This window comes from Podarcis erhardii, assembly GCF_964252035.2.
Source record: "Podarcis erhardii genome assembly, chromosome: 13".
Taxonomy (NCBI): domain Eukaryota; kingdom Metazoa; phylum Chordata; class Lepidosauria; order Squamata; family Lacertidae; genus Podarcis; species Podarcis erhardii.
The window spans coordinates 37,585,805-37,819,027 of NC_138502.1; the positions used below are offsets into that span (position 1 = coordinate 37,585,805).

At 44.5% G+C, this 233,223-nt stretch overlaps 11 protein-coding genes across 19 annotated transcripts; 1 reads left to right on the plus strand and 10 right to left on the minus strand.

Annotated features, from left to right (window-relative positions):
* Window positions 1-1,552: 1,552 nt before the first annotated feature.
* LOC309327987 (vomeronasal type-2 receptor 26-like) lies at window positions 1,553-12,754 on the minus strand. 3 transcript variants are annotated; one of them, XM_081837735.1, is made up of 7 exons: window positions 12,659-12,754; window positions 12,133-12,258; window positions 10,910-11,201; window positions 8,060-8,917; window positions 3,909-4,136; window positions 2,736-2,862; window positions 1,553-2,451 (listed from the first exon to the last, which is right to left on the minus strand). In XM_081837735.1, exons 3-7 carry the CDS (start codon window positions 11,195-11,197, stop codon window positions 1,556-1,558), a joined length of 2,397 nt encoding a protein of 798 aa, XP_081693861.1. In that variant the 5' UTR covers window positions 11,198-11,201; window positions 12,133-12,258; window positions 12,659-12,754; the 3' UTR covers window positions 1,553-1,555. The 3 variants fall into 3 exon arrangements, with proteins under 3 accessions (XP_081693861.1, XP_081693860.1, XP_081693862.1); XM_081837734.1 differs by having other exon boundaries at window positions 12,133-12,743; XM_081837736.1 differs by lacking the exon at window positions 3,909-4,136 and having other exon boundaries at window positions 12,133-12,743.
* A 1,665-nt stretch (window positions 12,755-14,419) lies between these two features.
* On the minus strand, window positions 14,420-23,191 carry LOC309328003 (vomeronasal type-2 receptor 26-like). Its single transcript, XM_081837786.1, has 6 exons — window positions 23,080-23,191; window positions 22,138-22,429; window positions 20,186-21,043; window positions 16,812-17,039; window positions 15,603-15,729; window positions 14,420-15,319 (listed from the first exon to the last, which is right to left on the minus strand). Exons 2-6 carry the CDS (start codon window positions 22,423-22,425, stop codon window positions 14,424-14,426), a joined length of 2,397 nt encoding a protein of 798 aa, XP_081693912.1. The 5' UTR covers window positions 22,426-22,429; window positions 23,080-23,191; the 3' UTR covers window positions 14,420-14,423.
* Window positions 23,192-24,161: 970 nt separating this feature from the next.
* On the minus strand, window positions 24,162-65,636 carry LOC309328050 (vomeronasal type-2 receptor 26-like; the record flags this gene model as incomplete). 3 transcript variants are annotated; one of them, XM_081837922.1, is made up of 5 exons in its annotated part: window positions 65,477-65,636; window positions 29,238-29,638; window positions 27,575-27,802; window positions 26,702-26,828; window positions 24,162-25,066 (listed from the first exon to the last, which is right to left on the minus strand). In XM_081837922.1, the coding sequence occupies exons 1-5, from the start codon at window positions 65,514-65,516 to the stop codon at window positions 24,165-24,167; spliced, it is 1,698 nt and encodes a 565-aa protein (XP_081694048.1). In that variant the 5' UTR covers window positions 65,517-65,636. The 3 variants fall into 3 exon arrangements, with proteins under 3 accessions (XP_081694048.1, XP_081694050.1, XP_081694049.1); XM_081837924.1 differs by lacking the exon at window positions 65,477-65,636 and adding an exon at window positions 31,005-31,421 and having other exon boundaries at window positions 29,238-29,454; XM_081837923.1 differs by lacking the exons at window positions 24,162-25,066; window positions 26,702-26,828; window positions 27,575-27,802; window positions 29,238-29,638 and adding exons at window positions 58,113-59,011; window positions 59,636-59,762; window positions 61,178-61,405; window positions 62,811-63,211.
* LOC309328023 (vomeronasal type-2 receptor 26-like) lies at window positions 35,120-42,645 on the minus strand. Of its 2 annotated transcripts, none has more exons than XM_081837851.1 (4): window positions 42,067-42,645; window positions 40,278-41,132; window positions 36,648-36,774; window positions 35,120-36,022 (listed from the first exon to the last, which is right to left on the minus strand). In XM_081837851.1, exons 1-4 carry the CDS (start codon window positions 42,376-42,378, stop codon window positions 35,124-35,126), a joined length of 2,193 nt encoding a protein of 730 aa, XP_081693977.1. In that variant the 5' UTR covers window positions 42,379-42,645; the 3' UTR covers window positions 35,120-35,123. The 2 variants fall into 2 exon arrangements, with proteins under 2 accessions (XP_081693977.1, XP_081693976.1); XM_081837850.1 differs by lacking the exon at window positions 42,067-42,645 and adding an exon at window positions 39,040-39,267 and having other exon boundaries at window positions 40,278-41,077.
* Window positions 48,456-55,140, minus strand: LOC309328270 (vomeronasal type-2 receptor 26-like; the record flags this gene model as incomplete). The annotated part of the gene is made up of 4 exons (XM_081838351.1): window positions 54,205-55,140; window positions 52,426-53,280; window positions 49,969-50,095; window positions 48,456-49,354 (listed from the first exon to the last, which is right to left on the minus strand). The coding sequence occupies exons 1-4, from the start codon at window positions 54,514-54,516 to the stop codon at window positions 48,456-48,458; spliced, it is 2,193 nt and encodes a 730-aa protein (XP_081694477.1). The 5' UTR covers window positions 54,517-55,140.
* A 4,745-nt stretch (window positions 65,637-70,381) lies between the features above and the next one.
* Window positions 70,382-79,551, minus strand: LOC309327052 (vomeronasal type-2 receptor 26-like; the record flags this gene model as incomplete). Its single annotated transcript, XM_081836087.1, has 4 exons — window positions 70,382-71,284; window positions 71,897-72,023; window positions 77,969-78,196; window positions 78,760-79,551. 4 exons carry the CDS (start codon window positions 79,549-79,551, stop codon window positions 70,386-70,388), a joined length of 2,046 nt encoding a protein of 681 aa, XP_081692213.1. The 3' UTR covers window positions 70,382-70,385.
* Window positions 79,552-84,614: 5,063 nt separating this feature from the next.
* Window positions 84,615-91,808, minus strand: LOC309328001 (vomeronasal type-2 receptor 26-like; the record flags this gene model as incomplete). 2 transcript variants are annotated; one of them, XM_081837782.1, is made up of 5 exons in its annotated part: window positions 91,486-91,808; window positions 89,319-90,170; window positions 87,680-87,907; window positions 86,138-86,264; window positions 84,615-85,513 (listed from the first exon to the last, which is right to left on the minus strand). In XM_081837782.1, exons 1-5 carry the CDS (start codon window positions 91,795-91,797, stop codon window positions 84,615-84,617), a joined length of 2,418 nt encoding a protein of 805 aa, XP_081693908.1. In that variant the 5' UTR covers window positions 91,798-91,808. The 2 variants fall into 2 exon arrangements, with proteins under 2 accessions (XP_081693908.1, XP_081693909.1); XM_081837783.1 differs by lacking the exon at window positions 87,680-87,907.
* An 8,523-nt stretch (window positions 91,809-100,331) lies between these two features.
* Window positions 100,332-119,804, plus strand: FKBP10 (FKBP prolyl isomerase 10). The gene is made up of 10 exons (XM_081837928.1): window positions 100,332-101,042; window positions 105,518-105,663; window positions 106,909-107,098; window positions 108,096-108,241; window positions 109,870-110,059; window positions 111,688-111,833; window positions 112,603-112,792; window positions 114,722-114,864; window positions 115,653-115,816; window positions 117,133-119,804. The coding sequence occupies exons 1-10, from the start codon at window positions 100,849-100,851 to the stop codon at window positions 117,313-117,315; spliced, it is 1,692 nt and encodes a 563-aa protein (XP_081694054.1). The 5' UTR covers window positions 100,332-100,848; the 3' UTR covers window positions 117,316-119,804.
* Window positions 119,805-123,005: 3,201 nt separating this feature from the next.
* Window positions 123,006-140,324, minus strand: NT5C3B (5'-nucleotidase, cytosolic IIIB). 2 transcript variants are annotated; one of them, XM_081838195.1, is made up of 9 exons: window positions 140,066-140,324; window positions 136,796-136,874; window positions 135,240-135,309; window positions 134,363-134,409; window positions 133,506-133,591; window positions 132,251-132,340; window positions 130,831-130,993; window positions 127,700-127,900; window positions 123,006-123,272 (listed from the first exon to the last, which is right to left on the minus strand). In XM_081838195.1, exons 3-9 carry the CDS (start codon window positions 135,289-135,291, stop codon window positions 123,135-123,137), a joined length of 777 nt encoding a protein of 258 aa, XP_081694321.1. In that variant the 5' UTR covers window positions 135,292-135,309; window positions 136,796-136,874; window positions 140,066-140,324; the 3' UTR covers window positions 123,006-123,134. The 2 variants fall into 2 exon arrangements, with proteins under 2 accessions (XP_081694321.1, XP_081694320.1); XM_081838194.1 differs by having other exon boundaries at window positions 136,776-136,874.
* A 4,028-nt stretch (window positions 140,325-144,352) lies between these two features.
* Window positions 144,353-153,421, minus strand: KLHL11 (kelch like family member 11). The gene is made up of 2 exons (XM_081837848.1): window positions 152,783-153,421; window positions 144,353-150,217 (listed from the first exon to the last, which is right to left on the minus strand). The coding sequence occupies exons 1-2, from the start codon at window positions 153,328-153,330 to the stop codon at window positions 148,639-148,641; spliced, it is 2,127 nt and encodes a 708-aa protein (XP_081693974.1). The 5' UTR covers window positions 153,331-153,421; the 3' UTR covers window positions 144,353-148,638.
* A 5,129-nt stretch (window positions 153,422-158,550) lies between these two features.
* On the minus strand, window positions 158,551-216,507 carry ACLY (ATP citrate lyase). 2 transcript variants are annotated; one of them, XM_081837648.1, is made up of 29 exons: window positions 216,344-216,507; window positions 201,444-201,608; window positions 198,985-199,107; window positions 198,169-198,231; window positions 197,634-197,824; window positions 195,341-195,420; window positions 193,488-193,618; window positions 191,105-191,223; window positions 190,041-190,177; window positions 187,735-187,796; window positions 187,174-187,291; window positions 186,367-186,521; window positions 184,973-185,063; window positions 184,054-184,083; window positions 179,314-179,455; window positions 177,398-177,566; window positions 175,946-176,050; window positions 175,094-175,290; window positions 173,904-173,985; window positions 172,075-172,185; window positions 169,778-169,905; window positions 169,514-169,607; window positions 168,298-168,452; window positions 166,367-166,517; window positions 165,130-165,273; window positions 164,866-164,979; window positions 163,214-163,296; window positions 161,214-161,290; window positions 158,551-159,417 (listed from the first exon to the last, which is right to left on the minus strand). In XM_081837648.1, the coding sequence occupies exons 2-29, from the start codon at window positions 201,600-201,602 to the stop codon at window positions 159,323-159,325; spliced, it is 3,306 nt and encodes a 1,101-aa protein (XP_081693774.1). In that variant the 5' UTR covers window positions 201,603-201,608; window positions 216,344-216,507; the 3' UTR covers window positions 158,551-159,322. The 2 variants fall into 2 exon arrangements, with proteins under 2 accessions (XP_081693774.1, XP_081693775.1); XM_081837649.1 differs by lacking the exon at window positions 184,054-184,083.
* Window positions 216,508-233,223: the final 16,716 nt, after the last annotated feature.

Consider the following 233,223-nt stretch of genomic DNA (forward strand, 5'->3'; position numbering starts at 1 on the left):
ATTGCCGAGATTGTTATTTCTGTTCCAGACATTGCAAATTCTAGACAAGATGGATTGTTTCAAGAAGTGGCAGAAAGATATATCTAAATTTGTCTGGCAGGGCAAAAAACCCAGAATAAAATTTAAGATTTTGACTGATGCAAAGGATAGAGGGGGCTTTGCCCTGCCGGACTTAAAACTTTACTATGAAGCAGCAGCTTTTTGCTGGCTGAAACCATGGCTACTTCTTGAGAATACAGATATTCTGGATCTGGAAGGTTATGATAATAACTTTGGTTGGCATGCATATTTATGGTATGACAAGGTAAAGGTACATAGAAACTTTAAAAACCATATTGTCAGGAAAGCACTGTATAATGTATGGAATCGATATAAAGATTTGTTAGAGAGTAAAACCCCCAGGTGGTTGTCACCAATGGAAGCCAAGGCGGTAAAAAGACTGAACATGGACTCAGATTGGCCAAAATATTGTGAAATTATAGAATATGATGGTGAAAAGCTGAAACTACAGAGTTTTGAGAAATTGAAACCTAAAGTCCGAGACTGGTTACATTATTACCAGATTAATGAAACCTTTAAGCAGGACAGGAAACTAGGATTTCAGAAGGAGAGGTCAAAGTTAGAAACAGAATTGCTAGAACCCAATACTAAGAATTTGTCTAGAATGTATAATCTGCTGCTAAAATGGAACACACAGGATGAAACGGTTAAATCAGCTATGATTAAGTGGGCACAAGATATTGGTCATGATATTATGTTTGCTGACTGGGAGCAGTTATGGACCACAGGTATTAAATTTACGGCATGTAGTGCCTTGAAAGAGAATATAATGAAAATGATCTATAGGTGGTACATGACCCCAGTCAAGCTTGCAAAGATATATCATCTGCCCAATAACAATTGCTGGAAGTGTAATGAATGCGAAGGAACTTTTTATCATCTTTGGTGGACCTGCCCGAAGATTAAGGCCTACTGGGAAATGATCTATAATGAAATTAAGAAAATCCTTAAGTGGACATTTGTAAAGAAACCGGAGGCTTTTCTCTTGGGCATGGTAGGCCAAATGGTTCTAAAGAAAGATAGAACATTTTTTATGTACGCAACAACAGCAGCAAGAATTCTTTTGGCGAAGTATTGGAAGACTAAAGAATTACCTACTCTGGAAGAATGGCAGACCAAGGTGACTGAATTTATGGGACTGGCAGAGATGACCGGCAGAATCCGTGACCAGAGGAGAGAGACAGTGGAAGAAGACTGGAAAAAATTCAAAATCTATCTTAAAAATTGTTGTAAAATTTCGGAATGTTAAGATGTCAAGGGATTGGATATAAAGAATTACAGCTGTAAAAATTGAAATTTAAAAAACTTTAAAGAGAATTAAATATAAAAAGGGATGAAGGATTGCTAAAAAAATTTAAAATAAGGATGCAGTGAAGGGGAGGTTTGGGGAAGTCGTGTTATGTTTGTCTGTTTTTTGTTTATGTTGTAAAATTAATAAAAATTACTTTTTTTAAAAAAAGGGAACACCTGTAAAATTATTATTTTTCGCTCTCATTCAGTTTCTAATTAATTGCCCTCTGGTGTTCTGGTCAGGCCTCAGCATAATAATGTAGCATTTGGGAGCAAAGATGGAACCCATCAAGCCAGCACTGGAGGCCAAGATGGAGAAGATCTCCACAGCCACCATGTGTTTTCCCTTGGTGCTCAGGTACACTGGAACAAAGGAGATCCAAACACTACAAAACAACAACATGCTGAAGGTGATAAATTTGGCTTCATTAAAGCTGTCAGGCAGTTTCCTGGCTAAAAATGCTACAGCAAAACTGACAATGGCCAGGAAGCCCATGTAGCCTAAGACACAGTAAAACAGGGCAGCTGACCCTTCATTACATTCCAGAATGATTTCTCCCGTCACATAAAGCTTGTCAAAATGGGGAAATGGGGGAGAGGTTCCCAGCCACACAGTGCAAATACCAGCTTGGATAATAGTACAAGTCAACACAATGGCACTTGCCACTCTTTTCCCTACCCATTTCCTCATTCTGGAACCTGGTTTGGTGGCCACAAAGGCCAAAACAACGGTGACGGTTTTAGCCAACACACAAGAAACAGTCACAGTGAAAACGACACCAAAAGTCATTTGTCGGAGCAGGCAGCTCACTCTGTCTGGTTGGCTGAGGAAGATGAAGGGGCAGAGAAAGCAAAGGAGGAGAGACGTGAGGAGAGTGTAGGTCAGATCTCGATTGTTGGCCCTGACGAGGGGTGTGTCTTGATGCTTAGCAAAGATTACTAGGACCAAAAGTGTGAGCAGAAAGAAAAGGAGAGAGAGGAATGCTATGGACATCCCAAGTGGTTCTCCAAAAGTCAGGAAGCTGATTGTCTTTGCAATGCATTGTGTCTGGTCCTTGTTTGGGTAGCGATCTTCTGAGCATCCAGTACAGTCATTCATGTCTGAGGTCAAAAAGAAAAGATTAGATGCAGACTCATCATGTCTTAAAGAGCAACTACAAATTCCTCCAATACGGGCCTCTTAGGATGATATTGGAAATATCTTAGGTATTTCCCAACAAACCAGATACAATGCAATGTGTTTGAACCCCAAGCCAACTAGCATGTGTAGCTACTGGTGCCTCTTACCAGCTTCATCTGGTATGTCAACTGTGGAGATATTTGGATCGGGATGGCCTGGGCACTGTAGTGTGTGGGGGGGGAGGGGGGAGAGTTGTGTCTCTTACCCTTCTGGGAAGCAATCCTTCCGTGGGGACATGGAGCACAATCATAGCAGCAGAATTTCTCCCCCTCCTTCTTTATCTTTCTGGATCCAGGAGGGCAACTTGGGCTACACACAGAATGGGGTGGAACCTGCCCGTTGGAATAAGCATATGAACAGTTTAGCACATATAAATGTACAGTCATACCTCATGTTGCGTCCGTTTCAGGTTGCTTTTTTTGGGTGGCAGACTGCCGAAATCCAGAGGTACTGGAAGGGTTACTGCCAGGTTTCAGCAGTCACACATGTGCCAAAGCGCTAAATTGCACTTTACGCACGCGTAGAAGTACCGAATTGCAACCGGTGCATGCACAGACATGGGTTGTGAATGCTGCGGGTTGCGAAAATGCATCCCGCACGGATCATGTTCGCAACCCAAGCGTCCACTGTATAAGATCTTTTGCTCACATTATCTCAGCTACAATTAGGAAGGCATGACATTCCAAGCATTCTCATTACTGTATGTGCAGTGGGGTTTTAGTATTGACTAAGAGGTGCGAATGACCTCCTTAGAACCAACTAAGGGTGAAAAATACCACTATCCACAACTGGGGGGTGGAGAGGTGCTTAAAATGGCTTTCTTTTGAGCCTCCTTCAGGCACTACAGAAAATGCACGGGGGCTCAGATTGAGGAGTGGCTGAATATTCACCAGCCCTGCACCCAATGTCCAGAAACATCCTTGGTGTACTTGTTCCCCCTCTGATCTTCCTGTGCTGAGTAGGGGGGTGTAAGGAGCAGTCTAACACACATGTATGAACATGCTTAGAAGCCTCTCTGGGATTTGGAACATTGTGTTATTATCACATTTCCCAAATGAAAAGAGGCTTCAGCTGACTCCTTTTAGAAGCTTTCTTCATATTTTCCTGCCAAAGACAAGGAGCAATCAGGGATGTAGTATGAAGACCTAGAAAACGTGCAAATTTCTCATTATGATTTGATCAAAACAATGCTGAACCCAAACGGGTAACAGGTCCTAACCTTCTATTAAAAGAAAACAAAAGCTAAATAAGGATTCCATGTTCCACATGTGCTTCAAGATATGTACCACACTTTGTTAGGAACACACTAGACTCATGATCTGCAATGCAATAATATTTGGTTTACCCACATCTCATGGACATTGCTGCCATTCCTCACCTGGAGAAAACTTTTATGCCACACCATTTTGTCCTCATGAATGGAGAATTGCTTTCCTGGGGGAGCCTCCAGATCTATCTTCCCAACCTTGATTCTCACATAGGAGTTATTTGGGAAAGTGACCAAGTTCGTAATATCAAATCCCGTTTCTAATTCCCTGTTTTCACCAAAAGATACTTTTTCTCCAGCACTGTTGTTAAATGAGACACTCCTAAGAAAGGGGTAAAGCTGCATTGAAAGGGAAACAAAGGAGCACTGAATTAAAGCCCGAATGTCACTCCTTACTGAACTCAGTTTGGGGCAGATAGTCTGCCTGTAAATGGCAGGGATTTTAAAGCTCAGACTAGAGCTTTCAATCTTTTGAAGGGTGGTTTCTAGACCTTTTAAATAAGCTAAAGCACATAGTTCCCTGCTGAACAAGAAACAATGAGAAGGGCTGAAGCCACAGGGTGGAAGCTTTTGATTGCAGATGCAGTAGCCCCAAAAAGTCTCAATAACATCTTGCCATTCCACTCTGGACTGTCTTGCACAACAAATTCATCATAAAAGGCACTGAATTCATTGTTGCCCACTTCACTACAAGAAACACTGGTGGCTAAAACTCTCCCCTTCCTCCCCTCTCCCTGGTCGGAAGAACCACAGAGCAATTGGAGAAGCCACCAGAATTGCTGGTTTGGTAGGACTTTTCCAACTAACCAATAAGTGTCTTAAAGGCCCCCAATAGCAGCGTAAGCGGATCAGAGCTTGTAAAAGGGAAAGAGCAATGGTGGACCTCACTCCCCCAGCCCCTAAACTGTGAGATGAAAGCATCCAAAATGCTAAGGAAAGGCTTAATGCTCACAAGGGCTAGAGAACCCTGTGATGTCCTTTGCGGGAGGCACTTATTTCAGTTGGTACAATTATGGCAGTTATGTAATATTTATTCAAATTTTAGAGGTTACAAAAAGAAACAAAAAAGAAAACAAAACAGTACATAAAAGCAAGTCACATCCAAGAAAAAGTAAAAAAGCAAAAACAGATAAAAAAGAAGAAAAATTAAAAATACATACAATCATGAAAGAAAGAAAAAAGAGCAAGTCACACCTTTACATACAGTGGTGCCCCGCAAGACGAACGCCTCGCAAGACGGAAAACCCGCTAGACGAAAGGGTTTTCCTTTTTGGAGGCGCTTCGCTAAACAAATTTCCCTATGGGCTTGCTTCGCAAGACGAAATGTCTTGCGAGTTCCTGCGGGTTTTTTCCCCTTCCCCCCCCTTTTCCTAAGCCGCTAAGCCGCTTATCAGCTGATCCGCTAAAAGCCGCTAAACCGCTAATAGCGCTAATCCGCTAAGCTGTCAATGGGCTTGCTTCGCAAGACGAAAAAACCGCTATACGAAGAGCCTCACGGAACGGATTAATTTCGTCTTGCGAGGCACCACTGTATTTTTCTTATTTCCTTGACCTCCTCACACCTCCCCTCTTTGTATTCTAGTTCAGATAGGTATTTCAGCAAATCCTTCATCTTTGTTCTTATCCTAATAATTTATCTTAATATACTGTAATTTTCATTCTCTCTTTCACCAATTATCCATCCATTTTTACTTTATTTAATCTTATTTCTCATTAAAACTGATATATTTAAACTTATTCTCTTAAGACGTTTCCCCTAGGGTCATAAAAATTTCATTCCACGATTTTTCCATCTCTCATTATTATTATTTTTAAATCTATATATATACACTTTAAATTCCCAATTTTCTTCCACCATCTCCCTCCCCGGTCTCGGCCCCTACCAACAGTTCCATCAACCTCCAGCAGTCCATCAGCCTGGAGATCTTAAATCCGAGGCTCTTAACTCTTCTTCATGTCCCATCTGCCGATCTTCTTGATAATCTTTGGTGCTAAAAAGCAATTCTCGGGGGGGCTCCAACCCAACGATGGTCATATTCCTTCTTAACAGGTCTGCCAGATTTCCATAGTTAAGGGTAGGGCCCATAAAGTATTCCAAATCTTGTTTCACACTTCTTCCAAGTCCAAAGGCCCCAAAAACTCCTATCTCCTTCTGGCACAAATTCATATCCCAAAAGTCATTTGATCCCCACATAAGGTGATCTCTCCACCTTTCATTTTCCAGATCATGCCAGGCTCCCATCTTCAAAAACTGGCTTCTCCTAATTACAGCCATATAAGGCCTCAACTTATAATCCTCCATTTGCCTCTGTAGGGTTAAAGTTCCCCCTTGTTTATGCTCCACAACAGCAACTTTCTCCTTCTCTAGTTCCTCAGTTTGTTCAGTTGAAAAAAATTCCTGTGCCGGATTCTTAGCGACTTCTATGATGACGCCCACTTTTGTTCCCAAAGTACCAACACTGGTAGCCATGGCATCTAACTGTCCATGCAGCTTTCCCAACAGATAAAATGTCCTATTCAATACAGACGCTACTTCTTTCTCAACCAACATTCTTGAGATGTTCAAGAACAAAGCTGGTTTCTCAGAGCCTTTATCTTAAGAACCAACTTCCCAGCTGCATTCTTGTAACAATGTCCCAGAACTCCCTCTAGAGGGAAACAGTCTCCATTTATCAATCCTTTCCAGCACAGTCCCAAAAGTAAATTAGTAACAATTCCAATTACCTTTCCTTCTTTTTAAACACAGAAGCGGACAATGGAAACAATGTCTTTCTTTTGTATCTTGACAGCTAGCTGTCAAATTTGTCTGTTCACCATCGATGGACTCGCAGACCGCTCCCAGGTTCAGAGACGTGGCGCTTCGATTCCTAAATTTTCACCTTCTCCTGCAGGCTTCCCCTGCTTCCAAAGGAGGTATTAGTAATAGTTTCAATCAGTGGAGTTTTAATCCTTTACGTAGGGCTTTCCAAGACCTTAGTTAACAACTTCTTTGCTTCAATCTATTTACAGAAAGGGGAGGTGGACTTCCTGTTTAAACCTTCCCCGTTCAATGCCAAATTAAACTATTTTAAAAGTCCAATTTCCCGTTCTACTTCCCATTGTTGTTTGAAATCCAATTGTCCACAGGAAAAAGTCAGCGCTCTCCGGCAACGGCTGTGCGGCTTCACTCCGTAAAAATAGTGGTCGATTCAAAACACCGCGCCACTCACCCCACATCGCTTCGGACCCCCGAAAAAGGGTTTCCCTGCGAGTAGGGGAGGCGCTCCTGGTGTCAGCCGAATCCCACGTTCCCAGGCTTCCTCCGCCTGGGATTTTTAAGGGGTCTCCGCCTTCGCCGCGGCGGCCAAACCCGGTTTTCACGGAGCGGGTTCCTCTGAATCAGAGGAATTCTGCCATTGCCGATGGCGCTAACCCGGAAGTCCCAATTATGGCAGTTATGAACAGTCTTAACAGAGCAGCAGTTATGTTCTGTTACGCTGCTGCCTGTCTCAGAGTTAGTCAGTCTGTAGCAGTTTTTGTCTTAGATTCAAATCTATGTAAGATGTATTGGTAACATAAGGAACACCTGCCTGTTTGGTATATTTAATCTAACCCATGCAAGTACACTGAATAAAAGTTATTCTCTGTATAAAATGTAAAAGAGAGTCCATTGCATAGTTTTTATAGGAGGGGAAAGGGAACTACTTAAAGGGTCAAACAACCCAAGCTCTCTTCCACATGACTCTGTAAATAGGAACTAGTGTTTAATTCCTACATAAACGATCAGAGAATGAGGTCTATTTCCTGGCAAATGATATCTTCCTTTTTCAAATCCCTGTCTGCAATGGCTTTGCAGTTCTGACAGACACCGTGGGCAATGAGGAGAGATGGGATCTCGCCCACAACCTCGGCCCTCCAGATGTTTTGAGACTACAGTTCCCATCATCCCTGACCACTGGTCCTGCTAGCTAGGGATCATGGGAGTTCTAGGCCAAAAACATATGGAGGGCCGAGGTTGAGGAAGCCCGACTTACAGTCACTTCCAATATATTGCGTCTTGGAAAAACCATCAAATTTATTTCTCAAATTCTCTATAGGGAAAATGCAAAAGAGCCACACTGAGCGTTTATTGCAGAGAAAGAAGGAATTAATAAGAGAGACTGAAGAAGAGACTGAAGTTGAATGAGAGAAGTGCTGTATGGTTATCTATACTAATTTTCAGGGCACTGTTGCACATACCCCTGGACATCATGATCCTGCCCATGTCAAATGGTAGTCAGTACCTGCCAAGACTGCAGTTTTGGTAGCTCCTGCATCTCTCCTTCCATTGCTGTCCTCTGTTTGGACCTGTGCAACAATGTGTTATGTAAAGCATGTGCCATGGCATAGACAGCATTATAGACACTGTAGCTGTGGCCAGTCATGCTCATCTCAAAATCAGATGAAGGGAGCTCCTCCAGCTTCTCCTCTCCGGTGCAGCTTCCACTGGGCTTCTCCTCCATGTTGGAGTTTGGAAATAAACAGCGAAAAACCAGGGTCCAGAACTGCTTGAGAAAGTCATCTCCATTTTCCTCAAAGGGGTTTAGGAGCTGAAGAAAGGCTCTGAATCTTTGCACCTCACTGGAATGAACTGTAAAGGAGATGGAACCTTGGAAGACTTGCATATCCCATCTTGTTGGATAAGTGGTTCCTATGAAATCAAGCTGAGCAGTCAGAATCCACACTTTCCTCATAGGTGTCCCAGCCACATTTTCTCTTTCCCATTGTGCTAACATTGTTTGTAAGGCAAGTATGGATGCAGAATTCCCACAGAAAATAACAGCACTGGCTTTGCTCTTCACAATCACTTGATTCACTTGGAGATACAGTAAATGAACGTTATTATACTCATAACTAGCTTGGAAAGTTCTCTCTAAGAAGGCCAAGCAAATATGTTTCCTGGAAAGCAGAGGTTGCAGCGTCTGCATACACTTCTCTCCACTCTCATTATTGGCCACAAGTAATCCTACCCACGTCCATGAAAAGTGGACAAGTAACTCAACAATCCCAGTGTACTGATGGTCATCGCTGGGCACCATCCGGTAGAAGGGAGTGTGTCGGCTTTGATCCGTGTTCTGTGGAGCAAAGGAGCCATAACTGAGCTGAAAGGAAATGAAGAAATATAAATTGGTTCATGGATGTAGTAGAAGGAACTCATATGTGGTGTCTGTTCTGTCAAAAAGAGTGGGAGAGAAAATTGCATTTCCCGAGACAGAGACCAGGAGAGGCTGTGTTGCATACATAGCTCCAACCTCCAAGAAAGAGTCATAGACACTGGATTGTAGAAGGATGAGTAACCTCATACCCAGGGCCTTATGCTGCTCTCGGGATACTCCATGAGCTTACCCCCAGGACACATGCCTCACTCATCCTGTGCCACACACCCCTCCAGTTCAGATACTTGGCTAGTATGTGTCTCTCAACAGTAATACTGCCTCTTGCTTGCCTGGATAGAGAGAGGTTGATTTGGAAACATCTGGCGTTTGCATGGCTGAAGTGCAGCCTACTGAACTAGAGGGATGTCCCTTGCCCCAACTACCATCGACATGTGCCCCCCAAAAGCTCACACATGTGGGAACCCAGCCCCTAGCACTGATTTAAGAAGAACGGTGTGCTGGTCCCGTGGGTTAACCGTGAGGCGAGGTCCGAGTCCAGTCCGAGGTCGAGGGTGCAGTATGGAGGCAGTCCGTCAAAGCTGAAGCTGGGTCCAAGGCAGGGAGTTGGGTGAGGTCAGAAGCTCTGGCAGACAAGCAGGACAGGGCGCAGGTAGGAACTAGCTACCAACAATGTTGCTCCCACAACTTGGGACTGGGGCTGGCTGGCTTTTATCTGCCCCAAGGCATAGGGTGGCCCCAGTCCACAGGTGACTCGCCTCTCCTGGCCTGGAGGCAAGCACTCCTCCTGCGTGAACTTAGTTCCCTCCGCCTCTCTGCCCTGAGCCTCTGCAGCTCAGGAGAGGCCGGAGGGTTACTAGACCCAGAGGCCACCTCAGCTTCCCCTGACAGGGCTGAGAGTGGAGCACCTGCAGGCAATGGGTCCTCCATCACCTCAGGAGCCAGAGCAGACTCAGCTGGTCCCTGCACATGAGAATACAGCACAGGTGAGGACCCTTCAGGCTGAAGCCTCAGCCCTAGCTCAGCTGGTTCTGGAGGCGGGGAATCCTGTGCAGGCTGGGATTCCTCAGGTTCAGCCTCCGAGTCCGAATCCCAGGCCATCACAAACGGCCTGACATGGTTGTTCACTTGATACTATGGTAGGGACAGCCCTGGCAGAGGCTATGTTGACATTTTCATTCCACCTTATGGAACAGACATGTCTGTTTACATTCCAGCACGGTATGCTGGGAACTTCTGTTGTGTGTATTGCTTTTGCTTTTGCTGTTCTCTCTGAGACAACATAAGAGAGAGAAATGACATGTTTCTTTGTCCTGATTTATGATTAATAAATCTTTGGTTGTAGTATGCTTCCACAAACCTCAGACCTATTCCATGTGCACAGTTCAATCTGCTGATAGTGTGCCCTGGCTGTGAATCCCAGGTCACTGATTTATGTCGGAGCAGAGGCGATGGTATTCGCACCGGGCCACTGGAAGGAAACGGCCCAGCCGGGGCTAGCCAGCTGGCCTCCCGGCCCTCTGCATGTCGACAGGCTATTCTCTCTTTCCTCCTCATGGAAAGTGTAAAAGGTGACATCAGAGACAACCTTTTGGTCACAGCAACCCATTTGTTGCTCACCAGGCACCAATAATGTTTTCTTTCAGATACAAGGTGAACTTATATAAAAAAAAAATTAGCTATTTATATTTTTTTTATATCTAAATCCTTTAAATATAGAAATCCTCCTAAAGTGACTTACTATTAAATTACGTCTTTAAAACCCAGTGCAATTTTTCTAGAAAAAGAGGTGCTGGAGCCCACCATGAACTTCTGAACTATGTTCTCATAGAATGGCAATGGTGCCCAACATCTTCCGGGTCATGTGGCCAGCAGGACTAAGCCGCTTCTGGCGAACCAGAGCAGCGCACGGAAACGCTGAACACTGGTTAGGAAAGATATTAATTAGTGACCTGTGAAGTGCCCAAATCAGTATTTTACCTGGGGAATCTTGTAGACACCCAACATGGTTGCTATGTAAAGGGATGTTCCAAAGTCAAGTCCCCCAATGACAGCCATCAGATTTTTTTCGATTCCGCACCTGTAGTTGGGTACATATCTGGGATGCATGGAGATAAGGTCCAGAATGGCCCGGTAGGTCATCCTTTTATTGGTGTAACTGTCATAGATGTGGAATCCCAAGGTGATATTAGGCAAGATCGTGGGGTTCTCATTGATCTCCTTGACCGCAAACACCAAAGCCAAAATATGCTGATAGTTCTTAGGCATAATACTGCAATGGATAGTTTTATGGTGTATAACTGAGAGATGTGCAAGACATTGGAAAATTGTTCCTAGGCTAGAATGCTGCTGCTCCTCCAATACGATCTGCTGCTTAGGATGCCCCCCCCCCCCTTTAAGAGCTTTGTATCAATCTTAGCAGAGAACTCTTTTGTTGGTTCAGATCCATTTGAATATGAGGAGAGAGAGGTAGGATAGTAACCAAAATTTCTAGACCTGTGAAACATTTTCAACTTGACATATTTTCAATTTGGGGTGCCATGTGAGTTTGTCATACCCTGGCTTGGAGGAGAACAAATGGGGCTCTAAGAACCCTACTTCAAAGGCAAGATGAGCTTTTAAGATTCCTCACCAGAAACTCTTCTTCGGCTTGGTTTAATATTTAGAAGGGTTCACACCTCTTCTCCAACATTCTATCCCTTGGTAACCTATTCCTATTCTGTAGTGCAGCTGCTCTTAAAAGAGTTTCTACTGAATTGGTTGCCACCCGTTACCCCATTAATAAAAGGCCAGTGCGGTCTAATTTCCATGCAAGCTAACCTGGATGAATGCTAAATAAACATGCCATCTGAATGACTCTAGTCTCCAACTGCAGGAAGGGGTCGCACATTAGAAGGTCAGATTCCTGAGTAAGACTAAAGCTTGGCCCCTCTTAACTAAACACTACCTGGAAAAAAATTGTGAAGAGGAGTGAGGTGACGGGGGAAATCAAGACGAGGCTGTCTCACCTTACCAGCAGTTTCAGATCACCATTTCCCTTCCACTAAGCTAACTCCTCAGTTTTGCAACTAACTCTTATTTCTGCCTTCGCTAGGGAAAAGAAATCCCACTGAAATCATGGGGGCTTGTTTCTGAGTAAGCATGGTTAGCATTTGGGAATCAGAATCGAATGATTCCTTCATGTGTACTTGATTACTACTTACAAGAAAGTACGGACTTGATGGGTGATAAGGATTTCTCTGAAGTCTTCTTTAGCAAAAGAGCCAAAGATATGAGAAGCAAGTCCACCAATTATAAAATCACCAGGCTGATAGAATTCATGTGGAATCCTGAGCAGATGATTGGTGGTGCAACGTTTGTTATATTTGCCCACCACATGTGGCAGAAAGGAGAGAATGGACACAATAATCAGCAGCATACTGAGGCAAATGTTCCTTCTAGTCACACACCTTTACTTCCATCGAGAACATGCCTGTTAGCTTCAGAACCAATCTCACTAGAATCGTTTGCCCTCACACAAATGCCATGTCATTCCACCAATCCACAGATTAAAAGACTGTCTTACAACTCTCCAAGTGAAAAATGAAAATCCTGCCTCTTCCTCTGCCCTCCCCATTGTTTGAAATGGCAGGAAGAGATTTTTTATTACTAAACTTTGACTAGTATTCTCTCCAAATCTATGAGGACCTTATCCAAAGGAGATTCAGTGATGACAAGTGTGATAATTACCAATGAGATAATAACTAGGTGCTATTATTGCCGGGAAGATCGGAAGAATGGAGGAAAACATGTTTTGTGATGTTTCATGAAAAGCCATTTCCATCACACCCCCTGCCCCACAACCATTCAAGTTCACACCTATGTCTTTATGGTGCCATAGTGGCCTTCCTCAGACCATCCTCAAAGTTTCATGGCTGAGCAAAGGTTTAGGAAATAGAACAAACAGTTGTGAACTTCACTTCTCGGTAAATCTCCTCTTGCCAAGCTTTAGGTAGCACACTGTGTTGTCAGCAAATATCTGTGTGCAAGAATGTTCCTAACAAAGGCAATGTCAAGGTGCATTTGGGACTATCTTACAGAATTTCGAAGTACTGAGGTTTAGGAAATAGAACAAACAGTTGTGAACTTCACTTCTCACTAAAGTTTTAGGTAGCACACTGTGTTGTCAGCAAATATCTGTGTGCAAGAATGTTCCTAACAAAGGCAATGTCAAGGTGCATTTGGGACTATCTTACAGAATTTCGAAGTACTGAAACACATTTTTGTATAGCCATTGACTTGGCTTTTTAGTTCTATTACATCGTATTGGTTGTGGCCCTTTTAGCAAGGATATGAACACATGTCTTCTTGTTCTAAGTGCAATATTCTAACCACTGCACCACATGGGCACAAAGCTAAACTTGATATTTGCATTAGCAATGTCCATTCCATGGTATTTATCGCTGCTGGAGCCAGGCAAGGTGCGACAGGGATCTCTGCAGGCGGTGCCTATTTTGCTCCCCTCCCCGATTGTGTGCCTGGGGCAACAGCCCCCAGACCCCCCCATGCTACGCCACTATCTAGTGGGTCTCTGGCTGAGCTGGGAGATCGCTGCTGCAGCCAAGCTATTCTAGTGTAACTCTCTCATCATCAGCTCAACTAGAGATATGCCAGCAAATTTTCCGCATCCTTGCTCAGCCAGAACCCAGCCAGCTGAGCCATGTCCAATAATTTTTAAGCCAGTATAAAACCTGGAAAGGGGGCGTTCCAAGAAGAGGTGCAGGAATAGAGCCAGAGTACAGTGGTACCTCGGGTTAAGTACTTAATTCGTTCCGGAGGTTTGTTCTTAACCTGAAACTGTTCTTAACTTGAAGCACCACATTAGCTGATGGAGCCTCCTGCTGTTGCCGTGCCGCCAGAGAACGATTTCTGTTCTCATTTTGAAGCAAAGTTCTTAACCTGAGGTAATATTTCTGAGTTCGTGGAGTCTGTAACCTGAAGCGTATGTAACCCGAGGTACCACTGTAGAGGGAGATAGGCTAAACAAGTAAATAAATGTCCTGTCCGTTTCATCATGTAACTTGGCAAAGCGAAGTAAGTTAAGCTGCCAAATAGGATGTTATAACTCCAACAATACTTTAGAGGTTTGTTCTCTTTTGCCAAGTTAGGCCTGCTCAGGCCACAATAGTGCTGCTGCTGAATTGGGCTTGCATCTGGAATAGTTTGCACTGGTATATCCTATCCTGGACTTGCTTTACACCATCTTCTTTTGTATGTGATTGCTTCCTTTGCATACTAGAATATTTTATTAAAACTGTAAACCTATATACACATAGTGAATTTCATTAATTTCAATGGAGATGATTCCCAAGTAATTGTAAGACTACAACCTGAGGTGTTTTGTGATAGGAAATGAATGTTCTGGTACCATTTGTGAAGTATCATCCATTAAGCAACAGACCTGGAACACCACCAAAAAGGGAGCACCTGTAAAATTATTATTTTTCGCTCTCATTCAGTTTCTAATTAATTGCCCTCTGGTGTTCTGGTCAGGCCTCAGCATAATAATGTAGCATTTGGGAGCAAAGATGGAACCCATCAAGCCAGCACTGGAGGCCAAGATGGAGAAGATCTCCACAGCCACCATGTGTTTTCCCTTGGTGCTCAGGTACACTGGAACAAAGGAGATCCAAACACTACAAAACAACAACATGCTGAAGGTGATGAATTTGGCCTCATTGAAGCTCTCAGGCAGTTTCCTGGCTAAAAATGCTACAGCAAAGCTGACAATGGCCAGGAAGCCCATGTAGCCTAAGACACAGTAAAACAGGGCAGCTGACCCTTCATTACATTCCAGAATGATTTCTCCCGTCACATAAAGCTTGTCAAAATGGGGAAATGGGGGAGAGGTTCCCAGCCACACAGTGCAAATACCAGCTTGGATAATAGTACAAGTCAACACAATGGCACTTGCCACTCTTTTCCCCACCCATTTCCTCATTCTGGAACCTGGTTTGGTGGCCACAAAGGCCAAAACAACGGTGACGGTTTTAGCCAACACACAAGAAACAGTCACAGTGAAAACGACACCAAAAGTCATTTGTCGGAGCAGGCAGCTCACTCTGTCTGGTTGGCTGAGGAAGATGAAGGGGCAGAGAAAGCAAAGGAGGAGAGACGTGAGGAGAGTGTAGGTCAGATCTCGATTGTTGGCCCTGACAAGGGGTGTGTCTTGATGCTTAGCAAAGATTACTAGGACCAAAAGTGTGAGCAGAAAGAAAAGGAGAGAGAGGAATGCTATGGACATCCCAAGTGGTTCTCCAAAAGTCAGGAAGCTGATTGTCTTTGGAATGCATTGTGTTTGGTCCTTGTTTGGGTAGTGATCTTCTGAGCATCCAATACAGTCATTCATGTCTGAGGTCAAAAAGAAAAGATTAGATGCAGACTCATCATGTCTTAAAGAGCAACTACAAATTCCTCCAATACGGACCTCTTAGGATGATATTGGAAATATCTTAGGTATTTCCCAACAAACCAGATACAATGCAATGTGTTTGAACCCCAAGCCAACTAGCATGTGTAGCTACTGGTGCCTCTTACCAGCTTCATCTGGTATGTCAACTGTGGAGATATTTGGATCGGGATGGCCTGGGCACTGTAGTGTGTGGGGGGGAGGGGGGAGAGTTGTGTCTCTTACCCTTCTGGGAAGCAATCCTTCCTTGAGGACATGGAGCACAATCATAGCAGCAGAATGGCTCCCCCTCCTTCTTTATCTTTCTGGATCCAGGAGGGCAACTTGGGCTACACACAGAACGGGGTGGAACCTGCCCATTGGAATAAGCTTATGAACAGTTTAGCACATATAAATGTACAGTCATACCTCATGTTGCGTCCGTTTCAGGTTGCTTTTTTGGGTGGCGGACTGCCGAAGCCCAGAGGTACTGGAAGGGTTACTGCCGGGTTTCAGCAGTCACGCATGTGCCAAAGCGCTAAATTGCACTTTACGCATGCGTAGAAGTACCGAATTGCAACCGGCGCATGCACAGACGTGGGTTGTGAATGCTGCGGGTTGCGAACATGCAACTTGGGCTACACACAGAATGGGGTGGAACCTGCCCATTGGAATAAGCATATGAACAGTTTAGCACATATAGATGTATAGGATCTTTGCCTCCCATTATCTCAGCTATAATTAGGAACACATGACATTCCAAGAATTCTCACTATTGTATGCGCAGTGGGATTTTAGTATTGACTAAGAGGTGCGAATGATCTCCTTAGAACCAGCTCAGGGTGAAAAACACCACTATCCACAATTGGGGGGTGGGGAGGTGCTTAAAATGGCTTTCTTTTGAGCCTTCTTCAGGCACTACAAAAAATGCACGGTGGCTCAGATTGAGGAGTGGCTGAATATTCACCAACCCTGCACCCAATATCCAGAGACATCCTTGCTGTACTTGTTCCCCCTCTGATCTTCCTTTGCTAAGTAGATAGGTGTAAGGAGCAGTCTAACACACATGTCTGAACATGCTTAGAAGCCTCTCTAGGATTTGGAACATTGTGTTATTATCACATTTCCCAACTGAAAAGAGGCTTCAGCTGACTCCTTTTAGAAGCTTCCTTCATATCTTCCTAACAAAGACAAGGAGCAATCAGGGGTGTAGTATGAAGACCTGGAAAACATGCAAATTTCTCATTATGATTTGATCAAAACAATGCTGAACCCAAACGGGTAACAGGTCCTAACCTTCTATTAAAAGAAAACAAAAGCTAAATAAGGAGTCCATGTTCCACATGTACATCAAGATATGTACCACACTTTGATAGGAACACACTTGACTCATGATCTGCAATGCAATAATATTTTGTTTACACACATCTCATGGATATTGCTGTCATTCCTCACCTGGAGAAAACTTTTATGCCACACCATTTTGTCCTCATGAATGGAAAATTGCTTTCCTGGGGGAGCCTCCAGATCTATCCTCCCAACCTTGATTCTCACATAGGAGTTATTTGGGAAAGTGACCAAGTTCGTAATATCAAATCCAGTTTCTAATTCCCTGTTTTCACTGAAAGATACTTTTTCTCCAGCACTGTTGTTAAATGAGACACTCCTAAGAAAGGGGTGAAGCTGCATTGAAAGGGAAACAAAGGAGCACTGAATTAAAGCCCTAATGTCACTCCTTACTGAACTCAGTTTGGGGCAGAGTCTGCCTGTAAATGACAGGGATTTTAAAGCTCAGACTAGAGCTTTAAATCTTTTGAAGGATGGTTTATACACCTTTTAAATAAGCTAAAGACATAGTTCCATGCTGCTGAAGAAGAAACAATGACAAGGGCTGAAGCCACAGGGTGGAAGCTTTTGATTACAGATGCAGTAGCCCCCAAAAGTCTCAATAACATCTTGCCATTCCACTCTGGACCATCTTGCACAACAAATTCATCATCAAAGGCACTGAATTCATTGTTGCCCACTTCACTACAAGAAAGACTGGTGGCTAAAAGTTTCTCCTTCCTCCCCTCTCCCTGGTCGGAAGAACCACAGTGCAATTGGGGAAGCCACCGGAATTTCTGGCTAGGTAGGACTTGGTAGGACTTAGTAGAGACATGGGTGGCAGTGTGGGTTAAACCACAGAGCCTAGGACTTGCCGATCAGAAGGTCGGCCGTTCGAATCCCTGCGACGGGATGAGCTCTTGTTGCTCAGTCCCTGCTCCTGCCAACCTAGCAGTTCGAAAGCACATCAAAGTGCAAGTAGATAATAGGTACCACTCTGGCAGGAAGGTAAACGGTGTTTCCATGTGCAGCTCTGCTTCTCCAGAAGCGACGTAGTCATGCTGGCCACATGACCCGGAAGCTGTACGCCGGCTCCCTCGGCCAATAAAGTGAGATGAGCGCTGCAACCCCAGAGTCGGTCATGACTGGACCTAATGGTCAGGGGTCCTTTACCTTTAGGACTTTTCCAGCTAACCAATAAGTGTCTTAAATGCCCCCAATAGCAGCATAAGGGGATGGGAGCTTGTAAAAGGGAAAGAGCAATGGAGGACCTCACTCCTCCAGCCCTTAAATTGTAAGATGAAAGCATCCAAAATGCTAAGGAAAGGCTTAATGCTCACAAGGGCTAGAGAACTCTGTGATGTCCTGTGCCGGAGGCACTTATTTCAGTTGGTACAATTATGGCAGTTATGAACAGTCTTAACAGAGCAGCAGTTTTGTTCTGTTATGCTGCTCCCTGTCTCAGAGTTAGTCAGTCTGTAGCAGTTTTTGTCTTAGATTCAAATCTATGTAAGATGTACTGGTAACATAAGCAACACCTGCCTGTCTGGTATATTTAATCTAACCCATGCAAGTACACCGAGTAAAAGTTATTCTCTATTTAAAATATAAAAGAGAGTCCATTGCATAGTTTTTATAGGAGGGGAAAGGGAACTACTTAAAGGGTCAAACTGTTACTTTCTGTTCTGATCACTGAGCAGCTGCGTGGAGTCACAGGACTCTGTTTACATTCCAGAGACCTTGCAGTCTCACGGGAAAGGAGACAGGATGTGACATTAGTGGTTTCCTGTTTCCTTTGTTCCTTTGTTCCTTTGTTTCAGTTGCTCTCTGCTTTCATAGAGAGAGGGTGTCTTTTCTGTTCTGCGTAGTTTAGAAATAAAACTCTTTACAATGTAGCCAAACCTCTCGTCTCTTCCCTGTGCTGGGAACCCTGCTGGATAGAATGTGCTTGAGGCCTTATCAAAGGCTCAGGTCATTAAACACGTTGGAGGCAATTTCAAAGGCTCGGCTCAGAGGAAGATGAGGCCTTATCAGCTTGGCCGAGTGGAGTTCCAACACAAACAACCCAAGCTCTCTTCCACATAACTCTGTAAATAGGAAATAGTGTTTAATTCCCGTATAAACAATCAAAGATTGACGACTATTTCCTGGCAAAGCATGTTCTCCTTTGTGGAGAGCACGTGTTGCCGTGGGGTCTGACAGGCCACCACTCTGTTGCTGGGTGAGATCGTTTAGATGGCGATTGGCAGTGATTGGGCTGTTTGGGTTACTGGGGAAATTTTGATGTTGACAAGTTGTGGGATGGACCAAAGGTTTTATATAAGGGGCACGCAACATTGAGCGTTCTCTTTCGCTGCGTGCACCGGATCACCAGCCCACCCTCCCTAATTTAGGGCTCTTGCGTTTGACCTTGCTATTCCTGTCATGGGGTTGTCTGCTTTGGGGGCAGGGGCCTGGTAGGAATTTTGTCCATTTGGCTGATTGGCTGGTGCCATTTGGTTTTTGCCTACTGCATAGCAAATCATCACAAGTTGTAAGTTGTGGTTAGGCATTGGTTAAAAATTGGTTGGTGGAGGGGTAAGGGTTGGCTGTGCCTGCCCCTCCAATGCTGCTGCTGCTGCTGCTGCTGCAAGGCAATTCCGTTAAATTCCGTTAAAGGAATCCGTTAAAGGAATCCATTAAAGGAATCCAGGGTCTTTCGTCCGAATCCCTGGCATGGGGCTTGGGCTACGCAAGGCCCTGGGAGCATGCGGGGAAAGGTGAGGGTATGGTGCCCAGCTCCATTTTCTCCCCAATATTGTTAATAATAATAATAATAATAATAATAATAATAATAATAATAATATATTATTTATACCCCGCCAATCTGGCTGGGTTTTCCCAGCCACTCTGGGCGGCTTCCAAAGAGTATTAAAATACTGTGATACATCAAACATTAAAGGATTCCCTAAACAGGGCTGCCTTCAGATGTCTTCTAAAAGTCTGGTAGTTGCTGTTCTCTTTGTTTACCCTTACTGGCTTTCACTGGAAACTGGAAGTCAGTTCTGCCCCTGGGCGGGGACAGATAGTCGTAACCAATGCCTAAGCAACCACCCACATTTATGTTTTTTAATAAAGTTGTGGCCAAAATTATGCCAAACACCTTAAACAAAAATTCTGTGTGAATTGTGATCCCTGACCACTGGTCCTGCTAGCTAGGGATCATGGGAGTTGTAGGCCAAAAAGGTCTGGAGGGCCGAGGTTGAGGAAGCCTGACTTAGACAGTCACTTCCAATATATTGCCTCTTGGAAAAACCATGAAATTTATTTCTCAAATTCTCTATAGGGAAAATGAACAGGAGCCACACTTGAGTGTTAATTGCACAGAAGGAAGGAAATAATAATAGAAGAGACTGAAGTTGAATGAGAGAAGTGCTGTATGGTTATCTATACTAATTTTCAGGGCACTGTTGCACATACCCCTGGGCATCATGATCCTGCCCATGTCAAATGGTAACCAGTACCTGCCAAGCTTGCAGTTTTGGTAGCTCCTGCATCTCTCCTTCCATCGCTGCCCTCTGCTTGGACCTGTGCAACAATGTGTTATGTAAAGCATGTGCCATGGCATAGACAGCATTATAGACACTGTAGCTGTGGGCAGTCATGCTCATCTCAAAATCAGATGAAGGGAGATCCTCCAGCTTCTCCTCTCCGGTGCAGCTTCCACTGGGCTTCTCCTCCGTGTTGGAGTTTGGAAATAAACAGCGAAAAACCAGGGTCCAGAACTGCTTGAGGAAACCATCTCCATTTTCCTCAAAGGGGTTTAGGAGCTGAAGAAAGGCTCTGAATCTTTGCACCTCATTGGAATGAACTGTAAAGGAGATGGAACCTTGGAAGACTTGCATATCCCATCTTTTTGGATAAGTGGTTCCTATGAAATCAAGCTGAGCAGTCAGAATCCACACTTTCCTCATAGGTGTCCCAGCCACATTTTCTCTTTCCCATTGGGCTAACATTGGTTGTAACGCAAGTATGGATGCAGAATTCCCACAGAAAATAACAGCACTGGCTTTGCTCTTCACAATCACTTGATTCACTTGGAGGTACAGTAAATGAATGTTATTATACTCGTAACTAGTTTGGGGAGTTCTCTCTAAGAAGGCTAAGCAAATATGTTTCCTGGAAAGCAGAGGTTGCAGCATCTGCACACACTTCTCTCCACTCTCATTATTGCCAGCAAGTAATCCGACCCACGTCCATGAAAAGTGGACAAGTAACTCAACAATCCCAGTGTACTGATGGTCATCGCTGGGCACCATCCGGTAGAAGGGAGTGTGTCGGCTTTGATCCATGTTCTGTGGAGCAAAGGAGCCATAACTGAGCTGAAAGGAAATGAAGAAATATAAATTGGTTCATGGATGTAGTAGAAGGAACTCATATGCGGTGCCTGTTCTGTCAAAAAAGTGGGAGAGAAAACTGCATTTCCCGAGACAGAGACCAGGAGAGGCTGCGTTGCATACATAGCTCCAACCTCCAAGAAAGAGTCATAGACACTGGATTGTAGAAGGATGAGTAACCTCATACCCAGGGCCTTATGCTCCTCTCGGGATACTCTACAGAGCTTGTCCCCAGGACACATGTCTCACTCATCCTGTGCCACACACCCCTCCAGTTCAGATACTTGGCTATTATGTGACTCTCAACAGTAATACTGCCTCTTGCTTGCCTGGATAGAGACAGGTTGATTTGGAAACATCTGACGTTTCCATGGCTGAACTGCAGCCTACAGAACTAGAGTCATGTGTCTTGTCTCAACCACCACTGATATGTGACCCCTATCAGAATGGCCTGATATGGTTGTTCACTTGGTACAATGGTAGGGACGGCCCTGGCGGAGGCTATTCTCTCTTTCCTCCTCATGGAAAGTGTAAAAGGTGACATCAGAGACAACCTTTTGGTCACAGCAACCCATTTATTGCTCACCAGGCACCAATAATGTTTTCTTTCAGATACAAGGTGAACTTATAAAAAAAATATTTTAGCTATTTATATTTTTTTATATCTAAATCCTTTCAATATAGAAATCCTCCTAAGGTGACTAACTATTAAATTACGTCTTTAAAACCCAGTGCTATTTTTCTAGAAAAAGAGGTGCTGGAGCCCACCATGAACTTCTGAACTATGTTCTCATAGAATGGCATTGGTGCCGAACTGAGAGGTGCCTGCGCTGAGCTATGGCGAACACTGGTTAAAGGTAAAGGGTAAAAGGACCTCTGACCATTAGGTCCAGTCATGACCAACGCTGGGGTTGCGGCGCTCATCTCGCTTTATAGGCCGAGGGAGCCGGCGTACAGCTTCCGGGTCATGTGGCCAGCAGGACTCTTCTGGTGAACCAGAGCAGCGCACGGAAACGCCGAACACTGGTTAGGAAAGATATTAATTAGTGAGCTGCGAAGTGCCCAAATCAATATTTTACCTGGGGAATCTTGTAGACACCCAATATGGTTGCTATGTAGAGGGATGTTCCAAAGTCAAGTCCCCCAATGACAGCCATCAGATTTTTTTCGATTCCGCACCTGTAGTTGGGTACATATCTGGGATGCATAGAAATAAGGTCCAGAATGGCCCGGTAGGTCATCCTTTTATTGGTGTAACTGTCATAGATGTGGAATCCCAAGGTGATATTAGGCAGGATCGTGGGGTTCTCATTGATCTCCTTGACCGCAAACACCAAAGCCAGAATATGCTGATAGTTCTTAGGCATAATACTGCAATGGATAGTTTTATGGTGTATAACTGAGAGATGTGCAAGACATTGGAAAATTGCTCCTAGGCTAGAATGCTGCTGCTCCTCCAATACTATCTGCTGCTTAGGATGCCCCCCCCCCCTTTAAGAGCTTTGTATCAATCTTAGCAGAGAACTCTTTTGTTGGTTCAGATCCGTTTGAATATGAGGAGAGAGAGGTAGGATAGTAACCAACATTTCTAGACCCGTGAAACATTTTCAACTTGACATATTTTCAACTTGGGGTGTCATGTGTGTTTGTCATAGCCCGGCTTAGAGGAGAACATATGGTGCTCTAAAAACCCCACTTCAAAGGCAAGATGAGCTTTTAAGATTCCTCACCTTAAACTCTTCTCAGGCTTGGTTTAATATTTAGACCAGGGAAGGGTTCACACCTTTTCTCTAACATCCTACCCCTTGGTAACCTATTTCTATTCTGTAGTGTGGCTGCTCTTACAAGATTATCTACTCAATTGGCTGAATTGGTGCTGTAGAGAGCATAGAACTCCTCAGTTTAGCACCTAATTCTTATTCCTACCTCTGAAGGGGGGGGGGAATCCCACTGAAATGTATGGTTAGCATTGGGGAATCAGAATCGAATGATTCCTTGATGTGTACTTGATTACTACTTACAAGAAAGTACGGACTTGATGGGTGATAAGGATTTCTCTGAAGTCTTCTTTAGCAAAAGAGCCAAAGATATGAGAAGCAAGTCCCCCAATTATAAAGTCACCAGGTTGATAGAATTCATGGGGAATGCTGAGCGAATGATTGGTGGTGCAACGTTTGTTATGTTTGCACATTACATGTGGCAGAAAGGAGAGAATGGACACAATAATCAGCAGCATACTGAGCAAATGTTCCTTCTAGTCACACACCTTTACTTCCATCGAGAACATGCCTGTTAGCTTCAGAACCAACCTCACTAGAATCTTTGGCCCTCACACAAATGCCATGTCATCCCACCAATCCACAGATTAAAAAACTGTCTTACAACTCTCCAAGTGAAAAATGAAAATCCTGCCTCTTCCTCTGCCCTCCCCATTGTTTGAAATGGCAGGAAGGGATTTTTTATTACTAGACTTTGACTAGTATTCTCTCGAAATCTATGAGGACCTTATCCAAAGGAGATTCAGTGATGACAAGTGTGATAATTACCAATGAGATAATAACTAGGTGCTGTTATTGCTGGGAAGATCAGAAGAATGGAGAAAAACATGTTTTGTGATGTTCAATGAAAAGCCGTCTCTGTCAATTCCTGAGACGACACACAAAGGGCACACAAAGTAAACCACAAAGAATAAGAACAGAACAGAACAGTAAGCCTGTCTTTTTTCAAAGAAGGAATGCTTCATGTGACCATAGAATATGCATTATCTGTCCTCTACACCTTCCTGCATGAACCTCCCTTTTTTAGCTTACTGACTATTACACCAAAACAAACTAGGGGAAGGCAGGTTTGGTTTGACAGTAGGAAGTTTTATACAGGGGCGTATCTACTATGAAATGAATGGGTACTATGTGGCACCTGTAGCAGTGCCAATTTGTAGTTTCAGTACATGGATAATTCCTAAGCTTTAATGGTCTAATATCTCAAAGAGGACACGGTTGACAACGAAATTGGTACAAAGCAATTAATACAAAATAACTGTATGACGGAGAGCATATGAATATTAACTATAGAGTAGTCTGAAAGAAAAGACTGGCAGTGGGATATACTACTGTTTCCTCCTTATTAACTGCTGTTTGTCATTTAAATCAGGTCTCAACACAATGATGTAGCATTTGGGGGAAAAGATGAAACCTAATAAGCCAGCACTGGAGGCCAAGATGGAGAAGATCTCCACAGCCACCATGTATTTCCCCTTGGTGCTCAGATACACTGGAACAAAGGAGACCCAAACACTACAAAACAACAACATGCTGAAGGTGATAAATTTGGCCTCATTAAAGCTGTCGGGCAGTTTCCGGGCTAAAAATGCTACAACAAAACTGACAAAGGCAAGGAATCCCATGTAGCCCAGGACACAGTAAAACATGACAACCGACCCTTCATTACAGTCTAGTATTATTTTGTCCATCACAGAGTGCGAGTCAGAATTGGGGAAAGGTGGAGATGTTCCTAACCACACAGCACAAATACCAATTTGGATAAGGGAGCAAGAAAGTACAGTGGTGCTTGCCAGTCTTTTCCCCACCCATTTCCTCATTCTGGATCCTGGTTTGGTGGCCCCAAAGGCCAGAACCACAGTGATGGTTTTGGCCAGAACACAAGAAACAGTCACTGTGAAAATGATACCAAAAGTCACTTGTCGAAGAAGGCAAGTCACTGTGCTCGGGGGGCTGAGGAAGATGAAGGGGCAGAGAAAGCAGAGCAGAAGAGAGGTGAGGAGCATGTAAGTCAGATTCCGGTTGTTGGCCCTGACGAGTGGTGTGTTCTGATGTGTAATGAAAATGACTAGGACCAATATTGTGAGCAGTGAGAAAAAGGCAGAGAGGAAAGCTAAGCTCATCCCCAAAGGTTCTTCAAACGTCAAGAAGCTTATTGTCTTTGGAATACATTGTGTTTGGTCTTTGTTTGGATAGTGACCTTCTGAGCATCCGACACAGTCATTCATGTCTGGGGGGAAACAAAGAATTGAATGTTAGTCAAGTTTATTTGAGGGCAGCTACATGTGCAGTGGGACGTGGGACGTGGGCTGTGGGTTAAACCACAGAGCCTAGGACTTGCCAATCAGAAGGTCGGCGGTTCGAATCCCTGTGATGGGGTGAGCTCCCGTTGCTCGGTCCCTGCTCCTGCCAACCTAGCAGTTTGAAAGCATGTCAAAGTGCAAGTAGATAAATAGGTACCGCTCCGGCGGGAAGGTAAACGGTGTTTCCGTGTGCTGCTCTGGTTCGCCAGAAGCGGCTTAGTCATGCTGGCCACATGACCCGGAAGCTGTACGCTGGCTCCTTCGGCCAGTAAAGCGAGATGAGTGCCTCAACCCCAGAGTCAGCCACGACTGGACCTAATGGTCAGGGGTCCCTTTACCTTTACCTTTATTTGTGCAGTACCTCAACTTGGATGTATGAGAGGTGTCCCTAGCCAGACACAGGAGTGGTTGGTGTGGGAGGTTGGTGCTCTGCAGCCCCCTCCTGACAACAGAGTATTGCTACTTTTTACTTTCCTGAGCACTGAGAACATGTCCTGGAGGGGTGGTTGGATCAGGATGAAAGGTGGGAGAGGTTTGAGGAGTTGCTAGCTGAAAATGCCAGGGAGGGATCCAGTGAGCTGGGCCAGGGCCTCCTGAGACATGTCTGTCTGAGGGGGATATCGCAGGTGAGGGGTCTGTATATGAGAGCTACTCATACTCCAAGCAGTAAGGGACTCGTCTATTAAGGATAAGGGTTTAATTTCCTGAAATGGGAATGTTTGTTTATGTTGAATTGTTGTTTGTGTGTTTTCCTTTAGCAGTAGCTCTCTCGTTTGATTGGCTGACTGTGAATCACATGAGAGAGGCATTCCATTCTGTTGTGACTGCTATTCGAGTAACTGCCGTTTTTTCACGTGTGTGTGTGTGTGTGAGAGAGAGAGAGAGAGAGAGAGAGAGAGAGAGAGAGAGAGAGAGAGAGAGGGAGGGAGAGGGAGAATGACTGCTGAAAAGAGGATCCCAAGATGTTAATACGGAGAAACTTTTACTCACTATAAGGAACAATGTGAAATAAGTATGAGATTGTAGATATGTTCTTCTCAGTTATATGATTATGAAAGTCAAACTGTTTTGAACATAAAGAGTCTGGACAGTGCATATCATCAAAATTTATTCTATTTTTATAATATATACACAACCTGGCTGTACTAGAGTTGTTCCTCAGGAGTGAGCTGCATGGGAAGGCAGTGCCCTAGAGCTGCTCCCTTCCTGACTGCAAGATCTCTGCTGCTTAGCTGGATGGTGAGGGGGCAGGGCAGGGCAGTGGGAGACCTGTGCGCTACAAGTGCATTGGCAGAACAAATCTCCACTCCCCCGCCCCCATCGCTGTCCAGGCAATCTAGTGCTAGGGAACCTCTTGCCCATCAAGCTTTTTAGGACAAATCACACCTAGGATGTTAGGAGTAGGGCAGGTAAAATTGTACTTTGCAAGCCCTGTGATTAGTTGATGGTTGGGTCTGTTTCCAAGTGCTGTGTCCCTTTGCAAACCTGATCACTGGCTGATTGTGGTGAGGAACTGCACAGCTGAGAGCAAAAAAATCCGACATGTATATAGTGCCTCATACCATTCTGAAATGAAATCTTGCCTTCAGGACATTGGGCACAGTCATAGCAGCAGAATTTCTCCCCCTCCTTCTTCTTTCTGCTGGAACCAGGAGGGCATTTTTTGTTGCAAAGGGAGGGGGGCGGCACCTGCCAATTTGAATTAAGTATGAAAGCAGTTAAGTGCACAGAAAATGATTGGCTTTTGGAAAAGCTGAATTCCATTTTCTGGGCTACGAGCAATAAAGTGAATTGGAGAAATGGCACACTGAATACTAAGAATATTTTGAATACAAATACATTTTACTGCAAACTAAGAGCCATAATGGCATCTGTAACTAATGTGACTAAATATGTCTTTATATCCCAGTTGAAGTTATGGCCATTTCAACAAGAATCTTTTTTGAAAGGGAGAGATTAGATATGAATAGGAACTTTAATGACCAAATTGCTTGGAAAAATACATTTTTGCAAACTTACCAGAGTTTTAACCTGCAGTTAAAAGGAACAGTTTTAGATGACTAAGTGTAATTTAAGGAAGAAGCTGTACAATTTCTGATCCATTCATGTTTTAACATTATTATCCCTAACCAGCCAAGTGTTTTCTCCTGAAGTTGGCCTGTCTATCGGCAGGCCCAGCTCCCCTTGCCTGCTATCTAAAGAGGTTCTCTGCAGGTTAGACTTAGATACCACTCAGCTCATCTCCAAAACTTTAAATAATTCTCTTTAGCACTGGAACAAAAGATAACGTCCCTATCTAGTTGATAGCTTCACTACATTTGTGCAAGCCTGCGTAAGAAGTAAGTGCAAAGGATCAGGATCCAAACCCCAGCTATGCCACAATGACATTAATTTAGGACACTTCTAGGTTGTGATTTGCTGAAATCTTGCCCCACCTGGTCAAAACTCCTGAGCCACACCATTTTGTCTTCATTGATGGAAAACTCTTTTCCTGGGGGAGCATCCAAATTCATCCATCCAACCTTCATTCTGATGAAGGAGTTATTTGGGAAAGTGACCAAGTTGGTAATATCGAATCCAGTTTCTAATTCCTGGTTCTCATTGAAAGACACTTCTTCTCCCGCACTGTTGTTAAATGAGACACTCCTAAGAAATGGGTGGAGCTGCATTGAGATGGCAGAAAAAGGACAATTGTTTAAAACTCAAACTTATCTTAGGTTCAGCATCGCCTTTTAAAGTGCCATTGCCTCTTCCAAGATCTATCATGTTATCAACCAATATATTTGTGTATGTTTATTCAAAACCTGCCAAGGGGTCCAATTCATTTTGTCGTCTTTTTAGATAATTTGTAAAAAGGTCCCATTCTTCCTTAAAGTCACAGTTGTCCTTATCCCACAGTTTGTGTGTCAATTTAGCCAACTCTGCATAGCTCATCAGTTTTTCTTGCCACTGTTCTTTTGTTGGGATTTCCTCATTCTTCCATCCTTGTGCTATCAAGACTCTTGCCACTGTTGTAGCATACATAAATAAATTCTTTGTTTTTCTTGGCAGGTCTTGTCCTACAATCCCTAACAAAAATGCTTCTGGGTGTTTTTTTACAAATGTCATTTTAAACGTGTGTTTTTTTTCAATTCATTGTATTTCATTTCCCATTTTTTAAAGAACTTCTCTACATTCCCACCACATATGATAAAAAGTTCCTTCTTTTTCTTTACATTTCCAACATATGTTTGACCCGGTTTTATACATTTTTGCTATCTGTACTGGTGTAATATACCATCTATACATTATTTTCATATAATTTTCTTTCAAAAGAGAACAATCTGTAAATTTCAAATTTACTTTCCACAATTTTTCCCAGTCCTCAAATTGTATATTATGTCCTCTATGTTGTGCCCATTTGATCATGACTGATTCGACCTCCTCATCTTTTGTTTCCCATTCTAGCAAAACACTATATGCTTTCTTCTGCAGCTTCAACGTGCAACTACACATCCTACCTGCCTATTTTACAGTTTGGTTATTCCTCTTTCAATTTTGCCTGTTGTTAAAAATGTTGTTGTTAGAGGTATAGGTTGGTTGCTCGAGAGCAATCAGGCAATATGCTGCAATAGTCTGTTTTAAAGCTTTCTTATCAGTGAAAAAAAACCTTTGGATAGCAGAGCGCCTCTATTCCGTGTCTTGCTCATTCACTGGCAGAATCTGAGAGTGGGCGATCCTTAAACCTTCCCCAGCAGAGTAGTTTCTTGACGCCCAGTCTGCGCCTCCCCTCTCTCCGCGGAAGCCTACTGCGCAAGGAAGGCGTGGGTAACGGGGGGGCTCTCTCCTCCACACTTTGCTCAGGCAGGGTGTCCTGGCACCGCCTTGCCTCCTCCGAGACCTGCATCTCCTCTTCACTAGAGGCATGGCTACCTTACTCCGCTGAGGAAGTGCTGCTTCCCACCATATTTGGGGGCTCTCTGTAATCCATTTGGCTTTTCCCCTCTCGCCCCTGAGCCGATGGCAGTTCCCTGACAGTTGTCTTTGCTTTATCAACAATATAAAATGAAACAATAGTTAAAAGATATACAACAACAACAACAACAAAAGAGCCATTACCTGCCAAGGCTGCAATTTCTGAAGCTGCGGTCTACATCTTCTCACAATTCCTCTGTCTTTTGCCCTGGATCTGTACATGGCATCATGTAGAGCATGTGCCACAACATAGACAGCATTGTAGATGCTGTAGCTGTGGCCAGTCATGCTCATCTCAAAGCCAGACGATGGGAGGCTGTCCAGCTTCTCCTGTCCAGTGCAGGGTTCACTGAACTCAGTACTGGATTTGGAAAAGAAACAGTAGAATGTCTGCAGCCAGAACTGCTGAAGAAAACCATCTTCACCTGCCATGAAAGGATTGAGGGAGCGAAGAAGGGTCTTGAATCCTTGCACCTCCTTTGAGTGCACTGTGAAGCAGATGGAGCCATGAAATGGTTGCATACTCTGGCTTATTTGAAAGGCCACTGTTGAGAAATCCAGATGAGCACTCATAATCCATACCTTCTCCATAGATGTCACATTTTCTGCACCCCCTGCTGCTAGCCATAGTTGCAAAAAACAGAAGGACTTGGCTTCTCCATAGACAACGACAGCATTGGCTTTGCTTTCTGCAATATCATGATAGGCTTGGAGCCACTGGGGAATCATGTCATAATACTCTTCAAAATATGAGCCTTTTGGAGTTCTCTCTGAAAAGGCCAAGCAAATGCCTCTCTGGAAAAGCCGAGTTTGCAGGATTTCCATAAATTTCTCTCCACTCTCACTATCCAACGCGAACAACCCAACCCACATCCATCCAAAGTGAAGAAGCAACTCAACAATCCCAGTGTACTGATGGGCTTCATTGGGCACCATCCGGTAGAAGGGAGTGGATTGGCTTTGACCAGCATCCTCTAGGGCAAAGGAGCCATAAGTGAGCTAGAAGGAAACAGACACTTATTTCCCATTAAAGCAGTAGAAACATTGATTATGTGTGGATAGCAATGATGAAACAATTGTGCTTTGGTCCCAGTGTCTTAGTAAGCCCGTCAGGGAATGGGCAAATGAGGAGGAATGGTGGAGAGCAGCACCCCAAGAACCTTCCAGAGAGAAGGAAGGGGGGAGAGTATGGTGTGGTGGTTTGAGACGGGTCACACCCAAGAAGGAAAAAGGAACTGGGAAATAATAGGTGATGAAGATCCAGAGCAAAGTAGCAATGAACAAAGACAAGAGTCAGATTTCTGAGAAACAGCAGCCCAGTGACATTCTCTCTCAGGAGAGTTTGTCAGAGCCCCCTCCTTCCACAAGGACCAGACATGCTATGCAGAACCCAAAAGAGAACTGTTCTTAGCAGCCACCAGAGGCAGCAGGAGGGGTCTGATTTCTAGGAAGAAATGGCAAGCTGGGTGGCAGCTCAAGAGTGAGAGTGTACTTTCATGTCTTCCTGTGAATTAAAGTAATAGAATATAAATGCTCTCTGTGTGTCTCTGATTTCACTATGTAGATAACCAGTGAGCTGTTGACGGCAGCAGTGACAGGCCCAAACTCTCCAGGTCAAATTAATTAAGGTAATGTGCAAGTGACTATTGAGCAGCCGCCGTAATTCATCCTGGTTGGAGTCTACCTGAGGTCAGCAGACCAAGCTGTTCGCATACATAGACTAGGTGTGTACAACTGCTCCATTCATACCCTCTGAAGAACATGCACACGTTGGGAAATGGATGAAGGCGGATGAAAGCTTTTATGGAATACAATTTGAAATTGTCAAGAGGGCTATTATGGAATGCAAAACTTCTCTCAACAGGACAGAGGAAAGAAGAATGAGGGGAAATCACCATGTTTGTCTCTTACCTGGGGAATCTTGTAGACACCTAAGATGGCTGCCATGTGGAGGGAAATCTCAAAGTCAAGTCCCCCAATGACTGCCATCAGGTTTTTCTGTTTGTCGCACTGGTAGTTGGGTACGAATCTGTAGTGTGTAGAGAGTAGCTCCAAAGTGGCCCAGTATGTCATCCTTTCACTGAAGTAACTATCAAAGATGTGGAATCCTAATGTGACATTAGGTAATATATTGGAATTCTTGTTGATTTCCTTGACTGCAAACACCAAGGCCAGAATTTGCTGGTAGTATTTTGGTACAACACTGCAATGAGAGTTGGATATCAAAGTGTTTTGCTGTGTACCATTTTTTGTCAATCTGTTTAAAGAAACTTAGGTTCCCTGCCTTTCAGTGCTAGGGAACAACAAGGCAGCTTACAGGCAGATTTAATTAAAGCAATAAAAATTTGGTTTAAACACACACACCAAAAACTGTACCACACTGTTCACTCAAGTGAAGCTTGAGTTCCACTAAGATGGCTAGATCCTAATAAGCCAGGTGTCCTTCAGCTTATATTTGTGAAGTTGGTTCTTCCTTCCTAAGTGCAGAAGCTTACATTTGTCCCTATTGAAATTCATTTTGTTAACCCAGTTCTCAAATCTGTTAAAGAAATATTGAACTCCAAGGCAATGCCTACTCACTTTCTAGGTCATATTTGTCATCCTGTATTAAATGCTCTAATTCATCTTGCTTGTTTCCCATACCCTGTGCCTTTGTGAAGAGACAACTGAAACTCGGAGTCATTACCTCCAGCTGCTTCCTCCTTGTAGTTTGTTGCCCTTTTGCAGGTTTCTGGAGCCCCACCTCAGTTTCCCATTCATCAATGAAGCTATTGCCCCCGGTACCAAGCAACCTTCTGCTCCCTGTAATGTTTTGACAATTGCTCTTTGTGCTTTTTCTTTGAAGATTCCATAAAACTCAATGGTAGAGCATCTGGTTACCATACAGGTTGGGCTGGGGCAGACCCCTGTCTGAAATCTGGAGAGCCACTGCTACTCTGTGTAGACAGGCCTGAGCTAGGTAGACCAACGGCTCCTACTGGCCATTCACCCATTTCCTGTTGACATCAGAATGCTGGGCTCCCTAGATTATGACACCCATGTGACTGGTCGTGGCCATGGCTCCTCCTCTCCATTAAGCCAGTGTGGTGTAGTGGTTAAGAGCAGTGGACTCGTAATCTGGTGAACCAGGTTCGATTCTTCCTCTACATGCAGTTGCTGGGTGACTTTAGGCTAGTCACACTTCTCTGAAGTCTCTCAGCCTCACTCACCTCACAGAGTGTTTGTTATGGGGGAGGAAGGGAAAGGAGATTGTGAGCCGCTTTGAGACTCCTTAGGGTAGTGGTAAAGCAGGCTAGCAAATCCAAACTCCTGTTCTTCAAATTCAGGTGGTGGGGAGGGTTAAGTCTAAGACTGATCCTATGTTGTGTATGAGGAGGGGATATTATGCACCCCTCCCTAGAAGTAATAAATCCCCATAACGAAAATAAATAGGAAGTATTTCTGAGCCCACATGCTAATTTAGGTATTAATATGACATGGGAATTGAAAAATTGAAATACTTACAATGGATTAAGAATCTGATGGATGGATGGCCATTGTATGAAGTTTTCATAGTCAACAGAGGACAGAATGTGAGAAGTAAGTGCACCAATCATAAGGTCACCTGGCTGATAGTACTTGTGAGGGATATGGAGGTGACTGATGCTCCGATTGACATTTGACATATTCACCATTTGAGGCAGAGAGAAGATTAACAGCATCAACATTGCCATACTAGGAACAATACTTTTTCCTAGACAGAGATTTCCCCGTTTGCACCTAATCAGCATTGGCATTAGAAACAGCCTCAGTACAGCAGCTTGCCTTAAATGGCACTCTCTGAATGCACCAGCTAAATTCCCAAGACCTAGGAACCAACTCCAGGGAAAGCTCACTAAACGAGTCGGCAGCACCTTAGCATTTGCTGGGGATGGCAGAGAGGGTTTTAATTCTTTTTAGACTGGATTCCTGGAAGTCTATGGAGGTCTAATCAGAAGCAGATTATTACCATGTAATTGATAATAACAGGGGAGAGAATAATGATCCCTTTGCCTCAGCTGGTCCATTGGAAGTAGCAGAGACAATGATCCACACAGAATAATCCCTCAGCAGCCTCCTTCAAGTGTTTTCAAGGCATTGTAATGAGGGGGGAGCAGAAACAAGCCTGTTGCCCCTTCCCCTCCCTGCTGCCAGTTTCATCACCTACTGTGTTCTCAGAAGAGAGCATCTGCAGCTTTCTCTACTTACTGTACTTTCTTACACAATCCAGAACCCTAAAAGTTGTCAATCACTCAAGAGAATCTACACAGGTAGAGAAAGCTCCTTGCTGGGAATCAACAAGGACCTCTGTCCTGCAGCAGTTAGGCCAACCAAGCCTCTCCATTGGGCTCATGGTCCAAACCACATTCACATGCCCATCAGCTGATGTTACGTGAGGCCAGGCATGGGGCAGGTAAACCCATGGGGCCAAGATGAATTCTAGCCACTGGTAGAATTAGACTGGAAAGGAACAATTGTGAGCAGACTCTGAGTGACTTCAAGGCATGGCTGTGATGATGGACATACGGTCCGTTGGGCCCTGTCTGCAGGCCTTTTAAGGGCCCCTAGATATTTTCACCTAAATAAACAGAGAATTGTAGAATTGGAAGGGGCCCCACAGGTCATCAAGCTAGACCACCTGCAGTGCAGGGATCACAACTCAAGCATCCATGACAGGCTGGGTGGGTGACATGAGGAGGATGCAGCAGGAAGGGCACATGCCCATTACATCCTCCTGACGCCCTGCCAGCCCCACGCTGCTTTGAGGGGCTGGGATGTGGGATCGGACTTGCAAAGCAGAACAGGGCTGGCATGGGTGGTGTGAGGAGCAAAACCTGCCCTGGAAAATACTGTGCCCAGGCAATGACTGCCCTTGTGACTTCAGCTAAACCCTCTTTTCTCTCGTGCTGCTTTGAGAAGAGGAAAGTGCATTCAAGAGCAGAGTTTGAGACACAAAGGGGATTGTGAGCTCGGCCCTGACTCTCGGATTCCAAGGATGCAGCACTAGACTTCAGAACACAGGCCTGTAAGGGAGGCAAAATTTAAAACAAAACTTGAGGTAGGGAATTTCTGTCCTGGCTCTTCTGTAAGTACTCCTTCATACACACAGAGAGCTGCATCTACAATTCTGAGTTCAGAATAGGTATATGTGGCATCTGTCACTCTCTCTGGGAAGAGGGGTATTTCCCTCCTTTTCATTTTCTCCTCATAGCATAGGGATATTATCTCCTATGACCTAGTAGGTTAGTAGGCATTACTGAAACCTGGTGGGATGAGACTCATGACTGAAATGTAGGACTTGAGGGGAAATGTAGGACTTGAGGGTCCAAACCACATTCACATGTCCATCAGCTGGTGTTATGTAAGGCCAGGCATGGGGCAGGTAAACCCATGGGGCCAAGATGAATTCTAACCACTGGTAGAATTTGACTGGAAAGGAACAATTGTGAGCAGACTCGAGTGACTTCAAGGCATGGCTGTGATGATGGACAAATGGTCCGTTGGGCCCTGTCTGCAGGCCTTTTTAGGGCCCCTATATATTTTCACCTAAATAAACAGAGAATTGTAGAATTGGAAGGGTTAGGGAGCTTGGTATGTTTAGCCTGGAAAAAGGAGACTGAGAGGAGATATGATACTCATCTTCAAGTATCTCAAGGGCTGTCACATGGAAGATGCAGCAAGCCTGTCTCCTGCTACAGAGAGTAGGACCCAAACCAATGGATTCAAGTTACAAAAAAGGATGGAGGTGGAGTTTCTGGGCATCTCCACACTTTCTTTTTTGAAAATGGTGGTTTTTTTGTGTGTCCACAAGAGTTCCTTAGTTTTCCAATTGTGCCTTTGGGCTCCCAAACATGGGGACCACATCTCAGGGTGGGGGAGAACCATCTGATTTTTTTTTATGCACATAAGAACTTCAACAAACAAATAAAATAAAGTTATATCAAGGAGTCAGCAGCAAATTCATCATCCATGTTCTGGAGTAACAGAAAAGAGTGACAACAGGGCACTTTGCTATTTCTTCTTTATTAACTGCTGTTTGTCATTTAGATCAGGCCTCAATATGATAATGTAGCATTTGGGGAAAAAGATGGAACCCAGTAAACCAGCACTAGAGGCCAAGATGGAGAAGATCTCCACAGCCACCATGTGTTTTCCCTTGGAGCTCAGGTAGACCGGAACAAAGGAGATCCAAACACTACAAAATAACAACATGCTGAAGGTGATGAATTTGGCCTCATTAAAGCTGTCAGGCAGTTTCCTGGCTAAAAATGCTACAACAAAACTGACAATGGCCAGGAGGCCCATGTAGCCCAGGACACAGTAAAACATGGCAGCTGACCCTTCATTACATTCCAGAATAATTTCTCCCCTCACAGAGTGTTTGTCAAAATGGGGGAATGGGGGAGAGGTTCCCAGCCACACAGTGCAAATACCAGCTTGGATAATAGTACAAGTCAACACAATGGCGCTTGCCAGTCTTTTCCCCACCCATTTCCTCATTCTGGATCCTGGTTTAGTGGCCATGAATGCCAGAACAACGGTGATGGTTTTGGCCAACACACAAGAAACAGTCACTGTGAAAACCACACCAAAAGCCATTTGTCGGACAAGGCAGGTCACTCTGTCTGGCCGGCTGAAGAAGATGAGGGGACAGAGAAAACAGAGAAGGAGAGACAGGAGGAGAATGTACGTGAGGTCCTGATTATTGGCCCTGACAATCGGTGTGTCCTGATGCTTCAGAAAGATGGCGAGGGACAATAGGGTGAGCAAAGAGCAGAATACGGAGCCAAAAGCTAAGCTCATCCCAAGCGGTTCTTCCAAAGTCAAGAAGCTGATGGACTTTGGAATGCATTGTGTTCGGTTCCTGTTTGGATAGTGATCTTCTGAGCATCCGACACAGTCATTCATGTCTGAAAAGAAGAAAGGATTCCCTTTAAGGGTACAACTTGAGAATAGGTATGCATCCTCCTGGCAGTATGGGACTTACCAGTTGGATGTGGAAGAGACGATCTTTTTGAGACACAGGTGCAAGTAGCATGGGGAGAAAGGGCTTTGAACCCCCCTGCCCCAGACAATGATCTCACAGTCATTTGCCGGGACAGCAAGGTGGTGGGTCTGGACAGCAGGAGGCCTGTGCCCTGCAGGTGCACCGGTGCAACTCATCTCCATCACCACCCAGGTAATCCAGTGATAGAAAACCTCTGGCCCATGGGGCCATATTAGCAAGTTACACCTACCGGCCCTGTATCTGATGTCATCTCTGATGTTAGGTGTAGGGCAGGTAACAGTGTGCTTTGTAAACCCCAACCATCATCTGATCATTTGGGCTTGCAAAGCACCTCTTTCAAAATGCTGGGCCTCGTTGCTGGGCCATCACCTGGTTGCAATGAAGAGCTCCACGTCTGTGAACTTCAATCACCATGGAAATCAGACCTACATCAATAGCAGCAACTGTGACCCCTATTCACACTGCCACAGACCCTGCAAAGGAAATCTAATATGACACATATCTGAAAGCTCCCTAATGTCTCCTACCTTTCTGGTATGAAATCTTGCCTTCTGAACACGGAGCACAGTCATAGCAGCAGAATTTCTCCCCTTCCTTCTTTTTTCTCCTAGTACCAGAAGGGCAATTTTTGTTGCATTGAGAGAGGGGTGGGACCTGTGAATGTTAATTAACCATTAGGAAATATTTAGCACATGGGGAATAGTGGACATTTGGAGAACCTGAACTCCATTTTCTGGGCTGCAAGGGATCAAGTGGCTGGGAGAAATGGCCTGCTGAATATTCAGAGAATTTTGAAAGCAATGAGCTGTCAACAGCCATTAATGGCATGTAATGAGACAGAAAATGTTTTTGTGACTCTGAAAATGAAGTTTTGGCCATTTCAATGTCTTTTTAAAAAAATATAAATCAAAAGGAAAGAGGGAGGGAGGGAGTTTACCTGAAGACTAATATTATTATTATTTAATAATAATAATAATAATATTAATTTATTATTTGTACCCCGCCCATCTGGCTGGGTTTCCCCAGCCACTCTGGGCGGCTTCCATAAAAACCAGAAATACACTAAAATATCACAGATTAAAAACTTCCCTGAACAGGGCTGCCTTAAGATGTCTTCTGAATGTCAGGTAGTTATTTATCACTTTGACATCTGATGGGAGGGCGTTCCACAAGGCGGGTGCCACTACCGAGAAGGCCCTCTGCCTGGTTCCCTGTAGCTTTGCTTCTCGTAATGAGGGAACCGCCAGAAGGCCCTCGGCGCTGGACCTCAGCGTCCGGGCGGAACGATGGGGGTGGAGACGCTCCTTCAGGGAAATTATTTGGGAAATTAATTTCTTATAAAACTCAAAAGGATTTAAAATAGAGTTGGAAGGATGTTTGACATCCTGATTTAAATAAGCAGCTACCATATACACTGTCAGGTTCCTTCTGTTTTTCCACCTGAAAAAGCACAAATATTGGGGACTGAGAACCCCAGACTAAATACACTGGGCCAAGAGACAATTGTAAGACAAGTTAAGGAGCCTCAAAAACAAGGATATTACTGGGCTCTGCCAGACTTCTGCTACTATATCCTGAGAATTACTAGCCTCCAAACCAGGGATTCTCTACAGAAGTCTGCCTCATCTGTCTCCAGGCTCAGCTCCCTTTTCTTTCTCCCCAAAGAACTTGGTTGGAGGTTAGGCTTAGGTCACACTCTGCTGGCCTAGAATTCTTTAAAGAATGTGCTAGACAGCGAAGTGGAAGACCAGGGTTCAAATGAAACTCATTGGGTGACCTTGGGCCAGTCACTGCTTCTCCCAGTCTACATTGCCTTACAGGGTTGTTGTTAGGTGTCAGGGGCTCAGGAGCAGAGGCACAGGGAAGAGAGGAAACGGAGAGCGAAGGGGAAGAATCTGAGGGCAGCGTAGGGGAGTATGACAGTGACCCGAGAGATTCCATGAGCTTCTCCAGCGATTCAGAAGATTCCCAGAGGGGGGCGCCGATGGCCAGGGCAAGGGAGGTCCCAGGGGGGACACACCAGGAGCAAGGGGCCAGCGGGGACTCCCAAAGCAGCAGCGGGAGATCAGGACCAGTTTCCCCACCAGAGCGGAGTGGGGGGGAAGAGTCCCATGAGTCAGGGCCAGCGTCTCCTCCAGTAGGGAGAGAAGATGAGTCAGGGCTGGCCACGCCTCTATCGCAGAGTGAGGGAACGGAGGAGAAGTCACATTCAGCTAGCTCCCCCGAAGGGGGGAGCAGTGACAGGAGCAGTATAACGGTCAGGAGAAAGGTTGCCAGCTGGGCGCGCACGCCAAGTTCAAATGTACAGGCGCGCGGGACAGCAGAAAACCCGGATGGGGAGCCAGGTCCTAAAGCCCGCCGGAGGCTGGGGGAAGACTCAGGGGACTCAGCGTCAGAAGAGTCTAGAAAGGGCAAGACCCCAGCGGACAGGCGGACCCAGAGGAGGAAAGAGCAAAGGAAGAGGTGGAGCAAGGCTAGAGTCTTAAACTGGTGTCTGGGGGGAGGAGATTCAGACGGAGCTTCAGCGGTCTAGAGTTTAAGACGTAGAGCTGTGCGCCGCAGCTTTGAAATTGAAACTGAACTTCAATAAAGACTTTTGTATATAAAAGGAACTGGCGTTGGTCCTTTGTGAGCTGGGACCTTGGGCAGCTCTGACATTAGGATACAATGGGAAGTAAGCACATGCCCTTGAGCTCCTTGGAGGAAAGGTGGACTAAAAATGCAATAAAAAAACAAGCATATAATAATGAACTATGTCCTGGCCTGCTTTAAGGCATCAGAGCCCTACAACATTCATAGAGGTTTTCATAAACAACAAGAGAGAAAAAATAGGGGATCCATGTCTCCGCTAGGCTTCCAAGATGCAAGCATCACATTTAGGACACACTGGAGTTGCAATTTGCTGAAATCATGCCCCACCTGGTCAAAACTCCTGTGCCACACCATTTTGTCTTCATTGATGGAAAACTCTTTTCCTGGGGGAGCATCCAATTTCATCCATCCAACCTTCATTCTGATGAAGGAGTTATTTGGGAAAGTGACCAAGTTGGTAATATCGAATCCAGCTTCTAATTCCCTCTTCTCACTAAAAGACACTTCTTCTCCCGCACTGTTGTTAAATGAGACACTCCTAAGAAATGGGTGGAGCTGCATCGAGATGGCCAATTGTTTAAAACTCAAATTTATCTTATGTTCAGCATCGCCTTTTAAAGTGCCATTGCCTCTTCCAAGGCAGTAGACAAGATTTCATATACCGTATTTTTCGCACCATAGGACGCACTTTTTCCCCTCCAAAAATGAAGGGGAAATGTGTGTGCGTCCTATGGGGCGAATGCAGGCTTTCGGTGAAGCCTGGAGAGCGAGAGGGGTCGGTGCACACCGACCCCTCTCGCTCTCCAGGCTTCGCGGACCTCTCCGCAAGCAGCGGGAGCGCTCCCGCTGCTTGCGGAGAGTTGCCTGCGTGCTGAAGCCTGCGCGCGCTGAGCTCAGCGCGTCCAGGCTTCGCGGACCTCTCCGCAAGCAGCGGGAGCGCTCCCACGGCTTGCAGAGAGCTGCCTGTTTGGGGGCTGGGGTCGGGGGAAGCTCGAGCTTCCCCCGCCCCAGCCCCGCGCCTGGGGGGGAAATAATTTTTTCCCCTTTATTTCCCCCCCAAAAAACTGGGTGCGCCCTATGGTCCGGTGCGCCCTATGGTGCGAAAAATACGGTAATCACAAAATAATAACAATAGCAGTAATAACGGCAAATTTTGATCTATAGGGGCTCCCAAAATCTACTGCTGAACACTTTATACTGCTCACTCTGGAATATAGCTATAACAGAGATAACCACCAATAATTTGAGATTTTGACAAGGACTAGACACGTTTTATATGATTTGGCATATACAGCACAACCACCGTTTTCAAAACAACCCCCTCCCCCAAAACCTGGCAAATCTGGAACTATGCTTAGTGATCTGATAAAATTGGACTTAATTTGGACTTTAAAGTCTTTATTTAACTCATGTGCAACTACACATCCTACCTGCCTATTTTAGAGTTTGGCTATTTTTCTTTCAATTTCTGTCTGTTGTTAAAATTGCCTTGTCTTTGCTTTGCCAGCAATATAAAATGAAATAATATTTATATATATATATATATATATAAAAAGAGCCATTACCTGCCAAGGCTGCAATTTCTGAAGGTGCGGTCTACATCTTCTCACAATTCCTCTGTCTTTTGCCCTGGATCTGTACATGGCATCATGTAGAGCATGTGCCACAACATAGACAGCATTGTAGATGCTGTAGCTGTGGCCAGTCATGCTCATCTCAAAGCCAGACGATGGGAGGCTGTCCAGCTTCTCCTGTCCAGTGCAGGGTTCACTGAACTCAGTACTGGATTTGGAAAAGAAACAGTAAAATGTCTGCAGCCAGAACTGCTGAAGAAAACCATCTTCACCTGCCATGAAAGGATTTAGGGAGCGAAGAAGGGTCTTGAATCCTTGCACCTCCTTTGAGTGCACTGTGAAGCAGATGGAGCCATGAAATGGTTGCATACTCTGGCTCATTTGAAAGGCCACTGCTGAGAAATCCAGTTGCGCAGTCATAATCCATACCTTCTCCATAGATGTCATGTTTTCTGCACCCCCTGCCGCTAGCCATAGTTGTAAAAAAAACATGGACTTGGCTTCTCCATAGACAATGACAGCATTGGATTTGCTTTCCGCAATCATGTAATAGGTTTGGAGCCACTGGGGAATCATGTCATAATACTCTTCAAAATATGAGCCTTTTGGAGTTCTCTCTGAAAAGGCCAAGCAAATGCCTCTCTGGAAAAACAGAGTTTGCAGGATTCCCATAAACTTCTCTCCACTCTCACTATCCGCAGCGAGCAACCCAACCCACGTCCAACCAAAGTGCAGAAGTAACTCAACAATCCCAGTGTACTGATGGGCTTCATTGGGCACCATCCGGTAGAAGGGAGTGGATTGCCTTTGACCAGCATCCTCTGGGGCAAAGGAGCCATAAGTGAGCTAGAAGGAAACGGATACTTAATTCCCATTAATGCAGTAGAAACATTATGTATGGATAGCAATGATGAAACCATAGCGCTTTGGACCCACTGTCTTAGTAAGCCCCTCAGGAAATGGGCAGATGAGAAGGAGTGGTGGAGAGCAGCACCCTAAGAACCTACCACAAAGAAGGAAGGGGGGAGAGTATGGTGTGGCGGTTTGATATGGGTCACACCCGAGAAGGAAAAGGGACCTGGGAAATAATAGGTGATGAAGAACGGGGGCAAGGTAGCAGTAAGCAGAGACAGGAATCAGATGCGTTAGAAACAGTACAGCAGCCAAGTGACATGGTGTCACTGAAGAGATTGTCAGAGCCCCCTCCTTCCCAAAGGACCAGATGTGTTCTGTGTGTCTCAGAGCAGAACCCAAAAGAGAATTGTTCTTAGCAGCCACCATAGGCAGCAGGAGGGTCTGATTTCTAGGAAGCAATGGCTGGTTTGGTGGCAGCTCAAGAGTGAGAGTGTACTTTCATGTCTTTCTGTGGATTAAAGTAATAGAATATAAATACTCTCTGTGTGTCTCTGATTTCACTTGGAAGATAATCAGTGAGCTGTTGACAGCACCAGTGACAGCCCCAAACTGTCCAGGTCAAATTAATTAAGGTAATGGACAAGCGACCGGTGAGCAGCCTCATGATTCATCCTGGTTGGGGTCTACCTGAGGCCAGCAGACCAAGCTGTTCGCATACATAGACTAGGTGTGCTTAACTATCTGCAAAATGCTCCATTCTTACCCTCTGAAGATCATGCAAAGGCTGGGAAATGGATGAAGGCGGAGGAAAGCTATTATTAAATACAATCTGAAATTGTCAAGAGGGCTATGATGGAATGGAAAACTTTTCTCGATAGGACAGAGGAAAGAAGAATGAGGGGACGTCACCATGTTTGATTCTTACCTGGGGAATCTTGTAGACACCTAAGATGGCTGCCATGTGGAGGGAAATCTCAAAGTCAAGTCCCCCAATGACGGCCCTCAGGTTTTTCTGTTTGTCACACTGGTAGTTGGGTAAAAATCTATAGTGTGTAGAGAGTAGCTCCAAAGTGGCCCAATAGGTCATCCTTTCACTGAAGTAACTATCAAAGATGTGGAATCCTAACGTGACATTAGGTAATAGATGGGAATTCTTATTGATTTCCTTGACTGCAAACACCAAGGCCAGAATTTGATGATAGTATTTTGGTACAACACTGCAATGAGAGTTGGACATCAAAGTGTTTTGCTGTGTACCATTTTTTCTGAATCTGCTTAAGGAAACTTAGGTTCCCTGCCTTTCAGTGTTAGGGAGCAACAAGGCAGCTTACAGGCAGATTTAATTAAACCAATAAAGAATTTGGTTTAAACACACACACCAAAAACTGCATTGCACTATTCACTCAAGTGAAGCTTGAGTTCCACTAAGATGGCTAGATCCTAATAAGCCAGGTGTCCTTCACCTTATATTTGTGAAGTTTGAACTTCCTGCCTAAGTGCAGAAGCTTACATTTGTCCCTATTGAAATACATTTTGTTAACCCAATTCTCCAATCTGTTAAAGTAATCTTGAATCCCGATGCAATGGAGCAATTCGTCGGACCTTACAGTCTTGGCAGAGTTTGAGTTCCAACAAATATTGGGGAAGTTGAGGTCTCCTATGACCACTATATCTCTTCTTTTGGAATGCTTCATAATCTACTCTAGGAAGGCATCATCCAAGTCTTCAGTCTGGCTTGGAGGTCACTCTTATTTCTCCCTCCTTTGATTTTAACCATATACTTTCAATCTGTTTTCCATGCTCCAGGTCATGGATTGATTCACAAGTGTACACATCCTTTACATATAATGCTCCTCCTCCCATCCTGTTTGGTCTACACCTTTAAAACAGATTGCCCCGCAAGTCCTACATTTCAGTCATGAGTCTCATCCCACCAGGTTTCAGTAATGCCTACTAACCTACTAGGTCATATTTGCCATCCTGTATTAAAAGCTCCCATTCATCTTGCTTGTTTCCCATACTCTGTGCCTTTGTGTAGAGAAAAATGAAACTACCGATACCAGGGAACCTTCTGTTGCCTGTTATGTTTTGACAATTACTCTGTGTACTTTTGGGTGGGACGCGGGTGGCGCTGTGGGTTAAATCACAGACCCTTGGACTTGCCAATCAGATGGTCGGTGGTAAAGATTCTGAAAAAGCCAATGGTAGAGCATCTGCTTACGATACAGATGGGCCTGGGGCAGACCCCTGTCTGAAATCTGGAGAGCCACTGCTACTCTGTGTAGACAGGCCTGAGCTAGGTAGACCAATGGTTCCTACTGGCCGTTCACCCATTTCCTGTTGACATCAGAATGCTGAGCTCTCTAGATTATGGTACCCATGTTACTGGTCGTGGCCATGGCTCCTCCGCTCCGTTACGCCAGTGTGGTGTAGTGGTTAAGAGCATTGGACTCGTAATCTGCTGAACCAGGTTCGATTCTCCGTTCCTCCACATGCAGCTACTGGGCGACTTTGGGCTAGTCACCCTTTTCTGAAGTCTCTCAGCCTCACTCACCTCACAGAGGGTTTATTATGAGGGAGGAAGGGAAAGGAGATCATTAGCCACTTTGAGACTCCTTAGGATAATGGTAAAGCGGAATATCAAATCCAAACACTTCTTCTTCTTCTGGAAAATTGGGTGGGGGAGCTTGGGGGTGAGAGAGAAACACACCACCCAGAACATAATGTGGTATCTCTCTGCAAGATTCCTCTTTCTTTGCTTCCAAGCTCAATCCTAGATAATCCACCTCATTCCTACAAGCTTGACTAGAAATTTATTGTTTGTGTTGAACATTTTAGATGTTAAAATTCAGGTGGTGGGCAGGGTTAAGTTGAAGACTGAATCCATGTTCGGAGGAGGGATATTTTGCACCCCTCCCTAGAAGTAATAAATCCCCATAGCGAAAATAAATAGGATGTATTTCTGAGCCCACATGGTAACTTAGGAATTAATATGACATGGAAACTTACAATGCAATACTTACAATGGATTAAGAATCTGATGGATGGATGGCCATTGTTTGAAGGTTTCATAGTCAACAGAGGACACGATGTGAGAAGCAAGTGCACCAATGATAAGATCACCTGGCTGATAGTACTTGTGAGGGATATGGAGGTGACTGATGCTCCGATTGACATTTGACATAGTCACCATATGAGGCAGAGAGAAGATTAACAGCATCAACATTGCCATACTAGGAACAATACTTTTTCCTAGACAGAGATATCCCCGTTAGCTTCTAATCAGCATTGGCATTAGAAACAGCCTCAGTACAGCAGCTTGCCTTAACTGGCACTCTCCGAATGCACCAGCTAAATTCCCAAGACCTAGAATCCAACTCCAGGGGAAAGCTCACTAAACGAGTCGGCAGCACCTTAGCATTTGCTGGGGATGGCAGAGAGGGTTTTAATTCTTTTTAGACTGGATTCCTTGAAGTCTATGGAGGTCTAATCAGAAGCAGATTATTACCATGTAATTGATAATAACAGGGGAGAGAATAATGATCCCTTTGCCTCAGCTGGTCCATTGGAAGTAGCAGAGACAATGATCCACACAGAATAATCCCTCAGCAGCCTCCTTCAAGTGTTTTCAAGGCATTGTAATGAGGGGGGAGCAGAAACAAGCCTGTTGCCCCTTCCCCTCCCTGCTGCCAGTTTCATCACCAATTGAGAAAGGGACACGACAGGGATGCCCAATATCCCCCCTATTGTTTATATCGGTACTGGAGGTCTTGCTGAATATGATTAGAAGGGACCAGCTGGTTAAAGGAATACAGGTCGGAACTAAACATTATAAGTTAAGAGCATTTGCAGATGACCTAGTTTTGACATTGCAACAGCCAGAAGCCAGTACAAAAAGAGTTCTGGAATTAATTGAAATATTTGGTCAAGTAGCAGGTTTTAAATTAAACAAACATAAGACAAAGGTGTTGGAAAAAAATCTAACGATGGGGGGAAAAGATAGTTTCCAAAGGGAAACCGGTTTGGAAATTGCAAAAAGAGTGAAATATCTGGGGGTGAATTTAACATCTAAGAATGTGAACCTATTTAAAGATAATTATGAGAAATGTTGGTTGGAAGTGAAGAAAGATCTTGATATATGGTCCAGGCTGAGACTTTCCTTGTTAGGTCGAATTGCTGTTATCAAGATGAATGTATTGCCGAGATTGTTATTTTTGTTCCAGACATTGCAAATTTTAGATAAAATGGATTGTTTCAAGAAGTGGCAGAAAGATATATCTAAATTTGTCTGGCAGGGCAAAAAGCCCAGAATAAAATTTAAGATTTTGACTGATGCAAAGGATAGAGGGGGTTTCGCCCTGCCGGACTTAAGACTTTAAAATGAAGTAGCAGCTTTTTGCTGGCTGAAACAATGGCTACTTCTTGAGAATACAGATATCTTGGATCTGGAAGGCTACGATAATAACTTTGGTTGGCATGCATACTTATGGTACGACAAGGTAAAGGTTCATAGAAACTTTAAAAACCATATTGTCAGGAAAGCACTGTATAATGTATGGAATCGATATAAAGATTTGTTGGAGAGTAAAACCCCCAGGTGGTTGTCACCAATGGAAGCTAAGGCGGTAAAAAGACTGAACATGGATTCAGACTGGCCAAAATATTGTGAAATTATAGAATATGGTGGTGAAAAGTTGAAACTACAGAGTTTTGAGAAATTAAAACCTAAAGTCCGAGACTGGTTACATTATTACCAGATTAATGAGACCTTTAAGCAGGACAGGAAACTAGGATTCCAGAAGGAGAGGTCAAAGCTAGAAACAGAATTGTTAGAACCCAATACTAAGAATTTGTCTAGAATGTATAATCTGCTGCTAAAATGGAACACACAGGATGAAACGGTTAAATCAGCTATGATTAAGTGGGCACAAGACATTGGTCATGATATTATGTTTGCTGACTGGGAGCAGTTATGGACCACAGGTATTAAATTCACGGCATGTAGTGCCTTAAAAGAGAATATAATGAAAATGATCTATAGGTGGTACATGACCCCAGTCAAGCTTGCAAAGATATATCATTTGCCCAATAACAACTGTTGGAAGTGTAATGAATGCGAAGGAACTTTTTATCATCTTTGGTGGACCTGCCCGAAGATTAAGGCCTACTGGGAAATGATCTATAATGAAATTAAGAAAATCCTTAAGTGGACATTTGCAAAGAAACCGGAGGCTTTTCTCTTGGGCATGGTAGGCCAAATGATTCCAAAGAAAGATAGAACATTTTTAATGTACGCAACAACAGCAGCAAGAATTCTTTTGGCAAAGTATTGGAAGACTAAAGAACTACCTACTCTGGAAGAATGGCAGACCAAGGTGACTGAATTTATGGGACTGGCAGAGATGACCGGCAGAATTCGTGACCAGAGGAGAGAGACAGTGGAAGAGGACTGGAAAAAATTTAAAATTTATCTTAAAAATTGTTGTAAAATTTCGGAATGTTAAGATGTCAAGGGATTTGATATAAAGAATTACAGCTGTAAAAATTTAAGCTTAAGAAAATTTTAAAGAGAATTAAATATAAAAATGGATGAAGGATTGCTAAAAAATTTTAAAACAAGGATGCAGTGAAGGGGAGGTATGGGGAAGTCGTGTTATGTTTGTTTGTATTTTGTTTATGTTGTAAAATTAATAAAAATTATTTTAAAAAAAAAAAGGAAGTAGCAGAGACAATGATCCACACAGAATAATCCCTCAGCAGCCTCCTTCAAGTGTTTTCAAGGCATTGTACTGAGGGGGGGGAGCAGAAACAAGCCTGTTGCCCCTTCCCCTCCATTGCATCCCTGCTGCCAGTTTCATCACCTACTGTGTTCTCAGAAGAGAGCATCTGCAGCTTTCTCTACTTACTGTACTTTCTTACACAATCCAGAACCCTAAAAGTTGTCAATCACTCAAGAGAATCTACACAGGTAGAGAAAGCTCCTTGCTGGGAATCAACAAGGACCTCTGTCCTGCAGCAGTTAGGCCAACCAAGTCTCTCCATTGGGCTCATGGTCCAAACCACATTCACATGTCCATCAGCTGATGTTACGTGAGGCCAGGCATGGGGCAGGTAAACCCATGGGGCCAAGATGAATTCTAGCCACTGGTAGAGTTAGACTGGAAAGGAACAATTGTGAGCAGACTCTGAGTGACTTCAAGGCATGGCTGTGATGATGGACAAATGGTCCGTTGGGGCCCTGTCTGCAGGCCTTTTTAGGGCCCCTAGATATTTTCACCTAAATAAACAGAATTGTAGAATTGAAAGGAGCCCCCAAAGGTTATCAAGCTCCACCCCCTGGAATGCAGGGATCACAACTAACGCATCCGTGACAAGCTGGGCGGGTGACATGAGGAGGATGCAGCAGGAAGGGCACATGCCCATCGTCCTGACGCCCTGCCAGCCCCACGCTGCTTTGAGGGGCTGAGATGTGGGATCGGACCTGCAAAGCAGAACAGGGCTGGCATGGGTGTTTCCCATGGAATTTCTGTCCTGGCTCTTCAAGTACTTCTTCACACACAGAGAGAGCTGCTTGTACAATTTTGAGTTCAGAATAGGTATATGTGGCATCTGTCACTCTCTCTGTGAAGAGGGGTATTTCCCTCCTTTTCATTTTCTCCTCATAACATAGAGATATTATCTTCTGATGCCACAGATATGCCAAAGGGTTCTGTCCTGGGCCTGTTCTTCTCATACCAGGCCAATCTCATTTCTTTTCTTTTTTTATGGCATTACAAATGTGGTGGATCAGGAGAATGCTGTGGTCATAGTCTACTTTGAGTTCAATCAGGCTTTTCTCAAACTCCCCTGTGATATTTTCATGAGGAAGCTGGTAAAATGTGTGCTGAATATGTGCAGAGGAGGGCAGCCAGAAAGATGATGGGTGGGAAACCAAGTCTTATGAGCAATGGTTGAGGGAGATGGGTATGTTTAGCCTAGAAAAAGGAGACTGAGAGGAGATATGATACTCATCCTCAAATATCTCAAGGGCTGTCTGATGGAAGACGCAGCAAGCTTGTCTCTTGCTACAGAGAGTAGGACCCAAACCAATGGATTCATGTTACAAGAAAGGATGGAGGTGGAGTTTCTGGACATGTCCACACTTTCCTCTGTAAAATTGGTGGGGGGGGGTTGTGTGTGTCCACAAGAGTTCCTCAGTTTTCCAATTGTGCCCTTGGGCCCCCAAACATGGGGACCACATCTCGGGGTGGGGGAGAACCAAGTTCATCATCCATGTTCTGGGGTAACAGAAAATAGTGACAATGGGCTATTTTGCTATTTTTTCTTTATTAACTGCTGTTTATCATTCAGATCAGGCCTCAATATGATAATGTAGCATTTGGGATAAAAGATGGAACCCAGTAAACCAGCACTGGAGGCCAAGATGGAGAAGATCTCCACAGCCACCATGTGTTTTCCCTTAGAGCTCAGGTAAACCGGAACAAAGGAGATCCAAACACTACAAAACAACAACATGCTGAAGGTGATGAATTTGGCCTCATTAAAGCTGTCAGGGAGTTTCCTGGCTAAAAATGCTACAACAAAACTGACAATGGCCAGGAGGCCCATGTAGCCCAAGACACAGTAAAACATGGCAGCTGACCCTTCATTACATTCCAGAATAATTTCTCGCCTCACAGAGTGTTTGTCAAACTGGGGGAATGGGGGAGAGGTTCCCAGCCACACAGTGCAAATACCCGCTTGGATAATAGTACAAGTCAACACAATGGCGCTTGCCAGTCTTTTCCCCACCCATTTCCTCATTCTGGATCCTGGTTTGGTGGCCATGAATGCCAGAACAACGGTGATGGTTTTGGCCAACACACAAGAAACAGTCACTGTGAAAACCACACCAAAAGCCATTTGTCGGACAAGGCAGGTCACTCTGTCTGGTCGGCTGAGGAAGATGAGGGGACAGAGAAAACAGAGAAGGAGAGACAGGAGGAGAACGTAGGTGAGGTCCCGATTATTGGCCCTGACAATCGGTGTGTCCTGATGCTTCAGAAAGATGGCGAGGGACAATATGGTGAGCAAAGAGCAGAATACGGAGCCAAAAGCTAAGCTCATCCCAAGCGGTTCTTCCAAAGTCAAGAAGCTGATGGACTTTGGAATGCATTGTGTTCGGTTCCTGTTTGGATAGTGATCTTCTGAGCAACCGACACAGTCATTCATGTCTGAAAAGAAGAAAGGATTCCCTTTAAGGGTACAACTTGTGAGTAGGTATGCATCCTGGCAGTATGGGACTTACCAGTTGGATGTGGAAGAGACAATCCTTTTCAGACACAGGAGTGACTAGCATGGGGAGAAAGGGCTTTGAACCCCCCTGCCCCAGACAATGATCTCACAGTCATTTGCTGGGACAGTAAGGTGGTGGGTCTGGACAGCAGGAGGCCTGTGCTCTGCTGGTGCACCGGTGCAACTCATCTCCATCACCACCCAGGTAATCCAGTGATAGAAAACCTTTGGCCCATGGGGCCATATTAGCAAATTACACCTACCGGCCCTGTATCTGATGTCATCTCTGATATTAGCTGTAGGGCAGGTAACAGTGTGCTTTGTAAACCCCAACCATCATCTGATCATTTGGGCTTGCAAAGCACCTCTTTGAAAATGCTGGGCCTCATGGCTGGGCCATCAGCTGGTTGCAATGAAGAGCTCCAAGTTTTTGAACTTCAATTACTATGGAAATCAAAACTACATCAATAGCAGCAACTGTGACACTTTTCACACTGCCACAGACCCTGCACAGGAAACCTGAGTTATCTGAAAGCAAACTAATGTCTCCTACCTTTCTGGTATGAAATCTTGCCTTCTGAACACAGAGTACAGTCATAGCAGCAGAATTTCTCCCCTTCCTTCTTTTTTCTCCTAGTACCAGAAGGGCATTTTTTGTTGCATTGAGAGAGGGGTGGGACCTGTGAATGTTAATTAACCATTAGGAAATATTTAGCACATGGGGAATAGTGGACATTTGGAGAACCTGAACTCCATTTTCTGGGCTGCAAGGGATCAAGTGGATGGGAGAAATGGCCTGCTGAATATTAAGAGAATTTAATGAGACAGAAGATGTTTTTGTGCTGAATATTTAATGAGACAGAAGATGTTTTTGTGGCTCTGAAAATGAAGTAATGGCCATTTCAATGTGTGTGTTTTTAAAAAAAAAATCAAAGGGAGGGAGGGAGGGAGGGAGGGAGGGAGGGAGTTCACCTGAACAGTAATATTATTATCATTTGGAAAAATACATTTCTTATAAAACTCAAAAGGATTTAAAGTAGAGTTGAAAAGATGTTTTGACATCCTAAGCGATTTAAATAAGCAGCACCTGTATACACTGTCAGGTTCCTTCTGTTTTTCCACCTGAAAAAGCACAAATATTGGGGACTGAGAACCCCAGACTAAATACACTGGGCCAAGAGACAATTGTAAGACAAGTTAAGGAGCCTCAAAAACAAGGATATTACTGGGCTCTGCCAGACTTCTGCTACTATATCTTGAGAATTACTAGCCTCCAAACCAGGCATTCTCTACAGAAGTCTGCCTCATCTGTCTCCAGGCTCAGCTCCCTTTTCTTTCTCCCCAAAGAACTTGGTTGGAGCTTAGGCTTAGGTCACACTCTGCTGGCCTAGAAATCTTTAAAGAATGTGCTAGACAGGGAAGTGGAAGACCAGGGTTCAAAGGAAACTCATTGGGTGACCTTGGGCCAGTCACTGCTTCTCCCAGTCTACACTACCTTACAGGGTTGTTGTTAGGATAAAACAGGAAGTAAGCACACAGCCTTGAGTTCCTTGGAGGAAAGATGGACTAAAAATGCAATAAACAAACAAGCATATAATAATGAACTTTGTCCTGGCCTGCTTTAAGGCATCAGAGCCCCACAACATTCATAGAGGTTTTCATAAACAACAAGTGAGGAAAAATACAGGATCCATGTCTCAGGTAGGCTTCCAAGATGCAAGCATCACATTTAGGACACACTGGAGTTGCAATTTGCTGAAATCATGCCCCACCTGGTCAAAACTCCTGTGCCACACCATTTTGTCTTCATTGATGGAAAACTCTTTTCCTGGGGGAGCATCCAAATTCATCCATCCAACCTTCGTTCTGATGAAGGAGTTATTTGGGAAAGTGACCAAGTTGGTAATATCGAATCCAGCTTCTAATTCCTGGTTCTCATTGAAAGACACTGCTTCTCCTGCACTGTTGTTAAATGAGACACTCCTAAGAAATGGGTGGAGCTGCATTGAGATGGCAGAGAAAGGACAATTGTTTAAAACTCAAACTTATCTTATGTTCAGCATGCCTTTTAAGGTGCCATTGCCTCTTCCAAGGCAGTAGACAAGATTTCATATAATCACAAAATAATAACAATAGCAGTAATAACAGTAAATGTTGATTGATCTCTCTTTCCTCTGTAGATTCCTCCGTATAGGACTAAGGCACACTGTATATGTATTTCAGAGCTTAAACGGGACTTCCAAAATCATCATGCAAACATCCATGAAGTTCAATACAGAAAGGGTATAAATGAAAGAACAAGAAAATGGGAGGAGGGTTAAACTGAGGGAGGAACAGGCTAAACAGGTGTTCCTGTTAAGACTCTAGTTGAGATAGAAATTGCCATTGACAATATCACACCTAGCTGTTTTGAAGAGCTGAAGCTCAGGTGAGTGGGTTGTATCCGGTTTTCTCAGAAATGATAAATATTACTATAAAAAGATGGTTTGTTGTCCAAAATGAATGTCACTGTGTATTTCTGATGATACCATTGTAAATATGTTGCCAAAAAAATTGGCAAGATTAAAGTGGCAGTATTCATAGTAATTGCAACTCAATAGAACACAGCCCAAAAATCTTATGCTGGACACTTTGTATAACTCACTCTGGAATATAGCTATAACAAAGATAATCACCAATAATTTGAGATTTTGACAAGGACTAGACACGTTTCATATGATTTGGCATATACAGCAGAACCAACGTTTTCAAAACAACCCCCTCCCCCAAAACCTGGCAAATCTGGAACTATGCTTGGTGATCTGATACAATTGGACTTAATTTGGACTTTAAAGTCTTTCTTTAACTCACGTGCAACTACACATCCTACATGCCTATTTTACAGTTTGGTTATTCATCTTTCAATTTTTGTCTGTTGTTAAAATTGTTGCCTTTGCTTTATCAACAATGTAAAATGAAGTAATAATTAAAAGATATACAACAACAACAACAACAACAAAAGAACCATTACCTGCCAAGGCTGCAATTTCTGAAGCTGCGGTCTACATCTTCTCACAATTCCTCTGTCTTTTGCCCTGGATCTGTACATGGCATCATGCAGAGCATGTGCCACAACATAGACGGCATTGTAGATGCTGTAGCTGTGGCCAGTCATGCTCATCTCAAAGCCAGACGAAGGGAGGCTGTCCAGCTTCTCCTGTCCAGTGCAGGGTTCACTGAACTCAGTACTGGATTTGGAAAAGAAACAGTAGAATGTCTGCAGCCAGAACTGCTGAAGAAAACCATCTTCACCTGCCATGAAAGGATTGAGGGAGCGAAGAAGGTTCTTGAATCCTTGCACCTCCTTTGAGTGCACTGTGAAGCATATGGAACCATGAAATGGTTGCATACTCTGGCTCATTTGAAAGGCCGCTGCTGAGAAATCCAGTTGAGCAGTCATAATCCATACCTTGGCCATACATGTAACATTTTCTGCTTCCCCCGCCGCTAGCAATAGTTGCAAAGAAAACATGGACTTGGCTTCTCCATAGACAATGACAGCATTGGCTTTGCTTTCCGCAATAATGTGATAGGCTTGGAGCCACTGGGAGATCCTGTCATAATACGCTTCAAAATATGAGCCTTTTGGAGTTCTCTCTGAAAAGGCCAAGCAAATGCCTCTCTGGAAAAGCAGAGTTTGCAGGATTCCCATAAATTTCTCTCCACTCTCACTACCCGCAGCGAGCAACCCAACCCACGTCCATCCAAAGTGCGGAAGTAACTCAACAATCCCAGTGTACTGATGGGCTTCATTGGGCACCATCCGGTAGAAGGGAGTGGATTGTCTTTGACCAGCATCCTCTAGGGCAAAGGAGCCATAAGTGAGCTGGAAGGAAACGGATACTTAATTCCCATTAAAACAGTAGAAACATTGATTATGTGTGGATAGCAATGATGAAACAATTGTGCTTTAGACACACTGTCTTAGTAAGCCCGTCAGGGTATGGGCAGATGAGAAGGAGTGGTACCCCAATAACATTCCAGAGAGAAGGAAGGGGGGAGAGTATGGTATGGTGGTTTGAGATGGGTCACACCCGAGAAGGAAAAATGACCTGGGAAACAATAGGTGATGAAGAACAGGAGCAAGGTAGCAGTCAGATGCATTAGAAACAGTACAGTAGCAAAGTGACATTCTCTCAAGAGAGAGTTTGTCAGAGCCCCCTCCTTCCACAAGGATCAGACATGCTCTGCAGAACCCAAAAGAGAATTGTCCTGAGCAGCCACCATAGGCAGCAGGAGGCATCTGATTTCTAGGCAGAAATTGTCAGGGGGGTGGAGTGATAATCTGAGCAACATTAGCTCAAGGGTGAGAGCATACTTTCGTGTCTTCCTGTGAATTAAAATGAATCCATTGAAAAGCTCTCTCTGCGTCTCTGATTTCACTAGGTAGATAACCAGTGAGCTGTTGATGGCACCCCTGACAGCCCCAAACTCTCCAGGTCAAATTAATTAAGGTAATGTACAAGCGACTGATGAGCAGCTTCCGTAATTCATCCGGGTTGGGGTCTACCTGAGGCCGGCAGACCAAGCTGTTCGCATACATAGACTAGGTGTGTACAAGTGTATCTGCAAAATGCTCCATTCATACCCTCTGAAGAACATGCACACGTTGGGAAATGGATGAAGACGGATGAAAGCTTTTATTGAATATAATCTGAAATTGTCAAGAGGGCTATTATGGAATGGAAAACGTTTCTGAACAGGACAGAGGAAAGAAGAATGAGGGGAAATCACCATGTTTGACTCTTACCTGGGGAATCTTGTAGACACCTAAGATGGCTGCCATGTGGAGGGAAACCTCAAAGTCAAGTCCCCCAATGACGGCCCTCAGGTTTTTCTGTTTGTCACACTGGTAGTTGGGTACAAATGTATAGTGTGTAGAGAGCAGCTCCAAAGTGGCCCAGCAGGTCATCCTTTCACTGAAGTAACTATCAAAGATGTGGAATCCTAATGTGACATTAGGTAATATATTGGAATTCTTGTTGATTTCCTTGACTGCAAACACCAAGGCCAGAATTTGCTGATAGTATTTGGGTACAACACTGCAATGAGAGTTGGACATCAAAGCGTTTTACTGTGTACCATTTTTTGTGAATCTGTTTAAGGAAACTTAAGTTCCCTGCCTTTCAGTGCTAGGGAACAACAAGGCAGCTTACAGGCAGATTTAATTAAACCAATAAAGAATTTGGTTTCAACACACACACCAAAAACTGCACCACACTGTTCACTCAAGTGAAGCTTGAGTTCCACTAAGATGGCTAGATCCTAATAAGCCAGGTGTCCTTCAGCTTATATTTGTGAAGTTTGTACTTCCTGCCTAAGTGCCGAATCTTACATTTGTCCCTATTGAAATTCATTTTGTTAACCCAGTTCTCCAATCTGTTAAAGAAATCTTGAACTCCAAGGCAATGCCTACTTGCTTTCTAGGTCATATTTGTCATCCTGTATTAAAAGCTCCAATTCATCTTGCTTGTTTCCCATACCCTGTGCCTTTCAGTAGAGACAACTGAAACTAGGAGTCATTCCCTCCAGCTGCTTCCTTCTTGTAGTTTGTTGCCCTTTTGAAGGTTTCTGGAGCCCCACCTCAGTTTCCCGTGCATCAATGAAGCTATTGCCCCCAATACCAGGCAACTTTCTGTTGCCTGTAACGTTTTGACAATTAGTCTGTGTACTTTTTCCTTGAAGATTCTGAAAAAAAACAATGGTAGAGCATCTGCTTAGCATACAGGTGGGGCTGGGGCAGACCCCTGTCTGAAATCCTGGAGAGCCACTACTACTCTGTGCAGACAGGCCTGAGCTAGGTAGACCAATGGTTGCTACTGGCCATTCACCCATTTCCCAGAATGCTGGGCTCTCTAGATTATGACACCCATGTGACTGGTTGTGGTCATGGCTCCTCCTCTCCATTAAGCACTGCTCTGGTAAATGGGGTGAGGGAGCTTGGGAGTGAGAGAAAAACACACCACCCAGAACATAATGTCATATCTCACTGGAAGACTGCTCTTTCTTTGATTCCAAGCTGGATCCTAGACAATCCACCTCGTTCCTACAGGCTTGACGAGAAAATTATTGTCTGTCTTGATCATTTTAGATGTTAAAATTCAGGTGGTGGGGAGGGTTAAGTCTAAGACTGATCCTATGTTCTGAGAGGTAGGAGTTATTTTGCACCCCTCCCTAGAAGTAATAGATCCCCATAGTTAAAATAAATAGAATATATTTATGAGCCCACATGGTAATTTAGGAATTAATATGACATAGGAACTGAAAATTTGTGATACTTACAATGGATTAAGAATCTGATGGATGGATGGCCATTGTATGAAGGTTTCATAGTCAACAGAGGACAAGATGTGAGAAGTTAGTGCACCAATGATAAGGTGACCTGGCTGATAGTACTTGTGTGGGATATGGAGGTGACTGATGCTCCGATTGACATTTGACAGATTCACCATTTGAGGCAGCGAGAAGATTAACAGCATCAACACTGCCACACTAGGAACAATACAATTTCCTAGACAGAGATTTCCCTGTTTACAGCTAATCAGCATTGGCATTAGAAACAGCCTCAGTACAGCAGCTTGCCTTAAATGGCACTCTCCGAATGCACCAGCTAAATTCCCAGGACCTATGATCCAACTCCAGGGGAAAGCTCACTAAACGAGTCGGCAGCACCTTAGCATTTGCTGGGGATGGCAGAGAGGGTTTTAATTCTTTTTAGACTGAATTCCTGGAAGTCTATGGAGGTCTAATCAGAAGCAGATTATTACCATGTAATTGATAATAACAGGGGAGAGAATAATGATCCCTTTGCCTCAGTTGGTCCATTGGAAGTAGCAGAGACAATGATCCACACAGAATAATCCCTCAGCAGCCTCCTTCAAGTGTTTTCAAGCCATTGTAATGAGGGGGGAGCAGAAACAAACCTGTTGCCCCTTCCCCTCCATTGCATCCCTGCTGCCAGTTTCATCACCTACTGTGTTCTCAGAAGAGAGCATCTGCAGCTTTCTCTACTTACTGTACTTTCTTACACAATCCAGAACCCTAAAAGTTGTCAATCACTCAAGAGAATCTACACAGGTAGAGAAAGCTCCTTGCTGGGAATCAACAAGGACCTCTGTCCTGCAACAGTTAGGCCAACCAAGCCTCTCCATTGGGCTCATGGTCCAAACCACATTCAGATGTCCATCAGCTGATGTTACGTGAGGCCAGGCATGGGGCAGGTAAACCCATGGGGCCAAGATGAATTCTAGCCACTGGTAGAATTAGACTGGAAAGGAACAATTGTGACCAGACTCTGAGTGACTTCAAGGCATGGCTGTGATGATGGACAAATGGTCCGTTGGGCCCTGTCTGCAGGCCTTTTTAGGGCCCCTAGATATTTTCACCTAAATAAATAGAGAATTGTAGAATTGGAAGGGGCCCCACAGGTCATCAAGCTAGACCCCCTGCAATGCAGGGATCACAACTCAAGCATCCATGACAGGCTGGGTGGGTGACATGAGGAGGATGCAGCAGGAAGGGCACATGCCCATTACATCCTCCTGACGCCCTGCCAGCCCCACGCTGCTTTGAGGGGCTGGGATGTGGCATCGGACTTGCAAAGCAGAACAGGGCTGGCATGGGTGGTGTGAGGAGCAAAACCTGCCCTGGAAAATACTGTGCCCAGGGCAAAGACTGCCCTTGTGACTTCAGCTAAACCCTCTTTTCTCTCATGCTGCTTTGAGAAGAGGAAAGTGCATTCAAGAGCAGAGTTTGAGACACAAAGGGGATTGTGAGCTCGGCCCTGACTCTCGGATTCCAAGGAAGCAGCAGGACCACAGGCCTGTAAGGGAGGCAAAATTTAAAACAAAACTTGAGGTAGGGAATTTCTGTCCTGGCTCTTCTGAAAGTACTTCTTCATACACACAAAGAGCTGCTTGTACAATTCTGAGTTCAGAATAGGTATATGAGGCATCTGTCACTCTTTCTGGGAAGAGGGGTATTTCCCTCCTTTTCATTTTCTCCTCATAGCATAGGGATATTATCTCCTGATGCCACAGGGGTGCCAAAGGGTTCTGTCCTGGGCCTGTTGTAGTCATACCAGGCCAATCTCGTTTATTTTATTTTTTATGGCATTACAAATGTAGTGGATTAGGAGAATGCTGTGGTCATAGTATATTTTGAGTTCAGGCAGGCTTTTCTCAAAGTCCCCCATGATATTTTCATGAGGAAGCTGGTAAAATGTGTGCTGAACATGTGCAGAGGAGGGCAGCCAGGAAGATGATGGGTGGGAAACCAAGCCTTATGAGCAATGGTTGAGGGAGCTGTGTATGTTTAGCCTGGAAAAAGGAGACTGAGAGGAGATATGATACTCATCTTCAAATATCTCAAGGGCTGTCAGATGGAAGATGCAGCAAGCCTGTCTCCTGCTACAGAGAGTAGGACCCAAACCAATGGATTCATGTTACAAGAAAGGATGGAGGTGGAGTTTCTGGGCATCTCCACACTTTCCTCTGTAAAATTGTGGGGGGGGGGTTGTGTGTGTCCACAAGAGTTCCTCAGTTTTCCAATTGTGCCCTTGGGCCCCCAAACATGGGGACCACATCTCGGGGTGGGGGAGAACCATGTTCATTATCCATGTTCTGGGGTAACAGAAAATAGTGACAATGGGCTATTTTGCTATTTCTTCTTTATTAACTGCTGTTTGTCATTCAGATCAGGCCTCAATATGATAATGTAGCATTTGGGGGCAAAGATGGATCCCAGTAAACCAGCACTAGAGGCCAAGATGGAGAAGATCTCCACAGCCACCATGTGTTTTCCCTTAGAGCTCAGGTAAACCGGAACAAAGGAGATCCAAACACTACAAAACAACAACATGCTGAAGGTGATGAATTTGGCCTCATTAAAGCTGTCAGGCAGTTTCCTGGCTAAAAATGCTACAACAAAAGTGACAATGGCCAGGAGGCCCATGTAGCCCAGGACACAGTAAAATAGGGCAGCTGACCCTTCATTACATTCCAGAATAATTTCTCCCATCACAGAGTGTTTGTCAAAATGGGGGAATGGGGGAGAGGTTCCCAGCCACACAGTGCAAATACCAGCTTGGATAATAGTACAAATCAACACAATGGCGCTTGCCAGTCTTTTCCCCACCCATTTCCTCATTCTGGATCCTGGTTTGGTGGCCATGAATGCCAGAACAACGGTGATGGTTTTGGCCAACACACAAGAAACAGTCACTGTGAAAACCACACCAAAAGCCATTTGTCGGACAAGGCAGGTCACTCTGTCTGGTCGGCTGAGGAAGATGAGGGGACAGAGAAAACAGAGAAGGAGAGAGAGGAGGAGAATGTAGGTGAGGTCCCGATTATTGGCCCTGACAATCGGTGTGTCCTGATGCTTCATAAAGATGGCGAGGGACAATATGGTGAGCAAAGAGCAGAATACGGAGCCAAAAGCTAAGCTCATCCCAAGCGGTTCTTCCAAAGTCAAGAAGCTGATGAACTTTGGAATGCATTGTGTTTGGTTCCTGTTTGGAAAGTGATCTTCTGAGCATCCGACACAGTCATTCATGTCTGAAAAAAAGAAAGGATTCCCTTTAAGGGTGCAACTTGAGAGTAGGTATGCATCCTCCTGGCAGTATGGGACTTACCAGTTGGATGTGGAAGAGACAATCCTTTTTCAGACACAGGAGTGAATAGCATGGGGAGAAATGGTTCGGAAACCCCTCCCCCAGACAATGATCTCACAGTCGCTTGCCTGGACAGTAAGGTGGTGGGTCTGGACAGCAGGAGGCCTGTGCCCTGCAGGTGCACTGCTCCAACTCATCTCCATCACCACCCAAGTAATCCAGTGATAGAAAGCCTCTGGCCCATGGGGCCATTTTAGCAAGTTACACCAACCAGCCCTGTATCTGATGTCATCTCTGATGTTAGGTGTAGGGCAGGTAACAGTGTGCTTTGTAAACCCCAACCATCATCTGATCATTTGGGCTTGCAAAGCACCTCTTTGAAAATAGTGGGCCTCGTTGCTGGGCCATCAGCTTGTTGCAATGAAGAGCTCCACGTCTGTGAACTTCAATCACCATGGAAATCAGACCTATATCAATAGCAGCAACTGTGACACCTTTCACACTGCCACAGACCCTTCACAGGAAATCTAATATGACACATATCTGAAAGCTCCCTAATGTCTCCTACCTTTCTGGTATGAAATCTTGCTTTCTGAACACGGAGTACAGTCATAGCAGCAGAATTTCTCCCCTTCCTTCTTTTTTCTCCTAGTACCAGAAGGGCAATTTTTGTTGCATTGAGAGAGGGGTGGGACCTGTGAATGTTAATTAACCATTAGGAAATATTTAGCACAGGGGAAATAATGGACATTTGGAGAACCTGAACTCCATTTTCTGGGCTGCAAGAGATCAAGTGGATGGGAGAAATGGCCTGCTGAATATTCAGAGAATTTTGAAAGCAATGAGCTGTCAACAGCCATTAATGGCATCTAATGATACAGAAGATGTTTTTGTGGCTCTGAAAATGAAGTAATGGCTTTTTCAATGTGTGTGTTTTTTTAAAAAAATCAAAGGGAGGGAGGGAGTCCACCTGAAGAAATAATACCATTATTTCCAAATAATACTATTACTTGGAAAAATACATTTCTTATAAAATTCAAAAGATTTTAAAGTAGAGTTGAAAGGATGTTTTGACATCCTAAGTGATTTAAATAAGCAGCTACTGTATACACTTTCAGGTTCCTTCAGTTTTACCAGCTGAAAAAACACAAATGTTGGGGACTGAGAACCCCAGACTAAATACACTGGGCCAAGAGACAATTGTAAAACAAGTTAAGGTACAGGGACCCCTGACCGTTAGGTCCAGTCATGGATGACTCTGGGGTAGCGGCACTCATCTCGCTTTATTGGCCGAGGGAGCTGGCGTACAGCTTCTGGGTCATGGGGCCAGCATGACTAAGCCGCTTCTGGTAAACCAGAGCAGCGCATGGAAACGCTGTTTACTTTCCCACTGGAGCAGTACCTATTTATCTACTTGCACTTTGGCATGCTTTTGAACTGCTAGGTTGGCAGGCGCAGGGACCGAACAATGGGAGCTCACCCTGTCACTGGGATTCGAACTGCCGACCTTCTGATCGGCCAGCCCTAGGCTCTGTGATTTAGACAACAGCGCCACACACATTCCACAACTTAAGCAGCCTCAAAAACAAGGATTGTGCTGGACTCTGCAAGACTTCTGCTACTATAACTTGAGAATTACTAGCCTCCAAACCAGGCATTCTCTGCAGAGGTTCTTTCTCCCCAAAGAAGTTGGTTGGAGATTAGGCTTAGGTCACACTCTGCTGGCCTAGAAATCTGTAAAGAATGTGCTAGACAGGGAAGTGGAAGACCAGGATTCAAATCCCCACTTGGCCATGAAACTCATTGGGTGACCTTGGACCAGTCACTGCTGCTCTCAGTCTACACTACCTTACAGGGTTGTTGGTTGTTAGGATAAAATGGGAAGTAAGCAAAGGAAAGGTGGACTAAAAATGCAATAAACAAACAAGCATATAATAATGAACTATGTCCTGGCCTGCTTCCAGGCATCAGAGCCCCACGACATTCATAGAGGTTTTCATAAACAACAAGAGAGAAAAAATGCAGGATCCATGTCTCCGCTAGGCTTCCAAGATGCAAGCATCACATTTAGGACACACTGGAGTTGCAATTTGCTGAAATCATGCCCCACCTGGTCAAAACTCCTGTGCCACACCATTTTGTCTTCATTGATGGAAAACTCTTTTCCGGGGGGAGCATCCAATTTCATCCATCCAACCTTCATTCTGATGAAGGAGTTATTTGGGAAAGTGACCAAGTTGGTAATATCAAATCCAGCTTCTAATTCCCTCTTCTCACTAAAAGACACTTCTTCTCCCGCACTGTTGTTAAATGAGACACTCCTAAGAAATGGGTGGAGCTGCATTGAGACAATTGTTTAAAACTCAACCTTATGTTCAGCATCGCCTTTTAATGTGCCATTGCCTCTTCCAAGGCAGTAGACAAGATTTCATATAATCACGAAATAATAACAATAGCAGTAATAACAGTAAATGTTGATTGATCTCTCTTTCCTCTGTAGATTCCTCCGTATAGGACTAAGGCACACTGTATATGTATTTCAAAGCTTAAACAGGACTTCCAAAATCATCATGCAAACATCCATGAAGTTCAATACAGAAAGGGTATAAATGAAAGAACAGGAAAATGGGGAGAGGGTAAGACTGAGGGAGGAACAGGCAAAAAAGATGTTCCTGTTAAGACTCTAGTTGAGATAGAAATTGCCATTGACAATATCACACCTAGCTGTTTTGAAGAGCTGAAGCTCAGGTGAGTGAGTTGCATCCGATTTTCTCAGATATGATAAATATTACTATAAAAAGATGGTTTTTTGTCCAAAATGAATGTCACTGTGTATTTCTGATGATACCATTGTAAATATGTTTCCCAAAAAATGGCAAGATTAAAGTGGCAGCCTTCATAGTAATTGCAACTCAATAGAACACAGCCCAAAAATCTTATGCTGGACACTTTGTACCACTCACTCTGGAATATACCATATTTTTCGTCCCATAGGACGCTCCGACCCATAGGACGCATCTAGTTTTTGGGGGGGGAGATTTTTTCTTTTATTTCCCCACCAAAACCAGGTCGGGGAACAGTGGTATGGCGGCGCTCCGCCTCCCCGCTGTCCCCCGAGATGGGGCTGGCCGATGTCTGCCCTGCGCGAGGGGTGCTCTGCTTCAGGGTGCACTGCACGCCGGGTGGCAGGCTGCTATCCACAGTGTGGGGAGCCCTGCGGGAACTCCCGTGGGCTGCCCAGGCTTGCTGATGGCTTCCAGAAGCCTGGAGAGTGGGAGGGGTCGGTGCGCATCGACCCCTCTCGCTCTCCAAGCTTCAGCGAAAGCCTGTATTCGCCCCATAGGACGCACACAGATTTCCCCTTCATTTTTGGAGGGGGAAAAGTGTATCCTATAGGGTGAAAAATACGGTAGCTATAACAAAGATAATCACAAATAATTTGAGATTTTGACAAGGACTAGACATGATTTATATGATTTGGCATATACAGCAGAACCAACGTTTTCAAAACAACCCCCTCCCCCAAAACCTGGCAAATCTGGAACTATGCTTGGTGATCTGATACAATTGGACTTAATTTGGACTTTAAAGTCTTTCTTTAACTCACGTGCAACTACACATCCTACATGCCTATTTTTCAGTTTGGTTATTCATCTTTCAATTTTTGACTGTTATTGAAATTGTTGCCTTTCCTTTATCAACAATATAAAATGAAATATTTTTTTTTAAAAAAGAGCCATTACCTGCCAAGGCTGCAATTTCTGAAGCTCCAGTCTCCATCTTCTCACAGTTCCTCTGTCTTTTGCCCTGGATCTGTACATGGCATCATGCAGAGCATGTGCTACAACATAGACAGCATTGTAGATGCTGTAGCTGTGGCCAGTCATGCTCATCTCAAAGCCAGACGAGGGGAGGCTGTCCAGCTTCTCCTGTCCAGTGCAGGGTTCACTGAACTCAGTACTGGATTTTGAAAAGAAACAATAGAATGTCTGGAGCCAGAACTGCTGAAGAAAACCATCTTCACCTGCCATGAAAGGATTGAGGGAGTGAAGAAGGGTCTTGAATCCTTGCACCTCATTTGAGTGCAAAGTGAAGCAGATGGAGCCATGAAATGGTTGCATACTCTGGCTCATTTGAAAGGCCACTGCTGAGAAATCCAGTTGAGCAGTCGTAATCCATACCTTCTCCATAGATGTCACATTTTCTGCACCCCCTGCCGCTAGCCATAGTTGCAAAAAAACCATGGACTTGGCTTCTCCATAGACAATGACAGCATTGGCTTTGCTTTCCGCAATAGCAAGATAGGCTTGGAGCCACTGGGAGATCCTGTCATAATACTCTTCAAAATATGTGCCTTTTGAAATTCTCTCTGAAAAGGCCAAGCAAATGCCTCTCTGGAAAAGCCGAGTTTGCAGGATTTCCATAAACTTCTCTCCACTCTCACTATCCGCAGCGAGCAACCCAACCCACGTCCATCCAAAGTGAAGAAGTAACTCAACAATCCCAGTGTACTGATGGGCTTCATTGGGCACCATCCGGTAGAAGGGAGTGGATTGTCTTGGACCAGCATCCTCTGGGGCAAAGGAGCCATAAGTGAGCTGAAAGGAAACGGATACTTAATTCCCATTAATGCAGTAGAAACATTATGTGTGGATAGCAATGATGAAACAGTAAGCCCGTCAGGGAATGGGCAGATGAGAAGGAGTGGTACCCCAATAACATTCCAGAGAGAAGGAAGGGGGGAGAGTATGGTATGGTGATTTGAGATGGGTCACACCCGAGAAGGAAAAATGACCTGGGAAACAATAGGTGATGAAGAACAGGAGGAAGGTAGCAGTCAGATGCATTAGAAACAATACAGTAGCAAAGTGACATTCTCTCTCAAGAGAGTTTGTCAGAGCCCCCTCCTTCCACAAGGATCAGACATGCTCTGCAGAACCCAAAAGAGAATTGTCCTGAGCAGCCACCATAGGCAGCAGGAGGCGTCTGATTTCTAGGCAGAAATTGTCAGGGGGGTGGAGTGATACTCTGAGCAACATTAGCTCAAGGGTGAGAGCATACTTTCGTGTCTTCCTGTGGATTTAAATGAAACCATTGAAAAGCTCTCTCTGCTCCCCTGATTTCACTAGATAGCCGGTGACCTGTTGACGGCACCCCTGACAGCCCTAAACTATCCTGATCAAATTAATTAAGGTAATGGGCAAGCGACTGATGAGAAGCCTCTGTAATTTCCTGGTTGGAGTCTACCTGAGGTCAGCAGACCAAGCTGTTCGCATACATAGAGGAGGTGTGTACAAGTGTATCTGCAAAATGTTCCATTCATACCCTCTGAAGAACATGCACACGTTGGGAAATGGATGAAGGCGGATGAAAGCTTTTATTTAATACAATCTGAAATTGTCAAGAGGGCAATTGTGGAATGGAAAACTTTTCTCAACAGGACAGAGGAAAGAAGAATGAGGGGAAATCACCATGTTTGACTCTTACCTGGGGAATCTTGTAGACACCTAAGATAGCTGCCATGTGGAGGGAAACCTCAAAGTCAAGTCCCCCAATGATGGCCATCAGATATTTCTGTTTGTCACACTGGTAGTTGGGTAAAAATGTATAGTGTGTAGAGAGCAGCTCCAAAGTGGCCCAGCAGGTCATCCTTTCACTGAAGTAACTATCAAAGATGTGGAATCCTAATGTGACATTAGGTAATATATGGGAATTCTTGTTGATTTCCTTGACTGCAAACACCAAGGCCAGAATTTGCTGGTAGTATTTGGGTACAACACTGCAATGAGAGTTGGATATCAAAGTGTTTTGCTGTTTACCATTTTTTGTCAATCTGTTTAAAGAAACTTAAGTTCCCTGCCTTTCAGTGCTAGGGAACAACAAGGCAGCTTACAGGCAGATTTAATTAAACCAATAAAGAATTTGGTTTAAACACACACACCAAAAACTGCATTGCACTATTCACTCAAGTGAAGCTTGAGTTCCACTAAGATGGCTAGATCCTAATAAGCCAGGTGTCCTTCAGCTTATATTTGTGAAGTTTGTACTTCCTGCCTAAGTGCCGAATCTTACATTTGTCCCTATTGAAATTCATTTTGTTAACCCAATTCTCCAATCTGTTAAAGAAATCTTGAACTCCAAGGCAATGCCTACTTGCTTTCTAGGTCATATTTGTCATCCTGTATTAAAAGCTCCAATTCATCTTGCTTGTTTCCCATACCCTGTGCCTTTCAGTAGAGACAACTGAAACTAGGAGTCATTCCCTCCAGCTGCTTCCTTCTTGTAGTTTGTTGCCCTTTTGAAGGTTTCTGGAGCCCCACCTCAGTTTCCCATTCATCAATGAAGCTATTGCCCCCAATAACAGGCAACCTTCTGTTGCCTGTAACGTTTTGACAATTAGTCTGTGTACTTTTTCCTTGAAGATTCTGTAAAACCCAATGGTAGAGCATCTGCTTAGCATACAGGTGGGGCTGGGGCAGACCCCTGTCTGAAATCCTGGAGAGCCACTACTACTCTGTGCAGACAGGCCTGAGCTAGGTAGACCAATGGTTGCTACTGGCCATTCACCCATTTCCCAGAATGCTGGGCTCTCTAGATTATGACACCCATGTGACTGGTTGTGGTCATGGCTCCTCCTCTCCATTAAGCACTGCTCTGGTAAATGGGGTGAGGGAGCTTGGGGGTGAGAGAAAAACACACCACCCAGAACATAATGTCATATCTCACTGGAAGACTGCTCTTTCTTTGATTCCAAGCTGGATCCTAGACAATCCACCTCGTTCCTACAGGCTTGACGAGAAAATTATTGTCTGTCTTGATCATTTTAGATGTTAAAATTCAGGTGGTGGGGAGGGTTAAGTCTAAGACTGATCCTATGTTCTGAGAGGTGGGAGTTATTTTGCACCCCTCCCTAGAAGTAATAGATTCCCATAGTTAAAATAAATAGAATATATTTATGAGCCCACATGGTACCTTAGGAATTAATATGACATAGGAACTGAAAATTTGTGATACTTACAATGGATTAAGAATCTGATGGATGGATAGCCATTGTATGAAGGTTTCATAGTCAACAGAGGACAAGATGTGAGAAGTTAGTGCACCAATGATAAGGTGACCTGGCTGATAGTACTTGTGTGGGATATGGAGGTGACTGATGCTCCGATTGACATTTGACAGATTCACCATTTGAGGCAGCGAGAAGATTAACAGCATCAACACTGCCATACTAGGAACAATACAATTTCCTAGACAGAGATTTCCCTGTTTACAGCTAATCAGCATTGGCATTAGAAACAGCCTCAACCCCAAGACCTAGAATCCAACTCCAGGGGAAAGCTCACTAAACGAGTCAGCAGCACCTTAGCATTTGCTGGGGATGGCAGAGAGGGTTTTAATTCTTTTTAGACTGAATTCCTGGAAGTCTATGGAGGTCTAATCAGAAGCAGATTATTACCATGTAATTGATAATAACAGGGGAGAGAATAATGATCCCTTTGCCTCAGCTGGTCCATTGGAAGTAGCAGAGACAATGATCCACACAGAATAATCCCTCAGCAGCCTCCTTCAAGTGTTTTCAAGGCATTGTAATGAGGGGGGAGCAGGAACAAGCCTGTTGCCCCTTCCCCTCCATTGCATCCCTGCTGCCAGTTTCATCACCTACTGTGTTCTCAGAAGAGAGCCTCTCCAGCTTTCTCTACTTACTGTACTTTCTTACACAATCCAGAACCCTAAAAGTTGTCAATCACTCAAGTGAGTCTGAGCAGGTAGAGAAAGCTCCTTGCTGGGAATCAACAAGGACCTCTGTCCTGCAGCAGTTAGGCCAACCAAGCCTCTCCATTGGGCTCATGGTCCAAACCACATTCACATGTCCATCAGCTGGTGTTACGTGAGGCCAGGCATGGGGCAGGTAAGCCCATGGGGCCAAAATGAATTCTAGCCACTGGTAGAGTTAGACTGGAAAGGAACAATTGTGAGCAGACTCTGAGTGACTTCAAGGCATGGCTGTGATGATGGACATACGGTCCGTTGGGCCCTGTCTGCAGGCCTTTTTAGGGTCCCTAGATATTTTCACCTAAATAAATAGAGAATTGTAGAATTGGAAGGGGCCCCACAGGTCATCAAGCTAGACCACCTGCAATGCAGGGATCACAACTCAAGCATCCATGACAGGCTGGGCGGGTGACATGAGGAGGATGCAGCAGGAAGGGCACATGCCCATTACATCCTCCTGACGCCCTGCCAGCCCCACGCTGCTTTGAGGGGCTGAGATGTGGGATCGGACCTGCAAAGCAGAACAGGGCTGGCATGGGTGGTGTGAGGAGCAAAACCTGCCCTGGAAAATACTGTGCCCAGGGCAAAGACTGCCCTTGTGACTTCAGCTAAACCCTCTTTTCTGTCATGCTGCTTTGAGAAGAGGAAAGTGCATTCAAGAGCAGAGTTTGAGACACAAAGGGGATTGTGAGCTCGGCCCTGACTCTCGGATTCCAAGGAAGCAGCAGGACCACAGGCCTGTAAGGGAGGCAAAATTTAAAACAAAACTTGAGGTAGGGAATTTCTGTCCTGGCTCTTCTGAAAGTACTTCTTCATTCACACAAAGAGCTGCTTGTACAATTCTGAGTTCAGAATAGGTATATGTGGCATCTGTCACTCTCTCTGTGAAGAGGGGTATTTCCCTCCTTTTCATTTTCTCCTCATAGCATAGGGATATTATCTCCTGATGCCACAGGGGTGCCAAAGGGTTCTGTCCTGGGCCTGTTGTAGTCATACCAGGCCAATCTCGTTTATTTTATTTTTTATGGCATTACAAATGTAGTGGATTAGGAGAATGCTGTGGTCATAGTATATTTTGAGTTCAGGCAGGCTTTTGGCAAAGTCCACCATTATATTTTCATGAGGTAAAATGTGTGCTGAACATGTGCAGAGGAGGGCAGCCAGGAAGATGATGGGTGGGAAACCATGCCTTATGAGCAATGGTTGAGGGAGCTGGGTATGTTTAGCCTGGAAAAAGGAGACTGAGAGGAGATTCAAATTCAAATTCAAATTCAAAATCCTTTATTAGGCATAGCACACCACACATTAACAAACAAACATCATATACAGACTGTATAAGATACGGGCTCAGCGAACACATTTTATCCCATTCCTATTCTTAACTCCCAGAAATAAATTGATGTACATAAATGATATAATACAACACAGCAACATCACCTACCATTAAAACCACTAAATCTCTTTATCATGACCCATTCTTTCTTCATGGACAGCACTTAAAAATTCAACCACTATTAAAGTGATTTGCTCATCGCTGTCCGCCAGCAGGTCCTGAACAGTTGGTTGTGTAGAGATCTGTCTATTAAATTTTAGGGCCTCAAATAATTGTCTTCTGGCATAGCTGCCAAAATCACAGGAAAAGAATATATGCTCTAGAGTATCGGGTTCGTGTTTTCTGCATTTGCAGAGACGCTCTGATTCTGGGATAGCTAAGTATCTTCCTCTCACAACCACCGAGGGAAACATGTTAAATCTGGCCAACATAAACAGCCTACACGATTCATGTTTCTTCAGATTTGTCATGTATCCCTTTTGGAAATCTCTACACAAAGGGAGATTTAAGTGGACAGGAGAGCAGGTGCTGTGCTTTGCAACCTCAAGCATGGCGAGAACACTTTTTTCTGTAAGAGTCTTCCTGATAATTCCCCATGTATCTTTGGGATCAGAAATTTCAGTTAGAGTGAGCCCTATCGAATCCAGTTTTCTCCTACAAATCAATGATAGGTTGTAAATTGCACTATCACTTAAAAGATCATAAAGTAGAGAATTAGGGGATAGGGCTCTATAATGGAGGAAGATCCAATATTTCAAGGTCCTCAGCCATGCTCTTACTGATAAAGGCAATATTCCCAGCTCACAACATATTGTTTCATATTTTACAGAGTTTTCAAGACCTAATAGTGACCTCAGAAGGGATGCATGAAATTTATCCAACCTCTTGAGGTCACCTGAAATCCACACTGGTGTGCCGTATAGAAGTTGGGCACAAAGTTTCATGTCAATCACTTACAATACAGCTGGAATAAATCTGTTTCCTACTGGAGAAAAAAAAAAGGATTTAATATGGTGGGCTGTCACTTTGGCCTTAACTATTGCAGCACATATATGTGTATTCCAATTCATATTATTTTTAAATGTGATTCCCAGATAATTGAAGTGCTTAACTTCCTGTATTAGATGTCCATTAATTATACAGCCTTTTGGGTTCCCTCTCTTTCTGAATTGCATAATCTTTGTCTTATCATAATTAATTTTGATATTGTTGAGAGAGCAGTAGTTTGAGAAACTCTTAAATAATTTTTTTAAACCCAAAATCATTACGGCATCATCTGCATAAAGTAATAAAAAAAAGTGGGCTATTGTTTAAATAAGGAGTATGAGTGGTTGCGTTTTGAAGGAATAATGGTAGGTAAGATAAAAATAAATTAAATAGGGTAGGGGCCAAGATACAGCCTTGCCTAACTCCTCGATTATTCAGAATAGGACCTGCAAGTCTACCATTTTTTGATACTTTAACATATATTTGGTTATTAGAATGTAAACTTTGAATCAGTGTGAGTAGATATGGGTCGATACCAAGGTGTTCTAATTTAGTCCATAGTTTGTTGCGGTCGACCGAATCAAAGGCACTTTTTAAATCCACAAATGCCACAAAGAGTATTTGTTTATTTCTCATGACATATTTATCCACGAGATGACTTAACACTAGACACTGGTCAAGAGTTGACGAGCCTTCCTTAAAACCAGCCTGCTCTTTACCAGGTAGGCCTTTTGTCAGCATCCATTCTTCCAATTTAATAAGCAGAGATTTGGCATAGATTTTACTTATGCATGGTAACAAACTTATAGGCGTGTAATTCTCTTGGCAATTACTGAGAGAGGAGATATGATACTCATCTTCAGATACCTCAAGGGCTGTCAGATGGAAGAGGCAGCAAGATTTTCTCCTGCTACAAAGAGTAGAACCCCAACGAATGGATTAAAGTTACAAGAAAGGATGGAGGTGGAGTTTCTGGGCATCCCCACACTTTCTTCTGTGAAGTTGGTGGGTTTTTGTGTCCACAAGAGTTCCTTAATTTTCCAATTGTGCCCTTGGGCTCCCACAGGTGGGGACCACATCTCGGGGTGGGGGAGAACCATCTGATTTTTTTTATGCACATAGCAAGTTCAATAAACAAATAAAATGAAATTATATCAAGGAGTCGGCAGCAAATTCATTATACATGTTCTGGGGTAACAGAAAAGAGTGACAACAGGGTACTTTGCTATTTCTTCTTTATTAACTGCTGTTTGTCATTCAGATCAGGCCTCAATATGATAATGTAGCATTTGGGGAAAAAGATGGAGCCCATCAAACCAGCACTGGAGACCAAGATGGAGAAGATCTCCACAGCCACCATGTGTTTTCCCTTGGAGCTCAGGTAGACCGGAACAAAGGAGATCCAAACACTACAAAATAACAACATGCTGAAGGTGATGAATTTGGCCTCATTAAAGCTGTCAGGCAGTTTCCTGGCTAAAAATGCTACAACAAAACTGACAATGGCCAGGAGGCCCATGTAGCCCAGGACACAGTAAAACATGGCAGCTGACCCTTCATTACATTCCAGAATAATTTCTCCTGTCACAGAGTGTTTGTCAAAATGGGGGAATGGGGGAGAGGTTCCCAGCCACACAGTGCAAATACCAGCTTGGATAATAGTACAAGTCAACACAATGGCGCTTGCCAGTCTTTTCCCCACCCATTTCCTCATTCTGGATCCTGGTTTGGTGGCCATGAATGCCAGAACAACGGTGATGGTTTTGGCCAACACACAAGAAACAGTCACTGTGAAAACCACACCAAAAGCCATTTGTCGGACAAGGCAGGTCACTCTGTCTGGTCGGCTGAGGAAGATGAGGGGACAGAGAAAACAGAGAAGGAGAGACAGGAGGAGAATGTAGGTGAGGTCCCGATTATTGGCCCTGACAATCGGTGTGTCCTGATGCTTCAGAAAGATGGCGAGGGACAATAGGGTGAGCAAAGAGCAGAATACGGAGCCAAAAGCTAAGCTCATCCCAAGCGGTTCTTCCAAAGTCAAGAAGCTGATGGACTTTGGAATGCATTGTGTTTGGTTCCTGTTTGGATAGTGATCTTCTGAGCATCCGACACAGTCATTCATGTCTGAAAAGAAGAAAGGATTCCCTTTAAGGGTACAACTTGTGAGTAGGTATGCATCCTGGCAGTATGGGACTTACCAGTTGGATGTGGAAGAGACAATCCTTTTCAGACACAGGAGTGACTAGCATGGGGAGAAAGGGCTTTGAACCCCCCTCCCCCAGACAATGATCTCAGTTGCTTGCCGGGACAGTAATGGGGTGGGTCTGGACAGCAGGAGTCCTGTCCTCTGCTGGTGCACTGCTGCAACTCATCTCCATCACCACCCAGGTAATCCAGTGATAGAAAACCTCTGGCCCATGGGGCCATTTTAGCAAATTACACCTACCGGCCCTGTATCTGATGTCATCTCTGATGTTAGGTGTAGGGCAGGTAACAGTGTGCTTTGTAAACCCCAACCATCATCTGATCATTCGGGCTTGCAAAGCACCTCTTTGAAAATGCTGGGCCTCATGGCTGGGCCATCAGCTGGTTGCAATGAAGAGCTCCAAGTTTTTGAACTTCAATTACTATGGAAATCAAAACTACATCAATAGCAGCAACTGTGACACCTTTCACATTGACACAGACCCTGCAAAGGAAACCTGAGTTATCTGAAAGCTCCCTAATGTCTCCTACCTTTCTGGTATGAAATCTTGCCTTCTGAACACGGAGTACAGTCATAGCAGCAGAATTTCTCCCCTTCCTTCTTTTTTCTCCTAGTACCAGAAGGGCAATTTTTGTTGCATTGAGAGAGGGGTGGGACCTGTGAATGTTAATTAACCATTAGGAAATATTTAGCACATGGGGAATAGTGGACATTTGGAGAACCTGAACTCCATTTTCTGGGCTGCAAGGGATCAAGTGGATGGGAGAAATGGCCTGCTGAATATTCAGAGAATTTTGAAAGCAATGAGCTGTCAACAGCCATTAATGGCATCGAGCAATTGGCAAATTAACTGAATCTACTGTAGAAAATCGGAAATTGGCAGAGGAAGCCATCCAGAAAACTGAGGCACTGGAGCAGGAGGTAAGACCACTCCACAAGCAGGTTGGGGAACAGCAGGCCTATCTGTCCATGATCGAACTTCGGGCCTGGGAAAATAACTTAAAATTGAGGTTTATACCAGAACTTGAACCCGAACAAGGGAACTTAATTGAGTTTTTGACAAAGGAATTTTCCAAGTGGTGGCCTTTGGAGGAAGAAAAGGACTTTAAAATCGTGACTGCTTTTAGACTTGGGAAATTAACAAGGAAGGACAAGCCCAGAGACTGTTTGATTACTTTGAGATCCAAGGAGGAAAGAGACAAAATACTAGGACTACATTACGGAAAGTCACTTGAAATTTTGGGCAAAAGAGCAGAGATTTATAAGGACATTCCTAAACAACTCCTGGACCTTAGATCCACCTACCTTGAACTAGTAAGGTTGTTGAGGAGCAATTCAATTATCTTTAGGTGGGAATTTCCACAAGGACTATCTTTCACGTTCAGAGGGAAGAAGGTGAAAATTAAAACAGCTGAAGAAAGAGACAATTTTTTGAATATTTACGGAGAGGACCTTCAGAAAGGGATTGAAGAACCTTCAGGGGCTGGACCATCGTCTGTACCTATACCTACACCTTCGGGGTCTGAAGACCAGGACAAAAAGATACCACCACCAGGGCAATAACAGATATATCCAGGATGTCTCTGCAACTTCTGAGCTGGAACATAAATGGCGCCAACATCCCGGAGAAAAGGAGAAGGATATTTCATATTTTGAAAAAAGAACAATTGGACATTATTTGTTTGCAAGAAACACATGTGACTAGGCTACACAGAAAAGTGTTAATAAATAAAAGATTAGGCCAAGAATTTATTTCTTCGGATCGAGTTAAGAAAAGAGGTGTGGTGATATATGCAAAAGAGAGCCTGTCACCAAAATTTTTATTTAAAGATGAACAAGGAAGAATCCTGGCAATTGAGATCCAGAATCAAGGAGAAAAGTTTTTGATATTAGGAATTTATGCGCCAAACGACGGAAAATCGGAATTCTACAAGAAGCTGCATGAGATAATGCTGGACTATCTGAACTATGATAACATCATTATGATGGGAGATATGAATGGGGTGGTATCAACCAACATGGATAAGTCACATAGCCAAAATGTAACAAAAGAAGGCAGACTACCCAAAACATTTTTTGAACTTACTGACAACATGGACTTGATCGACATCTGGAGAACAAAGAACCCTCTAGGAAGAGAAGGAACATTTTTTTCTGAAGCCCAACTGACATGGACAAGAATCGACCAAATATGGACAACTAGAGGGCTGGCACCCAAGATAAAAAAAGTGGAAATCTGCCCAAAGACCTGCTCCGACCATAACGCTGTAAAGATGGATATGAGACTAACCCCAACCGGCTCCTTTAGATGGAGGATGAATGACAACTTGTTTAGAGATCAGGAGATTATTAAAAAGGCCCAAAAAGCTTTGAAGGACTATTTTGAGATAAACCTGAACACCACGGTGGAAAAAAGAACTGTCTGGGACGCAAGTAAGGCGGTTATGAGGGGGTTTCTGATACAACAGAACACTATAAAGAAAAAAGCACAGAATGAGAAAAAAGACAAGATTTTGGAGAAGATCAAAGAAGGTGAGAAGAGGTTAAGATCGAGACCGAAATCAAAGGAGATTCTAAGAGAAATTAAACTTTACCAAGCACAATATTCAAAATTGATAAATCAGGAAGTGGAATGGAAAGTTAAGCTAATGAAACAAAGATCCTTTGAATCAGCAAATAAATGTGGAAAGCTGCTAGCATGGCAGCTGAAAAAGAGACAAAAACTGAACACGGTAACAAATTTAGAAATTGAAGGAAGAAACATCCAGAACCCAGTGGAGATCAGAAAGTGTTTCCAGAGATATTTCAAACAACTATATACACAAGGGCCGCAAAATGAATCGGAGATAGAACAATTTTTAAAGAAGAATGGTTTACCAAGCTTGTCCCTGCGAAATAGAACAATCCTGAACTATAAAATAACACAACAAGAGATTGAAGAAGCCATTCAGAACATGCAACTGGGCAAGTCTCCAGGGCCAGATGGACTCACCTCCAAATATTATAAGACATTGAAAGACTATCTGATACATCCATTAATGGAGGTTTGCAATGAAATTATGGAAGGGAAGAAGGCACCAGAGTCATGGAAAGAGGCTTTCATCACATTGATACCTAAACTAGAAACTGAAAAGACACAACTTAAGAACTACCGCCCCATCTCCCTCCTAAATGTGGATTACAAAATATTTGCAGACATTTTAGCAAGCAGATTTAAAAAAGTTTTAAATGAAGTAATTCACAAGGACCAGGCAGGCTTCCTCCCAGGTAGACATTTGTTTGCTAACACAAGGAACATTATTGACATTTTGGAACTTTTGCAAACAAATATCAATACAAAAGCAGTGTTGATATTTATAGATGCGGAGAAGGCCTTTGACAATATTTCTTGGAAGTTTATGAAGAAAAACTTGGAAGGAATGGGAGTGGGGCGGGGGTTTGAGAATGGGATAGAGGCAATTTATTCGGAGCAAAAGGCAAAATTGATAGTGAACAATGTGGTGACGGAAGAGTTTAAAATTGAAAAAGGAACACGACAAGGTTGTCCTATTTCCCCCTTGTTATTTATATCGGTCCCGGAAGTGCTCTTAAATATGATTAGAGGAGACCGGTTGGTGGAGGGTATTCAGGTCGGAGCGAAACAGTATAAACTCAAAGCATTTGCAGATGACCTAGTATTGACCTTACAGGAGCCAGAGCCCAGTACCAAAAGGGTATTGCAACTGATTTATGAGTTTGGTCGGGTGGCGGGATTTAAACTTAATAAGCAAAAAACCAAGGTTTTGGAAAAAAAATTGACTTCTTTAGAATCAGAAAGGTTTCAGAAAGAGACAGAATTAAATGTGGTTAAAAAAGTAAAATACCTAGGGGTAAATATAACAGTGAAGAACATGAATTTATTTAAAGATAACTATGAAAAATGTTGGTCTGAAATTAAAAGGGATCTAGAAGTTTGGTCAAGACTGAAACTTTCCTTGTCAGGACGTATTGCTGCTATTAAGATGAATGTATTGCCAAAAATGTTGTTTTTGTTTCAAACTTTACAGATTGTGGACAAAATGGGGTGGTTTGAGAAATGGCAGAGAGATATCTCTAAATTTGTCTGGCAGGGCAAAAAGCCCAGAATTAAGTTTAAGATTTTAACTGATGCCAAAGAAAGAGGGGGCTTTGCCCTGCCAGACTTAAAGCTGTACTATGAATCAGCAGCTTTCTGCTGGTTGAAGGACTGGCTGCTTCTCGAAAACACAGATGTTTTAGATTTGGAAGGATTTAATAATAATTTTGGATGGCATGCATATTTGTGGTATGACAAGGTTAAAATACATAAGGCCTTTAAGAACCATGTTGTCAGAAAAGCAGTGTTCAATGTCTGGACAAAATATAAAGACTTACTGGAAAATAAGACCCCAAGGTGGCTATCACCAATGGAGGCTAAGGCCCCGAAAAGACTCAGTATGGAGGCCAAATGGCCGAAATATTGGGAAATAATAGAAAAAGATGGAGATAACTGGAGGTTGCAGAGTATGGAGAAAATAAAAGATAAAGTGCGAGATTGGTTACATTATGCTCAGATTAAAGAAGTCTTTAAGTTGGACAAAAAGATAGGATTCCAGGTGGAAAAATCAAAGTTAGAAACAGAACTGTTAGAACCCAGCTCTAAGATACTTTCAAGAATGTATAACTTGCTGCTAAAATGGAATACACAGGATGAAAAACAGCTATGATAAAATGGGCACAGGACATAGGGCATAACATCATGTTTGCTGACTGGGAAAAGTTATGGACCATAGGTCTGAGATTTACGGCATGTAATGCCTTGAAAGAAAACATTATGAAAATGATATACAGGTGGGACATGACTCCAGTCAAGCTTGCAAAGATATACCATTTGCCTGATAATAAATGTTGGAAGTGTAAAGAAGCTGAAGGAACATTCTTTCACCTCTGGTGGACTTGCCCCAGAGTGAAGGCTTTCTGGGAAATGATATATAATGAGCTGAAAAAGGTATTTAAGTATACCTTCCCTAAGAAACCAGAGGCCTTTCTTTTGGGCATTGTCGGCCAGAGTGTGCAAAAGAAGGATCGAACGTTTTTTATGTATGCTACAACAGCAGCAAGGATACTCATCGCTAAATGCTGGAAAACTCAAGATTTGCCCACACTGGAAGAATGGCAGATGCAACTGATGGACTATATGGAACTGGCGGAGATGACTGGCAGAATCCGAGACCTGGGAGAAGAATTGGTGGAAGAGGACTGGAAGAAATTTAAGGACTATCTACAAAAACATTGTAAATTGTATGAATGTTAAGAAAGATGTAAGATTTGTAATAACATGGCTCCAACAAATTAGTAATAAGGAATATAAATTTATATGCAATTGAAAGAAAAGACAAATTTTGGATATATAAATATTTTAAAACTAAGTTTTTTAAAGAGTGATTTAAATTCTAAAATTTGAGATTTAATACTGGAAAATTACAATTATATGAACTGAAATAAGTAAATAATTTGCTAACAAAATTTATGAGATTAAAATGCAGGAACAAGAGATGTGAGGAAGTCCAAAGATGAGAATGAAATGTGGATATTGGAAAAGACTATGTTATTTTGTATGTTTTTTATTGCTTAAAAATTTTAATAAATATTATTATGAAGAAAAAAAAACAGCCATTAATGGCATCGAATGAGACAGATGTTTTTGTGGCTCTGAAAATGAAGTAATGGCCATTTCAATGTGTTTTTTAAGAAATAAAAATCAAAAGGAGGGAGGGAGGGAGGGAGGGAGGGAGGGAGGGAGGGAGGGAGGGAGTTCACCTGAACAGTAATATTATTATCATTTGGAAAAATACATTTCTTATAAAACTCAAAAGGATTTAAAGTAGAGTTGAAAGATGGTTTGACATCCTAAGAGATTTAAATAAGCAGCACCAGTATACACTGTCAGGTTCCTTTTGTTTTTCCACCTGAAAAAGCACAAATATTGGGGACTGAGAACCCCAGACTAAATACACTGGGCCAAGAGACAATTGTCACACAAGTTAAGCAGCCTCAAAACGATGGATAGTGCTGGACTCTGCCAGACTTGAGAATTACTAGCCTCCAAACCAGGCATTCTCTACAGAAGTCTGCCTCATCTGTCTCCAGGCTCAGCTCCCTTTTCTTTCTCCCCAAAGAACTTGGTTGGAGCTTAGGCTTAGGTCACACTCTGCTGGCCTAGAAATCTTTAAAGAATGTGCTATTCAGGGAAGTGGAAGACCAGGGTTCAAATGAAACTCATTGGGTGACCTTGGGCCAGTCACTGCTTCTCCCAGTCTACACTGCCTTACAGGATTCTTGTTAGGATAAAACGGGAAGAAAGCACACGGCCTTGAGCTCCTTGGAAGAAAGGTGGACTAAAAATGCAATAAACAAACAACCATATAATAATGAACTATGTCCTGGCCTGCTTCAGGGCATCAGAGCCCCACAACATTCATAGAGGTTTTCATAAACAACAAGAGAGAAAAAAATAGGGGATCCATGTCTCCGCTAGGCTTCCAAGATGCAAGCATCACATTTAGGACACACTGGAGTTGCAATTTCCTGAAATCATGCCCCACCTGGTGAAAACTCCTGTGCCACACCATTTTGTCTTCATTGATGGAAAACTCTTTTCCTGGGGGAGCATCCAGTTTCATCCATCCAACCTTCATTCTGATGAAGGAGTTATTTGGGAAAGTGACCAAGTTGGTAATATCAAATCCAGCTTCTAATTCCCTCTTCTCACTAAAAGACACTTCTTCTCCCGCACTGTTGTTAAATGAGACACTCCTAAGAAATGGGTGGAGCTGCATCGAGATGGCAGGAAGAGGACAATTGTTTAAAGCTCAAACTTATCTTATGTTCAGCATCGCCTTTTAAAGTGCCATTGCCTCTTCCAAGGCAGTAGACAAGATTTCATATAATCACAAAATAATAACAATAGCAGTAATAATGGCAAATTTTGATCTATAGGGGCTCCCAAAATCTACTGCTGAGCACTTTGTACTGCTCACTCTGGAATATAGCTATAACAGAGATAATCACCAATAATTTGAGATTTTGACAAGGACTAGACACGTTTTATATGATTTGGCATATACAGCACAACCAGCATTTTCAAAACAACCCCCCACAAATCTGGAAAATCTGGAACTATGCTTGGTGATCTGATACAATTGGACTTAATTTGGACTTTAAAGTCTTTATTTAACTCACGTGCAACTACACATCCTACCTGCCTATTTTTCAGTTCAGTTATTCATCTTTCAATTTTTGACTGTTGTTAAAATTGTTCTCTTTGCTTTAAAAACAATATAAAATGAAACAATAGTCAAAAGATATACAACAACAACAACAAAAGAGCCATTACCTGCCAAGGCTGCAATTTCTGAAGGTGCGGTCTCCAACTTCTCACAATTCCTCTGTCTTTTGCCCTGGATCTGTACATGGCATCATGCAGAGCATGTGCCACAACATAGACGGCATTGTAGATGCTGTAGCTGTGGCCAGTCATGCTCATCTCAAAGCCAGACGAAGGGAGGCTGTCCAGCTTCTCCTGTCCAGTGCAGGGTTCACTGAACTCAGTACTGGATTTGGAAAAGAAACAGTAAAATGTCTGCAGCCAGAACTGCTGAAGAAAACCATCTTCACCTGCCATGAAAGGATTGAGGGAGCGAAGAAGGTTCTTGAATCCTTGCACCTCATTTGAGTGCACTGTAAAGCAGATGGAGCCATGAAATGGTTGCATACTCTGGCTCATTTGAAAGGCCACTGCTGAGAAATCCAGATGAGCAGTCATAATCCATACCTTCTCTATAGGTGTCATGTTTTCTGCACCCGCTGCCGCTAGCCATAGTTGCAAAAAACCCATGGATTTGGCTTCTCCATAGACAATGACAGCATTGGCTTTGCTTTCCGCAATATCATGATAGGCTTGGAGCCACTGGGAATACATGTGATAATACTCTTCAAAATATGAGCCTTTTGGAGTTCGCTCTGAAAAGGCCAAGCAAATACCTCTCTGGAAAAGCCGAGTTTGCAGGATTTCCATAAATTTCTCTCCACTCTCACTACCCGCAGCGAGCAACCCAACCCACGTCCATCCAAAGTGCAGAAGTAACTCAACAATCCCAGTGTACTGATGGGCTTCATTGGGCACCATCCGGTAGAAGGGAGTGGATTGGCTTTGACCAGCATCCTCTGGGGCAAAGGAGCCATAAGTGAGCTGGAAGGAAACGGATACTTAATTCCCATTAATGCAGTAGAAACACTGATTATGTGTGGATAGCAATGACTAAACCATTGTGCTTTGGACCTGCTGTCTTAGTAAGCCCTTCATGGAATGGGCAGATGAGGAGGAGTGGTGGAGAGCAGCACCCCAATATCTTCCAGAGAGAAGGAACTGGTGGGTATGGTGTGGTGGTTTGAGACGGGTCACTCCCGAGAAGGAAAAAGGACCTGGGAAATAATGGGTGATGAAGAACCAGGGCAAGGTAGCAATGAACAAAGACAGGAGTCAGATTTCTTAGAAACAGTACAGCAGCCAAGTGACATTCTCTCAAGAGAGAGTTTGTCAGAGCCCCCTCCTTCCACAAGGTCCAGACACGCTCTGCAGAACCCAAAATAGAATTGTTCTTAGCAGCCACCATAGGCAGCGGGAAATGTCTGATTTCTAGGAAGAAATTTTCGGTGCAGGGTGGAGTTGCAATCTGAGCAATATTAGCTCAAGGGTGAGAGCATACTTTCCAGTCTTCCTGTCTTCCTGTGGATTAAAATGAAACCATTGAAAAGCTCGCTCTGCTCCTCTGATTTCACTAGGTAGATAGCCGGTGACCTGTTGATGGCACCCCTGACAGCCCCAAATTATCCTGATCAAATTAATTAAGGTAATGTGCAAGCGACTGATGACCAGCCTCCATAATTCATCCTGGTTGGAGTCTACCTGAGGCCAGCAGACCAAGCTGTTCACATACATAGAGTAGGTGTGTACAACTGTATCTGCAAAATGCTCCATTCCTACCTTCTGAAGAACATGCACATGTTGGGAAATGGATGAAGACGGAAGAAAGCTTTTATTAAATACAATCTGGAATTGTCAAGAGGGCTATGATGGAATGCAAAACTTTTCTCGATAGGACAGAGGAAAGAAGAATGAGGGGACGTCACCATGTTTGACTCTTACCTGGGGAATCTTGTAGACACCTAAGATGGCTGCCATGTGGAGGGAAACCTCAAAGTCAAGTCCGCCAATGACAGCCCTCAGGTTTTTCTGTTTGTCACACTGGTAGTTGGGTACAAATCTATAGTGTGTAGAGAGCAGCTCCAAAGTGGCCCAGCAGGTCATCCTTTCACTGAAGTAACTATCAAAGATGTGGAATCCTAATGTGACATTAGGTAATATATGGGAATTCTTGTTGATTTCCTTGACTGCAAACACCAAGGCCAGAATTTGCTGATAGTATTTGGGTACAACACTGCAATGAGAGTTGGACATCAAAGCGTTTTGCTGTGTACCATTTTTTCTGAATCTGCTTAAGGAAACTTAGGTTCCCTGCCTTTCAGTGTTAGGGAGCAACAAGGCAGCTTACAGGCAGATTTAATTAAACCAATAAAGAAGATGGCAAGTGAAGCTTGAGTTCCACTAAGATGGCTAGATCCTAATAAGCCAGGTGTCCTTCACCTTATATTTGTGAAGTTTGAACTTCCTGCCTAAGTGCAGAAGCTTACATTTGTCCCTATTGAAATTCATTTTGTTAACCCAGTTCTCCAATCTGTTAAAGTAATCTTGAATCCCGATGCAATGGAGCAATTCGTCGGACCTTACAGTCTTGGCAGAGTTTGAGTTCCAACAAATATTGGGGAAGTTGAGGTCTCCTATGACCACTATAGCTCTTCTTTTGGAATGCTTCATAATCTACTCTAGGAAGGCATCATCCAAGTCTTCAGTCTGGCTTGGAGGTCACTCTTATTTCTCCCTCCTTCGATTTTAACCATATACTTTCAATCTGTTTTCCATGCTCCAGGTCATGGATTTATCCACAAGTGTACACATCCTTTACATATAATGCTCCTCCTCCCATCCTGTTTGGTCTACACCTTTAAAACAGATTGCCCCTCAAGTCATACATTTCAGTCATGAGTCTCATCCCACCAGGTTTCAGTAATGCCTACTAACCTACTAGGTCATATTTGCCATCCTGTATTAAAAGCTCCCATTCATCTTGCTTGTTTCCCATACTCTGTGCCTTTGTGTAGAGAAAAATGAAACTAGGAGTCATTCCCTCCATCTGCTTCCTCCTTGTAGTTTGTTGCCCTCTTGCAGTTTTCTGGAGCCTCACCTCAGTATCCCATGCATCAATGAAGCTATTGTACCCGATACCGAGCAACCTTCTGTTGCCTGTTATGTTTTGACAATTACTCTGTGTACTTTTGGGTGGGATGCAAGGTGGCGTTGTGGGGCCTAGGACTTGCCAATCAGATGATCGGCGGTAAAGATTCTGAAAAAACCAATGGTAGAGCATCTGGTTACGATACAGGTGGGGCTGGGGCAGACCCCTGTCTGAAATCCTGAAGAGTCACTGCTACTCTGTGTAGACAGGCCACCTTGTTCCTACAAACCTGACTAGAAATTTATTGTCTGCCTTGATCATTTTAGATGTTAAAATTTAGGTGGTGGAGAGGGTTAAGTCTAAGACTGATCCTATGTTCTGTGGGAGGAGGGGATATTTTGCACACCTCCCTATAAGTAATAAATCCCCATAGCGAAAATAAATAGGAAGCATTTCTAAGCCCACATGGTAACTTAGGAATTAAGATCACATGGGAATTGAAAAATTGAAATACTTACAATGGATTAAGAATCTGATGGATGGATGGCCATTGTATGAAGGTTTCAGAGTCAACAGAGGACACGATGTGAGAAGCAAGTGCACCAATCATAAGGTCACCTGGCTGATAGTACTTGTGTGGGATATGGAGGTGACTGATGCTCCGATTGACATTTGACATAGTCACCATTTGAGGCAGCAAAAAAATTAACAGCATGAACATTGCCATACTAGGAACAATACATTTTCCTAGACAGAGATTTCCCTGATTACAGCTAATCAGCATTCGCATTAGAAACAGCCTCAGTACAGCAGCTTGCCTTAACTGGCACTCTCCGAATGCACCAGCTAAATTCCCAAGACCTAGAATCCAACTCCAGGGGAAAGCTCACTAAACGAGTCAGCAGCACCTTAGCATTTGCTGGGGATGACAGAGAGGGTTTTAATTCTTTTTAGACTGGATTCTGTAAGTCTATGGAGGTCTAATCAGAAGCAGATTATTACCATGTAATTGATAATAACAGGGGAGAGAATAATGATCCCTTTGCCTCAGCTGCTCCATTGGAAGTAGCAGAGACAATGATCCACACAGAATAATCCCTCAGCAGCCTCCTTCAAGTGTTTTCAAGGCATTGTAATGAGGGGGGAGCAGAAACAAGCCTGTTGCCCCTTCCCCTCCATTGCATCCCTGCTGCCAGTTTCATCACCTACTGTGTTCTCAGAAGAGAGCCTCTCCAGCTTTCTCTACTTACTGTACTTTCTTACACTATCCAGAACCCTAAAAGTTGTCAATCACTCAAGAGAATCTACACAGGTAGAGAAAGCTCCTTGCTGGGAATCAACAAGGACCTCTCTCCTGCAGCAGTTAGGCCAACCAAGCCTCTCCATTGGGCTCATGGTCCAAACCACATTCACATGTCCATCAGCTGATGTTACATGAGGCCAGGCATGGGGCAGGTAAACCCATGGGGCCAAGATGAATTCTAGCCGCTGGTAGAATTAGACTGGAAAGGAACAATTGTGAGCAGACTCTGAGTGACTTCAAGGCATGGCTGTTTATGATGGACAAATGGTCCGTTGGGCCCTGTCTGCAGGCCTTTTTAGGGCCCCTAGATATTTCTACCTAAATAAACAGAGAATTGTAGAATTGGAAGGGGCCCCACAGGTCATCAAGCTAGACCACCTGCAGTGCAGGGATCACAACTCAAGCATCCGTGACAGGCTGGGCGGGTGACATGAGGAGGATGCAGCAGGAAGGGCACATGCCCATTACATCCTCCTGACGCCCTGCCAGCCCCACGCTGCTTTGAGGGGCTGGGATGTGGGATCGGACTTGCAAAGCAGAACAGGGCTGGCATGGGTGGTGTGAGGAGCAAAACCTGTCCTGGAAAATACTGTGCCCAGGCAATGACTGCCCTTGTGACTTCAGCTAAACCCTCTTTTCTCTCGTGCTGCTTTGAGAAGAGGAAAGTGCATTCAAGAGCAGAGTTTGAGACACAAAGGGGATTGTGAGCTCGGCCCTGACTCTCGGATTCCAAGGAAGCAGCAGGACCACAGGCCTGTAAGGGAGGCAAAATTTGAAACAAAACTTGAGGTAGGGAATTTCTGTCCTGGCTCTTCTGAAAGTACTTCTTCATTCACACAAAGAGCTGCTTGTACAATTCTGAGTTCAGAATAGGTATATGTGGCATCTGTCACTCTCTCTGGGAAGATGGGTATTTTCCTCCTTTTCATTTTCTGCTCATAGCATAGGGATATTATCTCCTGATGCCACAGGGGTGCCAAAGGGTTCTGTCATGGGCCTGTTCTTCTCATACCAGACCAATCTCATTTCTTTTCTTTTTTATGGCATTACAAATGTGGTGGATCAGGAGAATGCTGTGGTCATAGTCTACTTTGAGTTCAATCAGGCTTTTCTCAAACTCCCCTGTGATATTTTCATGAGGAAGCTGGTAAAATGTATGCTGAACATGTGCAGAGGAGGGCAGCCAGGAAGATCATGGGTGGGAAACCAAGCCTTATGAGCAATGGTTGAGGGAGCTGGGTATGTTTAGCCTGGAAAAAGGAGACTGAGAGGAGATATGATACTCATCCTCAAATATCTCAAGGGCTGTCAGATGGAAGATGCAGCAAGCCTGTCTCCTGCTACAGAGAGTAGGACCCAAACCAATGGATTCATGTTACAAGAAAGGATGGAGGTGGAGTTTCTGGGCATCTCCACACTTTCCTCTGTAAAATTGGTGGGGGGGGGCGGTTGTGTGTGTCCACAAGAGTTCCTCAGTTTTCCAATTGTGCCCTTGGGCCCCCAAACATGGGGACCACATCTCGGGGTGGGGGAGAACCATGTTCATTATCCATGTTCTGGGGTAACAGAAAATAGTGACAATGGGCTATTTTGCTATTTCTTCTTTATTAACTGCTGTTTGTCATTCAGATCAGGCCTCAATATGATAATGTAGCATTTGGGGGCAAAGATGGATCCCAGTAAACCAGCACTAGAGGCCAAGATGGAGAAGATCTCCACAGCCACCATGTGTTTTCCCTTAGAGCTCAGGTAAACCGGAACAAAGGAGATCCAAACACTACAAAACAACAACATGCTGAAGGTGATGAATTTGGCCTCATTAAAGCTGTCAGGCAGTTTCCTGGCTAAAAATGCTACAACAAAACTGACAATGGCCAGGAGGCCCATGTAGCCCAGGACACAGTAAAATAGGGCAGCTGACCCTTCATTACATTCCAGAATAATTTCTCCCATCACAGAGTGTTTGTCAAAATGGGGGAATGGGGGAGAGGTTCCCAGCCACACAGTGCAAATACCAGCTTGGATAATAGTACAAATCAACACAATGGCGCTTGCCAGTCTTTTCCCCACCCATTTCCTCATTCTGGATCCTGGTTTGGTGGCCATGAATGCCAGAACAACGGTGATGGTTTTGGCCAACACACAAGAAACAGTCACTGTGAAAACCACACCAAAAGCCATTTGTCGGACAAGGCAGGTCACTCTGTCTGGTCGGCTGAGGAAGATGAGGGGACAGAGAAAACAGAGAAGGAGAGAGAGGAGGAGAACGTAGGTGAGGTCCCGATTATTGGCCCTGACAATCGGTGTGTCCTGATGCTTCAGAAAGATGGCGAGGGACAATAGGGTGAGCAAAGAGCAGAATACGGAGCCAAAAGCTAAGCTCATCCCAAGCGGTTCTTCCAAAGTCAAGAAGCTGATGGACTTTGGAATGCATTGTGTTTGGTTCCTGTTTGGAAAGTGATCTTCTGAGCATCCGACACAGTCATTCATGTCTGAAAAGAAGAAAGGATTCCCTTTAAGGGTGCAACTTGAGAGTAGGTATGCATCCTCCTGGCAGTATGGGACTTACCAGTTGGATGTGGAAGAGACAATCCTTTTTCAGACACAGGAGTGAATAGCATGGGGAGAAAGGGTTCGGAACCCCCTCCCCCAGACAATGATCTCACAGTCGCTTGCCTGGACAGTAAGGTGGTGGGTCTGGACAGCAGGAGGCCTGTGCCCTGCAGGTGCACTGCTCCAACTCATCTCCATCACCACCCAAGTAATCCAGTGATAGAAAGCCTCTGGCCCATGGGGCCATTTTAGCAAGTTACACCAACCGGCCCTGTATCTGATGTCATCCCTGATGTTAGGTGTAGGGCAGGTAACAGTGTGCTTTGTAAACCCCAACCATCATCTGATCATTTGGGCTTGCAAAGCACCTCTTTGAAAATAGTGGGCCTCGTTGCTGGGCCATCAGCTGGTTGCAATGAAGAGCTCCACGTCTGTGAACTTCAATCACCATGGAAATCAGACCTACATCAATAGCAGCAACTGTGACACCTTTCACACTGCCACAGATCCTTCACAGGAAATCTAATATGACACATATCTGAAAGCTCCCTAATGTCTCCTACCTTTCTGGTATGAAATCTTGCCTTCTGAACACGGAGCACAGTCATAGCAGCAGAACTTCTCCCCTTCCTTCTTTTTTCTCCTAGTACCAGAAGGGCAATTTTTGTTGCATTGAGAGAGGGGTGGGACCTGTGAATGTTAATTAACCATTAGGAAATGTTTAGCACAGGGGAAATAATGGACATTTGGAGAACCTGAATTCCATTTTCTGGGGTGCAAGGGATCAAGTGGATGGGAGAAATGGCCTGCTGAATATTCAGAGAATTTTGAAAGCAATGAGCTGTCAACAGCCATTAATGGCATCTAATGAGACAGAAGATGTTTTTGTGGCTCTGAAAATGAAGTAATGGCTTTTTCAATGTGTGTGTTTTTTTAAAAAAATCAAAGGGAGGGAGGGAGTCCACCTGAAGAAATAATACCATTATTTCCAAATAATACTATTACTTGGAAAAATACATTTCTTATAAAATTCAAAAGATTTTAAAGTAGAGTTGAAAGGATGTTTTGACATCCTAAGTGATTTAAATAAGCAGCTACTGTATACACTTTCAGGTTCCTTCAGTTTTACCAGCTGAAAAAACAGAAATGTTGGGGACTGAGAACCCCAGACTAAATACACTGGGCCAAGAGACAATTGTAAAACAAGTTAAGGTACAGGGACCCCTGACCGTTAGGTCCAGTCATGGATGACTCTGGGGTAGCGGCACTCATCTCGCTTTATTGGCCGAGGGAGCTGGCGTACAGCTTCTGGGTCATGGGGCCAGCATGACTAAGCCGCTTCTGGTAAACCAGAGCAGCGCATGGAAACGCTGTTTACTTTCCCACTGGAGCAGTACCTATTTATCTACTTGCACTTTGGCATGCTTTTGAACTGCTAGGTTGGCAGGCGCAGGGACCGAACAATGGGAGCTCACCCTGTCACTGGGATTCGAACTGCCGACCTTCTGATCGGCCAGCCCTAGGCTCTGTGATTTAGACAACAGCGCCACACACATTCCACAACTTAAGCAGCCTCAAAAACAAGGATTGTGCTGGACTCTGCAAGACTTCTGCTACTATAACTTGAGAATTACTAGCCTCCAAACCAGGCATTCTCTGCAGAGGTTCTTTCTCCCCAAAGAAGTTGGTTGGAGATTAGGCTTAGGTCACACTCTGCTGGCCTAGAAATCTGTAAAGAATGTGCTAGACAGGGAAGTGGAAGACCAGGATTCAAATCCCCACTTGGCCATGAAACTCATTGGGTGACCTTGGACCAGTCACTGCTGCTCTCAGTCTACACTACCTTACAGGGTTGTTGGTTGTTAGGATAAAATGGGAAGTAAGCAAAGGAAAGGTGGACTAAAACTGCAATAAACAAACAAGCATACAATAATGAACTATGTCCTGGCCTGCTTCCAGGCATCAGAGCCCCACGACATTCATAGAGGTTTTCATAAACAACAAGAGAGAAAAAATGCAGGATCCATGTCTCCGCTAGGCTTCCAAGATGCAAGCATCACATTTAGGACACACTGGAGTTGCAATTTGCTGAAATCATGCCCCACCTGGTCAAAACTCCTGTGCCACACCATTTTGTCTTCATTGATGGAAAACTCTTTTCCGGGGGGAGCATCCAATTTCATCCATCCAACCTTCATTCTGATGAAGGAGTTATTTGGGAAAGTGACCAAGTTGGTAATATCAAATCCAGCTTCTAATTCCCTCTTCTCACTAAAAGACACTTCTTCTCCCGCACTGTTGTTAAATGAGACACTCCTAAGAAATGGGTGGAGCTGCATTGAGACAATTGTTTAAAACTCAACCTTATGTTCAGCATCGCCTTTTAATGTGCCATTGCCTCTTCCAAGGCAGTAGACAAGATTTCATATAATCACGAAATAATAACAATAGCAGTAATAACAGTAAATGTTGATTGATCTCTCTTTCCTCTGTAGATTCCTCCGTATAGGACTAAGGCACACTGTATATGTATTTCAAAGCTTAAACAGGACTTCCAAAATCATCATGCAAACATCCATGAAGTTCAATACAGAAAGGGTATAAATGAAAGAACAGGAAAATGGGGAGAGGGTAAGACTGAGGGAGGAACAGGCAAAAAAGATGTTCCTGTTAAGACTCTAGTTGAGATAGAAATTGCCATTGACAATATCACACCTAGCTGTTTTGAAGAGCTGAAGCTCAGGTGAGTGAGTTGCATCCGATTTTCTCAGATATGATAAATATTACTATAAAAAGATGGTTTTTTGTCCAAAATGAATGTCACTGTGTATTTCTGATGATACCATTGTAAATATGTTGCCAAAAAAATTGGCAAGATTCAAGTGGCAGCATTCATAGTAATTGCAACTCAATAGAACACAGCCCAAAAATCTTATGCTGGACACTTTGTATAACTCACTCTGGAATATACCGTATTTTTCATCCCATAGGACGCTCCGACCCATAGGACGCACCTAGTTTTTTGGGGGGGGAGATTTTTTCTTTTATTTCCCCACCAAAACCAGGTCAGGGAACAGTGGTATGGCGGCGCTCCGCCTCCCCGCTGTCCCCTGAGATGGGGCTGGCCGATGTCTGCCCTGCGCGAGGGGTGCTCTGCTTCAGGGTGCACTGCACGCCGGGTGGCAGGCTGCTATCCACAGTGTGGGGAGCCCTGCGGGAACTCCCGTGGGCTGCCCAGGCTTGCTGATGGCTTCCAGAAGCCTGGAGACTGGGAGGGGTCGGTGCGCATCAACCCCTCTCGCTCTCCAAGCTTCAGCGAAAGCCTGTATTCGCCCCATAGGACGCACACAGATTTCCCCTTCATTTTTGGAGGGGGAAAAGTGTGTCCTATAGGGCGAAAAATACGGTAGCTATAACAAAGAAAATCACAAATAATTTGAGATTTTGACAAGGACTAGACATGATTTATATGATTTGGCATATACAGCAGAACCAACGTTTTCAAAACAACCCCCTCCCCCAAAACCTGGCAAATCTGGAACTATGCTTGGTGATCTGATACAATTGGACTTAATTTGGACTTTAAAGTCTTTCTTTAACTCACGTGCAACTACACATCCTACATGCCTATTTTACAGTTTGGTTATTCATCTTTCAATTTTTGACTGTTGTTAAAATTGTTGCCTTTCCTTTATCAACAATATAAAATGAAATAATATTTTTTTTAAAAAAAAGAGCCATTACCTGCCAGGGCTGCAATTTCTGAAGCTGCGGTCTCCATCTTCTCACAATTCCTCTGTCCTTCGACCAGGATTGGAACATGGCATGCAGAGCATGTGCCACAACATAGACAGCATTGTAGATGCTGTAGCTGTGGCCAGTCATGCTCATCTCAAAGCCAGACGAGGGGAGGCTGTCCAGCTTCTTCTGTCCAGTGCAGGGTTCACTGAAATCAGTACTGGATTTGGAAAAGAAACAATGGAACGTATCTTGCCAGAACTGCTGAAGAAAACCATCTTCACCTGCCATGAAAGGATTGAGGGAGCGAAGAATGGTCTTGAATCCTTGCACCTCTTTTGAGTGCACTGTGAAGCAGATGGAGCCATGAAATGGTCGCATATCCTGGCTCATTCGAAAGGCCACTGCTGAGAAATCCAGTTGAGCAGTCATAATCCATACCTTCTCCATAGATGTCACATTTTCCACTTCCCCTGCCACTAGCCATATTTGCAAAAAAAACAAGGACTTGTCTTCTCCATAGACAACGACAGCATTGGCTTTGCTTTCCGCAATCATGTAATAGGTTTGGAGCCACTGGGAAATTATGTCGTAATACTCTTCAAAATATGAGCCTTTTGGAGTTCTCTCTGCAAAGGCCAAGCAAATGCCTCTCTGGAAAAGCAGAGCTTGCAGGATTTCCATAAACTTCTCTCCACTCTCACTATCCACCGCAAGCAACCCAACCCACGTCCATCCAAAGTGCAGAAGTAACTCAACAATCCCAGTGTACTGATGGGCTTCATTGGGCACCATCCGGTAGAAGGGAGTGGATTGGCTTTGACCAGCATCCTCTGGGGCAAAGGAGCCATAAGTGAGCTGGAAGGAAATGGACACTTAATTCCCATTACAGTAATGCAGTAGAAACATTGGATAGCAATGACGAAACAAGGAAATAAATAGGTTTTTTTAAATATAAATGTAGTTGAATAATTGATCCTGCGTGGAAAGCAATGACCAACTACTTGTGTTTGGGACCCACCTCTCCTACAAGGCCCCACACTGTCCAGTGGACACTGTCCACTGTCCAAAGTAATTAAAGGAACTGCTGAGCGATATGCACCCCTGAACTTTGTTTCACTCCATATAGAATTGACATACAAGCTATTTTGCATACATACACAATGCATAGACAGTTTGATGTGCATAAAACTCCAGTCATATCTTCCGATACACACTCAGACATTGAGTGGAAGATTGATGTGTATTTATTGTATTTCTATGCTGTTTTCCATTCAAATGAATCCCAAAGCAGCTTACAAACAATAAATAAAAATAACATAATAGAACGTCACAAGTACAGCATAAATAATTAAGAAATCATCAATAATCTCCCGCTTGGACTACTGCAATGCGCTCTACACGAGGCTACCTTTGAAGATGACTCGGAAACTACAACTAATCCAGAATGCAGCAGCTAGACTGGTGACTGGGAGTGGCCACCGAGACTATATAACACTGGTCCTGAAAGATCTTCACTGGCTCCCAGTATGTTTCTGAGCACAATTCAAGGAGTTGGTGCTGACCTTTAAAGCCCTACATGGCCTTGGCCCTGTATAACTGAAGGAGCATCTCCACCCCCATCATTCAGCCTAGACACTGAGGTCCTCCTCTGAGGGTCTTCTGGTGTTTCCCTCACTGCGAGAAGTGAAGTTCCTGGGAACAAGGCAGAAGGCCTTCTTGGTAGTGGCGCCCTCCTTGTGTAATGCCCTCCCTTCAGATGTCAAGGAGATAAAGAACTATAAAACTTTAGAGGTAAATGTAACTTTTAGAAGACATCTGAAGGCAGCCCTGTATGCTGTAAGCTGCTCAGAGTGGCTGGGGAAACCCAGCCAGATGGGCAGGGTATAAATAATAAACGTATTATTATTATTATTATTATTATTATTATTATTATTATTATTAAAACAATTACAATATTAACAAATAAGCAACTAAAAAATAACATCACAATTACAGCATAACTCATATTACATGATTAACAAATCAATAAGGCATTTATAATGCATTCTCTCTCCTCCTCAAGTTCATCACTGAATGCAATATCAGGCTTATATCCTTCTGAAATATGAAACTTACTCAAGAGAACATGTAAGTAAGGATGAGTTATGAAGCCACCATGTTTGTTTCTTACCTGGGGAATCTTGTAGCCTGTTAAGATGGCTGCCATGTGGAGGGAAGTTTCAAAGTCAAGTCCCCCAATGATTGCCATCAGATTTTTCTGTATGCCACACTGGTAGTTGGGTACAAATCTATAGGGTGTGGAGAGTATGTCCAGAGTGGCCCAGTAGGTCATCCTTTCACTGAAGTAGCTGTCATGGATGTGGAATCCCAATGTGACATTGGGCAATATCTGAGGGTTCTCATTGACCTCATTGACTGCAAACACCAAGGCCAGAACATGCTGGTAGTTCTTTGGAATGAGCCTGCAATTAAAATAATACATCTACTGTTATACTGCTAGGTAAAGGTAAAGGGACCCCTGACCATTAGGTCCAGTCATGGCCGACTCTGGGGTTGTGGCGCTCATCTCGCTTTATTGGCCAAGGGAGCCGGCGTACAGCTTCCAAGTCATGTGGCCAGCATGACTAAGCCACTTCTGGCAAACCAGAGCAGCGCACGGAAACGCCAATTACCTTCCTGCCGGAGCAGTACCTATTTATCTACTTGCACTTTGACGTGCTTTCGAACTGCTAGGTTGGCAGGAGCAGGGACTGAGCAACGGGAGCTCACCCCGTCACAGGGATTTGAACCACCGACCTTCTGTTTGGCAAGTCCTAGGCTCTGTGGTTTAACCCACAGTGCCACCCGCAGCCTGAATGTGATAGAGTTATTTTTGCAGCTACAGTGGTACCTTGGGTTACAAACACTTCAGGTTACAGACTCTGCTAACCCGGAAGTAGTACCTCGGGTTAAGAACTTTACCTTAGGATGAGAACAGAAATTGCACGGCGGCAGTGCAGCAGCAGCATGAGACCCCCATTAGCTAAAGTGTTACCTCAGGTTAAGAACGGTTTCAGGTTAAGAACGGACCTCCGGAACGAATTAAGTTCGTAACCAGAGGTACCACTGTATTGTTAAAGTTGCAAAAACAAAGAGGATGGGACTGAGTGAGGGAAAAGTTTTGGAGAAACATTGGGATTATCAGCTCTGCTCAAGGCATGACGGATTGCAGCAACAACCGGGGAAAGATTGACATACAAGACAGAAAGAAACATCATGGGCAGGATAAATGTCACACTCAGGAAGAACGATACAGTATGAGCTATTCACTTGTAGTCTTATAAATTACTTAATGTGTCAACAAGAATAGAAGTTATAAATATTGCAGCTATTGTAGAAGGGATTACTATTATGATGGGAATGTCATTGAAATCAATAAGATTTTGGAACGCAGAATATTTCGCACCCCTCCCTTTATCACTGAAATCAATGGGACTTACTTTTGAGCAGATGTTGTTAGTCATTAATATCACCTGGCAATTGGGGGGGGGGATGGAAAAAATGTACCAACTCCTCCTTGACTGGGAAGTCAAGGAGGAGGAGGTTAAATCTGTAATGATCAAAGGGGCCAAGACTTTGGCTACAACATTCCAATGAGTGCCTGGGAAAATTTATGGAAGGTTAATATGAAATTCACCACATGTTACACTCTAAAAGAAAACTTTATGAAGATGCAATTCCGTTGGTACCTGACACCACTGAAATTATCAAAAATGTGTAAGAATATTTCAAATATATGTTGGAGGTGTGCGGAGGCGGAAGGCTCAATGTTGCGCATGTGGTGGATGTGTAACAAAATTAAGGGATTTTGGAGTGTTATTTACAATGAGCTTAAAAGAATGTTTAAGGTATCCTTCTTTAAAAAAAAAACCTGGAGGCTTTTCTCCTGGGGATACTTGGCCCAGATATACCTAAAAATGCAACAAAAGAAAAAAAACTTGTATGCTACAGTTGCCACAAGAATACTAATTGCCACAAATTGGAAAGGAGAGGAAATCTCAACAAAGCTGGAGTGGCAAACAAAGTTATTTGAGTACGCTGAGTTGGCAAAAATGACAGACAAATTAAGAGGTAAGACTGACCAGGCATTTATTAGGAAATGGGACATGTATAAAAAAATACCTTATTGAATATTTTGACAATATGACATCAGTGGCAGTTCTGTGTAAGTTCTGTGATAGGATGAATAATCATGAAAAACAGTAATACGGATTAAAATCAATAAAAAGTAAATGAAGATTAACAGTGTGTGAGATTAAGTGGTAAATACACAATGTGGTGACGGAAAGTCGTTAGAAATCTAAGAATAATGTATAACGAAATGATGTAACAAATAGTTTCACTTATTTTTTGCCATTAACTTTTATGCTTGTTATTTCTTTTTAATCTCAATAAAGCATTAAAAACTCTTTAAAAAAGGAGGGGGTAGAGAAAGAAAGAAAAATAAATTCCTTACAAGAGGCTAAGAATCTGATAGATGGCCTGGCATTCTTTGAAGGTTTCATGGTCAAGAGAGGACAGAAGATGAGAAGCAAGTCCACCAATCATAAGGTCACCTGGCTGGTAGTACTTGTGTGGGATGTAGAGAAGATCACTGATGGTGCAGTGATTGACATGTGACTGGCTCACCATTCGTAGCAGCAAGAATATTAACATCACCAACACTGCCATACTCGGGAGGAAAAAACCCTTTTCCTAGACAGCAGCTCCCCTGATTCCACCAAAAAGCATTAGGAGCAGCATCAGTAGTGGTCTGCCTTAAACACTCAAGAGAAAAATTAGCACCGAGCTAATGAACGCTGCCTCGTCTTCTGTTCTAGCATTTGGGATGGCATAGAGGGTTTTCATAAATGCCTTTAGGCTTTTGACATTGCTCTCTGCAAATCTTTGGAGGTCTAATCAGAAGCAGACTGATAATGACAGGGGAGATAATAATGATCCCTTTGCATCATGTGGTCCATTGGAAGAAAAAAAGACAACATGTTTGTTAAATCTTACCAGATGTGGCCTCTCCGCCTTTGTCAAGCAGCAATGTCCCAGGGAGAAAGAACCACAGTAGCCATCTTCAGGTGTCCCTCACATCCCCGTCATCAGCTCCATCACCTACCATGTGTTCAGAAATGAACTTTGTTCCATGCTTTTCCTCAGCTCATATAGGTTTTATGTGCGGTTCAGAGCCAATGCTGGATTTATGTATAAGCTAAACAAGCTATAGCTTAGGGCCCCACTCTCTTGCGGGCCCCCAACAAAATTAAAGCGGGGGGAAACTGGATGTACATTTCCAAAGTGTAAGATAAAAAACAAATAAAATAAAACCTACATACAGCAATAGTGTTTTGTGTTGTGTAGGCTCCTATGATATAAGTAATGGGCCCCGCCTGCTAGCCTGCTCCCTAAAATATCACTGGTTTGCTCATTTCTATATAAATTACTTTGATAAAATACATATTTTGTTAGGTGCAAATGGCTTTAGATACCAATTAGATCCATAAATGACCATATAGCATATATTCAACACAAAAAAGCGACAATTTGTTGTTGGCAGAAGACAGCTGGACATATAAAGGGCCCCATTACCTTCAGTAGCTTAGAGCCTCCTCAAACCTAAATCCGGCCCTGTTCAGAGTCCTAGAAAGTTGGGGTTGTAGCGTAATTCATGCCTGGAACTTACACAGGTAGACATGTTTTTCCCCTTACAACTCACAAAAGTTGGTGACACATGTGACAAGGATATGATGCATAGGGCATGTCCAGTAGGTTCTTCTTTGCTGTCCACTCATGTGACTGTAATTGGCAGAAAGAAAAGTACAAAGGATAGGGCAGACTTTGGTAATTTGGCACCCTGAGCGAGGACAAAATGTGGTGTCTCCAAAATTTCTTATTTTCATGCCATCCTCACCCTCAGGTCCTGTTTCCGCTCATTATTACTTTTTTGGAGTTCTGACCTGTGGCTCACGCTTTCACTCATTTTCCAAGAAGTGACCCACACAGGTCAGGGGAACAAAAATGGCTGAAAACAGACTTCCGGGTTAGCGCCAACGTCTAATGGCGGATTCCCTCCGAGCTCCGGAGGGAATCAGCTCAGTAGGGATCGGGTTCTACCGTGCCGGCGACGCGGGGACCCTTAAAAACCACAGGAGTGGATACCTGTGGACGTGGTGACTCGGCGGGCACCATTAACGCCCCCCCGACCCGCAAAGGAGCCTTTTTAAAGGCTGCGGAACGGGGGACGGGGGGTGGCGCGGTGCTGAGAGTCCTCTGCTTCCCCTGCTGAGTGAAGCCGCATGCCATGGATGGAGAGCACTGACTTTTTCCTTTAAACATTCAGACTAAAAGCAACAACCCGTGAGTAATACGGAAATCGGACTTTAAAAGAAACAACCCGTGAGTAATACGGAAATCGGACTTTAAAAGAAAAAACTCTTTAAATTCGGTATGAACGGGGGAGGGGTAAAAAGGAAGTCTGCCCCCCCCCACCTTGTAGATATCTTAAAGCAAAGATCAGATAACTAAAGTCGAGAGAATCATCTTTTCCTTTTTGGAAGAAAAATTAATATTTTCGCGATTGGACTGTACAATTGATTTTGCTGAAGGATAAGAGCTGACTTAAGTTAAAGTACAACCCCCCCGGGACCCGGGAGTGATCTGTGAGAGAGCCTGTTGAAAAGATACTGACTTTGACAGCTGTCAAACTAGCTGTCAAAGTTGGGAAATAAAAGGAAACGTTGTTTCTGGTGACTCTGCTGGCTAGATCTTTTTTAAAATTTGGATACAATTTGTCAGGAGTAAAGGAAAACAAGATACATTTGGACTATTGGAGTAATTGGAAAGATACTAAGTAAACAGAGCCCCCCTAGAGGGGACTTTTGAGATACTGTAAGAAATGGCTCTAAGTGGAAAAATACTGGAAGAACTGAGTAGGACTTTTTATCTCCTGGGAAAGCTTCATGACTAAAGTGGTATCTTAGCAACAACGACAACAGCATTGAATAATACTGTCAACAATCTTATGGGAACAGGAAGTGAATTGATACAAGTTTCTGTCTCCGAACCAAAAGCCTTGGAAGGTGAAATAGAGGCAGCTACAGCTGAGGAAATGAACTTTGACAAATCCCAAGAGACATATGAGGACTTGCTGGAAACTGAAGGTAAAGCCAGAAGGCTGCAGAAGATTAAGTTTGACCAGAGGCCTGGCAGCATAAATTTATCCAAGATGGAAATTGGAGCTTCAGGGCCATATAGACTCAAAAGATTTAAGAAACAGAACTTGAGCTCCACTTCTAAATACAGAGGCCTGCTGGCAAGAAAAATGAATACTATGGTGATAAGGCTTCCTCGAGAGTCGGTGTTGAAAACAAAGGACTGTCAAGAAGACCGGCAGAGAGAAACTAAGAGAGGGCTAAAAGCCTCAGGCGTTTGGGACACAGGCTAGAATAGCTGTGCTGATGGACATTGGGTTTAGGGACCACAACCGGGAAAGGGAGGGGGGGGGGACTTGGGAATCCAAAGGGTGTTAAAATATAATTTGTTCAGATCTTGTTCTATTTTTTTTTGTAACCTTTATGGAAGGTGGGAAAATTGGGAATAAGGTTTAAAATTGGAGTCACTGTAGCTGCAAAAATTGGGAATAAGGTTTAAAATTAACTCAAAAGTGGTTTTTCTTTTTAGATTAAATAGATATAAGATTTTAAATAAGTATTTGTTGAGCGGACAAAAATGAAGTTATAATACAGAAGGGGGAGGTGTGAGGAGGTCGGGGAAATAAGGTTCAAGAAAGAAAGGATTGGAATTATACTTGTTTGTTTGTTTGTGTATGTTTGTATGTTGGTTTGTGCTTATGTGTTTATAATTGGAAACCTCAATAAATATTATATTTAAAAAAAACAAAAATGGCTGGAAACATGGCACCTAGGTCAAGAGCTGGAAAATGGCCAAAAATGTGACCCGCTGGTAGAAGCTCAAGAAAAAAAACAAAGGCTGAAAACCTGGCCCATAGATCAGGACTTTGAAATATGGCTGCAAATATGACCCATAGGTCAGGAGCCAAAAAATGGCACTGGAAAACCCCAAACTCATGGCCTTCAGGTCAGGAGTTTAAAGATGGCCAAAAAATAAAATAAAATCATTCTGCTTTAGATCAGCATCAGTGGGTCTGAGGTAGTGCCAGCTGATGAAGAAAATCAGGTTGGTGAGAGCTTGAAAGAGGCCTTCTCAGCAAGACTGAGAGAGTGAACTCTCTTGTGTGTTCAGACCCAGAAGCCACCCCTTTAAATAAATTCACACTTGACTCAAATTTTGGTTTTTGGCAGAATTTAGGCCACAACTTTATTGATTACAGAAAGTGATTGGTTGCATAAGCTCTGGTTCGACTAGCTCCCTGCAACGCAGGTAGCGCTGATCCAGGGTTCCAGCACAGGTCAGCCAAGGGTGAACACCTGGATAAGCGGAAAGCCGGGAACAGGCTAACTCCACCACCCAAATGTCCCCCTGGACTCAGGCATGGGTACAACCCCCTCTCAGGGGTTGACCAAACCATCAAGTCCCTGGATTCCTTTAACGGAATACCCTTCACATAGGGATGGTGAAATATACTCAGAGTCGAGAGTGGATTTCATGCTCTTTATTCAGCTCACAGTGGTGAGGAGGAATGGAAGTTCTCCCACAATATCTGCTTTATATACATTATTTACACAATGGGCTGCACATGACTGGCTAATTCCGGGATTCTCCTGTAGGCCAATCAGGCTGTGGATTCACTTCCACCTGGAGCTGGATTGGGTGGCTCCTGCGGACCAATCATACTGCTGCATTGTTCTAGGACCAATCAGACTGCTGCATTCTGAATCCTATTGTTTTAGGACCAATCAGACTGCTGCATTTCAGATCCTATTCAACTCAGTACATAACAGATGGCGAGAGCGAGAGCGTTCCCCCAGCCCTATCACCTGAACCAGAGCCTATCCACAACCTTACAAGTTATGACAATTTGCTAAGCGGCAGGCGAAACCCAAATGGCAACAGCCAATCAGCCAAGTGGGGAAAATTCCTGCTGTGCCCCTGTCCCAACGACAGGCGACACACGACGGCATAGCAAGGTCAAGCGCAAAGCCCTAAAAGCAGGGAGAGGTGGGCGGGTGTTCCGAATGCACGTGCCAAAAGAGGAAGCTCTGGGTCACGTGCATGGGCACAAATAGGTCCCTCAATCCATTTGGACTGCGCCCCATTGGCCAGATTGAACCCAAAATCGAGGGACCTACCAATTGGGTGTTGTGGCTGACCAATCGTACCCACCCACAACACAGGGTGTCGGTTTCCAGGTCTCACCGCAATATAAAGTAAAGGTAAAGGTACCCCTGCCCGTACGGGCCAGTCTTGACAGACTCTGGGGTTGGTGCGCCCATCTCACTCAAGAGGCCGGGGGCCAGCGCTGTCCGGAGACACTTCCGGGTCACGTGGCCAGAGTGACAAAGCTACATCTGGTGAGCCAGCGTAGCACACAGAAACACCGTTTACCTTCCCGCCAGTAAGCGGTCCCTATTTATCTACTTGCACCCGGGGGTGCTTTCGAACTGCTAGGTTGGCAGGCGCTGGGACCAAGCAGCGGGAGCGCACCCCGCCGCGGGGATTCGAACCGCCGACCTTTCGATCGGCAAGCCCAATTTCTCACAGAAATTAGGATGACTCTTGGATTTTTTAAAAGGACCGTTACAACTTTACCGCTTTATGCTGGTTTTCAACGGTGGCATGGACATAGCCGGGGGGGGCAGGGAGGAGCAGGTGCCCCCTTAAATCAATAAAAATGAATAAAAAATACTTATCTAACTGAGGTTATGCCCCCCCCCCAACATAAATCCTGTCTATGTTCATGAATGGCGGGTCATAGCTGAGGATGACTTGCTGGATTGGAGTGTTGTTGTGTTGAATCATGGCAACAAAAATGGACGGACTATGCAGAATTGGCAAAATTGACATACAAACTACGGGACAAGGATAACTGTGACTTTAAGGATGAATGGGAACCCTATAAAAAGTATCTGAAGACGCAACAAAGCGAACTGGACTCCTTGGCAGGTTTTGAATAAACATTCACAAACCTTTTATTGATAATAATCAGCTAAATAGTTTTAGGATCTATACAACTTTGTAACATGCAGAAAACAGCATTTTTAGAGAAACCAAAGACTGGAACTGAGGGAAGTCCAGGGGGGGAGGGTTGGGGGGGAGGGAGGAAAAATGGGGGGGGGGACAAGGATGATATGTTTTTGGATAATATGTCTTGTTATAATTTTGAATAAAAAGAATAAAAAGGAGTGTCGTTGTGTTGGTTTTATGCCGGTTTTATTTTATACAGTGCATTTTTGAACGTGGGTTTGCTTTAGGGTATTTCTAAGGCACTGTGAGAAGCAACAAAACAAAAATCAAGAATGCACAATGTAGTTTAGAAAGCTTTAGAAAAGCAGCTTGTGGAGTCGCTCCCCCCCCCCCCCCGCTTATACAGCTTTGTTAAAACGGTTTATAACGGATAAAAAGGGAGCCGATTTAAAATCAAATGTCTGTTCTAGCTGACATAAGTTTATTTGCACGGGCAAATCATTAGGCAAAAACGCGCACAAATCCAGTCCGTGGCACTTTTCAGATTATAGGTTTGAGAAATGCAGTAACTCTGCAGTCTGGAAAAAATAAAAAATAAAAACCAGGCCAAGCACCTATAAAGACCCACAGCTCCAGACTGTTTCTAACAGCATCTGATATGCTGAATCTCTGAACACTTAGAGTCTGTCCATTTAGCTTTCACGCCCAATACCCACTAAAAAGTTATTTAAACCCCTTTCAAAACCATCAGTTCCTATTGAGGCAGCGCATTCCAAAAGTTAAGTTTGTGCAAAAAGGGGGGGGGGGACCGGTCCCGGGGGAGGGTTCTCCATGGGATGTTGCACAGTAAAGCTCAGTTCCTGCCCCACCGCACCCTCGGGGACCACGTAAGCATGACTTTTCTCTTGACTCTCCAGTCGGGTAGCCAACAAGCACTAGGACCTGGCGAACCAAAAACCCAAAAAAAACTTTTTAAAAGCAAGCCCTCTCTTCTCGGGGCTTTTCTGGCTGCCCGGACACGCTTTGAAATAGTTTTTGCTGCAAAAGCCTAAGCACAAGGGGCGGGGGGGACACGCGCACATTCCCAAATCGGTTGCAAAGCAATCCCTGCCTGCTGAGAGCGATCGGATCCCGCCACGATCCCTTTTTGGAAGCCAACCGCAGGCCGCTTTTTTACACGTCTACAGAAATCGGAGCGGCTGGCTTGCAATCCTCCAGGCCTCCGTTTCGGGTCGTTTTTTTCCTCCTCTTTTTCGGAAAGCGCCTCCTCTGCTCTTCTCTCCCTCCCTCCCTCCCTCCTTCCCACCCCCCGTCCGCTCCCCCTTCGGCTGCTTCCAGCGCCAGGCGCAGCTGCCGAGCCTTCCTTTTCTTGCCCGAGGGCGCACCGTCGAAGATCCTCACCATGAGCTTGCTGTGCCTCGTCTTGGCGCTGAGCCTGCTGGGGGTCCGCGGCTTGGGAGACCCCGGCCCGTTGGAGGACGTGGTCATCGACAGATACTACATCCCCAAAGTGTGCCTGCGAGAAGTCCAGATGGGCGACTTCGTCCGGTACCATTACAATGGCACTTTTCAGGACGGCACCAAGTTCGACTCCAGGTACTTTCCCCCCTGCTCGTCCAGGGCAGGCCTGTGTCTTTTGATCCCGAGACAAAGGGTTAGGTGGTGGCTCACCTGCAGCCCCTGGCAAATTGGAATTAAGGAGGGGCAAAATATCTTCCCCGCCCCCCTGTTCGAAACTCCGATTGTTCTAGGCGCATTTTGCGATGGAATTATTTCATGAGCAAAAGCGGTTTCTGAGTTCCCGGCGCAAGATTGCAGAGTAAAACTGCAGAGTGGAAGGAAAGGAGGACCTTTTTCTGCCTCCCCTACTTTCTGAGGACTGGAGAAAAGACCCTCTTAAGAATATTAAGGGGGTGGGCAGGGGAAGGACTATACCATATGGAAAAGGAGCATAATATTTTAGCTGCAGTTCATTCATTTTCAGCTTTGTATTATCAAAAAGTGTGCCTAGACATTCTGTTGTTGCATCCATAACCTAAGGTGCCATTGTGCCTAGATTTCATATCTCAGTTTCTAACACTGTCCCTGCCCCTCCCCTTAGGAGATTCCCCCATAAGTTGAGAGACAGGAGACCCACGTTTTAATGTTTCATCTTTGCGCTTTTGAAATAGCCATGCATGCAACCTAGAAAAACAGCCCTTCCTTTTTAAAAAAACAACAGCCCACCAGCAAGAAGAAACCTTCCTTCCCTCTCTCTCTCTCCCTTGCAAGAGGAATTGCATGCCTCTGGTGATATGTGCCTTCTATCGTCTGCCTTTCTTTGGGGCCTGGGGGGGGGGGAGAGAAATATGGAGCCGCTGATCCCTCACATAACTTCAGATGCTTTTGCACAGCGGTTTGCAGTTGCCAAGCCAGCTTCTGGCTAGAAGGGTGCAGGGTGGACTTTGCAGAGAGCCAGGTCTGGAAAAAAGAAGGGGTCCACCCTGGTACAAACATGGGCAGGCATGCAATAAATTTTGTGGGGGCGCTTTCCTGTGTTGTACTGGGATGAGGAGCAAAGCAAGGGTGAAGGTGGACACGAAATGCATGTAATGCTTCAAATTAAAATAATTTAATTAAAAGCATATATTTAAAAGTACATATTGGTCATGACTCTGTGACCAGAGCATTGGAAAGAGGTTTGTTTGTTTTGGGGGGAACTGGATAGAATACTGTTGACATGTTTTTCTTTTTATCAGAATTAGAGATTTCCATTCAGAAATGCTGGATATTCAGGAAAGGGACATTTAAAATCTCTGAGAAAGCAGGGGCAACTCAGGCCACAAACCCTTGCCTTAGCAAACATACTTTAGATAATTTCTTCCCATCGGCTAAATTTAGGTTTTATCATTGTGGAATCTGACCACACTCAATGAGATTTAGTCCCAGGAACTTGTAAAAAAACAACAATTATTATTGTGGGGGGTAAGGAGATGCAAGGAGTGTTTTGAGGAGGGCGAAGTGTTTGAAATAAGCCAAAATGGACGTCGTTCTATTAGGTCTGGCCTGTTTTTGCTGTAGGCTGCTTCTGTGAAAACTCAGAGCAACCCACATTCCTCAAGTCCACAGATGATAAAATCAGATCACATCAAAGGATAATAAACCTTCAGTTTGCACCTCTCCTTGACACTCCCTTCTCCATCCGTGCAATCCTTGGAAATAAGTCCCATAGAGTTCAGTGGGACTTTCCCCCAGGTAAATGGGTATCAAGGGAGAGAAAGAGAGAAGGAAAGATTATCGTTGCTGAATGACTGGTGGTTGTTTTTTAAAGGACGGGCTCTTTTTCCATAGTTGCAAGCATAGTGCACTATTGGAATTTCTGAACATAGAATTGTAGCCAGTATTGCATGCATGGATTCCCATTCAGGCAATCAGACTTCCCTTCTCTTCTCCCCCCCCCCATGTCCCCAAAATCTTCTCCCAACCCTCTGGAGCAGAATTTGAGGGTGCATATGGGGGGGGGGGCGTCAAAGGAAAGGAAAGTTAAAGTCATCTGTGTAAGAATTCCTTTGCCGGATCAAACCAAATTGCAGCCCAACATTCTACATGATATAGTAAAGCGAAATTCAAATAAGGACAGAATTGATAAAATAAAATTTAAGAGGGAGAAGGGAACACATCTAGAGTAGGACGTTTTCACGTAAGGATGTTTTAGATCTGAACTTCTGCAGGCTTCATTTTAAAACTGAAAAAATAAAGATGTGGAACTTTTAGTTAAGCCTGTCATGCGTCCGAACTCCCTTAATAAATAAGGAACACTCACTTTTCTGGTAGTTCCCTTGCATCAAAAGACAAATTGTTTGACTGAGAATGGATGCAACAACCCCTGTCCTTTGCTATTACATTATCCCTTGGTTCAGCATCGCTGAATCTATGTGTAATTTAGCTGGCACATCCTAAGGTATATTAGAGTGAACCATAACAAAACTATTAGGGCATTTTGAAATCGTGTCTTGAGCATCAAACTTCACTGCCCACAGAGCCAGGTTGAGCTACGAAGCAAGATAGCGGTGTGTCGAAAGGAAGGGGGCAGGCAGTGAGCTGCTATAGGCTGTGGGAGGAGATGGCGTCCATGATGGGATCTGCCGTTTGGGCTGTAGACGTGTCATCCGCATGAGGCTGCAGCTGCTTATGCATTTTAAAAGGCTGGATTTTGCAACTAAGGACGGTGACTCCTTTTCCCGTCCAAAATGCACACACTGGAAGCAGCAGTCCTATAAAATGCCTGGATCCAGTTTTCTAGAGATCTGGAAGAAAACTTGGTCTTGATTTGAGGCCTCGGTGCTAACTGCCTTTCCTCCCCCATATCATGACATGCAGGCTGATCCTCTTGGCGAATTCAGAGTGCAGGATCAGGCTATTCTGCTCCTCCTTTTCTGACTGAAAGGAAGTTGGAGATCGGGTTTCATTTGCTCCTCTCCCTGCTAGCAGGAATAGTTTTAGAGGTTTGGGGTCTTTTTTCCTCCTCAGCAAAACTTTACGGAATCTCTGCCTTACTAAAACGGGCATACACCCACATTCCTTGCTTCAGGGCATAGTTTTGTTTTAAAAGGTGGTTTCTGCTGTTGAGGTGCAATTTGGGTAAATAATTGAATCGGTCCTAAAATAGTTTTCGTAAATGTATCCAAGCGCATCTTGAAGCCAGCAAGAATTATTTTCCTTTTTGCTCCCTCAACAGTTACAGGAAGAGTTTGTGGGGGTGTTTTATACTACAATGCTGCTTTTCAGCCTTAAGCTCTGGTTCTCAAATAGTTTTCCACGAGGTCCACTCTGAGGAGGGAACAGCCAGGCCAGGCCTCAAAGTGAACTCAGGGAGACGTGTTTGCACTTCCACCATGCCACACAAACTTCCTTTGCCTCTGAATTGGCCAGAATTGTTGCTGGGCCTGATGGGAATTGTAGTGCCAAACATCTGGTAGTTGGCCAAGGGTGGCCTAGCTAGTCTAACATCCTGTTTCTCACAGTTGCCAGCCAACCGCACGGATGGGATAAGCCTGTAGCCAGGATATGAGAGCCACAGCCCTCACCTGGTGTTCAGGGGATGTGGGTGGCGCTGTGGTCTAAACCACTGAGCCTCTTGGGCTTGCTGATCAGAAGGTTGGCGGTTCGATTCCCCGCGATGGAGTGAGCTCCCATTCCCATTCCAGCTCGTGCCATCCTAGCAGTTCGAAAGCACACCAGTGCAAGTAGATAAATAGGTACGCTGTGGCGGGAAGGTAAACAGCATTTCCATGTGCTCTGGTTTCCATCACGGTGTTCCGTTGCACCGGAAGCAGTTTAGTCATGCTGGCCACATGACCCGGAAAGCTGTCTGTGGACAAACGCCGGCTCCCTTGGCCTGAAAGCGAGATGAGCACCACAACCCCATAGTCACCTTTGGCTGGACTTAACCGTCCAGGGGTCCTTTACCTTTTACCTTACCTTCATGTGGTGTTAAAGGTAAAGGGACCCCTGACCATTAGGTCCAGTCATGTCTGACTCTGGGGTTGTGGCACTCATCTCGCTTTATTGGCCAAGGGAGCCGGCGTACAGCTTCCAGGTCGTGTAGCCAGCATGACTAAGCCACTTCTGGCAAAACAGAGCAGTGCACGGAAACACTGTTTACCTTCCCGCCTATTTATCTACTTGCACTTTGATGTGCTTTTGAACTGCTAGGTTGGCAGGAGCAGGGACCGAGCAACAGGAGCTCACCCCAATCACGGGGATTCAAACCGCCGACCTTCTGATCGGCAAGTCCTAGGCTCTGTGGTTTAACCCACAGCGCCACACCACACCACTGTGTAGTGTTGCTCCCCAGCAAATGGCATTTGCCAATATGCCGCCTGAGAACCTGGAGCTTGCCTGGAGCCATAGCTAGTAGACTTTGATCATCTCATCCTCCGTGAATTGGTCCAGTCCCCTTTAAAGCAACCTAAGCCAGTGGCCATGACCACACATCATGTTATCTGTTAACTGACCATTTTAGAGTTCTCTTTGCTCCATTTTTGTTGTTTCTGCTCATCCCTTCCATCAATGCCTTCTTCCCTTTCCAGCTATGATCGGGGTGCCACAGTAGCCGGCGTGGCTGGCGTGGGGCGGCTCATCACCGGCATGGACAGAGGCCTGCAGGGGATGTGTGTGAACGAGAGAAGGCACCTCATTGTGCCCCCTCATCTTGGCTACGGCAGCATCGGCGTGGGTGAGTGGCAAGAGTCCAGGGTTGACAGGCGTGGCCTGAGCCTGACAATATGTTAGCTGCATATCTGTGCCTTTAAGGACACATTAAAAAAAACCAAAAATGCCAGGGAGTGTGCACAGTGATCTGATCAATTAGATCCTAGCATGGGGGCAGGAGAATCATAAGAGTTTGAAGGGACCCTGAGGATCATCTAGTCCAACTCCCTGCAATGCAGGAATAAGCAGCTGTCGCTTACGGGGATTGAACCTGCAACCTTGGCATTGTCAGCACCATGCTCTAACCGACTGAGCTAGCCATAGCAAGGATAGCACTGTACTGCATTGCAAGGCCCTGAGAATGAATGAATGAATCTTGCATGGTGTAGTGGTTAAGAGCTGTAGTCTCGCAATCTGGTGAACCGGGTTCGCGTCTCCGCTCCTCCACATGCAGCTGCTGGGTGACCTTGGGCCAGTCACACTTCTCTGAAGTCTCTCAGCCCCACTCACCTCACAGAGTGTTTGTTGTGGGGGAGGAAGGGAAAGGAGAATGTTAGCTGCTTTGAGACTCCTTCGGGTAGTGATAAAGCGGGATATCAAATCCAAACTCTTCTTCTTCTTCTTCTTTATTTGCATCAGCCATCGGCCATAGTAATAAAGCAACAATATTGATATACAAATAATAGAAATAAAAAGTCAATTATATAAAATACGTTTTGGGGTTTTGGAAGGCCCTGAGCTCTATACTGAGAAGTTGTTTCCCGCCTCCAAACACGCTTGAGCTTCCCTACTTCTTGTCATTTCCGGTTCCACCCATTTCGCTTTACATGGCTTCCCCATCCACCACTCTTTTCTCCTCCATTTTATGCATTTCCTGTACTTGGTAAAGTGCCACGCAGATGGATGGCAGTATAGAAATAGATAAATAGTGGTACCTTGGGTTACGTACTTAATTCGTTCTGGAGGTTTGTTCTTAACCTGAAACTGTTCTTAACCTGAGGTATCACTTTAGCTAATGGGGCCTCCCACTGCCGCCACACGATTTCTGTTCTCATCCTGAAGCAAAGTTCTTAACCCGAGGTACTATTTCTGGGTTAGCGGAGTCTGTAACCTGAAGCGTATGTAACCTGAAGCGTATGTAACCTGAGGTACCACTGTATTGAATGGCCTGGTGCCATTGGCGAAGGGGCAGTGGTTGTGGTGTCCTCCCAGTCCCCCTGAGAATTGTTGTTTGGGTCTCCATGGTCGTTCCTCGTTTTCAACCCCATAGCTGGCCTGATTCCCCCGGACACCACCCTCTACTTTGATGTCATCCTACTTGACATTTGGAACAAAGAAGACAAGCTGCAGATCACCACCATCTCCAAGCCGCAGCGCTGCAACCGCACAGTGGAGAACTCCGACTTCGTGCGCTACCACTACAACGGCACACTTCTCGACGGCACCCCCTTCGACTCCAGGTAGGATGTGCTGAAGGGGAGATGGCGTGTTTTGGCTCAGAGGTTTGGTACAGAGAGTGAAAGACAGCAAAATAATGTCATTGCAGTTGCAATTATAGCAGTCCCTTGGCTGCAGTCCCGAACTGGATTGACCCCTACCCTTCCAAGGCTGCTGGTGGTTTAAAAAACAGAAGGAGGATTCCAGCCACAGGATTCAAAGATGCATTTAGCATTATGTTTTTAAGTTGACTCTCGTTCTGTATAATAGGTAGAGCAGCTGTCCGGTCAAAGATGCTAGATATCTGGTAGTGGTGTTAATTGCAGTTAAATGCAGTGATTAAGAACAATGTAGAACAGGCTTCCTCAAACTCTGCCCTCCAGATGTTTTTGGCCTACAACTCCCATGATCCCTAGCTAGCAGGACCAGTGGTCAGGGATGATGGGAATCGTAGTCTCAAAACATCTGGAGGGCCAAGGTTGAGGAAGCCTGATGTAGAATAAGAATAAGATGAGGAGCGGGTGGCGCTGTGGTCTAAACCACTGAGCCTGTTGGGCTTGCTGATCAGAAGGTTAGCAGTTCGAATCTGCGTGATGGTGGCGAGCTCCCGTTGCTCTGTCCCCGCTCCTGCCAACCTAGCAATTCGAAAGCACACTAGTTCAAGTAGATAAATAGGTACCACTGTGGCGGGAAGGTAAATGACGTTTCCATGCACTTTGATTTCCATCACGGTGTTCCGTTGCGCCAGAAGCGGTTTAGTTATGCTGGCCATATGACCTGGAAAGCTGTCTGTGGACAAACGCTGGCTCCCTCGGCCTGAATGTGAGATGAGTGCTGCAACCCCATAGTCACCCTTGACTGGACTTAACCGTCCAGGGGTCCTTTAGCTTTTTGTTTTTTTACCTTTTAGTGGGTGGCTGTTTTTGACCAGTGCTGTGCTGCGAAGGTGGCGTTGTTTTCTCCGAACCACTTCCTTGCCTGATGTCTGTTTCCCTTTCTCCATCCTCATCTGTCTCCCAGCTATGGAAAAGACAGTACTTATGACACCTACGTGGGTTCAGGTTGGCTGATCAAAGGGATGGACGAGGGCCTGCTAGGCATGTGTGCTGGAGAGAAACGACAAATAGTGATCCCCCCGTTCCTGGCCTACGGAGAGAAAGGCTACGGTAAGGTGGTCAAGAAATTGTGAATCTGAACCACAAGGTGAACTGTTTTCACTCAGTACTTTTCTGAGCACAATTCAAAGGGTTGGTGCTGACCTTAAAAGCCCTAAATGGCCTCAGCCCAGTATACCTGAAGGAGCATCTGCACCCACATCATTCAGCCTGGACGCTGAGGTCCAGCTCCAAGGGCCTTCTGGCAGTTCCCTCACTGCGAGAAGTGAGGTTGCAGGGAACCAGGCAGAGGGCCTTCTCGGTAGTGGCACCCGCCCTGTGGAACACCCTCCCACCAGATGTCAAGGAAATAAACAACTATCTGACTTTTACAAGACATCTGAAGGAAGTCCTGTTGAGGGAAGTTTTTAATGTGTTATATTTTATTGCATTTTTAATATTCTGTTGGGAGCCGCAGAGTGGCTGGGGAAACCCAGCCAGATGGGCAGGGTGTTATTATTACATATCTGCAGAAGAATTTAAATTTATTATATTATTTAAATTTAAATATTATTATTCTAAAGTATGCAAGAAATCACCTCAGATTCTGTGTCAAAGAAATCCACAAATCAATTCTTTCTTTGTTTCTTTCCAAAAAAAAAAAAAAAGACAGTAAGACTTTATTGTACTTAGAAATAAATATCTTTTGGGGGGGGGGAATAGGATTGTACCTGCTAGCAGATCTCAAGGGTCTCGCTTACATAAGAATGTATGTACGTTTTTGCATACATACAAGGAGCTCCTGTACAAAAACTTGGTGATGAGGGACAAGAATTTGTAGAATTGTAGAGTTGGAAGGGACCCTGAGGGTCATCTAGTCCAACTCCCTGTGATGCAGGGATCTCAGCTAAAGCATCCACACACAGAGATGTCTTTAAAAACATGGTGTCTGCCAAGGGGCTATGCACTAATGTTTAAGACGGGGGTTCTCCATCTTTCAAGGCCTGGGGGGCACATTTGGAAATGCAAGGGTGGGCGCGTGCACCAGCCCCCCTCCTTGCAAAGCACACACACACAAGTGAACACCTCCAAAACACAGACAAACCCCTCCCAACCATACCAACAGCTCACAAGCCAGTGTGGTGTAGTGGTTAAGAGCGGTAGACTCATAATCTGGTGAACCGGGTTCGCGTCTCCGCTCCTCCACATGCAGCTGCTGGGTGACCTTGGGCTAGTCACACTTCTCTGAAGTCTCTCAGCCCCACTCACCCCACAGAGTGTTTGTTGTGGGGGAGGAAGGGAAAGGAGATTGTGAGCCGCTTTGAGACTCCTTTGGGTAGTGATAAAGCGGGATATCAAATCCAAACTCTTCTTCACAAAGCCAAACAAAACCCTACAAATATAAAAAAGAATGTACAGGTAGGGGGCTGTGGTGGGCACTGAGAGCGGTGTCTGAGGGTACCATGACCTCAAAGCCATAACTTTTGTGGGCTGAAGTTAGCTACATTCAATTGTGGATTTATCACAAATGGCAGAAACCGCAACCTTAGCACACTTTGCCGTGCAGCGCTCTTGAAGAAAGGAATGGTATTTCAAAAGCGGATTAGCTGGCGTCCCCTCTAAAAAATGGGGTGGTTTAAAGTGTTCCTCCACTTGACCTGGCCACCTGAGCTGAGCTGGTTCTCCTTTCCTTTTCTCAGGCACTGTCATCCCCCCTCAAGCCTCCCTGGTTTTTGATGTTCTCCTGGTGGACCTGCACAACCCAAAAGATGGCATCTCCCTGGAGCACTTGGAAGTGCCAGCGTCTTGCAAGCGCAAGGCTGTAACCGGAGATTTTGTGCGGTACCATTATAATGGCACCTTGATGGACGGGACCCTCTTTGATTCCAGGTAACGGGGACGGAAATGCAGCTGTCATTGATAAGAAAGTGCTACCATCTTCCCTTCCCTTCTCCACCAAGCTGTCATTCCTCAGTATTCTTTGTATGGCTAGGTTAACATAACCAGAAGTTCAGTTTTTTCTAGAATAGGATTGTTGGGAAATTCCGTCAAAATGGGAAGCTCTACCTGAAATAGAAACCAGGCAGGTGATTATGATCAGTATTCACAGCCGCCATTCCCCAGTCTCCAATTTTCTATAATCATTTTTTTCATGGTGTTATTTAATATCTCCTCCTCCCTCTTGAAATTATGCAATAATAATGCAGTTAATTACATTGGTATATTTGGCCACAGTGAACAGCGGGCTGAATAATGTCATTTTCACAGAACTTTAATTGCATTGGAATAGAAATCATAGAATTGTAGAATTGGAAGGGACCACGAGGGTTATCTATTCCAACCCCCCACAATGCAGGAATCTTTTGCCTAATGTGGGGCTTGAACCCACAACCCTGAGATTAAGAGTCTCATTCTCTACCGACTGAGCTGTCCCAGACAGGGTGTGCAACAGATGCAAGGCAGAACAGAAAACAACGCCCTTTATATCCCTAGCCTAGAAGGAGTCTATCAAAGGCAGAACAGGACAGGGAAGGTGAGAAGAGGATCAAAATATAGAGGAAGTGTGCAGAGGGGAGACTTCTACATGCTTGGTGGACCTGTGAAAAAATCAAAAGCTTCTGGAACACAGTATATGACAAGGTTAAAAAAATGTTTAAGTATAACTTTATGAAAAATACAGAAGCTTTTCTACTAGGGATAATGGACACAGGTATAGCAAGAGAAGATCAGAAAATACTCCTCTATGCCACAGGAGCGGCAAGGATCCTAATTGCTAAAAACTGGAAAAAAGAAACTGTGCCAACAAAAAAGGAATGGCAAGATAAACTGTTAGGAGTATATTGAACTGGCTAGATTAACAGAGGCAATTAAGAGATCACACTAGACAAGAGTTTCAAAAAGCATGGGGGAAATGCAGAGAATACTTCACAAAACAGTGCCCTAAAATACATACCTGGACTTGATTAATGTCTGCAGGAGACTTTGTGGATATTTAAGTTATAATTAGAAAAATCTTAATAATTATTCATAAAGGAAACAGCTTAAAAGACGTAAATAAGGAGGCCAGATACAGGATAAAGGAAGTCTTTTATTTTGTTGTTTATAATGTTTTATGTTATGCTCACTGTATGTTATGTTCATGTTTTATGAGGGTGGATTGTGTATTGGGGGGGTTATTGCAATAAAAATTATTAAAATATATATAGAGAGAGAGGAATTGTGAACAGAGCCAGCTCAAAGTGCAGACTGAGCAGCGAGACCTGGAAGTCCTTCCGTTACTTAGGCTATCAGTGGCCTGAACCTTGCCCAGTAAGTTTTTGCCAAAGTGGGAAGATGACATATTCTCACTTTCCAGCCTATCGGATCCACAGAGCTCATGTCTCGCCCTGCTCTTTTGGTCTGTGTCTGGATGGGCTCAGCCACAGTTTAAGAAATCTGGAGGGGAAAACTTCAGGCTCTGCTGTAACGTCAGTTTGTAAGACACTTCTTCCCCACGGATTCTCTCTCTCCAATTCCAGTTATTCACGAAACCACACCTACGACACTTACATTGGGAAAGGCTACATTATTCCAGGAATGGACCAAGGGCTTCAAGGAGTCTGTATTGGTGAAAGGAGAAGAGTCATTATCCCGCCCCACTTGGCCTATGGAGAAACTGGGGCAGGTAAGTAGAGCGAACAGGTTGAGGTGTGTGGGGAGCCCCTCAGCGGAACCCTTTGAAGGCTTATATCTACAAACCAGCCCCCCAGCTTTGAAATCTCTGCTGGGTTTGAGTGGCCACACAAATCTACCAATGTTGCTTTGGCTTTCGTATGCAAAGAAAACAAAGGTTGATTTGGGGAGGGCTCCGAGAAGGTGTTGGGATGTGGGTGGCACTGTGGGTTAAACCACAGAGCCTAGGACCTGCTGATCAGAAGGTCAGCAGTTCAAATCCCCATGACGGGGTGAGCTCCCGTTGCTCGTTCCCTGCTCCTGCCAACCTAGCAGTTCAAAAGCACTTCAGAGTGCAAGTAGATAAATAGGTACCACTCCTTGCGCTGCTCTGGTTCGCCAGAAGCGGCTTAGTCATGCTGGCCACATGGCCCGGAAGCTGTACGCTGGCTCCCTCGGCATATAGAGCAAGATGGGCGCCGCAACCCCAGAGTCGGTCACGACTGGACCTAATGGTCAGGGGTCCCTTTACCTTTACCCAGAAGGTATAAAGGCTGAAAACACTGGGCCAAACAACGAAACAAAAAAAAAAAAATGGAAGTAATGGCCCCCGAATGTATTCTGGGACATTAGCAAGAGATCCCAGAGACATACTCCATGCTGCGACTAGAGGTTGCAAATTTCCTTGAGTCAGCTGTGACCCTTGGAGGACTTTTGTGTATTTGCATCCTCACTCTTTAACACCCCCCCAAAAAGAAGTCTCTGTCCTTCTTGTCCTCTAGGGAACAAGATTCCTGGCTCGGCTGTGCTCATCTTTGACGTCCATGTCATCGATTTCCACAATCCCGCAGACCCTGTGGAAATACAGACTATCCACCGGCCTGCGGACTGCAACGTCACCACCCAAGACAGGGACTTTGTCCGCTACCATTACAACTGCTCCCTCCTGGATGGCACCAAACTCTTCTCCTCGTGAGTCTTTTGCTTAGAGTTTAGCTTATAGAATTGTAGAGTTGGGAGGGACCCCAAGGATGATCTGGTCCCAACCCCCTGCAATGCAGGAATTTAAATGTCAACAAATACCTACATTGCCTTATCACAGAGTAACCTAAAGGGAAGTAGTGGACGGCCTGATGGGGCAGTGTGCTGGTCCCGGGGGGAAGGTTACCGTTGGCGTAGTCAAAGTCCGGTCCTGGGTCAATAGCCTGGAAACAGTTCCGAAGGAGCAGGGCAAGGTCCGAAGCAGGAAGCCAGGCGGGGACAGGAACACTGGAGGAACAGGACTGGGTGCTGGCCAAAACAGCTCTTCATCAACGTTGCTCCCGCAACCTGGGACCAGGCTGACTGGCCTTTATCTTCTCTGAGGCCAGGGGCGGTCCTGGCCCCCAGGAGACCCGCCTCTCCTGGCCTTAAGGCGAGCACTCCTCCTGGAAGAAACCAGTTCCCTTTGCCTCTCTGCCCTGAGCCTCTGCAGTTCAGGAGAGGCTGAAGGGTTACTGGGCCCAGGGGGAGACTCACCTGCAGGCACTGAGTCCTCAACCACCTCTGGAGCCAGAGTGGAATCACCTGGTGCCTGCTCCTGAGGATCCGGCACAGGTGCAGGCGCTTCAGAATCAAGGCCCTGCCCCAGTTCAGCCGGCCCTGGAGGCGGGGACTCCTGTGCAGGCTGGGATTCCTTTGGTTCAGCCTCTGAATCGGAATGCCAGGCCATCACAGGCAGCAGCACTCACCTGGCCTCCATTGGGCCATTTCACCGTTGCTTCCCAGTGTGGTATATTGGTTACAAGTGTCAGACTAGGACCAGAGAGACCAGAGTTCAAATCCCCACTCAGTCATGAAGCTCACTGGGTGACCTTGGGGCTAAGTCAGTGCCTCACAGAGTGGTTAAGGTAAAGGGACCCCTGACCATTAGGTCCAGTCGTGGCCGACTCTGGGGTTGCAGTGCTCATCTCGCTTTATTGGCAGAGGGAGCCGGCGTACAGCTTCCGGGTCATGTGGCTTCCAGCAGTGATTTGAGGAAGGTCACAGCTCAGAGACAGGTGAACAGAAGAGTTGGGAGGTGCTGGGAGAAGAGAAGGAGACAGGGCCAGAGCAGCCAGCTGACACGTTATCACTGGAGAGCATTTCTGACCCCCCTTCTCCCAGAACCCGGCATGCATTGAAAGTGGAAGAGCAAAGGACTCGGAGACAGTTAGCCCCTGGCAGCCAGCATAAGGGGAAGGGAGTGGGGAGGAGCTCAGTTGGAGCAACGCCATTGACCTAAGAGGCAGCGTACAGAGGCCTCTCTCTGTGAATATTGAATAAAGACTCGGTAAGAGCTTCCTTGTCTACTTCCTTGGTTGTCTGCCGTGAGAGCAGGGAGGATCAGAATTCACTGAAACCTGAAAGCACATTTCCTGCATCTTCCACGGCTCTTTCCCCCCTTTCCATCACTGGGAGTAGCAAAGTAAATTATGCAAAATAAATATATATGCCAATCAGTGTGCATATATATGTGTGTGTGTGTGTGTGTGTGTGTGTATACACACACACACACACAGTGGTACCTCGGGTTAAGTACTTAATTCGTTCCAGAGGTCCGTTCTTAACCTGAAGCACCTCTTTAGCTAATGGGGCCTCAGACTGCCGCCGGAGCACGATTTCTGTTCTTATCCTGAAGCAAAATTCTTAACCTAAAGCATTATTTCTAGGTTAGCGGAGTGTGTAACCTGAAGCATATGTAACCTGAAGCGTATGTAACCCGAGGTACCAGTGTGTGTGTGTGTGTGTGTGTGTGTGTGTGTGTGTGTGATTTTCTTAAGAGCAGAATTCTGGGGAAGAGGTCCCCAGACACACTTCTGAGATTCCTGCAAAAAATATTTCCAAGGATTCCAATGGTCTCCCTGTTTTCCTGCTTGACAGCCATGACTATGAAAGCCCTCAAGAAGCCACGCTGGGGACCAACAAGATAATTGAAGGTCTGAACAATGGCCTGCTCAACATGTGCGTGGGGGAAAAACGTTCCGTCATCGTTCCTCCCCATTTGGGTCATGGCGAAAGTGGAGGTAAGGTTGTGGGCAACACCTCTGGCAGCTGTTTTCAGAGTCCACATCACAGAGGCAGCAGAAGAAATGGATACTGGACTCAGGGTTCAGCAACCGGACAGTCCCTTCTGGTTTTCTTTTTTTCTTTTTCCCTAAAGTGACTTTCTAGCTCCTAAGGCTGCACAAATACAGTTGGAAGTCTGTGCATGCATTGCCTGGTATAATCTCAGAAGCCAGAGTAGGACGGAGTGGTCTTCCCTGTGACTAGCAGGAAAATAAATGACGCAAGGCAACACGCAACTTAGCATAATTTGCATCGCCTTTTGTAGAGTTGTACAATTATCTTTTAGCACAGAACATATAGAAACTTTTTTGCTATTCATCACTAGGCATGATTTGTAGCCAATATTTACAGAGCCCAAATGCTAAGAAAGAGTAGTTCAAACTTGACATGGGCATTGTTGGTTTATCACAGGAGCTGTGCTTCAGGACAAAAATATTTTGAGGTCCAGGTTTTATAGAAGTTCTTGTGAGAAACTAGGCTATATGAATTGAATTCATGATTATAATTTAGGAGTATTAACATTATATATGGTGGTAATACAGCTCCTTATATGGCCTTCTGATGCCATTAAACAATGAGGAGGAGGAGAAATAGTAGCTAAACCCTTTGATATCACTTCCTCTCAAGAAGCGAGGTCACTTCCTGTCAATAGGTTTCTCCTAGCTTTGACTCTGGGTCACTACTGCCTAGCCAGTGCCTCTGTGGATGACCTCGCCCTGTTGATATGTGCACCTTGCTTTTTCAGCCCGGGGTGTACCTGGCAGTGCCGTTCTCTACTTTGAGTTAGAGCTGCTACACCGGGAGCCAGGAGTTCCAGAAGGATACCTGTTTGTCTGGCACAGCGACCTACCAGAAAATCTGTTTGAAGCCATGGATCTCAACAAGGATGGTGAAGTCCCACCTGAGGAGGTGAGATTTTGCATTCCATATTAGAAAGGGGGCAGCTGGTACTGAAGGATCTGAACTGGGGGGTGGGGGGGAGACACGATCCATGGCTGGATCCATTTGTATTAACTGTTCGTTCCACCAGAGTAAGAGCACCTACCCTATAGTTGTTCGAGTTTTAGTAAATTAATAGGGAAAATTTATTCCATATGTATACGGGTAAAAACAATATCTTGGAGCAAAGAGCAAACTTTTTATTTTAAGAAGATGCACGTGTGTGTTGTCTCGGGAGGCATTATCTTAGAAGAGACATCCCTGCCTATATGATGGTGCTCACCATTTGCAATTTGTATAAGCACTGCATTGAAAATATTTTTCTTTTTAGAAAATTGGTTGGCCAGTTAACCAGGAGTACTGTATCAGTCAACTGAAAAGCTTTCTTTATTTTTTTAAACTAACTGACCAATTGATTTAACATTGTTGGCCTACTTCCCATTGACTGTTTGTTTGTTTGTTTGTTTGTTTGTTTGTTTGTTTGTTTGTTTTGATTTGATTTTTTGGTATTTCTATGCTTCTTTTCATTCATATGAACCTCAAAGTGGCTTACAAACAATAAATAACAATAGTGTAACAAAACATCACAAATACAGCATAAATCATATAAAAAAATTAACAAATCATCTGTAGAAGTCCTTTCCCTTCTGCAATGATGGTGAAATCAAAAATGCAACGTTACATCACACACCCAAAAACAATCTGTACATTATTGGGTTGCTAGAGGAAGCAAGGGCAGCTATGTGTAGCAGATGCTAAATATTTTGGTTATAACTTGCAGTGAGATGTGGGCCCTTTTAAGGTGTTACAAACGTGAGGGAGCAACTTGGGTAGAAAAGGGTTGTAGGGTCATGCATTTAAGCCCCATCATCTGGTGGTTCCTTCGTGTTCCCATGTAACTTTTGCAGTAGAGAGCCTTTTATACTCATGGAAACTCCCAACACAATTAAGGACCTGGTTTTCCTTCGTCTTGCTGCAGAGGGCACAGCCTGTGAACGCTGCAGCCCTTTTCCAGTTGTCTTGTCCCTCTCTTGCATTGTCATCTAGAGCCAGTCAAGTTAATGTGTTTTTTTTTTCCATCAGTCCAGCATCTTGCTCAACCTTGAAAAATGGCAAGCAGTAGGCAAATGAAAGTTAAGAGACTGATATAAAGGAAGCCAGACATAGGAGCTGGGATGTCTTGAAATGGTGTTTCCCATGTTGTTGAATGCATATGCCACACACACCCTTCCCAGTGGAAATGGCTTATCTTTTCCCTGCTTTTTCTCCCCCCCCCCCCCCCGCAGTTCTCAGAGTTCATCAAAGCTCAGATAGCTGAAGGCAAAGGTCGTCTCATGCCAGGCCCTGACCCGGAAAAAGTGGTCAATGACATGTTCCAAAACCAAGACCGGAATAAGGATGGGAAGATCACAGCAGAGGAACTGAAGCTGAAATCAGACGAGGATCAAGTTAAACACGAGGAACTTTAAAAGAGAAAGGACTCTGGGATTGGGCTTCGTTGTTGTTTTCTTTAAAAAGCACTCCCGTTTGGTGCCTCTTCCCCTACTTTGCGGGGCCAGAAGCTCACTAACTCCCTTTCCTGAGTTAAAGAGACTGAACCTACAGACGCAAACCTATTTTGTTCCACATTTTGTACCTTTGCTCTTTTTTTCCCCTCCCCTTTTTTGAGAACTATTTAACTGAGATCCTGTTTGGACAACCAAAATCAGGGAGTTAGCGCTTGCAACGATTGCCTTTCCAGACAACCACCACACACCACACCATTTACTGAATCCCTTCTATTTCCTCAGGCATCCCATCTGCAACAAAATTGTCGTGAGCAGGAGCCGTGCTATCGACTCTGGCCTTTTGTTCTGCCGCTTCCAGGCTCACACCCTGCCCCCCCCCATTGGATTTTTGTGTGTTCTCTTGCCAAATCAAGGAAGCTGAATTCTATATTAAGGAATCCCGAAACGTGTGACGGGAACCAAACAAATGCATTGCTTAAGTGTATTTCTATTAAGTTTTTCTTTTGGGGCAAAACTAGAAAGGAGAGGAGCGGAAACGTGGAGATAAGGTTACCTATCTGCTCCAATATTGTTTGAATGGCGGGTGCGTGGGCAGCCTTTTAATCTGTCAAGGGATGCCTTGCTTCTGATGTAATCAGACCATGCAATGGCAGTGGGCGGAGCAGAAGACAGGAGTGGGTGTGGCCAAAAGTGGGTGCACCGCTTTTAACCATTCTTTCTGCCGCATCCTTTCCTTTCTGTCCTTCTTTCCTCCTTTTTCTGGCCCTGCTTCTCTCTCTGTCTCCCTCCTCACCCAGCAGGCTGCTGAGGAAAGGACTGCTCGTTCTTGTTGTAGTTCTGAGCTGCCTGTGTTGCCCCCTGAGGGCTTCTGAAATCAGTTCAATGATTCCATGAGATTAGGCCAAGGGACTGCTGACTGGCCGCCTCTGTGACCAGGTTGTGATGGCAGACTTAATAGGTGCAGCTTTCCCTCGTTGCTGCTTGTTTATGCCAGGAAAGTCTGTGCCTACATAAGGAACACGGCTAGATCAGGCCCATCGAGTCCCAGAATCCTGCTCTCGCAAGATGCCTACAAAAAGCAAGCAGGCAGGACCAGAGGGCAGCAACACTCTCAGAAATACCTGCTGGATTTCTGCAGCAACTGGAACTGGTATTTTTTTAAGGCGGCTTAGCAATTGCTAGATGTTAAAAGGACAGACTTGGAAATTTCAAGATGAGTCAGTCTGGGCTCCCTGCAGCCAAAAGGGTAGGGAATAAGGACTGCTCGCTTTCCGTATACAGTCATACCTCGGGTGACAGACGCTTCGTGTTGTGCAATTTTGGGTTGCGCAACATGCTGAACCCGGAAGTACTGGAACAGGTTACTTCCGGGTTTGGGCGCATGCGCAGAAGCGCCAAATCGCAACCCGCGCATGCGCACGCACGGCGTTGCAGGTTGTGAACGCTTCGGGTTGTGAACATGCTTCCCGCACGGATCACGTTCGCAACCCGAGTGTCCACTGTGCTAGTCCTGCTTGCCTCCTCCGCACCGATTTGACATCTTGCGTGCATCAATAAAATCCCAAGTTCCTTCAGCTGCAAATCTTGGAAGGAGCATAACATAAGCACAGCAAACACCATTTATTCCAAGCTCTACTTCTCCCTTCCCAACCCCCACCCAAAAATGTGCCATACACATAACCCCTACTTGCAGTCTTGTTCCCTCACACACAATCACGCACATTACAGGGTTTCTTTTGAGTGCTACCTGGCTTTCCAGTCTCTCGAGTCATTTGCATGAGGCTTCCAACAAGTGTTGTCCTACCTCTGAATTCATAGATGATGATGCCCACTTTTGTTCCGCCAGCCCTACTTCAGAAGATTAGGCTGAGATAGAATCTGGAGATTTAAGTGCAAGGAGGGTGGCATGGGAGCAACTTTCCATCACCTGCCTTGCTAGTCAAAGCATGCAAGGGGTTGCCAACTTTTTGGCTTCCCCTTGCATCTGTGCATTTCAACATTAACTTAATCGGCAGCAGACAATAGCAGGTGATGATGGTTTTCTCTTCAGGTTTTGAAAATGCTCGGCTGGGGGGCGGGGTTCAGACAAGCTCCTGTTAAAAGGTTCAAGAGGAGAGCAGACCTGTTGACAGCTTCGGATTTAAAGTGGGTAAGAAAAATGCCCTTGTTTTGCTTGAAAACTGCTCTGCAAACCACCTACCATACCAGCTGACTTTTTACAGTAAACTCTTACAGAGCCACCAGTGAATACAAACAGACCATCTACTTCAACCTGAACATTAAACAAACTCATCCTTCCTGCCTGTACCCTTCCAAGCAGTCCTGCATCTTCATTTTTACTCACTGCAACCAGTTTGTTTCATTTGCCCTACACGTTGGTGGAGATAAATGAGGTGGAAAAATTCTGGACTGCGATGCCTCTTGAGGGAAGACGGAGAAATGCATATTTTTTTTTAATACTCCCCCACACTAAAGAACAAATAAAAAACATCTCTGCATGTAGTAAAGTTCTACCCAGTAAATTTGGGGGGGGGGGGGGAGAGAGAATTCAAAAACATCTGCAGCCTGAAAAGATTACAGCTCCACTAACTTGTTCAGTGTTGGGTGTGGCATGTCAGTGGTTTTGTGTTTTTGTGTGTGTGTTTTTTATTGTTTTTGTTTTTTGCAATTGTGGGGTTCCAGAAAGGCTTGACCATTTCTGGGTCTTATGTGAGAGTTAACTCTTCCAACACTTAACACATTTCCTCCTGCAAACATTCCCCATTGCTTCTCTTTGTTTTTGTTTTGTTTTTTACTCTAATCCTTTAGTCCCAAAACCTCTGGAATGGGATTATTCAGGTCTTGCAAAATACTTTAAATCTGAAACACAGGGCTGGGCCTTACCATATATTTTTCTTTAGGGAGCTGTATCCACACTGAAAAATGCAGTGAGCTGTAATAGCCCCCCCCCCCCAACTGCTGTGGTTGTTACTGTCCAAGAGAGAGATGATGAGCTCTGCATAGCCTCTCGCCATTTTTTTTCTCCTTGGCTAATCTCCATTCTGGGAAGCAAACACCATCGTGGGCACGTGGTATTGGTGAAAGCCTCAATACCACGGGGGCTGCAAGATCCCCAACTCTAGAAATGAGTAGAGCCAGTTTTACTATTTTAAAAAAACGGCTTGTGAGACATGTACATTAACATCCTTCCATTGAAGTGAGGGGTGGTTTGTTCTGATTTGTCTCTGACTAAATTAACTGGAAGGGTTTAGTGCTAAGGAGGAACAGGGTGGCAAGATCGCCAGCTTGCTTTCAGTTTTGATATTTCCCTACCCTATTCCTTACCCCCCATCCCTGTGCCTCCATTTTATAACAGAGGGACGGCAGAGCAAGGGAGATGATGTTAGAATTCCTGACAGATTTTAGGCAACGGCGGCGGCCATTTTGTCTGCGCCTGCTGCCATCTTGGAATCCTGGCTGCATACAACCCAGTGTATTGTGTGCAGTTGCAATAAAGATGGCAGTAGGTGCCTTGTTGCTGTCCCCTTAACCGTTTTTCTAAGAAACGTTTGTCGGTTGTGCCCATACTTTGGTTGTGTTCTGCAACTAGATTCTAGATTTGTTCCCTTTATTCCGAACTATTGTAGGTTATAAAAGCTCTTAAGAAGTTTCACTACTGCTCCGATGAAGGTGTAAGGTCAGGGCAGCTGTGCGCTTGCTAAATCAGGAGTATGGTTGCTCAGCCTGAGAAGAAGCAACAAAAAGTGCTGACAGGTTGGCCAGCTTTCTTTGGGCAAGGCTCCTACACCTCAGAATAGCTGTAGGACATTCAAGTTTTCAGCAGGCAAAGCTTTTCTTTTCAATGCATGCTGAATTTTTGTACTTCAGTCAGGCCTTGAAGACAGTTTAGCTGCATAGTTTTCCCATGTGGCACAACGGAGACAGTAGCAGCTTAGCAGTTGTGTCTGCTGCAGGCCATTTTAAGAGCTTTCAATAGGCTTGAATAAATATTTATTGTCATACTAGGCCATGAGCTTAATTGCTTTGTCATATCCTCAACCCGGCTCAAAGCATTCCAGGACCCGTGATTCTGTGACAATGGGTAGGAACTCTGAGCACAATTGTCAGCACCCTCTCAAACCTACAGGACCCAGGTTTCTTGAAGGAGAAGGGGGAGGCATGAAAGGTTTGGTAAAAGATCCCATCTTACAAAGGTTACGGAGTGGTTCATAACTTCCTTGCATATTGTGGTGGTGTTGTATTTGAAAAAATAAAAAGAATTTAGATTAAAGCAGCCAGACAATCAAGCAATATGCATACGATTTTTTTCCCAAAATAGGAAACCTCTTTTATTATCTTTACATGTCCTTTGAATAATAAAAACAAACACACCCAAACAATTCAACGTTCTTGGATTCTGTGCAGAAAACTGGGAAGGGGTGATTTGTTCTTTGTAAAACAAAATTGGGGCAGGGGAAAGGTGAAACCAAAAATAGTACAAAAGAAACCCTGTCAAAACGCATGTTTTTTTTAGGGGGTGGAATTGAATGCTTAGAAGATGCCATTCTCCTGCTCTTATTTAAAACTGTCTTGTATAACTCATACAAGAATATCCCATTCTACTGTGCTGTCTCAATGATGAATATTCAACCTGGCTTTCAAACTTCCAATCATATAAAGCTCCCCCCCCCCGTAACAAACAAGGTATCTTTTAAAAAGATGATTTACCACACATTTGAACTGGCATTTAAAGGGCAAAACTACCCAAGGTAAACATTTGTTTCGTCCAGCGTGCAACAACAGTTACACTCCTAAAGGAAACTGAAATTGTACCAACTCACACCAGTTCCACCCAAACAAAACATTTGTCTCAAGCTTGTAGGATTCCAGCTAGGCTGTTCACCTGCCAAGAGTATAGCCAAGGTATTTTACCCAATTTTACATGCCTGAGTTTCTGCCAAAGACCTCCAACTTTATCAGATTGGTTCAATACAGCAGACGAGCATTCATGTTCTCTTAAATCACTGGCTTGTGCTTTGACTGAAAAGTGAATTTCACCATTGGCACCCCGTATTATGTTTAGATTTTCATTTTAAGAGATGTTTCACATGCAGTGGGGCAGGGGGACTCTGCATATGAATAAACACGAATTGTGGCCTTTTTAAAAAATAGACAATGCCGTTAAGGATCAACCTACACCTAGCAGACAGCAGGCTGCAAACCTGCAGCAACACTTTGCAAGAATCCACTGCAAAACAAGGAATCTGGGTGTTCTCTGCTTATATGAAGCGATCGCTATGTGCACAATCGGGTTGCACAATGCGGCAAAGCCACAAGGAGCTGCAAACAGCCCAGTTTGGAGTCCACAACCCCTTCACATCATCAGCCTGCTGCGAACAAGAAACCAGCAGGAACTCAAAGCTGAAAGTTGCCATAGCCCAGGGGTGATTTTAAATGCAATTGGTTCACTCTGGAAATTCGTCCTCGCAACTAAATCTAGCAGGAGAAACTTCAAGCGTTGGCTTGCCTTTTAGAGGCCCGATTGCTTCCTCGCAAATTCTACATTTTGGTCCGCCGAGAAATGTACCGCAAGGCGATTCCACATGTCTTGCCTTGTGCAGCCAGGATTGGGTTTTAAGTAAGGAACAGGGTGGTAGAGAGGAGGCTACATGTCAGCTCGGCTCAGTTTTAATGATCTAGGATACTGACAATGGCAAGAAACGGGGAGAACTGGTATGTGTCTATGGCATAGCAAAGGGCAGTAAGAAATGGAGGAGGGATTATCTCTTGGCAGCTTGTCGTCAAGGACAAGTGGGCTGTGTGGCTTGGGCTGTTTCGGCCAAAACGAAACGAAGGATGCCATTTGCCACGTCCAGCGTTTCATCTTTCTCCAGCACAATATCATAGGCTTCAAGGTACTTCCCCCGCTGTTCCTCCACCTGCATGTAGAGAGAAAGAAGAAGCAGAAGAAGAGGAAGAGGAATTTATTATACCACGCCCATCTGGCTGGGTTTCCCCAGCCACTCTGGGCAGCTCCCAACAGAATGTTAAAAACGCGATCAAATATAAAAAATTTCCCTAAACAGGGCTGCCTTCACATGTCTTCTAAAAGTCAGATAGTTGTTTTATCTCCTTGACATGTGGTGGGAGGGCATTCCACAGGGAGGGCACCACCACCAAGAAGGCCCTCTGCCTGCGTCCCTGTAATCTCACTTCTCGCAGGGAGGGAGCCGCCAGAAGGCCCTCGGAGCTGGACCTCAGTGTCCGGGCAGAATGATGGGGGTGGAGACACTCCTTCAGGTATACTGGGCCAAGGCCGTTTAGGGCTTTAAAGGTCAGCACCAACACTTTGAATTGCGCTCAGAAATGTACAGGCAGCCAATGTAAGTCTTTCAGGACTGGTGTTATGTGGTCTCGCCTGCCACTCCCAGTCACCAGACTAGCTGCTGCATTCTGGATTAGTTGTAGTTTCTGGGTCACCTTCATAGGGAGGATGAATAGGTCTTACAGGCACTCAGCACTGGCTAGCACAGTGTTGTTACAGTGGTTTCCAAGCGGTGTTCTAGTTACTTCAAAGATCCTCCATGAGATCAGCTATTGCTTCCACCCTGCTCTTCATCACCCAAGATGATCCCAGAGGAGCCAGTTACCAGTGCCAATAAAATAACCTCTAACCTAATTGTTAGTTCAGCCTTGCACTAGAACATGTGTTTTAAAGTTAGTTTAAATTAATCCGCAGGGTTAGAATTACTATTTGTTACAAAGTGTGCCATTTGCCTCACAAATTCAAGAATGCATTCAGATATCAACAGCAAAAGTTCCAAAAAAGGGGGTGTCAGAGTTGAGCATGAGAACTGCAAGCTTGCAGAAAAAAGCTGAGAGATTGGCCTGGTGTAATTTAGTGAAGGCCTCGAATGAGAAAGACTCAACCTCCTTCTGGCGTACCATTATGGGCCTCCTGGGCCAGGAGCGGATTGGTCCCACATGTACTGTAGAACCCCAGGAGTGGATGAAATATTTTCAAACCCTCTTCTATGACGACAAAGCTCAGCACAATGATCCAAGTGCCTACTCCGAGAATTTACCATATTGGCCTCCTGTCTCCATAGAGGAGGTGGGGAAACTAATTGCCCAACTGAAAAACAACAAAGCCCTGGGCATAGATAACATTCCAGCAGAGCTCATGAAGAACAATATCAGTTGGTGGGCTCCTATAATGGCATCAATATTTACATATATCGATTCAACAGACATAATACCTGGTTGCTGGACAAGCAGTAATTATTCCAATCTATAAAAAGGGTCCTATGGCAGATCCAGCGAGCTATAGATCCATTAGCCTCCTTACTATCTCCAGCAAACTGTATGCCAAACACCTCCACATCAAACTAATTGACTGGTTGAAAACTGAGGCAGTTCTGGCAGAGGAGCAAGCCGGCTTCAGACAGGGCAGAACAACAATAGACCATTGCTTCGTATTAGCACACCTCATTGACAAATACGTCAATAAAACACGTGGGACTTTATACGCAGCATTTATTGACCTGAAGGCGGCCTTTGACTTGATCTCACGAGTCAAACTTTGGGCTAAACTCAATGCCACCAACATTGACAAAAGATTACTATTCTTGATATAAAGCCTATATAAAGACTCCAAGTTATATGTAAGAACCTCAGTAAATGGGCAACTAATTAGCCCTGTATCAATCACCAAAGGAGTCAAGCAGGGCTGTATTTTAGCCCCGGCTTTATTCAACTTATATATAAATGACATGGTCAAATACCTAACATCCCCGGAGTTTCATGCCCCCAAATTGGCCGAAAAATCAATTTCAGCGCTCCTCTATGCGGACGATGCGGTTCTCTTATCACGAACTAAAGTAGGCCTCAAAAGGCTACTAAGAGAATTCTCAGCCTACTGCAGGAGAGATCAACTGGTGGTTAATCACCAAAAAACCAAAGTCATGGTCTTCGCTAGGAGACACAGACATCACAGATGGGAGATGGACAATCAGCCAATAGAACAGGTCAAAATTTTCAAATACCTCGGAGTAGTTTTCCAGTCAACAGGGGCCTGGGAGGCCCATCATAAATATGCTAGGGAAAAAGCATCTCAAAGCGCCAAAATACTGTCTCGCTTTTACTTTACGAAGGGGGGCAGACATATCCCAGCAGCTCTGGAGGTCTTTCAAGCAAAACCCTTGGCGCAATTACTCTACGGGGCCCAAATCTGGACAGGAAATCATTGCTGCACACTTGAAACAGTCCAGTCTAAATTTTTAAGACAGATTCTAGCCATTCCACCATGCGCGCCAAATGCGGCCCTACGGCTGGAGACTGGCCTCCTCTCCGTCGAAACCCGGACCTGGTTAAGAACATTCAACTATTGGCTTCGCTTAAATTTAAACCCATCCGGACTACTACCTCTAGTAGCACGAGATGCTCATAGAAGTCGGTGGTCCAAAGTAGTGCATCAAAAACTACTTACATGTGGCCTCCAAGCACAGCATCTCCTGAAAATGGGTCTCCCCAAGGCAAAAACCTTTATTGACCAGCACATGAAGGATATTGAGCAGCAGAATAATCTGGCCTATATTAAGAAATTTAGTGCTTGGTACGCTTATCTGCCCCCCTCCCACTTTCGGGCACCTTATTTGTCTACCTTAACCATACCAAAACTCAGACGGGCCTTTACACTGGCCAGACTAAATATGTTACCTTCAGCTGTTCTTGAAGGAACATATCAAAAAATTTCATTCGAGAACCGGCTCTACCCCTGTGGAGCTGGCTACGTAGAGACTTTGTCACACATTCTCTTGTCTTGCTCCCTATATAGAGATCTCAGGGACGAGACCATCACGCCGTTCCTATCTACCATCCCGGGCCGCTCTTGTGAAGCCAAATTGTTCTCACTCCTAGCCGACCAGAAAAGCTCGACAACAGAAAAGGTTGCCAAATTTATCGAGAGAGCAATGAGACTGAGAGCTGCTATCTGAATGACATCAGTGTCGTCACCCGGATTCCTCGCCTAGGATATTATTATTATTATTATTATTATTATTATTATTATTATTATTATGTTTTATTATTACGTTTTATTATTACGTTTTATTATTACGTTTTATTATTACGTTTTATTATTACGTTTTATTATTATTTTATTACCTCTGCCAAGTTTTAAGTACTGAGATTATTAATTTATCTGCATCTGGTTATTATTATCTTTCTCCCTGTCCTGACCATCCCTCTGAGGTTATATTTATATTTATAATCTTTCAATTTGGCTGGTCTATTCACTTAACCGACCTGGAACAATCTATCAGAGAAAAGGCCGCCGCCCATGGGACAGAGGGTTATGGATGAATGATAATCCAGCTTCTACCTAGGGTTTTAATAGGTCATAAGTTTTTATGGTAACTATATTCGTAATGTATTTTTGTCAGTGTTTGTCCTTTGATGCTATGGCTTGTCGGCTACGCAAACAAAGTCTATTCATTCATTCAAGCTTGCAAGCAAACTTCATGCTTCGTTTGTTTAACCACTTGAATGAATCTTCATATTTGCCTACTGCTTTGTCTTATTATCAACCACCACAGCGATGCCTTTAACACCAGTTTTGATCTGCAGGTAATAATATATATATCTCCATGTCATAGCTGTCAACTTACAGATTTGAAAATAAGGGACCAGCAGCCTCAAAAATAAGGGATCAGCAGCCAAAATAAGGGATTTTCCAAGCACAGGTATATTCAACTTCTGAGTCCCTCCGAGCCAAAGGCAGAAAGCCCAGCCAGCGGCCAAACGAAGCCTCAAGTGGTGGTTCCCACAGCACAGCAACCCGGCAAAGGGGATGCAGCAAGGGAAACCACCGTCACCTCTCCACTGGGAAGCGCTGAGCAAAGGCAAGTCCCCAGGCAACGCGGCCGATTTGACTGGAACAAGGCATGCAAGCTCCACCCCCCAGTCATTCTTAGACTCCTTATTGGGTGAGCAATGCAGCCAAGCAACACAGTTGGAGCTTCCCTCCTCCCTGGCCAGCAGGGAGGGAGGGAGAGGAGCTGCTTCCTTGGAAACCCGGAAAATTTAAGGGACATCATCAATAAGGGACAGCAGCGGGACACAGCGCTGGGATAAGGGACTTTCCTGCCAAATAAGGGATGGTTGACAGCTATGCTCCATGCTTTTTTCTGCTAATTTCTGCAGATCAAGCCTTTGTTGACAGCACAAGAAGGGGTGGGGCACAATTTTTTCATGGTCCCATGGCCATTTTCCCAGCTCTCCAAGTCTGCCACCCAAAAGGGCCATCTCACCTTGTCTCACAGCCCTTCCACAGTCAGCTGTGCCCGGCTGGGTAATCCCAACTCACCCTGTCATTCAGAAAGCCAACCCGGAGGATGTTCTCCACATCAACGACACCATCTGCCATACTGAGATCGCCCATGGAATCTCCAAGGAGTAAGATGTTCGTCCTTGTGCACAGCTGCTGGAAATATTCTGTATCCTTCAGGACCGTGTTGTTCTTGTTGTAGGTGTGGATGAGGGGCTCTTTGAAACCTCGCAGAACTCCCTGAATGGAGGACACAAAAACAAATGAGATAAACGAGAGTCACAGAGATAGGCAGCTTCTGTGTTGTGTTTGTGTGCAGCCAAACTACTCAGCAGTAATTACTTCAAAGTCGTTAAGTGTCCTTTTCTTTCTTTCTTTTTAATAATTTTTATTGGAAATTTAACATAACATAAACCCCCCACCCCCCAATATAGAAATCTGCCCTCATTAAACATGAACATAACATACAATAAGCATAACATACAACAATACAAACAACCAAATAAAAGACTTCCTTTATTCTGTATCTGGCCTCCTTATTTACTTCTTATAAGCTGTTTCCTTTATGAATAATTATTAAGATTTTTCTAATTATAACTTAAATATCCACAAAGTCTCCTGCAGATATTAATCGAAACAAGTCCAGGTATGTATTTTAGGGCACTGTTTTGTGAAGTATTCTCTGCATTTCCCCCATGCTTTTTGAAACTTGTCTAGTGTGATCTCTAATTGCCTCTGTTAATCTAGACTCTAACAGTTTGTCTTGCCATTCCCTTTTTGATGGCACAATTTCATTTATCCAGTTTTTAGCAATTAGGATCCTTGCCGCTCCTGTGGCATAGAGGAGTATTTTCTGATGTTCTCTTGCTATACCTGTGTCCGTTATCCCTAGTAGAAAAGCTTCTGTATTTTTCATAAAGTTATACTTAAACATTTTTTTAAGCTCGTCATATACTATGTTCGAGAAGCTTTTCATTTTTTCACAGGTCCAGTGTCCTTTTCAATTTACAAATCATTTCATCTGAAGCTTATCCAGGCAATTTCACAATAAACAATAAACACCTACTGTATTTTTCGCCCCATAGGACGCACTTTTCCCCCTCCAAAAATGAAGGGGGAAAGTGTGTGCGTCCTATGGGGCGGGGCGAATGCAGGCTTTCGCTGAAGCCTGGAGAGCGAGAGGCATCGGTGCGCACCGACCCCTCTCACTCTCCAGGCTTCAGGAAGCTATCCGCAAGCCTTGCAAGCCCAGCGGGAGTTCCTGCGGGCTCACAAGGCTTGCGGGCAGCAGCCTGCAGCTCCGGTGAGTGTCTGCAAGCCTTGCGCGCCCGGCAGGAGCTCCCGCCTGGCGCGCGAGGCTTGGGGCAGCAGCCTGCCGCCCGAAGCACGGGGAGCCCTCCGGAGGGCTCCCCGTGCTTCTGGCGAGTGTCTACAAGCCTTGCGCGCCTGGCAAGAGCTCCCACCGAGTGCGCAAGGCTTGGGGCGGCAGCCTGTTGCCCGAAGCACAGGGAACCCTCCGGAGCGCTCCCCGTGCTTCGGGCAAGTGTCTGCAAGCCTTGCGTGCCCGGCAGGAGCTCCCGCCAGGCGCGCAAGGCTTGGGGCGGCAGCCTGTTGCCCGAAGCACAGGGAACCCTCCGGAGGGCTCCCCGTGCTTCGGGCGAGTGTCTGCAAGCCTTGCGCGCCTGGCAGGAGCTCCTAAGTTTGGCCTCACTGAGGGGCAGTATTTCAATATGAGTAGGAAAATGAGAGTAGCCCTAAACCTATTTTTTAAAAAAAGTTTTGATGGATGTAATAATTGAATACTGAATGGTTTAGTTTATATAAAATATGCAGGGATTTATGTTTTGTAAAATGAACCATGGAAACAGAAGAAGGGAAGTCACTGAAATTTTAAGGTTGGTTAAATGAATATTCTAAAATGTAAAACAGAAAATTTAATAAAAATTATAGAAAAAAGAAAAGGAAAAGGAAAGTATTGCACAAATGCTGAATGGACAACAACCTTGGTGCTTCTTTGAAGCACCTTATCTAGATCCTCAGGCCTCAACGACTTAAACTGATCCCACGAAACTGGCCTAGACATTGCATTGGACACTTCACCTAAATTTGTCACATATATGGAATCCAAGTCATCACAGAGATGAGTGATTTTACCTTCAAAGTGCCTAGCAAACATGTCACAGCACACCTCCAAGGGTTCAAGTACCCTCATCACCAGGCAAGTGTGAATAAACTCCAAACAAACAGCACTGGTGGACAACCACTTGATGACACAATAATAATAATTTTATTATTTGTACCCTGCCCATCTGACTGGGTTGCCCCAGTCACTTGGTGGTTTCCAGCATATACAAAAACATAATAAAACATTAAACATTAAAAACTTCCCTATACAGCAAAATGATTCCTCACCTGGATGTAGTAAACATGAGTTTGTCCTATAGCACCTGTTCAGTCATCTTTGTGACAAATTATCCGCCATATGCGCTTAAAGCTCTCATCCAGCTTATTTCTTTGCCCATGCTCTTCGCTGAACAGCACCAGAGAGGTGTGGTTGTGTTGATGGCTCAATGAGAGCTGGGACCGAGTCTCTTATAAATAATTTTTATCACTACAACCGTGGGACATGGGTGGCGCTGTGGGTTAAACCACAGAGCCTAGGGCTTGGCAATCAGAAGGTCGGTGGTTCGAATCCCCACGATGGGGTGAGCTCCCATTGTTCGGTCCCTGCTCCTGCCAAACTAGCAGTTTGAAAGCACATCAAAGTGCAAGTAGATAAATAGGTACCGCTTCGGCGGGGAGGTAAATGGTGTTTCTGTGCACTGCTCTGGTTTGCCAGAAGCGGCTTAGTCATGCTGGCCACATGACCCGGAAGCTGTACGCCGGCTCCCTCGGCCAATAAAGCGAGATGAGCGCCGCAACCCCAGAGTCGGCCACAACTGGACCTAATGGTCAGGGGTCCCTTTAGCTGTACCTATCACTACAACCAAAATTCTGCTCATCCTGGTAGAGCCTGGGAGTTTCTGGCTGACCCCGGAAGGCACACACCTGGCATCCATTAATACCATCCCAAAACTTTCTAAGCCCCCCACACACAGTGTTCGGATTGGCACACCGCTTCCATGCCAGGGCAGATAGGAGTTGGGGGAAGTGAAGTGGGCTCAACTCACGCTGTCGTCAAAATCCATGTAGTTGGAGACCACATTGACATTGGGATAGAACGCCCCAGCCTGGCGAATTATCTCCTCTAGCACATCACCCACACCTGCCGAGAAGATGAAGAGGGGTACTTTGTTCTGGTGAAGCTGGTCAAATAAGATGTTGAAGCCGTCTCTGAATGCAAGAAAGAGAGGAAGCGTAACGTTCGACGGAAATGGTGAAACACACAAGGCTATTTCCATTCATGGCTCACTAAACCACGGCTTACTGCAATGTCCGAACACAGTCAAAATATTGCAGTGATTAAATTAACCAATTCGTATGTATGCATGGTTTTTTTAAAAAGGAAACATACAATATAACAACGGGAAACTAGATTTAAAGCAATTATTTTAACGCAACGTTTTGCTTGGCAATCATTTTAACACAACATTTTGCTTGGCAATTATTTTAACACAAAGTTTTTGCTTATTATTTTAGTTGCCTTGAATGCACCCTGCTATAGGGATATGGCACACGTTACATGGGACAAACCCACTTTCGACTGGTAGGAAGGTGCCATCAATCCTAGATCACCAACTAGTGTACGTGCATGAGACACACTTCTTGTAATCATGATTTACATCTTAATTGTGCCGTTAACTAAAAACAAAAAAAATGAATGTATGGAGAGATCCTTAGATAAGCCTATCTCCTCAACCCCTTCCACAAGGATAATAAAGTTGACCTACCCTAGTAGCCTAAATGTTAATAAATGTGAAATGCTTTGAATACATCGAACATGATATATAAATGCTATCATTTGTGACAGAACAACTGCCTTTCAGGCTCTGGCTGCTTCTCCCTCGTTTATGGCTTCCAGTCCTGCTTCTATCCCAAATCTCCCCATCCACAGCCATGTTTTTCCTTGCCAAAGCTGGCCAACGACTGCACAATAATAATAATAATAATTTATTATTTATACCCCACCCATCTGGCTGGGTTTCCCCAGCCACTCTGGGCAGCTTCCAACAGAATATTAAAATACAATAATCTATTAAACATTAAAAGCTTCCCTAAACAGGGCTGCCTTCAGATGTCTTCTAAAAGTCTGGTAGTTGTTTTTCTCTTTGACATCTGGTGGGAGGGCGTTCCACCTGGTGGGTGCCACTACCGAGAAGGCCCTCTGCCTTGTTCCCTGTAACTTGGCTTCTCGCAAGTTTAAAATATCTGCATTCTGTGTGTCAAGTAGGCGTGTGAAAAATCAGCAAGCCCTCAAACTCCGGAACACAATGGCACACTTCTATTTCAAATGTCAAAATTCTACCTTGCCCTGACAGCGAATTCAGGAAGGGTTGAAGCAGAGGAGGACACAGACCACAAAAATAAAGTTGTTCCCCTATCCCACTTGCCCGCCCCCCTCTTCTTGCACACAACATCCAAATTTTGTACCTGAGCATGACATCCGACTCTTTCACAACCTGGGCGATGTCACTTTTCTTTATCTTCTGTTGGGCCAGGAGGTCGTGGGCCTTAGTCCACCTGGAACACACACACCTGTCCTATCAGGGACCAGGAGTTCCTCTGTGGGTGTATCTATTGAGCTTACAGAACCTCTAGTTAGTTTGTTTCTCCAAGCACATGAGCGATTCTCGCGTTTGCTTGACCGCCACAGATCAGACCTGTCTCAGGTGATGTGTCTGTGCCCCCGATCCCTTTGAAGATCCTCAAACCTCTCGTTAGTGGTGGAAATGTAAAAAAAAAGGAAGGTACCTTTTATCATATGTGGTGGACATGTCCCAAGGTGAAAGACTTCTGGGAAAAGATTTATAATAAGTTGAAAAAAATGTTGAAATATACATTTCTTAAAAAGCCAGAAGCCCTTCTACTTGGAATAATAGGTTTGGAATTGCCCAAGAAAGATGTTAGACTGTTTTTGTATGCCACAACTGCAGCAAGAATTTTGTTAGCCAAAAACTGGAAATTACAAGAAATACCAACAGTGGAAGAATGGCAGGTGAAGATGATGGACTTTTGGGAGCTGGCCGACCTGACTGGAAGAATCCGCGAACAGAAAGAGGAGGAGCATCAGGAAGAATGGAAGAATATCAAGGACTATTTAAAACAAAATAAAAAATTCCTTCCAGTAGCACCTTAAAGACCAACTAAGTTAGTTCTAGGTATGAGCTTTCGTGTGCATGCACACTTCTTCAGATACAGGACTATTTAGTTAGCTATTCTAAGATAAAGGACTATTTAGTTAGCTATTCTAAGATAACGTAAGTAGAATTACTTGTAAGTACCAAATTGGCCTAGGAGTAAAATATGCTGAATTGTACAACATTTTGGATTGAAAATATTATGAGAAGAAGAAAAATGTTAATTGAATAAGTTAATTTTATTTGAAAGTGGATATTGGAAAACTGCTACAATGAGTTCTATGGAAACTCAGCTAGGGGGGATTCGTGGAAGTCATCTAACAATGATATTTAAAATAGGATTTTAACAGCTAGGATATATGTTTGTTTGGGGTTTTTATATATTGTAATGTTTTTCTTTTATGTTTGTTATAAAATTGGAAAATTAATTTTAAAAATGGGGGGGGGGCTCTCATTAATGGAGTTGGGGTGTGTGTGTTCTGTAATGGAAGAAAGCACCCTTCCTCCCCGTTAAGGAAAACATCACCTCCTCTGACACAAATACTCACCATTCTATCATGAGGGGTAACTTGTCCTCCATTGTCCGGTATGGATCAATTTCAATAGGGTAGTAATGATGGAGCAGATCTTTTAGCTGAAGAAGAAGAAGAAGAGTTTGGATTTGATACCCCGCCTTTCACTCCCTTTAAGGAGTCTCAAAGCGGCTAACATTCTCCTTTCCCTTCCTTCCCCACAACAAACACTCTGTGAGGTGAACGAGGCTGAGAGACTTCAGAGAAGTGCGACTGGCCCAAAGTCACCCAGCAGCTGCATGTGGAGGAGAGGGGAATCGAACCCGGTTCTCCAGATTACGAGACTACCGCTCTTAACCACTACACCACAATGGCTCTCACACTAGCTGGAACAGTTCCCAGTATCAAGAAAAGGAAGGGGGGATATTTAGCTAGTCAGAAGATAAAACACGCACATTTCAAAGTGGAGGTTTTCCAAGATGGAGGTTCTGGCTAGGACTGGGGCAACCAACTGCATAGCCTGCTCCCCATCATATTAGGAGGATGGGATAGGTATTGATCGTTAGCTAGTACTTGCTGGGTACAGCCCCCCAAGGGGGTGGGCAACAGAAACAGAAAAAGCATCTTCATGTTATCTGCTATTTGGTTTTTTGCTTGGGGGACTAGTTGCAGGGAAGTCAAACCTACACGGAGACTGTAGAATAGAGGGAACTCAACTTTATTCATGAGGTCTTAACCTCTCAATAGAAGGAATGGAGAATTCTCTGTTTCAAAGCCTTAGTCCCCTCATAGAACTCAAGGCTCCTTGAGCTCCTAACAGCAGGAGGGAATGGAACTGGGAAGTCACGTTTAGACTTTAAAATATCAGCATGCCAAGATATGAAAGCTCATACCTTTTTCTTGCCTTCTTCGCTGATGACCCGGCTGTTATCTATGATATCTGAAGAGACACACCAAAAAAATATATGCCAAATTCCAAATATAATATTCATTTTTATAAATACCGTATTAAGGTCTGGTTAACTACTATAACAATTATTATTTTTTGTCACGTATACCATTTTTAGTAACATTTTGGTTCCCCTCATCAAATATGGAAAATAACACCATCCCGGAATCTAAATCTAGTATTTGACCCATGATAAGCCCAATTTTGTAAAATATTGTTTTCCAGAATTCTTGTAGCTTCTCCCAGGACCACCACTTGTGAAAGTATTTACTCAGGTACCATCTGCAAACAACTCTGAATCAATTTACTCTCATTTGGGGTTAGTGTTCAAAATTAGCCAGGCGCCAAGCGCATTTTGCACCTGACTATTAACCACTTGTGACCAAGTGGGCACCAGAATAGTGCCTGACATTTCCACCATCTGGAGCACCATGGCATCTGGACTGCTTTCACACACTAATTCCACATCCAGTAGAATTCTATCAGTTATATTTTATATGCACAATTGGAATGGATTTCAGGAACCAAAATGCTTTTTCTGTGCAGCCTGAGCAGGAGCAGTGAACAATGTTATAGTTAATTGTTGTAACTTGTCTTCCATTACCCCCCCCCTTCCCCACTGCCCTGCTCACGGTGGTGAATAATATTCTTACGTTATGAATGGTTTGTGTCACCACTTTTTTTTTAAAAAAAGGGATAGGAATAGGCCAATATATATGTGGACTGTCCCAAAGGCTTGGAGGGACCAAGAGGGAGAGATAAAAGTCAGTGGTGTTTTACAAGAGAAAGATGAAATAGCAAAGGACCAAAACTGGACTCACTGTAGGAAGTAGGGCAGCGCCGACCGTTGAACCCGAACCGAGTCAGAGTCATGTCAAAATCAGAAATGACCTGGAGAGAACAAGGAGGGAAAATATGAGAGAGAGAGAGAGAGAGAGAGAGAGAGAGAGGGAGAGAGAGAGATTACAAAGGATTCATTGCCTAGCCCAAGAAACTACTCTACAGATTCAGGGAACCAAGAAATTGGTAACTCTCAAGAGTTACCAAGTAATCTCAGGTGGGCAGCCTGCAGGCCTGTACTGCAGCCTGCCACTGCTACCATCACCACTGCTGAATTTGTCAAGTGTCACTCACTTAGCTCATCAAACAGCTGCTTGGAGCTGCCTGCATGGAGTGTGATTTAAATGTGGAGGAAGGTGATCTCCCCATTTGCACAATTGCACTCTCTTCAGCCTGCCCATTTGCTGTTTGGTGGGCTAAGGGACAATTCCCAGTGCCTATCAACTGGGGAGGTGGGAAGGCACAATGGAATCTCCGCACATCAAGTGATTCCATCCAGTGATTGGTGCTTCACACTAAACAGGCTCAAAACTGAGACCGAGAAGGAACCAAATAAATTCTAAAGTTACAGTGGGCTGGAGTCATTCCAAGTTGTCCTGTCAAACCGTCAAAACATTTGTTTTTTGCAGCAACGTCACAGGATGCCAGGTTTCGTTTACAGAGGGAAACTGCTTAAGACAGATAATAATATGCCAATATAACCTTGTTTCTTCTTGCTTTGAAGAAAGCAATATCTAGCATAAACTAGTCAGGCAGTGACCGGTAAATTCAATACATCTTCACCCGAGCTAAAGCGAATTACCTTCAAATAAAAACAAAAAATTCCTTCCAGTAGCACCTTAAGTTGGTCTTTAAGGTGCTACTGGAAGGAATTTTTTGTTTTGACTATGGCAGACCAACACGGCTACCTAACTGTACCTTCAAATAAGTGCAATTTTAAGAAAGAAATAAAAGTCTGTGTTACCATTTACTACAATTGTTGTGCTTTGGTGACACATGACAAATGAGTCCATTCAATCTTTGCCACAGTTTCATTTTAGCATTTCTATAGCTCCTATATCTATGTGTAATAAAGTTTTGGATGTTGGTGAGTGTTAGTCTGCCAACTGCTTTTAAATCACTTCTCTGATGCAGGCTGGAGAGATACCAGCAGAAAGCATTAAGTTAACAGAACTTGTTTGGGGAACCTGACTTTTCACATGAAATCCAGATGACCCCCAAATTGCCATATTTCCCAAGAAACAACTTTAAGGTGAAGACTTTCTCCGTGCAGAACGTTAAGGCCTTCACGGTTACCTATATGCTTAAACATTCTGAGCACTTCATTAAGCCCATGCTGTTCTCATCATTTGACAGGCATTTCACTAGTAAATAGACAAAGACAAAAACCAGGCAGCGCCTGAGGTAAAAATTGGTTCTGAGGTTCCTGCAGCTGCTTGTGCAATACATCTGGGAAGAGGATGGGTGGGAGGGATAAATTAAGGGTACAACAAACAGATGAATACAGGAGCACACACCTGGAATTTTCCTACCCCACCTTTTCTGAGGGCTGAAATTACATTTTTTACGCGTTCAGGATCCTTCATTCGGACAGTCGCTTTCTCCAGCTCAGGCACCTAGGGAAAGACACAGCATATGACATTTTCAACAATGCGTGTTCTGTTATTTTTTTATTTACAGTGGTGACACTGTGGGTTAAACCACAGAGCCTAGAACTTGCCGATCAGAAGGTCGGCAGTTTGAATCCCCGCAACAGGGTGAGCTCCCTTTGCTCAGTCCCTGCTCCTGCCAAGCTAGCAGTTCAAAAGCATGTCAAAGTGCAAGTAGATAAATAGGTACCACTCCGGTGGGAAGGTAAACGGTGTTTCCGTGCGCTGCTCTGGTTCGCCAGAAGCGGCTTAGTCATGCTGGCCGCATGACCTGGAAGCTGTACGCCAGCTCCCTCAGCCAATAAAGCGAGATGAGCGGCGCAACCCCAGAGTCGGCCACGACTGGACCTAATGGTCAGGGCAATACGGTTATTGAGCCCCTAGCACAGAAAAGCAGCACATATAAATGTCATGCAAATAATACACATTGTTAAAAGCGGAGCGTATAAGTGATATGCAGCATTCATGCTATATAAAGGTCAGCATAAATATAAAACTACAGTTAAAAATAAATAATTAAAAACAGCAGAGCCTTTTAAAATGACATTTACTAAAAAAAAAACAGAAGCCCTTTTGATAGGAATTTTAGGACAACTGCCAAAAGAAAAACAGACATTATGTGACGACAGCGGCAAGAATTCTGATAGCACAGAACTGGAAGACTGGAGAAATACCATCAAAGGAACAATGGCAAGAGAAGTTAATGAACTATGCAGAGTTGGCAAAGTTAACAGATTAACTACATGAAAAAGACAATAGTGACTTTGAAACAGACTGGGAACCTTTTACATCATATTTGCAGAAAAAAACCAAAAAAATAGAGTCATTGGCAGGATTTAAATAAACATTGGCAATTTTATTTATTAAAAAACAAGAAACTTAATAGTACGATAATACAGAAGTATATATAAACAGCAGGATGTAATATGAGATGTAATAAACCAGGGATGGAAGTTGAGGGAAGTCAGCAGGGAAAGGGAAAATTGAAACTTGAATGTAATGTAATGATTACAGATATTGTAAAAATGAAAAACCCAATAAAAATGAATTTATAAAAGAAAACAGCAGAGCCTTTAAAAAAAAAGCAGCAAAATAAGGATTATCTCAGTGGACCAATAAGAAAGTCTTCACTTTTTGATGTAAAGTTTAACAGAGAGAGGGCTAACTTGACCTCCTTAGGAAGAAAGACCCAAAGCCCAAGTACACCCACAGCATCCCCAAATGCAAGCATAGTGTACACAGGTGTGTTTGTGGGTACCTTTCTGCACAACTTGCTGCTACTCTGAGGATTCAGTGCCAAGTTGCATAGAAGGCCAAAGCCTCAAAGGATTTGAGGGACTTGGACAAATTGGCATTGGGAGCTAATGGGAAGAGAGCAAGTCAAATCCTTGCCTGCGGGCTTTACTCTCCCATAGCCCACCTCAGAAAATTCCTGCCCCCTCCCCAGTCTAGTCTTCTTGACAGTCTTGAAAAAGGACACCATTTCTCTTCTCCAACCTACACCCTCCACTTCCCAAGGACCTCCCTGCACTTCCTTCCAAGACCTTAAGCCTTCCCTGAAAGACCACTGGGACTACAACTTCCACTAGCCCTGACTATTTAATTGGCAGGCTGATGGGAGCTGGAGTCCATCAACATCTGGAGGGCGGTGGATTCCCAACCTCTACTTCCAAAGGCTCCTTGCTTTTCCTCCATTCCCCAGTTGCACCAACGAACAAGCACCTAGAGCAGCCTTTCTCAACTTGTGGGTCTCCAGATGTTGTTGGACTACAACTCCCATCACCCCTAGCTAGCAAGGCCAGAGCTCAGGGATGATGGGAGTTGTAATCCAACAACATACAGGGACCCACAGGTTGAGAACCGCTGACCTAGAGTATTCATCCTTAGTATTTTGTTGTTGTTGTTGTTTAGTCGTTTAGTCGTGTCCGACTCTTCGTGACCCCATGGACCAGAGCACACCAGGCACTCCTGTCTTCCACTGCCTCCCGCAGTTTGGTCAAACTCATGTTGGTAGCTTTGAGAACACTGTCCAACCATCTCATCCTCTGTCGTCTCCTTCTCCTTGTGCCCTCAATCTTTCCCAACACCAGGGTCTTTTCCAGGGAGTCTTCTCTTCTCATGAGGTGGCCAAAGTACTGGAGCCTCAGCTTCACGATCTGTCCATCCAGTGAGCACTCAGGGCTGATTTCCTTCAGAATGGATAGGTTTGATCTTCTTGCAGTCCATGTTCTGCTTTAAATCTCCCACCACGTTCACCGAGGGGAAAGACCTATAACGATCTAATTTCCCCCTCCTCATCCCCAGTCACGGACCCCCCACAATTCCACCCCAGAGACCCTCTCTCTCCTTAAACCACGTGAAACCTGACCCCACAAACCTGACCCCCTCTCCTAGGTCACCTTGCATCAGGGCAGCTAGCTTAGCAGAGCCTAAGCTACAAGATCGGGTCACTGCCAGCTTGAATTTGCACAAGCCACTCCCCCCTCTCTCTCTCTCTCTCTCGGCTTTAGCCTCCACCCCTCCTGTCTGCAATGGGGGGTGGGGTTGGGGAAACAATAACACTGGCCTACCTTACAGGGTTGTTGTAAGGATTACATAACCATAATATCATAAGCAAAGCAAAGCTGCTCCTGACAGCTGTCTCCCTGGCACAGAATTCATCCACCGTTTGGCGACCTCCTAATAAAGAAGGCGAACTCACGCCCCCCAGACAGCTGCTTTCCTGGACCCCCACCCCCTCCTTCATACTAAACACCCGCCTTATGAAAAGACCAGCCCCTAATTCTGCCATATAAACATACCCCATATTCTGTTTGGACAAGCGCAAGGCCGCCTCCAAAAGCCGCATCCTCTTCCCACCAGTTCTGGCTCAGAAAGTGGGTTCCCAACATGTCTCCCCCCCCAACCCCCCCCAACCCAACACACTTCCGCCTTCCCACACCTCACCCTACAAAACGAGCATATTCATAGCCGATGGGCTTGGAAGCGCTGTGCAATTTGCTTTGCAGCCAAAATACAAAAAACCCCACAGATCTTGAATTAAAGCACCTCGTGTTTTTTGGAACGCGTATTCTCCGACGGCTTGCAAAAAAAAAAAAAAAAAGCGCATTTTAGCAAAGCCACCTTCCTTTTCCCGCCCGCCTTCCCCAGGATCTAACCATGATCTTCGCCCAGCAAGCCGTCCCCGGACGACGAGGAGTTTTGTAACTGGGATCGAGAATGGAGAAAGCCGGAGAAGGAAGGAGAAGAGGGAGGCGTCCTTCCCTGAGCTGGGCTGGGCTCCGCAGGCGCCTCCTTCCTGCGTCTCCGCCCCTCGGGCTCCGGGCCGAGTTCTTGGCTGCTGCTGCTGCTGGCTAAGATCCGGGGAGAGGTTTCCTCCAAGCTGCTTCGATCGCGGCCGGGTTGCTCGCTGCATTTCCCGCCCCCAAACCCCACTCCGCCTCCCCCCCCCCGGGATGGGGGTGAGGCATCTGGGGTCACCCTGCCTTAGTTCCACCCCGGGCGGAGTTGCCGCCTGCAAGATCCTGATAACCGGACCTTCTCGCTCTCGCGCGCAGCTACGCGGCAGCATAACGTGAGCCAGGGCGGGCGACGTTCCTATTAGTGGCATTGCCCGACTCAAAAAGTCAGATTTAAGCGTGGGTAGGCAAACTAAGGCCCAGGGGCCAGATCCGGCCCAATCGCCTTTTATTTCCTGCCCGGGGACGGTCCGGGAATCAGCGTGTTTTTGCATGAGTAGAATGTGTGCTTTTATTTAAAATGCATCTCTGGGTTATTTGTTGGGCATAGGAATTCGTTCATTTTTGTTTTTATTTTGAAAATATAGTCCGGCCCCCCACACGGTCTGAGGGACAGTCGACCGGCCCCCTTGGGTTTGCTAGCCCCTGGATTTAAGGAACGATCCCTCAGCCAAAGTGAAGCATCTTTAATACATATATAGGCATTCATTTGTCTCTCTTCTATTGTGATTTGCAAAGGGTTAACTACAATTTTTCTTTTTTTCTTTTTTGGTACCGTACACAATATTTTTCCTTTGTTTTCTACATGGATGGTATGTCTTGTTTTTTCTTCTTACCTTACTCTGTGCACTTGTGGTTTTGTAGTTTGTTTTTTTTAATAAATAATATAAAATAGCATTTGCAAAGGGATTTTTAATTTTAAGGGCTGCATCGTTCCGTTAGGAAACAACCGAGCGGATGATTAAACAAGTGCCTCCTCCCTCTCACGTGGAAATCCTTCCCAAAATCCTTAAGGCCAGGAAGTACGACAAGAGGAAATGCCATCTGTGCTGGGATCACTGTTTTGCACTGTGTTTCTAAGGGACAGTGAAAGACGTCCAGGCTGAACAGCGGCGCAACCCAAGACCTGCCTCTCCTCTGTTTATTTCTTCCGAAGGTGTTCGAAGTGTACTTAGTCCAAAACAGTATTTCGCCCTGGAGGCTGTAGGTGTCGCAGAAGAGCGTGCAAGCTGGGCCTGCCACGTGACACTTCCTCCCTCTGCATACCACCTTTGCTTGTTCCAAGTGCAGGTCCTGCTCCAGATTCTCCACGTGGACGTCTATGGGGGAAGGTGAAAGGGCCATAGCTCAGTGGAATCTCAGACTCCTGCCTGAGTCTCTTGGAGGATGTCTCAAGCAGGTCACTGAGCAAGATAGGCCAGGGGGGTTGACTCAATTCACTGCCTTTCCTTGTGAAAACCAAGGAATTCTAGGCCAAGGCATCTGAAGGTAGCCCTGTTTAGGGGAGCTTTCCATGCTTAACACTTAACACGTTTTAATATTTTGTTGGAAGCCACCCAGAGTGGCTGGGGAAACCCAGCCAGATGGGCAGGGTATAAATAATGAATTATTATTATTATTATTATTATTATTATTATTACTACTACTACACTTGTCAAAGCACCCAGGGTTCAGAGAGGGCTGTAAGTCTCCCCCCTTGCAGCAACACCCCTTCCCTGTAACAATGATATCTACTGTATTTTTTGCTCTATAAGACTCACTTTTTCCCTCCTAAAAAGTAAGGGGAAATGTGTGTGCGTCTTATGGAGCGAATGCAGGCTGCGCAGCTATCCCAGAAGCCAGAACAGCAAGAGGGATTGCTGATTTCGCTGTGCAGTGATCCCTCTTGTTGTTCTGGCTTCTGAGATTCAGTATTTTTTTCTTCTTGTTTTCCTCCTCCAAAAACTACCGTATTTTTCGCTCTATAACACACACCCGACCATAACACGCATGTAGTTTTTAGAGGAGGAAACAAGAAAAAAAATATTCTAAATGAAACAGCGGATGTATGATTTTTGTGGTTCATGCTGTGGCCACAGACATGTGATCTGACGGTGAGTTTGGGGTAGCCCAATGCAAAAATCCTGAGGATCCATGTGGATCCATGCTTTGTAACCATGTTTTTGCACCACTGCGGCCCCAGGCAACAGTGTGTGTGTGATTTTTTGGGTGCAAGCTGTAGCCATGGACATGCTATGTGATCTGATGGTGAATTTGGGGGGACCCAGTGTAAAACTCCTGAGGATCCATGTGGATCCGTGCTTTGTAACCATGTTTTAAGTGGGGAGGGAAGGAAAAGCACTCAAGGGACAAGGAACACTCGTGGGGTGGGTGGAGAAGGATGCTGTTAATAATGCAGAAGAGGGGTATAAGAGAAGGCTCCTCTCCTCTCCTGCTTTGCTCCTTTAAAGCAAGCAGGCTCTCTGTCCCTCTCTGCTCCCCACTCAGCAGCTCTTCTCCCGCTTTGCTGTTTCAAAGCAAGTCACGGAGGAGGGAAGGAAGGGAAACCATGGATCCTCTGCTCACGACTGCAGCAGATCCTCCCGCCATCCGTAGGCATTCGCTCCATAACACGCACAGGCATTTCCCCTTACTTTCTAGGAGGAAAAAAGTGAGTGTTATGGTGCAAAAAATACGGTAGGCGCGTCTTATGGTCTGGTGCGTCTTACAGAGCGAAAAATACGGTAACTTGTATGGCAGGGATGAGGAACACATGCTCAGATGTTCCCGATCTCCCATAATCCTTAACCATCATCTTGGGCTGATGGGGAGGAACACAAATCCACGTCCCTGCTGTATTAAAAATTGTGTTCAACTCAAGGCTGACCCTACAGATGTAGCTGCATGAAATGGGAATGTGTTAAAAATGGCCACACTATTTCATGCAAGTGGAAAACTATCACAGCAAAGGCAGCTGGCAGTGTGGCTCCCACTAGGGTTTAGGACGAAGATCCAGCACAGACCCCAGCCCTTCAAGGATGCTCTTTATCTCCTTCTGCACTCATCTTCTGCGGCTTTTAATGTTCTACCAACCAGGACCCTAAGTTCTGCTAGGATTGCAACCAATTTAGTTGCAGAATCAACAACTTTGCTGTTCATAAAGCATAGACTGAGACAAAGATTATTTTTTGCCTAGATTTGTTCAACTCTGCCAATGGTTCAGCAAAAGTGGGGAAGGGAATGCAGTATTTTAGGCAAATAAACCATTTCCTCACCACACCAAATCTGTGCTGAAACCAGTGCTTTTTGTTCTTACGGGTACTCCCAGAAGAGAATTTCAGACTTTTGCACTTTTTATAGAAACATTCTAAATTCCTGGATTTATTGCACCCCAATAGCTTGGAGCTAGACTAATTTTCCATAGGCCTCGTTATGATCAATAGAAACATAGAATTACAGAGTTGGAAGAGACCCCAAGGATCATCTAGTCCAACCCCCTGCAATGCAGGAATATGCAGTTGTCCTATACAGGGATCAAACCTGCCATCTTGGTGTTAGCAGCACCATGCTCTAACCAACTGAGTTATCCAGGCTACATGAAAACTTTATGACTAACTTCACATTGATTTCAATGAAACCAAAGTGCAACTACAGTGGTGCCTCGCAAGACGAAAAGAATCCGTTCCGCGAGTCTCTTAGTCTTGCGGTTTTTTCGTCTTGCGAAGCAACCCTATAAGCGGATTAGCGCTATTAGCGGCTTAGAGAAAGGGGGGGAGTGAAAAAAATCGCAAGACTCACAAGACGTCTTCGTCTTGCGAAGCAAGCCCATAGGGAAATTCGTCTTGCGAAGCGCCTCGAAAAACAGAAACAATGGGCACCACTGTAATTTAATTGCAGTCCAACCCACAGTAATTTGCTAACTTAAGACAGCTTGGACAGGTAGGCTAAGCTTTTGTCAATTTTCTACAGCTACAAACTGACAAAATGATGAATACCAAACATTCCCAGTCACTATCTTTCATTCTTCTTGTCCAAGTGACCAAAACTGCGATAAAAAATGGGGACTGAAGACTTTCCTTCACGGCTGAAGAATGCCCCAACCACAAGCTGAATTTGAAAGCAGGAGACAAATGGGATCTAAATTCCCCAGACTGTTAGGGAATACTGTTCTGGAGAACACATCCATAAACAATTATGAGCAATAACATGAAGCAGTCAGAACAGAAATAGAGAAATAAAATGTTTATTGAGATCAAGTTTAGTGTTACAGAACCGTAGTACAACATATATTGATTTGCAGGTTTAAAAAATAGACTTTAGGGACATAGCTTCAAAAGGACTCTACCCAAAGGGATGGATGTCTGCATTTCATTATATGAAGCTTATGTTACCCAGTTTATTAAGCAGCAGACACAAGGCAAATTGGGGCTGGAATGAGGAAGGAAGAAAGAAAAAAACCATGTGTTGTTTTCGAGGTTCACTGATCCATGAGAGATTATTGGGACTACCAACTAACTTTTAGACTTGCATTCAACGCCACCTTAACTGGGCTCAGGGGAAGCAAGGAGAAAAATGGCTTCCAACTAGGATAGCTTTGTGGCAAGTGTCCCAGAAATAGGGAGGCAAAACAGACTGATGTACCTACCACCAATTCAGCTTGGCTTCTGTGAGCAGATGTTTCCCTGGAATACTACTATTATTATTAAATGATAGGTGCTCATACTAGTAGCACTTCTATGTGGCCTCCTAAAAATGGACCACTGGTCACACTGCAAATACTGGTATCTTAATTTTTATATATGAATTCTGCCTTCCTGTGGTTAGAGGCTGCAGCAAGTACAGAGGAGTCATTTGTGGCAATGTTGCAGAGATTACAGAAATAACATTGCGTTGACATGACTGCCAACTCTCACTGTGTAAGGGTAAGCCTCACGGAAATACACAGACACAAGACAGATGTTTAAATCTACTCTTGGAAAGACTATGTAACCTACAGACAGTATTACTTGAGTAATAATGTCAGCTCAGGCATCACAGAAAGATCTAGCTGTCTCCACTAGCATCACAAGAGGAAGGCAGTGTGTGAAACATGCATTCAGCCATAGCAGAGAATCAGTACAGCTTAAGAGAGATTGTTTCCCCAAGTCTGACAGCTGCCATGCTTGCCTGTTCTGTAACTCAACTGCAATTTTCTTGAGGTCTTTTAAGTTGTTGAGAACAAAAGGATCTATCTATGGTGAGTAGCCCTATCGTAGCCAGCGTAGTACACGTCCAATGATTTGGAACTCTCAGTGAGGTTTAGAAAAGTAGCCTACAGCTGTCAATCTTCACCAACTAGGAGTGACCTGGATGGTACAACAGGATTTCCCTTTGCCAGGCAACAATAATTATCAACTGCTGTGTTTCATCAAGGAATGACATGACTAAGTAGATAGGACTTTTGCATGCAGCACGAGCTGTGCTATTCAGGGGGGCTAAGAGGCACTCAGAACAACGGAGCAAGTTAGTAGCCTAACATCCAGAGTATACATTAAGAAGTCCCAACATTTAACACTACATGTGGAACAATGGGACTGTTCTCTAGTGTGCTCTTAACTCTCCATGCAAACAGAAATCTCAAAGCAAGACATGTAGACACTTGTATACTAAGTGACTGGCATTCACAAGCAACATCCAAAGTGACATAGGATTTAATTTAAAAAGCAAAGCTTACCAGCCAGACTGAACAACTGCACAGATACAGTACACAGTCAATGTGATTATACTCTTTTGTGGTGACTACCAACCATTCTGCACCGCAGGCCAGATAATCTGTCATGAAATCTCAAAACTTGTGTTGCATTTCAGCTAGTGTTTCATTTAACAGACACACATAGGGCCGTGTCTCCACTACAAGCTTAAACTACTTAAAGTCTCATTGCTTTTCCCATTCAATCCTGGTGCTGTGAGAAATTTTTAACATACAACATTCAGACCTTGTAAAAAAAACCACAATTCCCAGTTTTTAAAGTTTGTTTTCCATATAGATGCATCCAAAATTTGATGCTAGGCAAAGATTCTGTGCATTTCTCTTAATCAGTACCTCTACCAATGGACTGAGCAGGGCTCTTTGAGCCCTGAATTTTCAACAAGCTTTTTGAAGTATCTATCTTCTCCATAAATAATTGGCTGGTGCATACAATATATCTTAAAGCAAGCAAGTGGGTATTACTGGACTCTTAAATGTTTGTGACTTCCTTTGTTTGACAAGGCTGCGTTAGTCTGAACTTGATAACAAGACAGTTATTTAATGAACACAGATTTCTAATCCAAAAAATATATTGTAAAAGGCAATTATTAAGGGTCAAATGCAAGTCAAGAAAACCTGTGCACACCCATGCAGTTTAAAGACTTACCCCACTGTATCAGACATGAGTTATGCTTCTTGCTAAATTGGAAAACAAGAATTGACAGTATTTAAGTCCCTGCTGTTTAACAATACTGTAATTAACTTTCATAACAATATTGATCAATGCAGATTTCTCACATACTGATTTCTCCTTGTCCCATCTCAATTATCCTGAATTAAGCATCATATAAACCTGGACAAGTTAACAGAGGGGAAACCACCAAAAGACATAGGAAGGGCAGAAACCAGGGGAAATAACATTTGAGTTCCTTTGTAGAAACTTGGAAATAGTGACCAATTTTATTCCAAGTATTCCACTTACACAAGAGCCCAGTGACTGCATGACTCAGGTCTTGATCTCACCTGAGGACTTCCCTTTAACTTTACCATCACACCTTAAGCTTCTGTACACATTGACAGTGGAGTGGAGGAGGCACAACTGCCTTATGTCAACAATGATGCCAGAAGTAATTTACTGAAGATAATAGTAGGGGCAGGATAAATACTGCCACTGTATGTTTGGGTGTCAGGGGAGGGTAAGGGGAGGGAAGTGATGAGGCCAGAGGAAATCAATGAGAAACCTGCCTTGGATAACTTGGTAAGGTATCAGTAGAAAGTGGTCACATCGATCCCAAAAGGACAAAATTCACAAAGGTAAAATGAAATATTTTGTTGGACCAACTTACGATATTACAGAGTTTCATTAATTATTTACTGTGCAGTTTGCCTGCCTGAGAAATAATCCTGTAATGGTCTAAAGCTTAAGTGTGCCTCTAAGTTGGACCAATAATTTACATCTCCAATAAAATTAACAAAACTCTAGAGAAAGCAAACACCTTGCTTTTTTGAGGGACGAAAGCAGCACAGAACTTCCACCAGACTCAAATAATTTTTCTCTATTTTATTTTCTGCCAAAACACCATTAAGACATTGGTGAGACTTGGACCCTTACTATCAAAATTATAACTGAGGCAACTGTTCCACTCCAACCAGTCTCAAGTACTCAACACAGTCAGAACAAGGAATGGAGCATCATAAAGGCAAATATATTTGATTGTCAAAGGCAGGTTAAGTGTTTTTTTCCTAATCAGACTTACCTGAACACACAGAGTTCATTGAGCTTTCTCCCTGCATTAATGAACCCCCAATTCCTTCAGATTATGAATTTGGACGTAGTGCTTATCTTTTTGGTCTTTTCACTCATTCCTTTAAGGCCACAATCCTGAACCATATACATATTAATTTTATTGAAATCAATGGGACTACTCCAAAGTAGAAAAGGGCATCACCAAAAATTACAGTGAAACCCTCAAAAGTAAGGACTCTGAAATCTTTTAATATAGGACTGAAAATAATTCAACTATTAGAATATCCGGTTTTTACCACAATCTCTTTGTAAACGCAAATGCTTCTAGATAAATATAACTATAAAATATTTATAAGCATAGGAACGTTTTGAAGTTCTGTGAAAGATTGTGCTTTACTTATAATATATAGGGGTTGGTTTGTTATTAAACTATTGCACATGGCTCCAAGTTTAAGAAAAGCAAGCGCATTCAAAGCAATTGCAGATATATATTTTTTTAAAAAAGAAATTATTTTGTGAAAGCAAATAAAACTAACGGGTTAAAATGCAAATTTTGAAATGGTATGAGATTTATCAGTATTTTAAAGTAAGTAAAAAAATACTTCACACAGCCTGTATAAATGCTTTAAGAGGAGTGAGAGGCCCCAATACACTGGGAAATTCTCCTTCACCCACACCTAAATGGAATAAACTCCAAGGAAAGGGAGGGGAGGGGCTGTGCTGTGACACTGGACATCTGTGAACACATCTACAGATTTCCAGAACAATTATTTTGCTGGGCTCTATATCTGCATCCCATCTGTGGGGAAAACTAAAGGATTGAAGAGCTTGAAAACTATGCCTACCTCCATATTATGGCTAAAATACATCCTAGTTCACATGTGATGCTCACAATCCTGCGAACCTATTTAAAGCCCAGAAAACTAGATCCCCTTCAATAATCCTCAGTGCCTAAACATAACTGCTTAGGGTACAGTTGGAGGACCATGCTGAGCATGGCAAGACAGAAAGGCATTTTTCAAACTCCATTTATTCAAGTTAGCACTCTATCTGTGACCGTGGCATCCTCCGCAAGCTTAAGGAATGACGGTGTATCTCCTGCATCTGCCGGATCCGGTCCTTCTGCCACATTAGGTTTTGCGGCATTGGATATCGCTGGGTACCATGCAAGGACCGGAAGGGGATTCTCACATGACAGGCTGTTGCACGACAGCGAGGCTGGGGCATGGGAGGGAGCAACAGCCAGCGCTTCCTCTCAGCACAGTAGCGGTAAGCCTCTTTCCTGTATTGTTTGTCTGTGTCATCACTGTTCTTCCATCCACCTATGATGAACACATCATCTTTGTAATAGCAGACGGCTGCCCCTTCAATACTAAGAACCTCTGGTGGTAAACTTTCCAGAATGTCATCAGACACCTGGCTAGAGATCTTTCTCTTGACTTCCTCATGATCCTGTGGGTAGCTCCTAGGACAACATGAGGCTGTGTGGTAAAAGTTTGTGTTGGCCACAGCCATCTGAAAACAACAATAGTTGTCCAGGAGTGGCAGAGACTCAGAATCCTGCCACTGTCTTGCATCTACATCGTATCGGATGATGACAGCTCTTAAGCCTTCCTCACTATCCCCGTCAACCGGGGTTCGGGCAGCCATATACACAAACCTGTCATCTACAGTGACTACTTTGACATCCCGAAGTATCTTTGGTGCAGACTCCAAATTTTGCCACTTGTCTTGATCAGGGTGGTAGACAGCTACATCTTTGAAACCAGGGATAAAATTCCCATGCCCACCAATGCTGTACAGGCTCCCTTTTACCTCGGCAAGGCCAAAAGAATGCTTCCTGGTTATCAGATTGGAAACCTGCTCCCAGACATTTCGATTTGGGTTGTATCTTTCTACAGTTTTGGCAAAGCCAGGCTCCATGGATCCTGCTACATAAACATAGGATTCTGTCACTACAACAGCATGTCCATCGAGATGATTGTGTATGTGAGGTAAATTCACCCATCTATCTTCGTCAATAAAATACCCCACACACTCACTCAAGTAGTCGCCTCCCTCGGACACACCACCAATAACCATGATAACATCCATGTTTTGCCCAAAGCGAGGCAGGCATGTTGCAGAAGTGACTTGTTGGAGGGTGCCTAACTGCAAATTCTCAGCCCTGAGAGCATGGCTTTCTACTGCTTCTGACACAAGATTGAGGCAAGCTTCATCTCTGGATACAAGCCTTTCAGATTTGACGTGTCGGGTCAAGTAAGTGGGCTTCATCTGAGAAAGACGGAGAAGTTTAAAGAGTTCCCCAAAGTACTTTTCTCTTTCATCAGGGTTTCTTTGAACCCACTTTAAAACCATCTCAAAGAGAACTTCTTCTGAGTCCACTGTGATTTCTGAATCTGAAAGCCAGTCTCTGATGAGGTGAAATGGCAAAGTGAAAAACTCCTCATCTTGGATGACTTTGTAGAAGTTCCTCCTGATCATGTCAGCAGCTTTCAGAGCCAGTTGATTCAGCGAATACATATGAGCCAAGCTATGGATGGCTACAGAGTTGGAGAGGTTCAGTTTCTTTTTCAGGAATTCCCCACAGAACTCCTTTAAACGCAACAGTAAAAACCTGCAAAACAAATATACATATATTTTAAATAGCTCAAAGAGAGGAGTGAAGAAACATCATACTATCTAACTAACAACTTGTACCTTGCTCTTCACTTTACAAACACCTAATAGGGACAGGTGACCTTACCCTTTCTACACCTTCATGTAGCTACATTAAAGATGCTTTAACTGTTCAGCTCCACAAAATAGAAAGTCACATAAAACCATGACTCAGATGGGACATGATTTATACAGGTGGGGCAGAAACAGAAACATTTAATAAGCTCTCAACATTCACCTGCATGATTTCATCTCGCCCACCTCCAATCTTGTACAAACTTCATTGTTCCACTCAGTCTATATACAAGTATATTACCATTATACCCAGTCAGCCCAATGGTCCACCTAGTCCAGTACTGTCCACTCTTTTCCAACTAGCAATGGTTCCCAAGGACTCAAAGTAAGGGTTTTTTCCTCCAGTCCTGCTTTCCAATATGCTTTGTAAAGATGCAGTAGGGACTAAACCTCAGACCTTATATGTATTGCAATCATATGCTCCACTACTGAACCGTTGGCCCTTTTCGAGAACTAACTTCCATAATATGGAAAGTCACAACTAACTGGACAGCATTATCATTTGGGCAGCTTCTCCCCCTTCAGAAACCCATCCTTCTTACAGATCTTATCCTTAAATCTTGTGAATTTCAAAAACATTCACCTATAAAAAGTAACCCATTTTAAAATAAAATCCAAATTTAATGCAAACATATGATATCTTAAAAGTAAATTCATGGCCATTATAAATTTATGAAGAGGAGTTTGGATTTGATATCCCGCTTTATCACTACCCGAAGGAGTCTCAAAGCGGCTAACATTCTCCTTTCCCTTCCTCCCCCACAACACTCTGTGAGGTGAGCGGGGCTGAGAGACTTCAGAGAAGTGTGACTAGCCCAAGGTCACCCAGCAGCTGCATGTGGAGGAGCAGCTCCCTAGATTACGAGACTCTGAACCACTACACCACACTGGCAATCAGAAAGACTGATTGTCTTTGTAAAAAGGAAGGAAGGAAGGAAGGAAGGAAGGAAGGAAGGAAGGAAGGAAGGAAATGACTGGGAAAATATGTCAGTCAGTCATCATACATCACAGAATTTCATGTATTTATATGATGGTTGGGGCTGGCAGTTTGCCCCACTGACCTAAGTGGGTTGTCTTTACTTCAGCTGTATGTACAACTGGCTCAGCACTCTAAGCATTAATATTTTTCTACCTACCAAAGAACATGGTAAGGGAGAGAGTTTTCATGCATGAGGACAGAAATGACAGTACATGGAGGCGGGGGTGGGGGATCTCAACTTCAACAAATGAAATACAAAATATAGTCTATAACCACAAACTATTATGGAGGTGACTCAAATGATACAATATCCCTCATATATATCTTATCTAAATCTTGTATTATGGTTCCAAGTGTATTCTAATTAATTGTCCGTAGCTGATGGAGACAGTGCCCCAGCCACACCCTTCTGGCCACTTCTGATAATGCCTCATATTCTCTAGTGCAGTGTTTCCCAACCTTGGGCCTCCAGCTGTTTTTGGACTACAACTCACATCATCCCTAGCTAGCAAGACCAGTGGTCAGGGATGATGGGAGTTGTAGTTCAAAAACAGCTGGAGGCCCAAGGTTGGGAAACACTGCTCTAGTGTCCATTGCATATAAAGTCCCAACCCACAGTGCTAACATCCTGGGGCTGTGCTTTTCTTTTTTTGAGTATGAGGACAAACTTTTTCTGATATTGCTATCTACCATATGCTTTCTGCTATATACCATATGTTTCCATACCAAGACACATTATCCAGATTTCTCCTAACATTGTACTATTGTTCTTCTAGTAGGTGCCACCAAAAATGTGCTATCAAATTCTTATAACATTTTCTTATTAGATGCTATAAATATTGATAAAATAAACAACTCTGGAGTATATTATTATGATTCCATCGAATTTGTTGAGTTGCATTATCTTGACCAGGGCAACCCAAAGCAACTTACAACCAAACAGACAACCTCCTAATTAATACGTTAAAACCAAGAGGAAAAAGAAATACATCCCACCCACTTCGAAAAGGCCACGGATAATTAAAGGCCAACGGTCTGGGAGAAGAGGAATGCATTTGCCTGACGTCTATCTATGCTGTTGGAATTTTTATTATTTCGGCATTCCACTATGGTCCAAAACTTTACAAAGTATGGGCATGTCAATCATATACGTCAGTATGTCCCTTTTACTATGGGTGGGGCAATTAAGATGACAAAAAAACACCCTGATAAATATACAGTTCTTGTGCTTAATGTGCGACACAGCATACTCCCAAATACATCTTGACCTGCCAGCAATCGCGAACTTTTCTTTAAAAAAAATAAACAGTGCACTGAATGTATTTTCCCCACCCCAAAAAACAGTCAAATAATATTTAAAGAACTGTATCATTCGACGTTAAACGAAGCTTCTGATCACTGCCACCAACCCGCCTAGCTGCCGCTTTCCTCTGGAACCCCTGACCCCCCAACCCCGGCCACCCGCCTCACCTGTCGGCCAGCTCCAGGACCTCGTGGACGTTGCCGGGGCTGACGCGGACGCGGCCCGTGTACATGAAGCCGATGACGGCCTCCACCGTCTCCGGGTCCGGCCCGGCCTCGGAGCTCCATCTGCGCAGCTCCACGCGGCCCGACCGGGACTCGGCGAAGTCCCCCGAGAGGAGAGGGGCGAAGTATTCGGTGGCGGCCGCGAGGACCGAGCGGTGGGCGCGGAACTCCCGAGCGGGCGGTTCGGCGCTGGGGAAGGCGGCTCCGAGGCCGGCGCCCTTCTCCCTCCGCCCCTCCGCCCCCGCCGCCTCCGGCTCCGCGCCGCCGTTACTGCCGCCGGTGAAAGCCAACGTGACGTCACAGAAGAGGCCCAACTGCCGCTGCTCGTTCTGCCGCCAGGCCAGCTCGGAGCAGTGAGCCACGCACGAAAAGACCTCCGAGTCGCTCTCCGCGTCCGGGCCGCCCTCCGCTTCCTGGGAGAGGGCGCCGCTCTCGGGGACGCCGCCGTGGCCGCCGCCGTCCAAGTCCCCGCCGCCTCCAGCCGCCGCCATCTTGAGCGCTCTCTCCTCTCCCTCAGCCCGGCTCTAGCTGGTTCTCTTCCTCTTGTGAGGCGGCGTCGCCCGCGTGACCATAGAGACGCAGGGCAGAGCGGCGGAAAAAACAAGGAGCGGGCTTCCGGCCAGCCGCTGACGGCCTCCGCGCGTCGTTTCCCAAACATAGACTTACGAAGGGATGTAGACAGATACGCCCATCGCGTGACGGCGGGGTTTGTCTGTGTCCTGCCCTGTCGCCGTCTCTTCCCACGCGGTGGAAAGCTGCTCATAGGAAAGGGCAGAGGGTGGGTAACTAGTGGTCCTCCAGGTGTTACTGGCTTCCAGCTTCCACCGTGGCAAATGGTTGTAATCAGTGCTTTCCCCCCCCCCCAGGAAAAAAGGTCCCGGTACTCTGATCCCTTGCATTGCAGCGGGTTGGACTGGATGACCTTTGGGGTTCCCATGATCATTGCAACTCCGATTTGTTTGTTTTTTGGTTTTTTAAACTATCAATTCTTTATTGATTAAAAGATTTGCACGTCTATACAAACATTATGTACTATCTCTTAACAGGTAAAAAAAAAGAAAATTCTATAAAATAGAAAATTTATAAAGAAGAAAAAGAAATAAAGAAGTAATAAAGATAAGAAACAAAGAAATCAAATTTTAAGAGAGAGAGAGCTATTTACATAGTAAAAGTACTCATTTGCACGGTCCTTCCCATCCTTCTCATTATACTGTTTGATGTTCTTTTTTACCCAGGTTTACATTGTATAATATTTCTTTCTGCTTTGTATCCATTCCTTTGATCTTTTTCTTTACAAATATCACTCAATTTCTGCTAATATGGAGTTATTTGTACAATAAAGTTTTACATAATTCTTAAATATTATCCATTCTCTAAAGGTAAATGTAAAGGGACCCCTGAACATGAGGTCCAGTCATGACCGACTCTGCGGCTGCGGCACTCATCTCACTTTATTGGCCAAGGGAGCCAGCATACAGCTTCCGGGTCATGTGGCCAGCATGACTAAGCCGCTTCTGGCGAACCAGAGCAGCACACGGAAACACAATTTACCTTCCCACCGGAGCGGTACCTATTTATCTACTTGCACTTTGACGTGCTTTCAAACTGCTAGGTTGGCAGGAGCAGGGACCGAGCAACGGGAGCTCACCCCATCACGGGGATTCGAACCGCTGACCTTCTGATTGGCAAATCCTAGGCTCTGTGGTTTAACCCACAGCGCCACCCGTGTCCCTATCCATTCTCTAGTTGTTGTTTTTTGTCTCGACATTCCTCTAAATGATCCCATCAGTTGTGCTAATTGTAGATATTCTAACATGAGTATCTGCCCATCTGTAATCTATGGGAGGCAACACCGATTTGAACACAAGAACATAAGCGTTGTCCTGCTGGATCAGGCCAGTGGCCCCTCTAGTCTAGCATCCTGATCTCACAGTGGCTAACCAGTTGCCCCTATGGGGAAAAACCCTCAAGCAAACCTGAGCACAAGAGCATTGCAACTCTCCCTTCCTGAGGTTTCCAGCAACTGTTTTTTTGGAAGCACTGATGCCTCCAGCTGTGGAGACAGAGCATAGCCCTGGTTCTAATGACTAGTAGCCATTGGTAGCCCTCTTCCTCCTTGAATTTGTCTACCCTTTTAAAGCCATCCAGGTTGGTGGCAATTCTCTTGTGGGAATGACTGCCACAGTTTGACTAGGAACTGCTTGAAAAGCATTTTCTTTTATATGTCCTGAACCCAATGATCATTACTAGATGCTGTTGTAAATAAAAATTGCCCTTTTCCCTTATGGGGTATCCAAGAGCCCATATAGAGTCCTTACATAGGTTCCCTATTGGTAGGGATATAACAGAGGCCAACCAGAGAATATTGAGAAGCAAAGCAGCTAGTAAGCCTGATCTTTATTGATCTGTTGCAACAGGGTGCTCCCCTCACCCGCAGGAGAGAAGAGGAACCCCGAAAAAGGCGTGCAAGGCCTTATAAAGACTTTTGAAATTGCCACCCTGTAGATCAAGACCACCCCCAGAAACATCATACATACATCACAGAAGGGGTGTAACCTAAGACCACCCTCAGATACATCACACCTACATCACAGAAAAGGCGGTCTAAACAGAAATTTGAATGTTGTTTTTCTCCTGTTGTCGTTTATCTCCTGTCTGGCAGGTTACCTGATTGGATTGCCTGGGTAGCCTGGCCAGTCTTTTGTAATGATAAATACTTAGTTCCTGGGCCAGGTCACAGGCTCACACCCTATTCATATCTTAAATGTGTCCTTAAGACAGGATTTGTGAGGCAAGAGACAATGGGGAGGTTTCCCACTTTGACCTTGCAGAAAAAACATTTGGTCAGTTTAGGAATCAAAATGGTTCTAGGTCGGTCTTCCTGTGCTGATCTATGTATGTGCTTGGTTGGTACACTTATGAACATTACCATATATCTAAGACTTCAAAATTCCTATCACAATGCCCACTAGGCCCAGTGTTAGGAAAGTGGGAGATAAAAAATTTCTCTATAGATTTTCTCCATGCAACACATAAGGGGGGGGGGCTGTTGTTTTTTAGTTTCCAAATTGTTATGTACTAAGCTTGGATCCTAGAACAATAGGCAAGCAGGATCCTAGAATGCAACAACTGATTGGCTTGCAGGAAAAGACCAATCATGCTCCAGGAGGGAAGCAGAATCAGCCAATCAGATGGGACTCATTTTGTAAAATAATGTATATAAAAGCCTGAGGTTTGGGGGACAATTCCATCACAGCTGCAATAAAGAGCATGAAAATCACTACAGGACTCTGAGTATACTTAACAAATATTAAAACACTGCTGTAGCACAGCAAAAGCAAAAGTAGCCAACCATAGTCCAGGGGTCTTCATCACAGCTCGTTTATGTTTAGTAAGACACTTTTGCCACGGACATATTTCGGTTGGGGGGGAAATAGAGGGAGGGGGGAAGAGGGGCAATGTCAATAAAAAAGTAAACAAAGGACCTAGTACCCACATGATACTGACACAAACCCCTACACTAGCACCAGGCATTAGTAGGAAAGAACGGTTGTGTCCTCTTAGATCTTTATTGGTGAAAGACAACATCACAGATCAACATTACAAATCAGAGATCTAACCCCCTGTCCACAACTGGTTCACCTCTCATTATCTCCCCCACTGCTTTTTGGTGCTGGTTTATCACAGAACAAGTTGATGTACAGGGGATCAGAAAAGCAGCTTAGGTGCAAGCAGGCGTTGAGTTTCTGTGAGCCAGCACCTCATTCCAGTCTTAATAGGAATAATTACAGTGGTACCTCAGATTAATTCATTCTGGAGGTCTGTTCTTAACCTGAAACTGTTCTTAACCTGAAGCACCACTTTAGCTAATGGGGCCTCCTGCTGCCACCGCGCCGCCGGAGCACAATTTCTGTTCTCATCCTGAAGCAAAGTTCTTAACCTGAAGCACTATTTCTGGGTTAGCGGAGTCTGTAACCTGAAGTGTATGTAACCTGAGGTACCACTGTACTGAACAAGGCAGTTATAGGGACTCCACAGCTCACCAAATGAACTCTCCTATTATTTAATTAAAATAGGTCCTGCCTCCGCTTTTTCATAGAACCATAGGCTTGTAGAGTTGGAAGGGACCTTGAGGGTCATCTAGTCCAACTCCCTGCAATGCAGGAATCTTTTGCCCAATGTGGGGCTCGAACCCACAACTCGAGATGTAAGAGTCCCATGCTCTACCCACTGTGCTATCCCAACGTCCATCATGACGTTGGGTGGGACACAATGAAACAATTTAAAAGCATATCAACAATGTACCAAACATGTCCACCGTTTGGTGAAAAAATCAAGCGCTTCTGGAACACAGTGTATGACAAGTTTAAAAAAATGTTTAAGTATAACTTTATGAAAAATACAATGCGTTTCTACTGTTGGACTGCATGTGACTCGGATATTCTGGAGCACGGACTGGACACAGGGAGGCAAACGCCAATTCAGGTTTCAAGTAGGTTTATTTGATTTGCATATGCATAGCAAATGGTGCTGTGCAATATGTTCGCAATCTGCACACCCCAATCAGGGTGTGCACACGTTTTATAGATGATACAAATAAACAGAGAGTGAAACTCTACATTCTTATCCAATCAGGCTCTAACATTCCATGTTTCTCCTTTTGAAGGCTTCTTTGTTTGTCTGCCTGCTATGGCCTTGCTCACCTTGTAACAAACTGGAAAAAAGAAACTGTGCCAACAGAAATGGAATGGCAAGATAAACTGTTAAGAGTATATTGAACTGGCTAGATTAACAGAAGCAATTAGAGATCACACTAGACAAGAGTTTCAAAAGGCATCAGGGAAATGCAGAGAATACTTCACAAAACAGTGCCCTAAAATACATACCTGGATTTGTTTTGATTAATGTCTGCAGGAGACTGTGGATATTTAAGTTGTAATTAGAAAAATCTTAATAATTATTCATAAAGGACAGAGTTTATAAGAAGTAAATAAGGAGGCCAGATACAGGATAAAGGAAGTCTTTTATTTGGTTGTTTGTATTGTTGTATGTTATGTTCACGTTTAATGTGTATTGGGGGGTTGTGTTATGTTGTAAATAGAATTCCAATAAAAAATTAAAATAAAAAAATTTAAAAAGCATATCAACGACAACATCACAGGGGGCACATTGTTTCATGCCAGCTTCACAGGGAAAAGCAAAGCATCACAAGGCAACAGGTAGAAGTAGTTATTAGTAGGAAGGGACATGGCAGCTTATATAAGCATCCATTGTTTATAAAGGAAGAAAGGATGAGGTGGGTGGTAAATTGCTGTCTTCTGTGAACAATTCCCCCACTCCAAGCATGAAGTACTGGCTGGGGGTTTCTCAATCTCTCTCTCTCTCTCTCTCTCTCTCTCTCTCTCTCTCTCTCACACACACACACACACACACACACACACACTTAACAGAGGATATTTAACTGAAAGTGGAGGGTGGAAAATGGGTGTAGAAGTAGGAACAGGGAAATATGTGACTGTGCCTGATAAAAAGTAAACAAAGCATGTTTGGGGCTAATTAAAATAACTGTATATGCTTGAATGTGAGCCAAATTTTACCACTTTGGGGAAGGCATATAGCTTTGTCACGTAAAAATATTTTCTTCATAGGTAGCTCAAATTTGGGTTTAAGGGGCTCTGCGCCTCCCCTTTACAAAATCAAACCAAGACAACTTATTATTGTACTATTTATTTGAGACAGGTTATATGATACAGAGACAGAGCACTGAATACTGTTGTGAATATAAGTTAAGGGCCAAGAGATGGTGTATCTTGTAAGTTGACTGACAGGTCAGTCTTTGCAAGAATCATAGGTCTAGGTTTTATTTTATGATAAGTAAAAACATTAGCTGCATAAATACAGAAACTGGAATACTCGCAGATTTCACAGTTTTGAAGAACAGCTTATATCACCAGTTTACATTTTAAAATGACTACACCCGACTTGGAATGGCTTATTAAATCAGCAGTAGTCCCCCCGACTAGAAATACAATCAGACTGTGCAGATGAACACACAGAAGACAAAAAAGGACAAATGTACCACAAAATTATACAGCTTGTGAGGACAACGTTCTTCAAGGGTTTGGTAATTCAGGAGTCATGACTCCCTGGTTCTTCAAGTCTAATGAGCTCATGGATCAAAATAAAAACATTAAAACTTGGTCAAAAACACTTCAGAAAGCAGAGGGGAGAAAAATAAAAACACAGAACAAGCAAGACAGTGCAACTGCTTATATATATTAAATACAGCAGGAAATAGCGAAGGATTTTGGTTTATCTTTTTTTTTTAATAGAATCCACTTCTAGGGCTATAAAAATCTGCCTTGTATAGAATTTCAGCCCAGCCAGTCCTCGTTTTCCTATACATCGGCAGCCGGGGCATATAGTACAATTGTGCCCATACTGGCCTTCCATAAAGGCAACTCATTTCGCCCCCTGTTGTTGTCACATTGTCATATGTTCCGGCAAAACATAGGAGATGTCGTCCCAAGGGTGACGGTACAAACCCTGCTTCAACCTCTTCTGGTCTAGGTAATGCCCTGAAATTAACACAGAGGGTTCTTACTGTGTACAATCTTTCAGATTCAATTGAAACAATGTTTTCTTAAAATAAAATAAAATAAAAACTAAAACAGGAGAAATTAAAATTCTTCCCACTCCACGTCACAGTCCCGGGAACTGCTGAGCAAGAGGTGAAGACCCAAAACACAACTCTACCACTCTTAACCGCAGCATCTGTTGGACAGGTCTGGAACAGCTTCCTGCCACCCCTTTTGTGCAAAGGTGTTTTTTGTCTCAAAGGAACTGTGGGGACGACACAGGTTTTTGCCAGGCCTATATAGGAGAGGGGCCTAGAAGCAGGTGGAAGGCTGTCGCTGCTCTGCAGCTTGGGATGGGCAACTTGGATGGAAGAGGAGACAGGTACAGAACAATCTGACCATCCCCTTGCAGATGGGTCAAGGTTTGCAACGTACAGCCTAGCAAGAATGTGTTTTTGCAGCTCTGCAGCGCAGATGAGCTCAGGTGGCATAAAATCAGCTGGCTGCGGCAGATCCTTATCTCCATACCCCCTGTTAGAATTCCTGCTCCGTGATTGCAGTCATAGGATTGTTGTCTTTCACATGACGGTGTATGTTTTCACTCTACAGAGTGGGAAGTGACGGAGACAGGATGTTTGTGTTACTGTGTTCCGTGAAATGGGACTATTGTTCTTTTTCTCTTTGCTGTCTGATGCTAGAGAGAGAGGGAGCCATGTTGCAGTGCTCCATGTATGTTTATATGTAAATAAAGTAGACTAGCCAAAATGCTGAGTTGCTGAGGTCTGTCACGCGCATGGTGCACAAACTCCGCGGATCCCTAAGTGTGCCGGTGTCAGTTGGCTTCGGTTGCTATGATGTTCGGGCTGAAGAAAGCTTATGAAGCTCCCGAACGATCGACCAGGAGGGAGGGAACATGCCAGTTGAGCACGTGTGTCTGCCAGGGTCCTACTCAAGTGTAGGCTGAACTCCTGACAGTCCCAGGTTGACAGGTGGGTCAAGCGAAGTCTGACACAGTGGTGTCAAGACAACCCGTTTCTGGTCCGTACAGTTTGGAATCAAACTACTGAGGGCAAAAAACGTTTTGTGTGCTGCTATCCAAGCAGTGATGATCGGCAGTTTCTCGGCACTGAGGAAGCCCTATAAGCAATACTTCCCTAGCCCAGACAATGAGGGCTGCCAAAGCCTCTTTTGTCCAAACCTTGCCTTTTACCAGACATCATATACAGTGGTACCTCGGGTTAAGAACGTAATTCATTCTGGAGGTCTGTCCTTAAGCTGAAACTGTTCTTAACCTGAGGTACCACTTTAGCTAATGGGGCCTCCTGCTGCCGCTGCTGCGCGATTTCTGTTCTCATCCTGAAGCAAAGTTCTTAACCTCGGGTACTACCGTATTTTTCACTCTATAACACGCACCCAACCATAACACGCACGTAGTTTTTAGAGGAGGAAAATCCGTAGGCATGCCACCCGTAGGCATTTCCTCCATAACACGCACAGACATTTCCCCTTACTTTCTAGGAGGAAAAAAGTGAGTGTTATGGTGCAAAAAATACGGTATTTCTGGGTTAGCAGAGTCGTATGTAACCTGAAGCATATGTAACCCGAGGTACCACTGTATAACTGGTCAGGCAATATGTAAGGGTGTGTGTGGCTTGGCCAAACTATCCTCACGGGCCATAGGGAGGCTTGGTGGGCCTGAGTTCGCACGCAGGCCTGAAGTTCTCCACCCTGGTATAAAAGTGTGTCCAGCCCAGCCCCGCTGCCCTATGGAAGAAAACTTGTGCTTTAAGACTTACCTATGAACCCCATACTTCTACCAAGCACAAAAATGCCATTGAGGGCACCAATGTCAATGTATTCGTCAGCTTCTTCCCTGAAACACAAACCAAGCAATTCTTGCTTAAAACATGAATCCTATTGCACTGCATATTTTCAGAGGCTGGCTAACGTATAAAAGCCACATAGAAGCCATCCCTGCTCCCATGTGACACATACCGCAGAATCCTGGTTCTAAAAAAAATCAAGATGGAGGCAAGAGCAGTTGCCAGAGATGAGACGCTCTTTTTCCTGACATTTAAACGAGCTTTCCCATCACAACCCAGTCAAGGTAGCATGAGTGACCATACTTCTATGTTGAAATTGTTTGGTTGTGCAAACCTACTATCCCTTAGGCCCCGCTGCAACTCAGCTGTTGGCAATGAATTTTTTTTTTTTTAATGATGGAAGCTTCTAATATACATTAGTCAAGAGGTTATAGCTCAGTGACCGGGCAACCACATGGTATTGGGGAGGGTTCACAAGGATCACAGGAAGCAGGAACAGGAAAGGGCTCTGTCTGAGACCTTGGAGGGTTGCTGCGGGTCTGGATAAACCAGGTGTAACTCGTGTGGTTCCCTCTAGAAGTTGCTGAACTACAATTCCCACCATCCCAGACCATTAACCATGCTGGCTGGGGCTGAGGAGACTTGGGAGTCCAACATCATCTGGAAGCCGCCAGGTTAGGGAAGGATGCTTCAGTCGTTGGAGTCGTTTCCGTCTTACTTTGTCTTTGGGAACATGCGAACAGTTCTTATAAACACAAAGGCCATTTCATACCCTACATGGCAGCTGTTATGTATTGAAGTTCTCACCCTGGCCACCAGGAGTATCGTGTATATAGTTTTCACTCAGGTCCACGTCAGTTACTTTAGGCGGGAAACCCTGGGTTGTTGTTGCTACAATGCTGACAGCCGGCTGCCTATAAAAGCAGGCCGGCTGAGCTGTTTGCTGTTCAGTTCTGTTCCAGCTTACAAATAAAGAGCTGCTTTGGAGAAATCACTGTGTCGTCTGCTATGTCTACCCACTATTTAACAGCAGCAGCATACCTTCCCTCCAACACACATACACACTCCCGTTTGTGTGGCCTTAAAAGAGGATTGGACAAACTCAAGGCTACTAACAATGATTGCTATGCTCTACCTCCATGGTCGCAGCCAGCAGTGGTTCTGAATAAGGTAAAAGGTAAAGGACCCCTGGACGGTTGAGTCCAGTCAAAGGCGACTATGGGGTTGTGGAGCTCATCTCATTTTCAGGCCAAGGGAGACAGCGTTTGTCCACAGACAGATTTCCAGGTCATGTGGCCAGCATGACTAAACCGCTTCTGGTGCAACGGGACACCGCGACGGAAGCCAGAGCACACAAAAATGCCGTTTACCTTCCTGCCGCAGTGGTACCTCTTTATCTACTTGCACTGGTGTACTTTTGAACTGCTAGGTTGGCAGGAGCTGGGACAGAGCAACGGGAGCTCACCCCGCTGCGGGGATTCGAACCGCCAACCTTTTGGTCAGCAGGCCCAAGAGGCTCAGTGGTTTAGACCGCAGAGCCACCCGCGTCCTGAATACCAGTAGCTAGAAACAGGAGAGCGCTCCTGTGCTTGGGTCCTTGCTTGTGGGTTTTTCCACAGGAATCTGTTGGGCAACTGTGAGAACAGATGCTAGACTACATGGGCCCCTGGCCTGATCCATCGGCCTCTTCTTTTGCACTGTCTCCACATACCTCTTTTGCATCTGAGGTGGCAACTGGGGCATCAAAAGATGTTATTTAAGCCTGTCTGTGGCTAATAAAATAATTAATCAGATTGACTAAAGTCTAGCACATGCTCCGACTCTAAACTACAGCTTCAACCTATTGGGTTTACTTCAACTCACTTGCACCCAAGATGCTTGGGGGCAGTTGTCTCATTGGATCAGGGCAATTCACCATAACCAAACTTCTGAACCACAATACAGACACAGCTGGAGAATAATAGACTGCTCACCGTGTGAAGGAGCCACAGTTCCTGAGCACATCAACAAAGGCCACACCAATGAACCCATCGACATTGAGGATGAGGTTGGGTTTCTGGGGTGGAAGAAAAGGGTGGGGGGGTGGAAGAAAAGGGTAGGGGGAGGGATGGAAAAGTTAAGCTTCTTGATTCAAGAGATTGTAGCAACATGTAGGGACTTGAATTCAGCTGGAAGTATTTCAGTGATAAATTGTGAGGCGTTTATCAACTGATCTCTCTGGCTAGGGACATACAAATCTACTTAAGAGTGGAACCACTGAAATTAAAAAACCTAAGTCTAGTCACATGTGGAGGAGGGAGAGAACACAGACTTTAAAGGGATCCCTGGCACTGCCATAGAGCTCCTATTCCCGAGATTCTCCACAGCAAGAGGTACCACAGCTTTCAGGTTCTAAGCTGTACAGAAAACATTGCCTAAAGAATATGAAAACAAGGGCTGGGCCATGGGAAGAACCTGAGATTCTCTGGTCCAGTCCCTCGCACCTACAGTTGAATACTGCAATGCACTCTACGTGGGGCCACTTTTGAAGGTGACCCGGAAACTACAACTAATCCAGAAGGCAGCAGCTAGACTGGTGACAGGAAGTGGCTGCCAAGACCACATAACACCGGTCCTGAATGACCTGCATTGGCTCCCAGTATGTTTCCGAGCACAATTCAAAGTGTTGGTGCTGACCTTTAAAGCTCTAAACGGCCTCGGCCCAGTATACCTGAAGGAGCGTCTCCACCCCCATCATTCTGCCCGGACGCTGAGGTCCAGCACCAAGGCCCTTCTGGCGGTTCCCTCCCTGCGAGAAGCAAAGCTACAGGGAACCATGCAGAGGGCCTTCTCGGTAGTGGTGCCCGCCCTGTGGAACGCCCTTCCAGCAGATGTCAAAGCGATAAACAACTACCTGACATTCAGAAGACATCTGAAGGCAGCCCCGTTAGGGAAGTTTTTAATGTTTGATCTTTTATACTTTATTATTATTATTATTATTATTATTATTATTATTATTATTATTATTCTGTTGGGAGTTGGCCAAAGTGGCTGGGAGAACCCAGCCAGATGGGCAGGGTATGTATGTATGATTTATTTATTATTATTATTATTATTATTATTATTATTATTATTATTATTAGAACAGTTCTTTTCCAACCGTCCATCCTAACCAGACGCATCCTTTTTTTCAGGCTCTGTATGTACCACTAGTGATGAGGAGTAAGAATACTGGGGCAGATGGGCTAGTAAAATAAAACAACAGCCCAGTAACTCTTTTTTTAGGGACTTACAATATTTATGTACACTTAAAACTAGTGTGGTGCAGTAGCTAGGAGTACTGGACTAGGACCTGGGTGACTCGGGTTCAAATCCCCACTCAGCCGTGAAGTTTACAGGGTGATCTTGGGCCAGTCACCACCTCTCAGCCTAACCTACCTCACAGGGTTGTTCTGAGGATAAAATGAAGAGGGAGGGCAAACATCTACACCACTGTGAGCTCCTTGGGAAGAGAGATGGGATATAAATATAATAATAAGCAAACAAATAAACATGTACCTCCCAGAGTGATGGGGTAGGACAAAAAGACCACGGTTTAAAAAGTTGTCGCCAAAAAAAAAAAGGGGGGGGGAGAGAAGGCTGATACCTTGGAAGTCGTAATTTTTTCCACTTCCAGTGCATAGTCTAGTAGAGGCGTCGCAGGGAAATGTTGCTTCACGTAATCCTTGAGGATCTGAACTCTCATATCTGGGTTATTGATCTACGAATTTGGAAAACCGAAATGAAAGAAATGGCACACTTTGGAAAAAGCAATCTCAGTTAATAATCCCTCCTTTGGAACTCAACTTCAAACAGGCAGCTGTGCGCCCCTTCCCACTTTACCCTACCAGACTCTTTTCTCAGCACCTACCGATTTGACCCGGTGCCCAATGCCCATGATCAGTTTCCCTTCTTTCTTCATCTTGTTCACAAACTCCATGGGGATGATGCCACTGTCAAATGCTTTGCTGAACATCTTTGCCGCTGCATCCAGAGCACCGCCAAACCTATCGCCCTGGATAGCAGCAAACAAGAAAGAAACTCACACTAAAACCAAAACTTCTGGGGATGGGTGGGTGTCAAGAGACCAGGCTGAGGAGTACAGCTCTGATGAGGAATGGTGAGAGCCTCCCCCTCCCCCTGCCCAGGATCCTCAAACTGCCCAGGATCCTCAGGAGCAGTAGAGATTTGGAACAATGGTTTGCAGAGGGGCACAGTTCTGAAGACAAAAGTTGGGGCGAACTGGGGGGTGAACAGCAAACTGAAGAAAACTGGAAGAGAGAGAGCTAACAGACTCTCTCTCGCCGGAAAGTGTCCTGTTTATCAGTCCAAGATCACGTAGAGCAGATAAGGTGGGCTACACAAAAAGCACAGTGGCTGTGAGATCAGGTTGCAAGGTGGAAACCTTAATTAGGAACACCGTCATTCTGAGAATGGCTGCTTTGTTCTTTTGCTGTGATCGTTAAAGACTCTTTAAATGGTAAGCGTCTCTTTTCGCTTTGTCCTGCTTATCTACGGCCAAGGGTCCCCGAAGCCTGACAGTGGGGGGGGGGGGGGGAATCCTGAGGTCCAGCGCCAAGGCCTTCTGGCAGTTCCCTCACTGCGAGAAGCCCAAGTTACAGGGAACCAGGCAGAGGGCCTTCTCGGTAGTGGCGCCCTCCCTGTGGAACGCCCTCCCACCAGATGTCAAAGAGAACAACAACTACCAGACTTTTAGAAGACTTCTGAGGGAGCCCACTTTAGGGAAGCTTTTAAAGTTTGATGCATTACTGTATTTTAATATTTTGTTGGAAGCCAACCAGAGTTGCTGGGGAAGCCCAGCCAGATGGGCGGGGTATAAATAATAAATGTATTATTGTTATCATCATCATCATCATCATCATCATCATCATCCTAAAATCAAAATAATACTAAAAAGTGCAAATAGGGGGCAGAAGAGTCATGCAGACACCCTAGAATATTTGCTACACAGATTAAAGGACGCCCCATTGCAAGGCCATCTTTACATTGTAATTATGGGATCTGAAGTTCATCCTGCACAGTACTTCAGCTACATTCCAACAAAGGCATCATTGGCGACTTTCGCCCGGCTGTTGTTCAATGCTTACAATTGTGAGCAGGCCCGAGGTGAGGCTGGATACGAGGTCCTTCCCAGCCCTTGCACAGACAATAGTGTTATGAGCTCCTGACACCGCTGGGCCGTGATCTGCCGTCACCATCAAGCACATCTCTATGAAGTGGCAGGCGTATTTGGGCAACCTGGGGGGCCAGAAATGTGATTGTTTATGTACTTTTGCCTTTAGAAGTTTCATTCCGCAACTGTTTTCAACTGTGTCACAAAAAGCAACCAGCTTGAACGGAGGGATGAGAGAAATCTGCAAGCTTGCCAAGGGGTTGAGATAAGGTGCATTACTGAGTTACAGTGGTATCTTGGTTCTCAAACGCCTTGGTACACAAACAACTTGGAACCCAAACACTGCAAATCCGGAAATAAGTGTTCCGGTTTGCGAACTTTTTTCAGAAGCCAAAAGTGCTCCATTTTGAGTGTTACGCTTCCAATCTGAGTGCCATAATTCCGCTGTTTTTGCTATTTATTTTGCATTTTTGTGGCTCTTTTGTTTTGTTTTTGTGACTGTGTGGAACCCAGTTCAGCTACTGATTGATTGATTGTGTGATTGCAGTACATTGTTTACTGCTTTCATTTTATGGACCAATGGTCTCATTGGGTAGTAAAATTCATGTTAAATTGTTGTTTTAGGGGTTGTTTTTAAAAGTCTGCAACGTATTAATCCGTTTTGCATTACTTTCTACAGGAAAGCACGCCTTGGTTTTGGAACACTTTGGTTTCGGAACAGACTTCTGGTACGGATTAAGTTTGAGAACCAAGGTACCACTGTATTTGAAGTTCGACAGCTCAATCTCCTTCCCAGGCTGAGAGAAAAATGGCGAGGACGGGATATTTATCAGGACAGTGTGATTTTTGCAGCTGCTTCTGAAGTTGCAAAACGATGAAGCTGGGGCAGAGCAATGGGGATCTTATGAAACAACAATGGGACACTCGCTCCGCCCAAGAAGTAATGGAGAACAGCAACAACTGATAGACACAATATATTACAAGGACAGGAAGAAACATTACGGACAAGATAATTGATAAATCTTCAAACCATCAATTCTAGCACGCGGGGGGCCACCTAAATTGTATAATTTGGTATCTCAATGATAGGTATTATTAATTGTATTATAATTTGGCATCGTTACAATGAGTCTATTATTGGATTGTTGTAACTGAAAACTAATAAAAATTATTATTTTAAAAAAGCAACCAACAGAATAGCACAGCCCAACTGACCCATGCCATTTATCGATTGATTACGTCCAAGGCTGGCAGGCGAACAGCTACACTATCCCTACAACTTTCAATTATAATTATTTCATATGTTTTTGTGGATTTCAGTTGTGTTTTATCTACAGCTTTATTATGTGCAATGTTCTTCACTGAAGAGGATTATAAATACAGTGGTATCTCAATTTACGAACTTAATCCGTTCCAGAAGTCTGTTCTTAAACCAAAACCGTTCTTAAACCAAGGCGTGTTTTCCCTAATGAAGCCTCCCACCGCCAGTGCCCTTCCACCGTTCGGATTCCATTCTTAGACCAAGGTGGTAAAGTTCTCAAACCAAGACACTACAGTGGTACCTTGGGTTAAGAACTTAATTCATTCTGGAGGTCTGTTCTTAACCTGAAATTGTTCTTAACCTGAAGCACCACTTTAGCTAATGGGGCCTCCTGCTGCTGCTGCGCTGCTGCTGCTGCACAATTTCTGTTCTCATCCTGAAGCAAAGTTCTTAACCTGAGGTAATATTTCTGGGTTAGTGGAGTCTGTAACCTGAAGCGTATGTAACCCGAGGTACCACTCTATTTCCAGTTTTGTGGAGTTTGTAAACCAAATCGTTCTTAAACTGGACTGTTCTTAAACTGAGGTACCACTGTACACTAATAATAGACAAATAATAACAAGCAGCGCAGTAACTACACCTACCTTCTCTGGAACCACAATAAGCCCAGAACACCCCCAATTCCCATTTCTTCCTTGAAGACCTCAGTGATGGGCATGCCGGCATAGATCAGTTCCTGGCCCCGTTCATCACAGATGCTAGTCATAAAAGAAGCTGGCTTCCGAATCAAACCAAGCTCCTGAAAATTGAGTGCACAAACAAACAAAGAAGTTGTATAAACAACAAGAGAGAACCTGATCTAGACCTTGTGGAAGTTGCAGACCTGAGCTTGAGCAATTTCGTGTCAAACTGATGGTGGGGACGAACAGACACTCTTCCAAACAGAGAATCCCCTCCGTGCAGAAACAATACTAGAACTCTTCTAGAACCGTTTTCTTTGTAGAGGAAATGCTTTTATATATTCAGTTCAGAAAGGTTTGTAGAAGACATGTTGTGGACAGGGTGAATAAAAATCAATTATTTTTTACAATAAATAAATAAATAAAAATCAGATTTTTGTGATTTAAATCGGATTTTTAAAATAAAATGCTTTCGGAGGTGAAATCTTTCTAAAGATACGTTTTCTATTTAAGTTACATTATATTCCAAAGGCTATTCATCAGGAAATAAGGATTTGTTTTAAGTTTTTCATGTGTGCTAAAACTCCGTCTAAGGTGTGTGGTTTTTTAAAAAAATTGTTTAACCACATCAGTTAAACATGGATACATATGCTATAATGTTATTGCTGAGTTAATTAATTTGTTTAAATTGTTATTAAGGAAATGTTTATTTTTCTCCTTCCAATAAAGTTCAGCAGAAAAGCTGTCCAAATATAAACAGTTAACTTATTAAACCTCACAATAATTTCCTAACTATCTGTCTGTGTATTTCTAATAGTATAACCACATCAGCAATTTTTGATATAACTGTAAAAACTACTCTGAAAATTTATTATTCCAAAAATGAAACCTTCATCTGGTTGTGAATATTAAGATTATACCAGCAAGAATGAGTCAGTAAAAAAAGAAAAAGATTTAAAACATGACTTATGGACTAGTGATTTAAATCAAGTCTTACTGACTAGTGATTTAAATCGGGATTTAAATCAATTTGATTTAAATCAAATCCACCCTGGTTGTGGATAATGCAATTGTCCTTTTGCTTCCACCATTTTCTCTTAGCATAACACTTTGATTGTGTTATTCCAAGAAGCCAGGCATCCTCCTAGCTCTTTCAGTAACCGGAAAAAAGCAGACTTACCCTTGCCCACGAGTAATCCATTGGCACAGTAGGGGGAGGCACTTCCTGGGCTGGTTCAATCACTCCCTTGGAAACCAGATCTTCGTACACTGACCTGAGAGAAGGACATGGAAGAGGCTATGTGTTGGCCTGTTACAGCTTGATGAATGAATGAATGAATGAATGAATGAATGAATGAATCTTTATTTGCGTCAGCCATTGGCCATAGCAATGAAACAACAATACAGCTTCATGTTTGCTTGTTTGAAAAAAAATATTACTTACTGAATCACATCGCCCAGCTCGTCAAAACTATGCGGTACAAAAACGCCCACTTCCTTCAGAGCTTGGTTCTTGGCCACTGCAGTTTCAGATGCCTGATTGGCACAAGCTCCGGCATGGCCAAACTGCACCTGTAATAACAAGGATAGGTGGGTCTTTAGCAGTGCCGGATTTACGTATAAGCTAAACAAGCTATAGCTTAGGGCCCCACTCTCTTGGGGGCCCCCAAAAAATTCAGAGGAAAAGAACTGGATGTACATTTCCAAAATATAAGATAAAAAACGAATAAAATGAAACCTACATACAGCAACAATGTTTTGTGTTGTGTAGGCTCCTCTGATGTAAGTCATGGGCCCCGCCTGCTCCCTAAAATATCACTGGTTTGCTCATTTCTATATATAGGGTGCCTACATTCTGCATGGACTGGTTGCATGGCAACATGTGCAAATGGCTTTAGATATCCATTAGGTCCATAAATTACCATATAGCACAGGGGTCAGCAAACTTTTTCAGCAGGGGGCCAGTCCACTGTCCCTCAGACCTTATGGGGGGGCAGACTATATTGGGGGGAATGAACAAATTCCTATGCCCCACATATAACCCAGAGATGCATTTTAAATAAAAGCACACATTCTACTCATGTAAAAACACCAGGCAGGCCCCACAAATAACCCAGAGATGCATTTTAAATAAAAGGGCACATTCTACACATGTAAAAACACGCTGATTCCCGGACTGACTGTCCGCGGGCCGGATTTAGAAGGCGATTGGGCCAGATCCGGCCCCCGGGCCTTAGTTTGCCTACCCATGATATAGCACATATATTCAACACAAAAAGACAGTGACAAATTGTTGTTGACAAAGAAGAAGAGTTTGGATTTGATATCCCGCTTTATCACTACCCGAAGGAGTCTCAAAGCAGCTAACATTCTCCTTTCCCTTCCTCCCCCACAGCAAACACTCTGTGAGGTGAGTGGGGCTGAGAGACTTCAAAGAAGTGTGACTGGCCCAAGGTCACCCAGCAGCTGCATGTGGAGGAGCGGAGACGTGAACCCGGTTCACCAGATTACAAGTCTACCGCTCTTAACCACTGCACCACACTGGACAGCTGGACGTATAAAGGGCCCCATTACCTTCAGTAGCTTAGGGCCTCATCATACCTAAATCCGGCCCTGGTCTTTAGCAAGACAAGTGTTTGATTCATTAAATTAACATCATAGCAAACAAATGCTCCTTAATGCCAGCTACTAGAAACCACAGGAGGTTTTTTTTCGGCGGGGGTTGCTTTCATTTTCGAGCCCTGCTTGACGGTTTCCTGCAGCCCCTTTTGGAACAGGATACTGGACTACTGTCCTGATCCAAAAGGGCTTTTCTTCTGTCCGTATTTGGATGTTCCTCGACCTCATTTTCCCACTGAGAATCCAGCGGTCTCCTCTCTCGGTGCCAAAAGCTTCATCACAATGTAACTTGCACCTAGGAGCCCTTTTGGGTCGCTGCTGGGCTTGCATTGTGAGGTTTAGAGCTTACAGGGTTAACAGCTCAGTGTGTCCTGCATCTGGGGAGGGGCTTTCTCCACATGGGGGGGGGGCTGTTTTCTTGGTCTGTGAGTTACTTTCGTTTTTCTGCCGTGACAAGGAAGACGCAATGTCTGCATCTTCCGATGGATTGTTTAAGTAAAGGTAAAGGGACCCCTGACCATCAGGTCCAGTCGTGACCAACTCTGGGGTTGCGGCGCTCATCTCGCTTTATTGGCTGAGGGAGCCGGCGTACAGCTTCCGAGTTATGTGGCCAGCATGACTAAGCCGCTTCTGGCAAACCGGAGTAGCGCACGGAAATGCTGTTTACCTTCCCGCCGGAGTGGTACCTATTTATCTACTTTGATGTGCTTTTGAACTGCTAGGTTGGCAGGAGCAGGGACCAAGCAACAGGAGCTCACCCCATCGCAGGGATTCGAACCGCCAACCTTCTGATCGGCAAGTCCTAGTCTTTGTGGTTTAACCCACAGCGCCACCCATGTCCCTGATGGATTGTTTAACTTGCTGTAAATAAAGCTGGCTAGTTTACTGAAACAACAGCATATGGACTCTCTCTTCTGCAAGCTCATGCACACAAGCAGCACTTGCTGAGCCACTCTGCTACTGGTCCGGGAATTCTGCTGCCGTTGAAACGTACCGGCCCCCATATGCATTCCCAGTTTTAGAATCCGTGATTTCGACAGCTGTTTAATATAATCAGAGATCCAGCACTCCCAACTATAATAAATAGATTTTCTACCCCCATTCAATGTATTCCTCCCTTACCTCTGAAGAGAACATCGTGGCACAGGTCCCAATGCACCAGCAGACAACAGGCTTAGTGATCCGGCCTTCTTTAACACCCCTACAGATCTTGTACTCCTCCGTTCCTCCAATCTAAAAAAAAAAAAAAAGAAAAGAAAAAAGGAGTCAAGGGCAGCAACTCAACCCATGTGGGCACAGCGCTCTTTAAAATAGAAAAAAAGTATTTCGCCAAATCAGTCCCCACTTTTGCAGGTGAAATTGGACCACAAGGGCTACAGAACTATAAAGAGAGCTACATAAAAAGATTACAACTCCCATCATCCCTAACCAGCAGGACCAGTAGTCAGGGATGGTGGGAACTGTAGTCCAAAAACTGCCAAAGACCCAAGTTTGGGAAATCCTGTATCGAAGGATGAAGATGTGCAGATTTTGTTTTCATTTAAATATTTGTATGCTGTTGTTCCATTCAATGCAGTTTAAAGTAAACCCCATAAAATGAAAGGCCAGTGAGGTTGCTTTTTTTAAAGGCTACCTACAAAACACTCTCTCTCTCTCTCTCTCTCTTACCTTGGAAGTTGAACAGTTTAGTTCCCAAATGTTTTGGCTCCCAAATGTCACAATCCCGGAAGTGACCGTTCCGGTTTGCAAACTATTTTTGGAAGCTGAATGTCCAACGGCTTCTGATTGGCTGCAGAACCTTCCCACAGCCAATCGGAAGCCGCGCTGTGGTTTTCGAACGTTTTGGAAGTCGAACAGACTTCCGGAACAGATTCCATTCGAATTCCAAGGTACAACTGTGTGTGTGTGTGTGTGTGTGTGTGTGTGTGTGTGTGTGCGCGCGCACACACACACACACACACACACAGTTGTACCTCGGTTTTCGAACGTAATCCATTCCGGAAGACCGTTCGACTTCCAAAATGTTTGAAATCCTAAAACTCAATATGGAAGCCTCAGTACAGAAACTGCTGCAGCATGTTTGACTTCTGAGATGTGTTTGAAAACTGAAGCATTTACTTCCAGGTTTACGGCATTCAAAAACCAAGGTACAGTGGTGCCCCGCAAGACGAATGCCTCGCAAGACGAAAAACCCACTAGACGAAAGGGTTTTCCGTTTTGGAGGTGCTTCGCAAGACGAATTTCCCTATGGGCTTGCTTCGCAAGACGAAAATGTCTTGCGAGTTTTTCCGACTCCCCCCCCCCCCTTTTTCTAAGCCGCTAAGCCGCTTATCCGCTAAAAGCCGCTAAGCCGCTAATAGCGCTAATCGGGATGCTTCGCAAGACGAAAAAACCGCTAGACGAAGAGACTCGCGGAACGGATTCTTTTCGTCTTGCGAGGCACCACTGTACCACTGTATTTAAAAGAACTCATAGAAGTCCCATATCTTCAGAGAAAAAGTAGCTGCAAAATAAAATACTTTCCCAAAGCCCGTATGCCAAATGCCAGGCAAAATAACAGCGCGAGATGTCTAAAGGGAATACAGAGGTGCTGTTGGTCAAGCTTCCTTCTGGAAGGAGGGGCTTTCGCAAGAGTGGTGGCACAACTGAGAAGGCAGTGCTCAGCAAATGCAAAGGAAGGTCGTGTGAGGACTCAAGTCAGCCTCCTCTGTGGCCAAACATTCCTACTTCTGTAGTGTACAGTGGATACTAGGCATACTGACCACACAAATCATCATCTACTTCTAGATGAAGCTCTCAGAGCTACTACCAGTCAATGTAGACAATACAGAGCTAGATGGAGGAACGGGACTTATAAGGCAGCTCCGTATATTCCTATGTTAAGATGAAGCTACAAAGATACCATTGCCAAGTGATGCTGGAGACAGAAAAACAAACTTGAAGGTACTCACTTCTCCTAACACCACTATCATCTTCACCCCAGGCGTGTCTTGGTAGCGTAAAACGTGGTCCATGAAAGTGGAGCCAGGGTACCTAGGCACAAGGGAACAACATTTTTTTAATCAGGCATTTATGTTAAGAAGATTCTGCTGCTTAAAGAATATTGTACAACACAAACAGCCCAGATTTCAACTCCGGTCTCGAAGGCTCAACAATTTTTATCAACGGCTCTCTGTCCACAACAGAGAGGGATAGAAGAATTTATTCCGTTACACAAAACACTGGGCTGCACAACTGGTGTGGGTGGGTGTATTTTAAAACCAGAAGTACAATTCACACAACAAGGATTTCCTTGAGGTGTAAAACAGGTCAAAACCATTGCGAATGTTCTCTTTTACTGCCCATATCATGCATAAATCTGTGGTAAATATTTAAACCCTATGCTGAAAGAAAAGTTAAGATTGCTCTGGCTTCTTCAGGGTTTCCTTTCAACGGAACAGTTGTAGGAATGGCATTAGGGAGAATGTGGAATTAAAACTATGTCGCCGTAAGACTTGAGAGGCACTTTTTAGCCTTATTATGTCTGTACAGTGGTACCTCGGGTTAAGTACTTAATTTGTTCTGGAGGTCTGAAACTGTTCTTAACCTGAAGCACTTTAGCTAATGGGGCCTCCTGCTGCTGCTGCGCCGCTGGAGCACGATTTCTGTTCTCATCCTGAAGCAAAGTTCTTAACCCAAGGTACTATTTCTGGGTTAGCAGAGTCTGTAACCTGAAGCATATGTAACCCGAGGTACCACCGTACAGTGGTACCTCGGGTTACAAACATTTTGGGTTACAGGTGCTTCGGGTTACAAACTCCACTAACCCGGAAGCAGTACCTCGGGTTAGGAACTTTGCCCCAGGATGAGAACGAAAATCATGTGCTGGCGGCACGGCAACAGCGGGAGGCCCCATTAGCGAAAGCGCACTTCAGGTTAAGAACGGTCTCAGGTTAAGACCACCGGAACAAATTAAGTTCGTAGCCCAAGGTATCACTGTAAGAGATTCGTCTTAAAAGTATCTCCTTTTACGAACAGATGTCAATTTTACGCTTTGACTTGTATACTTTTGTATCCTGTGTGTGCCAATAAAGGAGATGGATGGATGGATTGAACAAGGATTTCAGAATACACGGAATATCGCTTGGGCCGCCGCTCTCACCTATCCCCACCAATGGCCACCCCTTCAAAGACACCGTCTGTGGTCCTGGAGATGATGTTGTTAAGTTCATTGGACATCCCTCCTGAGCGGGAGACATAAGCTACACTTCCGGGGCGGTACAGCTTAGATGCCAAGATGTTATCTAGCATTCCACCTGTGTTTCCGATCTTGAAGCAGCCAGGCTTGATTCCACCTACCTACAAACAAAAACAAAGGAGATGAAATATCGGAGCGGTTGCAGTTTGTGTAGTAACAGCTCAACAGTTTCGAAAACTCTCTCTTTCATAAAATGGGAAATTCAAATCCAGAATTTTTGTACACGTGACAAGGGATTTTTGGATATGCAAATCAGGCCCAGAGCCAATCACAGAGCCTATTTGCTCCTAACTGATTTACCCTCAATTTGCCTTTTTTAAAAAAAAGGTCTTTCATCAACGTAGCAGTAACAGATCCATCTGTGAGAGTAGAAGGTGTGACCCACAATTTGGGGATCTGATTCAGCCCCCATGTATTTATTTATGGCTTCACCAGATCCCACAATTTTTGTGGTGGGAACAAAAATGGGGCGGGGAAGACATCTGAAGGCAACGCTGTTCAGGGAAGTTTTTAATGTTTGATGTTTTATTGCGTTTTTAACATTTTGTTAGGAGCTGCCCAGAGTGGCTGGGGAGGCCTGGCCAGATGGGTGGGGTATAAATTTATTATTATTATTATTATTATTATTATTATTATTATTATTATACTTTACCACTGTGCAGGAAAGAATTTATAGATTTTCACATCAACGCACGTTAAAAACAAATTAACGAAGCAGAATAAGCCACAGAAAGCCATGGTTCCTTCTTCTCTCACCGTTGCAGGCCCGATAATGGTGACGCCTTTCTCGTCTGCCATCTTGATCAACCGGCGAGTTAGCGCCTCTGGGATGCCTTCTGCAATGATGGCCACAGTGCGGATCTGCAGCCCAAGAAAAAATCAACACCGGCAATGACTTCCTGGAGTCTCTCCCTCCTCAGCGATAGGGAGGATCAGAAAAGCATTGGCAACTATCAAGGCTTTTTAAAGCTCTTGGGTGCAGGATTTAAAAATGAATAAGTTTCCTCAGAAATCCTAAAACCAGGACTGTGGGTATCACCAGACAATTCAACATCTGCCACAAGAAAAGCTGGATTTTGCAACCTGCATAAATTAGGCAAGTTAAATCTACATTATTCTGCATAGCATTGCTAGTTGGGGGGGGGGGGGAGCAAAGCAGCTCTGTCCCTCCAGTCTTTGAAAATATCTCATTCATCCAGAACTGACTAAATGCTACGGCTTTTCAGATCTTGTGTATAAAGATCATTTTGGTCAGGGGTAGGGCGGGTGGGGAGAAGACTGTGCCCAATGGCTCTGCCTCCTGACTTTTGCGTATTTCGTGGAAGTTGTGAATGTGGCGCTTAGACACAGTCAGCTATATGTGTATATAGCCTTGTGTAAGGATATAGCTAAAAAGGTAAAAGACCCCTGGACGGTTAAGTCCAGTCAAAGGCGACTATGGGGTGTGGCGCTCATCTCGCTTTCAGGCCGAGGGAGCCAGCATTTGTCTGCAGACAGCTTTCCAGGTCATGTGGCCAGCAGGACTAAACCGCTTCGGGCGCAACAGGACACCGTGACAGAAACCAGAGCACACGGAAACGCCGTTTACCTTCCCACCACAGCGGTACCTATTTATCTACTTGCACTGGCATGCTAGGTTGGCAGGAGCTGGGACAGAGTAACAGGAGCTCACCCTGTTGCGCGGATTCAAAGCACCGACCTTCTGATCGGCAAGCCCAAGAGACTCAGTGGTTTAGACCACAGCGCCATCCACATCCCCCTAGCCCTATGTGCACAGGGGTTATACCACAAGATCAGGAACCCTGCACAGGGCGAACCAGCAAGCCCAATCCCCCTCTGCCCTTTGCACATTCAGTCTACGTGTGACTGGAAGCTGTGGTGTAACTGCTTGCACAGGAACGGAATTACAGTGGTACCTCGGGTTACGTACTTCATTTGTTCCAGAGGTCGGTTGTTAACCTGAAACTGTTCTTAACCTGAAGAACCACTTTAGCTAATGGGGCCTCCCGCTGCTGCCACCGCGCGGTTTCTGTTCTCATCCTGAAGCAAAGTTCTTAACCCGAGGTGCTATTTCTGGGTTAGCGGAGTCTGTAACCTGAAGCGTATGTAACCTGAAGCTTATGTAACCCGAGGTACCACTGTATTATTTTTTGTTCGCTTCTGTTCCTCCTCAGGACTCAGGTCACAGATCCCACCAACTCCACTCACCTGTGGGTGGTTCATGGTCTCCACGGTGCTGTCGTAGGCCGAGCGGAGGGATGCAAAGTTGATCAGCACATCCACTTCCGGGTGCTTCTTCATGGCGTCTGCCATGTTCTTGAAGACGGGGATAAGTATCTCTTTGTGGCCCCAGTAGAACTTCTGTTTGTGGTCCCCACTGCAAGGAAACGCATCACAAGCCCCAACATTAATTATCTGCTGCAACAGAGAGAGAAATGAAGGTGCACATGCGGGCAAAAACAGTGGCACGTATCCCAGTGTGGGGAATGTGCATTACTGCTTTGGGCAACACTTGTGGAGCTTCTGTTGCTGTAGGGAAATGGGAACTTCTTTTCCCGGTCCCATCTAAGCCATAGTTCTCCCTGAGGTGGTCAATCTCCATCTGGTATGCCAGACTTCAGGGTAGAGGCAAACATGTCTGAATGCTCATCCATACCACAGAAACAACAATCCCTCAGGAAGAGAGCTCACAAGCAGGAGGGCTCCAGCCTAGTCTCCTTTGGAGCAGGCTAGTTTTCTATGCACAGCCAAGATGAAGCTAATTTACCTGTGGCCGAGTTTCCTAGGGCTGGGCAATATATTAATCTATCGTCCAAAACCAGTTTGAAGTCTATTGTCTTGATATTGGTTTCAAAATTTTTGGCCTGGCAATAAATCACGAATCATGACGTGTGTTAGGGCTAGGCGATATATCGTCCAAAACCGGTTTGAGGTCCGTATTGTGATATCGGTTACATAATTCTTGACCTGGCAATATGTTGCAAATCAAAGATGGGTGTGTGTGTGTGTGTGTGCTCTATGCAAAAACCACGATGTGGGGAAAACCATGAAGCCAGCCAATGCCTCTACATAGCTCTATCCTTATTTCAGATATTGTGATGTATTGCGATGTCTAGCTGCTGGTATATCGCGATGCTGAAAACAAGATATCGCCCAGCCCTAATGGGAGCATGGGGGGGAAAAGGAAGGAAACATAACAGAAAAGGGGCAGCTATGCAAATGCAATGGGCGATAATGAAATTCTACTAGAGGGCAACCAGCTTGCTAGTTTGTGGGAAGAAGCAACAAGTGCATGAATGGCAGGGATTCTACCAGTACTATGTAAACCCCAGGACCAGGTAATGTCAAATGATGTCAAGGACCATGGCACAGGCTGCAATGCACGGTAGGTGTGACTTAGATGATGCAGGAGGGTATGGGATGTACTGGGACAGAGCCGGGTTTAGGTTTGATGAGGCCCTAAGGTACTGAAGGTAATGGGGTCCTTTTATGTCCAGCTGTCCTTTGTCAACAACAAATTGTCGCTGTTTTTTGTGTTGAATATATACTATATGGTAATTTCTGGACCAAATAGGTATCTCAAGCCATTTGCACGTTGTGAGGCAACTGGTCCATGCAGAATGTAGGCACCCTATATATAGAAATGAGCAAACCAGTGATATTTTAGGGAGCAGGCGGGGCCCATGATTTACATCAGAGGAGCCTACACAACACAAAACATTGTTGCTGTATGTAGGTTTCATTTTATTCGTTTTTTATCTTATATTTTGGAAATGTACATCCAGTTCTTTTCCTTTGAATTTTTTTGGGCCCCCAAGAGAGTGGGGCCCTAAGCTATAGCTTGTTTAGCTTATACGTAAATCCAGCACTGCACTGGGGCCTCAATTTGAGGCAAGAGATGAAAGGGAATCAGATTGAGGAGGGAAAAGCACGAAAGCAATGTTCACAAGAGGGGAAAAAGAGGGGAAATATAGTATTTAGCAGGGCAGCTAAATACTTGTCCCAGCCTTAGCTACAAAGTTCTACTGCCGCAGAAAAATGGCAGAAAGGAATTGAGATGCAGGAAGATGCAATGGGAGCAGGGCCCCACCCCCCAACGTGGGACAGAGGCACTGCGAACATACGTGAATGGATAAACCATGGCAGCCACTGAAGGCTCGTCTCTGGAGCAGACGTAGTCGAAGTCCAGCATGCCTTGCACAGCCCGTGTTTGCATTCCCCAGACGATCGCCTTGGTGTGGCGGCTGAACAAGGTGGTGGCTTTACCTGCATGAGGGGGAAAGAGAAGACGACCCCGCCCGCCCAGGGCCAGACGTTTAACATCCATACAGAAAGGCTCCAAGCGGCACGCATGGCCAGGCACGCCACCGCAAAAGCCATCCCTGGCCAAGCATCTCTCTCTGCATTACAGGAAGGAGGCGCATACCAGCCATTTGTAGGAAGCAAAGCATGAGAGACAGAAAGCAGCCAAAGTCGTCAGCTTCTTACTGGGAAGGTTTCCTGTCTACCACCCTTCAAGGCACACACTGGCTATTCTTACAAAAATATGTAAACAAAGCTGTAAGCTTCTTCCAAAGGGGGCTCAGACAATCTTGGGGCGTTTCTGAAAATTCCCTCTTAAATGGAGATCTTGACTGACCCAACTGCTCCCCTAAATCAGTACAACGAAAAGCGGCTGCGCTTCTCACTCCCGAAGGTTGGTGGTCTCCAGAAAGAATGAGAGAAACTACAGGATGGTGGACACAAAATAGTGCCAGAGAGAGAGAGAGAGAGAAACTATGAAGCTGTAATAAAGAAAGACTCATATTGGAAAGCTTCTGTGATCCCTAAGCACCCCCCAGGAGAGCGAAACACTCTGAACTGAACAATTTTGGTGTGCCTCTGCATTGGACCATTCAGTGACCCCTGGTGCAGAGCCATAACAAAACTGCCCACTGCATCTCTGCAGAAGTCTCTGCTTTTCTCCAAATCAAGGGCATGCTCTAAACAGGGGCGATGGAAGGTGGGTGTGAGGGTGTCCCCTGGTGTCATGCCTGGGGTGGTGGTTACAAAATCCCCCCAGGTTGATAGGCATAGGGGTGTTCGCACCCCTGGTGGGCAGATTTTTTGTGACTGGTGTGAATGTTGTCATGAAAATCCACCCGCTGATCACGAAAACACAGCCGGCGATCAGCCTGGCACTCACCGGCAGGCAGCGCTCGAATCCCCGGCGGGCGTATTTTTGCAATCAGTGGTCAGACTTTCACAATCGGCAGTCGTGGGCAGTGCAAGTGCCGCCCGCCGATCGCGAAAATCCGACCACTGATCATGAAAAAAGCTCAACAACTTCGGGGCACCCTCCCTAAAAGAAGCTCAACAACGTTCCCAAAAATTGCAATGTGGGGGGTGACAAAAAGATTTCTGCACTGGGTACCACCTGACCTTGCTATGCCTCTGGCTCTAAACAGCAACTTGTGCAGAAGCAAGGGCGACTTCTCTCAGGGCAGATCGTATCCTCGAAAAACAAAACAAACAAAAAAACCCACAAGTATTTTCAAGTATAAGAGTGACATGCCTCTCATTTTAATTCAGCTATCAGGAGTTTTGAAATAATGCCAAAACGCCCAGCTACACGTTTCGGAGCATACCTGGAAGTGCTGAAGGGGCAGGGGGAACAACAGGTGTCCCACAGCTTTCTACACCTCTCTCCTATCTCAGAGGGATCCCCAAGGCCACTTGCATAAAACAGAACCTGCTCAATATTGAAACCACAAGACTGAAAACCAGCCAACCACAGTACCAGTAAAGGGTATGGGTATCTGGCTTTGTCTTGTGGTACATCTGCAGAGACTTGGGAAGCTGTGATTTGAGACTTGAAAGTTCACTTATAGCAAAGTTTGAGAGCTCCTCAATTGTAATCCCAAACACCTGACACCTGTGGGGACAGAGGAGCAACCAACAAGGTTGCCCAGTATTTAATTACGGAGGTGGGCAATCCCTCCACTGCAATATGCTTTTCCTGTTGTAGATACTGAAAGCTATACAGTGGTGCCCCGCAAGATGAACGCCTCGGAAGACAAAAAACTTGCTAGACGAAGGAGTTTTTCGTTTTCTTAGCCGCTTCGCAAGACGCATTTCCCTATGGGCTTGCTTCGCAAAACGAAGCTTGCCCCGCAAGCTCCGGGGATAGCGGGGAAGCGCAGCGCGTCTTCCCCTCTGTCCCCGGACCTCTTTTGAAGCAAGGGGCGGCAGGGAGAAGATCGCTTCTCCCCGTTGCCAGCCCCGCAATCTCCGGGGACAGAGAGGAAGGCGCGCGCGCCTTCCCCTCTCTCCCCAGACCCCTTTTGAACCAAGGGGCGGCAATGGGGAGAAGCGATTCTCCCCGCTGCCCCTTCCCTTGCTTTAAAACAGGTCCGGGGACAGAGGGGAAGTGCCGCGCGCCTTCCCCTCTGTCCCCGGAGATTGCGGGGCAGGCAACGGGGAGAAGCAATCTTCTCCCCGCTGCCCCTTGCTTTAAACAGGTCCGGGGACAGAGGGGAAGGCGCGCGGCACTTCCCCTCTGTCCCCGGACGGTCTCCATAGGAACGCATTGATTGATTTTCAATGCATTCCTATGGGAAACCGTGCTTCGCAAGACGAAAAACTCACAAGAAGAAAAAACTTGCGGAACGAATTAATTTCGTCTTGCGAGGCACCACTGTATTGGAACTAGGAGCTGCAATGATGATTCTAAAACAGGGATGACCCTCCAGGTACTGTTGGGTTCCAACTTCCATCAGACCTTCAAGCCAGCCTGGACAATGGTCAGGGAGGATGGAGGATGGAGAGCATTGGGCTGAGGAAGGTTGCCATGGTGGTTTTCATTACAATGGCAGCCACTCCATCGCCAACATGCAAAGACACTCCAACGGAGGTCCCCAACCAGAGATCCCACCTACCCACCCAAAGTTTCATTCTGCTGAGTGGCAGCACACAAAAGCAGCTTAAACACACCAACCAGACTTCTAAAAACCACCACAATCTACCACAAATGCTGAAGTGGGATAGGGTCAAAAAGGGTATTTGGATGTTTATGATAGACCAAACCTTAAAGTACCTAAAGGATTGCGGGAGGGAGCGGGAAACAGAGGCAGGATGAAAACAAGGGAGAAGGGCCAAGAGAACAAGTATCCCGTCTCCTATCTGGAAGGAGAAACCCAGGATTTGATTGGCTTATTGCTGCTCTTCCATCAAGGAATGCCAGGCAATATGCAAGAAGTTATTTTAGCACCCTCGTCCACATGCAACGCTAAGGTAATGCTATGCAGGGGTCAGATTGCCCACGCGATTTTCGGCATCTGCGCAGACGTGATTTTCGGCATCTGCATCTGCACAGACACAATTTCTGGTGCAGTGGAAGCAATCCCAGTGCTGTGCTGCACCAGTTTAGCGCAGCGCACGGGGATCCGCTGAGCGGGCAGCTCAGTTCAGGGGTGGCTCATGGGCCGGTTAAACAACCCCCCTGGGCCGCTTGTGGCTCATGGGCCTTAGGTTGCCTACCCCTGTGCTATGGCTTAATGTGAGAAAGCGAACCAACATGAGAGCTCCCAGAGAGGAGACTGGGGCTCCCCAGCTGTTTCTTTGCTGTGCTAAGCTAAGCTAAGCCAAGCCATTATTTGGGCTTAGCGTGTTATCCAAACCCAGCTGGTGGTTCAGCTTCCCCAGACAAACCACAAACTGTAAGCCACAGGAAAAAAACTTGTTTTGCAATGGTTTTATTGGTGTGATCCTTCCTGAGAATATTTTGACGGAAGGATGTTGTTGTCGTTGTTGAAATAGCATCTTCTGTCCTATAGCACTGCATTCCTGTGAGCCTATTAAAATCATGCAGATGAAGATTCCCAACAGAAAATTCCTCAGCAAGAACAGCTTACTCTAAACTCCAGTGACTAAAGGATAAGATGGTGCCGATCAAAGAGCACAAATAGAGACAGGTAAAGATAAATAGACACAGTCTGAATTTTTGTGGGATTCCTCTTCCGCTCTTAAAAAATAAATAAATCCGGTCTGAACTTGCAGCACTGCACTAAAAACCGCTGGCTATGGGCACAGATGGGGGGCATCAGTCGATTTCTGCCCTCTGCAGTGGCGAAAGCACTATATGCCTGATATCTGCAAAGTTGGTGGCAAACCAGCTCACAATTCAATAGCAGGAGGGCCAGTAAAGATTGCATTGGAACTGTACCACTCTGAGAGCAAGGGAGAGGTTTAAAAAGACTTGACAATAATACCACATCAGTCTGAATATAGTCTGCACTCTTTCCCCAATTCTGGCTTGCATAAAACCTGAGACAGGTCTATAATCACTGTCTTAACAGGTAGAAAAGCTGTGATTTAAGGTGGGACCTTGTGTATAACCATTGCCCGTCCTTCTCAACAGGTGGCACTGGTTGCCAAGAGAATTGTTCATTGTGAGCGGAATCCAGAGACCATGAAAGACACTGGATGCTGCCAGCGATTTACGGTATTTTTCCTCCCCGCTTTCAAAGATATCTCATTTTAGGGGTGTGGCCTGCATTCGAGGGCGACTTATATGCAGACTAATATGGTAGTTGGTGATCATAGGCCCTTCTTTTCCCACAATTGTGTTTTAGGGGGAAAAATTAAAATAAATAAGAGGCAAGAGGGGAAAGAAGAGAGATAGAGAGAGGTGTTTTAAAAAAGCCACATTACCAGGGACAAGAGGGGACAGGGACAAACCAGGCAACAAAACTGCAAGGGTAAAGAGCAGGAATAACACCGGCCAACCCAAACCAAAAACCACACAGGACACCCGTTGAAAATTAACTGCACAAGCAGCTGGTAGCAAGGCTGGACACTGAGCTGAGCTAGTGGTGGGGTCCTACCTTGAACGGGTCTTGGAGGTGGGGACGCATCTGTTAAAGAGATAATCACCATTGCAAGAAATCCGACAAGGCTGCCTGTCTTGGCTTTCGTCTCACATTAGGCTGCTGGGGGGTGGGTGTCGGGGCAGGGGCAGGGGCTTAAGCGACTGCAATCTTAAGTATAGTGGTTTTCAAACCGGGTGTCTAGGAACCCAGGAGCTCTTTCGAATCTTACCAGGCTAGTAGGGAAAGGGGGAAAGGTGTCAGTCAATGCGGGGCGGGTGAAAACTATCGTGGCAGGCAACTGGCCCAGAATTGGTGGATCTCAAACTTTGGGGCATCAACCCCAGGGATGTGCAGGGGGAATTGGTGTGGGAGATAAAAGTTCCAGAGAAGGGAGAGGATCCCACAAGAGGCAGACCCAGAGCCACATTCCTGCAAACAGCACTGGTTTCGCATTGCAGCTGCCAGCAACGGAAGCTAAAAACCTTGCCTTGCACAAATCAGGAAGTGGGTGGTGCTATGTGCAAAGACGTTACATGCTCATATGCTGAAGGGGAGGTTTCCAGTGGAAGGCGATGCTCAGAAGATCTCCAACCCACCCACCCACCCCATCCCTGAATTTAAAGAAAGAAAGACACAGTGATGCCTAGGGGTTTTTTTCTCAAGGCAAGAAACAAGGCACAACAGACCTGGTCAACGCAACATGCAAACGCGTGCTACCAAAATTATCTGCAAAATGCAGGGATTCCATGGGAAATGCTCCTTGGCAGGGCAGGGGCAGAGGGGGACGGACGGACAGACGTGGAAAGGATTCCCTGAAAATATTACGTTTCCGATTTCCACGCTCCAGCAGCCAGTGCAAAGGGAGGACACGCGGGAATGGGAAAGCAGCACTGCGAGGGAATCCGAAGAAACGGGAGAAAAACTGGGAGCTTACCAGAAAGTGTTGTCTGCTTTGCCTTCTTTGCCGGAGCCAGATCGTCGGGTCTGCACTCAGAAAAAGATGCCGTTCTGCTTGTCGCTGGGGTCTGAAGGGGAACAGAGAAGCCAGAAGAAAGGGGGTTAGTGGCTCGCTCACACACACAGCCCCAATCCAGCCCACCAAACCACAGTGGAAGGAGATGAAATCCCTCCACCTGCTCTTTAGAAATCTCCCCTAAAGGGCAGGCAGAAGAAACTTCCACCTCTCCTCTTAGTGCTGAACGCCACAGCACCAAATCAGGAGATGCTGTATTTTTTGCTCTATAAGACGCACCAGACCACAAGATGCACCTAGTTTTTGGAGTAGGAAAACAAGAAAAAAAATATTCTGAATCACAGAAGCCAGAACAGCAAGAGGGATCGCTGCACAGTGAAAGCAGTGATCCCTCTTGCTGTTCTGGCTTCTGTGATAGCTGCGCAGACTGCATTCGCTCCATAAGACGCACACACATTTCCCTTTACTTTTTAGGAGGAAAAAAGTGAGTCTTATAGAGCAAAAAATACTGTAAATCCTTACTTTTTAAGTGTAAAAGGCAACATTCCCAGCTCCATGCCAGTGCTGGAGTAGGGAGGGCTGTCTACCTAAGTGTGTGTGCATTTGTTCCTGTGGTGAGCATGCATGCATACTGAGTGTGCCTGCGTGTGATCAATGTGTGAGCTCGCATGTGACCCTTGAAGGGGTGGCTGGATTAGTGTGGGTCCTCGGGCCAGGAAATAAGCCACTCTTGTGCTGTAGGATTATTATTATTTATTGCCTCCAGATCCCGCCTTTTCCTTCAAGGAGCTCAAGGCGGCCTTACAAGGTTCTCTCCTCCCTCCTTTAATCCCTCTGCAACAACCCTGTGAGGTAGGTTTGACTGAGAGGCAGTGACTAGGCCCAGGGTCACCTAGCGAGCTTTAAGGCCATCTGGAGATTTGAACCCTGGTGGGACGCAAGTGGCGCTGTGGGTTAAACCACAGAGCCTAGGACTTGCCGATCAGAAGGTTGGCGGTTCGAATCCCCGCGACGGGGTAAGCTCCCATTGCTTGGTCCTGCTCCTGCCAACCTAGCAGTTCAAAAGCACGTCAAAGTGCAAGTAGATAAATAGGTACTGCTCCGGCGGGAAGGTAAACGGCGTTTCCGTGCGCTGCTCTGGTACGCCAGAAGCGGCTTAGTCATGGTGGCCACATGATCCAGAAACTGTACGCCATCTCCCTCAGCCAATAAAGCGAGATGAGCGCCGCAACCCCAGAGTCGGCCACGACTGGACCTAATGGTCAGGGGTCCCTTTACCTTTACTCCCAGGTCCTAGTCTGACACTCTTAACCACTACGCCACACTGGCTCTCAGGATTGTAGTACCAGTCTTACCGAGGAGCTGCCGCTGGCGTTGAGGAGGAAGTTTGCCGTGTGGGCTGCCGTGGGAGGCTGGTTTGGGATGGGCCGGTGTCCCAGTGCCATGCCAACAATGGCAGTCATGTGGGTCTCCGTACCAAAGACATGGATAGGAATGCCAGTAGTTTTCCCTGAATGCAAAAGAAAAAGAGCAGAATCAGAACAGGCTGCAGCCTCCCTGAAAAGACTCACTATAGAAATACAGTCATACCTCGGGTTACAGACGCGTCTGCGCCGCTGCGGGTTGCGAACGTGCATCCCACATGGATCACGTTCGCAACCCGAGCATCCACTGTATGGTGAAGTTAAAGAGAGGCCTTGCTTTATCATGGGTGCACAGCAATGACCATCACCGGTTAAGTTTAGGACTACTGGGAGAAGGTGTAAGAGAGAAGTCTTAATCTAGCAGCATAAAAAAAATGTAGCCTGAATATCAAAAGTTGGAGTTACCAAGTCTTTCATGCCCTGGGGCCAGCCACTGGTTTTTAAACAGAGAACCATGTTTTGAATGGAGCAAGCACTGGAAAGTCTGCTGGCTTTCCTTCTCCTGCTTCTGGGCTCCAGTTCAAGAGATTGGCTGAGGGGCATAAAGGTTCTATTCATCAGCCATGCTGGAAGTCAGATGGGGAACCCCAGGGGCCATCCTGAGAAACCTTTGTTGCCAGCTGTCATCAACGCTCTTTAAATGAGGCTAAGGACCCGGGTTTAGAGCAAAAATAAATGAAAGCAAATGAGGAAGCAGGAAGTATTTGAAGTTTAAATAATCCTCAGGGCTTTGCTCACCTACTTCCCCCATGACTCGTAAGCCCTCCTGGTAGTTTGGGCCTCCTCTCCTCACGAAGATCCTGACCTCATGCTCTTTCAGAGGGCCCTGATAATCTTTAATAGCCCTCACAATGCCCTGCAGAAGGAAATATGAAAAACAGAGAAACATGCACAGGCACTCATGGCTAGCTCTAGCTATCAAGCCAGCAAAATCCACATTAACGATGCTCACACCACATCTCTCTGCCTCGCCTGATCTTGCCTCCTCTCACCGCAGAAGCTAAAGGACAGGCTACCTTGCTCAGTGCACTGCAATTAGGATGAAAGACCAGAGGCAATACCTATTTTCTGATCCTCGCAAGAGTACTGAACCTTATCACAGTGCTGCAACCTGCCCGAGACGAAACCTAAGTTCCCCTCAAGCACTCGCACGGACACTCAAGCACAACAGCCCATTCAGTTCAGTTCAAATCCACCCTGGAAACTCAGCAAAACGTAAATGTTTCTTTACCAGCCTACTCAGATGAGGGTGCCAATATGAATGACCAGTGCCATGCACCTTTTCGGGATCAACTTTACCTTAAAGGTGGCAGCCACGTTGGTAAAGTTAGCAATGCTCCCTCCGATGATCAGGATTTTGCCTGTGCAAGGTAGAGGAAGGAACAAGAGGGAAGAGAAAGGAGTTGATTTGTTAAGAAATACCAGAACATAATTCTAGGCCTGGAGCGCTTTAGAAGCAGCTGATAGGCAGGAGCAGGGCTGGATTTAGGTTTGATGAGGCCCTAAGCTACTGAAGGTAACGAGGCCCTTTATATGTCCAGCTGTCCTTTGTCAACAACAAATTGTCGCTGTTTTTTGTGTTGAATATATGCTATATGGTAATTGATGGACCTGATAGGTATCTAAAGCCATTTGCACCTAACAAAATATGTATTTTATCAAAGTAATTGTTGAACTGAAATACAATTAAGAAGAAGTATATTAACAGTGAAATACAATGAAGCAGTAGTATATTAATAGTGAAATAATTATTAAGCTCTAACTTAAAATGATTTTTATTCATAACAAACTTAATAATGCAAACACGTTGGCATTTGGCAATAACAAGAGTTCCTTTAGAAACACAATTTACAAAGACTCATAATCTAGTCTCTAGAAACTCACTATAAAATGAAATAATAATAGGTGTAAATATATGATGCAAACTACTAATAATTATAAATAGCTTTATTAATATGAAATTAAGGTTATAACCTGTACAATGCAATTGTCGTTAATATAATGGATTTTTTAATATAATGTCAATATCACCATAGCAGCCCACACTGTTCATTGGAACAGCAGACCTTTGTACCCTGTTACACTTAGTGAGTGTAAAAGACGGAATTTCTAGTAATAGGTACATCCAGTTTTCCTTTAATTTTTTGGGGGGGCCCCCAAGAGAGTGGGGCCCTAAGCTATAGCTTGTTTAGCTTATATGCAAATCCAGCACTGGCCAGGAGGGTGCTCCAGTATAGACGTTGGTCATTTTAAAATAACATGCACACATTGGTTCCCTGAAGAAATTCTGAATGCACCTAGATGTCTCTGGGGGTGGGAGAAAAGCTGTCTTTTGGAAAGCTTTGCACAAACCCAATTGCTCATTATCACCACATTCAGCAGCAAGCAGTTGCAGGACTTAAATGCTTACCAGCTTCTTTGGAAGGTGTTGGTGAAAATGCACCAGGGTAGAAGTCCTGTGGGGTCTGGTTGAGGCTAGGCCTTCCTAGAGGACCACTGGGGCAGGGAGTCTCAGTCCCCAAAGGATCTAGCTGGTTGTGGGGCCAGGAGGCCATTAAGCTGCCCCTCGGCTTTCACTGAGCCAGGTAGGAGCATTTCCAGGTCAGAAACCGGGTCCTTCCTGCTACTGTTCCTTCCTCTTGTCCCTCCTCCTCTCACCTCTCATTGACCTTCTCCTCTTTCCCCATCTGAGTTTCTCTACCTGCCAGCTCCCTCTCTTCTCTTTATCTGCTTCTCCCTTGCTTGTTGTCACATTCTTTTTCCTGGCCAGCCCAGCATGGACCATTAACTGGGTCATTTCTAGGCACTAGGATGGGTTCAAGAGAACGGTGGTTCCAACGTCCGACCACCAAGGTGTTGCGTCGAAGAGCAACAAGTATTTCTGTGAAACAGCTTTCCACAGTAAACCACACTCCTGACACACAAAAGGCGCACCCAAGGTTTCTACATCCACACACAAAACACACCTTTCTCCATTCGGCATCCAAGAGACAACATCACAGTTCAGTGGCTCATTCCAGGAAGGCCAAAAATGCTCGAGGAAGGTGAGGAACATGGCTGGTCAGAGGGGGATTTGGTTGGGCACAGCCTCCTGGGCCAATCAGAATGGTCCCTGTCAGGAGCTCGGCCTACACTTGAGTAGGACCCTGGCAGAGACACATGCCCGACTGGCATGTTCTCTCCCTCCTGGTCGATCGTTCAGGAGCTTCAAAAGCTTTCTTCAGCCCGAACATCATAGCAACCGATGCCAACAGACACCGGCACAATTAGGGATCCGTAGAGTTTGCGCATCATGCACAACAGACCTCAGCAAGTCAGCATTTTGGCTAATCTACTTTATTTGCATATTAACACACACGCAGCACTGCAACATGGCTCCCTCTCTCTCTAACATCAGACAGCAAAGAGAAAAAGAATGAGGGACAATAGTCCCACTTCGTGGAACAAAGTAACTTAAACATTCTGTCTCCGTGAATTCCTACTCTGTGGAGTCAAAACATACACCATCATGTGATAGACAACAATCCCATGACTGCAGTCATGGAGGAGGAATTCTAACAGTCCCCAGGCTTGAAGTGCTGCCCACCCCACACATTTTCTTTTACCTTCTGGGTGCTTTTCCCGTGTCATGAGGGAGAGGATAGTCTTGGCATAGTCGTAGGTCTGCTGTTCACTGGGAGCTCCAGAATATTCACCATAGTTGGCGAGTTCGTTCACCCCACCAAGGTCACAGATGGTGTCACTAAGTGGAAGGCACACAAGTGATATTAAGAAGGCTTAGTCTGCGAAACCAAGGATGCCCATAAGGCCCTGTGGAAAGCGGAGCAAGAACGAGGCTGCGTTCCTAGTTCACGATGAGGAGCTGAGGCAAGAGCATCAGCTGAACTGCTCTTCAGTTGAACTGCTGAACTGTATCAGCTGAACTGCTCTTCAGTCAGAAATCCCGCCACAGTAGTTAAAATAAAATGTTCATGTGACAACACAGCAGCTCAGCCAACAGTGGGAGGTGGGGGTTTTTTGAACTTTGCAGACAGAAACAGAGAAGCCAGTTTAGTTAGCGAGGATTAGAACCCGCTTAGCAGAATTGAAGTGTGTGAATGCGTATCAAATTATCTTGCATAAAATATGCTCGGCTTCCCAAAGTTAAGTGTTGGTAAGAATTTACCCAGCAGTGGTCATAACTGAGCCTAAGCACAGTTTCTTCCAGCCACCATGGCAACTGGAGAAAAATGTGGCAAGACCACCATGCCTCTCAAGCATTGATATGTGAAGCCGCGCTCCACAAGCCTAAACACCTGAGAATTCTCACTATACATGTTTGCTACAACTGCATTTTGAAAGCAAAGCAAAAATAGCAGAGATTCCCAGGGTGGCAAATCATGTATCAGGTTATCAGTCTGTGTATTTATATGGAATATGTTGTCTAAGGCCTAAGCATAGGCTCCATTTCAAGGACAGCAAAATCTCCTAAGTATTAAGGGCAATGTACCGCCGAGAGAGTTCCAGGGACCTCTCAAAAGTCTCATCATTCCATTCCAACAATGATTAACCCGTGTGGGATGATTGGGCAAGGAAGAGCAAACAATGACTAATCAAAAGATGGAACTTGGAGTTTAGGATGAACCATACATTATTCAGCTGCCACTCCCACAAGATATGTGCTTGGTACCTGTACACTACGGAGGCGCCGCCTCCAGCCACCATGGTCCATATTCTGCCTTTGGGATTCAAGATGGTCAACTTTAGGCTGGCTCCACTCTTGGCGTCTAGGTCAGCGATATAGGCTTCCTGCAGACAAGAGCCCGCATATTATTAGAATCAAAACTTCTAAGGACAAAACAGTAAACTCCGCACTTCTCTCATAACACAAAGCCAGGGGCATTTGTGGGGGGAAATAAAGGAGGAGCAAGTAATCCTTTCCCCATATTTCCATTTTCCCCCACAAATGCCCGTAGATCAATTTAAATGACACTCGCTCACTCATTGAGTTATGAAGCCAGGTAAATGTCTTTTCTGGAGTCAAAATGGGGCAAGGTGCACATCTTTGCACTCATTTCTGTGTTTTCAAACACGTATATTGAAACCAATGTTTCCAAAGATAAAATCTAGTCCCACCCTCAGGAATTTACAAGGTGTGTCATCGATCATGGCTCCTCTCCCCCTACATCAATACAATTCCATGATTCCTTGAGGGAGGTCACAACATTTGGTACACCTTTTACACAGGCATTCCCTTGATCTCTCAACCCAAGTCTCCTGTTAAGCTGAATATAATAATAATAATAATAATAATAATAATAATAATAATAATAATAATAATGTAAACAAGCCTGTAATAATAATAATAATGTAAACAAGCCTGTAAGGTCAAGCCAGGTCTGAGGAGGCCACAGGCATGATAAACTTTCCCACTCTTTCACCCAAAAAAACTAACAAGACAGAAGAGATGGGTGGCAGTGTTGAAAGCAGCAAAACTCTATCTGCTTAGTAGTACAGTGGTACCTCGCAAGACGAAATTAATTCATTCTGCAAGTTTTTTCGTCTTGCGATCTTTTCGTCTTGCGAAGCACGGATTTTGGAAAAGCTTCAAAAATCACCAAAGTCTTCAAAAACCTCAAAAAAGGCTACCACACCGCGTGCTATGAGTTGCTCCTCGAAGTCAAGTCGCAACTGCACCCCCTGAATGCACGGTTTTAAGGAAAAGGAAACAAACTTGCAAGACGTTTTCGTCTTGCGAAGCAAGCCCGTAGGGAAATTCGTCTTGCGAAGCAACTCAAAAAACCAAAAACTCTTTCGTCTTGCGAGTTTTCCGTCTTACGAGGCATTCGTCCTGCGAGGTACCACTGTACTTCAATAGCATTCCCCAGTGGTGTTTGATGGGGGCAGAGGTACTGAGGATAACAACGTTGGAGGGATTCAGCCCCCGCCTGGGCTGGGGTTTCTCTTCAAAGTATCAAGCCACTAAAAAAAACAACCTATTATTATTATTATTATTATTATTTCTAAAAAAGGCAGCTAGGTATCAGTTGTGTTTGGTCCTCCAGGGATAATGGACCCCTGTGCTTGCCCCACCCTGTCAAGTATGGATACCAGACTTGTCATCCTGGCAATTTTATATTGTGAGGTGCTATGGGAATCTGACAAATTATAGTTAAATTATTCCAGGCCAATGTAAATCTCTGGTGCAAATATTAGATCTGAAGAGGAAGGAAGTTGGACTACCCCAGGTCTCAAATAATGCTGTAGAAGCACCCCCCAAAATGAGAGAGAGGAAAACCAGTGAAAAACAGGAAAGGTGCTTTCTGTTCATCTCCAAGGTTAGCCAATATCCACAGCTACCACTGAAGGGACGGATGAAAGAACCGATGTTCAAGAAAGGTGTACGAAGAAAAAGGGGGTTGATGAAGTGATTAGGTAGGGGCCCAAACCTCAGTTAATAACAGAGATTGAGCCTTCCTATGGGAGCTGCTCCTATCCTGTGCATTTTGAGAACATTCATTTCTGTTCTTGCAGAGGCCAGACCCAACTTCATTAACATTCTTAACAAGTGTAGAGTCTAAGAGTCTTCATTAGTGCCTGGCAAGGGGGATGATTCAGTGAGGTTGTGTTCTGTTTTTTTTAAAAAAAACTCATCCATTAGAAACCTGGCCAAATTGAGTTAAGTGTCAGCATTTGAGCCATAACACACTAATGGGGATTGGCGGGCAGGGAAGAAAAGAGGTATCTAAATGGATTTCTTGGCTAGACAACAATTCTTTTTTTAAAAAAACAACAACCTTCCACCTTGGTTTGTATTTTGTGCAATTGCTGTAATTACTAAATTAAGAAATGCCAGAGCATCAGATAAACGCTGGAGACATTCTGCCAAGCAACAAGACACAGGGGATTTTGGGAGACCAAAGTGGGACCAAACTGTTCTGATGGGAATTCGGATTTTGAGATGGAGGCTTTTTTGCACGTTAGCTGAAGTCAAGGAGCCTCACGCTCAACAGAACGCACTTAGGCTACCTTAATTCCCTAACACCACCCTAAGAGCAGCTCTATTCTTTTACCTCTGGATAAGCTTCTCTTCCAAAGGGAGGGGGGAAATCCACATCGCCCCATTTCACTTTGCAGATATAGTCAGCCGTTGCGTCGATCTTCGCAGCAAGGTCAAGAACATAAACGCCATCTGCGGTTACAACTTTGTTGGTGAAGGGAGAGGGGGAGACAGAAGAAGAAGGAGGAGGTCAGCATGAACCAGCTAACAAGGAAAAACGAATGGAAAACATCTAGTTTCAAGGTGTTGCCTAGGTAGGAAATGGTTCTCAATTTCATGGGGTCTTTCCCTGTTGAGTGCTGAACCAGATCCACCATCATAGCACAACCAGCACCTTCCAATGGCTGGGGCACACTTCTGGAATAAATCTGGACACAGAAAAGACAGGGGTGGCTAACATCTACCCAAGACCCACAGCCAGTCCATGCTGAACAAGGTCAACTCCATACATGGTCACTTTCTGTGATAATTATGTGCCAAAGTGCCTTTTAGTCTGCAGCAAACTATTTCTGACCATTATGAACATGGCTGCAGGCTGCTTCACATCGCAGGAGTACCCCAGAAAACAAAACAAAACAAAAAGCATCCAAAGACTCAGAACAAAACCTTTACTTAGAAAATAAACACAGTGGATCCTGAAGTATTTTTTAAAAATGTGTCTCCCTCAGGGCCTGAAAGAGGAGCTAGACTTTTCCCTTTTATCTTTACTGGGTGAAAGGCCAGTAACATTGCGTAACACATGAATAAGCCAACTTTCACTGAATAGAAATGTGCTCTCTTACAACTATCTCCTGAATGCATTAAGTGTATAATAGTTTAATGATGATCTGTGGGTCGTCCCCCCTCCTTTTTCATGAAGACACCTGGGTCTGGTTATTAAGTATTTAGTTCTTTTAATCTTGAGAGGTGGGTTTTTAGTGGCTTTTTTTGTTATTTGTTTGATTGTATATTTCAATTAAGGACGTTTTAATATTACGTGTATTTTAATTGTGGGTTGATTTTATAGTTGCAAACCACTTGGAAGCCATATTGGCATATAAGCAGTATGTATATTTAACAACAACAAGAAGTGGCAGGCAAATTTGTCATCCCCTCCCCCACCTCTGCTTCCTGAATATACCCACCACAGGCCAAAAGAAGCCCCTGGGAATTATAGAGCTGGGGGAAGGGAAAGTCACACACCATGTAATACACCAACCATGCCTGCTACATGCAGGCAAGGATGCAGTGAATTTGCACAATATATCCCTTGTCAAATAAAATTCCTGGATAAATAAAAATATTAAGTGATCCTCAGAAATAAAGGATGCTACATGTTCTGGTCAAAGTGGATTTCTCAGGACCAGACTAGATGTGATGCTAAACATCATTGTTCTTCACCATTCACCCTCTTTTTTGTTTATTTTAATTTGTTTTTTTAAAAAGCTGGGAGGAGACATGGTTGTTATTTTAAACTCACAAGGGAGGGAGAATGACGACAGTGCATTTTATATTGCATCTGGTTTGACCCTCGTTTGATTTACAGAAGTTGAAGATTTGTTCTTCTACACTGTTGGCGAAGACTTTGGTTTCTGGCGGCTTGCAAAAACTCGACATCAAAATTAATCTCTGGAAAGATTCACTTGCATCAGCGCTCTCAAAGACTGATGGACACTTTCTACGCTCCCTGTTTGTGGAGGAGGTCTAATTTAAATTACTCTGACAAGAACAAGTTCATGGAAACGCATTGCCTGTCTGCAGCGAGCGGCCCGTGCTCCATCTTCATTTTCTATTCCACCACACTTCGCCGTATAATTGAGAACTGCAGAATACAGAATGAATGAGATGTGGACATTTCATGGAAAACAACAGAGAGAGAGGAATTACCTAGCGGATTGATTTCCAGGTACGTAAAATATAAGTCTTCGTAAAGATTGAAGAGGCCAGAGATGAAGCTCGCCAAGACACTATATAAAGAAGGCAGAAACACACACAAAATGGGAAAACAGACGCGCACACACAGACAAATTCATCAAAACCAAATGGGTGTACACCAAAGACACTCCACATTGGGCCTGTTACACAGCCCTATCGTTAGTTCCTTCAGTCTGTCTGCCGTCAGTCCAGCTGAGGTTTCAGACGCCCAAGCCTGAATGAGTCAGACATTGGGACTGCGTCACCCGCCATCGCGATCCCTCCCTAAAGGCCATTTATTATCCGCCTGAAGACGACATTAAAAGGAAAGCAGGCTCCTTCAAAATGTCAGCAGGGCACCTCCATGTCGAGAAAAGGATTTTTTGGTGTAAAAAGTAAAGAAAAAGGGGGGAAAAGAACCCAGCTGTTCACCACCACAGAAACAAAAAAAGGACAGGAAAGAAACAGAGGATGTTTTCTCTACCATCCTTTGTGAATGCTAAGGATGCTTTTCTTAAAAGACCACAGGTGGACTTCAGACAATTATGCTTGCCATAGCAAGCAGTACTTCCCTATCGCGAGCTGCTGGCCTTCCTCTAGACTTCAAAGCTGCAGAGACAGGTGAAGGGCTGTCCCGTGGGTTGCTCTGCAGTCCCTGCCACTGCACCAGCTCCTACTCTAAGATGAAGGCTTGGGGGTTGTTTGGTCAAGATGCCTAAAGAGCCTCTGCCATGCAGGGCCCAACAGGAAACCCTCCCTGGGCTGGCTTTTCTTGCTACAGCAAGGAACGCAGGCGGAGGAGAGCTGGGCACTGCTACCCAAAGTTCTTCAGGGCACCTTCAAGCATTGTTGTCCAGCAGGGTATGTTCCCCTATCCACTGATGTCTCCCATGGGAATGGCTGGTTGGAGGGGATCTTGTCCAGAGAGGGTCAGAGGGGGCAAAGCAAGTGGCGACTACAAGCTTTGGTTCAAGCCCAGCCAACCACTATAGGGCTGGCCTGCCCCAGCCACAGGTATACCCGGGACTTGAGCGTGGAAGTCCTGCCTGACAGCTTCAGATGCTAGAGGAGGAAAATATCTGAAATCTGATGGTCATACCTCGGGTTGAAGTTGCTTCAGGTTGAGCATTTTCGGGTTGCGCTCCACGGCGACCCAGAAGTAACGAAACACGTTACTTCCGGGTTTCGCCACTCGCGCATGCGCAGACGCTCAAAATGACGTAACGCGCATGCACAGATGCAGGTTGCGTTCGCTTCAGGATGCAAATGGGGCTCCGGAACGGATTCCATTCTCATCCAGAGGTACCACTGTACTGAAAAGCAGTTCCTTCCTGTCCCTTTAAACTAAAGCTGGCCCAGAAACATTTTCCAAACCCTTCCCGGGAATCTCTGCCTACCATGTACAATGGTACCCTGGTTTGCAACCGTTTTGGATTACAACCACGTCAAACCCGGAAGTGTATGTCCCTTTTTTTTTGCATTACAACCCATTTTTTTTATTACAGCCCCCCCCCTTTTTTGGAGGCCCCATTGGCAAAAGCGCACCTTGGGTTACAACCTGTTTTGGTTTACAACCGGACCTCCAGAACGGATTCTGGTTGTAAACCAAGGTACCACTGCAAAAGCAAAACAGAAGATACCTTTTGGATGACTTCGAAACAAAGATCTTCTCAGGAGTAGGGCTGGTTCTCAACATTGTGCTATATGGGCAGCTAAATACCGTGATGTGCTGATATACCACGTCTGGAATGTATCTCACCTGCTTCTTGTTCCACCGCTTTAGGGGAGGTAGAAACAGCAGCAGGGATGCATCACCCAGCCTTAGTGAACAAGGCCAGATGCCTCCCCTGCTCTTGCGCAAACGAGGAGTGTCGGTCCTTTGTTAAACTGCTCAGATGGGGGATGGGAAGCCTTCCACCACCACCCCCAGCTGAGCAAGCCCCGATACTGCTCAGGTTCACGAGTGGCAGGGAGCTTCCTCAAGGGCATAGGCAGATGGAGTCCAAGAAGGTGCTCACCAGAACCTTCTCGGGATCTGCCTGCCTGCCTGCCTGCCTAAGCCTTTTCCATCCGCAGGCAACTGGAGCTGGTGCTATCTGAATGCCATACCGGTTTCGGACAACTTATCAATATATCGCCCAGCTCTACTCGGGGGTGTGGGGGGAGCTGGGGTACCTAGCCTGCACGGTCATGTAAAACACGACTGTCCATAACCCACAATTCACATTTTAATATATGTATAAAAAGAGCAAGATTTCAGAATTACTCTCTCTTGTTCGGCGGGGCATGTGCCAGTAGATGCTTCTTGACACTGGGCTCATCCAACTTCTCGTCCACGCGCACCAGCAGCTTCTGAGCCTTAGTGTCAACATCCCCCACATCCACGCCGCCCTCGTGGTAGAACAGCACGTAGTCTCCCTCGCGGGCTGCGTAAATGCACACGTAGAATTCCTCCGCCTGTGGATTTGAGACACCGGGATGGTAAAGGTTTTACCAGACCAAAGACCAGCAGAGCTTTTTGCGTTTTCGGAACCAACGGAAGTATATGAATGAGAACACGGGGAGGCTGAGAGCTTCCAATACCCCTCTCTGCAACAGTGTTCGTTGCCTCGAGACGAGGTTATCCAATTTCTCTGCCAAGGTTTTCAAAATTCTTTGGTTTGATTAATAAAATCAACTCCATATGGAAAAGAGTCCTGGAGGAAAGGAGCTGCAACCTTTATGATGCAAGACTAATGAGGTGCTCCCCCAATAACTGTTATGCGTACAAATCTCTGCTTGTGCGTACAAATAAAACTAACCTGTTTGTGTGGTACGAAAGGCTCTATCAAGAAGTTCTTTAGTATGCCCTTAGCTTTGGCAATCTGTGAAAAATGAGAAACAAACATACTCTGAATGAGAAGCCCCACCCAGATATCGAAAACAAGAGGTATTATTCGCCCCTGCATTATGAAGTGCTAAATTCTCACAAAATTATTATATTTTCCCTGCCCCTCACCCTAAGTTCCCAGGGTGGGTTACCACATTAAAGCACAATACTAAAAACAGTTTAAAATAACTTTAAATTACATAAATAAGGTGGGTCTTAAAAAGATACACCTCAAATATCAAAGGCCAGGGTAAAGAGGTGTGTCTTCAGCATTCACCAGAAGCTACCGTATTTTTCGCTCTATAAGACGCACCAGACCACAAGACGCACCTAGTTTTTGGAGGAGGAAAACAAGAAAAAAAATATTCTGAATCTCAGAAGCCAGAACAGCAAGAGGGATCACTGCGCAGTGAAAGCAGCAATCCCTCTTGCTGTTCTGGCTTCTGTGATGGCTGCGCAGCCTGCATTCGCTCCATAAGACGCACACACATTTCCCCTTACATTTTAGGAGGGAAAAAGTGAGTCTTATAGAGCAAAAAATACGGTATGTTAATAAAGGTGCCTCAGTTCCACAACTTAGTGGGCTGCCACGGAAAATGCCTTCTTTTAAGGTCATTAATTAATCTTGTCGCTTTTTATTTGCTTTGTTAATACCCTGCCCGTTCTCAAAATGAAGTTTATTGCAGCTTTTCATCTTGACAACAGCTCGGTTAAGCAGGTGGGGCAGTGAAATAATGGCAACACTCACTGTGGTTTCATGTCCGAGACGAGGCTTCAGCCAGGCCTTCACCTGTTCCAGGTCAAGATTCACCCCCACCAAGCCAAGTTTGCCACGCCGCTTTATCAGCTGATCAGGCTTCACCACGAGACGCTGGGATTTGGAAAAAACAACAACAACAACAATCTTTATTATGGTCCAGAGACCCAACAAATCGTTACAAAGCAATACACATTCCATACAGCCTACCTCCAGGTTAAACAAGCATTTTGTTCAGAATATAGGGATCATTGGTTCTTGCAACCACAGATAAAAAATTTGCCACTGTTAATGTTCTAGCAAAAGGAAAACCAAAACTGGAAAACTATCCCTACAGGTGATAAGTGAAAAATTTGCAAACAACTTGCCAGTTTCCGAGAAGGGCGAGGCCTAGTTTAGGTTCTCGTATGCTCTTCATGCAAAGAGGTCACATAGCAGAAGTAACAAAGAAACCGGCACAGCTAAGATCATAGATAAGTGTTGCTTCCTGGAAGCAATCTGTACACATTTTTAGCACACGAAAGCAGTCACAACTGTGCAGGCATTGCTTTTTCCTCATGGCTTAATAATAATAATAATAATAATAATAATAATAATAATAATAATAATAAAATTTTATTTATACCCCACCCTCCCCGGCCAAAGGAGGGCTCAGGGCGGATAACACCAGTAAAATTATAATAAAAACATAATAGGGGGGAAAACAAAAGGGGAAAAAAAACAATTTAAAATACGGGTTAAAATACAACTTAAAATGCAGTCTCATTTTAATAGTAGCCCATAAATCAAAACCATAAGAGGAGGGAAGCATAAGGGTCAGACTGAGTCCAAACCAAAGGCCAGGCAGAACAGCTCTGTCTTGCAGGCCCTGTGGAAAGATGTCAAGTCCTGCAGGGCCCTGGTCTCTTGTGACAGAGCATTCCACCAAGTCAGAGCCAGTGCTGAAAAGGCCCTGGCCCTAGTTGAGACCAATCTAACCACCTTGCGGCTCGGGACCTCCAAAGTGTTGTCATTTGTGGAACTTAAGGTCCTCCGCGGGGCATACCAGGAGAGGCGGTCCCGTAAGTACAAGGGTCCTGGGCCACATAGGGCTAGGACAGTTGGCTGACAAAATATTCAAAAATCACTCCTTCTTTTTTAAATTAGAAAGACGACAAAACTATTGTGATCATCGGCAGCTTTGATTCCTTACCCTAGTTACAGAAACAAATCAAGTTAGCTGTTAATATTAACACGTTAACAAGCCTGGATAGCTCAGTTGGTTAGAGCAGGCATGCCCAAACTCGGCCCTCCAGATGTTTTGGGACTACAATTCCCATCATCCTTGACCACTGGTCCTGTTATCTAGGGATGGTGGGAGTTGTAGTTCCAAAACATCTGGAGGGCTGAGTTTGGGGGTTAGAGCGTGGTGCTGATAATGCCATGGTTGCAGGTTTGATCCCCTTATTATGGGACAGCTAGATATTCCTGCATTGGGGGGGGGGGTTGGATTAGATGATTCTACGGCTCCCTTCTAACTCTTCAATTCTGTGATTCACAGTATTTGACCAGTCAGCTGACAAGTGTGGCCAGTTGCATGTTTGGGGTGCAAACTTTAACGGGCACAGAATCTTAGGTCCTCTGTGTCACCACCTTGGGAAGTTTTAGGGCCTCACCCCAGTTTGTAACTGTGTAAAGGAGACATCCTGTCCCCAGTTCCTTTCTATAGCTTGATCGCCTGGCTGCCATCCAGTTTAATCACATTTAGCCAAGCACAGATCTGCCACACAATCCCATTTTTCTCTCTGATGGAAGGCAGCTGTACTGCTGGCTAATTAAATACCCTGCACTTAGTTATGTGAGTCAGTGGCTGGCATGCCTCAGCGAGGAGAATATAGTTTTCCGTGAGCTTTGCCGGAAGGCAGCAAGGGCTCCGGGTGGCTTTCTGAATTAATTCAAGGATTAATAGGATCCTTAAAGCAGCAGCTGGAAGAAATATTTTCGGATCCTTACACGCTGGCATGCGGTTATGTTAGGGCACTCGCTCCCCTGGGGTGAGTGGAATTACCTACAGCTGAAGTGGAACAAGCACCAATGCATTTAAGGGGAAGCAATTTATGAATTCTTATTCTTATTCTCATTATCTTTTATAACTAAGACCTTAAGAAAACAAGGGTCTATTTCAGGACCAAGGTAAGCATGACGAATGCCAGCACATAGGGGGACCAAACTCTTCTTGCCCATGGGCAAAAGGTTTAGCCTGCTTTGGAGAGCTCCTCTTCCTCCATCACGTTAGAGTGGCTGGAGTCCTTTATGTAAGCGTTCCTGATGCTGATGAACTTTCAGCTGTGTACGTTCCATTGTCTGCACAACAAGGAGGCTTAAAAGCATTTTGTTCTGGGCCTGTATAGCTTCTTACTTTATGGGTTCTTGCTTTGTGTGTTACAACAACTACAGCCGGTTCTGCTCACCTCAGTCAGAAGCCAGGGGTGGTCTTGGATTAGCCGATCCCAGTCGGTATCAGGAGTCACTCTGGCATATCTGAAGCGGTTCTGGATGGCTGAAGACGTGCAGATGTATTTGTACAAGAATTCCTTCCCCGTCTGCTCCGAAATTGCTTTGGCGGACATGGCTACCTAATGCAAACGTTTTTTAAAAAAGAAGGATACACCTAGGTCAGTGATTTAATTTTATTTTTATTTTTTAAATTTTTATTGGAATTTTACTTACAACATAACATAAACCCCCCACCCCCCCAATACACAAATCCACCCTCGTTAAACTTGAACATAACATACAATGAGCACAACATACAACAATACAAACAACCAAATAAAAGACTTCCTTTATCCTGTATCTGGCCTCCTTGTAAACTGTTTCCTTTATGAATAATTATTAAGATTTTTCTAATTATAACTTAAATATCCACAAAGTCTCCTGCATAAGTTAATCGAAACAAGTCCAGGTATGTATTTTAGGGCACTGTTTTGTGAAGTATTCTCTGCATTTTCCCCCATGCTTTTTGAAACTCTTGTCTAGTGTGATCTCTAAATTACATTCTAGGATTTACATTTTTCATCAGAACCTTTTAAAATCACTGACCCACTAGATCACACTAGGTCAGTGATTTTTAAAGGTTCTGATGAAAAATGTAAATCCTAGAATGTAAATTAATACGGCCTCTGATCTGGAGGTACTGCTTCCCGGCAGAGTCCCCAATGGTAGTCACACTGAGGTTGGGGGGGGGGGGAATCATGTAATACAATATTCCTAATGGGCAGTACCACTTGAAATGCAGGGGGGGACGACAGAATGCATGGATGCTCCCCTTTGTAAAACAAACTGGAGTGATGGCACATAAGAGCTTCTGTCCTCCAAGGCAGAAGTGACTGCCTTTTTCCCAAATTCAAGGTCACACCTACACCTTAAAGCACATGGGCTTCCCCCAAAGAATCCTGGGAACTGTAGTTTATCCCTTACCGAGTCTTAATTCCCAGCGCTCTTAATAAACTACAATTCCCAGGATTCTCTGGGGGAAGCCATGTAATTTAAATGTATAGTGCAAACGTTACCCCGTCTGAATTTTCAGTCCCACTGTGGTTTTTTGGCTTTTGGTGAGCCCACTCTGTGCCAATAACCAAGTCGAGACCAAATAAAGCTTTCCAAAAAGAATATGGAAGTTCAAAAGCATTTGACCATGCTCTCAACCCATTAGTCCCAGAAACGTACAAATATGTATAATATTTTGAACTTGTCTTCGGGGGAAGGAATTTATTTTTAAAAAGGCATTAACAAAACCACTCACCAGGGTTACTATGGCGACAGGGTCTCGCCCCTACTCCAGCAGATGAATTAGGTAATAGTGGGGTTTTATGTTTTCCTATTGCCTATCATTATTAGTCGAAATTCAAAAGGAGATAGAGGAAGTCAAGGCAGTTACATTTGTTCAAGTGATTGTCCCTATGCTAATGAACTGGAGCAAGCAGAGAACACAGATTAAAGCAGGGTTGAGAGAATAAAGGGAAGAGTTTAATAATCACTTTCGATCTACAACCTTTGAAGTCTCTAAGAAATGTTGGGAGATAGCGGGAAGTGTTGTTCTTAACTGGGAGGAACTTAAAAAAAGCAGAAAGTAAAGGTGTGAGGAGGCTGGGTACTTCTTTCCCATTCTTTGATTCGGTTCCTACTTCAGACAATGGGTTTAAACTGGCAACGCTTCTTTGCGATGTGGTTTGCTAAAAGTTGTGCTGCCACCGCCAGATTGTTGCGCAATCAAGGCTGAATCCTGAAGCACCTCAGCCGGCGGGTCTTCAGCACAAGACTGGATTCCCAAGCAACTGTGTGGTACTCCAACCCACAGCCCTTGGAAACCTAAAGGGAGCTCATTGAAGGAATTGTATTTAAGTTGCCTGGGAGTCCAGTGTGCTGCCCTTTGTGACAAAGAGCCAAACATAAAGAGTTTTTTAATGGATGCTGAAACAAACCTCTAATCCAGAGGTCAGCAAACTTTTTCAGCAGGGGGCCAGTCCGCTGTCCCTCAGACCTTGTGGGGGGCCAGACTATATTTTTTTTTGGGGGGTGAACGAATTCCTATGCCCCACAAATAACCCAGAAGTGCACTTTAAATAAAAGGACACATTCTACTCATGTAAAAACACACTGATTCCCGGACCATCCGGATTTAGAAGGCGATTGGGCTGGATCCGGCCCCCGGGCCTTAGTATGCCTACCCATGCTCTAATCCACTGCCACTCCCACTCAAAATACGGACCCCATTTAGACAATTCTGTACTTTAGGCTATTTCTTCATAGCAAATCAGATGCTGTTACCAATCTTATCTCTAACATCCAGGTTTACTTGTTTTGCAATAGCTAGAAAATGCTCTCCTTTCAGGCAAACATTTTTGTTAATAGTAGGTGTTAGGGAAAGGGGTGGGGTCCCAGCCCCCCCCCCCCATGAGATCTCCAATTTCTCATTGCTCTGTGAAACATGCTTTGCAAATTAGTACCTTCCTTGAGAATGTGGATGGACTGGTGGGGGGCAGGGGGACAAGATAACTTGCAAAATAAATCTGGTGAAAGGAATGAATTCTGCACAGATACTCCTCCACATTTAAAGGCAGCTATAGCCTTCACCATGGGTAGGCAAACTAAGGCCCAGGGGCCGAATCCGGCCCAATCGCCTTCTAAATCAGGCCCACAGATGGTCTGGGAATCAGCATGTTTTTACATGAGTAAAATATTTTATTTAAAATGCATCTCTGGGTTATTTGTGGGGCATAGGAATTCGTTCATATTTTTTCCCCAAAATATAGTCCGGCCCCCCACAAGGTCTGAGGGACAGTGGACTGGCCCCCTGCTGAAAAAGTTTGCTGACCCTTGGCCTTCACGTTTCTGTATCACCCGTCATCCCAAATATCCGAGGCTGTGTATAATTCTACAGTGGTACCTCGGGTTACGTACTTAATTCATTCCGGAGGTCTGTTCTTAACCTGAAGCACCACTTTAGGCTAATGGGGCCTCCTGCTGCCGCCTTGCCGCCGGAGCACGATTTCTGTTCTCATCCTGAAGCAAAGTTCTTAACCTGAGGTATTATTTCTGGGTTAGCAGAGTCTGTAACCCGAAGCTTCTGTAACCCGAGGTACCACTGTACTAACTAGAAGCAAATTTTCAAAGACAAAGGCATCCACCAAAAGTTCTCTCCTTTCCATTTTCAAGCCTGAAGACGTCACAATCTCAGCCCTGCAGGAGAGCGTTAAGGACACAATTACACACAAAGCAATCAGGCTGATGAGGGTGCTGATTGAAGAGCCTTTATCAACAGAGAAAGTTGGAGGATGCTGGGGAGGAAAAAAAGGAACTGAAGAGACCGGCAGGGTGCTTTTGTGAAAGTGTTGTTTCACTTTGCTTTTTCCACATTTCAGGAAGAAAAACAATTTCCAAAGCTTGGACCACAAGAGAATTCCTAGCTGTGCTGTGAGAAATCAAATAATTCAAGATGTCTATCATTCCAAACCCCCATCCTGTTGGATCTCTGTAGAGAAAGGCTTGCTTGCATCGTAATTCTTCTCTAAACAGGCAGCAAGCTCAGAGGAGCAATACACATAGAATAATAGCAAGAAGGCTCCATTGGAAAGGCAAGGATATTATAAAGTTTTTCACACTGCAGGAGAAACCTTTTGCTGTGCAAGAAAGCGAAGGGTCCCCCGGCCACCAGAAGTTGGGAATCACCTGGTAGAGCTTTCTTGGCAGAGTGGTTTTCTTGATGATAAATCCGAGAAATCTCGCAATTCAACATGCCCAGACAAACCCAATGAAGGCTGTCAATTGCTTATGCATGTAACCGGCGACAGATAATCAATTATCTTTGCTCCAAGGGAAGACAGTGTGTACACACACAAAGACAGCTTTGGATCTCAGAGCACAGAGTTGTACATGGGGAGAATAAAGAAATGATAGACTTCTCTCGACAGTGAGAACATGAGAAAATAGGATCCCGCTCACCCCTTGCTCAGTTGACGGACGACTGTTATGCTGAACAGCATACGATATGACATGAAGGAGGCAGACCGACAAGGACACACAGTATTTTAATTCACAGAGGGCAGCAAAAAGGCAGAAATCAGACCAACTCTTCTTCCCTGGCCTTTGAGATCAGCTACAGACGCCCTGCCACTAATGCACCAGGCCAGTGCAGTTAAAAGGAGAGAGATCATGAGTCAATCAGATACCCGCAAACTACATCTTTCCTTTGCTGTCAAACGCACTGCTGCAGAGTCACTTCCACAGCACCTAGGCCACCAAGCTAGCTGAAAAGTCAACACAGCCACAAATGGTCCTGCTATCCTTCCCTTTCTTAAATGGGACATCCACACATGGACACATCCAGCATCCCTAGTCACACTGAGCTCTCTGCTGAAAGCCACAGTTGCACACTCTCTTTTTTTATATATAAAAATTTTATTAAGGTTTTTACATTACAAAAAATGAAAAGAAAAAAAAGGGGGAAAAAGAAAAAATACAAAATAAAAATTGTTAAAAACAATCAATCTTTCCATCACATTATTTTTCATTAACTTGTTTCTCGGACCTCCTCATACCTCCCTTCTTTGTATTCCAAATCAAATTATTAATTCAACAATTTCTTTCCCTCTTTACGCTACCCAAATCTTATTTTTAAATTATTACAATCTTGAATTTTTACTTATATAAACCCATTTTTTCATATTCTTTTAACCCATTACAGCTAGAAACCACTTAGTTCCAATCCAACATTGTTCTAACATTCATTAATTTTGCAATGTCTCTGTAAATAGTCTTTAAATTTCTTCCAGTCTTCTTCCACTGACTCTTCTCCCTGATCTCGGATCCTACCAGTCATTTCCGCTAATTCCATGTAGTCCATCACCTTCATCTGCCTCACAGTTGCACACTCTCAACAGCACCCAAATGTGGCAGGGAGATCCGCCAAAGCACTTGTTTCTCCAACAGGCCCAGGGCCAGCTTTTGCATGGATGCATTTTGGAGCCACAACTAAAAGAAACCCCATCAAGATGCCAGGATGAAAACAGACCCAAGCACATGAAGCAAATCCACCCTTAACTGAGCATTTAAGATAAAGGCTGGCCTTGCATTCTTATTCCCAAAGGAGGCCAGAATAAACCCACAATAAGCATGCATTTACAGAAGCCCCATTAGGGGATTCAAAGATCATGAGTTTGGGGGGCAGAAGAGATGGAGACATTAGAAGTGGGAGGCTAGTGTGCACATGGGTGTCCTCACACATTCTTTGAACACCTGAACAAGGCTAGAGAGTCTTTGATTTCTAAAAGAGTTCCAAGATACTCCCTGCCCCCCAGCCAAGGGCTGCCATCTTTTTCTGGCAGCTAAAGGTTCCCCACACCCAGTGATGGCCAAACTTGGCCCTCCAGATGTTTTGGGACTACAACTCCCATCATCCCTAGCTAACAGGACCAGTGGTGAGGGATGATGGGAACTGTAGTCCCAAAACAGCTGGCAAGGCAAGTTTGGTCATCACTGCCCACACCAGAAGCACAGCATTTTCCCAAATGCCATAGTGCCAAGCTGAAAAAGACTGTGTTGGCCAGGTTTATGTCTGCCATGCACCTGCTAAAGACACAGAAGACCTCTGTGCAACTCTCAAACATTTCCATCTTCCCATAGCGCTCAGCTTCCCAATGTCTGGCAGCAGAGGAACACTTTTCTCTGAATTAAAGGTGATGGTACGCTTCACTAAAAACAGCAACGTTACTCTTAGGCTGTGCACACAACATACCGTACATTTAAAGCATGTTTCCCCTACCACTCAAAAATGGGAACTGTAGTTTGTTATGGGTGCTGGGAATTCCACTGGGAGTAAACTATAATTCCCAGGGTTCTTGGGAGGGGTTGAGCTTCAAATGCTGTGCACAGAGCCTTAGAAGCTGCAAGAAAGAGAACTACTTGCCCTTAGGGAAGTTTGCCTCCTGTCTCTCGGCACACATCACTTTTCTGTCTGTGCCTCCTCTGAGGGCAGTCAATTCTGTCGCATCTCTGAACTGAAGGTATGTCTAATTTCTTCAGGCCCACCTTCCCATCCTGGGGGTGAGGGGTGCATGCCCCCATCATTTCACTCCTCCCCACTCCTGCTTTGGGTACAACCCACCTTTTGCCAGCGTAGGGAGAGAATGAATTGCGCCCAGTTCCCTATTCTGGAAGACCTCCACCCACCACAAACACTTGCTACTTCTCATGGCGCTGAAAGAGACACAAGTCTCCATTTCATTTTCAGGAGTAGGCATGAAAAACTTGCAAAGGATTCGTTTCGCCCCTGGAATGTTGCAAGAGACCTGCTTCTCAAAGGTCTTCTGTGAACAGAGGTCACATCAATCTTCCAGACGCTGTTGTCAAATAGCGCTCCGAATCTGACAGAAAAGGGCAGGGGAGCATGACAGGAAGAAGGGAGATCGGAGCAGTTCCAAAGAGCGTGACAAGACAAGCAATTCCATACAATGAACTCCACTTTCCCCTCTAACTCCTACACTGCATGGGGGCCACACAGACCCCCAACCAAGGGGTCCTAACCAAAGATTACCCTTCTTGTGCAAGGTTCCTGAGTATCAGAAACTGCTTTGGTCACCCTATTCAGGGGGTCAGCGAAATTTTTCAACAGGGGGCCGGTCCACTGTCACTCAGACCTTGTGGGGGGCCGGACTATATTTTGAAAAAAAATAATGAATGAATTCCTATGCCCCACAAATAACCCAGAGATGCACTTCAAATAAAAGGGCACATTCTACTCATGTAAAAACAGGTCATCATATAGGGCACGGGTAGGCAAATTAAGGCCCGGGGGCCGGATCCAGCACAATCGCCTTTTAAATCCGGTTCACGGATGGTCCGGGAATCAGTGTGTTTTACATGAGTATTCCATGGTTCATTTCGCCTGTCATAAATCCCTGCATATTTTACATAACTAAACCATTCAGTATTCCATTATTACATTCATCAAAACTTGTGTACACTGTTGAATTTATCTTAATGCTGCCAACGTTTTCAAGTGTACACAATCCCCCCCCCCCCCAATATTCAACAAACATTTTCCAATCTTCTTCAAACATATGTTTTTCTTGTTCTCTTATTCCAGGCTTCCTCAGCCTCGGCCCACCAGATGTTTTTGGCCTACAACTCCCATGATCCTAGCTAGCAGGACCAGTGGTCAGGGATGCTGAGAATTGTAGTCTCAAAACATCTGGAGGGCCGAGGTTGAGGAAGCCTGTCTTATTCTGTATGTTAGGTCTGCAAGCTGCGCATATTCCATCAGCTTAAGTTGCCATTCTTCTTTGATTGGGACCTCACTTTTTTTCCATCTTTGGGCTAACAAAACCCAGGCTGCATTAGTGGCATACATAAATAACCTTTTTGGACACCTGGGAATTTCAGTCTGAATTATCCCCAACAAAAAGGACTCTGGATTGTTTTGGAAAAGAACTTTAAAACATTTTTTTCAATTCATTTTGAATTATTTCCCAGCACTCTTTTACCCTTTTACAGGTTGCCACATTTCAGTTGCTTTCACAAAAGTCTTCATGCAAAACAGCCGTCTCAGTGTCTGCTTTTGCTGAGTAAAAAAAGCATTGCTGTTGGCCTTGCACCTGCCATTTGCTTTTCTGTCTGCCTCTGACCAAATTTGTAACATTAATATGCGCCATCGCTCCACAGCAGCTTCCCCCCTGGCATCCATCAAAAAGGATAACTTTTTTCTTTGGGGGGGGAGGGGGGTTTGCAGAGAAGCGCAAACAAAAAATGTTCTAAGAGCAGATAAATAAAATGCAAGCACCGCTAGCAAAACACTTACGTGAGCTAAGTCATACAGGGGAGAGATGTTCAGTTTAGGTTCCCTGAAAGTGGGTCCAGGAATGACCATGCATGTCTATGGATTAAATGGGAAATGGACTGGAGGAATTGCTATTGTCTTCCTGCTCTCATAAATTACCGTATTTTTTGCACCATAACATTCAGTTTTTTCCTCCTAGAAAGTAAGGGGAAATGTCTGTGCGTGTTGTGGAGTGAATGCCTGCGGGTGGCGGGGGGGATCAGCTGCAGTCGTGAGCAGAGGATCCATGGTTCCCCTTCCTTCCCTCCTCCATGGTTACAAAGCATGGATCCGCATGGATCCTCAGGATTTTTGCATTGGGCTACTCCAAACTCACTGTCAGATCACATGTCTGTGGCCACAGCATGAACCACAAAAATCATATATCCACTATTTCGTTTAGAATATTTTTTTTTCTTGTTTTCCTCCTCTAAAAACTACATGCGTGTTATGGTCTGGTGCGTGTTATAGAGCGAAAAATACAGTAACATGCTTCATCACTCTGAGGCAATCTCCCCATTGGTGCTCAGCATACAATAAGGTTTTATTTTTAAAAGGAATAAAAAAAGCTAATTAAAGCAAGATGACAAAATGCCACATCAACCATAAATATTCAAAACCTTCCTCAAGTAGCTGTCAAATGCACAGGAAGGACTACATATCCTTGTTCTGCTTGCCTGATCTCAGGCAGAACAGCTGCCATTCTCAACGGGGGTTTCGACTCCACAAAAAGGTGTAACAGCTGGCAAGTTGCCTTGTGCTAACAGACAGGAGGCCAGCTCAGCCAAAGCGTGACTACGTCAGCAGTTGAGCTTCCTCCGTCACTTTTGCCCCTCTGCAAATACTGGGAACAGGATCTTGGCTTGCAAAAGGATTGGAATATTAAATATTGCCCAATACCTAATTGCCGAAACATTCCTTTCCCCGATGCAATTGAACATTTTCTCCCTAACAAACAAGGCAAGCCTTACAATAACCTTTCCTAGGCCCTACAGGTAGAGCCAATCAGCAGGTATAAGCCAGGTTTAGAAACAGTGTTAGGAACTCAAGATATACTGTATAAGTTAGGCGCCAAATGGCTCCTTAAACCATGGTTACAGTCGCCCAAACGGAATGTCTGGTTGCCATCTTGGGGCCAGGTGGCTCTCAAGTCTTGGATTTTCAAACGATGAACTGGCTGTGATTGATTATCAGTTCAACACCTGGCTGGTTCAGAAGACAACCTTGAGCTAAGTTAAGAGCTTGGAGAACTTAAAGAAGACAAGTCACTTGATCCCATTCCAACCTATTTTTCTTAATGGTGATACAGGCCATTCATAATGTAGGGCAGTGGGGTAGGGTAAATGAAGACAAACAACAACGATTAACTATAACGTTGTTCCCTGCTCAGGCTGCACAGAAAAAAGCATTTTTGTTCCTGAAATTCATTCTGACTGTGCAGATAAAACGTAACTGATAGAATTCTACAGGATGTGTGTGTGAAAACAGTCAAGAACCAATGATTCCCAGGCATGCATCTCCAGATAGTGGAGATGTCAGGCACTATCCTGGAGCCCATGCATATTCACTTAGTTGCAAGGGGCCAATAGCCAGGTGCAAAAGGCACCCGGCTAATTTTGAACAAGGGACACGGGTGGAGCTGTGGTCTAAACCACAGAGACTAGGGCTTGCCGATCAGAAGGTTGGCGGTTCGAATCCCCGCGACGGGGTGAGCTCCCGTTGCTCGGTCCCTGCTCCTGCCAACCTAGCAGTTCAAAAGCACATCAAAGTGCAAGTAGATAAATAGGTACCACTGTGGTGGGAAGGTAAATGGTGTTTCCGTGCGCTGCTCTGGTTCGCCAGAAGCGGCATAGTCATGCTGGCCACATGACCCGGAAGCTGTACGCCAGTTCCCTCGGCCAATAAAGCGAGATGAGCACCGCAACCCCAGAGTCGTCCGCGACTGGACCTAACGGTCAGGGGTCCTTTTACCTTTTAAATTTGAACACTGATAGCCCCCCATATGCTGCCAAACTAAATGGTTAGTCAACCATTGCAGAACCTCCAATAAGCTCCTAAAGCTGTAATTCTATACTCACTTACCTGGGAGTAAATCCCATTGAAGCCAACAGGACTTACTTCTAGGTAAACATGTACAGGATTGCCTGGCAAGGAACCACTAAGCACCCAGGAATATAGCTTGAAAACCACTATTCTAGATCAGTGCCTGTTCTACCTGATTGATGTAAGAGTTCCATCACAATAAACATATTTCAAGGTCTTTTAAATTATTGTTTGGACCAATAAATAATGAAAATCATGACAAATACCACGTGTTTCTACACTTACTGATGCATCTTGTAGTGCGGACTGATAATAAAAGGCAGGTAGGCACCTGCTTCATCCCAAAGTCCTGGACAGATAATAGTAAATTTAACACACCAAAAGAAGGAGTGTCTTAAGAATTCTGGTTAAAGCACAGAAAATAATGCAAATGTTAAGAAGTGCTCCATCCTCTACTGCCTTCACTCACAGTTTCCCCAACATCTAGACCATAATGACCACCACCCAGCCGATCAAAATGGAAACACCCCATAAGAAACTAACCAGTTGTATTCAGCCAGTTTGAGTCTGCAGTGACAGTTTAGCCAACACTTAGGAAGAAGGACAACACAGCTAACCTCAATTCCTATCCACTGTCTCCTGTATACAGATAAGGAGAGCAAAGCAAGAGATTAAGTGTTCATTGTTGCCCAAGACAAAGAAAGCATCAGACTTGGTATTCAGGAAGACTTTGTGTCTGTAATGTAAGAGCACTACACCCATAAGGGCCCTGTTGCATCAGACCAAAAGCTCAGAGCATGAGGCTGATAATATCAAGGTTGCAGGTTCAATCACCATAAGAGACAGCTGTATATTCCTGCATTGCAGGGGGTTGGATTCTATGGTTCTACGATCCTGTTCTCACGGCCTATGGAAAGCCCGCAATGAGAGCATGAGGACTAAAGCACTTTCCCCAGCAACGGGTCTTCAGACGAGACAGGCCACAGCCATTGCAAGGGATCAGATATGGACCGACGCACAGGGCTCAATGCCCTAGCACTGATTAGCTATCCACACTGGTTCCTAACAGAACTCGCAGGAAAAGAAACGTCAAAGTCCTTCCTCTTCTCTACCACCTAATCCCTTGACCTTAATTCTCCCTTTGGACAATTGGGGGGGAAAGCACTAAAATGACACTGACCAAGAAGCTTAAGAAGCACAACAGATCACCACTGTTACACCAAATGTTATGCCATCCGACTGCAGAAGGATCCAGGTTTTTAAAAACTGTAATTTCTACAAGCGTGTGCCACCTTCAGAAGGCAAGCAAACTGCAGTCCCAACTATGCAGCCTAGCCAACCCCAGTAATCTGCCCTCTTTGCTTTGTAAATAAAGTTCAACGGGTACTTAACAGACAGGTCTCCTTCTGGATTAGCGGAGGATAGTGGGTGGGAAGGTGCCAGCCAAGGCACAAAAACACTGATCAAGATCAGCTTTCCCCATTATTCACTCTGATTTATTAAAGAAGCCAACGCATGGCTTCAAGCAGGCTGAGTCTGTCATTTTTGTGCTTTCGTAACACAGGTCATACCTGAAATCTATGGCTGCAATCCATCTTCGATTGGAGTCAGTGAAAGATGACATGAGGCGAGGGAGAGGGAAACCAACAAACCATGGATTTCAATGGAGCCTGCCTACATTCTTATTTTTTCCCATTTTTTAAATAACACACATGTGTAAAGAGCTGCTCAGTTGCACAGTTAAAATCCCTCATATCTGCACAGATACCACGAACCTGTGAGTTAAAAGTGCATCTTTCATCTTACTTACAATAAGCTAAGAAAACTAAGCAGCACTTTGGGTTTGTGGGCTCTGGCTGGATGTCAGAATGTCTCAGAACACATTTTGTGCTTTTTAAAAACGGTGGTGGGAAGGAATCGTTTATATAAAGTCTCAAGCTTTTAACACTGGAATAGTCCCTCCAAACATCTCTATGGTCTGAAAACTAGAGCATTTAAACCAGAGGCTGGGAACCTGCAGTTCTCCAGATATTGCTGGGTTCCCAACTTCCATCAGCCCCAGCTAACATGGCCAGTGGTCATGGATGATGGGAGTTGTAGTCCAACAACATGAGGGAACCAGGTTCCCAGCCTCTGATTTGAATGAAACAGAGCATCTCTGAAAGCTCCCAATTTGCTGCTTAAAAGAAGGTCAAAACTGCACACTTACAAGAAAGCCTGGGTTGCAGTGTCGGACTTCATAACCTCATGGTTCCCTCCGGCCCCATTATTGGGTTGCTTTGGCATATGGGAAGATCAGACAAAAGTGGTGGGTCTCAGGGGGCCCAAACCCTGCAGTTTTTACATGTCTCCTGACCTACTCCCCCCCCCCCATTTTAAAAATATTTTAATCTTGCTTATAAGGCAGTTGGGGATCCTCCAAAGCAGTATGTTGGTAAGACTCCCCCACCCCCACCCCACCCAGCTACCAACTTAACTTCTCCAGAGGCTCCTGTACAAATAAATTAGCACTTGCAAATGTGTGTCAGCAGCCTGGGCTTAAGCACTTAGCAATAATCCTGATGCCCCTCTGATCTACAACTACAAAACCTACCCACACACTTTAGTCCAGAACATCCTTCAAAGAACTCCCAAAATCATTAATTATACACTCCAGTCCTCTTTCTACAGTAAAAGAAAACAAACCACTGTTCGACTTAGAGATGTGAAATACTGATATATACCAAAAGAGCACCCAGACTTCTATAGAATAATGTTTTGGCCAGCAGAATTTTCAGCTGTTTTTCTTGATTTCCCAGGTTTACATGTCAATATAACTTTGATGTCTCCGACATGATACACCAGAGGTCAGCTAAGTAAAATCTCAATAATATTTACCCCCTCACCCTGAATTCTCTGTTTGGTACCTGCTTGTTTAGCCCACGTGAACTCCAACAGCAGAGAGTGGCATTGCTTTGATGGAGGCAAGATATTCATCATAGGGGCTCTGGAATATTTTGTTACCAATAACCTGCCCTTTAAATACCGTAAGCCTTCCAATTTTCTCAGACTGGATCACTGACCAATGTTCTTGCCTTTTTACTACACATAAACTCTTCCAGTAAAAAGAAAACAGTCTCTCGGGTCCTCTGAGATGGGGGTCACAACTAAGGGGAAAAGACCACATGTGGAAGATTCCAGGTTTAATTCCCAAAGTCTCCAATTAAAAATGATCTGCCATCGCAGAGCTGTAAAAGGTATCTTGGCCCAAAACATTGGTGGACCAGCTACCAGCCAGAGGAGACAATACTAAGCCATTGTTTTGAGTCACCATGAGGCAGCTCCATATATCCTTAACAGCAAAAATAACATGGGCGTTCTCAGTGGGTAGTGAAATATGTGTTTGTTTGAGTTAAAGGTTCCTGTGTCCTATGCTCTCTATCATGTTGCTGTCTTATTATTTTTTTAACATTTAGCTCATGCCGACATAACACTGTAGGACCTACAGAAAACTATCAAGAGAGAATATGATCTGCCCAGAGACAAAATGAAGTCAACAGCTGAGGCAAAAGACTTGACAAAAGTGTGGCAAGGCCAGGGGAGGAGATGGTAATGATGATTTCTTAAACTTGCTAATCTCCTGTTACCTGATAAGCCAAAGGACTTACAACACCTTTCCTTAAAAGAATTAACAAAACAAGAAAACTCAGTAAGAACCAAAGGAAGCTTTGGCAGATGATTGATTCGATCACACCATACTGATTTCCCAGTTACATTTAGGATGGTAAGGTAAAATTTAGCAAGAATGGCATTCTATATCAAGGTATAAGATCTGTGTAGTTCAGCATCTTATTTTCCACAATGGTAGCTTTTTGGAAGCCCACAACAAGGGCACATTAAGCCCTCCTTTGTTCTGCTCCCAAACATCTCTGATGCAACACTGCCTGAGAATATGGACTCTATTTTGGCTCTTAAGACTGATATCCAGTGCCAGGTCCAACTTCCACAAGATTTGTTAAACCTTTTAAAAGCCATCTAAAGTTATCAACCATGACCACATGTTGTGACCAAGCATTCCGTAATTTCATTATGTGCTGTGCAAGTACTTCCATGTCTCTGACCTGAACCTGTGGCAGTCAGTTTCACTAGGTCATGCCTACATGCTAGCACTTATGAAAAGGAGGAAAGTCTCTCTCTTGATTCAACTTTCCATTCTTCCAAAACACACCTAAGCAGGTATCCCTTTCTCCCTCTGAAGGTCTCTGAAGTTCAAAACTTCAGACCTTCCTTTCTCCACCCAAGTCTTACCCCTTTGTCATCTTAATCCTATCAAGGGCTGATGGAACAAGCGAGACCTCCAATGTTCTTGACAATATTTCGCCCAAATAATTTGGCTGCAACCCCTCTGCGTGGGAGGGGGGGCAGGGGGAGCAGACAATTCACTTCTATCCTGGTGCATAGATGTATTCTCGGGAAATAAAAACAGTGATGCACTTCTGGTGCTAAGCAGACGGAATGGAAGACTAGTTATTAAAATTGTGCCAAGTGCATTGTGTTTAAAGAAAAAAAGTTTAACAACCAAGATTTACACTCAGTTTTAATGAGAAAACCGAGCAGGCATTTGCCCCGATGACTTTACAATCTAAAACTAGCAATAGGTAAACTCACTGGGGTGAAGGGGCCCTGCTTTTCTCTAGGACCTCTTGCAGGGATGCTGGGGTGGGGAGAAAGTGATGGGTCCCTGTTCGTTCTCGAAAAATGCTCCTCTGAAATCATTTCTTCCCCGCTTCCCTTGACAGCCCAGGAGATGCAATGATATATATATATATTTACTCCCATTGCATCCATGCGGAGAACGAGGCGATGGAAATAAACAGATGCATTTATTCATTTGAGTTTGCATTATTATTATTATTATTATTATTATTATTATTATTATTATTATTATTATTATCAATGTCTCCCTCCCCTTACCTTTGCTGCAAAGTGCCTTGTCCTTCTTCCCTCCCCCGGGCCTTTCCCAACTTCGGAAGCTGCTGCTCCCCGCTGCTGCTTTCTTGTCGGAGTCTTTCTCTCTCCCCTCGCTTCCCGTCGCCTTCCCCTCTTTTTGGCTCACTCCTCCTTCTCTGCCTCTTCTCATATGGCTAGATGCACTCCCGGCCCTGCCATTGGGCAGCATGGCCCCCACGTGCTGCTTGCCTGAGCGATGCCTGACTTCGCCCATTGGCTCACCGCCCGCGAGCTGAACACGGGATGCTTGGCGGTCGGGGATGCTTGGGGAGGAGGAGTTGCAAAGGCTTCTGGGAGCTGTAGTTTTCCCTATCTGCCGGCTCCCACTTGCCTTACTGTAACTTAACAAGACGGGTGTTTCATACCCTCCAACATTTCTCCGCTGAAAATAGGGACTTCCCATTCCAGAATAATAATTTTACTATTTATACCCCACACATTTTATTGAGTTGCTCCAGCCGCTCTGGGCAGCTTCCAACATATATAAAAACATAATAAAACATGAAACATATTTTTTTAAAAACTTCCTTGCACAGGATTGCCTTCAGACGGCTCGGATAACTCCATAACCCTCCAACATTTCTCCAATGAAAAATAGCGACGTCCTAAGGAAAAATGGGACATTCCAGGATCAAATCAGAAACTGGCTTCTCTCAATCAGGGATGTCCCTGGAAAATAGGGACACTTGAAGGGAGGCTAAGCAACCACATTTCGATTTTATTTAAAATAATGTAAATAGGTTGCCATGGGCGTAGGCAGGATTTATGTTGTGGGAGCAAGACACCTGTCAACATCCTCCATCCAGGTCTGTCGAGCAGATTTGGAATGAAATGTCTCAAGAACACTTCTAAATTACTTCCTTTTGACCCCAAGCGCTCAGAAAAATCTGTCAAAATCTTTCCACAATTTCTACTTTTATTTAAGTATTTTAAATTTATTTATTTATTTGATTTGGAGGGGGGCAGCCTGCCCTCCTGCCTCCCCTGAGGTTATGCCCATGTGGGTTACTTTTAATTTTTTGTTAAAGTGAAATTATCGTTTTTTTTAAAAAAAAGTGGAAACTGAATACTGGGGTTTGACTAGATGACCCTTGGGGTACCTTCCAACTCTGCAACAGGGGTGGACTTGGTAATAGGGCACCCTAAGCAAGGACAAAATTTGGCAGCCCTCTCCCCCAGATATTTTTTATTTTCACAACAATTCCTTTTGGTACAGTTTTCCCCTATGTTTACTTGTATATTTATCCATATAAATATAGGTTTTAAAATTATTATTATCATTATTATTATTTTACTTATATATTTACCCCTATAAATACAGGTTTTTTAATTATTATTGTTATTTTGTACCCCCTTAGCTTGGTGCCCTGTGCAGGGAACCACCCACACCACCCTACATCTGGTGCTGCTCTGCAATTTTATGATTCAAATGTATAATTATGTTTATAAAATGGGTCACTATAGGCTCATGCAGAAGCTAGAGTTCCTTGGGACACGTGACAACTCCCAGTGCTTCTGAGAACATTTCCCCTTATCGGTTTATAATTTAGGCTGCAATTGTGCAACATACAATTTCTGATTATTATTCATATATTTGTTTTATCTATGTATTTTATTCATCAGATGGCGGACACAGGGCCAGCCCCACCATTAGGCAGAGTGAGGCAGCTCTCAGGTGCAGCGGAAATTCTGGCCCACCATCAGTAGAGGAGGTGCCATCTTGTCCTTTCGCCTCAGGCAGCAAAGTGTATTGGGCAATCACACAGTTATTGACTGTAGGGTGCCCAGGCCTAACACCCACCTGTTCCTTGGTGAAAACTTTATTAATCTCAGCCCAAACTTCCAATTTAAGACTCCTCCACACTGCCTTTTATCCAGCTGCTCTCCCTTGGGAAAAGCCACTCTTTAGCGCTCAATCGGAACAATTGGCAATCTGGATTTCCAGCTGAACACTAAAGAGGGGGTTTAAGGAGCAGGCAAGTGGAAGTGTGAACAAGCCCTTAGAAAACAGGTATCTAGAACAAATTTTGGAGGCTATGAGCACCACTGGAGATACTCCAGCACAATAAGATTCGGTGGAAGCCCCAGTACACCAAACCAAAATGTCAGATACGCCACTGCCCAGGCAGAGGTGCTGGCAGAACAACTCAAGATATGCATGCTGGTGAAACAGGTTAAAAGGTGCAGAGTCATTGGCAGGGCATGAACTGTACTGGGGAAGATCACACATGCGCCGTATCCTGTACCCCTTCAATTCAGAGCCCTGACACTATCACTGGCACAACTTTATTTGAGACCAATTGATTGATTGATTGATTGATTGATTGATTGAATTTATATACCGCCTTATACCCGGAGGTCTCAGGGCAGTTCACAGAAAAGATCACAATATATAAAATCAAAACAATAACAATAACCCAATAACACCCCCCCCCCAAAAAAGAGCTGCATTTTAAAAGGGCATGGGATGTCGGATCAGGTAAACCAAAAGCCTGGTTAAAAAGGAAGATTTTTGCCTGGCGCCCAAAGGTGTATAATGAAGGCGTCAGGCAAACTTCCCTGGAGAGAGCATTCCACAGATGGGGAGCCACTGCAGAGAAGGCCCCGTTCTTGTGTTGCCACCCTCTGGACCTCTCAGTGAGGAGGCACACAAAGGAGGGCCTCAGAAGATGATCTCAGGGTCCCGGTAGGTTCATATGGAAAGCAGCAGTCAGTGGCGTAGCGTGGGGGGTGCAGGGGGGCCGGCCGCACCGGGCGCAACATCTGGGGGTTAGGGTTAGGGGGCGGAAATCCACGGGTTAGGGGTGCAAATCCACGGGTTAGGGGGCGCAAATTACTTGCCTTGCCCCGGGTGCTGACAACCCACGCTACGCCACTGGCAGCAATCCATGAGGTACTGCGGTCCTGAGCCGTTTAAGGGTATTGACTTTTATTTATTTAAACAATTCATATACCGCTGAACTACAATTGTTTCTAAGTGGTTCACAAAGATACAATATATTTAAAAAACACAGGAAACTTCTCTCCCACTGGCTTCCCTCCCATTCCCTTGCCCCTGGGAGCATGTGTGCATTTGTTTGTGTGCATTAGCCATCCCATTTTTTCAATAAATGGTGCCTACAAGGAAATTGGAAGGAATCCTTCTGTACGGATTTGATCCAGCAACACCCTGAGAACAAACAGTGTTCCTTGCTGCTGCTGCTGCTACCTGATTTTTATGGCTTCCTTGTATAGTATTTTGGGGGGGGGAGGGTAACCTTTTTTACCCTTGGGTGTGGTTCAAACCAGCAATTTCCTGACCGTTGTTGCTTTAACAGCCTGTGGCTAGTTGTCTATATTTCTTGCATATTAGGGTGTGTGGCAATGTGAGTACTGGCTTGACCAGATGGGCTCCCTCTATTCCTGCATGGTGTATGGGGGGCAGTGAGATCCCTGGCTGGTGTGCTGTGACATGTTTCCAAAGATGCTAATGTGTGTGTGTGTTATTTGCTTTTGAAGCTCTTTTTGTGTTTTCCAGTTCTGTATTTCCCCCCGGCCTGAGCACACATTAGATATGGCAGCTGTTTTGCCAGTGCAGTAGTAGTATATCTCCAGTCCTGGAATAATATATGATTCCCATTTTGTACACATTGTGCAGAATGCCTTTCATTCACTACTAACCACAAATCAACCCTACACATTTTGGTTCAGTTTTGTAGGGAAATCTCCATGATGTTAATTCGTGTAAATGAACTGGCCAGTACAGTGGTACCTCAGGTTACATACGCTTCAGGTTACAGACTCCGCTAACCCAGAAATACTACCTCGGGTTAAGAACTTTGCTTCAGGATGAGAACAGAAATTGTGCTCCAGCGGCACAGTGGCAGCAGGAGGCCCCATTAGCTACAGTGGTACTTCAGGTTAAGAACGGACCTCCGGAACGAATTAAGTACTTAACCTGAGGTACCACTGTATTGATGCCCAATCGTCTCGATAGATTTCAGACACCTTTCTGTGGCAGTTGAACTGCTGGTCTGCTGCTACCTTACCATCTTCTCTGTGTATTTTTTTAACTTGAAAGGCCTTCACCATGCGATTCTAGTCAATTAGGTATCCCAGAGTATCTCCACAAATAGCTAATAAGATTTGGCTATGTGACTGAGTGCAAGCAAAGCCCTCATATTATGCTCACTCTGCCTGTGTTCTGGAGAGGAGAATGTGTCCCCATTGCCAAGACAACCCAGCCAATATGCCCTGACTTGTGGTGTTGCACTAGCAGTTTTATTACCCATCAGTGCAGCATAATTAGGCTTTGTCTTGATTTAGCTCTAGTGGTACATAACGCATGACTTGTTGCCTCTGAGCTTAGGCAAGCATCCACAGTAATGACATCCAGGTGTCTCTTAAAAACACCTTTGAGCTCCCAAGCCTTTGCTGGTGCTTGATCTCAGTACATTAGATTTTGTTTTACTCTGTCCTAGTTCTTCAGTTGCATTCTCTTCCTGTAACAGCCGAAGAGGAAGGCAAGTTTCGCAAATCCTCACCGTGATCAACTCCCGCCAGGAAACCTATGTCTCCCACTGTGGAAAGATGAGCGGAGCCAGAACTGGCCTCCACAGTCACCTACGGACACACTGTTAAGACCATATATTCATGGAAGGCAATCTTACTCTGCTACGAGTGATCACAGAAGAAGGAGAAGGAGAAGAAAATACAGTGGTACCTCGAGTTACAGACGCTTCAGGTTACAGACTCCGCTAACCCGGAAATAGTACCTCGGGTTAAAAACTTTGCTTCAGGATAAGAACAGCAATCGTGTAGCGGCGGTGCAGTGGCAGTGGGAGGCCCCATTAGCTAAAGTGGTACCTTAGGTTAAGAACAGTTTCAGGTTAAGAACGAATTAAGTTCTTAACCAGAGGTACCACTGTATATCTTAATATTTCTGCTTGCTGCCCTGAGACTTGATGGGGGAAGCAGTATGGACATGTTTTTAATAATAAATAAGTAAATAAACGATGATACAGATAGGGATGTGTATCCAAACAGGGAGATTGCGCATGAACCTAAAGCAGTGCATGAATTTCACCCTCACTAATCCTACCATTAACCAAATATGAGCAACTGCATTGAAGGGAAGGGATAATGGTCCAATTGCGTTCATAACAAGGGCACATTCCTTTTGAGATACCCAGTGCTTTTTCTCTGGGGCGACGAAGGGGTACGCATATCCCTAAACATTTTGTGAAACTAAGTTTGGCCTCATTGAAGGGCAGTATTTCAATATGAGTAGGAAAATGAGAGTAACCCTTAAACATTTTTTTAAGGGGGAAAAAAGCACTGGAGATACCCAACCCTTTTGCAAAGGGGTGCAAATAAAAAAAAAAAAACCCAACTTCAAGGGACAGAAGGACAAAACATCAACCTAAACACACAATCAGCTTTGGCTTAGCACTAATATCTGGTTAGCTACACATTCACCTGCCTCTTATTTCTTAAACTTGGATCTGGCTATCTTAAGCAAGAGGAAGGTTGCAAAAGAGAAATAAGTCAGGAGAGGAGGAGTTGGGGAGACTGAATTTGCTCTAAGCCTGAGGAAAGGGTGTGTAACAGTCAGAAGGTGTCAGCATGACAAAACTGCTCTGAAGTTAAAATCTCAAGTAGTGGCCTGATGTTGACTGGACTGTGTGTAAATGATTGCTCACTCTTTGGGCAAGATCTTGAAGGGTGTGCAGATGCTATAAGGACGTATGATGAATGCCTGCAGCATTTATGGCCCAATCCTGGTGTCCTTCCAAAAGCGGGCCAGAGGAGGATTGCAAAACTCTGGAGGAGGAGGATTGGGGAGGCGTCATTTGGCAAAAGAAGAGGAGTTTCCTCACTCCTCCTTTCATTGACCCAAGCCTGCTTGCTCTCATTACATCAGCTATGCAAACGAACACAACCTGAATTGCAAATGCTGCTTATTAAAGGAAAAGGTGAGGTTGGGAATGATAGGAACATGGGGACAGAAGCATGGATGTGTCAGAAAACCACTTCAAGTAACGGGAAACACACAGTGGGTGGTATTCAACTGAGTTTTGCTCAGAGCAGACCTGGTGAAATTAATGAACCTAACTTAGTCACTCTCATTAATTTTAATGGCTCTACTCTGTAAAACGTAGTAGGCTACCACCCAATACCACATGCTTTTATTCCACATTATTCAATTCTCAGTTTAAGTATTACACAAACACATCACCTTAGGTAGGTTTGCCAATTTTTCCAACCAGCACCTGCTCCTTTAAAACCTTTAACAGAAGCTCAAGGAGCTGGCATCAGCAAGCTACCATATATTTCTGAAATATACTTAGAGTCATGAGTGGATTTCATGCTCTTTATTCAGCTCATAGTGGTGAGGAGGAATCAAAGTCCCCCCCAAAGTATCTGCTTTATGTACATTATTTACACAATGGGCTGCACGTGATTGGCTAATTCCGGAATTCTCCTGTAGGCCAATCAGGTTGTGGATTCACTTCCATCTGGAGCTGGATTGGGTGGCTCCTGCAGACCAATCATACTGCTGCATTGTTCGAGGACCAATCAGACTGCTGCATTCTGAATCCTATTGTTCTAGGACCAATCAGACTGCTGCGTTTTGGAGCCTATTGTTCTAGGACCAATCAGACTGCTGCATTTTGGATCCTATTCAACTCAGTACTGTACATAACAATTTCTAACCTCCATGGTTACAGCTTTGCAGCACAAGCCTAGGCATGTTTCCTCAGAAGTAGGGATCGTTTGCCATTCTGCCGTGCATTCATTGCATGCAGCCCCATTTCCCTTCCACTGCAGTTCATCTTCCACCCAAAACTACATTATTTGTCTCTGCTGTGGCAAAATTACGTCACTTACATAATTTACATAGTTAATTCTATGTGTTGCATAAATTGCACTATCATTATATTACACCACTCCATTCATTTCCGTTCAGAGGAAACACAATGCAAAAGGGGGAGGGGAACACAATCAGTTATAGATTGTTTGCTGGCTGAAAGCAACGAAAACAGATTGATTTCCGTTCAAGACATGGAATGAATAAACAAGCGCTCCCATTTCTGTTTTCATCTGAATTCTCCAGCATTCCTACTCAGAAATAAGTCCTGCTGCATCCAATGAAGCGTAATCCCTAGAAAGTGTTTTTAAGACTGCAGCCTTAACTTGGAGAGGAAAAAAAGTTTTGCATTGCCAAATCTTGCCAAATCCTAGTCCAACATTCTCTTTTAAACTGTGGCCAGCCGGAAGCCACTGAGAAGCTCAGAGAGGGGGGCAGGGAAATGCCTGGAGAAAGATATTAGGTTATTCACACAGCACACAATTAATATATGGAATTGACTAATATAAGATGTGGTGGTGTTTTTAAATAAATGCTAGAGAAGGATTAGAAAGATTAACCCAGGAGAGGTCTATCAAGGGCTACTTGTAACAATTGTTTTGACTATTACACAGGTCACCATCATAGGAGCCATATTTGAGGGGGCCAGGCCCCCATAACGTTGATGTGCATTTCCATTCAAATGGTTTGTGTGCACTACGTCATGTGATTGATTGTGCAGGGTGGGGCTTACCTGGTCCCCACAATATTTTATTCAAGATGGCACCTCTGGTCACCATCACAAAACATTCAGAAGCAAAATATTTGATAAGGGGCGCGAGAATAAAACAACACCCCAACTGATCATAATGTAGGTGCCACAATCATAGTAATAATAAACCCTATATGTTACCTAAACACCTAGTTCTTAAAACCAGACCAAAAATATACACCCAGATTAATCCTGGTGGTAAATATGGACCATTAATATGGCTATATTACATTGGAGATAAAGCAATTCATTAAGATGGATTGCTTTATCTCTAAACATTTGGGTCCCCCCCCCGGCTGTGGTAGCTAACAGAGGTTTCCTATTAGGGCTTGATTAATCATCTGGATAGGGACGTGGGTGGCGCTGTGGGTTAAACCACAGTGCCTAGGACTTGCCGATTAGAAGGTCGGCAGTTCGAATCCCCGTGACGGGGTGAGCTCCCGTTGCTTGGTCCCTGCTCCTGCCAACCTAGCATTTCGAAAGCATGTCAAAGTGCAAGTGGATAAATAGGTACCGCTCCGGCGGGAAGGTGAACAGTGTTTCCGTGCGCTGCTCTGGTTCTCCAGAAGTGGCTTAGTCACGCTGGCCACATGACCTGGAAGCTGTACGCCAGCTCCCTCGGCCAGTAAAGCGAGATGAGCGCCGCAACCCCAGAGTCGGTCACGACTGGACCTAATGGTCAGGGGTCCCTTTACCTTTACCTTTAATCATCTGGATAAGGGCCAAGCTACATATGACATGAAATGTGTGCTTGAATTGACATCAGTGCAGGGGAGGGCACTGATCAAGATCAAAACTTCAGCCTGCAGGGGTGCGATGCCTACCTCAATTGGTTTCCTTTGTGTTATGTATTGAAGTTCTCACCCTGGCCACCAGGAGTATTGTGTATATAGTTTTCACTCAGGTCCACGTCAGTTACTTTAGGTGGGTTGTTGTTGCTACAATGTTGATAGCCGGTTGCTTATAAAAGCAGGCTGGCTGAGCTGTTTGTTGTTCAGTTCTGTTCCAGCTTACAAATAAAGAGCTGTTTTGGAGAAATCGCTGTGTCGTCTGCTATGTCTACCCACAACTTAACACTTTGAATGACTTTAGAGGCTTATTGGTGATTTGCAACATTTGTGTTTATTTGGAAATATATAGGCTGAGCATAGGTGGAGGCTCACAGCTTAACACGCCAGCAGACGCCCTCAGTATCTTGCAGAGCTCCAACTAAGCTCTCTGACTCTCAGCCTGTATCCGTTCAAGGGCTCTTCTCTACCTGTTTATCGGGCATTCATCCTGGGACATTTAAAGGTCTAACAACCTACCATAGTTTTCCGTGTATAAGACTAGGTTTTTTCCTGAGAAAATCATGTAAAAAAAATGGGCTCGTCTTATACATGGGTAGTGCATTGATGGGACATGGGATTGGTTTCTGCTGGGAGAAGGAGCATAGCTGTCACCTTTTCCCTTTTCTTGCGAGGAATCCTATTCAGAATAAGGGGATTTCCCTTAAAAAAAGGGGAAAGTTGGCAGCTATGATCAGGAGCTTGCCAGCGGTGAAAGGGTGGTTGATTATTGGCTGCGGCAAGGGCTGCTGTTGATTGGCTGCTGCTGCGGCGGCGGCGGCTATCGCCAGCTGCTGGCAGCAAGCGGGCAGACGATTGGTGGCTTTGGCAATCGTGCGCGTGTCGGGTAGTTTTTTGTTTGCAACCCTCCCCCAAAAAAGCTCAACAACTCTGGGAAATCTCCCCCTAGTTTCTTACATTTGAGTCCCCCCAAATGGGGGTGTCTTATACATGGGGGCGTGTCATACACAAAAAAATACAGTATATATTCTGGTGCTTTGCAAAGACTTCATACATTTCTATTTCAAACTGTGCTGGAGGCTCTTTTGACTAGAGAGTGGGCCAAGCCCCGCGCTTCTTTGAATCTAGGCAGCCAGCCAGTTTTTCTTTTGCAGTTTCCCACACAACGTGGAACTTCAGGACTAAGGACTAAGTTATTTCCCTGCAAAATCTTTTATTAGTGATAGAATATTTATTAACAAGCATTTTTTATGCAGAAAGTAGGAATATAGGGTTGAAATTGTAAATACACACAAAAATGCCTGTTTTCCAACCCTTCAAATCCACACCTTCCAGAAATCGTGTTTGGGATTATTAATTGCATAGAATAGGAAATTGCTCATTTTGGTTGCATGACCAAAAAAACCAAAGGAAGTAGAAATGATAAACAGCATGGAAGGATAGGTTTTCCCTTCATAGCAACAGAGCTGGCTCAGTAACTAGGGGTGGAAAAACAGCAATCACAGGTAAGACACAGCCAGACACAGGCATCTTGACATCATTAGTGATACACAGGGCAAAATACCTCCCATTCCTGATCCTGATCTGACCAGCTTCTCCAGAATGTCTTTATGGGACTCATGACACACACATGAGTTGTGCCATGCCCCACATGGCAACCATTTTGTGTTAGGGATGCCATTTTGTGACTGGCCTCTACAGCTCTCCTCCAAAATGTGATCCAGACCTTTTGACAGAGCAGAGGTACCAATTCCATGTGCACAAACCTGATCAAAATTCTGATAACAGTAAATGTTTGCCCAGCCCACGAACCAGGATGGAACCAGGCAAAATGTAATTAGAGCAACTGAGATGAGTTGCCTAAAATTATCACGTGGCAAGCCCATACACTACATCAGGCATAGGCAAACTAGGCCCTCCAGGTGTTTTTGGGACTACAACTCCTATCATCCCTGACCACTGGTCCTGTTAGCTAGGGATGATGGGAGTTGTAGTCCCAAAACATCTGGAGGGCCGAGTTTGCCTATGCCTGTGCTACATCCAAAGAGGAGCTCTCAGTTCTAGATGACATCTTCTTCAAAGGTCCATGGCAGATAAGATACATTGCATGAGTACATGAAGAGTACGTGAAGGTCACTTTGGTGTAGAATACAAAGGAAGGGTATGGATTGTCCTACATAGCTGTCAACTTTTCCCTTTTCTTGTGAGGAATCTTATTCAGAATAAGGGAATTTCCCTTAAAAAAAGGGAAACGTTGACAGCTATGTTGTCCTACTGTCACCAGACATGAATGATGACATAGAAAGAAGAGCGAAAGCTTCACCTATCAGAAATTTTGGTCAACTCAGATGAAATTACCTCTCCTTTCATTTGGTGAACCCCCGTATCCATGGTCACAGGCTGCTCACATTTCAGCACGACGTAATTTTGGCTATTTTAAACACAACCAGGGTGTTTTTCGCAGTGAGATCTGCTTATTAAGGACAGCCACATGGGTCATTCGCCTTTCAAAAATAATGTCTAGTTTGATCTCTCAAAATGTTACCAACCACTTCATCTTAAGGCCCAAGCAATTGGAAGCAACTGTTCTGACAGATGAAAAGGAGAAAGTTATTTAATGCCAGGAATGTTTCCTCAATAGATCAGCAGCGCTGTTCATGTAAACGGAAAGAGTCAGCTATCTCAAAACAAGTGAATCTAGCTACACACTATTCATGAAATTTTGATTGTGTACGTTTAGTTGATTGTTGTGAGGTTTGAAAACAGGAATCTTTGGGGAAAGTCGTGACTATTTAAATTGGTATTGTTGTCGGCATCCGTCTTTCTGAAGAGACAAAGGAGTAAGCCTCCGAGAGTGAAGTCAAACCTCTGTGTTAGCAGCACCAAAGGGATCCTTGGGCAGTGTGTCTGTGTTCTAAGAATTTTAAGGTCTTAGATATATAATAAATGTTCATAAATGTACCAACCAAGCACAAACATAGATATGTGGACCACATGTCTGGAGCAGCACAGGAAGACCGTCCTGAAACCATTTTGACTCCCAGACTGACCAAATGTTTTCTCTACACGGAGGGAGGGCAGGAATTGGGTAATCACCATTTCAAAGGAATGGGCAGACTACCAGGAAAGGCAATCAGATAAGGCATTATCAGATAACCTGGCAGACAGGAAAAACAACAACATTCAAATTTCTGTTGTAGACCACCTTTTCTGTGATGTAGGTATGATGTTTGTGGGGGGTGGTCTTGGGTTACACCCCTTCTGTATGATGTATGGAGGGGTGGTCTTGAGCTCCAGGGCAGGGAATTTAAAATGTTTATATAAGAGCAGGTACACCTTTGTTCTGGGTCCTCCTCCGTCCTCCTGCGTGTAGATCAGGCTTACTAGCTGCTTTGCTTCTCAATATTCTCTGGTTGGCCTCTGTTATTTTCTCCTACCAATAGGGAACCCACATAAGGACTCTATACGGGCTCTTGGATACCCCATAAGGGAAAAAGGGCAGATTTTGTTTACAACATCTGGAGTCCTGGGTTGTCCAGACCACCAGACCCCACTCTTAACTTGTCTGATGTGGTCCAAAGGAAAGCAGAGCAAGACGTTTGTCATCCGCTTGGCTGCAGGAGTTGCCAGGAGGAGGCGTACAAGGAGCCATCCAATCATCCACTCCGGATTATTATTCCTTAGCCTTTTCTTCTGAAAAGGCAACAGAGGTTTAGGATCAGAGTCTTCCTTCTCCTAGACTGAGTTGAATAGGATCCAAAATGCAGCAGTCTGATTGGTCCTAGAACAATAGGATCCAAAATGCAGCAGTCTGATTGGTCCTAGAACAATAGGATTCAGAATGCAGCAGTCTGATTGGTCCTAGAACAATGCAGCAGTATGGTTGGTCTGCAGGAGCCACCCAATACAGCTCCAGATAGAAGTGAATCCACAACCTGATTGGCCTACAGGAGAATTCCAGAATTAGCCAATCACGTGCAGCCCATTGTGTAAATAATGTATATAAAGCAGATACTTTGGGAAAACATTCATTCCTCCTCACCACTATGAGCTGAATAAAGAGCATGAAATCCACTCTCGACTCCGAGTATATTTCATAATGTGTCAGGTCCTTATGGCAGGAAGGATAGGTTGGAAAGTGCATTGCCAGCACCTAGTGTTAAAAAGTAAAAATTTCAGTAGTCAGAAGGAGCAAGCAAACCTTGGTGCTTTGCAAATCTCGTTTTCTCCCCCCCCCCCCATGGTAGAAATAAATAAATCAGTCAAAAATAAAAAAGATGCATTAACCATTGGCAGATTTTTTGCTTTGCTTTGACAAATAATTCCATCAGCCATAGTACGAAACACATTGTATTTATTTAGTCCAGAATACTCGTAGATCTGAGTTTAGCTAGCCATATGACAAGCATATTCAGAAATTATTATTTTTTTGAGGGGAGGCTGTTTCTGCTACAGAGAAGTATTTATTTTGTTGTTCTTTACATATAAATAAACAAAGGTACACCTGTTACATGTGTTATGCCCTTTAATAGCTAATACACACTTCAAAACATTTGAAACTTATTCAGAAATAAAGGAAGAAAGAAAGAAAGAAAGAAAGAAAGAAAGAAAGAAAGAAAGAAAGAAAGCCTAATTAAAAGTATGTGCCATAGTGTTGGGTGGAAGGAGCTGCATTTTCCCTCCACAAAAATATCAACATTGGCCAAATGACATTTTCCAAATACACTGTAAGACCACCACACCCTGAATCAGTCATCTGGGAGAAGCACCACAGGCAGACATTAATCATTCCAGCAAACTCGCCAATGGTCAACGTAAGTTCGTAACAGTGCAGGATAATGATTCCCATATGTGTGCTTGGGAAAACGTGTGTGTCATGAGGGAACTGTTAGGGCGCTGTGAGATATTCAATAAAATACATTCTGGGAGCCCAAAACACCCATCTGTAGAGGCGGGTGCCAGCTGTGTCTGTATTATTAACTGCTGTGGGTTTGCCTGCTTCCAGTCTCCAGTCGAGATGGTTCATTATGTCCTGTTTTTACATCAGGTGTGATTGGAGCATTTCATCAGCCCACAATACGTAGGCACCAGAGAATTGCCTGCCCTCAGGTGGGCTCCTGTTGCCTCTCTGCCTGGGTAATTGTCTTTCATTACCAATTTACATTTTAAAAGTGTGTGGCAACTTTCAGAAGTTTGGAAAACACTAGCGTGGGCGCAAAGCTGTTGGTATAAATGAAGCATTGCTGGCAAAGCTGCATTTTAGAACAACACCAATTACAGCTTTCTGAAACATAAGCCAGCGGTAGATAAGGGCTAATTAATGCATGTTCGTTTGCTGAAGATAGTAACATGAATTGATAACTTGCGTGTGTTATTCAGGCCTCACAAATACAGCGCCACAAACAATTTTTCACATCACCTCGACTCATAAATTTTCAGTGCCATCAGTTCACATATATGCAGCAATCAAACATAGAGAAATAAAGTGATTTGTGTGTGTTTAAAAATCATGCAAGTAGACACCTCCTTCTTAACATGTGACAAGTGTATAGTTTCCCTCCTGCACCCATGAGCCCCCATGTAAATTAAATGTCATGTGTGCAGTGACTGTGAAGACACAATGGCCGAAACATCCTTCCACTCCTCTGAATGCACTTGCCTCTTCGTGACATGATGTTTATTACACCTTGCCTCATTCCAAGCTCCTTTGGTTGATTAAGCTAGGAAACCAGTTTGATCTGTTCTGCAGAAGCAAAATGCTGTCAGAGTTTACTGCTGTCCCCCAACTGGTTTTTCCAGGAGTTTTGAAACTCGCAAGGCACATTGAACTAAGCTACACAAATGCAATTATTCTACTGTAGATTCTTAACTCCAGTTAAGTTTTTGTTTGTTTTCTATTTTTAGAACAAAATAAAAAAATTCCTTCCAGTAGCACCTTAAAGACCAACTGAGTTAGTTCTAGGTATGAGCTTTCATGTGCATGCACACTTCTTCAGATACACTGAAACAGAAGTCACCGGACCTTTCTATATAGTGAGAAGGTGGGGAGGGGTATTACTCAGAAGGGTGGTGGGAATGGGTGATTGGCAGATAGCTGCGATGAGCCTGTTGACGACTCTTAACGACTGCAATAGGTCTAACAGGAAAAAGCAAGGGGTGAGAAGGTGAAAAATGGCTTTGTCATGTATAATGAGATAAGAATCCAATGTCTTTGTTCAAACCAGGTCTCTCCATAGTTTTAAATTTTTAAATTTCTATTTTTAGCACATTCTATCCCTGACAGCCGATTCACAAGGGGGGTGAAGTATCCCTGAAGCAGAAGTGAGATTCAAACCTATGTCTTTGTAGCCCATCATAGATCACATGTTGAACCCTTACAATTCATTGAGGCTCTTCTAAAAAAGCCCAAATATTGCTCTTGAAGTACCTTACTACACCTGTTAGAAATGTTTCAGTTAAGAGAAAGCTTTTTAAACCCTTGGGGGAGCTGAGTTGTGACTCACCTTGGGAGGAAGGGCAATTATTATTATTATTATTATTATTATTATTATTATTATATCATCATCATCATCATTATTATTTTATCTATCTATCTATCTATCTATCTATCTATCTATCTATCTATCTATCATCTATCTATCTATACCCCTCCCATCTGGCTGGGTTTCCCCAGCCACTCTGGGTGGCTTCCAACAAAATATTAAAATACAGTAGTCCATCAAACATTAAAAGCTTCCCTAAACAGGGCTGCCTTCAGATGTCTTCTACGAGTCTGGTCATTGTTGTTCTCTTTGACATCTGATGGGAGGGCATTCCACAGGGCGGGTGCCACTACTGAGAAGGCCCTCTGCCTGGTTCCCTGTAACTTGGCTTCTCACAGTGAGGGAACCGTCAGAAGGCCCTCGGTGCTGGACTTCAGTGTCCAGGCAGAACAATGTGGGTGGAGGTGCTCCTTTAGGTATACTGGACCGAGGCCATTTAGGGCTTTAAAGGTCAGCACCAACACTTTGAATTGTGCTCGGAAACGTAGGGTTATCAAGCCTTTGTTCTTCCTATTCTACTATGTGAACCCTACCAGTACAGAGGTCTAAGCTGGGTGCTCCACATGGCTTAAGCAAGCCACCTTTGTGTTTCTAAACAAATAATTTAGTAACAGTAACCCAGTGCTTTTTTTTTCTTCTAGAAAAAGAGGTGTTGGTACTCACCATGAAGTTGTTACACCTTTTAACAACAACAAGAAGAGGTGCTGGCACTATGTACTCTTGAGTACCCCCTGAAAAAAAGCATTGCATTTACCACCTTGGAACCTTATTTTTGCTGCCTGCGTTTTCTTACTGCTGTATGGGAAAGCACATAAATCTGACCTTTAAAGAGTTTGTAAGGAAACCATTTTTAACTTACCAGATGTGGGGTCTCTTTCTATGCAAAGGGAAGTGGAGAACTTTGGAAGCAACTTAGAAGGGGATATTTTAAAGGTCTAACAGCCGGTATTTCCACGCTTTGCTTTGCTGTATATTTTGTGATTTTAAATCTCTGCTGGAGCCCTCTCACCAAAGAGTACTTGTCCCAAACCTGGATCTTAGGCATCCAGTGAATTCTCTTCTTATTATACCTAGCATATTTTTCTTTAAACCAAAATACGAAAACCAACAGCTTCACCCAGGCATCTCCACCAGTTTCTGCCTGTCAACTTGATTTGCTAACTTCAGCCGCCAACTTCCATGAGTTTCATCTGTTTGTGAATATCCACTAGTTTTCATTCGCAACACATTCATACACGTAAAAACACAATTTGCCCCTGCCTCTCAGCAATGCAGCTCTGCAGACTTAGACCCTATTCACTGCAGGGACCCCAAATGAATGGTGTGTACACATCCTTTGGTATTACGGGAAGAAGAAAACAAGCTTCCTCCCTCCTCCTGGTGACAGCCTTTGAGATATTGACAGGGCTGCATGGTGTGGCTCTCATATCCATGTCCTGAGAAAGAGAGCAAAACCTTTCTCTCCCCTTTGTCCACCCCATGCAGAATTGCAAGTGGTCAATGCATCTGACTGGCAAGAGGAAGGTCAGAGATTGGAGATTGGCTGTGGGCAGGATCCTGGCATTGCCGGGGTTGGACTAGATGACCCTTGGGACCCCTTCCAACTCTGCCATGCTATGATTCTATCAAGCAGCTAAAGGAAGGGGCAAGGGAGCAAGATGCAGAACAAGGGGAGGCACAACCACACACCCCAGCAGCACACTCTGGCCAGACTCACAGTGGCCTCATCCAAGCACACTTTGATCCCCCTGATTTTATTTGTATTAATTCAGTTGCCTGGCAACCCAGCTGCCTGTTTGCCTGCTGATGTCACAAAGAGCTGCTTTGCAAGCAAGCCTTATATGGTCCTGCAAGAGGGATGCCTGTCAGATGATGGTGAGAGACTTGGTAAGATCCTTGCCCATCACTGATCA

Bases quoted from the DNA above. Each gene is read 5' to 3' on its own strand.
- LOC309327987 (XM_081837734.1), bottom strand. From the start codon at position 12,347: ATGCTGCTGATTATTGTGTCCATTCTCTCCTTTCTGCCACATGTGGTG. The intron at 4,137-8,059 runs GTACTGACTACC...CTTTCAATGCAG, and splicing joins CAAAACTGCAGTCTTGGCAG to CTTTACCCCTTTCTTAGGAG. The intron at 2,863-3,908 runs GTGAGGAATGGC...TCCAACGGGCAG, and splicing joins GGCATAAAAGTTTTCTCCAG to GTTCCACCCCATTCTGTGTG.
- LOC309328003 (XM_081837786.1), bottom strand. From the start codon at position 22,425: ATGCCTAAGAACTATCAGCATATTCTGGCTTTGGTGTTTGCGGTCAAG. The intron at 15,730-16,811 runs GTGAGGAATGAC...TCCAATGGGCAG, and splicing joins GGCATAAAAGTTTTCTCCAG to GTTCCACCCCGTTCTGTGTG. The intron at 15,320-15,602 runs GTAAGAGACACA...TTTTGACCTCAG, and splicing joins AAGGATTGCTTCCCAGAAGG to ACATGAATGACTGTATTGGA.
- LOC309328023 (XM_081837851.1), bottom strand. From the start codon at position 42,378: ATGTCCAACTCTCATTGCAGTGTTGTACCAAAATACTATCATCAAATT. The intron at 41,133-42,066 runs GTAAGAATCAAA...GTTTCCTTCTAG, and splicing joins GTGTCTACAAGATTCCCCAG to CTCACTTATGGCTCCTTTGC. The intron at 36,023-36,647 runs GTAGGAGACATT...TCTTCTTTTCAG, and splicing joins CAAGATTTCATACCAGAAAG to ACATGAATGACTGTGTCGGA.
- FKBP10 (XM_081837928.1), top strand. From the start codon at position 100,849: ATGAGCTTGCTGTGCCTCGTCTTGGCGCTGAGCCTGCTGGGGGTCCGC. The intron at 111,834-112,602 runs GTAAGTAGAGCG...CTTGTCCTCTAG, and splicing joins CTATGGAGAAACTGGGGCAG to GGAACAAGATTCCTGGCTCG. The intron at 115,817-117,132 runs GTGAGATTTTGC...CCCCCCCCGCAG, and splicing joins GTGAAGTCCCACCTGAGGAG to TTCTCAGAGTTCATCAAAGC.
- NT5C3B (XM_081838194.1), bottom strand. The intron at 132,341-133,505 runs GTGAGTATTTGT...TGTGTGTTCCAG, and splicing joins TTACCCCTCATGATAGAATG to GTGGACTAAGGCCCACGACC. The intron at 127,901-130,830 runs GTGAGTTGAGCC...TCCTCCATTCAG, and splicing joins ACATGGATTTTGACGACAGC to GGAGTTCTGCGAGGTTTCAA.
- KLHL11 (XM_081837848.1), bottom strand. From the start codon at position 153,330: ATGGCGGCGGCTGGAGGCGGCGGGGACTTGGACGGCGGCGGCCACGGC. The intron at 150,218-152,782 runs GTGAGGCGGGTG...TTTGTTTTGCAG, and splicing joins GTCCTGGAGCTGGCCGACAG to GTTTTTACTGTTGCGTTTAA.
- ACLY (XM_081837648.1), bottom strand. From the start codon at position 201,602: ATGTCCGCCAAAGCAATTTCGGAGCAGACGGGGAAGGAATTCTTGTAC. The intron at 179,456-184,053 runs GTAGGACCCCAC...CCCCTCATGCAG, and splicing joins ACCTCCAAGACCCGTTCAAG to GTAAAGCCACCACCTTGTTC. The intron at 176,051-177,397 runs GTGAGTGGAGTT...CTTGGGCTGCAG, and splicing joins AGACCATGAACCACCCACAG to ATCCGCACTGTGGCCATCAT.